A 288,358-nucleotide genomic window follows, 5' to 3' on the forward strand; every position below is an offset into this window, starting at 1 on the left:
ACCGACCTTCACTCAGCCCATAAACCTCCATTCCTTTCCTGTCCATATACCTATCCAATTTTACTTTAAATGACAATATCGAACCTGCCTCTACCACTTCTACTGGAAGCTCGTTCCACACAGCTACCACTCTCTGAGTAAAGAAATTCTCCCTCATGCTACCCCTAAACTTTTGCTCCTTAACTCTCAACTCACGTCCTCTTGTTTGAATCTCCCCTACTCTTAATGGAAAAAGCCTATCCACTTCAACTCTATCTATCCCCCTCATAATTTTAAATACCTCTATCAAGTCCCCCCTCAACCTTCTACACTCCAAAGAATAAAGACCTAACTTGTTCAACTTTTCTCTGTAACTTTGGTGCTGAAACCCAGGTAACATTCTAGTAAATCTTGTTTGTACTCTCTCTATTTTTTTGACATCTTTCCTATAATTTGGTGACCAGAACTGTACACAATACTCCAAATCTGGCCTTACCTATGCCTTGTACAATTTTAACATTACATCCCAACTCCTATACTCAATGCTCTGATTTATAAAGGCCAGCAAACCAAAATCTTCCTTCACCACCCTATCCACATGAGATTCCACCTTCAGGGAACTATGCACCATTACTCCTAGATCACTCTGTTCTACTGCATTCTTCAATGCCCTACCATTTACCATGTATGTCCTATTTGGATCATTAATGTGTATGACAAACAACATTGGACCCAGTACAGATCCCTGAGGCACAACACTAGTCACCCGTCTCCAACCTGACAAACAGTTATCCACCACTACTCTCTGGCATCTCCCATCCAGCCACTCTTGAATCCATTTTACTACTTCAATATTAATACCTAAAGATTGAACCTTCCTAGCTAACCTTTTCCATGCGGAACCTTGTCAAAGGCCTTACTGAAGTCCATATAGACAATGTCCACTACTTTACCCTCGTCAAAAAATTCAATAAGATTTGTCAAACATGATCTACCATGCACAAATCCATACTGACTGTTCCTAATCAGACCCTGTCTATCCAGATAATTATATATACAACCTTTAAGAATACTTTCCATTAATTTACCCACCACTGATGTCAAACTGACAGGCCTATAATTGCTAGGTTTACTCTTAGAACCCTTTTTAAACAATGGAACCACATGAGCAATATGCCAATCCTCCGGCACCATCCCCGTTTCTAATGACATTTGAAATATTTCTGTCAGAGCCCCTGCTATTTCTACATTAACTTCCCTCAAGGTCCTAGGGAATATCCTGTCAGGATCCAGAGATTTATCCACTTTTATATTCCTTAAAAGCGCCAGTACTTTCTCCTCTTTAATCATTATAGTTTCCATAACATCCCTACTTGTTTCCCTTACCTTACACAATTCAAAACCCTTCTCCTTAGTGAATACCAAAGAAAAGAAATTGTTCAAAATCTCCCCCATCTCTTTCGGCTCCACACATAGCTGTCCACTCTGATTCTCTAAGGGACCAATTTTATCCCTCACTATCCTTTTGCTATTAATATAACTGTAGAAACCCTTTGGATTCATTTTCACCTTACTTGCCAAAGCAACCTCGTATCTTCTTTTAGCTTTTCTAATTTCTTTCTTAAGATCCTTTTTACATTCTTTATATTCCTTGAGCACCTCATTTACTCCATGCTGCCTATATTTATTGTAGATCTCTCTCTTTTTCTGAACCAAGTTTCCAATATCCCTTGAAAACCATGGCTCTCTCAAACTTTTAATCTTTCCTTTCAACCTAACAGGAACATAAAGATTCTGTACCCTCAAAATTTCACCTTAAATGACCTCCATTTCTCTATTACATCCTTCCCATAAAACAAACTGTCCAATCCACTCCTTCTAAATCCTTTTGCATCTCCTCAAAGTTAGCCTTTCTCCAATCAAAAATTTCAACCCTGTGTCCAGTCCTATCCTTCTCCATGATTATATTGAAACTAATGGTATTGTGATCATTGGACCCGAAGTGCTCCCCCAACACATACCTCTATCACCTGACCTATCTCATTCCCTAACAGGAGATCCAACATTGCCCCTTCTCTAGTTGGTACCTCTATATATTGCTGCAAAAATCTATCCTGTACATATTTTACAAAATCCAAACCATCCAGTCCTTTTACAGTATGGGCTTCCCAGTCTATGTGTGGGAAATTAAAATCTCCCACAATCACAACCCCGTGCTTACTACAAATATCTACTATCTCCTTACAAATTTGGAGAAGGAAGTCGGAGGAGCAGAACGGGAGTGCAGCGGGAGCCATTTTGATTTCCTTTCTTCTCATCAGAGTTAAGAGAATCAGGACTGCGCAGGCGTGTGACGTCGGGCAGTGAAGTGGGGAATGTTTAAAAAGACACAGCCATATACAACGGGCAGCGTCATTTGCGGGCAGAGGAGTGAGCCGGGAACAGAGTGTAGGCTTAAGGGCTTTGGCTCAACAGGCTTTGGTGGAAGCGGGTGAGGCAAGGTAGGTTTAGGTTTCAGTTTTTCAGTTATTTGAGGAAAGGGGAAGTATGAGTGTGAAAGCAGCTTGTTGTTCTCGGTGTCGGATGTGGGAGGTCCTGGAGTCTCCTAGCCTCCCTGACGTCCATATCTGCACCAGGAGTGCCGAGCTGCAGCTCCTAAGGGACTGTGTTAGGGAACTGGAGCTGCAGTTCAATGACCTTCGTCTGGTCAGGGAGAGTGAGGAGGTGATAGAGAGGAGTTACAGGCAGGTGGCCACATCGGGACCACGTGAGGCAGACAGGTGGGTCACGGTTAGAAGGGGGAAGTGGAAGAGCCAGGTACTAGAGAGTACCCCAGTGGCTGTACCCCTTGACAATCAGTACTTCTGTTTGAGTACTGTTGGGGGGGGGGGACAGCCTACCTGGGGGAAGCAACAGTGGCCGTGCCTCTGGCACAGAGTCTGGCCCTGTAGCTCAGAAGGGTAGGGAAAGAAAGAGGAAGGCAGTAGTAATAGGGGACTCGATAGTTAGGGGGTCAGATAGACGATACTGTGGATGCAATCAGGTGACCCGGATGGTAGTTTGCCTCCCTGGTGCCAGGGTCTGGGATGTTTCTGATCGCGTCCATGATATCCTGAAGTGGGAGGGTGAGGAGGTCATGGTACATATAGGTACCAATGACATCGGTAGGAAAAGGGAAGAGGTCCTGAAAGGAGAATACAGAGAGTTGGGAAGGCAGTTGAGAAGAAGGACCACAAAGGTAGTAATCTCAGGATTACTGCCTGTACCACGCGACAGTGAGAGTAGGAATGGAATGAAGTGGAGGATAAATGTGTGGCTGAGAGATTGGAGCAAGGGGCAGGGATTCAAGTTTCCGGATCATTGGGATCATTCTGGGACCTCTTTTGGGGCAGGCGTGACCTGTACAAAAAGGACGGGTTGCACTTGAATCCTAGGGGTCCAATATCCTGGCGGGAAGGTTTAATAGAGCTGTTAGGGAGGGTTTAAACTAATTTGGCAGGGGGATGGGAACTGGAATGATGGAGCAGAGGAGAGGGAAAACAGAAATAGGTCTAAAATAGTGAGCGGTAAAGATGTCAGGAAGGACAGGCAGGTGATGGAGCAAATTTGCAGCCACTGGGATGAGTTGCAGTGCAATCAATGCAAAAAGTACCAAATACTGGACTTGAGGTGTTATACTTAAATGCACGCAGCATAAGGAATAAGGTGGATGATCTTGTTGTACAGTTACAGATTGGCAGGTATGATATTGTGGCCATCACTGAGATGTGGCTAAAGGTTGTATGTCTCTGAGAGCTGAACGTCCAAGGATACATGGTATATCGGAAGGATAGGCAGGTAGGTAGAGGGGGTGGCATGGCTTTAATGGCAAGAAATGATATTAAATTATTAGAAAGAGTTGACATAGGATCAGAAGGTACAGAATCATTATGGGTTGAGCTATGAAATCGCAGGGGTAAAAGGACCCTGATGGCAGTTATCGACAGGCCTCCAAACAGCTGCAGTGATGTGGACTACAAATTACAACAGGAAATAGAAAAGGCTTGCCAGAAGGGCAGTGTTATGATAATTGTGGGGGATTTTAACATGCTAGTGGATTGGGAAAATTAGGTCAGCACTGGATCTCAAGGGAGAGAATTTGTAGAATGTCTAAGGGATGGCTTTTTAGAACAGCTTGTTGTTGAGCCCACTAGGGGATCGGCTGTACTGGATTGGGTATTGAGTAATGAATCAGAGGTGATCAGAGAGATGGAAGTGAAGGAACCCTTAGGAGGCAGTGATCACAACATGATTGAATTCACTGTGAAATTTGAGAAAGAGATGTCGAAATCCGATGTGGCGGTATTTCAGTGGAGTAAAGGAAATTACAGTGGCATGAGAGAGGAACTGGCCAAAGTTGACTGGAAAGGGACACTAGTGGGAAGGATGGCAGAGCAGCAGTGGCTGGAGTTTATGCGAGAAGTGAGGAAGGTGCAAGACAGATATATTCCAAAGAAGAAGAAATTTTCAAATGGAAAAAGGATGCAACCGTGGCTGACAAAAGAAGTCAAAGCCAAAGTAAAAGCAAAGCAGAGGGCATACAAGGAAGCAAAAATTAGTGGGAAGACAGAGGATTGGGAAGTTTTTAAAAAGCTTACAAAAGGAAACTAAGAAGGTCATTAAGTGGGATAAAATGAACTATGAAAGGAAGCCAGCAAATAATATCAAAGAGGATACTAAAAGCTTTTTCAAGTATATGAAGAGTAAAAGACAGGTGAGAGTAGATATAGGACCGATAGAAAATGATGCCGGAGAAATTGTAATGGGAGATAAGGAGATGGCAGAGGAACTGAATGAGTATTTTGCATCAGTCTTCACTGAGGAAGACATCAGCAATATACCGGACATTCAAGGGTGTTAGGGAAGAGAAATATGTGCAGTCACAATTACGACAGAGAAAGTACTCAGGAAGCTGAATAGTCTAAGGGTAGATAAATCTCCCGGACCAGATGGAATGCACCCTCGTATTCTGAAGGAAGTAGCAGTGGAGATTGTGGAGGCATTAGCAATGATCTTTCAAAAGTCGATAGATTCTGGCCTGGTTCCAGAGGACTGGAAGATTGCAAATGTCACTCTGCTATTTAAGAAGGGGGCAAGGAAACAAAAAGGAAATTATAGACCTCTTAGCTTGACATCGGTGGTTGGGAAGTTGTTGGAGTCGATTGTCAGGGATGAGGTTACGGAGTACCTGGAGGCATATGACAAGATAGGCAGAACTCAGCATGGTTTCCTTAAAGAAAAATCCTGCCTGACAAACCTAGTGCAATTTTTTGAGGAAATTACAAGTAGGCTAGACAAGGGAGATGCAGTGGATGTTGTGTATTTGGATTTTCAGAAGGCCTTTGACAAGGTGCCACACATGAGGCTGCTAAACAAGATAAGAGCCTATGGAATTACGGGAAAGTTACGTGGATAGAGCATTGGCTGATTGGCAGGAAACAGATTGGGAATAAAGGGATCGAATTCTGGTTGGCTGCCGGTTACCAGTGGTGTTCCACAGAGGTCCGTGTTGGGGCCGCTTCTTGTTACGTTGTATATCAACAATTTGGATTATGGAATAGATGGCTTTGTGGCTAAGTTTGCTGATGATACAAAGATACCTGTAGGGGCCGGTAGTACTGAGGAAACAGAGTCTGCAGAGAGATTTGGATAGATTGGGGGAATGGGCAAAGAAGTGGCAAATGAATTACAATGTCGGAAAGTGTACGGTCATGCACTTTGGTAGAAGAAATAAACGGGCAGACTATTATTTAAATGGGGAGAGAATTCAAAGTTCTGAGATGCAGCGGGAGTTGGGAGTCCTCATGCAGGATACCTTTAAGGTTAACCTCCAGGTTGAGTCGGTGGTGAAGAAGGTGAATGCAATGTTGGCATTCAGTTCTAGAGGAATAGAGTATAGGAGCAGGGATGTGATGTTGAGTCTCTATAAGGCACTGGTAAGACCTCACTTGGAATACTGTGTGCAGTTTTGGGCTCCTTATTTAAGAAAGGATATGCTGACATTGGAGAGGGTTCAGAGAAGATTCACTAGAATGATTCCGGGAATGAGAGGGTTAACATATGAGGAACGTTTGACCGCTCTTGGACTGTACTCCTTGGAGTTTAGAAGAATGATGGGGGACTTCATAGAAACATTTCGAATGTTGAAAGGCATGGACAGAGTGGATGTGGCAAAGTTGTGTCTAGTATAAGAGGACATGACTTGAGGATTGCAGAGTGCCCATTCAGAACAGAGATGCAAAAAAAGTTTTTTAGCCAGACGGTGGTGAATCTATGGAATTTGTTGCCACGGGCGCCAGTGGAGGCCAATTCATTGGGTGTATTTAAGGCAGAGATTTATAGGTATTTGAGTAGTCAGGGCATCAAAGGTTATGGTGAGAAGGCAGGGGAATGGGACTAAAGGGGAGGTTGGATCAGCTCATGATGAAATGGTGCAGCAGACTCGATGGGCTGAATAGCCAACTTCTGCTCCTTTGTCTTATGGTCTTATGGTTTTAAATTTGCTCCTTTAATTCTCGCTCCCCATTAGGTGGTCTATAATACACCCTTATAAGTGTTACTACATTTTTCCCATTCCTCAATTCCACCCAATAGCCTCCCTAGACGAGCCCTCTAATCTATCCTGCCAGTGCACCACTGTAATATTTTCTCTGACAAGCAACGCAACACCTCCCCCTCTTGTCCCTCCGATTCTATCACACCTGAAGCAACAAAATCCAGGAATATTTAGTTGCCAATCACACCCCTCCTGCAACCATGTTTCACTAATAGCTACAACATCATATTTCCAGGTATCAATCCATGCTCTAAGCTCATCCACCTTTCTTACAATGCTCCTAGCATTTAAAAAAATGCATTTAAGAAACTCTCCACTTCTTCCTCTCTGTTTATCTCTAACGGTGCAAACAACTTTACTGTCTTCTTTTCCTTCCTTCTCCCATACATCTGTTCCTACACTCTGGTTCCTCTCCCTCCCCCCTCCCCCATATCTAGTTTAAATCCACTGGAGCCTTTCTAGCAAACCTACCTGCAAGAATATTTATCCCGCTCCAGTTCAGATATAAACCGTCCCTCCGGAACAGGTCCCACCTTCCCTGGAAATCTGCCCAATTATCTATAAATCTGAAGCCCTCCCTCATGCACCATATCTTCAGCCACGTGTTGATCTGCACTATCTTACTTTTTCTAAACCCACCTGCACGTGGCACTGGTAGCAATCCTGAGATTGCTATCCTGGAGGTCTTGTCCTTTAACAGCGCCTAACACCCTAAGCTCACCTTTCAGGACCTCCTCACTCTTCCTACCCACATCATTGGTCCCCACATGGACCACGACATCCGGCTGCCCACCCTCCCTCTTGAGAATACTGAGAACTCGATCCGAAATATCGCGGACCCTGGCACCAGGGAGGCAAAAGACCATCCGGGATACTCAATCTCTTCCACAGAACCTCCTATCTGTCCCCCTAACTATTGAATCCCCTATCAATACTGCTCTCCTCTTTTCTCTCCATCCCTTATGAGCTGAGGGTCCAGTCTCGGTGCCAGAGACGCAACCACTGCAACTTGTCCCTGGTAGGTCGTCCCCACCAACAGTATCCAACATGGTATACTTACTATTGATGGGAACGACCACAGGGGTGCTCTGCTCTTCCTGTCTATTCCCCTTCCCTCTCCTGACAGTCTCCCAGCTACCTGTCTCCTGACTCTTAATGGTGACTATCTCCCTGAAACTCCAGTCTATTTCTGCCTCTGCCTCCCGAATGATTGGAAGTTCATCCAGCTCCAGTTCCCTAACACAGTTTGTCAGGAGCTGCAGCTGGATGCACCTTTTACAGGTGTAGTCATCAGGGACAATTGTGCTCACCCTGACTTCCCACATACTGCAAACGGAGCACCCGACTGCCCTAACTGCTGCCTCCATTACCTGCTCCTAAGGTAGTTAAATTAATTAAAGGAGCTTACCCGGCCTTATCTCGCCTAGAGTGAAGCTCATCCTTAGCCTCTGCTCGCTTTTTAAATTCTCCCACTGATCTCAGAGGCCGACTTTCACGCGCTTGCTCAGTCACGACCCCTACAAACCCTGCCTCTGCCTGTTCTCGCTGAAGCCTGTTGAGCCAAAGCCATCCCAATCTGCCTCAGTCCACTCCGACAATGGACGCTGTATATGGCAGTCTTTTTTCTAAATATTTGGCGCGCTATGTCACATGCCTGCGCAGTCTAGCCTCTTTTCCCCGATCAGTTATAAAAAAGGCTTCTCTCCGAGATGCCTTTACTTCTTCGCCTCTTGCTTCAACAGGGAAAAAGACCCTATTCCTGAAGGATTAGTGCAACCACACTCCAGTGTGTCGCTACAGATAGAGGGAATCTATGCTAAAGCCATACTTGACACCAGGTCGCAGGTCACATTACTGTACCATTCATTTTACAATCAGTATCTGAAGCATTTACCCTTGACACCATTCAGTGCACTGGAGATTTGGGGTATCAATGCTGGTGATTATCCATATGACAATTATTTGTCAGTGAAATTGGAGTTCTCGGAGGCCGATGTGGGAGTGTCTGAGGTTCTTGATACATTGGTGCTGATTTGTCTGAACCCTGTTGAGATGGGCGAAATTTCAATTCCAGTGGGGACCAACACCCCTGGGGGCCTGCAAGGAGAAAGCGCGTGAGAGCTTTTTGGGGACATTGTCTGTCCACCCGGTGTTTCGAGCTACTTTTGAGGAAGTGCGCGGCTACACTGAGCCGGGGTACCAAGTTTAAACGAGGGACTGTGTGGTGCACCCACTTGAAGCCAATGGTGGTACAGCCTGGGGAAATAGCAAGAGTGATGGGGACCCCCAGATTTCCTGCAGTGCCTGAGGATGAAGCCCTCTTATTGGACACTCTGGAAGACCACAAGGGGAAGTTGGGATTTCCTGCTGGGGTGCTGGTGAGGCCCGAATTGCAGAAGCCCTCAGTTGTACAGGCAAGCAGGATGGCAGTGATTGTCAGGAACACTACGAAGAGGGTGGACACCTTCAAGCGGGGGGATGCCCCTAGTGTATTTGTTCCTGGTGACAGTAATGTCCAGTGTCCCTGTGAAACAAGCTGGGGAGAAACTATTCAAAAAGGGAGGGGGGGAGTTGATTGCAGAGTCATTCAACTTCAGGGGAATGATGGTAAGGGGGTAGGGCTTCAAATTCTTAGATCACTGGGACTTATTTTGGTGGAGGTATGACTTATACAGAAATGATGGGTTACACCTGAACTCAAAGGGTACTGATATCCTGGTGGGATTGCTTAATATAGCTGTTAGGGAGGGTTTAAACTAAGTTGGCAAGGGGAAGGAAACCAGGGTGTTAGGGTCGAGGAAGAGGAAAATAGTAATAAGTCAAAGATACTGTACAGCAAAGATGGCAAGAAGGACAGGCAGGTGAATAGACAGGGTAATCTGCTGTGTGATAGAAATATAGCAAAATCGGTAACAGAATGTAACAGAAAATCTGAATGTACTGTACTTAAATGCATGCAGCATTAGAAATAAAGTGGATGACCTTGATGTACAGCTACAGGTTAAAGGATATGACATAGTGGCCATCACTGAGTCATGGTTAAATGATGGATGTGATTGGGAGCTGAATGTTCAAGGATACACTGTGTATAGGAAAGATAGGAAGGTAGGTAAAGGGGGTGGCGTGGCCCTGATGGTAAGCAATAATATCAAATCACTAGAAAGAAGGGACATAGGATCAGAAGAAGTAGAAACCCTATGGGTCAAGTTAAGAAATGGCAAGGGTAAAAAGACACTAATTGCAGTTATATACAGGTCTCCAAACAGCAGCTGGGATGTGGACTACAAGTTACAGCTGGAAATAGAAAAAGCGTGTCAGAAGGAAAATGTCAAGATAATTATGGGAGATTTTAATATTGAAGTGGATTGGGAAAGTCAGGAAGATACTGGATCTCAGGAGAGGGAGTTTGTAGAATGTCTATGGGATTGCTTTCTGGAGCAGCTTGTCCATAAGCCCACCAGGGGATCAGCTGTTTTGGATTGGGTGCTGTGTAATGAGCCTGAGGTGATTCGGGAGCTAGAGGTAATGGAACCCCTTGGAAGCAGTGATCATAATATGATTGAATTCAGTTTCAAATTTGAAAAGGAGAAGCTGGTATCAGGTGTATCGATATTTCAGTGGAACAAAGGAAATTACAGTGGTATGAGAAAGGAACTGGCCCAAGTTGATTGGAAAAATAAGCTAAATGGAGGGACAGTAGAGCAGAATTGGATGAAATTCCTACAAGAAATAAGGAGAGTGCAGGAAAAATATATTCCAAGAAAAAAGAAAATCATAAGAGGAAAAATGACACAAATGTGGCTAACAAGAGAAGTTAAGGCTAAAATAAAAGCAAAAGAGGCAGCATACAAGGAAGCAAAAATTAGTGGGAAAACTGAGGACTGCACAAATTTTAAAAATTTACAGAAGAAAACTAAGAAAGTCATTAGGAAAGAAAAGATGAATTATGAAAGGAAATTGGCAATTAACATAAAAAAAGACACTAAGAGTTTTTAAAAATATATGAAGAGTAAAGATTGACACGGGTAGATATAGGACCTATTGAAAAGGATGCTGGAGAAATTATAATGGGTAACAAAGAGATGGCAGAGGAACTAAATGAGTATTTTGTATCAGTCTTCACAGTGGAAGACATTAGCAACATACCTGATAGCCAGAGGTCTCAGGGAATAGAATTAGGTACAGTCAAGATTACTAGAGAGAAAGTGTTTGAGAAGCTAAATGGACTAAGGATAGATAAGTCTCCCGGACCGGATGAAGTGCATCCATGGGTTCTGAAGGAGGTGGCTTTGGAGATTGTGGAGGCATTGGAAATAATCTTTCAGGAATCAGTAGACTCTGGCATGGTTCCGGAGGACTGGAAGGTCACAAATGTTGTTCCATTTTTTAAGAAAGGAGGGAGGCAGCAAAAAGAAAATTACAGACCTATTAGTCTGACATCGGTAGTTGGAAAGTTATTGGAGTCGATCCTCAAGGATGAGGTTATGAAATACCTCGAGGTGCATGACAAATTAGGCCCAAGCCAGCGTGATTTCATGAAGGGAAGATCCTGTCTCACCAACCTATTGGAATCTTTTGAGGTAATCTCAAATAGGATTGACAAGGGAGAGGCTGTGGATGTTGTGTATTTGGATTTCCAAAAGGCCTTTGATAAGGTGCCGCATAAGAGGCTGCTTAATAAGATGAGGGCCCATGGAATTACAAGAAGGATATCTGAATGGGTGGAGCATTGGCTGATAGGCAGAAAGCAAAGAGTGGGAATATAGGGATCCTATTCTGGTTGGTTTCTGCTTACTAGTGGTGTTCCGCAGGGGTCGGTGTTGGGGCTTCTTCTTTTTACACTGTATATTGATGATTTTGATTATGGATTAAATGGTTTTGTAGCTAAGTTTGCGGATGACACCAAGATAGGTGGAGGAGCAGGAAGTGTTGAGGAAACGGAAAGGTTGCAGAGAGACTTGGTCTGTTTAGGAGAGTGGGCAAAGAAATGGCAGATGAAATACAATGTTGAGAAATGTACGGTTGTACATTTTGAAAGAAGAAACAATCGGGCAGATTATTACTTAGATGAGGAGAAAATTCAAAAATCAGAAGTGCAAAGGGACTTGGGGGTCCTAGTGTAGGATACCCTAAAGGTTAACTACCAAGTTGGATCGGCAGTAATGAAAGCGAATGCTATGTTGGCATTCATTTCAAGAGGAATAGTGTATAAGAGTAAGGAGGTGTTGATGAAGCTCTATGGGGCACTGGTGAGACCCCATTTGGAATACTGTGTGCAGTTTTGGGCCCACTATCTTAGAAAGGATGTGCTGATGTTGGAGAGAGTTCAGAGAAGATTTTGTAGGATGATTCCTGGAATGCAGGGGCTAACATATGAGGAGCATTTGTCGGCTCTTGGACTGTATTCATTAGAGTATAGAAGAATGAGAGGGGATCTCATAGAAACATTTCGAATGTTGAAAGAGTTGGACAGAGTAGATGTGTAAAGGCTGTTTCCCTTGGTGGGTGAGTCCAGGACAAGAGGTCACAGTCTTAGAATTAGAGGGTACCCATTTAAAACAGAGATGAAGAGAAATTTTTTTTAGCCAGAGGGTCATGGATTTATGGTATTCGTTGCCACATACAGCTGTGGAGGCACAATCATTGAAGGTGTTTAAGGAGGAGATTGATAGGTATCTAATTAGCCAGGGTATTAAGGGATATGGGAAAAAGCCAGAAATTGGAACAAGATGGGAGAATAGTTTAGCTCATGGTGGAGTGACAGAGCAGACTGGATGGGCTGAATGGCCTACTTCTGCTCCTTTGTCTTGTGATCTTGTGATCTTGTGTGACTCCCCAGTGCCACTGGGTTGGAAAAGGAGACTGGTAGAGAAGATGTTGAAGCTGGAAGGTGTCTTTTCCATTGACGAGTTTGATGTGGGTTGTTCCAAGAGCACTCGTCACACTATCCGGGTGACCGAGGACACCCCTTTTGGAGAGAGGTCACGGTGACTGGGCCCTGCAGATGTTGAGGGTGTTCAGCAGCATTTGTGTAGGTTGAAGGAAGCTGGGATCATCACCAAGTCCCAAAGCCCCCATGTTTCCCCATTAGTAGTGGCCAGGAAGAATAATGGGAAGGTACGGATGTGCGTGGACTATAGGACTCTGACCAGTATATGGTCCTGAGGGTCAAAGACGTGCTGGCCCGTCTGAGTGGAGCGAAGTGGTTTAGAGTGCTGGATTTGAGGAGTGGATATTACCAGATCCCCATGAGTGAGGTTGACTCATATATGTCCCCTGGGATTCTTCCAGTTTGAAAGGATACCCTGGGGCATATTGGGAGCCCCTGCCAACTTCCAGCGGGTCATGGAGAAGACGGTGGGGGAGATGAACTTGCTTGAGGTGTTTGTGTATCTGGATGACCTCACAGTATTTGGATCCACCTTGGAAGCACATGAATCGAGGCTACTGAAGGTGCTCGGCTGCCTGAAAGCTGAAGAGTTAAAACTTTCCCTGGACAACTGCCAGTTCTGCAAAACATCTGTTAGCTATGTCAGACATATAATCTCACAGGATGGAGTAGCTACAGACCCGGCTAAGACAGAAGCGGTGACCACTTGGTCGAGGACCCAGACTGTGAGCACTCTGCGCTCGTTCCTTGGGTTCTGTGGTTATTATCAGAGATTTGTGAAGGGCTACGCCAAAGTGAGTCAGCCCTGGAATCAGCTTCTGTGTGGTTACCCTCCCTTGGGGTAGAAAGGGAAAGGAAAAAAGGACGGGAGGGGGGTGAATATCTAAACCCGTTGGAGCCCTTTGGACAGAGGTGGGATGTAAAATGTAAGGAGGCTTTTCAGTTGCTGAAAGAGTTGCTGACGTAGGCGCCGGTGCTGGCTTTTGCGGACCCCCGATTGCCATATGTACCACATACCAATGCCAGCCAATAGGGGTTACGGGGCACCCTGTATCAGGATCAGGACGCCGGGTTGAGGCCTGTGGCATTTATCAGCTGGAGTTTGTTGCCCTACGAGAGAAACTACCCCACGCACAAGTTGGAATTTCTGGCATTGAAATGGGCGGTGGTGGATAAGCTGAGTGACTGCCTCTATGGGGCCAAGTTTGAGGTGACAACGGACAACAACCCACTCACATATATCCTGACCTTGGCGAAACTAGTTGCCACAGGCCATCGTTGGTTGATGGCATTGTTTGCCTATGATTTCAGCCTGAAGTACTGGCTGGGGAGGGGAACATTGATGCGGATGCTTTGTCCTGACGGTGCATGAGGGACTGGACAGGGACGAAGAGTGGGAGAGTGTTCCTGCCCCTGAGGTGAAAGCCATGTGTCAGTTTGCCATCACCGTGAAGGCCAAGGAAAAGGAGAGGCCGGATAGAGCAGTGGATCAATTGGGTGCATCTGATGACACCATTCCCCAAGTTTACTGTAACCTGACTGCTCTGAAGACCAATCAGCTCCATAATTGAGTTCACAAGATCACAAGACAAAGGAGCAGAAGTAGGCCATTCAGCCCATCGGGTCTGCTCCGCCACTCCACCATGAGCTAAACTATTTTCCCATCTCGTTCCAATTTCCGGCTTTTTCCCCATATCCCTTGATACCCTGACTAATTAGATACCTATCAATCTCCTCCTTAAGCACCATCTATGATCGGGCCTCCACAGCTGTATGTGGCAACGAATTTCATAAATCTATGACCCTCTGGCTAAAAAAATTTCTCCTCATCTCTGTTCTAAATGGGTACCCCCTAATTCTAAGAATGTAACCTCTTGTCCTGGATTCACCCAGCACGGGAAACAGCCTTTACACATCTACTCTGTCCAACCCTTTCAACATTCGAAAAGTTTCTATGAGATCCCCTCTCATTCTTCTATACTCTAATGAATACAGTCCAAGAGCCGACAAACATTCCTCATATGTTAGCCCCTGCATTCCAGGAATCATCCTCGTAAATCTTCTCTGAACTCTCTCCAACATCAGTACATCCCTTCTAAGATAGTGGGCCCAAAACTGCACACAGTATTCCAAATGGGGTCTCACCAGTGCCCCATAGAGCCTCATCAACACCTCCTTACTCTTATACACTATTCCTCTTGAAATGAATGCCAACATAGCATTCGCTTTCCTTACTGCCGATCCAACCTGGTGGTTAACCTTTAGGCTATCCTGTATGAGGACCCCGAAGACCCTTTGCACTTCTGATTTTTGAATTTTCTCCTCATCTAAATAATAATCTGCCCAATTATTTCTTCTTCCAAAATGTACAACCGTACATTTCTCAACATTGTATTTCATCTGCCATTTCTTTGCCCACTCTCCTAAACAGACCAAGTCTCTCTGCAGCCTTTCCGTTTCCTCAACACTTCCTGCTCCTCCACTATCTTGGTGTCATCCGCAAACTTAGCCACAAAACCATTTAATCCATAACCTAAATCATCGATATACAGTGTAAAAAGAAGAGGCCCCAACTCCAACCCCTGCGGAACACCACTAGTAACTGGTAACCAACCAGAATAGGATACCTTTATTCCCATCCTTTGCTTTCTGCTTATCAGCCAATGCTCTACGCATTCCAATATCTTTCCTGTAATTCCATGGGCCCTCATCTTATTAAGCAGCCTCTTATGCGGCACTTTATCAAAGGCCTTTTGAAAATCCAAATACACAACATCCACAGCCTCCCCCTTGTCAATCTTATTTGAGATTACCTTAAAAAATTCCAATAGGTTGGTGATGCAGGATCTTCCCTTCATGAAACCATGCTGGCTTGGGCCTGTCTTGTCATGCACCTCGAGGTATTTCATAACCTCGTCCTTGAGGATCGACTCCAATAACTTTCCAACTACCAATGTCAGACTAATAGGTCTGTAATTTTCTTTTTGATGCCTCCCTCCTTTCTTAAATAGTGGAACTACATTTGCGATCTTCCAGTCCTCTGGAACCATGCCAGATCCTATTGATTCCTGGAAGATCATTTCCAATGCCTCCACAATCTCTAAAGCCACCTCCTTCAGAACCTGTGGATGCACTTCATCCAGTCCGGGAGACTTATCTATCCTTAGTTCATTTAGCGTCCCAAGCACTCTCTCTCTAGTAATCTTGACTGTACCTAATTCTATTCCCTGAGACCTCTAGCTATCAGGTATGTTGCTAATGTCTTCCACTGTGAAGACTGATGCAAAATACTCATTTAGTTCCTCTGCCATCTCTTTGTTACCCATTATAATTTCTCCAGCATCGTTTTCAATAGGTCCTATATCTACCCATGTCACTCTTTTACTCTTCATATATTTAAAAAAAACTTTTAGTATCCTTTTTTATGTTAATTGTCAACTTCCTTTTATAATTCATCTTTTCTTTCCTAATGAGTTTCTTAGTTTCCTTCTATAAGTTTTTAAAAGTCATCCAGTCCTCAGTTTTCTCACTAATTTTTGCTTCTTTGTATGCCCTCTCTTTTGCTTTTATTGTAGCCTTAACCTCTCTCGTTAGCCACATTTGTGCCATTTTTCCATTCATGATTTTTTTTTTCTTGGAATATATTTTCCCTGCACTCTCCTTGTTTCTTGTAGGAATTTCATCCAATTCTGCTCTACCATCCCTCCATCTAGCTTTTTCCAATCAACTTGAGCCAGTTCCTTTCTCATACCACTGTAATTTCCTTTGTTCCACTGAAATATCGATACACCTGATACCAGCTTCTCTTTTTCAAATTTGAAACTGAACTCAATCATATTATGATCACTGCTTCCAAGGGATTTAATTACTTTTAGCTCCCTAATCGCTTCAGGTTCATTACACAGCACCCAATCCAAAATAACCGATCCCCTGGTGGGCTTATGGACAAGCTGCTCCAGAAAGCAATCCCGTAGGCATTCTACAAACTCCCTCCCCTGAGATCCAGTACCTTCCTGACTTTCCCAATCCACTTTCATATTAAAATCCCCCTTAATTATCTTGACATTTTCCTTCTGACACACTTTTTCTATTTCCAGCTGTAACTTGTAGTCCACATCCCAGCTGCTGTTTGGAGGCCTGTATATAACTTGAGATCCAGTACCTTCCTGACTTTCCCAATCCACTTTCATATTAAAATCCCCCATAATTATCTTGACATTTTCCTTCTGACATGCTTTTTCTATTTCCAGCTGTAACTTGTAGTCCACATCCCGGCTGCTGTTTGGAGGCCTGTATATAACTGCTATTAGTGTCTTTTTACCCTTGCCATTTCTTAACTCGACCCATAGGGATTCTACTTCTTCTGATCCTATGTCCCTTCTTTCTAGTGATTTGATATCATTGCTTACCATCAGGGCCACGCCACCCACTTTACCTACCTTCCTATCTTTCCTATACACAGTGTATCCTTGACATTCAGCTCCCAATCACATCCATCATTTAACCATGACTCAGTGATGGCCACTATATCATATCTTTTAACCTGTAGCTGTACAACAAGGTCACCCACTTTATTTCTAATGCTGCGTGCATTTAAGTACAGTACATTCAGATTTTCTGTTACATTCTGTTATGGATTTTGCTATATTTCTATCGCACAGCAGATTACCCTGTCTATTCACCTGCCTGTCCTTCTTGCCATCTTTGCTGTACAGTATCTTTGACTTATTACTATATTCCTCTTCCTCGACCCTAACACCCTGGTTTCCTTCCCCTTGCCAACTTAGTTTAAACCCTCCCTAACAGCTATATTAGGCAGTCCCGCCAGGATATTAGTACCCTTTGAGTTCAGGTGTAACCCATCGTTTTTCTATAAGTCATACCTCCACCAAAATAGATCCCAATGATCCAAGAATTTGAAGCCCTGCCTCCTGCAACAGTTACTTAGCCACACATTCATCTGCTTAATTCTGCTATTCTTGTCTTCATTAGTGCGTGGCTCAGGCAGTAATCCTGAGATTATTACTCTGGAGGTCTGGCTTTTCAATTTTCTTCCTAGCTCCCAGTAATCTTCCTTCAGGACCTCCTCTCTTTTTCTGTCTATGTCATTGGTACCAACATGTGCCAAGACTTCTGGTAGCTCGCTCTCTCTCTCCTCAGTATACTCTGGACCTGATCTGAGACATCCCATACACTGGCACCAGGGAGGCAACACACCATCCGTGTATCCTTGTCCGGCTCGCAGAATCTCTTGTCTGTTCCCCTCACTATGTAATCCCCTATAACTACTGCATTTCTCCTTGCACTCTTGATCACGGCACTGGATAGAGTGCTGTTACATACCCCGTGGGTATCTTGTGACTGTCTTATGACCATGATGTAATTGAGTATCTGGTGAGCATGATGTAATGGTCTTGTGATGGTGGGGTGATGTAATTTCCCACCAGTGTGAGGTCACATGATGTAATTTTCCTGCCAGTGGGAGATCATGTGATGCCTGTTCCAACAGGTATAAAACAGGAAAGCCTTGCTTTGACTCAGGTTAGTTTGTTGTTTAATTTGTCAGTTACTCCATTATGCTATGTATTCGTCTCATGACGCAGTTTTGTTTTCAAGTGGAGTTTTACTTTCAGTCTTAAGTCTCAAAGGTTATTGCCAGCAGTTTCGCCAAACACTGCCAGTTGTGGCTTGGCTTCTACCTTTGCAATTCAGTTGGAGAATGAAGAATTATCGAAGTTCAGAAACCCAAAGGATCGAGTAAAGTTGGTGTCAGCAGCGGTAATACAGGAACGACCTTAATGGATCTTCAGTCAAAGAAGTAGTAACCTGCATCCAAGATAGCCCCTGCATTTGTGAAAGCAGAAAGGGTTGGGCGCAGTGTATTCGACAAGGAAAAGGTCAGTTCCTTTAAGCCGTTTTTATTTCCTGCATCATAAATCCTTCAGGCAAGGCATATTTCAGCTGGAATCAGCAGTAACGTCATGTCGTTGAGGAATTTGTTACTTCAGGAAAGTCTCTCCTAATTGTATAAATCATTTGGACTTTCGCATTTATCGCTTTAAGAACTGTGTTTTCATTTATCACTTTAAGAACTGTTTGAGTTGCCGTATAGCACTTAATTTCTGGTTATGTTAGTCGTTTGTTTACTTTTCTTCTTTTTGAGCAGAGTTTAATAAATGTGTAATTTGTTTATAAAAATACCTGTCTCAATTCTATATTCATTGTTGCTGTATCGTAACAATTGGGGGCTGTCTCGATCTGAGTCCATTTTTGTGCTTAAATGCTTGTTTAATTATCAGTCTGTTTTGGAAAAGGGAAATACCCGATACTTTTGTTTGATTGGTTTGTGGCTGGTATTCAGTAACAATGAATATTGACAACTTTCGGGCATTGCCAGATGCGGAGTTATTAGCGAAGGTGAAAAAGAGTGATGTATCTGAGATTGCTAGCAGTTTGGAACTTAAAGGTATTTTGAAGGCTACAACAAAGCCTGTAATTTGGGGAAAAATCACATAACACTATGTAGAGTCGGGTGATTTTGATGAAGCAGTTTTAGATATGTTTCCAATAAGTAATCTAGAGATGCAGTTACAAAGCAAACAAATGAAGTTAGAATAATGTAAAGCAGACTTGGAACAATGTTGGTTAGAATATGAAAATAAAAAGAGAGAATTTGAAGCTAAAGAAGCTGAGAGAAAGAGGGAGTTTGAGCAAGTGATGGTGAAATTAAGGTCTGAAAATCAGTCCTCTGGTTCTAGGAAACAGTTTGTTGCTTAGTTGAGAAGTTATATTAGCTCCTCCATTTAATGAAACAGAAGTGGATAAATATTTTCAACATTTTGAAACTGTTGCTCAGATTTCAGAGTGGCCAAAAGAGAAATGGTCAGTGTTGTTGCAGAGTGTAATTAAAGGCAAAGCACAACAAGTTTATGCAGCTTTAACTGCTGAGCAAACACTTGATTATGACATTGTGAAGCAGCAGATATTGATAGCGTATGAACTCTTATCCAGAAGCTTATATAGAAAGATTCAGAAATTTGAAGAAATCCATGGAAAAAACTTACGTGGAATTTGGCCTACGATAAAGCTGTGTGTTTTGAGAGATGGGTTTCCTCTAAAAATGTGAATGAGGAGTATAATAAATTGAAAGAGTTGATTTTAATGGAGGAATTTCAAAGGAGCATCCCTGTTGAAGTAAGGACATACTTAAATGAGAGGGACACTGCTGTATTGCAGGAGTCTGCTAAACTATCTGATGAGTATGCTTTAATCCACAAGAATAAATTTCTTCAGGGTAGAACTTTTAAAAGGAAAAATAGCACAGAGAGTCAAGGTAAACCAGAAATTAAATCAGAAGTTAATGAGAAAGGTAAGGATGAAGGAAAGACAGTTTGGTCCCATTTGTAATTTTTTGTAAGAAACCTGGTCACGTAATAGCTAACTGTTTCTGATTGAAGAAGAAGGAGAAGGAAGCAGTCCCAGTTGCTTGTGTGCAACATACTGAAACACTTGTAAATCCATAGGGTTTGATGAATACAAATGAAGCTTTGTCAGAGTCTGACCAAGTTAAGAGGGGATATGATCATTTTATAACTGAAGGATTTGTATTCTTGAAAGAGGGATCCACTCTGGTGCCAATAAAAATCCTTAGGGATACTGGAGCTTCTCAATCACTGATGTTAGTGTGTTAAAGTGTAGTGATGAGTCTGACACTGGTGAGGTAAACTATATACGAGGTGTTGGAAGTACGCTTATGCCTGTACATTTGCATAGAGTAAATTTAAGGTCAGGGTTAGTTACAGGACTTGTTAAAGTAAGACTACAACCTAGCTTACCCATGAATGGGTATGCTCGAGCTATGGCTAAAAAGCTTGATGTGCAGGATGAGGTTGTTACCTGTGACTGTTAAACTCAGGATTCGAATTTTGAGCATGTGTCAGAAACTTTCTTACCTTCATTGTTTGATCAAGATTCTTGGAGTAAGTCTGACCCTGAAGATTTGTCTCTGTCTAGGAAGGAGATGATAGCAGAGCAGAGTAGAGACCCTGAGATTATCAAATTAAAGGAACAAGCTCTTCCGGATAGTGAAATTGGGAAGCTGCCAGTAGGATATTATTTTGAGAAAGGAGTATTAATGAGGAAGTGGAGATCGCCTACAATTCCTGCAAGTGATGAAGGGAAGGTTGTTTACCAGGTAGTAATTCCTAAAGTTTATCGAAATAAGAATTTAACATTAGCTCATAGTGTGCCCTTGGGTGGACATCAAGGGGTGAAGAAAACTGTGAACAAGGTTTTTGAACATTTTTACTGGCCTGGTTTGAGAAAAGATGTGGCAACATTTTGCAGAACGTATCATACTTGCCAAATTGTGGGTAAACCTAATCAAGTTACTCCAGTGGCCCCACTGCAACCTATTCCCGCATTCAGTGAACCATTTTCCAAAATTATTGTAGATTGAGTAGGCCCATTACCAAAAACAAAAACTGGCCATCAATACTTGCTGACCATCAATGCACTACGTCAATGTTTCCAGAGGCAGTACAACTTAGGAATATAATGACTAAAACTGTAATAAAGGCTCTTATAAAATTCTTTACTTATTTTATACAATCTGATCAAGGTAGTAATTTTATGTCTGGATTGTTTTAACAGATAGTTTATAAACTGGGAGCTAAGCAGATTACCTCGTCTGCATACCATCCAGAATCACAAGGAGCCTTGGAGAGGTTTCTGCGGCAACAGGCAGGATTTAAGGATGGTGTGTTGCCTCTCTGGTGCCAGGATCCAGGACATCATGGACCGATTGCAAGGCATCCGCAAGGGTGAAGATGAACAGCCGGAAGTGGTAGTGCATGTCCGCACAAATGAAGTCGGGAAGAAGAGGAAAAAAATTCTGCAGCGTGACTTCAGAGAACTCGGAAGAAGGCTGAAAAGCGGTACCTCCAGGTTGGTTATCTTCGGTTTGCTTCCAGTTCCTCGTGCTGATGAGGGCAGGAACAGGGAGATATGGAATCTCAATATCTCTAATGTTCTATAGATTCAGGATCAGTTCCTGAGGATTGGAGGGTAGCTAATATTATCCCACTTTTTAAGAAAGGAGGGAGAGAGAAAACAGGGAATTATAGACCAGTTAGCCTGACATCAGTGGTGGGGAAGATCCTGGAGTCAATTATAAAAGATGAAATTGCAGCACATTTGGATAGCAGTAACAGGATCGGACCGAGTCAGCATGGATTTATGAAAAGGAAAAAATGCCTGACTAATCTTCTGGAATTTTTTGAGGATGTAACTATGAAAATGGACAAGGGAGAGCCAGTGGATGTAGTGTACCTGGACTTGCAGAAAGCCTTTGATAAGATCCCACATAGGAAATTAGTGGGCAAAATTAGAGCACATGGTATTGGGGGTAGGGTAGAAACATGGATAGAAAATTGGTTGTCAGACAGGAAACAAAGAGTAGGGATTAACGGGTCCTTTTCAGAATGGCAGGCAGTGACTAGTGAGGTACCGCAAGGCTTGGTGCTGGGACCGCAGCTATTTACAATATACTTTAATGATTTAGATGAAGGGATTAAAAGTAACATTACCAAATTTGCAAATAACACAAAGTTGGGTGGCAGTGTGAAATATGAGGATGATGTTAGGAGAATGAAGGGTGACTTGGACAAGTTGGGTGAGTGGGCAGATGTATGGCAGATGCAGTTTAATGTGGATAAATGTGAGGTTATCCACTTTGGTAGCAAGAACAGGAAGGCAGATTACTATCTGAATGGTGTCAAGTTAGGAAAAGGGGAAGTACAACAAGATCTAGGTGTTCTTGTACATCAGTCACTGAAAGTAAGCATGCAGGTACAGCAGGCAGTGAAGAAAGCTCAAGGCATGTTGGCCTTCATAACAAGGGGAATTGAGTATCGAAGCAAAGAGGTCCTTCTGCAGTTGTACAGGGCCATGGTGAAACCACACCTGGAGTACTGTGTTCAATTTTGGTCTCCAAATTTGAGGAAGGACATTCTTGCTATTCCGAGAGTGCAGCATAGGTTCACGTGATTAATTTCCGGGATGGCGGGACCGTCATATGTTGAAAGATTGGAGCAACTGGACTTGTATACACTGGAATTTAGAAGGATGAGGGGGGATCTGGTTGAAGCATGTAAGATTATTAAGAGATTGGACATGCTAGAGGCAGGACACATGTTCCTGATGTTGGGTGAGTCCAGAACCAGAAGCCACAGTTTAAGAATAAGGGGTAAGGCATTTAGAACAGAGTTCAGGAAAAACTTTTTCACCCAGAGAGTTGTGGATCTATGGAATGCTGTGCCTCAGAAGGCAGTGGAGGCCAATTCTCTGGATACTTTCAAGAAAGAATTAGATAGAGCTCTTAAAGGTAGTGGAGTCAAGGGATATGGGGAGAAAGCAGGAACGCGGTACTGATTGTGGATGATCAGCCGTGATCACATTGAATGGCGGTGCGGCTCAAAGGGCTGAATGGCCTACTCCTGCACCTATTGTCTATTGTTTCATTCTACCCTCAAGACTATGATTAGGATGTATTGTGTAGCAAATGAAAATGATTGGGATGAGGGCATAGTATTACTTCTATTTGCAGTATGGGAGTCAGTACAGGATTCATTAGGTTTTAGTCCATTTGAACTTGTATTTGGGCATAGAGTTAGAGGACCTTTGGCCTTATTAAAAGAACAATGGATTAATAAAGAGGTACATTCTAATTTCCTGGATTTTGTTTTAAAATTTAAGGATTATTTACATAAAGATTGTAGCTTGGCCAGAGAAAATTTAAAATTGGCTCAGGGGAAAATGAAAACCAGGTATGACAAAGAAGCTCAGATGAGGTCATTTAAGCCTGGAGATAAGGTGTTGGTTCTTTTCCCAGTGCAAGCGAATCCCTTACAAGCTAAGTTTCATGGCCCTTATGCAATTATGTCTAAAGTTAATGGTGTGGATTATGTGATAAAAACTCCAGATTGAAGAAGGGCAGCACAACTTTGCCATATAAATATGATAAAACCATTTTATGAGAAACAGTCTGCTACTATGACTGTTGTGGTCAATAATATTGAGTCTGATCTCACTAGGAACATAATGGATGATTCATCTAAAACTCATTCTAAACCCAACATTGTTTCTGCCAGATTACCAAACTCAACAATTCTGGAAAATATTGATGATAAATTAGCTCATTTACAGCCAGAGCAGAAGCGGCAGATGAAGCAATTAATTTTTAAATATAGGGATTTATTTCCAGACGTTCCTACAACCACAATAGCTTCACATGATGTAGATGTTGGAGATGCCAAACCCATAAAACAACATCCATATAGGATGAACATGGAAAAGTGTGAACTTTCTGAGAAAGAAATTAGGTATATGTTAGAGAATAATATTATTAGACCTTCTAATTCAAATTGGAGTTCATCTTGTGTCATGGTGCCTAAGTCAGATGGTAGTATTCGGTTTTGTACTGACTACAGGATGGTGAATGCTGTAACAAAAACAGATGTGTATCCAATCCTTTGAGTGGATGATTGTGTAGATAAAGTTAGCAAAGTAAAGTTCCTTAAAAGGGTATTGGTGTGTTCTATTGATGGATAGAGGTAGAGAGATTTCTGCATTTGTAACCCCATCTGGGTTATATGAATATAATGTTCTTCCATTTGGGATGAAGAATGTCCCAGGTACTTTCCAGTGGATGATTAATTCTGTGATTCATGGGTTAAAAGATACAGATGCCTATATTGACAAATTAATTACAGGGAATGATACTTGGGAAGCACATATTGCTGTGGTGGAGAAACTATTTGAAAAGCTTTGAAAAGCTGACTTAACTATTAACTTAGCTAAGAGTGAATTTGGTCATGCCACTGTGACTTACCTTGGTTATGGTGTGGATCAAGTTAAGTTAGCTCCTGATCAGGCAAAATTTCAGGCAATTTTAGAGGTTTCCACTCCAACTGGGAAAAAAAACTCTCAGAAGATTCTTGGGAATGGTGGGATATTACTGAAAATTCTGTAAAAAAATTTTGCTAATATTGCCCTTTCATTAACTAACTTCTTGAAGAAGAATAAAAAGTTTGTGTGGACAGTGCTTTGTCAGGAGGCATTTGATAAATTGAAAACTATGATATGTCATCAACCTATGCTCAGGGCACCTGACTTTGAACAACCTTTTTCATTAGCTGTAGATGCTAGTGATGAGGCTGCAGGAGCAGTATTACTGCAAAGGAATGAAGGTGACGAGGTTAATCATCCAGTAGCTTACTTTTCTAAGAAATTTAATGAGCATCAGAGGAACTATTCGACTATAGAAAAGGAATTATTATCTCTTGTTTTGGCTTTACAATATTTTGATGTGTATGTTGGTACAATTCAAAAGCCACTCATAATTTACCTCGATCATAAACCATTAGTCTTTCTGAGTAAGATGAAAGACAAAAATAGAAGGTTACTAAATTGGAGTCTGATATTACAGGAGTACAATATTTTGATAACTCATATTAAAGGCAAAGGTAATGTGATTGCTGACTGTCTGTCTAGATGTTGAATGTACAATGTAATTTTTTTATCGAGTATTATTTTAACATTTGTAACACTCCTACTGTATACTAATTTGTAAGGTGCTGTGTGATAATTGTATGTATATTTTGTATGTTGTAAATTTTATACATTTGTATTTTTTTTTGTACATAGTTAATTGTTAAAATTTTGCTCATGACAGACCAAATTTCTTTTAGGAGGGAGGTGTTACATACCCCATGGGTATCTTGTGACTGTCACATGACCATGATGTAATTGAGTCTGGTGAGCATGATGTAATGGTCTTGTGATGGTGGGGTGATGTAATTTCCTGCCTGTGTGAGGTCACATGATGTAATTTTCCTGCCAGTGGGAGATCATGTGATGCCTGTTCCAACAGGTATAAAACGGGAAAGCCTTGCTGTGACACAGGTAAGTTCATTGTTTAATTTGTCAGTTACTCCATTATGCTGCGTATTCGTCTCATGATGCAGTTTTGTTTTAAAGTGGAGTTTTACTATCTGTCTTGAGTCTCAAAGGTTATTGCCGGCAGTTTCGCCAAACACTGCCATTTTGGTTTGGTTTCTACCTTTGCAATTCAGTTGGAGAGTGAAGATTAACTGAAGTGCAGAAACCCGAAGGATCGAGTGAAGTTGGTGTCGTCAGTGGTAATACAGGATCAACGGTATTGGATCATCATTCAAAGACGTAGTAACCTGCATCCAAGATAGCCCCTGCATTTGTGAAAGCAGAAAGGGTTGGGTGCAGTGTTATTCGACAAGGAAAAGGTCAGTTCCTTTAAGCCGTTTTTATTTTCTTTGTCATAAATCCTTCGGGCAAGGCATATTTCGGCTGGGATCAACAGTAACGTCATGTCGTCGAGGAATTCGTTACTTCAGGAAGTCTCTCCTAATAAATCATTTGGACTTTTGCATTTAGCACTTTAAGAACTGCTCTAGTTGCCATATAGCAGTTAATTTCCGGTTATGTTAGTTGTTTGTTTACTTTTCAATTTTTTTGAGCAAAGTTTAATAAATGTTTAATTTGTTTATAAAAACCCTGTCTCAATTCTATATTCATTGTTGCCGCATCGTAACAGTGCCAGAGTCCCGTTCACTGTGGTCTTCCTCTGTCAGGTCAACCTCTCCAACAGTATCTAGAACGATATATTGATTTCTGAGGGGGACTGTCACAGATGTGCTGTCCATTATCTCTCTATAGGTATTATCAAACACCTCCTCACTTTCCCTAATTAGATGAAGGTCATCAAGTTGCAGCTCCAGATCCCGAACACTGTCCTTAAGGAGGCTGGGAGTCTCCCAGGGTCCCCACATCTGGCACTCCAAGCACAACACTAATCTTAGATGCATACCTCTAATGCTACTGTTATTACTAAATAAATAAACTAATAAATAAATAATAAAGTTACTTACTCCTTTACAATAAGACTCAACGGTCGCAGGAAGCCTCTACCTGTTGAGCCAAAGTCCTATCACTCTGCACCCTCTCACTCCGCTGCCTGCTGGATATGGCGGTGTTCTTTTTAAGCCTTCCGCGCTCTGAGGTCACGTGCCTGCACAGTCCTGCCTCTTTTATCCCAAGTAGTTAAAAAAAAATCTGAATTTTCTCCCGAAAAATGGCAACTTACTTTGCTGCCTGCTTGCTGTGAACTGAAGCTCTGGGGAAGTGGCAGCTACTCAGCGAGATGATCTGGGCATTGGCACTATTTCGTCTGCAATTGAAAAGGGAGAAATGGCTCAGGCGGAGAGAGGAAACATGCTTCGGTGCCTCCATTAATGAAAGAATAGCCTCTGTTGGAGTTGAAGAACCAGATTTTATACAGGGTCACGTCACCCCCGGACTGACCCCAACGTTGCCAGCTGGTCTGCCTGAGAAGTATCGACGGGTTGCATTGAAGTCACTTCATGATGATACTGGACATTTGGGGGTGGACAAGACCTATGGATTGCTCAGAGACCGGTTTTACTGGCCCCGAATGAAGTCGGGGATCAAAGAATGCTGCAAGTTGTGCATTTGCTGCATACAGCGGAAGACACTGCCTACGCGGGCAGCTCCTTTGTCCCAATTACAGAGTACAGGGCCCCTTGACCTGGTGTGTATAGATTTCCTCTCCATAGAACCCGATGCCAGCAACATGGCAAATGTCCTAGTCATCATGGACCACTACACCAGATACGCTCAGGCTTTTCCTACCAAGGACCAGAGGGTGACTAAGGTGACAAAAGTGTTATGGGAGAAGTATTTAGTTTATTATGGCCTTCCCTGGCAGATACATAGTGATCAGGGACAGGATTTTGAAAGCAGACTCATCCATGAGTTACTGGGCATGCTTGGAGTTGAGCAATCGAGGACTGCACCCTATCACCCACAGGGCAATCCCCAGCCTGAGAGGTTTAATTGGACCTTGCTAGACATGCTCAGGACCCTGGAGATCAGCAAGAAGAGCAGGCAGAGTCAACATATTGGACACCTGGTTCACAGTTACAACTGTACCCGAAATGGAGCTACTGAGTACTCGCCATGTTATCTGATGTTTGGACGTGAGGCGAGGTTGCCCATTAACATCTGTTTCGGGACTGACGAGGGTGACTTACCACCAGAGCCTTATGTGAAGTATGTGTCTGATTTGAGGAGAGAGCTGAAAAGGGCTTATGAATTAGCTGGGGTTGCGGCCGCCAGCAGAATCGAGGAAATAAGAAGAGGTACAGATCAGAAAGTGAGGTTCTCCCAACTTCTGCCGGGAGACCAAGTCCACATAAGGAACTTGGGTTTACCTGGAAAGCACGTTGGCTGACTGCTGGGTGGCCACAGCCGAGGTAGTGGAGAGTCAAAAGCCAAACTTACCAGCTTTCCGGGTGAAACCAGAGGAGGGGAATGGGCCTGTCAAGATCCTCCATCAGAGCCACCTGTTGCCCCGGGACAAGCGGTGCAGTTAGACCCAGAGCCTGACTTGGAGCCTACACCTAGTAAGAGGACTCTTCGGAAATGTGGGTCTACAGGACCCACAGTGGGAGAGGCTGGGCTGGGCCCCACCCATGAGAGGGATACTGATGCAGAGGATGATGATCTGGATGTGTGGTACATGCTGCCTTTTGCTAACTCCCCATTGATGGAGGAAGAGATGCCTAGCCCTACTCCCACTGATTCAGGTGAGGTGTAGGGGGCTATCTGTGGGCAGCCTGGGTTACAGCAGGATCCTGAAAGAGAGGAAGCAGGGCCTGGACACGGGACAGAGGACTCCAAGTTGCAGGGGAACATGAGTGATAGATCGGGAAAGGACTCGCCAAGTGGGCCCAAAGTATCCCCAGTAGCGTCTGAGCCTGAAGAGTTAGCTGAGAGGGTACAGAGTTCTCAGAGGATTAGCAGACCACCAGATAGGTTGGCCTCTGTAGCGCCTGGGGAACAGGGAGTGATCTCTGTTGTTTTGGGGAGATATGACTGTGCTGCCTTTATGGCAGTTATTTAGTTTATAATATTTTCGCTTAGTAATTCGTTTGTTAGCATTTTTTAGTTAAAGTTAGGATTGTTTAAGTAAAATTCGTTGTCTGTAATATATCGCGGCGAGGACGTCACATCCGGTTTTGCCGCGTCTTGTGGGAAAATACCGATTTGGGATAAATGCAAGGGTGGGGGCCTGACATGTGCCAGTTCAGCGCAAGCAGAGTTTTCTGTCTACGCATCAGAAACACAGTGAAAGCAACGCTGTAAGTCATGAGATAATCGATATGTTGAATTAAAATGTTAACGCTGATTCTGTTAAAAGTAACGGCGGTCGATAAGGTTTATGTTTTCATTAGTTAAAGAGTCGGGATAGTTGTGTTGAAGTGTATTTAAAGCAGTCGATGGAGTAGGTAGATTCTGACTGTATGCTGCACTTTAATGTAATGTAGTTATTGTAGTTTTACCTTTGCAAGTATTCACGATGTAAATGTGATACCTAAAAGGAAACAAATATTGTACCAATCTTGTATTGTTTTATCAACAGTTTTCACCATACGTTAATGTGAAGAGTGAACAGTAAATGGTTAATCTTACTGTGACCTTGTTTTCATTGACTACGGTTTACCTCGATGTTTAATTCGGGTTCCGTCACACCCGAGCGAGAACGTTAAAGTGAAAAAGCGGCGTTATCAGGTGTTTCAAGTGCAGCAATGACAACTCGGTCCAGCATCAAGTCATTGCCACCCAGCGACAGGGGCAGTAGGGCATCATCAAGTAAGGCCGCCCAAGCAAGAGCTAAAGCAGAAGCCGTCAAGGTGCGGCTATGCCAAACGAGAAGTAGAAATAAAAATGGAAGCGGCGGCCAGAGAAGCCGAAAACCAGTTGGAAAGAGCAAGGATATCGGCAGAGTTAGAACTGCTGACGCTAGAACGAGAAGAAGAAGCTGCCAGGGTGGAAGCAGGTTACATAGAAGAGGCTGAAGGTATGCATGATCCGGTTGATGGAAAATCTACTTCAGAAAAGATCAGATTGGAACGCACAAGCAACTATGTCCAATCTCAAATAGAATGGAAGGCTTGTTCTTCCTCTCCATACTTATTTGATAACGTCCCATTTCATGAGGAGTCTCAGAGAGGCCCAATTGCATCACATCCATCCGAGGAAGACAATTTACCCTCGCAACTCCGCAATGAATCCAGGAATGAAAGGGCTCATGGCAAGTACTTCTCGACACCTAACTTACCAGATTTAGGGAGAAGAGATGCAAGGGTCGAATTCAGGACAGCAAATTCCACAACAAATGTACGCCCTCAGTCATATACGCGCTAACATATTTCCCCAGCCCGCATGCCACTTGCAGTTGAAGCCACGGTACAGTATTTAGCATGACGGGATCTCGTCACTTCGGGACTATACCAGTTTGACGATAAACCTGAAAATTATCGTAAATGGTACTCCACATTCACCAACGCTATCGACGGAGTCCAGCTCAGAGCAACCCAAGAGTTGGATCTTATAGCGAAATGGCTGGGAAAAGACTCATGCGAACAGGTGAGACACATACACTCAGTGTACATCAACGACCCCGGGCTAGCCTTAGGCAAAGCATGGGAGAGACTTCAGGAGGGCTATGGGGCCCCCAAAATTATCGAAGCGGCACTATATCAACGTCTGGAAAATTTTCCTAAGGTGTCAGCCAAGGACCACACTAAGTTAAGAGAACTCAGAGATTTACTCATGGAGATTCAAGGCGCCAAAGAAGATGGCTACTCAGCTGGTCTAGTATACCTAGACACTCCAACCGGGATTAGACAAATCGTGGACAAACTTCCATTTGGGCTGCAGGACAGGTGGTTGTCTGTTGCCTCAAAGTACAAGGAAAAATACAGCGGCTGATTTCCTCCCTTTAAGTATTTCACCAGGTTTGTGTGCAAGGAGGCGAAGAAGCGAAATGACCCTAGCCTCATAGGTCCAGGAAGCAGTACAATTTACACCAAGCCAGATAGATCCTCTTCGAATACTTTCAACATCAATAAACCCATCTCAGTGCTTAAGACTGAAGCCTTTACAACTAACAACGACCCTAGCAAGAATTGTCCATTGCATAACAAACCCCACCCCCTCAAAAGATGCAGAACGTTTAGGGAAAAACCCCTTGAAGAGAGGATGGCCCTTCTCAAGGAGAAAAGAATATGTTTTAAATGCTGTTCCTCAACCTCTCACTTTGCTAGAGAGTGTACTATCGCCGTGAAGTGCCCGGAATGTAATAGCACTAATCACGATGGGGCCATGCATCCCGGCCCGTTACCGCGAACCGACAACGCTCCTTCATCCCCACAACAGGACGGCGGGGAGAGAGAAGCTCACTCCAGGACAACTGTTGTCAGCTCGAGCTGTACAGAAGTTTGTGGTCAAGCTCAGTCAAGCCGTTCTTGTTCAAAGATCTGTCTCACTATGGTGTACCCAAAGGGAGCCAAAGACAAGGCCATCAAAGCCTACGTAATTCTGGATGATCAGAGCAATCGCTCGCTAGTCAGTCCAGAGTTCTTTAACTTGTTCAACATTGAGAGTGAGCAGTTCCCATACTACCTTAGAACTTGCTCAGGCAACATGGAAACTTACGGAAGGAAGGCTGAAGGCTTCCAGATCGAGTCCCTGGATGGTAAAGTCCTCATCTGTCTCCCTCCACTCTTAGAGTGCGATGAAATTTTGAATAACCGCACTGAGATCCCGACGCCAAGTGCGGTGCTACACCAGCCACATCTCCACCACATCGCCAAACACATCCCAGAACTGGATCCAAGAGCAGAAATACTCCTGCTATTAGGAAGAGATGTTCTCCAGGTGCACAAGGTCAGGCAGCAGGTCAATGGACCACACGATGCCCCTTTTGTGCAACGCCTGGATCTGGGCTGGGTGGTGATAGGAGAGGTGTGTCTCGGCAACGTACACAAACCAACAGTTAACACACTCAAGACCAATGTGCTAGAGGGTGGCTGCCATTCAATTTTTCAACCCTGCACAAGCTTCATGTGTATCAAGGAAGCACGACAAGGCTTTAACAACTGTAGTAAAGTAACCAACAAAATGCTGGGTCAGTCAGTCTTCGCGCAAACTGAGCACAATAATAAACTTGCTCCGTCAACTCAAGACATCATTTTCTTAGAAATAATGGACACCGAGGTCTTCAGAGAAGAAGCAAATAATTGGGTCGCCCCACTACCTTTCAGAGAACAACGCCAGTGCTTGCCAAACAACAAAGAGCAGGCAGTCAAGCGGTTCACGTCCTTGCAAAAAACCCTGAAAAGGAAACCTGAGATGCAACAACAATACGTAGCATTTATGGAGAAGATCTTCGCTAATGGACATGCTGAGGTAGCACCGCCACTGAGGGAAGGCGGGGAGTGCTGGTACCTCCCAACATTTGGGGTTTACCACCCACAAAAGCCCAATCAGATCAGAGTGGTCTTTGACTCTAGTGCTCAGTGCGCTGGCGTCTCTCTTAATGACGTGCTCCTTACAGGCCCCGACCAAAACAATACCCTTCTCGGGGTCCTGCTGCGCTTCCGGAAGGAGAAAGTCGCAATCTTAGCGGACATCCAGCAGATGTTCCATTGTTTCTTAGTAAAGGAGGACTATCGCGATTTCCTCCGTTTCTTATGGTACAAGGACAATGACATTAACAAGGAAGTCATCGAGTACCGGATGAAAGTCCACGTTTTCGGCAATAGTCCATCACCTGCCGTGGCCATCTATGGGCTGCGAAGAGCCATCAGTTGTAGAAAGGCACTTCTATGTCGACGACGGCTTGATATCACTACAGAAAGAAGACGAAGCAATCGATCTGCTCCGACGTACACAAGCCTCACTTGCTGAGTCAAACCTCCGCTTACATAAGTTCGCATCAAACTGTCAGGCAGTAATGGAGGCCTTTCCACACGATGACTGTGCTCCGGCAATCAAAGACCTAGATCTAGATGGAGAAACCATACCCACACAAAGGAGCTTGGGTCTCCTCTGGGAGATTATGACTGACTCATTCACATTCTCCGTGCCGACCGTGGTCAAGCCATTTACCCGCCGTGGAGTTCTCTCCACTGTCAACAGTGTTTTCGATCCCTTGGGTCTACTGGCGCCAGTTACAATCCAAGGAAGAGTCCTTCTCAGAGAACTTACCTCTGAGCTCTCTGACTGGGATACTCCCCTACCAGAAGACAAGCTAAGTAAATGGGAGGCTCGGAGAGATTCACTTCAAGACATAAAACAGCTAAAATTCGTTGTCTGTAATATATCGCGGCGAGGACGTCACATCCGGTTTTGCCGCGTCTTGTGGGAAAATACCGATTTGGGATAAATGCAAGGGTGGGGGCCTGACATGTGCCAGTTCAGCGCAAGCAGAGTTTTCTGTCTACGCATCAGAAACACAGTGAAAGCAACGCTGTAAGTCATGAGATAATCGATATGTTGAATTAAAATGTTAACGCTGATTCTGTTAAAAGTAACGGCGGTCGATAAGGTTTATGTTTTCATTAGTTAAAGAGTCGGGATAGTTGTGTTGAAGTGTATTTAAAGCAGTCGATGGAGTAGGTAGATTCTGACTGTATGCTGCACTTTAATGTAATGTAGTTATTGTAGTTTTACCTTTGCAAGTATTCACGATGTAAATGTGATACCTAAAAGGAAACAAATATTGTACCAATCTTGTATTGTTTTATCAACAGTTTTCACCATACGTTAATGTGAAGAGTGAACAGTAAATGGTTAATCTTACTGCGACCTTGTTTTCATTGACTACGGTTTACCTCGACGTTTAATTCGGGTTCCGTCACACCCGAGCGAGAACGTTAAAATGACACTGCCTTTTGCACCTGGATTGGGCTTTGTGTTTGGCAGAGGAAGGGTTGGTGAATTATCTCAACATCATGGGGACATGACTAAATTTGGTGGGGGGAGAGTGTAACACGCTGTAAGATTTCACTGCTAAGGTTAATGTAATGGCTTCTATGTAATGTTCTGCTGTTAAGGTAATGGTTTCTCTGTTTGGGTTATGACTTTGTGGCTAACCAATAAGAGATTGTTGCTGTGTCTTGTGATTCTGGAAGCAGTTGTTTTTGCGGGTTTTTGCCAGAGGGAGAGGGAGAGATGAAGAGAGAAGACACGAATGGAGAAATTTGGTAGACCGCCGGATGGAGTGGACTCGGAGCGGGGGTCCAAAGGTCGGCGACGCTCGGAGGAGATCGATGGTGGAAGAAGAACTACTGAAGTGCGTGAGCTCCAACTTTGTGTGCACATGACTGTTTAATATGATCGGTGCCCTTTTTCTTTTATATTTTGTTTCTCTACTAACCATATAGTCAAAGTAAGAGTTATAAAGCTTAATTGTTTAATCACATACTGTGTACTATTTGTTATTTTGGGGTACCGATTTGTAACAGGGGACACATCGCGCAGCAACCGCCACGCAAGATTTCTTAAGTTTGGCCGTGCCGGGAGTTATCACCCCCTGCTTTAAGCCGTTAGGCAAAGCAAGTGTTACACATAGAAACATAGAAAACCTGCAGCACAATACAGGCCCTTCAGCCCACAAAGTTGTGCCGAACATTTCCCTACCTTAGAAATTACTAGGCTTACCTATAGCCCTCTAATTTTCTAAGCTCCACGTACCTATCTAAAAACATCTTAAAAGACCCTATCATATCTGCCTCCACCACCATTGCCGGCAGCCCATTCCACACACTCACCACTCTCTGCATAAAAAACTTACCCCTGACATCTCCTCTGTATCTACTCCCCAGCACCTTAAACCTGTGTCCTCTTATGGCAACCATTTCAGCCCTGGGAAAAAGCATCTGACTACCTATACAATCAATGCCTCTCATCATCTTATACACCTCTATCAGGTCACCTCTTATCCTCCATCGCTCCAAGGAGAAAAGGCCGAGTTCACTCAACCTATTCTCATAAGACATGCTCCCCAATCCAGGAACCATCCTTGTAAATCTCCTCGACACACTTTCTTTTTACAATAATTTTATTCAGAAGAAAAATAAACAAGATTTACAGAGTGCAACACATAGATACATCTCAACATAACTTGTGTACATTCATATATTGTAATAAAATTGAACAAAATGTTATAGCATAACACATAAAGGTATACCACTCTGTAATCAAAAATTTAAAGGTAGATCATACATCATAAAATAAATTTTTATATAAAAAAAGTCAACCCCCTACCAACTACCAAAGAAAAAAGCTGATGGATGATAATGGATAATTAGAAAAAAAACATTCGCTTAAGAAGAGAAGATAAAAATGTACCTAAAAGATTGTGCACTGTTAAACTTTATAAATTGGAAAAGTAATTTAGGAAAGGTCCCCAGATATCATAAAAAGATTGTTTTGAATTTAAGACTGAGCAGCGGATCTTTTCTAAATTTAAATAAGATGATATCACGTAGCCATTGAAGATGTGTCGGAGGGGTAGACTCCTTCCATTTAAGCAAGATTGCTTCTCTTGCTGAAAGAGAAGTAGAAACTAAAACCTGCAGGTTAGGAGTATTTAAAGTTATATCTTCATTTGCAATAATACCAAACAAGGCAGTAAGGGGATTTGGGGTCAAATTGGACCCTAAAAAGTTGTGAGAAGGTATGGAATACTTCCCACCAAAAGTATTCCATACCTTCTCACAACTTTTTAGGGTCCAATTTGACACACTTTCTATGACTTCCACATCCTTCCTGTAGTGAGGCGATCAAAACTAAGCACAGCACTCCAAGTGGGGTCTGACCAGTGTCCTATATTTCTGCAACATTACCTCTTGGCTCCTAAATTCAATTCCAGAATTGATGAAGGCCAATACACCATACACCTTCTTAACCACAGAGTCAACCTGCGCAGCTGCTTTGAGTGTCCTATGGACTCAGACCCCAAGATCCCTCTGATCTTCCACACTGCCAAGAGTCTTACTATATTCTGCCATCATATTTGACCTTCCAAAATGAACCACCACATTTATCTGGCTTGAACTCCATCTGCCACTTCTCAGCCCAGTTTTGAATCCTATCAATGTCCGCTACAACCTCTGACAGCGCTCCACACTGTCCACAACACCTCCAACCTTTGTGTCATCAGCAAATTTACTAATCCATCCCTCCACTTCCTCATCCAGGTCATTTATAAAACTCACAAAGAGTAAGGGTCCCAGAACAGATCCCTGAGGCACTCCACTGGTGACCGACCTCCAGGCAGCATATCACCCATCTACAATTACTCTTCACATTTTGTGAGCAAGCCAGTTCAGGATCCACAAAGCAATGTCTCCTTGGATCCCATGCCTCCTTAGTTTCTAAATAAGCCTTGCATGATGTACTTTATGTACCTTATCAAATGCCTTGCTGAAAGCCATATACACTGCATCTACTACTCTTCCTTCATCAATATCTTTACTCACATCCTCAAAAAATTCAATCAAGCCCATGCTGACTATTACCATTCATATTATATATACCTCTTGAAACGTTCATAAATCCTGCCTCTTAGGATCTTCTCCATCAACTTACCAATCACTGAGGTAAGGCTCACTAGTCTATAATTTCCTGGTCTATATCTACTCCCTTTCTTAGACAATAGACAATAGACAATAGGTGCAGAAGTAGACCATTCGGCCCTTCAAGCCTGCACCACCATTATGAGATCATGGCTGATCATCTACTATCAATACCCGGTTCCTGCCTTGTCCACATATCCCTTGATTCCCCTATTCATAAGATACCTATCTAGCTCCTTCTTGATAGCATCCAGAGAATTGGCCTCCACTGCCTTCTGAGGCAGTGCATTCCACACCCCCACAACTCTCTGGGAGAAGAAGTTTTTCCTTAACTCTGTTCTAAATGACCTACCCCTTATTCTTAAACCATGCCCTCTGGTACTGGACTCTCCCAGCATCTGGAACATATTTCCTGCCTCTATCTTGTCCAATCCCTTAATAATCTTATATGTTGCAATCAGATCCCCTCTCAATCTCCTTAATTCCAGCGTGTACAAGCCCAGTCTCTCTAACCTCTCTACGTAAGACAGTCCGGACATCCCAGGAATTAACCTTGTGAATCTACACTGCACTTCCTCTACAGCCAGGATGTCCTTCCGTAACCCTGGAAACCAAAACTGTATACAATACTCCAGGTGTGGTCTCACCAGGGCTCTGTACAAATGCAAAAGGATTTCCTTGCTCTTGTACCCAATTCCCTTTGTAATAAAGGCCAGCATTCCATTAGCCTTCTTCACTGCCTGCTGCACTTGCTCATTCACTTTCAGTGACTGATGAACAAGGACTCTTAGATCTCTTTGTATTTCTCCCTTACCTAACTCTACACCATTCAGATAATAATCTGCCTTCCTGTTCTTACTCCCGAAGTGGATAACCTCACACATATTCATATTAAACGTCATCTGCCAGGTATCTGCACACTCACCCAGCATATCCAAGTCACCCTAAATTCTCCTAACATCCTCATCGCATGTCACACTGCCACCCAGCTTAGTATCATCAGCAAACTTGCTGATGTTATTCTCTATGCCTTCATCTAAGTCGTTGATGTAAATCGTAAACAGCTGTGGTCCCAATACCGAGCCCTGTGGCACCCCACTAGTCACCACCTGCCATTCCAAGAAACACCCATTCACCGCTACCCTTTGCTTTCTATCTGCCAACCAGTTTTCTATCCATGTCAATATCTTTTCCCCAATGCCATGAGCTCTGATTTTACCCACTAATCTCCTACGTGGGACCTTATCAAATGCCTTCTGAAAATCGAGGTACACTACATCCACTGGATCCCCCTTATCTAACTTCCTGGTTACATCCTCGAAAAACTCCAATAGATTAGTCAAGCATGATTTGCCCTTGGTAAATCCATGCTGGCTCGGCCCAATCCTATCACTGCTATCTAGATATGGCACTATTTCATCTTTAATAATGGAATCTAGCATCTTCCCCACTACTGATGTTAGGCTGATAGGATGATAGTTCTCTGTTTTCTCCCTCCCTCCTTTCTTAAAAAGTGGGATTACATTAGCCATTCTCCAATCCTCAGGAACTGATCCTGAATCTAAGGAACATTGGAAAATGATTACTAATGCATCCACAATTTCCAGAGCCACCTCCTTTAGTACCCTAGGGTGCAGACCATCTGGACCTGGGGATTTGTTAGCCTTCAGTCCCATCAGTCCACTCATCACCGTTTCCTTCCTAATGTCAATCTGTTTAATTTCCTCTGTTACCCTATGTCCTTGGCCCATCCATACATCTGGGAGATTGCTTGTGTCTTCCCTAGTGAAGACAGATCTAAAGTACTTATTAAATTCTTCTGCCATTTCTCTATTTCCCATAACAATTTCACCCAATTCATTCTTCAAGGGCCCAACATTGTTCTTAACTATCTTCTTTCTCGTCATATAACTAAAAAAGCTTTTGCTATCCTCCTTTATATTCCTGGCTAGCTTGCGTTCGTACCTAATTTTTTCTCCCCTTATTGCCTTTTTAGTTAAGTTCTGTTGTTCCTTAAAAATTTCCCAATCATCTGTCTTCCCACTCACCTTAGCTCTGTCATACTTCTTTTTTTTTAATGCTATGCAATCTCTGTCTTCCTTTGTCAACCACTGTGGTCCCTTTCCCCCCCTTTGAATCCTTCCTTCTCCGGGGGATGAACTGATTTTGCACCTTGTGCATTATTCCCAAGAATACCTGCCATTGCTGTTCCACTGTCTTTTCTGCTAAGATATCCGTCCATTTAACTTTGGCTAGCTCCTCCCTCATGGCTCCATAGTCTCCTTTGTTCAACTGCAACACTGACACCTCCGATCTGCCCTTATCCTTCTCAAATTGCAGATAAAAACTTATATTATGGTCACTACCTCCAAATGGCTCCTTTACTTCAAGATTGCTTATCAAATCCTGTTCATTACACAATACTAAATCCAGAATAGCCCTGTCCCTGGTCGGCTCTCGTACAAGCTGTTCCAAGAATGCATCCCGTAGGCACTCTACAAACTCCCTATCCTGGGGTCCAGCACCAACCTGATTCTCCCAGTTCACCTGCATGTTGAAATCCCCCATAACTGATGCGACATTACCTTTGCCACATGCCAATGTTAACTCCCTATTCAACTTGCACCCAATATCCATGCTACTGTTTGGGATCTGTAGACAACACCCATTAGGGTCTTTTTGCCCTTACTATTCCTCACTTCTATCCACACAGACTCTACTTCTCCTGATCCTATGTCCCCCTTTGCAAAGGACTGAATCTCATTCCTCACCAACAGGGCCACCCCACCCCCTCTGCCCACATTTCTGTCCCTACGATAGCACGTATACCCTTGTACATTCATTTCCCAGGTCTGATCTCCCTGCAGCCATGTCTCCGTTATCCCAAAAACATCATAGTTACCCATTCGCACCTGAGCTTCAAGCTCATCCACCTTATTTCTGACACTTCATGCATTCAGATATAGAATTTTTAGCCCATTTCTCCTCTCTCTGTTTAAATCGCTGCCTATTGTGCTTAATCCAGCTCCCCGAACTCCCATTGGGCTATACACCCCTTGAATTTTGTTGTCCTTCCTAAATTTACTTATTCTTTCTACACATTTAACTCCATGTTCCATCAGACCATCCCTCTGTACATGTGTCCTCCTTATCATTTGCTCCGCCTCACCTTTCTCTACTACACACTTAATATTCCGGAACCGTGTAGTTCCCACCTGTCCTTTATTCTTCATCTCGCTATCCTCTCTCACATTCTGGATCCCTTCCCCCTGCAAATTTAGTTTAAACCCCCCCGAGCAGCACTAACAAACTTTCCTGCAAGAATGTTAGTACCGCTCCAGTTCAGGTGTAAACCGTCCCGTCGGAACAGATCCCACCTTCCCTGGAACAAAGCCCAATTATCTAAAAACCTGAAGTCCTCCCTCCTGCACCATCCTCTCAGCCACGTATTAATCTGTATAATCCTTCTGTTCCTTGCCTCACTCGCACGTGGCACAGGTAGCAATCCTGAGATTGTTACCCTGGAGGTCCTGCCCTTCAGCTTCGCACCTCACTCCCTGAACTCCCTACGCAGGACCCCCTCACTCATCCTACCCACGTCATTGGTCCCTACATGGACCACAACATCTGGGTTCTTTCCCTCCCTCTCGAGAATAACCTGCACCCGATCTGAGATGTCTCGGACCCCAGCACCAGGGAGGCAACATACCATCCGAGACTCCCGATCTTCCCCACAAAATCTCCTATCTGCCCCCCTGACTATAGAATCCCCTATCACTATCGCTCTCTTCTCTTCCCTCCTCCCCTTCCTAGTTGAGGTTGGAAGGTTGTTCCTGGTAGGTCATCCCCACCAACAGTATCCAAAACGGTATACTTATTGTTGATGGGAACGGCCACAGGTGTGCTCTGCTCTCTCTGTCTGCTCCCCCTGCCTCTCTTGACTGTCACCCATTTGCCTACCTCCTGTCTTTTCGGTGTGACTGCCTCCCGATAACTCTTATCTATCTCTGCCTCTGCCTCCCGAATGATCCGTAGTTCATCCAGCTCCTGCTCCAATTCCCTAACTCGGTCTGATAGGAGCTGCAGCTGGATGCACCTATTGCAGGTGTGGTCATCAGGAACAACTGTGTTGACCCTGACCTCCCACCTACTGCATACGGAGCACACCACTGCTCTAACTGTCTCCCCCATTACCTGATCCCAGATTAGTCAGAATAAATGAAAAAAGTACCTACCGACCTTACCTTTTTTACTTCAGCAAGCACATACTCAGGCTCACTGATTTCCTCTCACTGAAGTCCCCTTGCGCCGAAGCCTGCTGAGCCAAAGCCCAGCACTCTTTTTAAACTTCGCGCTCGCCGCTGACATCATCCGCCCCTGTGCAGTTTTACCTTCCTCCTCAGGTACTGTCCAGGTAGGTCTGATGGTCTCGGCCTACCTACAACGGCTGATCCTCCAATCCTCCGATCTCCAGTCGTCTGTCAACCTCGAGCACTCCTTGTTCCCGCTCTGCTGCCCGCTCCTAAAAGTGGGCCTCTTTTTAAACTCCGCACTCGCCGCTGACATCACCCGCGCCTGTGCAGTTTTACCTTCCTCCTCAGGTACTGTCCAGGTAGGTCTTGAATAAAGGAACAACATTCACAACCCTCCAATCCTCCGGAACCTCTCAAATCCCTATTGATGATGCAAAGATCATCCCCAGAGGCTCAGCAATCTCCTCCCACAGTAGCCTGGGGCACATCTGATCCAGGCCCGGCGACTTATCCAACTTGATGCTGTCCAAAAGCTCCAGCAGATCCTCTTTCTTAATATCTACACGCTTAAGCTTTTCAATCTGTTGCAAGTCATCACTATTATCACCAAGAGCCTTTTCCATAGTGAATACTGAAGTAAAGTAATCATTAAGTACCTCTGCTATTTCCTTCGGTTCCATACACACTTTCCCACTGTCACATTTGATAGATCCTATTCTTTCATGTCTTATCCTCCTGCTCTTCAGATACTTGTAGAATTCCTTGAGGTTTTCCTTAATCCTGTGTGCCAAGGCCTTCTCATGGCCCCTTCTGGCTCTCCAAATTTCCTTCTTAAGCTCCGTCCTATTAGCCTTATAATCTTCTAGATCTCTAACATTACCTAGCTCTCTGAATCTTTTGTAAGCTTTTCTTTTCTTCTTGACTAGATTTATTACAGTGGCTGTACACCACAGTTCCTGTACCCTACCATAACTTCCCTGTCTCATCTCATTCCCTATCTCTTTTCTGAGATACGGGGCCTAAAACTGTTAGCAATAATAAGTGCAGCCTGACTCATGTCTTATAAAGGCTCAGCATTATTTCCTTGTTTTTATATTCTATTCCTCTTGAAATAAATGCCAACATTGCATTTGCCTTCTTTACCACAATCTCAATCTGTAAATTAAGCTTCTGGGAGTCTTGCACAAGGACTCCCAAGTCCCTTGGCACCTCTGATATTTGGACCTTCTCCCCATTTTGATAATAGTCTGCACTATTGTTCCTTTTACCAAAATGCATTATCATATATTTCCTAACACTGTACTCCATCTGTCACTTTTTTGCCCACCCTTCCAATTTGCCTAAGTCCTCAGGTTTGCTTCCTCAGCACTACCTACCCCTCCACCTATCTTCGTATCATCCGCAAACTCTGCCAGAAAGCCATCAATTCCATTATCTAAATCATTGACAAACAACGTGGCCCAGGTGACTTCTCCACCCGAAGACCTTTGAGTTTGTATAACACTTTTTCACAGTGCATTGAGGTAGATCAAGGTCAAACAATAACTGAGTGCAGAACACACACTTGCTTGGATTTCCAGCATCTGCAGATTTTCTCTCGTTTGTAAATGAATGCTGAATAAAGTTTAACAGCTATAGAGAATGTGCATTGTAGATAAATAAAGTGCAAGATTGTAACGAGGTAGATTTAATTCCAGTCTACCCATACAGCATACTAGACTTGAGCAGTTACAGAGTCACAGTGATATCTGGGCCCAGAACAACAGAGAGTCATTTCCACAGGTACAAGTTCTGAAACGTTGATGTTTTGTGAACACAGCAAGGTCACAACAGTCGCAGAGAGATCCTAAATAAATATTACTCGTCAGTATAGATCTTTATAAAGCTAATATAGTTCCTTTAATGGACTCCATGAAACAACTATTTTCTAGATGGAATCCACTTACTCTCTCTTTAATAGGTCATATCCATGCTGTAAAAATGATGATTTTACCTAGATTTTTATATATTTTCCAAAATATACCTATTTTTTAACTAAAAAAAATGTTTGATCAAACTGACTCTCTTATTTCATCTTTTATTTGGATCAATAAGAGACCAAGAATTAATAAGTATCATTTACTAAAATCTAAAAAAGATGGTGGACTTGCATTTCTGAATTTAAGACTATTATTGGGCTGTTAATATCAGACAATTATGTTTTTGGTTATATTGGCTCGACAAGAGCCAAAAACCAGTTTGGGTTGATTCGGAATTAAAAGTTGTTAAACAATTTCGTTTAACCTCAATATTAAGAGCTCCATTACCTTTACAGCTCTCTAAAATTCAAAATTTAAATCTTTACCCTGTTATTAAACAGTCTTTACGGATTTGGTTTCAGTTTTGCAATTTTTAAAATTTTAAACAACTTAAATTGTCCAGTTCTATATATCGAAAGTTTTTATTTAAACCTTCAATAACCAATCTCATTTTTTTCCTATGGAGACATAAAAGGATCCATTCTTTTACAGATTTATTTTGTGATGGCTGATTGATGACTTTTGAAGAGTTAATTAACAAATATTCTCTTGCTCATACACACTTTCTGCAATATCTTCAGGTTAGACATTTTTTACAACAATATTTATCTAAGTTTCCATATTTGCAAGAATCTGATTTGTTGGATACCATTTTGAAATTGAATCCTTTAGTGAGAGGTTCCATCAGTAGAATTTATAATTTATTTTTGTTACATAAAGAGAACCTCTCACTGAAGATTAAACAAGATTGGGAGAGAGAACTTAATATGACCTGTGTTAATGAAGATCAGTTGCGAGTTTTGAAAAAGGTAAATTCTTCTTCTATATGTGCCAATCACTGTTTAATTCAGTTTAAAATAGTTCACCATTATTATTTAACAAAGGAGAGATGATCTAAAATATTTCCTAGTATAGATAACCTCTGCGATAGGTGTAAAACTGAAGTAGCTACTTTGTCACGTATGTTCTAGTCATGTTCTTCATTAAAATAATTCTGGGAATCTTTATTTTCAACAATTTCTAAAGCTCTGAAAATATTTAATTCACAACCTAATAGATTGACTGTTCTATTTGGAATAGTTCCGCATCATATTCAGGGTATTTCATCTTCAGATCAACATGTAATTGCATTTGTTATATTATCGGCATGAAGGGCTATTTTATTAAAATGGAAAGATACTTCTGTCCCTACATTAATTGAATGGTTTTCTCAAGTGATGTTATGTCTCAGTTTGGAAAAAATTAGAAGTAGAACTTTTGATCCTCGATTCAATTTGGAGAAAAGATGGGACTCTTTTGCCAAAATATTATCATTTCATTTGAATTATTTTATATGGTTTCCTTCCAATCTTATTCTAAATAAACATGAATTGGCAGTTGATGATTCTTTTTCTTTATATATATGTAGATGATGGTAAGATGTATTGCTCCGGGGGTTGATTCCTAATGGGTTTTTTCCCCTTTTTTTGTAGTTAGTGTTTTTTTTTCTTAGTTAGTTGGGGTTCTTTTTTTTTCCTTCTTTTCTTTATATATAATTTTTTTCATTTTCATATATTAATCAGGTTTTTTTCTCTTCAGCTTTATTAATTGTATACATATTAATTTGTTGAAGTATTGTATTACTTTATAGCTGCAGAAGATAATGTACCAATAAAAAGATTCTAAAAATGAAAATGATATAGACTAGGGAGGATGCAGACAGTGGAAAGTTATTGAAAGGGTACTCTGATATTCTGGAGTATGTCTGTATTTCCACAGGTACATGTTCTGAAACATTGATCTTTTTGAACTTAGCAAGGTCACAGCAGCCAGTTGTATCTCCAGCCATGAATCATGAGATAATGTGAATGTAAAATCTCCCCCCGGTCCCGATGATGAGGACGTTGCTCACTCCCTGCCTCCGGCCTCTGTCGCATATACTGAATCTCAGACGCATCTCCTTTAAATTCCACCCCCACCCCCACCCCACCTGAATGCACGTCCTCTAGGATTGGACTGTTGTATTTTGACTCACATTTAGCTCGACAGTTCCACGGCTTTCTGATCACAAAGTGGACTTCACTGGTGAACCCTATTCCCAGTTAAACTCATCATATGGTAGAACATACCAGACGATGACTGCCCAATAACTGTTGTCTTTATTGATCAGGATTTGTTCAAGGAGTAATTACACAGTTCAAACATTAACTATTTAGTTACACATCTCTTTAGTTTACTTCACAACTTCCAAAACCCCCCGCCCCTGTTCAGGTGTTCCCCACCCCAGATGAACCTGGCCAGGGTTCACCGTGAGTCCTTCTCCGAGTCCCTGACTCAGGGTCTTCTTCACTGCTTGATCTCCGGAGTCAGTGCTGTCGGTGATCTTGTCCGGCACCTTTTTGTACGTTTCTTCCCAAAGCTCTCAGACATTCAGATTTATTTACCAGATCTACACTCAGCATCTTTGTCAGAGACTTTTCCTCAGAGTGAAATGGCTAATACGAGGGGCATAACTTTAAAGTGTTGGGAGGAAAATACAGGAGAGATGTCAGAGGTAAGTTATTTTTACACAGAAAGTGGTGGGTGTGTGGAACACACTCCTGGGGTGGTGGTAGAGGCAGATACATTGGGGGCATTTAATAGACTCTTAGGCAGGCACATGGGTGATAGAACAGTGGAGGGCTACATGGGAGGGAGGAGTTAGATTGATCTTGGAGTTGTTTAAAGTGTTGGCACAATCTCATGGGGAAGAGGCCAGTACTGTGATATACTCTTCCTTGTTCCAATCTTGGAGTCCCAGTTTGTTGGGATGTTCCAGGATTTCCCAGGATCTGGAATGGGTCCAGCTGATTGGAAAACTACAAATGTAACGATCCAAAAACGACAGAGGTAGAAAGCAGGAAACTCAGTGTCTTGATGTCTGTTGCTGGGAAAATGCTGAACACATACTGAAGGAACTATGACAAAATATTTAGAAAATCTCACACGGTCAAACAGAGTCAGTGACAATGAAAGAACTGCAGAGGCTGGCAATCTGGAAATGCTCAGCAGGTCAGGCAGCATCTGAGGGAGGAGAAACAGTGTGTGAGCAGAGTGCTTTATTCAATGTGCTGAAGGGAATGAGCTGCCTGCTGAAGTTGCTCAGTGATGTCTGCTGGGAACACACGGGTCTGCAGGGACTGGAATCTGGGATGAAGAACGAGCTTCTGAAACTCAGTGGGTCAGGTCACCAGACCACAGACTCTCTGAACTCCTCCAGAGTGGAGGGAGAGGGAAAACAGTGAGCTACCAAACTGTTAGCCTGTCACTGGCATTCGGAGAAATGGTGGAATCTATAACGAAGGATGTCATATCAAGGTCATTGGAAAATATTATGAGTGAGTCCAGTCAGACTGCATTAATGAAATGGAAGTCACATTTGACTGGTCTTTTGGAGGTCTTTGGGGAAGTATCAAGTGAAGTTGTTCAGCGGGAACCAGTAGATGTGATTTATTTGGATTTTCAGAAGGTTATTGAGAAGGTCTCTCACTGGAGGTTGATGAACAATTTCAGAGCACATGCAGTTGGGGAGAGAAGACGAGAGCACTTGGAACTGGGGGAGATTTCCAGCATGGACTGAACATTGGTTAATATAGAGAAAGGAAATGGTAGGAAGGAATGGGTCCTTCTCACATGACTGGTTTATGATCCGTGGGGTGTCTCAGACAGGGATCAGTGCTTGGACCCCAGTTATTCACAGTCAATCATTTGCCTGAGGAGACCAAAAGTAACATTTCCAAGTTTACTGAAATGGGAAAGTGAGTAGAGATGAGGGGCAAAGAGGCTGCAAGGGGATAAAGACAATAAGTGAGAGGGCAACAGCAGGGCAGATGTAGAAAATGGGGAGAGAAACAGAAACACTGACCATTATTTAAATGATGAGGGACTGGGGAATGTTGTATTCACAGGGACCTGGGTGACCTTGTACACCGGTCACTGGCAGCCAACATGCACAGAAAGCAGGCAGGTAAGATGGAAACGTTGGCCTTTAATGCAAGGGGATTTGAGGAATGATGACTCACTGTGACTATAGAGAGTCTCGGTGTGACTGCACCCAGGGTACCGGGGAAAGGGTGAGTGTCCTTGTCTGTTAAAGATGTACCCGGCACAGGGGGAGAGCTCAAAGCTTCACCTGACCGGTTCCTGGGATGGTGGCTCTGACATATGAGGAGAGACTGAGTCGGCTGGCCACTGACTCCTGACAGTTTGGAAGAATGAGGCAGGACCTGGTGATGTAAAATCCTGAGAGGCTTCACAGGGTATAGACAAGGAAGATGGTCTCTGTGACAGAGGGGTCCAGAGTGAGAGGGCAGAATGAGAGGGAGGGCATCTGGAACTGATGTGAGGAGAGACATCTTCACTCAGGATGATGAATCATTGGGGTTCTCAACCCTGGAGCTGCAGAGAGAGGCTCCGGGACTGGTTGGGCTCAACACAAGATCAACAGATTTCTGGGAATGAGAGGGATCAGGGATATCGGGATAAGGGTGGGAAATAGTGTTGATGTTGAACAAAGGGACATGGAAATAGAGAGCCATCATTGAAAGTGGCATCACAGGTACATCGGGTCATAAAGAGAGTGTTTGGTGCATTGTCCTTCATTAACCAAGGCACTAAGTACAGGAGTTTGGATTTGGAAGTTGTACAACACTTTGGAGAGGCCTAATCTGGAGTATTATATGCTTTTCTGGCCATTTACCTACAGGAAAGTTATTAATAAACTTGAAAGAGAGCAGAGACAATTTACAAAGATATTGCCAGGACTTGAGAACCTGAGTTATGGGGAAAGGGTGAATAGGTGAGGACTTTATTGACCATGAGGGCAGAACCATGAACATTTCTTCTGCTCTGCTAATTCTTTTGATGATTGTGATTGGATTTGAATTTGAACACACTGTGATTTACTCTGCCCAATCCTGAGGCAGACAGTTTCCCTTTGTCTGTCTCTCACTGAGTAATGCCATTTAAAGAGACATTACCAAGACTGAATGTTTGTATTATACGTCTTGTTCATTTCTTCCCTCACCACATCCCAGTCAATGTTCCAACTTTCATCGATCTCTGCAGGCTTTGCTCCGTATTCATCAGCAAACTGCTGATTGAAAGTGTAGAAAACCTTCTTCCAATAGGATGCTGCCTGTGCAGAAATGTCCCGTTGGATAATCCAGGAATTGTAATAATCATTGACTTCTTGATAATGCTTGTAGGGGTGGAATTCCCCATTTGTGTCTTTATTTCGGAATTTTCCATCACTTGCGACTAAAGCTGTGCAGATATCCATTACAAGACGTTCACTGGCTATCCATCGATATCTGTTGAGTCCTTCAGGTCTGTGCTGTTTACAGGAGTGTTGTGAGTGTACCGGGGTCTCTGAATCACAGAAAACCCCACAGAAAGGACATTTCTTTGTACAATTGAATAGCCCTTTGAACAACTCCTCCCTGGGTTTAATAGAAAATTCTTCAATCCTTGCTTCCACATCCCAGCCTTTTACCTCACGGAGGAGATCCTGCTCCACCTCTTCAACACATGCCAGAATTGCCTCTGCCCATTTCTTGCCATCACTGCCACTCTGAAACAGAATGAGTTTCATCTCATCTTTGGGCATTGAGATTCTTGTGTTTAACTTTTCAACAAACGTGTTTAGGAAGCTCTGAGCATTTCCAGCAAAGTTCTGCGTTACTGCATCCTGAACAATGTCCTTAGCTTGTCCAGTGATCTCTGTGATGATTTTTTTAGCCAGATGGGTAAATGTGCTCTCTCCCTCGCATTCTGTCTTGCAGTGTTTAATAACTTGCTGATGGAGCCAGTCTTTGGCAAAATTCTCAAAGTCTCTGATGTACTGGAGATATTTATCAAATTGATGTGTTTGTTTCAGGTGGACCAGGAGGGCCACAGTGAAGTTGTTGCGGAGACTGTACTTTCGCTCAGGGTCATGGTTTTTCATATCATCCACAATTTTCACACTGAGGCTCTTGAGGGTGGCATCTCGGACAGCTGGCAAGAAACATGTTTTTACAAATCGTTCTGCTTGTCTCTGGTTCTCATCCTGCTCTGTGTAAATATCCATAAAGAGATCAAAGTATTGATCTTTCATGTTTTCCAGTCTTCTCCGTGGGTCGTGTTTGTGGATAAACCTTCCGTGCATCTCCTGGAATCTTGGTACAGCATAACCACACAGGTGAAGTTTAAACTCTGCCTTGAAACCCTCAGTCATTGAAAAGTATTGATGTGAAATATTGTCAACTTTTCCCTCTATCATGTTGAAAAGTTCATTGCAATATTCGCTGTCATAATCCATGTCCTTTTTTGTGATGTCAGTGATCCAATGTCTGCATTCATCCTCGATGAGCTTTGTAATCTTTGCTGCTTCATCGAGATCTGATTTCAATATGGATGGAATGAATCTACTTGTACCCCATTTCCAATATGGCATGTTGATATGTTTCTTTTGAAACTGAAAGTACTGGGTCCCCAATTCAGAGAGATGTTTACTTTTTAACCTTTCATTAATCACTCTCCCTTGAGTTTTTGTTTCCTCTCTGAGACAATTTTCAATCTCCTGTTCAATGTTTTTTTCGCTGCAGGGGTGATACTCCAGCTGAGAGAGTGTATTTTTCCACATTTTTTCAAATTCTTTTTGAACTTTCTGTTGATCCAACACCTGATTTGTTGCTTTACACTTCCATAAAAGCCCCTTGACTTGTTCTCCAATCTTCTTGTGAACGTTATTACAAATATCATCCACTTCCTGCAGTCCCTTCTGTCTATTCACGGCATCTCTACATCTCTGTATTGAATTGTGCAGAAGTTGGCTGCATAAACTGGAGATGCTGAGCTTAAATTCCTCTCTGTATTTCTCCATCAGATATATGTTATCAGCCCCACTTTCATACAGAGCTTGTAGTTTATCCAGAGTGTCACCCTCCCTTTTGGTCATCTCTGTCCTCATCTCCCCCTCCAGATTACGGAGCAATTCAATGAGATTTTCTTTGGCATTGCTGATTCTGTTTTCAGCCTCACTTCCACAGCAGTGAGTGAATTTGCGGAGTTCCCACTCCCAGTCCTTGTACTTCAAGGAGAGGTGGTTGTAAGCCTCTGCGACCAGACTGTTCTGGAAGCTGAAAATGAAATTTTCGTGTTTCACCTGCTCCCAAAGCCCAGCCATCCATTTGATAAAGTCCGGGATAGCGAAAGCTCCTTGGCTTTTACTCTGTTGGATTAGACACTGAATTAGGTTCTTCTTCAGTTGGGAGACGTGTTCACTGTAACCGATGTTGACTGCAGCCATTGGGGGTGTACCATGCCACAGACCAGGGATGTACCAGTTGTCCTTGTCAGCATCATAGTCCATCACATCACGGAACGTTACTCGGTCTACCTTCTCCAGCTTTGCTGCAGCCTCTGTCATCTTATCCAGCTGTTCCAGGAGTTTCTGACGGCCTCTCAGATTCTGATCGTGCGCACTCACATCGCCGACATTTTGGTGCACAAATACACACTTTGGCCCTTTCCCTGTCTCCCTCATGCGGATTAAGGAATGAACAACAATCTGTAAAATATCTTTCATCTCTGACAGATTTTCCATCCCGATGTTTACCAACGTTAAGTTGCTTAATCCAACCACGAACGTTGCTAGCTCATTGTCGTGCTCATAGCTGTCTGTCAGTGTTCCGAGTTCTGGGGCTCTCAGCCCCTCTGTGTCAATGACCAGGATGAACTCACAGCCCAGCTCCTCGGCCAGGCTCCCTGTGACTTTGATCAACTGCATGTAGGCCCCTCGAGTACATCGACCGCTGCTCACAGCAAACCGCAAACAGAACATTGTGTTGAGGAGTGTGGATTTGCCCGTGCTCTGAACTCCAATCACCGTCAGCACAAACACTCGGCAAGCTCTTCCCACTTTGTTGGCAACTTCTGTGAGTACGGCAGTGATCCATGGAATGGGAACGTTAGAAACATCTCCATCGATGAGCTCCAGTGGGAACCCTTCCAGCAACAGATCAGCAGCAACACCCGGAAACTGCGACACCTTTGGGTGGATCTGTGTCCTTCGGGTGTCATTGTGTCGTGTCACTGAAAGTTCATAAACCTGGCCAAATTCCCTCATGAAATGCTCGAGTCCCAGGGAACTATCAGACATCTCCTGATCCAACTCCTTCAGTTCATTCACCTTCTGCTTTGAGTCTTTGCACAGTTCTTTATAAATTCTACGCAATCTTGCCATAATTTCCCGTGATTTACTGTCCAGTTCCAGCTTCAGCCACTGTAGGGAAATGGCTCTGTCAACCCCAACATGACTGGTGAGGTGTTCAATGAACAGCCGCATCTCTTCCGACAGACTTTGTCTGAGCTGAGCTTCCCGGATTCTGTTCTTTTGCTGCTCCAGTTCGTGTTTATACACTTCTGTGGTTTTGTTCCCACGGTGCATCATCCGAGACATTTCTTTTTCAACTTTAGACAACCCTTGCCAGGGCTCTCCATGAAAGGGCAACACTCTCCTTTTATACCCAGTAATGTCTCCTAAGTCAAGACAGCCCAGTTTAGAGATCAATTCCATGGCTCGTTGTATTTCATGTTGACATTCATCAACTTCAATACCACTTTCCATTGCAATGTCAGCCATTTTCTCCAGGCTCAGCAAGGTCTGGTCCCTGTCCCTCTTTAGAATTACTTGCTTGATCTGAGAACGGAGCTTTTCCACAAGTTTTGCCTCATTTACATTTGCCCGAACAATCCATTGTGGATCCTCTTTCTTTCGATCTTTGAAAATTTTCACCACCTGCTTACGGGTTATGTGTTGCTGATTGATGTGGGTGTTGACTATGAGAAAGAGTTTTGCTGTTGACTGTGTGAGAGAGGTGAGGAATTCTCGTTCCTTCTCACCGATAACATCAATGAAAATAAAGAGAGCAGCAGATACTTTTGCCAAAAACTGAGCATTTCCCTGGAAAGTTTCAGCATCTCCTCGGAGGTTAATGAATGCTGCAGCCTCTGGGAAAATATCCGTGTTACTCTTCCCAGAAGGGAGATACCAGCTGATCTCAGCCATTCCATCGGATATCCTGCGGGGCACATTCCCACATTCCATCTCGGAGTGCAGGAAGATGTTCTGCTGCATCTGTGCCTGACTCAGGGTGAGATTGAGGATTCGGGATTTGGACACAGTGCACCTTCCCAGTCTGAGGAAGGACACCGTTGGCACGGCTGCTGTCACGATGGGCACCTCCACAATGGGGCTGCTGTCTGTAGGAGAATGTGGGCACCATGTTTTAACAATGGGCCTCATGGCCCATAGGAGAAGTGTGGCACCAGGCCCTTCTGTGGGTCCCCTCTCCTTGTCCATGGGGTGACTGTGTGTGTCTGGCATCAGAATGGGTAATGCAAACTGGCACAGGGACATCTTCAGCATCAGTTCCTGCTGGAGAAAGTGGTCAGAACAGAGGAAAATGGCAGTAATGATATCCAGAGGATTTAGCACAGGAACACTTGGCTCATTCTCTTCCAGGGTATCATTTTGTTCTTCATAAACATCATCATCACCATCCGAGGACAGATCAGGTGGCCATTCAAGATTCCTTGCCAGCAAATTAGCTGCGAGGATCCTTTGGAGAAATCGCCAAGGAAGATCTTCTGCTCGTGTTGGTTTGCTGTACTGCAGTTTATCCTGGGATACCTCCCGCATGGTCTTAAAGGACAGTTTGTGAGGATAATGATCCTGCAATCCCAGATCCTTTATGAGTTGTGGTATTCTGAGATTCTCAGACCTGTTATTTCCATCTGGTAAATCTCTTTCCCTTCCCTTTGAGATATTGTGTTCGTTACGATGAAATGTATCCTCTGGCTCCACCTGGTCTCCAAGGTCAGCTTTTCTCTTTTCTTTTGAGGTCAGGTCGTTTACTTCTTGTATTCGAGGATGATGTTTATCAACTCTTTGTCTTTTCACATCCACAGAATCTTCATCCTCATCCTCATGATTGTCACTTTCTGAGGACTGAGCACATGGCTTTCCAGGATTCATCACTAGTGGATTGGCTGATGGGATCTCTTGGAGAAGGGGACAAGGGAGCGTTTCTGTTTGAGCTGTTCTGCTGTCCTCCAGTGTATCCCAGGAAACATCCTGTGTGGATGTTGGTGATGATTTGTGGGTACAATGATCCTCTGGACCCAAATCCTTCACTGCTTGTGGGTTGCTAAAATTATCACATTGGTTCTTTCCAACTGGTAAAACACTTTCCATTCCCTTTAAGTTTTTGTAGAGATTGGGATTAGTTAGATCGTCTGCTACCCTTTGGTGTGCGGGGTCAGGATTTCTCTGTACTTTAGAGGCATGTTCCTTGGCTCGTTGTATTTCATGTTGACATTCATCGACCTCAATCCCACTTTCCATTGCAATGTCAGCCATTTGCTCCAGGCTCAGCAAGGGCTGGTCCCTGTCCCTCTTTAGAATTACTTGTTTGATCTGAGAACGGAGCTTTTCGGCAAGTTTGTTTGCATTTAAATTTGTCCGAACAATGCATTGTTGAGGTTGTAACTTTAGATCTTTGAACGGTTTCTTCACCTGCTCAGGGGTTATGTGTTGCTGATTGATCTGGGTGTTGACTATGAGAAAGAGTATTGCTGGTGATTGTGTGAGAGAGGTGAGGAATTCTCGTTCCTTCTCACCGATAACATCAATGAAAATAAAGAGAGCAGCAGATACTTTTGCCAGAAACCGAGCATTTCCCTGGAAAGTTTCAGCATCGCCTCGGAGGTTAATGAATGCTGCGGCCTCTGGGAAAATATCCGTGTTACTCTTCCCAGAAGGGAGATACCAGCTGATCTCAGCCATTCCATTGGATATCCTGCGGGGCACATTCCCACATTCCATCTCGGAGTGCAGGAAGATGTTCTGCTGCAGCTGTGCCTGACTCAGGGTGAGATTGAGGATTCGGGATTTGGACACTGTGCACCTTCCCAGTCTGAGGAAGGACACCGTTGGCATGGCTGCTGTCACGATGGGCACCTCCACTACGGGGCTGCTGTCTGTAGGAGAATGTGGGCACCATGTTTTAACAATGGGCCTCATGGCCCATAGGAGAAGGGTGGCACCAGGCCCTTCTGTGGGTCCCCTCACCTTGTCCATGGGGTGACTGTGTGTGTCTGGCATCAGAAAGGGTAATGCAAACTGGCACAGAGACATCTTCAGCATCAGTTCCTGCTGGAGACAGTGGTCATCACAGAGGAAAATGGCAGCAATGAAATCCAGAGGATTTATCCCAGAAAGCCTCGACCCTCTCTCTTCCAGGATATCATTTAGTTCTTCATCATCATCCTCACCCTCTGAGGACAGATCAGGTGGCCAGTCGGGATTCCTTGCCTGTGAATTGGGTGTGAGGGTCCTTTGGGGAAATTGCCAAGGATGATCTTCTGATCGTGTTGGTTTGCTGTCCTCTAGCTTATCCTGGGACACCTCCTGCACAATCTGACTAGACAGTTTGTGGTGATAGTCATCCTGTAATTGCAAATTTTTTATGAGTTCTGTTGTTCTGAGATTCTCAGACCTGTTATTTCCATCTGATAAATCTCTTTCCCTTCCCTTTGAGATATTGTGTTCATTATGATGGAATGTATCCTCTGGCTCCGCCTGGTCTCCAGGGTCAGTTTTTCTCTTTTCTTTTGAGGTCAGGTCCTTTACTTCTTGTATTCGAGGATGATGTTTATCAACTCTTTGTCTTTTCACATCCACAGAATCTTCATCCCCGTCCTCATCATTGTCACTTTCTGAGGACTGAGCACATGGCTGTCCAGGATTCATCACCATTGGATTGGCTGATGGGATCTTTTGGAGAAGGGGACAAGGGAGCATTTCTGTTTGAGCTGTTCTGCTGTCCTCCAGTGTATCCCAGGAAACATCCTGTGTGGATGTTGGTGACGATTTGTGGGTACAATGATCCTCTGAACCCAAATCCTTCACTGCTTGTGTGTTGCTAAAATTATCACATTGGTTCTTTCCAACTAGTAAAACACTTTCCATTCCCTTTAAGTTTTTGTAGAGATTGTGATTAGTTAGATCCTCTGATACCCTTTGGTGTCCGGGGTCAGGATTTCTCTGTACTTTAGAGGCACGTTTCTTGGCTCGTTGTATTTCATGTTGACATTCATCGACCTCAATCCCACTTTCCATTGCAATGTCAGCCATTTGCTCCAGGCTCAGCAAGGGCTGGTCCCTGTCCCTCTTTAGAATTACTTGTTTGATCTGAGAACGGAGCTTTTCGGCAAGTTTGTTTGCATTTAAATTTGTCCGAACAATGCATTGTTGAGGTTGTAACTTTAGATCTTTGAACAGTTTCTTCACCTGCTCAGGGGTTATGTGTTGCTGAGTGATGTGGGTGTTGACTATGAGAAAGAGTTTTGCTGTTGACTGTGTGAGAGAGGTGAGGAATTCTCGTTCCTTCTCACCGATAACATCAATGAAAATAAAGAGAGCAGCAGATACTTTTGCCAGAAACCAAGCGATTCCCTGGAAAGTTTCAGCATCGCCTCGGAGGTTAATGAATGCAGCGGCCTCTGGGAAAATATCCGTGTTACTCTTCCCAGAAGGGAGATACCAGCTGATCTCAGCCATTCCATCAGATATCCTGCGGGGCACATTCCCACATTCCATCTCGGAGTGCAGGAAGATGTTCTGCTGCAGCTGTGCCTGACTCAGGGTGAGATTGAGGATTCGGGATTTGGACACTGTGCACCTTCCCAGTCTGAGGAAGGACACCGTTGGCATGGCTGCTGTCACGATGGGCACCTCCACTACGGGGCTGCTGTCTGTAGGAGAATGTGGGCACCATGTTTTAACAATGGGCCTCATGGCCCATAGGAGAAGGGTGGCACCAGGCCCTTCTGTGGGTCCCCTCACCTTGTCCATGGGGTGACTGTGTGTGTCTGGCATCAGAAAGGGTAATGCAAACTGGCACAGAGACATCTTCAGCATCAGTTCCTGCTGGAGACAGTAGTCATCACAGAGGAAAATGGCAGCAATGAAATCCAGAGGATTTATCCCAGAAAGCCTCGACCCTCTCTCTTCCAGGATATCATTTAGTTCTTCATCATCATCCTCACCCTCTGAGGACAGATCAGGTGGCCAGTCGGGATTCCTTGCCCGTGAATTGGGTGTGAGGGTCCTTTGGGGAAATTGCCAACTATGATCTTCTGGTCGTGTTGATTTGCTGTCCTCTAGCTTATCCTGGGACACCTCCTGCATAACCTGAATAGACAGTTTGTGGGGATAATCATCCTGTAATTGCAAATTTTTTATGAGTTCTGTTGTTCTGAGATTCTCAGACCTGTTATTTCCATCTGATAAAGCTCTTCCCCTTCCCTTTGAGATATTGTGTTCATTATGATGGAATGTATACTCTGGCTCCGCCTGGTCTCCAGGGTCAGTTTTTCTCTTTTCTTTTGAGGTCAGGTCCTTTACTTCTTGTATTCGAGGATGATGTTTATCAACTCTTTGTCTTTTCACATCCACAGAATCTTCATCCCCGTCCTCACCATTGTCACTTTCTGAGGACTGAGCACATTGCTGTCCAGGATTCATCACCATTGGATTGGCTGATGGGATCTCTTGGAGAAGGGGACAAGGGAGTGTTCCTGTTTGAGCTGTTCTGCTGTCCTCCAGTGTATCCCAGGAAACATCCTGTGTGGATGTTGGTGACGATTTGTGGGTACAATGATCTTCTGAACCCAAATCCTTCACTGCTTGTGGGTTGCTAACATTATCACATTGGTTCTTCCCAACTAGTAAAACACTTTCCATTCCCTTTAAGTTTTTGTAGAGATTGGGATTAGTTAGATCCTCTGATACCCTTTGGTGTCCGGGGTCAGGATTTCTCTGTACGTTAGAGGCACGTTCCTTGGCTCGTTGTATTTCATGTTGACATTCATCGACCTCAATCCCACTTTCCATTGCAATGTCAGCCATTTGCTCCAGGCTCAGCAAGGGCTGGTCCCTGTCCCTCTTTAGAATTACTTGTTTGATCTGAGAACGGAGCTTTTCGGCAAGTTTGTTTGCATTTAAATTTGTCCGAACAATGCATTGTTGAGGTTGTAACTTTAGATCTTTGAACAGTTTCTTCACCTGCTCAGGGGTTATATGTTGCTGATTGATGTGGGTGTTGACTATGAGAAAGAGTTTTGCTGTTGACTGTGTGAGAGAGGTGAGGAATTCTCGTTCCTTCTCACCGATAACATCAATGAAAATAAAGAGAGCAGCAGATACTTTTGCCAGAAACCGAGCGATTCCCTGGAAAGTTTCAGCATCACCTCGGAGGTTAATGAATGCAGCGGCCTCTGGGAAAATATCCGTGTTACTCTTCCCAGAAGGGAGATACCAGCTGATCTCAGCCATTCCATCAGATATCCTGCGGGGCACATTCCCACTTTCCATCTCAGAGTGCAGGAAGATGTTCTGCTGCAGCTGTGCCTGACTCAGGGTGAGATTGAGGATTCGGGATTTGGACACTGTGCACCTTCCCAGTCTGAGGAAGGACACCGTTGGCATGGCTGCTGTCACGATGGGCACCTCCACAATGGGGCTGCTGTCTGTAGGAGAATGTGGGCACCATGTTTTAACAATGGGCCTCATGGCCCATAGGAGAAGTGTGGCACCAGGCCCTTCTGTGGGTCCCCTCTCCTTGTCCATGGGGTGACTGTGTGTGTCTGGCATCAGAAAGGGTAACGCAAACTGGCACAGAGACATCTTCAGCATCAGCTCCTGCTGGAGAGAGTGGTCATCACAGAGGAAAATGGCAGCAATGAAATCCAGAGGATTTATCCCAGAAAGCCTCGACCCTCTCTCTTCCAGGATATCATTTAGTTCTTCATCATCATCCTCACCCTCTGAGGACAGATCAGGTGGCCAGTCGGGATTCCTTGCCCGTGAATTGGGTGTGAGGGTCCTTTGGGGAAATTGCCAAAGATGATCTTCTGGTCGTGTTGGTTTGCTGTCCTCTAGCTTATCCTGGGACACCTCCTGCACAATCTGAATAGACAGTTTGTGGGGATAATCATCCTGTAATTGCAAATTTTTTATGAGTTCTGTTGTTCTGAGATTCTCAGACCTGTTATTTCCATCTGATAAAGCTCTTCCCCTTCCCTTTGAGATATTGTGTTCATTATGATGGAATGTATACTCTGGCTCCGCCTGGTCTCCAGGGTCAGTTTTTCTCTTTTCTTTTGAGGTCAGGTCCTTTACTTCTTGTATTCGAGGATGATGTTTATCAACTCTTTGTCTTTTCACATCCACAGAATCTTCATCCCCGTCCTCACCATTGTCACTTTCTGAGGACTGAGCACATTGCTGTCCAGGATTCATCACCATTGGATTGGCTGATGGGATCTCTTGGAGAAGGGGACAAGGGAGTGTTCCTGTTTGAGCTGTTCTGCTGTCCTCCAGTGTATCCCAGGAAACATCCTGTGTGGATGTTGGTGACGATTTGTGGGTACAATGATCCTCTGAACCCAAGTCCTGCACTACTTTTGGGATGCTAAAATTATCACATTGGTTCTTTCCAACTGGTAAAACACTTTCCATTCCCTTTAAGTTGTTGTAGAGATTGGGATTAGTTTGATCCTCTGATACCCTTTGGTGTCCAGGGTCAGGATTTCTCTGTACTTTAGAGGCACGTTCCTTGGCTCGTTGTATTTCATGTTGACATTCATCGACCTCAATCCCACTTTCCATTGCAATGTCAGCCATTTGCTCCAGGCTCAGCAAGGGCTGGTCCCTGTCCCTCTTTAGAATTACTTGTTTGATCTGAAAACGGAGCTTTTCAGCAAGTTTGTCTGTATTTACATTTGCCCGAAGAAGATATTGTTGACGTTTTATCTTTAGATCTTTGAACAGTTTCTTCACCTGCTCAGGGGTTATGTGTTGCTGATTGATGTGGGTGTTGACTATGAGAAAGAGTTTTGCTGTTGACTGTGTGAGAGAGGTAAGGAATTCTCGTTCCTTCTCACCGATAACATCAATGAAAATAAAGAGAGCAGCAGATACTTTTGCCAGAAACCGAGCGATTCCCTGGAAAGTTTCAGCATCGCCTCGGAGGTTAATGAATGCAGCGGCCTCTGGGAAAATATCCGTGTTACTCTTCCCAGAAGGGAGATACCAGCTGATCTCAGCCATTCCATCGGATATCCTGCGGGGCACATTCCCACATTCCATCTCAGAGTGCAGGAAGATGTTCTGCTGCAGCTGTGCCTGACTCAGGGTGAGATTGAGGATTCGGGATTTGGACACTGTGCACCTTCCCAGTCTGAGGAAGGACACCGTTGTCATGGCTGCTGTCACTATGGGCACCTCCACAATGGGGCTGCTGTCTGTAGGAGAATGTGGGCACCATGTTTTAACAATGGGCCTCATGGCCCATAGGAGAAGTGTGGCACCAGGCCCTTCTGTGGTTCCCCTCTCCTTGTCCATGGGGTGACTGTGTGTGTCTGGCATCAGAAAGGGTAATGCAATCTGGCACAGAAACATCTTCAGCATCAGTTCCTGCTGGAGAAAGTGGTCAGAACAGAGGAAAATGGCAGCAATGATATCCAGAGGATTTATCCCACCATCCCCTGGTGTTGTAACTTCAAGGAAATCATTAAATTCATTATCGTCATCGTCCTTCCCGTCTGAATACTGAGCAGGTGGCCATTCACTATCCCCTGTCAGTGAATTTCCTGAGAGAATACTGAGGACAAATCTCCAAGGAAGATTTTCTGGTTGGGTTAATTTGTTGTTGTCTAGTTGATCCCGGAATACCTTCCGCACGGACATCAGTGACAGTTTGTGTGGATAATGATTCTGTAGCCCCAAATTCTTTACAATTTGTGGGGTGCTAAGTTTATCAGATTCATAATTTCCAGCTGGTGAAACTCTCGCCATTTGCTCTCAGAGTCTGAATGTACTCCTGTGTTCTGTGTTCCTCTTTCTTAAAGGGGCCTTGTTTTCCCCTGAATTTCTCAGATACACTGGTGTTTTGAAGTGGTGGGATTTTTCACCCAACCTGTGTTCTATTTCCTGGATCTGTTATATTTCCCGGATTCCTGTCCGTGATATTTCTCTGTGCCTGAACTCCCTCTTGAGCCCCCAAGTTCCTGTCCTCGTATGACTGGGCTGGTTGTTTCTGTGTCTCTGGCTGGTGAGCCTCTGTTAGGCCTTTTTGCCCTGGCAGTGTGTTTACTGTGTACAGTCAGCAGGAGGTCACCATGGGAACCTGCAAATTGGTGACTACGATTGTACCTAATCTAGTTGAGAGCACACCAGGGGAATTGTGTAGAAACCCAATTCCTTTACCTCTTGAATGATGCACTTCTTTTGGAGAGAGTGTAACAGAGTTCGTGCGAATGGTGTCCTGGATAAGGTCAGAGAATCCTTGAAATAATCTGCAGCTCGGGCAGCATCTGTGAATAAATAAAAGTCGGAATGTCAATAGAGCCTGTCCGTGCACAGAGAACAGTGACAGAGCTAGAGGTGATGTCACGATTCACAAAGTGACACCACAATTCAGCAGCCAATTGGTGAGTTGCAAAGATGGATTGTCAGCAAGTCAGGCAGCATCTATGGAGGGGAATAAACAACTAACATTTTGTGCTGAGAACCTGATGAATTCCTGGTAACTTGAATCTATCAGGAAGTGTGATAAATTTTCCTGTGAAATCAGCCTCAACTATCACCCCATGAAGTGTGCTGTCATTCTCTGTGGAAAAAAATCCTATCACTGACATCTCCCCTAAACCTTCTTCACTCACCTTAAATGGATGTCTGCTGGTATCGACCATTGCTGCCATGGAAAGGAAGTTCTGGCTGCCAGTCTTACTATACTCTTATCCTCTTTCACTCTGAAGAGAGAAGCCCTGGCTCACTCAAATTTTCCACATTTATGGTGTCTAACTATGGCAGCATATTCTTCTGCACCCTCTCTAAACTTCCATATCCTTTTTATAATGAGGTGAACAGAACTGAACACAAAGTTCCAAGTGTGGTCTAAAGTGTTTTATAGAGCTACAATAATACCTCGCTGCTCTTGAAAGGAAGGGGCCTCCCTTCCTCCACCATCAACGTTGGACTCAACTGCATCTCGTCCATTTCATGCACGTCTGCTCACTCCACCTTGCCACTACCCTACCAGTGATAGGGTTCCCCTCATTCTCACCCCACTAGCCTCCATGTCCAGCACATAATTCTCAGTAATTTCTGCCATCTCCATGATACCACCAGCAAGCGCACCTTTCCCTCCACCTCACTTTCTGCTTTCTACAGAGATCTCTCCCTATGAGACTCCCTTGTCCACTCGTCTCTCCCCATTGATCTCCCTCCTGGCACTTACCCTTGCAAGTGGAACAAGTGCCACACCTGACCCTACACCTCCTCCCTCACTACCATTCAGGGACCCAAACTGTCCTACCAGGTGAGTCAATACTTCACCTGTGAGTCTGTTGAGATCATTTAATGTGTCTGGTGCACCTGGTGTGGTCTCCTGTATATCGGTGAGTCCTGACATAGATTGGGAGACCGCATCGCCGATGACATACACTCCAGAAAAGGCGGGATCTCCCAGTGGCCACCCATTTTAATTCAACTTCCCATCCCAATATGCCTATCCATGGCCTCCTCCACTGCCGTAATGTCAGGTTGAAAGGACACCTTATATTCTGTCTGGGTAGCCTCAAACCTGATGGCATGAACATCAATTTAGAAACATAGAAACATAGAAAACCAACAGCACAATACAGGCCCTTCGGCCCACAAAGTTATGCCAAACATGTCCCTACCTTAGAAATTTCTAGGCTTACCTATAGCCCTCTATTTTTCTAAGCTCCATGTACCTATCCAAAAGTCTCTTAAAACACCCTATCATATCCACCTCCACCACTGTCGCAGGCAGCCCATTCCACGCACTCACCACTCTCTGAGTAAAAAACTTATCCCTGACATCTCCTCTGTACCTACTTCCAGCACCTTAAACCTGTGTCCTCTTGTGGCAACCATTCCAGCCCTGGGAAAAAGCCTCTGAATATCCACACGATCAATGCCTCTCATCATGTTATACACCTCTATCAGGTCACCCCTCCTCCTCCGTCACTCCAAGGAGAAAAGGCCGAGTTCACTCAACCTATTCTCATAAGGCATGCTCCCCAGTCCAGGCAACATCTTTGTAAATCTCCTCTGCACCCTTTTTATGGCTTCCACATCCTTCTGGTAGTGAGGCGAACAGAACTGAGCACAGTACTCCAAGTGGGGTCTGACCAGGGTTCTATATAGCTGCAACATTATCTCTCAGCTCCTAAATTCAATTCCACGATTGAAGGCCAATACACCGTACGCCTTCTTAACCACAGAGTCAACCTGCGCAGATGCTTTGAGCGTCCTATGGACTCAGACCCCATGATCGTTCTGATCCTCCACACTGCCAAATGTCTTACCATTAGTGCTATATTCTGCCATCAAATTTGACCTGCCAAAATGAACCACTTCACACTTATCTGGGTTGAACTCCATCTGCCACTTCTCAGCCTAGTTTTGCATCCTATCAATGTCCCTGTGTAACCTCTGACAGCACTTTACACTATCCACAACCCTTGTGTCATCGGCAAACTAACTAACCCATCCCTCCACTTCCTCATCCAGGTCATTTATATAAATCTTGTAGAGTAGAGGTCCCAGAACAGATCCCTGAGGCACACCACTGGTCACCGACCTCCAAGCAGAATATGATCCATCTACAACCACTCTTTGCCTTCTGTGAGCAAGCCACTTCTGGATCCACAAAGCAATGTCCCCTTGGATCCCATGCCTCCTTACTTTCTCAATAAGCCTTGCATGGTGTACCTTATCAAATACCTTGCTGAAATCCATATACACTACATCTACGGCTCTATGTTCATCAATATGTTCAGTCACATCCTCAAAAAATTCAATCAGCATCGTAAGGCACGACCTGCCCTTGACAAAGCCATACAGACTATTCCTAATCAAATTATACTTCTCCAAATGTTCATAAATCCTGCCTCTCAAGATCTTCTCCATCAACTTACCAACCACTGAGGTATGACTCACTGGTCTATAATTTCCTGGGCTATCTCTACTCCCTTTCTTGAATAAAGGAACAAATTCTGCAACCCTCCAATCCTCTGGAACCTCTCCTGTCCCTATTGATGATGCAAAGTTCATCACCAGAGGCTCAGCAATCTCCTCCCTCACGTTCCACAGTAGCCTGGGGTACATCTCATCCGGTCCCAGTGACTTATCCAACTTGATGCTTTCCAAAAGCTCCAGCGCATCCTCTTTCTTAATATCTCCATGCTCAAGCTTTTCAGTCTGCTACAAGTCATCCCTACAATCACCAAGATCCTTTTCCATAGTGAATACTGAAGTAAGCATTCATTAAGAACCTTTGCTATTTCCTTCGCTTCCATACACACTTTCCCACTGTCACACTTGATAGCTCCTATTCTTTCATGTCTTATCCTCTTGCTCTTCACATACTTGTAGAATGCCTTGGGGTTTTCCTTAATCCTGCCCGCCAAGGCCTTCTCATGGCCCCTTCTGGCTCTCCTAATTTCCTTTCTAAGCTCCTTCCTGTTAGCCTTATAATCTTCTAGATCCCTAACATTACTTAGCTCTCTGAACATTTGGTAAGTTTTTCTTTTCTTCTTGGTGAGATTTATTAAAGCCTTTGTACACCACAGTTCCTGTACCCTACTGTAACTTCCCTGTCTCATTGGAACGTACCTATGCAGAACTCCACAAAAATATCCCCTGAACATTTACTACATTTCTTCCATACTTTTCCCAGAGAACATCTGTTTCCAATTTAAGCTTCCAATTTCCTGCCTGATAGCCTCATAATTCCCCTTACTCCAATTAAATGCTTTCTAACTTGTCTGTTCCTATCTCTCTCCAATGCTATTGTAAAGGCGATAGAATTATGATCACTATCTCCAAAACTGTCATGGTCCCTTCTGGCAATCCCCCACCTTGCTATTTACCTCAGGGATTGGGCCTCAATCTCCTTGTTTAGATTCCAATTATTCCCAGGTTCCACTAACCACAAACACCTGCTTTCCAACAGAAAATGGAGGATAAAGACCCTGTGATCACAACAAGGAGCTGCCAGTTCATTGGTTGACTTCGATGTGAGTAACCTTGTTTCATGGTTCCTAGTATTGCCTGTTCTAAGTCTAGCATCGCTCCTGGATACTGATTCCACTCGCACCACGTCAATAACGCCTCCCGACTCTGCCTCCATGCCCATGTTCTTCATTTGGGTTCGTCCATCGCCACGCTCGTGTAACAGAACAAACTGATCATTATGAACCCAGTGGACACGGATCCCATACAATAGGACCTCAACATTCAGGGCTACCTACTAGTCGTCCATGACCATCTACTTAGGGAGGTCACAAAAAACTTTGGAGACTGTCCATGAATGTACAGAAGGTCAGTGAGCAGGTGGATCGAGTTTCTGCTTCCCTTTCTCCGTCCCCTCCAAGAATCCCGACTATCCAAATCGCACCACTCGGAATGGCGTCAGCTCTGGGATCAGCAACACAGTCCCCTCGAGAGCCATACGTACTCGAGCCCAAACCCCACGGTGCCGGCCTTCCTCTTTGCAATGCTCTCTGGTCTTTGAGCCACAGCCACATACCTACACTTCAGATAAATCCAAGATTGCGTACATCATGGGGCTGTTACGAGGAGATGCCTTGGCTTGGGCTACCGCAATATGGGATAACTGACCAGAGGTTTGTTCCTCCTTCCCCTCCTTTGTTGCTGAACTGAGGAAGGTCTTTGAACAGCCCATTTACGGTAAGGACACCACTAAATGCTTGCTGACTCTTTGTCAGGGTTTGCGAAGCGTAGCAAGGTATCCCATCGAGTCCCGAACCTTAGCCACAGACTCAGGGTGGAATGACAAGGCCCTACAGGAGGTGTTTCGACAGGGCCTCTCAGACAAGATAAAGGATGAACTGGCAGCGAGGGACGACATGGACTGTCTGGACTGTCTGATTTCACTAGCCACTAGATTAGATAATCGACTTCAAGAGCAGCTGAGAAAAAGAACCAGTCGCCCAGTTCCTCAGGGAAGCCCCCGGTCCACTTTATCAATCCCAGCCAGCCTCCCTCCCCCAACCGCTCTCAGTGTAGCTCCTGCCCTCAGCGGCCAAAAGGGAGTGCTCACCAGTGAAAAAGGGTGTCCTGGTGAGCCGGACGACACTCCCTTCAGCCCCCCAGACTCGGATGCAGATCCTGGCTACCGCAAATTACCAATGACAGTCTCTGTCCCTATCTGCTTTGGCGAATTCCGGTGCCAAAGGCAATCTGAAGACATAGCCTCCCAGGTTGGAATACCTCGCGAGCCACTAACTACCCCACTGGAGGCCCGGGTCCCGGATGGAAAACTGCTGGCTCAGGTGACCCACTATAGGCCGCCCCGACCTTCATCCTATCCGGCAACCATTGGGAGGAGGTACAATTCAGTCTCATTCATTCATCTCAAGCCCCGGTAGTTCCAGGGTACCCATGGCTGACCCAACACAATCCCCACATCCACTGGTCTACCGGGAGGATAGCCAAATGGAGCCAGTCTTGCCACACCAACTGTCTGCGGTCAACCCCATTTCCCAGGGAAGCTACCGTGACTCTGCCTGTCCTGGAACCACTCGAGTTGTCCTGAGTCCCCACCGAGTACCATGACCTGGGACCGGTATTCAGTAAACAACGGGCTCTTTCCCCACCTCCGCACCACCCATACGATTGTGCCATCGACCTTCTCCCCAGGGCCTCTCTACCCATCAGTCGCCTTTTTACCCTATCCCGACCGGAGAGAGTGGCTATGGAGAAGTACATCAGCGAGTCCCTCACGGCGGGCATTATCAGACCTTCATCTTCCCCGGTAGGCGCCGGGTTCATCTTTGTAGAAAAGAAGGATGGGTCGCTTCATCCCTGTATTAATTACAGAGGCCTGAACAGTATAACAGTTAAGAATAAGTACCCTCTAGCCCTCATTAGTTCAGATTTTGAACCACTGCATGGAGCCACCATCTTCTCAAAGCTGGACCTTCGTAATGCCTACCTTCTAGTCAGGGTGAGGGAGGGGGACGAGTTGAAGATGGCCTTTAAAACACCTCTGGGCCACTTCAAATATTTGGTCATGCCATTTGGCCCCACCAATGCTCCCTCCGTTTTTCAAGCCCCCATTAATGACGTACTGAGGGACCTTATTAATCGGTTCGTATTCGTTTACCCCGATGATATCCTGATATTTTCCAGCACCTCCCAAAAACACGTTCACCATGTCCATCAAGTCCTCCAGAGACTGTGGGAAAACCAATTATTTGTGAAGGCAGAGAAATGTGAGTTCCACGTTCCTTCGGTCAGCTTCCTGGGTTATATCATTGAGAGCGGGCAGATGAGAGCAGATCCCGAGAAGATCTGGGCAGTGGAAAAATGGCCTAGGCCCACGACCTGCAAACAACTTCAATGATTCCTGGGGTTTGCAAACTTCTACTGCCAATTGATCAGAGAGTGTAATTATCAATTTACAGTGGCGTGGCGGCCCCCCTTACCCGGCTTACCTCGCTTACTACCCCCTTCTGTTGGGGCTCTGAAGCTGACACGGCATTCACCGACCTGAAGAGGCGGTTCACCACCGTCCCCATACTGGTCCATCCGGACCCAGCCTGTCAATTCATTGTCAAGGTGGATGCCTCTGACTCCAGAGTAGGAGCAGTCCTGTCCCAGCGATCAAGTTCAGACGAAAAGCTTCACCCCTGCGCCTTCTATTCTCGCCGACTGACCCCGCCGAGCGGAATTACGACGTGGGGAATCGGGAACTCCTGGCGGTCAAACTAGCATTGGAAGAATGGAGGCAGTGGCTGGAGGGGGCAGAACAAGCATTTGTGGTATGGACTGATCATAAACATGTGGGGTATATTCAGACTGTCAAACTTTTGAGCTCCCGCCAGGCCCGTTGGGCATTATTTTTTGGACAGTTCAAGTTTTCCCTCACATACCGTCCAGGGTCCAAGAACAGGAAGCCGGACGCGCTCTCCCACTAATACGACTCCAAGGAGGACACTTCCAGCCCAGGGACTGTCCTCCCACCATCCCGCGTGGTTGCCACCCTCACTTGGGAGATCGAGTCCAAAGTAAAAGAAGCCCAATGGGATGACCCTGACACCAGCAATGGACCTGGCAATCACCTACTTGTGCCCGTTTCCGTCAGGTTTCAGGTTCTCCAAAGGGGGCACACGTCTCGGTTCGCTTGCCACCCCGGGAGTGATCGGACACTAGCGCTCCTGAAAAAGCACTTTTGGTGGCCGTCCATGGAGGCAGGTACCCATTCCTATGCCTTGGCATGTTCCATCTGTGCCTGGGCCTCTCATCGGCCACCTGCAGGTTTACTTCATCCTCTACCTGTCCCTGGTCGTCCCCGGTCACACATTGTCCTAGACTTCGTCACCGGTCTACCCACTTCACATGGGAAAACCACTGTACTCACCGTGGTAGACCAGTTCTCTAAGGCACTTCGTAGCCCTCCCTAAACTCCCTTCCTCTGAAGAAACCACAGATCTTCTTGTCCACCACGTCTTCCGCCTCCACGGAATCCCCGCTGACATCGTCTCCAATCGAGGTCCCCAGTTCACCTCGCAGGTATGGAAGGCCTTCTGTCAAGCCTTAGGTGCATCGGTCAGCCTGTCATCCGACTTCCACCCGTGGAGGAACAGGCAGACGGAATGGGTCAACCAAGACCTGGAGGTGAGACTATGTTGTGTAACGGCAAACAACCCGTCGACCTGGAACGACCACCTCCCGTGGGTTGAGTAGGCCCACAACTCTCTGGTGAGCTCTATAATTGGAAGGTCTCCATTTGAGTGTTCCCTGGGGTACCAACCCCCACCGTTCCCCGCGCAAGAAGAGGAGATTGCAGTACCGTTGGTTCAGGACTATATCGATCGGTGCCTTAAGGTTTGGGAGGAGACTCGCACAGCCCTACTCAGATCAACAAAACGCAATAAGAAGATGGCCGACCTACAGTGGACTCCGGTGCCTGAGTACCAACCGGGGCAGATGGTGTGGCTTTCATCCAAGGACATCCCACTCAAGAACTCCCTCGCTTCCTGGTACCACTCAAGGTCGAAAGTGTTATCAATCCTGCAGCGGTCCGCCTAAAACTGCCAAGACCTATGTGTATCCACTCGACTTTTCATGTTTCCCAGTTAAAGCCAGTTTCCATCAACCCCTTGTGTCCCCCGGCTGAGACTCCCCCACCTGCCCGTATCATCGACAACCATCTGGCATACACCATCCGAAGACTACTGGATGTGCGCCGTAGGGGCAAAGGTTTCCAATACCTGGTAGATTGGGAAGGGTACGGTCCAAAAGAACGTTCCTGGGTCCCCCGCTCCTTCATCCTAGACCCTTCACTCATCCAGGACTTAAATTGGGACCATCCAGACAGGCCTGGATGATCGCCTGGAGGCTCCCATTGAGGGAGGGGTATTGTCATGGTCCCTTCTGGCAATCCCCCCCACCTTGCTATTTACCTCAGGAATTGGGCCTCAATCCCCTCATTTAGTTTCCAATCATTCCCAGGTTCCACTAACTACATACACCTGCTTTCCATCAGAAAATGCAGGATAAAAACCCTGTGATCACAACAAGGAGCTGCCAATTCGTTGGTCGAGTCCAGTGTCAGTAACCTTGTTTCGTGGTTCTTAGGACTGCCACTTCTAGGTCTAGCATCGCTCCTGGATACCAATTCCATGCTTGCTACACAATAACGCCTCCCGAATCTGCCTCCGTGCCCGTGTTCTGCACTTGGGTTCATCTACCGCCACGCTCATGTAACACAAATGCTCTCCCACTGAGAGATCTGACACCTGACCATGTTAATTTCCCAATACCAAATCAAGTACAGTCTCTCCTCTTGTAGGATTATCTACATATTGTGTCAAGAAGCCTTCCTGAACACACCTAGCAAACTCCACCCCATCTAAACTCCTTGGTCTGGGGAAATGCCAATCGATATTTGGGAATTTAAAATCTCCCATCATGACAACTCTGTTATTATTACATCTTTCCAGATTTCTCAAACTTCTGGTAATACACCCCCCCCCCTTCACCTTTTCCCTCTCTCAGCTTTGTTCCTTACCTGTCCAACACCTCCCTCTGTTGCTCCTCCCACTTTTCTTTCTTCCATGGCCTTCTGTCCTCTTCTATCAGATTCTCCTTTCTCCAGCCCTGTACTTCTTTCACCTATCAACTTTCCAGCTCTTTACTTCACCCCTTCCCCACCTCCAGGTTTCACCTATCAGCTTGTGTTTCTCCCTCCCCTCCCCACACCTTTTAACTCTGAGTGTTCATCTTTTTTTCTGCAGACCTGCTGAAGGCTCTTGGCCTGAAATGTTAAATACTAATTTCCATGGATGCTTCCTCCAGCATTTTGTGTGTGTTGCTCGGATTTCCAACATCTGCAGATTTTCTCTTGTTTGTCACTGTTCTTGAACTCAGTTCCTGGACTTCTGAAGCCCAATACATCATACCGCCTCTTAAAAACCCTATCAGCCTGCACAGCACCTTGGAGTGATCTGTGGACATGGACCCCAAAGTCCCCCTGTTCCTCCACACTGCTAAGAAACCTGCCAATAGCCCTGTATTCTGCCTTCAAATTTGACCTTCTAAAGAGAATCACTTTGTGCTTATTGGGTGTGTGAATTCTGTCACTTTTCCACTCATTCTGTGTCCTGTCAATGTCCCAATGAACTAATAACAAACTTCTATCCTATCCCCAAATCCATGGACCTTTGTGTTACTTGCAAACATATGAATCCACCTCTCCATTTTCACATCTAAATCATTTATAAAAAGCACAAAGTCCAGAGGTCCAGAGAACAGATTTTTGTGGATGAGCTCTAATCATCAATTTCCAGACAGATCCCCCTGGATCAGCTCTACTCATCAATCTCCAGGCAGAGTGCTCTCATCTACTACCATCTCTGCCTTCTGTGGGTGAGACAATTCCAAATCTATGCTGCCAAGTGTCAGTCGATCCCATGTTCCCTGACTTTCTGAGTGAGCCAACTGATATAGAGATGCTCTGCATTGGCCGTTGTACTTTCATCAATATATTTATTCCATCAGTGAAAGCAGAGTATTGATTAAGGACCACTCCTGCCTCCTCTGTCTCCAGGCACACAATCTTCCATATTCCTAAGTGATCTGACACTCACTCTTGTCATCCTACCATTCCTCATGCACATTATAATGCCTCAATCCTACTCACCAAGGCCTTCTCATGTCTCCTTCCAGCTCTAATAAATGCTTCCTATGCACCTTCCTGACTACCTTATAATTGTGATGAGCCTTAGAACAACGAACATGGAACAATACAGCACAGGAACAGGCCGTTCGGCCCATAATGTTGTGTCAAACCAACTAAACTAGTCATCAAATGACCAACTAAACTAATCCCTTCTGTCTACATAATGTCTGCCCTGCCTGATCTTTGCTTCCTAAAGCTTAATTGTGCTTCCTTCATTTTCTTCACTAAATGTACCACATCTCTTGACAATCATGGTTCCTTTACCCTGCCATCATTCTCCTGCCTCAATGGAACCCAATGCAAGTGCTTCCCAAACAGTCTCTACATTTCTATTGCTCAATTCCCTGAGAACATCTCTTCCCACTAATGCACCCATGTTTCATCTTCCTCATACCCTCATAAGTAGCCCTCCCCCCAACTTAAATACTCTCCTGTACCATTGGCTCCTATCCTTGTTCATGACTATGCTAAAGGTCAGGAAGTTGTGGTCAGAGTCTACAAAGTTCTTGCCTGCTAATAGGTCTGTCATCTGACCAGGTTCATTCCCTAGTACAAGATCCAGTATGAAAGGTTTCATGAATGGTCTTGGCCTGAAACGTTGACTGTTTTTTCCTTTAATTATTTTGTATGTGGCCTCACCTCTAGTTGGTCTGTCTATGTATTGGGTCAACAATCCTTCCAAGACACATCTAACAAAATTCTGAACCTCTGCCATGAGGAGATGCCAGTTATAGAGTCATAGAGCATTACAGCACAGAAAGAGGCCCTTTGGCCCATTTAATCATGATGGCCTGGCCTTCTACCTAGTTCCATCTAGCCACACTAAAGCATAGCCCTTCATAGCCCTCCCCATCCATGTACTTCTTCACGGGCAACTCCTTCCACACTCGCACTATCCTCTGAGTGGAGAAGTTTTCCCCAGATTCCCATTAAACGTATTGAAGGGTCTTATTTGAGCTAGAGGACTGTAATTAGTGGAGTTCCACAGGGATCTGTGCTGGGACCTCAGCAGTTTGTAATGTACTTAAATGAATGACCTCGGTGAAAATGTAGATTAGTAGGTGCAGATGATTCCAAGATTGGTAGCGTTGTGGATAGTGTAGAAGATTAGCAAAGAATACAGCATGATATAGATCAGTTGCAGAAATGGGCTGAGAAATGGCAGATGCAGTTTAAACCAGATAAATGTGAGGCAAATGCAAAGAGACAGTACACTGTTGAGGGCAAGGTCCTTCACACTGTTGCTGAGCAGAGAGATCTTCAGATCCAAGTTTGGATCTCCTTGAAAGTAGCTACACAGGTTCATAAAGTGGTTAAGTAGGCTTATGGAATGAGTTGCTTTTATTAGTTGAGACAGAGTTCAAAAGTCCGGAGGTTTTATTGCAACTTTATAAACACTGATTAGGCCACCTCTGGAATATTTCAGACAGCTCTGGTCAGCCCACTATAGGAAGCAGGTTGAGGCTTTGGGGAGGGTGCAGAAGAGATTCACTTGGAAGTTGCATCATGAGAGGCTGGGTAAACTTGGAATGCTTTTTCTGGAGCATTGGAGGCTGTGGGGAGATCTGATAGAGGTTTACAAGAATATGAAAGGCGTAGCTAGAGTGGACAGAGAGTATCGGATTCTTGGGGTTGAACTGTCTAATTCCAGAGGGCATGCATTGAAGGTTGGAGGGGGGATAGCATTCAAGGTAATGGGAGAGGTAAGTTTTTTACTCAGAGTCATGGATACCTGGAATGCGCTATCTGGTGCGATGGTAGAGGCAAATACATTAGAGTATTTTAAGATACATTTAGCTAGGTACATAGATGTAAGTAAGATGGAGGGATATGCACATGGTGTAGGTAGGAGGGATTAGTATTTAGGAGTTTTTGATTTGCTTTGGCTGGTTCAGCACATCATTGTGGGCTGAATGGCCTCTTCTATATTCTATGTTCTATAATTTTCCACTCTAATACCTCATAATTTTGTATACCTTGATAATATCTCTGCTCATTCTCGTACAATCCAGGAATAAAGTCCTAAACTATTCAATCTTTCTTTCTTTTCAAATCTTTTTATTATCAATCCAAAATTAACAAGAGTACATCAAAGTAAACATCACTTACAATGCCTCAAAGAGAAGGAAAAAAATACATTCATATTAAAGGATTGAAAACTTTTTTCTGAACAAAAAAAAAGCCCTACTAAAGAAAAAGAAAGTGAGAGGAAAAAAAACATTGGGTGGTCAACCCTGGAGCCATGCATTATACAAAAAGCTTCTAAAAAAAAAGATAAACATCAAACCGCCAGCAAAAAAATACAAAAGTGTACAATTAGATCGTGAAGGAAATCTCTCAATTAACTCAAATGATAATAGCAAGCAAATGAAATCTTTTCTTGAAATCAAACATAGGTTCAAAGATTCGACTTCTAATTTTCTCCAAACTAAGACATAACATCACTTGAGAGAAACACTGTGACAAAGTGGGAGCTGACACATCCTTCCACTTCAATGGAATGGCCCTCCTAGCTATCAATGTAACAAATGCAATAACATGTTGGTCAGACAAAGAGATAGAGTGGATATTTTGAGGAATTATTCCAAAAAGCACAGTTAATTTGTTAGTTTGTAAATTAATTTTTAGTGGTTTAGAAATTGTAGAAAAAACTGACTTCCAGAACTGTCCCAGTATAGAACAAGACCAAAATATATGTGTCAATGCTGCTGCCTCAGTTTTATATCTATCACAATAACTATCAACAGTAGGAAATATTTTAGACAATCTGTCCTTCATCAGATAGTAATGGTGTACAATTTTAAATTGAATCAGTGAATGACTAGCACAGGTCGAAGAATAGTTAACCAAATTCAAATTCCGCGTCCAGTCCTCCGCCACAAAAATTAAATTAAGTTCCTTTCCCAATCTTGTTTAATCTTAAATAATGGTCGCTTATCCCATTGTAATAGTAGATTATAAATTCTTCCAATAGAGCCCTTCATCAAAGGGTTCATACTCGTAATAATATCTAACAGGTCGGCATCTGATATGTAAGGAAAATTACGTAAATATTTTTGTAACAAAGATCTAATTTGAAGGTATTGTAAAAAGTGTAAGGATGAAAGAGAATATTTATCAACTAATTGTTCAAAAGACATCAGTCTATCTTCTTTAAATAAATCCAAAAAAGAATTAATGCCTTTATTCTTCCAAGGTAAAAAATTTGGATCACTCAATGAAGGCTTAATAAAGTAATTTTGATATAATAAACTAAAAAGTTTAAATTTTTTAAGGTTAAAAAAATTATGAAACTGGAGCCAAATTTGTAAAGAATGTTTAATCATAGGATATAAATTTAAATTAGTAACTTTAGCTAATTGTACAGGTAAGGCAGCTCCCAATAACAAGGTTAAGTAAAACTGTTTCACAGCTTTCAGCTCCAAGTCTACCCAAATTGGCCGATCATTCTTATCAACCCAATGTAACCAAAGGGATATACATCTCACATTAACAGCCCAGTAATACATTCTTAAATTAGGCAAAGCAAAACCTCCATCCTTTTTTAATTTTTGTATGTGATATTTAATAATTCTTGGTGTTTTATTATTCCAAATAAAAGATGAAGTAATAGAATCAATCCGATCAAAAAACTTCTTAGTCAAAAAAAAGGATATTCTGAAATAAATATAACATTTTTGGTAAAATCATCATTTTGACTGCATGTATGCAACCAGCGAGTGAAAATGTAAGTGGATTCCAGCTACTAAATAAATACTTCATAGAACCTACCAAGGGAACAAAATTAGTTTTATAAAGATCTTTATATTTTTAGTCATTGTAACACCTAAATATCTAAAGGAATCCATCACTCTGAAACAAATATTGTCATATATAGAAACAGACTCATTTAAAGGGAACAGTTCACTTTTGTGAAAATTTAATTTGTATCCAGAAAAATCTCCAAATTCATTAAATAATTTTAGCAAGGCAGGGATAGATTCCTCAGGATGAGAAATATAAACCAGTAAGTCATCAGCGTACAGAGAAATCTTATGAATGGTCTCATTCACAAGAATCCCATGAATATCTTTAGCTTCACAGAGAGAGATAGCAAGGAGTTCTAATACTAAGTTAAGTAACAAAGGGCTCCATGGAGAACCTTGTCTTGTCCCCCATGAGACCTGAAAAAAAAAGGGGATCTACAGTTATTGGTAATAACAGTAGCTATAGGAGTTTTATATATCATTCTAATCCATTATTAAAATTAACACCAAAACCAAATTTCTTTAAAACACTAAATAAATATTTCCAATCAACCCAAGCAAATGCTTTTTCAGCATCCAAAGAAACAACACATTGTGGAGTATTAAAAGAAGACAAGTATATAATGTTAAATAATCTCTGAACATTTGAGAAAGAATAATGGCCATTTATAAAGCCTGGTTGATCTTTGAAAATAATTTTATCCATAATATTTTCCAACCAATTGGCCATTATCTATTCAACCTTTTCCCATAACTTGGATCCTCAAGTCCTGGCAACATCCTGTAGATTTTCTCTGTACTCTTTCAAGCTTATTGATATCTTTCCTGTAGGTCAGTGACTGGAAATGCAACAATTCTCCATATTAGACCACACCTTCATCTTATAGAACTTCAAACATATCATCCAAACATGTACTCAATGTACTCAGTTATGAGGCCAATGAGCCAAAAGCTCTCTTTACCACCCTACCTGCCTGCGACGCTACTTTCAAGGAATTAATTTTGTATACCTTGAGAAGGGATGCACTCAGACTGATGGTTTGAGATGTGTCTATTTTAATGCAAGGAGTATTATAAACAAAGTGGATGACCTTTGATCAGTACTGGAGCTATGATGTTGTGGCCAATACAGAGACTTGGATGGCTCAGGGGCAGGAATGGCTACTTAGAGTGCCAGGATTTAGATGTTTCAGAAAGGACAGGGAAGGAGGCAAAAGAGGTGAGGGTGTGGCACTGCTAATTAGAGATAGTGTCACGGCTGCAGAAAAGGAGGAAGTGATGGAGTGATTGTCTACTGAGTCTCTGTGAGTGGTAGTTAGGAATAGGAAGTGGTCAATAACTCTACTGAGTGTTTTTTATAGACCACCCTATAGTAACTGGGACATTGAGGAGCAGATAGGGAGACAGATTCTGGAAAGCTGCAATAATAATGGGGTTGTCATGGTGGGAGATTTTAATTTCCCAAATATTGATTAGCATCTCCCTAGAGTTTAGATGGGGTGGAGTTTGTGAGGTGTGTTCAGGAGGGTTTCCTGACACAAGCCTATAAGAGGAAAGGCTATACTTGATCTGGTATTGGGAAGTGAACCTGGTCAGGTGTCAGATCTCTCAGTTGGAGAGCATTTTGGAGATAGTGATCACAATTCCATCTCCTTTACCATAGCATTGGAGAGGGATAGGAACAGACAAGTTAGGGAAACGTTTAATAGAAGGAAGGGGAAATATGAAGCTATCAGGAAGGAACTTGCAAGTATAAAATGGGAACAGATTTTCTCAAGGAAATGTACAGCAGAGATGTGGCAAATGCTCAGGGGATATTTACGTGGAGTTCTGCATAGGTATGTTCCAATGAGACAGGGAAAGGATGGGAGGGTACGGGAACCATGGTGTAAAAAGGCTGTTGAAAAAAATAGTCAAGAAGAAAAGAAAAGCTTATGAAAGGTTCAAAAAACTAGATAATGACAGAGATCTAGAAAAAATTAAGGCTAGCAGGAAGGAGTTTAAGAATGAAATTAGGAGAGCCAGAAGGGCAGAAGGGGCCTTGGTGAGCAGGATTAAGGAAAACCCAAGGCATTCTACAAGTATTTGAAGAGCAAGAGGATATGATGTGAGAGGATAGGACCAATCAAGTGTGACAGTGGAGAAGTATGTATGGAACCAGAGGAGATAGCAGAGGTACTTAATGAATACTTTGCTTCAGTATTCACTACGGAAAAGGATTATAAGGATGACTTACAGAGTACTGAAAACCCTGAGCATATTGACATTAAGAAAAAGGATGTGCTGAAGCCTTTGGAAAGCATCAAGTTGGATAAGTCACCAAGATATATCCCAGGCTACTGGTGGAGGCGAGGGAGGAGATTGCTGAGCCTCTGGCAATGATCTTTGCATCATCAATGGGGACAGGAGAGGTTCTGGAGGATTGGAGGGTTGCAGATGTTGTTCCTTTATACAAGAAAGGGAGTAAAGATAGCCCAGGAAATTAAAGACCAGTGAATCTTACATCAGTGGTTGGTAAGCTAATGGAAAAGATCCTGAGAGGCAGGATTTATGAACATTTGGAGGGCATAATATGTTTAGGAATAGTCAGCATGGCTTTATCAAAGGCAGGTCGTGCTTTAAGATCCTGATTGAATTTTTTGAGGAGGTGACTAAACACATTGATGAAGGAAGAGCAGTAGATGTAGTGTATATGGATTTCAGCAAGGCATTTGATTAGGTACCCCATGCAAGGCTTATTGAGAAAGTAAGGAGGCATGGGATCCAAGGGGACATTGCTTTGTGGATCCAGAACTGGCTTGCCCACAGAAGGCAAAGAGTGGTTGTAGACAGGTCATATTCTGCATGGAGGTCGGTGACCAGTGGTGTGCCTCAGAGATCTGTTTTGGGGCCCCTACTCTTCGTGATTTTTATAAATAACCTGGATGAGGAAGTGGAGGGATGGGTTAGTACATTTGCTGATGATACAAAGGTCGAGAGTGTTGTGGATAGTGTGGAGGGCTTTCAAAGTTTACAGCGAGACATCGATAGGATGCAAAACTGGACTGAGAAGTGGCAGATTGAGTTCAACCCAAATAAGTGTGAAGTGGTTCATTTTGGTAAGTTAAATATGATAGCAGAATATAGTATTAATGGTAAGACTTCTGGCAGTGTGGAGGATCAGAGGGATCTTGGGATCCAAGTCAATAGGACAATCAAAGCTGCTGCGCAGGTTTACTGCGTGGAAGAGAAGGTGCATTGGCCTTCATCAATCATGGAATTGAGTTCAAGAGCCAAGAGGTAAAGTTACAGTTATATATGACCCTGGTCAGACCCCACTTGGAGTACTGTGCCTCAGCTCTGGTCACCTCACTACAGGAAGGATGTGGAAACTATAGAAAGCGTGCAGAAGAGATTTAAAAGGATGTTGCCTGGATTGGGGAGCATGCCTTATGAGAACAGGTTGAGTGAACTCAGGCTTTTTTCCTTGGAGCAACAGAGGATGAAAGGTGACCTGATAGAGATGTATAAGATGATGAAAGGCATTGGTTGTGTGGATAGTCAGAGGCTTTTTCCCAGGGCTGACATGGCTAGCATGAGAGGGCACAGTTTTAAGGTGCTTAGAAGTAGGTACAGAGGAGATGTCAGGGGTAAGTATTTTATTCAGAGAGTGGTGAGTGCATGGAATGGGCTGCTGGCGATAGTGGTGGAGGTGGATACAACTGGGTGTTTTAAAAGACTCCTGGATAGGTACGTGGAGCTTAGAAAAATAGAGGGCTATGGGTAACCCGAGGTAATTTCTAAAGTAAGAACATGTCTGGCACAGCATTGTGGGCTGAAGGGCCTGTAGGTTTTTATGTTACTATGTTCTGTCTCTGCTTATTTTTGTACAATCCAGGAACAGAATCCTAAACTATTCAACCTTTTCCCATAATTCAGATCCTCAAGTCCCAGCAACATCCTGTAGATTTTCTCTGTAATCTTTCAAGCTTATTGGTATCTTTCATGCAGGTCGGTGACTGGAAATGCAACAATACTCCATATTAGACCACACCTTCATCTTATAGAACTTCAAACATATCATCCAGACATACTCAATGTACTCATTTATTAGGCCAATGAGCCAGAAACGCTCTTTACCACCCAATCTACCTCTGATGCCACTTTCAAGGAATAATAAATCTCTATTCCCACATTTCTCTGTTCTATCACAAACCCCAGATCCCTACCATTCACTGTGTCAGTCCTACCCTGGTTTGTCCTCCGAAAGTACAACATCTTACAACTGTATGCATTACACATGGTAGGCTTATTCAGAAAGTCAGAAGGCATGGGATCCAGGGAAGTTTGGCCTGGTGGATTCAGAATTGGCTTGCCTGCAGAAGGCAGAGGGTCGTGGTGGAGGGAGTACATTCAGATTGGAGGGTTGTGACTAGTGGTGTCCCACAAGGATCGGTTCTGGGACCCCTACTTTTTGTGATTTTTTATTAACGACCTGGATGTGGGGTAGGAGGGTGGGTTGGCAAGTTTGCAGACAACACAAAGGTTGGTGGTGTTGTAGATAGTGTAGAGGATTGTTGAAGATTGCAGAGAGACATTTTACAGGATGCTGAAATGGGCTGAGAAGTGGCAGATGGAATTCAACCCAGAGAAGTGTGAGGTGGTACACTTTGGAAGGACAAACTCCAAGGCAGAGTACAAAGTAAATGGCAGGATACTTGGTAGTGTGGAGGAGTAGAGGGATCTGGGGGTACATGTCCACAGATCCTTGAAAGTTGCCTCACAGGTAGATAGGGTAGTTAAGAAATCTTATGGAGTGTTAGCTTTCATAAGTTGAGGGATAGAGTTTAAGAGCTGCGATGTAATGATGCAGCTCTATAAAGCTCTACTTAGACCACACTTGGAGTACTGTGTCCAGTTCTGATCGCCTCACTATAGGAAGGATGTGGAAGCATTGGAAAGGGTACAGAGGAGATTTACCAGGATGCTGCCTGGTTTAGAGAATATGCATTATGATCAGAGATTAAGGGAGCTAGGGCTTTATTCTTTGGAGAGAAAGAGGATGAGAGGAGTCATGATAGATGTATACAAGATATTAAGAGGAATAGATAGAGTGGACAGCCAGCGCCTCTTCCCCAGGGCACCACTGCTCAGTACAAGAAGACATGGCTTTAAGGTAAGGGGTGGGAAGTTCAAGGGGGATATTAGAGGAAGGTTTTTCACTCAGAGAGTGGTTGGTGCGTGGAATGCACTGCCTGAGTCAGTGGTGGAGGCAGATACACTAGTGAAATTTAAGAGACAGGTATATGGAGGAATTTAAGATGCGGGTTTATATGGAAAGCGGGGTTTATATGGGAAGCAGGGTTTAAGGGTCGACACATCATTGTGGGCCAAAGGGCCTGTACTGTGCTGTAGTATTCTATGTTCTATGTTAAATCCCATTCACCATTTTTTCATATGTTTCACCCATTTTCCAGCTGATACAGATCATCCTCCGAGCTTTGATAGCTTCCCTCACTGTAAACTATACCCCTAATCTTGGTGTCATCTGCAAATTTGCTGATTCAGCTTACCACATTCTCTTCTAAATCATTAATTTAAATGAAGAAGAACAATGGGCCAGCATTGATTCCTGCAACACATCACTGAGGATGATGCAAAAACAATCGGGCTGTTTTCATGGGGAAATTCAAGTTCCCAAATATAAATTGGAGCTTCTCCATGCAAGAAGTTATGATGGGGCAGAAGTTGTTAAACGGGATTTCCTAATTCAGATACACATCCAAGCACACCATCTTCTGGGGTTTAGATGCTCTGACTCTCTGGAATATGGATAGTTGACACAGCCCCTTTAAAAACTCAGGCCCATCTGCTCATTGGCTCATGTTTTGAGCCAGGATTTTAATGTTTAAAGAGCACCTGAACTGAGGGTTAGTGTTCAATCATCAGATCTACTTTGGATTCTCATCTAGCGAACTGTTTAGAACTCTGTTCTCATTTCAGTCTCATATCGTGTCTCAGCTCTATTCTTGGATTCCCCAGCAGTTGGGCCCTACCATTCTCGCCAAGGTTTCTCATCACAGTACGATTGAGCCTCACATGGACCCAGTGGGGTATCAGAGCCTCTTGTCAGCTGTGGCCAACCACAGGAAGGTAATTTCAAGGCAGAGCTTGGAGATACATGACCTCCATGTTGCAATGCAGGAAGCAGAGTTGCTCGGGTGAGGCTGTTGGTCACACTGAGGAGTCAGTCCATCGTCCGGCCCCGGAGAGATTTGGCAGTGATCGGGATTCTTGCTGTGGCTACGTCACTCAGTGTTCATTGGTGTTCGAACTCCAGCCATCCCGGTTCCCTACAGAGCACAGAAAGGTGGCCTTCATAATCTTTCTCCTGACTGGAAGAGCCCTGGCCTGGGCCACCATACATTGGGAGTGGAGGCTGGAGATTTGCTCTGATTTGGAAGCATTCATCAATGCCATCCTGCTGTAGCTAACGGAGCCTTGGACCATCTGATGAAGGTGTGTCAAGCTAGTCCATCACCAGATGATTACACACTTGAATCTCGGACTTTGGTTGAGGAGTGTGGCTAGAACAGGGAGGCCTTGGCCACTCACTCTGCCACGGTTCCTGAGGAAAATTAAATGATGTCCTTTGTCTTGGGAGATTTGGTAGAGGAATTAGAGGCTCTGATCGACCAGACCATCTGCCTCAATAATTGTCTGGTGGAGCGGGGGTGGGGCTATCTCAAGAGGTCAAAGTGGTTAGCCCAAGCCTGGCCTCATCTCATTACAGTTCACTTCCCGACCGTGAACACTGACCAGCCTGTCTCCTGCACAGGATTGTGTGGAGCCAAGGCAAATCAGCTGCACATGACTCTCCACTGATGTGAGGTGCCAGCGTAGGAGTCGAGGTTGCTGCTACTACTGCGGGAAGGCAGGTCTCCTGTGGGCCGAATGTCCAAATCTATAGCTGTCGGGAGAACTGCTAAGACCGTCCGATGTTCGGAGGACTGTGACAGTAGCAGCCATTACTCCCAAATCTGCAGATTCTGGTGTCGTGCTGAAGGTGGGGATCTCCTGGGAAAATAACCGGCAAGAGGTGAACGTCTTTTGGAGTCTGGGGCAGCTGTTAATTTCCTGGAATATTAGACAGTGTGTCAGCTCAACATGCCTCTGCAGGAGCTGAGCCAGCATATGACCACAACTGCCCTGATGGTCGTCCTCTAGGGATACTGCAGCAGACATTGGTTTTGCAAAAGATTACAGAGAAACATGCAGAGGACAATTTTTTCTGCATCAACAATTTTCCTCACATACTCCAGATTCTCAGGCACACTTGGCTGACCAAGAATAAACCTGTGAACTGGGAGGAAGGGGGAACCATCGCATGGTCAAGTCTTGGCAAAAAGGAATGTTTTTGGTTTGGTGTTCCGACCCCCAGACTCTCCCAAGAACAGTGACCAACAAGGAGGCAGACTTTTGCACATGTTAATCTGAAGCCTTCGGGACGCCTAGTCCTGGCTCCAAGGGCAGGCAAAATGGCTCCAGTCAACAGGACCATGTGAGTCCCAATGCTGTCTAGTCAGAGGTGCGCTGGAACTGGAGAGAAAGAGTCTCTAGTTCAGGAGCAAGCCAAGAAACTCACCAAGCAAGGGCCCAAGAACTCTGGAGCCTGAGCACCCAAGCCTAACGAAGTCAGTTATCAGGTCCCATCCAAGGGAAGGGCTCCTAAAGGTAGACGTATGGAGCCTCGTCCCAAGAGCACAAAGACTATTCATAGCACCTCATGGCCATTGTCTGAGGATACGGATAAAGATTTGGATTGTAAATTGGTCCATCCTCTAGAGCTGGATAAGGACTCCAATTGGAATCTGTTTTGACAGAAGACTCTAATGGACCGATGGAAGATGTTCACCTGACCGCACCAGCCTATGGGGTTTAGATACCATAACTCTCTGGAATATGGACAGATAGTAACAGATACTGATCTAAATGTATTGTACTTAAATGCACGCAGCATTAGAAATAAAGCGGATGACCTTGTTGTACAGCTATAGGTTAAAAGATATGTCATTGTGGCCATCACCAAGTCTCATTAGCCACATTTGTGCCATTTTTCCATTCATGATTTTCTTTTTTCTTGGAATGTATTTTTCCTGCACTTTCCTTATTTCTTGTAGGAATTTCATCCAATTCTGCTCTACCGTCCCTCCATCTAGCTTACTTTTCCAATCAACTTGGGCCAGTTCCTCTCTCATACCATTGTAATTTCCTTTGTTCCACTGAAATATCGATACATGATGGATACACACTAAATGATGGATATGATTGGGAGCTGAATATCCAAGGATACATAGTGTATAGGAAAGATAGGAAGGTTGGTAAAGGGGGTGGCATGGCCCTGATAGTAAGCAATGATATCAAATCACTAGAAAGAAGGGACATAGGATCAGAAGAGGTAGAATCCTTATGGGTCAAATTAAGAAATGGCAAGGGTAAAAAAGACACTAATAGCAGATGTCAGAAGGAAAATGACAAGATAATTACGGGAGGTTTTAATATGAAAGTGGATTGGGAAAGTCAGGAACGTACTGGATCTCAGGAGAGGGAGTTTTTGGAATGCCTGTGGGATGGCTTTCTGGAGCAGCTTGTCCATAAGCCCACCAGGGGATCGGTTGTTTTGGATTGGGTGCTGTGTAATGAACCTGAGGCGATTAGGGAGCTAAAAGTAATTAAATCCCTTGGAAGCAGTGATCATAATATGATTGAGTTCAGTTTCAAATTTGAAAAGGAGAAGCTGGTATCAGGTGTATCGATATTTCACTGGAACAAAGGAAATTACAGTGGTATGAGAGAGGAAATGGCCCAAGTTGATTGGAAAAGTAAGCTGGATGGAGGGACAGTAGAGCAGAATTGGATGAACTTCCTACAAGAAATAAGGAAAGTGCAGGAAAAATACATTCCAAGAAAAAAGAAAATCATGAATGGAGAAATGGCACAAATGTGGCTAACGAGAGAGGCTAAGGCTAAAATAAAAGCAAAAGACGGCGTACAAGGAAGCAAAAATTAAAGGGGAAAACTTAAGACTGGACGATTTTTAAAAACTTACAGAAGGAAACTAAGAAAGACATTAGGAAAGAAAAGATGAATTATAAAAGGAAGTTGGCAATTAACATAAAAAGGATACTAAGAGTTTTTTAAAATATATGAAGAGTAAAAGAGTGATACAGGTAGATATAGGACCTATTGAAAAGGATGCTGGAGAAATTATAATGGGTAACAAAGAGATGGCAGAGGAACTAAATGAGTATTTTGCATCAGTCTTCACAGTGGAAGACATTAGCAACATACCTGATAGCCAGAGGTCTCAGGGAATAGAATTAGGTACAGTCAAGATTACTAGAGAGAAAGTGCTTGGGAAGCTAAATGGACTAAGGATAGATAAGTCTCCCGGACCAGATGAGGTGCACCCACAGGCTCTGAAGGAGGTGGCATTGGAGATTATGGAGGCATTGGAAATGATCTTCCAGGAATCAATAGACTCTGGCATGGTTCCAGAGGACTGGAAGGTCGCAAATGTAGTTCCGCTGTTTAAGAAAGGAGGGAGGCATCAAAAAGAAAATTACAGACCTATTAGTCTGACATCGGTAGTTGGAAAGTTATTGGAGTCGATCTTCAAGGACAAGGTTATGAAATACCCTGAGGTGCATGACAAGCTAGGCCCAAGCCAGCATGGTTTCATGAAGGGAAGATCCTGCCTCACCAACCTATTCAAATTTTTTGAGGTAATCTCAAATAACATTGACAAGGAAGAGGCCTCAGAATAGATGGATGTCCATTTAGAACAGAGGTGAGGAATTTCTTTAGCCAGAGGGTTGTGAATCAGTGTAATTCTTTGTCATGAATGAAGATGGACGCCAAGTGACTGAGTATATTTAAAGCAGAGGCTGATAGGTTCTTGCTTAATCAGGGAGTCAAAGGTTACAGAGAGAAGACAGGAGAATGGGGGAAGAGAGATAATAAATCAGCCATGATGGAATGTTTGAGCATACTCATTGGGTCATATGGCCTAATTCTTCTCCTGTGTCTTAAGGGTTTTAGTCAAATCCACATATGGCATATGGAGGGTGCTTAAAGACCAGTTGCACAGAATACAGGACAGGTAGATTTTTGTTGGAAGGAGGGAAACTCTGAGAAGGTGCCCGGAAATTATAGGCTGGTGAGCCTGACAAAGTTATTGGAAAGTATTCTATAGGGCTGGATATTTCAGTATTTGGATAGACAGGGACTGATTAGAGATTGTGAACATGACTTTGTGCATGGTAGGTTATATCCAACCAATCTTACAGAGCTTTTCATGGAGGTTACCAGGAAAGTTGATAAGAGCAAGGCAGTGGATGTTGTCTTCATGGACTTTAGCATAGTTTTTGACAAGGTCCCACATGGGAGGCTGGTCAAGAACATTCAGTCGCTTGGAGTTCAAGATGAGGTAGTAAATAGGATTAGACATTGGCTTCACGGGAGAAGTTAGAGAGTGGTAGTAGATGGTTGCATCTCTGACTGGAGACCTGTGACTAGTGGTGTGCCACAGGGATAAGTGAAGGCTCCATTCCTGTTTGTCATCTATATCAACCATCCAGGTAATCACATGGTAAAATAGATTAACAAATTTGCGAATGACACAAAGATTGGAGGTCCAATGGACAGCAAGGAAGATTATTAGAGCTTGCAACAGTATCTGGACCAGCCAGAGAAATGGCAGATGGAACTTAATAAAGACAAGTGTGAAGTGTTGCACTTTGAGTGGACAGACCAGAGTCAGAACAGGAGGATAGATTCAATAAATGTAAGTAAATGGATGACATAGGATAGAGGGCTTCAGACTGCTGGAATATGGGAGCTCGATATTCTGGATGGTTTGCACCCATTTCAGAATGGAGCCAATATCCATATAGGAAAGTTTGTTCATGCTGTTGGAGAGGGTCTGTGGCTCTGAGCACACTATCTCACCAATCACACTCTGTCAGAAATAACATAGAAACATGAAAACATAGAAAACCTACAGCAAAATACAGGCCCTTCGGCCCACAAAGTTGTGTCAAACATGTCCCTACCTTAGAAATTACTAGGCTTATCCATAGCCCTTTATTTTTCTAAGCTCCACGTAACTATACAAAAGTCTCTTAAAATATGCTATTGCATCCAACTCCACCACTGTTGCCGGCAGCCCATTCTACACACTCACCACTCTCTGCATAAAAAACTTACCCCAGACATCTCCTCTGTACCTACTCCCCAGCACCTTAAACTTGTATCCTCTTGTGGCAACCATTTCAGCTCTGGGAAAAAGCCTCTGACTATCCACACGATCAAGGCCTCTCATCATCTTATACACCTCTATCAGGTCACCTCTCATCTTCCATCGCTCCAAGGAGAAAAGGCCAAGTTCACTCAATCTATTCTCATAAGGCATGCTCCCCAATCCAGGCAACATCCTTGTAAATCTTCTCTGCACCTTTTCTATGGTTTCCACATACTCCCAGTAGTGACGTGACCAGAACTGAGCACAGTACTCCAAGTGGGGTCTGACCAGGGTCCTGTATACTGTAGCTACAAAATTACCTCTCAGCTCCTCAATTCAATTCCATGATTGATGAAGGCCAATACACTGTACACCTTATTAACCACAGAGTCAACCTCTGCAGCTGCTTTGAGCGTCCTATGGACTTGGACTCCAAGATCCCTCTGATCCTCCACACTGCCAAGAGTCTTACCATTAATGCTATATTCTGCCATCATATTTGACCTACCAAAATGAACCACTTCACACTTATCTTGGTTGAACTCCATCTGCCACTTCTCAGCCCAGCTTTGCATCTTATCAATGTCCTGCTGTAACCTCTGACAGCGTTCCACACTATCCACAACACCCCCAACCTTTGTGTCATAACATGTTGAAGGTGGGTAAATTGAATTCCAGAGACAACAGTGAATCAGTCTAAACCAAACTGTAAAACAGCAAAAGGCAGAGTGAGTGATGAACCAGTGACCCGGCCAGTGACTGACTGATTCAGACTCTCAGTGTAATCTCTGCTGATACTGCCGCCTGTTTATAGAGAGATTCAGAGCTTTTACTTCCATTTCAACCCAGACTATATCAATTGCTTTTCAGAGAAATCATGTGACTATTTCTATGGCGATAAGCAGAACTTTCACCCAACATATTTGTGTTGAACGGCAACTACCTATTCGTACAGATCCCAATTAACAGCAACTCACCTCTGGACATCTCTGTCACACCTCTCCCCATTCCCCACCCACCCACCCCCTCTCTCCATTCCCCACTCACCCACCCCTTCTCCCCATTTCCCACCCATACACCTCTGTCTCCCCACTGACTTCCTACTTCCCACACATTCAGCTCTCTCTCCCTAATCTTCCTCACCAAACTCCCTCTCCCCACTCCCACCCAATCAACATTCACGCCATTCCCCACCCATCCACAATCCTCCCTGTTTCCCATCCATCCATCTCTCTCTTCACTCCTTACCCACCTACCACTCTGTACCCACCCCCCAAACATCCACTCGTGCTCCCCGCTCACTAGCCCGAACGTCTCTCCCCATTTGTCACTCACCGAACTCTCTCTCCCCACTCCTCATCCACACACATCCCTATCCCCTCTCCCCACTCACCAACCTCTACCCCTTCACCCCACCCACCCTCTCTGCCTATCCACACGCACCCACTTCTCTGTCCCCACCAAAATCTCTCTCCACCTCCACTCAACTCTCTCTTCCCACCCCACACACATCCTCCTCTCTGTCACCTCTCCCCACCCACCAACCACTCTCCCCACTCCCCTACACACCCACTCTCAGTTCTCCTCACCCACCTCTCTTCTCAGTCCCCACCCACCCACCTCTCTTTCTCCACTCCCTACCCACCCCTCTCTCCTCACTCTGCACTTATTTTGCTTCCCACATCCACTCGGTAGACATTTCTCACCCCAACCCCTCTCTACCCCCCTAACTCACCCATCCCTCTTGACCAGCCTCTGCCCCACTCCCATTACACACCACACCCCTGTCCTCTCTGACCATCTCTTTCTTCCTCACTCCTTATCTCCGTCTCCCCACGTCTGTTCCCTGATTGAATCCTCTCCATCTCCAGCACTGACTCAGAGTCACTGACTTGAATCACTATCTTTGTTTCTCTCTCTGCAGATGCTGCCCGACCTGGTGAGTCTGAGCAGCCGTTTCCAATTTTACCTCAGATTCCCGGTGTCTGCAGTTTCCTTTGAATGCTGCTGTTAGCCGAAGGTTCGTGGTGTGGGACACACAGGTTGTCAACGGAGAAATAAAGTCAGCTTTCTTCAGTCTGGAGAAATAATATCTGGAAGGAGGGTGAACCGAATTCCAGAGACAACAGTGAATCATCTAAACCAACCTGTAAAACAACAAAAGGCAGAGTGAGTGATGAACCAGTCAGTGACCCGGCCAGTGACTGACTGATTCAGACTCTCAGTGTAACTTCTGCTGATACCAAACCCTGGTTTTATAGAGATTCAGAGTTTTCACTTTCATCTCAACCCAGACCATATCAACTGGTTTTCAGAGAAATCATGTGACTGTTTCTATGGAGATAAACAGACTTTTGGCCCAAACATATTTGTGTTGAATGGCAACTACCTGTACATGCTGATCCCAATTAACAGCAACCCTCCTCTAAACATCTCTGACTCTCGTCTCGTCACCCATCCACCATTCTCCCCAACCCTGTACCAACTCTGCTGATCCCAAAAAACAGCCTAATTCATATAGACATATCTTACTACTAACCCCCCACCCACCAACCCCTCACACCCCACTCCTCAACCACCCACCTACCTTCCTCTCTCCCCACTCCCCATCCACCCACTTCTCCCTCCCATTCTCCACCCCTCTCTCTCCCTACTGTGCACCCACCTCTAACCCCACCCTGCACCCACTCAGCTCTCTCCCCCATTCATCCAACTCTCTCTCGCCACCCACCCACCTCTCTCTCCCCATTCCCCACCAAACCCCCTTTCTCCCCACTCCCCATCCACCCACCTCTCTCTCCCCACTCCTCACCCAACCACCTCCCTCCCGGCACCCTATGCACCAACTTCTCTGCCCACTTCCCACCACCCCATCTCCTTCTCCCCACTCCCACCCAACTAACACTCTCTTCATTCCCCACCCACCCACCTCCCTCCCTGCTCCCCATCCATCCATCCATCTCTCTTCTCACTCTCTACCCACCTACCACTCTGTACCCACTCCCAAAACATCCACTCATCCTCCCCGCTCACCAGCCCCAGCGTCTCTCCCCATTCCCCACTCACCGAACTCTCTCTCCCCACTCCGCATCCACCCACATCCCTATCCCCTCTCATCACCCACCAACCTCTAACCCTTCACCCCACCCACCCTCTCTGCCTATCCACACGTACCCACCTCTCTGTCCCCACCCCCACCCAATTCTCTCTTCCCACCCCACATACATCCTCCTCTCTGTCCCCACTCCCCAACCACCAACCACTCTCCCCACTCCCCTACACACCCGCTCTCGGTTCTCCTCACCCACCTCTCTTCTCAGTCCCCACCCACCCACCTCTCTTTCTCCACTCCCTACCCACACCTCTCTCCTCACCCTGCACTAACTCTGCTTCCCACATCCACTCAGTGGACATTTCTCACCTCACCCCCTCTCTACCCCCCTAACTCACCCATCCCTCTCGACCAGCCTCTGCCCCACTCCCATTACACACCACACCCCTGCCCTCTCTGACCATCTCTTTCTTCCTCACTCCTTATCTCCGTCTCCCCACGTCTGTTCCCTGATTGAATCCTCTCCATCTCCAGCACTGACTCAGAGTCACTGACTTGAATCACTATCTTTGTTTCTCTCTCTGCAGATGTTGCCTGACCTGGTGAGTCTGAGCAGCTGTTTCCAATTTTACCTCAGATTCCCAGTGTCTGCATCAACATGTACAAAAGCTGGATGAACTCAGCAGGTCGGGCAACATCTGTTGAAAGGAGCAGTCAACGTTTCTGGTGCATCCAGTGCTCCCAGTGCGGCCTCCTCTACATCAGCGAGACCAGACACAGATTGGGGGACCGCTTCGTCGAGCAGCTCCGCTCTCTCCGCCACAACAGACAGGATCTCTCAGTAGCCACCCACTTCAACTCTCTTTCACATTCCCATTCAGATATGTCCATACATGGCCTCCTCTACTGCCATGATGAGGCCAAACTCAGGTTGGAGGAGCAACACCTCATATACCGTTTGGGTAGTCTCCAGCCCCTTGGTATGAACATCAAATTCTCCAACTTCCGGTAATTCCCTCCCTCTCCCTTCCACCATCCCACTTTCACTCTGCCTCCTCTTCTAGCTACCTATCACCTCTCTCATGATTCTGCCTTCTTCCACTACCCATAGTGCTTTCCCCTTACATTCCTTCTTCACCTCTCCTGCCTATCCCCTCCCTGCTTCCCTCCCCCACCTCTTGATCTTTCCTCTGATTGGTTTTCCACCCTCCCCTCACGTTCTTTATGGGGCCTCTGCCCCCTCCTTCTTCAGTCCTGACAAAGAGTCTCGGCCCGAAACGTTGACTGCTTCATTCAATGGATGCTGCCCGACCTGCTGAGTTCATCCAGCTTTTGTACATGTTGATTTGACCACAGCATCTGCAGTGTACTTTGTGCTTACCCAGTGTCTGCAGTTTCCTGTCGATGTTGCCGTTAGCCGAAGGTTCGTGGTGTGGGACACACAGGTTGTCACCGGAGAAACGAAGTCAGCTTTCTTCAATCTGGAGAAATAATGTTTGTTAGGAGTGTGAACTGAATTCCAGAGACAACAGTGAATCAGTCTCAACCAAACTGTAAAACAGCAAAAGACAGAGTGAGTGATGAACCAGTGACCCGGCCAGTGTCTGACTGATTCAGAATCAGAATCAGAATCAGAATCAGACTTTAATCGCCAAGTACCTATGCACATACAAGGAATTTACTTCAGGCAGATGTTATCTCTCTGCTTATAACAATAATAATGATAAATATAAATGAAAATATAGATTATACATACAGGTAGTGCAATCCAAGTAATAGTTAGCCGACAGTTAACCAGCAGTTAACTGTTCAGCAAAGTGACCGCAGTAGGGAAAAAACTTCTCCAGTGCCTATTAGTCTTAGTCTGGAGGGATCTGAAGCGCCTACCAGACGGAAGCAGATCAAACAGTCCGTGCGCAGGATGGGAGGAGTCCTTTATGATGTTCCCCGCCCTCTTCTTCAACCTGGAAGAGTACAGGTCCACAATAGAGGGCAGGGAGGCTCCAATGATGCGCTCGGCAGTCCTCACTGTGCGCTGTAGTCTGGTTCTATCCTGCTTGGTGGCGGCTCCAAACCACACAATGATGGAGGTGCACAGGACAGACTCAATGACTGCAGTGTAGAACTGCAGCAGCAATTCCTGAGGCAGACCGTATTTCCTCAAGAGCCACAGGAAATACATCCGCTGCTGGGCCTTCTCAGTGTAACCTCTGCTGATACTGCCACCTGTTTATACAGAGATTTAGAGCTTTCACTTTCATTTCAACCCAGACCACTTCTTTTCAGAGAAATCATGTGACTGTTTGAATGAAATAAACAGAACTTCAGATCAACATATTCATGCTGACCAGTAACTACCTATCCATACTTATCCCAATTAACAGCAACCCTCCTCTGTGCACCTCTGACTCACCTCTCCCCACACACCCACCTCTCTCCCCCATCCTGTATCAACTCTGCTGATCCCAATTAACACCCCAAATCCTATAGACATTTCTTACTCCTAATCCTCCACCAACCCTCTCTCCCCATTCCCCACCCTCACACCTCTCTCTCCTCGTTCCCCACCAATCACCCTCTCTCCCCACTCCCCACCCACTGACCTCTCTCTCCCCATTCTCCACCTACACACCTCTGTCTCCCCACTCACCACTCTCTCCCTACTACCCACACATTCAACTCTCTCTTACCACTCTACCCCACCAAACTTCTCTTCCCACTCCCCACCCACCCACCTCCCTCCCCGTACCCCACATACCCTCTTCTCTGCCCACTCCCCACCACCCTATCTTCTTCTCCCCACTTCCACCCACCCACCTCCCTCCCTGCTCCCCATTCATCCACCTCTCTCTTCACTCCCTACCACCTACCTCTCTCTACCCACTCCCAAAATATCCATTCATGCTCCCTGCTCACCAGCCCCAATGTCTCTCCCCACTCTGCATCCACTCACTTCCCTATCCCCTCTCCCCTCCCACCGAGCTCTATCCTTTCACCCCACCCACCAACCTCTCTCCCCATCCACACCCACTCATCTCTCTCTCCCTACTCCCCTATGACACATCTCTCTCCCATTCCCCACACACCCATCACTCTCTCCCAATTCCCAGGCACCCAGGCACCTCTCTCTCCCCACACCTCACCTAGCCACTTCTCTCTGCCCACATCAGACTCTCAGTGTGACCTCTGCTGATACTGCTGTTACTGTACCCTGTTTACATAGAACATAGAAAACCTACAGCACAATACAGGCCCTTCGGCCCACAATGTTGTGCCGAACATATATTTACTTTAGAAATTACCTAGGGTTACCCATAGCCCTCTATTTTTCTAAGCTCCATGTACCTATCCAGGAGTCTCTTAAAGGCCCCTATTGTATCTGCCTCCACCACCGCCGCTGGCAGCCCATTCCATGCACTCACCACTCTCAGTGTAAAAAACTTACCTCTGAGATCTCCTCTGTACCTACTTCAAAGCACCTTAAAACTGTGTCCTCTCATGTTAGCCATTTCAGCCCTGGAAAAAAGCCTCTGACTATCCACATGATCAATGCCTCTCATCATCTTATACACCTCTATCAGGTCACCTCTCATCCTCTGTCGCTCCAAAGAGAGAAGGCCTAGGGTCCTATACAGCTGTAACAATACATCTCGGAACCTAAGCCCAATCCCATGATTGATGAAGGCCAAAGCACCGTATGCCCTCTTAACCACAGAGTCAACCTGCACAGCAGCTCTGAGTGTCCTATGGACTCAAACCTGAAGATCCCTCTGATCCTCCACACTGCTAAGAGTTTTACCATTAGTACTATATTCTGCCATCCTATTTGATGTTCCAAAATGAACCACTTCACACTTATCTGGGTTGAACTCCATCTGCCACTTCTCAGCCCAGTTTTGCATCCTATTGATGTCCTGCTGTAACCTCTGACAGCCCTCCACACTATCCACAACACCTCCAACCTTAGTGTCATCAGCAAACTTACTAACCTATCCCTCCACTGCCTCATCCAGGTCATTTATAAAAATCACGAAGAGTAGTGGTGCCAGAACAAATCCCTGAGGCACACCACTGGTCACCAACCTCCATGCAGAATATGATCCATCTACAACCACTCTTTTCCTTCTGTGGGCAAGACAGTTCTGGATCCACAAAGCAATGTCCCCTTGGATCCCACGTCTCCTTACTTTCTCAATAAGCCTTGCTGAAATCCACATACACAACATCTACTGCTCTACCTTCATCAATGTGTTTAGTCACATCCTCAAAAAATTTAATCAGATTCGTAAGACATGACCTGTCTTTGACAAAGCTATGCTGACTATCCCTAATCATATTATGCCTCTCCAAATGTTCATAAATCCCACCTCTCAGGGCTTTTTCCATCAACTTACCAACCACTGAAGTAATACTCACTGGTCTATAATTTCCTGGGCTATCTCTACTCCCTTTCTTGAATAAAGGAACAACATCCGCAACCTTCCAATCCTCAAGAACCTCTCCCATCCCTATTGATGATGCAAAGATCATCGCCAGAGGCTCACCAATCCCTTCGCTTGCCTCCCACTGTATCATGGGGTAAAGCTCGTCTGGTCCCATGACTTGATGCTTTCCAAAAGCTCCACCACATCCTCTTCCTTAATATCGACATGCTCAAGCTTTTCAGTACACTACAAGTCATCCTTAGAATCGCCAAGATCCTTTTCCGTAGTGAATAGTGAAGCAAAGTATTCAGTATGTATCTCTGCTATCTCCTCTGGTTCCATTACACACTTTTCCACTGTCACACTTGATTGGCCCTGTTCTCTTACGTCTTATCCCCTTGCTCTTCACATACTTGTAGAATGCCCTGGAGATTTTCTTAATCCTGTCTGCCAATGCCTTCTCATGACCCCTTCTGGCTCTCCTAATTTCATTCTTAAACTCCTTCTTGCTAGCCTTGTAATCTTCTAGATCTCTATCATTACCTAGTTTTTGAACCTTTCGTAAGCTTTTCTTTTCTTCTTGACTAGATTTACAACAGCCTTTGTACACTACGGTTCCTGTACCCTACCATCCTCTCCCTGTCTCATTGGAATGTACCTATGCAGAACTCTACACAAATATCCCCTGAACATTTGCCACGCTTCTTCTGTACATTTCCCTGAGAACATATTTTCCCAATTTATGTTTTCTAATTCCTGCCTGATAGCTTTATATTTCCCCTTACTCCAATTAAACATTATCTTAACTTGTCTGTTCCTATCCCTTTCCAATGCTATGGTAGAGGAAATAGAATTGTGATCACTATCTCCAAAATGCTGAGAGACCTGACACCTGACCAGGTTCATTTCCCAATACCAGATCAAGTACAGGCTCTCATCTTGTAGGCTTACCTACATATTGTATCAGGAAACCTTCCTGAACACACCTAACAAACTCCACCCCATCTAAACCCCTTGCTCTCGGGAGATGCCAATGAATATTTGGGAAATTAAAATCTCCCACCACGACAACCCTATTATCATTGCACCTTTCCAGAATCTGTCTCCCTATCTGCTCCTCGATGTCCCTGTTACTATTGGGTTGTCTACAAAAGTGAAATCAAGTCAATTCAAGTTTATTGTAATTTTGACCATAAGCTGCTTGTTCAGTACACAGTAAAAACAAAATAATGTTCCTCCAGGACCCTGGTGCTACAATGAAACAACACAAAACTACACTAGACTATGTGAGACAGCACAAGGCTACACTAGACCACGTAAAACAACATAAAAACTGCACTAGACTACAGACCTTCACAGGAGGACATAAAGTGCACAAGGTGCAGGGCAGTACATTTATTATATAAACAAGACAATAGGCACAGTAGAGGATAAATTACAATATAATAATAAATAATGTAGATGTCAGTCTAGACTCTGAGTATTGAGGAGTCTGATGGCTTGGGGGAAGTGTTATGCCATCGGCCCCCTCCTTTGTGAGAATCGCAAGAACCCTAGTCAAGGGGGGGTCAGCTGACCCAAAAGAGGAAGAGACGTGCTGAATAGACACAGGAAAATGGGAGAGAGAGAGAGAGACCACGTTCTCCCAAGAAGCAGAATAAAGGTGACATTGACTATTGTCTCATGGAGACCACGTGAAAAGCCCTCGGGCAAAGTGGGCTGGTTGAGAGAGAGATCGCATTACCTGCAACCTGATTGACACCTGCGATCCCGTGAAGAAGTATAAAGGAGGATCTGAGGGGGGTAAACCCTCAGACGCACCAGAGACGCACTCAGGAGACACCAAGGAAGCACGATATCGATTCCCGTGGGAGCGGGAAGGCATTTTGAAGGAAGCCACGTGCGTTAGATTCCGAATTTTGAATCTGTGGCTAGAACCAACGGAAGACTGCTTTTAACTAACAACGGGGAAGTCTGCTCCCCTGATTCCAAGGATTTGCTCTGCCAAGACGACGGGCAAGTGTTTATCTTTTCTAAATCAACTCTCTCTCTCTACAACGTGAAAACCCCAGCGGTTCCCAAAAGGGAAAAGCCTGCAAACTTCTGAGTGACTCTTTATATTTCAATTGGACTCAGTATTACCCCTAGACAACTGTAGAGCTTATTTCTGATTGATTATGGTTACACCGGTGTTTTAGATTGAGTTTTGACGATGTATATGATCTGAATGTTTTGTATTAACCATACGTTTGTGCCCTTTTTGAATAAAACGTTTGAAAATAGTAGCATCCGACTCAGCTGATCCATCTATCTTTGCTGGTAAGTTACCTGGTTACGGGGTTACGTAACAGAAGAAACTGTTGCACAGTCTGGTCATGAGAGCCCAAATGCTTCGGTACCTTTTGCCAGATGGCAGGAGGGAGAAGAGTTTGTATGAGGGATGTGTGGGGTCCTTCACAATACTGTTAGCTTTGCAGGTGCAGTGTGTAGTGTAAATATCTGTAATAGTGGGAAGAGAGACCCTGATGATCTACTCAGCTGACCTCACTATCCACTGCAGGGTCTTGTGATCCGAGATGGTGCAATTTTCAAATCAGGCAGTGATGCAGCTGCTCAGGATGCTCTCAGTACAACCTCAGTAGAATGTGGTGAGGATGGGGGTGGGAAATGGACTTTCTTCAGCCTTCACAGAAAGTAGAGACACTGCTGGGCTTTCTTTGCTATGGAGCTGGTGTTGAGGGACCAGGTGAGATTCTCCGCCGGGTGAACATCAAGAAATTTGGTGCTGTTAACGATCTCTACCAAGGAGCCGTCGATGTTCAGCAGAGAGTGGTCATTCCGTGCCCTCCTGAAGTCAACAACCATCTCTTTTGTTTTGTTCACATTCAGAGACAGGTTGTTGACTCTGCACCAGTCTGTTAACCGCATCACCTCCTCTCTGTATGCTGTCTCGTCGTTATTGCTGATGAGACCCACCACGGTCGTGTCATCGGCGAACTTGATGATGTGATTTCGAGCTGTGTATTGCTGCACAGTCGTGGGTCAGCAGAGCGAACGGCAGTGGACTGAGCACACAGCCCTGAGGGGCCCCCGTGCTCAGTGTGATGGTGTAGGAGATGCTGCTACTGACTGACTGAGGTCTTCCAATCAGGAAGTAAGGGTTCCAGTTGCAGAGGGAGGTGTTCAGGCCCAGCAGTTTCAGCTTTCCAATTTCTGAGGAATGATTGTGTTGAATGCTGAACTGAAGTCTATGAACAGCATTGGAACGTATGTGTCTTTTTTGTCCAGGTGGGTGAAGGCCAGGTGGAGGGTGGTGGCGATGGCGTCGTCTGTTGAGCAGTTGGGACAATACGTGAACTGCAGGCGGTCCAGTGAGGTGAGTAGCAGCGTCTTTATGTGCCTCATGATGAGCCTCCCTAAACATTTCATGATGATGGATGTGAGAACAACAGGACAGTAGTCATTGAGGCAGGACAGTGAAGACTTCTTCGGCACGGGGACGATGGTGGTGGCCTTGAAGCACGTTGGAACGACTGCGCTGCTCAGGGAGATGTTGAAGATGTCAGTGAGAACATCTGCCAACTGGTCTGCACATCCTCTGAGCACTCTGCCAGCTGCCTTCTGTGGGTTGACCCTGCATAGGGTTTTCCTCACATCAGCCACAGTAAGACACAGCACCTGGTCATTGGGAGGAGGAGAGGTCTTTCTCGCCACCATGGCATTTTCTGCCTCGAAACGAGCGTAGAAATTGTTCAGTACATCTGGGAGGGAGGCATCAGCAGCACAGGCAGGTGATGTTGCCTTGTAGTTGGTGATGTCCTGAACGCTCTTCCACATGTGTCATGTGTCACCGCTGTCCTGGAAGTGGCTGTGGATTCGCTGGGTGTGTGCACGCTTTGCCCCTCTGATGGCTCGGGACAGCTTGGCCCTCTCTGTTGTTAGGGCTGCCTTGTCACCTGCCCTGAAGACGGAGTCACGGGCAGTCATCCATGGCTTCTGGTTAAAGCGTGTAGTGATGGTCTTGGATGCAGTGACATCATCGATGCACTTGCTGATGTAGCTAGTCACTGATTCCCAGTAGACATGTTGACCCCTTCCTGTTCCTAACTTCCACCCACAGCAACTCAGTAGACAATCCCTCCATGACTTCCTCCTTTTCTGCAGCTGTGACACCATCTCTGATCAGCAGTGCCATGCCCCCACCTGTTTTGCCTCCCTCCCTGTCCTTTCTGTGTTACGTTCCCCAGTAACCGGGTAATTTTCCAGCAAAGATAGATGGATCCACCGAAGCCTGATGCTACTATTTTCAAACGTTTTTATTTATAAAGGGGCACAAACGTATGGTTAATACAAAACATTCAGATCATATACGTCGTCACAACTCAATCTAAAGCACAGGTATAGTAATAATCAATCAGAAATAAGCTCTACAGTTGTCTAGGGGTAATGTAGATATATATTGTTTACTGGATATTTAAAAGTCTTTTTGCGGTCACTGCAGTTCCACCCGCTGCCGTTGTCGTGGTGTCGTGCTGGTGCACTTTTGTTAGAAAGAGAGAGAGAGAATGAAACATTTACCCGACAGGTTTTCCAACCTGTAGGAGGTAGTCGGAAGTCTCGTTGGGGAATGGACTCTCATCTGTGGCTTCCCCTGTAGCTAGGCCGTTCTTCCGTGGTGAGGTCGCCAATCCCAGGCAAGGGAAGGACGCACACGAACCCCACCACCGGCTGTCGCTCTCTAAACGCAGTCGCAGGAATTCTCGCGTATCTTCTGGTGCGTCTGGCGCCCCGCCTCGGCAGCCCTCCTTTTATCTGGACTGGCAGGGTTGTAGATGTCCATCAGGGTAGGGGGGCGAGGCAATCCTTCCCCCATCACCCATCTCACATTGCCCTGAGATTTTGCACGTAGGCCAATTCCTTATCCCACAAAGGTGTCTCCCAAGACAATGGCTATGTCCGAGGCTTTTGTCTTGTTGAGCGACCAGCCCACTTTGCCCGAGGGCTTTACACGTGGTTTTCATGAGACAATAGTCAAAGAGTCGCTTTCTTCTGCTTCCCGGGGGAACGTGGTCTTCAGCACGTCTCCCTCTCTCTCTTGGGTCATTTGACCCCCCCTTGACTAGGGCTCTTGCGAATCTCACAAAGGAGGGGGCTGGGGTCATAACACCTCCCGTCTTAAAAGTTTTTTACCAGCGGTTAAAAACAAGTTGGTACAGAGTCTTATAGGATTTTTTTTTCTAACACAATACACAAGCTCCTCTCTTCACAAGGTACTACCATTATACATTCAAGTCAGTATCTAAACAGGTAACAATTACAGTGTCCCTTTCTTTAATATCTTAACATCGCGTACCGTACTAAAGTCTGGTAGCATCAAACTTCAGCTCAATAACCACCTATTTATTTATTTTCTTCAGCAACAAAACTAAGGAGGTGTGATCTTAGCTTAGGTGCATCTACAAAAGTTTATACAAATACTAATCGTTTCGGTCATGTTATTTCACCAGCAGGTCTCCAAAGGGGTTGTCTTTATTAGTCACAGGCTTTGGCGCAAACCCGTACAACCGGCGTTGCTGTTTAAAAATGGCATTTTCTATTAACCATCACCTCTTTTCCGGAGAGTCTCCCCGTGGGGAACTTGAGTAATTTGGTGAGGTACTCTCCCGCCTTTTCTTTTCACGAGGGTTTTTCTCTTAACTCCGTGTCCCCAACCTAGTCCATCATGGGAATTTCCACCCAATTCTTTAATGCTACACAGGTAGTTAACCCTTTTGTCAAGACCATACAGGCTGATGTGTTTCAGTTCGAACCTTTTTCTCCGGCCGCATTTAAATTTTGGCTTCCTCACAGCGCTTTCTTGAATAACAATAGCGTGTGAGGCCCCTTTACATTCCAAATCAACCTGTAATCGAGGTGCAGGCATCAATCTAGACTTTAACTTTTTTTCATTCGATTTGGGAACTACAGATTTACTATTCTCCTCCACAACAACAGTTATCTCCCCATTCGTAAACTCCACATTAACTCTGAACACCCCCTTCAGCACAACCATCTGGGAACTCACACTTCCCAAGGTTAACCCTTTTTTTTCCGAACCAAGTCTATCTGCTCCAAAAGGACGACCGTCTCGTCCAGCTGAGTCAAATACCTCAGATTTTTTCTGAGCTCCGTGACTAGGTTCAGGACCACGTGCATCCCCATCTTGGACACACTCAAACGGGGCATTGGCCTCTTCCAGGCTTTCAATACCCGTACCCTTTTCAAATTCTAAATTCCCCTGATCCTCCCAGTTACTCTCTGGGCAACTCCCTTCCGGAGTAAACTCAACCCCGCGGGCTGAAACAACCCCATGGGCTGAAACAACCCCATCTGCCAACCCAGCAGACTTCTTCAAGGTAATGGCATCCTTTTCATCTAGGACTACCCTCATTTCATTATCGGGAACACCTTTAGAATTTTCAACTTCTTCAAACAGTCCTGCCAAACCAGACAGATCATCCATGTCCAACCCTGGACCTTTTAACAGCTTTATCTGTTTCTCATCTTTATTTCCTACCTCTAGGACCTTTTTCTTCGCTAAGGGAAGAGCTACCTTCTCTCCCTTACCCCCTTTTATGTTACTATTCCTCGTTTTACCCCCCTCGAAACCCTCGTGGCACAGGGTCAGTAAAGACGTCTGGGCCAAATCAAAACTGGCCAATTTTAAACTGCTCCCGTTCTCAGCTGCCGCTCTCGACAGGCTGCGAGTGTCCGCGCATGCGGGATAGCTCGGGGACTCTATGGGTGGGGCCTCAACACGCACCGGTCGGCGGGCCATAGTCATGGCCGACCAAACTTTTCCTCCTGCTAAATCGTTCCCAAAGAGGACATCCACGTCAGTTCTCGGGAATTCTGATGGCACCCCCCATTTCAACTGATCCATACACCAGCTCACAATCCAAAATGACCCTACGCAAAGACACCCTTTCTGTCCCTTTTCCTGTTCCTCTCAGGGCTACCTCGCCCGTCGGAGGTCCGAATTGTAATACGTTACGGCTAATTAATGATAGCTCCGCCCCCGTGTCTCTCCAAATCCGTACGGGAATTGGCGGGTCCCCCTTCCTCACAGACACGGTTCCGTGTGACATATAAATCTCCGACCCCTCGCGCTCTCTGCTCCCCTGGGACCCTCTTGCCGATTTCCTGATTACCACTGCACACCCAATAGGGATCGCTGCTTTCCCTCTCTCTGGCTCCTTTCTCGGAGCAAAGCATTTAGATGCAATATGTCCCACCTTTCCACAATTAAAACAGGTCAAGCCAGGACCTCTCCTGCCGTCTTGCCTCTCCTCCTCAATTTTACCACTAGCTCCCAGCGGGATCTCCGCCTCAGCCGGCGGACTTTCTCTACCGTTCCCACGGTCTCTCTGGTAACTTTTTGGCAAGGAAAACTTTGTCTTGTGGGTTAGGGCATATTCATCTGCGAACCTAGCAATTTCTGAGATGGACTGATTCGTCCTCTTATTCAAATACATCCGGATCTCTTCCGGAACACAACCTTTAAATTCCTCAATCAAAAATAACTCCCTGATACGCCCATAATTCTCGGCCACCTTTTCCGCGGTGCACCAACGGTCCAAGAGCACACCCTTCCCATGGGCTAGCTCGGTATACGTTTGATTCCACCCTTTCCTTAAATTTTGGAACCTTTGTCTATACGCCTCAGGTACTAACTCGTAACCTCGGAGAATGGCCTCCTTTACTTGATCATAATTCCCTTCCCCTTCTGGGGGCAACGCGGCATATGCCCGCTGTGCTTTCCCTCGTGACACACTTTGTAACAACGCCACTCACTGCTCTCTGGGCCACTTCTGATTCACTGCCACCTTTTCAAAAAGCAAGAAATAACTATCAACATCCGTCTCCTCGAACGGGGGGACCAACCTCAACGCCCGACTAACATCAAACCCCTCCTCTCTCTCTTCCCCTTGAGCTCTTCACTCTTACTTTCGCCTGTCCAGCTCCAATTCATGGCTCCTTTGTTTCTCTTTCTCTTTCTCTTCTGCTTCTAGCTGCTTTAGCTGGAGCTCATGACCCCGTTTCATCTCTAATTCCTTTAGTTTGAACACCTGCTCCCTTTCCTTTTCCTTTGCAGCTCTTTCCTCAGCCTTTTCAGCTGCTTCTAGCTGCTTTACTTTAAGATCATGGTCCAACCTTACTTTCTCCAACTCTACCTGATCTGTCCCACTCGCTAATCTCTTTTCGGGGATATTTTCCAAATCCTCAGCTGCAAACACCTCTTTTTCAATGTAATACTGATTTATGACCCCTCGCACTTCCTGCTTTTTCATTGATGACCTCACCTCTGCGAGGCCTAACCCCTTTGCCAGATTTACCAAGTCTGATTTGGTAGCCGTCCCTAGCGCCTCTACAGTCGGATTTCTCATAAATTCACCCACATCCATCTTTGCTGGTTTCCTGTCTGGCTACCTGCGTAACCAGATTTAAGTTTGGACTTACAGCCCGATTCACTGACCCTCCCCTTTGGTTTCAAATCCCGGACGAGCCCCCACTTGTTACGTTCCCCAGTAACCGGGTAATTTTCCAGCAAAGATAGATGGATCCACCGAAGCCTGATGCTACTATTTTCAAACGTTTTTATTTATAAAGGGGCACAAACGTATGGTTAATACAAAACATTCAGATCATATACGTCGTCACAACTCAATCTAAAGCACAGGTATAGTAATAATCAATCAGAAATAAGCTCTACAGTTGTCTAGGGGTAATGTAGATATATATTGTTTACTGGATATTTAAAAGTCTTTTTGCGGTCACTGCAGTTCCACCCGCTGCCGTTGTCATGGTGTCGCACTCTAAGTAGCCATTCCTGCCCCTGAGTCATCCAAGTCTCTGTAAGGCCACAACATCATAGCTCCAAATACTGATCCATGCTTTAAGCTTATCAGCTTTGTTCATGTAACGCTTACGTGACCAGCTGGTGTATGTCTAGGGGAAAATTCGTCCACCCGCCAAACTGCGCCTCCCGTATATGTGGATGCTGTGAAATACACGCACACACAATATCAAGCGCACACCAGGTACGTTTACAGAATGCACATTATAAATCTTACTGGAACTAAGTGATTAATAATGATACAATATATATGAAGGGAAAGAAAATAAAGAAAAGGCACCAAAACTTATCAGAGTTCAGTCAATTAGTGCACATCATTAGAGCTCAATTAACAAAGTCTTCAGGCCACCATTCGATCTTCTCCGACCTCCACAACCCACACACCTGGGACCACCCTCGGTGATCGACCAGCAGTGCTGCACCCGTCCGCCTTCCTCTGCAGTCTTCTCCCCAACTCCCAAAAGTTCACGCAATCACAGCTCACAGACCCACAAGAGAAAATAACATCTAACCCAATTGGTTAACAAATGAATACAAACCCACGTTATTAGTAACTATAACCCAAACAAGCTTCGAGAAGCTTCGAGACTGCTCTGCAAGAAAAGCACTCTCTCACCAGTTAACATAACAAAGAAGCATTTTTATTTTAACAAACAAAGAAGCCATTTTGATTAACATACGCAGTACACTCTCCCCCCTACAACAAAAGTCATGCTCTCATGACATTAACAGACATGACATTGATATGACATTGCTCCTTGCAAAACACAAAACCCAACCCAGGTGCAGAAAGCAGTGACATATCTGCCCAGGATGGTAGGGATCACACTCTGTTCTCCCAGCACTGAATATGCCAATCGCTCCCGGGGGGTGCCTATTTCTCTGAGACCTCCGTACCTCCTCTGCTGACCCTTCCAGCTCAGACACCACTGGGGACACCCCGGGTCTACCTGTGGGACCCTCACCCTCTCCCTCACTGGGATCCCTCTTCACCTGAGAACCCTCTGTCTCGTGTTTGGGTTCCACCCTCTCTCCTCCGATGCCGGCTGCATCTCAGTCTGTCCCTCAACACCCTCCCTCCTCTCACCTAACTCTAGGGGAAGGGCCAGGAGCCTCTTCTTCCAGTACTGGGGAAGTAGCGAACGGAAACAGATGCCACACATCTGAATCGTCGTCTTCCAAATCAGTATTCCTTTCCGGGGTGAGGACCAGTCCCGTCTCTTCCACAGCAGGCTCTTCTCTTGCCCCACAGAGTCCTCATACTAGACGTAACCTCCCACTCGGACTCTTGATCCACCTGCACTGCTTGACCCAGGGGCAGCAGGCGGTTCCGATGGAGTACCTGGACAGCCCCCTTTCCATCCTCGGGTCTCACCCGGTAAACAGGTAGACTCGGCATCTGGCCCTCTACCACATAGGGGGTGGCCGCCCATCGATCTGCCAACTTGTGTTTACCAGGTAGTCCTAAATTCCGTACAAGGACCCGGTCTCCTGGCAATAGTTGGATAAACTTCACTTTCTGATCATACCTCCTCTTATTCCTCTGATTCTGCGTGGTGGCCGCTGCCTCGGCCAACTCGTACGCCCTTTTCAACTCTCTCCTCATATCGGACACATACTTCAGATATGGCTTTGCACGTAATTCACCCGCCTCAGTCCCAAAACACAAGTCAATGGGCAACCTCATTTCCCGCCTGAACATCAGATAATAAGGCAAGTACCCTGTAGTGTCCTTGCGAGTACAATTCTAACAGTGAACCAATTCCCCAATGTGTCGACTCCACTTACTTTTCTGGCCAATCTCCGGCATCCTGAGCATATCCAACAGTGTCCGGTTAAACCTCTCGGGCTGAGGATCACCCTGTGGGTGATAGGGGGTGGTCCTGGATTTCTCAACCCCAAGCAGAGTCAGTAATTCATGGATAAGCCGGCTCTCAATGTCTCGCCCCTGATCACTATGGATCCACCTGGGGAGGCCATGATGCACCATCAATAACTCACTCTGAGACGTAAAGGCGAGATATCGGCTTTTATTGACTGGAAGAAGGAACAAGCAGTGGTTGACCACCATACTACATCCTGGAGACTGAGAGGCCGGGCTCAGGCCTCAGTCGCCTTTATACAGGGGTCTGTGGGAGGAGCCACAGGAGCAGTCAGCAGGGGGTGTGTCCAGACAGGTATATGTAGTTCACCACAGGCCATAATGAACAAAGTACTTCTCCCATAACACCTTCGCCACTCTAGTCACTTTCTGATCCTTTGTGGGAAACGCCTGAGCATATCGAGTGAATTGATCCGTGATGACTAAGACATTCGCAGTGTTGCTGGTGTCTGGCTCAATCGACAGGAAATCCATACACACCAGGTCCATGGGTCCCACACTCTGCAAGTGCGACAGCGGAGCCCCCAACACTGGCAGGGTCTTCCTCCGGATGCAACAACTGCATTTCCTACAGTATTCTTCAACCTCCCCCCTCATCCGGGGCCAGTAGAACCGGTCCTTGAGTAATCCATAGGTCTTTTCCACCCCCAAGTGCCCGGAATCATCATGCAGGGCCTGGAGTACAGTCTTCCGATACTCCTCACGCATGACCAGCTGCCAACGCTGGGGTTGGTCCGGAGGCGCCGTGACCTGGTACAAGACTTGGTTCTTCAACTTTAACCGAGGCCACTCCTTCAATAACAGAGGCACGGAAGGTGTTTCGCCTTCTCTGCCCACGCCATATTCCCCTTCTCCACCGCTCTCCACACAGTGCCAAGGCCTGAGTCATTTCGCTGAGCAGCTGCCACTTCCCCCGGACTTAGTTCAGGCAACTGTTTAGTCTGCAGTGCGGTCAGGTCACAGTAAACTTGGGGCAGGGCATCATCAAAAGCCCCCAAGGGATCCACTGCTCGCTCCGGCCTCCCCCTTCCCTCGGCCTTCACGGTGATAGCAAACTGACCCATGGTTTTCACTCCAGGGGCAGGAATGCTCTCCACTTCTCGTCCGTCTCCTGTCCCCCCGGCTCCCGACGTGACAAAGCATCCGCATCGACATTCTTGCTTCCTGGCCGGTACTTCAGGCTGAAATATACCGACAAAGCTGCCAACCACCGATGTCCTGTGGTATCCAGCTTAGCCGAAGTCAGGACATAAGTGAGAGGATTGTTATCCGTTCTCACCTCAAACTTGGCTCCATACAGGTAATCGCTCAACTTGTCCACCACCACCTACTTCAGCGCCAGGAACTCCAACTTGTGAGTGGGATAGTTTCTCTCAGATGGCGACAAGCTTCAGCTGACAAATGCCACCGGTCTCAATGCTTTGCCCTGTTCCTGGTACAGGACAGTCCCTAGACCCTCTCGGCTGGCATCAGTGCACGTACGGCTTCCAGGGATTGGCAAAGACCAACACCGGGGCCTGGGTCAGCGCCCTTTTCAGAGATTGGAACGCCTCCTCACATTTATCATCCCATCTCCATCCAAAAGGCTCTGCCAGGTTCCAGTATCCTCCTGCATCTTGTCCTTGGTCCCCCTTCCTTTTCTTCCCCACAAGTGGATAGCCACACAATAGCTGAGTCAACGGGTGACACATTGTAGTGTATCCTTTCACGAATCCCTGGTAATACCCACAGAACCCCAAAAACGAGCGTAGGGCACTCACCTTCTGGGGTCTCGGCTAGGTGGTCTCGGCGTCTATTTTAGTCGGATCAGTAGCCACTCCCTCTCTTGAAATTATGTGGCCAACATAGCCGACCGACAACTTACAGAACTGGCATTTATCCAAGGAAAGTTTTAACCCTTCCTCCTTAAGCCGGCTTAACACCTTCAGCAGCCGCTCCTCATGTTCCTCCAAAGTAGATCCAAACACTATCGTCCAGATACACCAGCACCTCCAAAAGATTCATATCCCCCACAGTCCTCTCCATGAGCCTCTGGAAGGTGGCTGGGGCCCCCGATATGCCTTGGGGCATTCATTCAAACTGAAAGAACCCCAGAGGGCAGATAAAGGCCGTCTTCTCTTTATCGCCTTAACTCATCGGGATCTGGTAATACCCACTCCTCAAGTCCAGCACACTGAACCACTTCACTCCACTTAGGCAGGCCAACGCGTCTTCGACCCTTGGGACGGTATACTGGTCAGGGACAGTGCGCTAGTTCAAGGTCCTATAGCCCACACACATGCGCACCCTCCTGTTCTTCTTCCGGGCCACCACTATTGGGGACGCATAGGGGCTTCAGGACTCAGCGATGATTCCAGCTTCCTTCAACTTGCACAAGTGCTGCCGTACATCTTCCACATCTGCAGGGACCAGTTGCCGGGACCTCTCTCTGAACGGGGTGTCCTCCGTCACTCGGATGAAATAGCGAGTGCTCTTGGAGCAGCCCACATCAAACTCGCCACGAGAAAAGACATCTTCCAACTTCAACATCTTCTCCACCAGCCTGCATCAACTTAGGCCTCACCTGCATACACCACACCATCCCTTGTTTACACTCCAGGTCCAGCCCTTGGGGTCACCCCCTTCTTTGAACAACACCTGAAACACAGGGTGTAACGAGAGGGTCTCCAGAAAGTTCTCCCCCGCCTTCTCCTTACAGGCTCCCAGGAGCCGTCGCACAACGGGGGAGTTAGTCCCCACCAGGAGGGCAGCACCACCGGTTTCCACCGGGTCCGGACAAACCAACACCAACATCTCAATAGCTTCAGACACTCCCACATCGCCCTCCGAGAACTACAATCTCACTGACGGGTACCCATTATACAGGTAATCACCCTCACTCACACCCCAAGTCGAATGGGGTTACTGGCAAGTGCTTTAGATATTTGTTGTAGAACGACCGGTACAATAAAGTAACCTGTGATCCTGTGTCGAGAATGGCTTTTGCGTAAACTCCCTCTATCCGTAGGCACACACTGGAACGGGATCCCACCAGCCCATCTGGAATAAAGGCTTGGGCTTTAGGGTGGTCCCCATTTGATTTCTGGGAACATGTTCCTCCAGAGACTCCAGTCTGTTCCCTCACTGAGTCACTCCTAAGTTTCCCGACATCTCTGCCTTTTTAGTCACCTGGGGGCTTGCCCTCCGCGGGACGCCTTGTCTTTCACAATCCCACTGAAAGTTGTCCCTCTTCCCCACAGCTGCAGCACACCCTTGGCCGCTCACATTCCTGCTGGAAATGCCCCTCTTTCCCACAGTTAAAGCACATGCTACCCACCACCCCTCCTCTCCCAGGACGCCCGCCATTCCCAGCCCACTGCGTAGGTCGTCCCCCGGAGGGGGTACTCTCCCTGTCCATCCCCTCAAACGGGGGGTCCCTACTCCCTTAGGTTTCTTGGTCCTCCACCCAGCCACCACTTCCTGTACTGCGGATAATCGCTCCCGGTGGCCCGAGCCCCTTTGTTGGCCCAACGCGCTCTCTTCCTCCCGCACCTCTCTCATCAGCTGCCCGAATGATGGAGGGGGGCTCTTTTTATAAGACTGCTGGAAACTCCATGCTACCTTGTCCTCCTCCAGGGAACCAATAAATATCTGACTCATCCTCACTCTCACCACGTCGTGAGCCTTCACTGCCCCCCGGCACCGCAATCCCGTAAGCATTCTCTGCAGCCGAAATATGTATTCTGAGAGCTTTTCCCCTCTCTCTTGCTCTATGTGTTGAAAATGTTAACCCAAACGATCCCTCCAAAACTTCTAAATACTCCTCCAATGAAGCCAAGGGTTGTTCAACTTTCAACTCCCAAACTATTTTGGCCACTGAGCCCCTCAAACTTATCACCAATAGCTGTCTATTCTCCTCATCCGAGCCTGGCCACTCCTCTAACAACAGGGACGTGTGTTCGATCCAGGTCTCATAGCCAACCTCCCTGTCCAGAGTAGACGTGGCTCCTGAGAAAACCCCAGCTTCAGCCATGGCCTTTCGGCCACTCCTACCAGGGAGTTAAGGGCAGCTGCCAGCTCGGAGGCCTCCACTCTATCTGGGGGGCGGGGCCTGGCCAAGCCTTCCAACTCCAACCCCCCCCCCCCCCCTTACTGGTTACTGGCACCTCCCCTGGGGTCAACTCTAGCTCCTCCTCCAGTGTCTCCTCACCTTTGTCCTCTGGGAGGGTGTGGAGGCCCCACAGTCCCGCCTCCCCCTGGACACTGACCATCACTGGCAGTTCCAATGTCCTGACGTCAGCACTCGTGCGAACCAACACCCAGCTTCCCTCCATCACTTTACCACACCTATGCGCCACCAGTTCTATCAGCCCCATACCTTTGACCAAACTCAACCGCCGCACTAACACACCATTCGAAATGCGAAAATTCACCCCGCTTAACACACGCATATTTCTACTTTTATTGATTCCAATATTCCTTTTAATCAGGAGGATATTATAGCCCATACCAGTGGTAGATTTTTGATTGGTAAAGGAATAATTTATAATAGGAAAATGGTTCTGGTTAATATTTATGAACCAAATGTTGATGATCCCTCATTTTAAAAGCTGTCTTTGCTCTATTACCTGATTTAAATGAATATATGTTATTAATGGGTGGTGATTTTAATACTTGTCTAAATCCTTTAATGGATAAGTTGTCATCCAAACATTAACTCCCTAATCATTCTGCTTCACTTATTAATTCCTTTTTAATTGATTATGGCTTAATTGAAATTTGGAGGCATATGCACCCTAGTGATAGAGGATATTCTTTTTTTCTCATATGTTCATAATAAATATTTGGGAATCGACTATTTTATAGTCGACCCTCGACTTCTATTTAATGTTCAGAAATGTGAGTATGATGCAATTGTTATTTCTCATCATGCCCCTTTAAACCTAATATTTGAACTGAAAGATGTTGCTTCTACCAGACCATTTTGGCATTTTCCAGAACATTTGTTACAAAGTTCAATATTTGTTGAGTTTATTGAAACTCAGATAAAAGAGTTTTTTTTCTCTTTAATAATACAGGAAACGTCTCAAAGTTAGTAATCTGGGATATATTAAAAGCCTATTTACGTGGTCAGATTATTTCATATATAGCTAAACTGAAGAAACAAACAAGAATGGAGTTAGATAAAATCTCTAAACAAAGTAAAGAATTAGATAACATCAATGCAACCACTCCAAATGTTGTTTTGTTTAAAAGAAGTGTAGAATTACAATCACAATATAATTTATTATTAACTTATCCTACTGAAGATTACTTTCTTAAATTGAAAAGTCAGTTTTATAATTTGGGGGATAAAAATGATAAGCTCTTAGCTTCCCAATTAAAACCAGCTAGAGCTAAAAGACAAATTTCAATGATGCGTAAAAATAATGGAGATATAGCAAGTAACCATGAAGACATCAATAATATTTTTCAAGATTTCTATTCTGATTTTTATAGATCTCAATTTCCTGCAGATTCCTCCAAAATGAAGGCTTTTTTACATAAGATTAAATTTCCTCAAATTTTTGTTGAAGATCAACAGATGCTTGATGCTCCAATTACTGAGCATGAAATTCAGAAAGCTATTCCATTAATGCAATTAGGTAAAGCTCCTGGACTTGATGGTTATTCAGTAGGATTTTACAAAAAATTTGAAAGATTACTTTCTCAGTATCTTTTGGAAATATTTCATGAATCCTTTGAGAAGGGTAGTTTACCTTCTTTTTATGAAGCTTCTATTTCCTTAATCGTTAAGAAAGATATAGATCCTACTGAATGTTCATCATATAGACCTATTTTGCTATTAAATGTGGATACAAAAATTCTCTCTAAGATAATGGCTAACTGCTTGGAAAATATTTTAACTAAAATCATCTCTATGGATCAAACGGGCTTTATTAAAGGCCGTTACACTTTCTCCAATGTTCAGAGATTGATGAACATTATATATTCATCACTATCTAAGCAACCCCAATGTGTTATCTCTCTTGACGCAGAAAAGGCATTTGATAGAGTTGAGTGGCTATATTTGTTTAAATTATTAGAAAAAATTGGTTTTGATAATAATTTCAATAGGTTGATTCAAATGATTTATAGAATCATAGAACACTACAGCACAGTACAGGCTCTTCAGCCCTCCATGTTGTGCTGACCCATATAATCCTTAAAAAAAACTAAACCCGCACTACCCCATAACCCTCCATTTTTCTTTCATCCATGTGCCTGTCCAAGAGGCACTTAAATACCCCTAATGTTTTAGCCTCCACCACCATCCCTGGTGAGTCATTCCAGGCGCTCACAACTCTCTGTGTAAAAAACTTACCCCTGATGTCTCCCCTAAACTCCCCTCCCTTAATTTTGTACATATGCCCTCTGGTGTTTGCTATTGGTACCTTGGGAAACAGGTACTGACTATCCACCCTATCTATGCCTCTCATCATCTTGTAGACCTCTATCAAGTTCCCTCTCATTCTTCTATGCTCCAAAGAGTAAAGTCCCAGCTCTGCTAAACTTGCTTCATATGACTTGTTCTCCAAACCAAGCAACATCCTCTGAATCTCCTCTGCACTCTCTCCATAGCTTCCATGTCCTTCCTATAATGAGGTGACCAGAATTGAACACAATACTCTAAGTGCAGTCTCACCAGAGATTTGTAGAGTTGCAACATGACTTCTCTACTCTTGAACTCAATCTCCTGTTAATGAAGCCTAGCATCCCATAGGCCTTCTTAACTACCCTATCAACCTGTGCAGCGACCTTGAGGGATGTATGGATTTGAACCCCAAGGTCCCTTTGTTCATCCACACCCTTAAGTACCTGATCATTTATCCTGTACTCAGTCTTCTGGTTTGTCCTTCCAAAATGCATCACCTCACATTTGTCCGGATTGAACTCCATCTGCCATTTTTCTGCCTAACTCTGCAGCCTGTCTATATCCTCATGTAACCTTCGACCACCTATAGCTCCATCCACAACTCCTCCAATCTTGGTGTCATCAGCAAACTTACTCACCCATCCTTCCATCTCTACATGCAGGTCATTTATAAAAATCACAAATAGCAGGGGTCCCAGGACAGATCCCTGCAACACTCTGCTAGTCACTAACCTCCAGGTAGAATACTTTCCTTCCACAACTACCCTCTGCTTTCTTTCTTTAAGCCAATTTTTTATCCAAACAGCCACTGATCTCATGCCTCATGACTTTCTGGATGAGTCTCTCATGAGGGATCTTGTCAAATGCTTTGCTAAAGTCCATGTAGACCACATCCGCTGCCCTACCCTCATCAATTTCTTTTGTTACGTCTTGAAAAATCTCAATCAGGCACGTGAGGCACAATCTTCCCTTCACAAAGCCATTTTGACTATCCATGAGTAGACTGTACTTCTCCAAATGCTCGTAGGTCTTATCCTTAAGAAACCTTTCCAGTAGTTTGCATACCACCGAAGTAAGACTCACCGGTCTATAGTTCCCAGGATTCTCCCAATTACCTTTTTTAAACTAGGGAACTACATTTGCCATTCTCCAGTACTCCGGCACTTCCCCTGCAGCCAAAGAGGATTCAAAGACCATAGCTAATGCTCCTGTGATCTCTTCTTTCAATTCCCACAACAATCTGGGGTGTATCATATCCGGCCCTGGGGATTTATTAATCTTAATGTTTTTAAGAAGATCCAGCACTTCTTCTTCCTTAATCTTCACATTGTCCAGCACACAGACCCGCTCCACTTCGACCTCATCCTGATCAAGATCCTTTTCACTTGTGAATACTGAAGTAAAGCATTCATTTTGGACCTCCCCAACCTCCTCCACCTCCAGGCACATGTTGCCCTCTTTATCCTTTAGCGGTCCCACCTTCTTTCTCGTCATCCTCCTATTCTTCACATACGCGTAGAACGCCTTGGGGTTCTCCTTAATCCTACATGTCAAGGCCTTCTCATGTCCCCTTTGAGCTCTCCTAATTCCTATCTTTAGCTCCTTCCTGGCTCCCCTATATTTCTCATAAGCCCCTCCTACTTCCTGCTTCTTATATCTAACATATGCTTCCTTTTTCCTCTTGACGAGTTGCCTCACATGTTTCGTCAGCCACGGTTCCCTTTTCCTGCCATTTTTTCCTTGCCTCAGTGGGACAAACCTATCCTGAACCCAGCTGAAGTGGTCCCTAAACTTCTCCCACATTACTTCTGTGCTTTCCCCTTTGAACATCTGTTTCCAATTTACTCTCACTAGTTCCTGCCTCATCCCTTCAAAGTTAGCCCTTCCCCAGTTAAGCACTTTACCATTTCATCTGATTTTATCCCTTTCCATAGCTATGCTGAAGCTAAGGGAGTTGTGGTCACTCTCACCAAAATGCTCCCCCGCCAAGAGGTCTGTCACCTGACCAGGTTCATTACCCAGGACTAGATCCAGTATAGCCTCTCCTCTCATTAGCCGGTCCATATACTGTGTCAGGAATCCTTCTTGAACACACCTGACAAATTCAGCCCCATCTATCCCCTTTGCACTCAGGAGGTGCCAGTCAATATGAGGGAAGTTGAAATCACCCATAACTGCACCATTCTAAAATCTGCCTGCTTATATGCTCCTTTGTGTCCCAAGGGATATTTGGGGGCCTATAGACCACTCCCAGCGCAGTGATTGATCCCTTCCTATTTCTGACTTCCACCCAGACTGACTCTGTGGACATTCCTTCCACAGCGTCCTCCCTTGCTATAGCCATGATACTATCCCTGACCAGCAATGCCACTCCCCACCTTTTCTACCTCCCATCCTATTCCTTTTAAAACACCTGAACCCCAGGACCTGCATCATCCAATCCTGCCCTTCCTCCAACCAAGTTTCAGTAACGGCCACAACATTGTAGTTCCACGTACTAATCCATGCTCTAAGTTCATCCTCCTTGTTCCTAATACTCCTAGCATTGAAATAGACACATTTCAACCCCTTTAACTGGCTACAATTATGTTCTGTCCCCTGCCTGTCCTTCCTCATCAACTCAGAACTCTTAGCATCATGCCCTTGTCCTTCTACCTTAATCCCTGCACTCACATTCCGATTCCCACCCCCCTGCCAAACTAGTTTAAACCCTCCCCAACAGCTCTATCAAACCTGCCTGCCAGGATATTGGTCCCCCTGGGATTCAAGTGCAACCCATCCTTCTTGTACACGTCACACTTGCCCCAAAAGAGATCCCAATGATCCAGAAATCTGAATCCCTGCCCCCTGCTCCAATCCTTCAGCTATGCATTTATCCTCCAAACCACGCATTTATTATAAGGATCCTATTGCCAAGGTTATTACTAATAACTTCAGGTCCTCTTTTTTTCCACTTTCACATGGTACTAGACATTAAGCCCTTTATTATTTAATCTCGTATTGGAGCCTTTGGCCATAACACTCCATGAAGCTAAAAATATTCATGGTATTTCTATGAATGGAACCATACATAAGATTTCTTTTTATGCAGATGATCTTTTGGTTTTTATTTCAAATCCTCAGGAATCAATTCCTAATCTTTTGGAAACACTAAAAGATTTTGGTAAATTTTCAGGATATAAACTTAACTTGAATAAAAGTGAATTGTTTCCATTAAATGCCCCTGTTTTTATATATAATGATATTCCATTTAGAATTGTTAATTCTTTTAAATATTTAGGTATTATATTACTAAAAAATACAAAGATCTTTATAAAGCTAATATAGTTCCTTTAATGGACTCCATGAAACAACTATTTTCTAGATGGAATCCACTTACTCTCTCTTTAATAGGTCGCATCCATGCTGTGAAAATGATGATTTTACCTAGATTTTTATATATTTTCCAAAACATACCTATCTTTTTAACCCAAAAAATTTTTGATCAAACTGACTCTCTTATTTTGTCCTTTATTTGGAACAATAAATGACCAAGAATTAATAAGTATCATTTACAAAAATCTAAAAAAGATGGTGGACTTGCACTTCCTAATTTAAGACTGTATTATTGGGCTGCTAATTTCAGACAATTATGTTTTTGGCTATATTGGCTCGACAAGAGCCAAAAACCAGTTTGGGTTGATTTGGAATTAAAAGCTGTTAAACAATTTCATTTAACCTCAATATTAGGAGCTCCATTACCTTTACAGCTCTCTAAAATTCCAAATTTAAATCTTTACCCTGTTATTAAACAGTCCTTATGGATTTGGTTTCAGTTTCATGATTTTTTAAAATTTTAAACAACTTAAATTGTCTAGTTCTTTATATCAAAACTTTTTATTTAAACTTTCAATAACCGATCCCATTTTTCTTCTATGGAGAAATAAAGGAGATTTATTTCTTTTACAGATTTATTTTGTGATGGCTGATTGATGACTTTTGAAGAGTTAATTAACAAATATTCTCTCACTCAGACACACTTTCTGCAATATCTTCAAGTTAGACATTTTTTTTTACAATATTTAACTAAGTTTCCATATTTGCAAGAATCTGATTTGTTGAGTACCATTTTGAATTTGAATCCTTTAGTGAGAGGTTCCATTGGTAGAATTTATAATTTATTTTTACTACAAAAAGAGAACCTCTCATTAAAGTTTAAACAAGATTGGAAAAGAGAACTTAATATGACCTTTGTTAATGAAGATTGGTTGCGAGTTTTGAAAAAGGTAAATTCTTCTATATGTGCCAATCACCGTTTAATTCAATTTAAAATTGTTCACCGTTATTACTTAACAAAGGAGAGACTATCCAAAATATTTCCTAGTATAGACAATTACTGCGATAGGTGTAAAACTGAAGTAGCTACTTTGTCACATATGTTCTGGTCATGTTCTTCATTAAAATCTTTTTGGAAATCTTTATTTTCTACAGTTTCTAAAGCTCTGAAAATTAATTTACAACCTAATAGACTGACTGTTCTATTTGGGATAGTTCCACATCATATTCAGGGTATTTCATCTTCAGGTCAACATGTAATTGCATTTGTTACATTATTGGCAAGAAAGGCTATTTTATTAAAATGGAAAGATAACTCTGTCCCTAAGTTAACTGAATGGTTTTCTCAAGTAATGTTATGTCTCAGTTTGGAAAAAATTAGTAGAACTTTTGATCCCCGATTCGATTTTGAGAGAAGATGGGGTTCTTTTGCCAAATATTATCATTTAATTTGAATTATTTTATATGGTTTCCTTCCAATCTTATTCTATATAAACATGAATTGGCGGTTGATGATTTAAAAAAAAATAAAATGTATATATATATATACATGATGGTAAAACGTATTGCTCCCGGGGTTGATTCCTAATGGGTTTTCCCCCTTTTTTGTTGTCAGTGTTTTTTTTCCAGTTAGTTGGGGTTCTTCTTTTTCCTTCTTTTCCTTATGTATAATTTTATTTTCATTTTCATATATTACGTTCAGCTTTTTTCTCTTCAGCTTTATTAATTGTATATATATCAATTTGTTGAAGTTTTGTGTCATTTTATAGCTGTAGAAGATTATGTACCAATAAAAAGATTCTAAAAAATGAAAAACAAAGAAGCATTTTTACTTTAACAAACAAAGAAGCCATTTTGATTAACATACGCAGTACATTCATGATACACCTTGTATTAAAATAGACAGATCTCAAACCGTCGTTCTGAGCACATCCCTTCTCGATCACCTGCCTATCCTCCCTCTCACACTGTCTCTAAGCTTTCTCCATTTATGAGCCAACCGCCCCTTCCTCCGCCTCTTCAGTTTGATTCAGACGCTTCATAGAAATTCAGAGCTTTCACTTTCAAACTTTCCTTTTCACATGACTGTTTGTCCAGAGTCAAAAAGACATTCGGCCTACATATTCATGCTGACCAGTAACTACCTGTCCGTACTGATCCCAATTAACAGCCCATATCCTATAGACATCTCTCACTCTTAACCCTCCACCCACACACCTCTCTCTCCCCACTCAACTCTCTTCCACTCCCCACCTACCCATCTGTCTCTCAGCTCCCCACCTACCCACCGATATCTCTCCAATCCCCACCAACCTCTTCCCAAACTACCCACCAAACATTGTCTAACCCACTCCCCACCCACACTCTTCATTCTCTTCACTCATTCACCCACTCCCTCTCCCCATACCGCACCCACCTCTCTTTCTCCACTCACTCACCCATCCCTCTCTCCCCATTACCCAACCTCCCACCCCTCTTTCTGCACTCCCCCCACCAAACTCTCTCCACATTTCTCACCAACCTCTCTTTTACCATTTTCCAACCATCCATTCATCCCTCCCCACTCATCATGCACCAACCGCTCTCTCCCCACTTCCCATTCACCCAGCTTTCTCCCCAATCCCCATACGCCCACATCCCGCTCCCCTCTTCCCACCCACCAACCTATCTCCCCACTCCCCACACACCCACATCTCTCCGCATTCTCTTCCCAACCACCCAAATCTCTGTCAACTCACCCCTTCCTCCCCACTCCCCTCCCACCCTCCTCTCTCTCTCCACTCCCCACCTTCCTCTCTCCCCATTCCCCACCCACCCTCCTCTCTGTCCCCGCTCCTCACCACCCACCTCTCTCTCCCCACCCCCACACACGTCTCTTCACACTCCCCATCCACCCATCCTCTCTCACAAATCTCTATCAACCCACCCCTCTCTCCCCACTCCCCACCCATCCTCTTCTCTCTACTCACTCCCCACCTCTCTCTCCCCATCCCCATCCACCACTCTCCCCACACCTGACCTCTCCCCACATACCCAACTCTCTCTCCCCACTCTCCACTCACCCACATCCCCTTCGCACTCCCCATCGACTTGCTCTTTCTCTCCACTCCCCACTTACCTCTTTCTCCCCACTCTCCCACCCACATCTCTCTCCACACACCCCACCCATCTCTTTCTACCTACCCCTCACTCCCCAACCACCCATATCTCTTCTCAGTCCCCACCCTCCCACTCTCTCCCAAATCCCCCTCCCCAATTCCCACCAAATCTCTTCCCTAACTCCACCCACCTCTCTCCCCACACCCCATCCAACCTCCTCTCTCTCCCCACTCCCCAACCACCTCTCTCCCTCCTCACTGCCCAATTATCCACCTCTCTCCCCACTCCCCACAAACTTTTCTCTTGCAACACCCCACCCAGCCACCCCTCTTTCCCCACTCCACACCCACCCACCTCTCTCTGCTCTCTCCCATCCCACACACCTCTCTCTCCCCTCTCCCCACAATCTACACACCTCTCCCTCCCCACTCCCAACCCACACACTGCTCTCTCCCCAATCCCCACCCACCTCTCTTTCCTAACTCCACCCTCTCACACTCTCTCCCAATGCCCCACTGACACAGCTCCCTCTCTCAACACCCCCCCCCCCCCCACCTCTTTCTTACTCACTCTTTATCCCGTCTCCCCAAGTCTGTTCCCTGGCTCAGTCCTCTCGATCTCCAGCACTGACTGAGAGTCACTGACTTGAATCACTATCTTTGTTTCTCTCACTGCAGATGCTGCCTGACCTGGTGAGTCTTTCCAATGTTTTTCCAATTTTCCCTCAAATTCCCAGTATCTGCAGTTTCCTTTCGATGCTGCTGTTAGCCGAATGTTTGTGGTGTGGGACACACACAATGTACCCGTAATGGGTTCAGCCATATCTACGGCTTTTTGTGGGCCTTTCCATTCAAAGGCTTTGGTATTTCCCTACAAACCAGTCAATATACTCTCCACCACAAATCAATGGAAGTGTGTCAAAGTTTTATATGACAGGCTAAAACTTCACAAACATGTTTGGCACAACTTTGTGGGCCAAAGGGCCTGTATTGTGCTGTAGGTTTTCCACTCCCCACTCCCCATGTAATTTCTATGTAACTTCTAACAGAGTACTGAGAGGGAGCACGAGAAGAGACCTTTTCAATCAGGTCCACTCTCAAGATTAACAAGGCAGAACTTCATGGCAGTTTCTCAGGGTTGGACTGTAACTAATCACCGAGCGGGATTCATTAGAAAGGGTGAATAAAAATAATTCAAGCACAAGTGGAGCGGCCGTTGTTGTGATTGGGACAGTGTTTAGAGTGGCTTTGGTTCATCAGGCTTGGGTGGGGTAATCATCTGTTAAGTTGGAAGAGGCCATGTTAAGCATCATGGCCTCCTCCACTGTTGCGTTGAGGGCACACTTAGGTTGGAGGAATAACACCTTGTATTCTGCTTGGGTCGCCTCCAACCTGATAGTATGAACATTGATTTCTCAAACTTCTGGTAATGACCCCCAACCCCACCCTTCACTATATCTTATCCCCTTTTCCCTCTCTCACCTTATCTCCTTGCTTGCCTATCACCTCCCTCTGGTGCTCCTCCCTGCTTTTCTTTCTTCCATGGCCTTCTTTCTCTTTCACCCATCAATTTCCCAGCTCTAAAACTTCATCCCTCCCCCTCCATGTGACCTATCACCCGGTGGTTCTCACTCTCCTCCCCCCACCTTTCAAATCTACTCCTCAGCTTTTTTACTCCAGTCCTGCCGAAGGCTTCTTACCTCTTCTCATCTGCCTAACACCTCCCCCTCATCCTTCCCTTTTTCCTATGGTCCACTCTCCTCTCCTATCAGATTCCTTCCTCTCCAACCCATTACCTTTCCCGCCCGTCTAGTTTCAATTTCTAGCTATCCTCCTTCCTCTCCACCCACCTTTTTTATTCTGGTGTCTTCCCCTTTCCTTTTCAGTCCTGAAGAAGGTTCCTGGCCCGAAACGTTGAATGTTTACTCTTTTCCATAGATGCTGCCTGGCCTGCTGAGTTCCTCTAGCATTTTGCTTGTGTTGCATCTGTTAAGTTTCTCCTTTTCTTCTTAATTGCTCATTCCTCATCTGTTAGGGCACAGTAGTACAGAAAGAATGGTTCCAGGGACAGTGTTTTGTTCTGTTTGTGAGATATGGGAGACCTCCATTCTCCCAGATAACCACACCTGCACCAGGTGCACTGAGCTGCAGCTCCTCAGAAAATATGTTGAGGAACTGGAACTGCAGTTCGATGACCTTCAGCTCTTACAGGAGAAAGAGGAGGTGATAGGCAGGAGCTACAGGGAGGCAGTGACCCCTGAGTTGCCGGAAGCAGGTATCTGAGTGACTGTCAGGAGAGGAGGGAAAAAAGACATTGTATCGAATGGAGAGGCAGTTAGGCAGAGGGGGTGGCTTGGCTCAGTTGTAAAAAAAATAATTCACATCATTAGAAAGAGGTGACATTGGGTCAGAAAGTGTTGAATCGCTGTGGGTAGAGCTAAGGAACTGCAAGGGTAAAAAGACTCTGAGAGGAGTTTTATGCAGACCATCAAACAGTAGTAAAAATATGGTTTGCAAATTACAATGTGAAGTACAAAACGCATGCCAAAATGCAATGTTATGATTGTCTTTAGGGATTTCAATATGCAGGTAGATTGGGAAAATCAGATTGATGCAGGATCCCAAGAGGGAGAATTTCTAGAGTACGTATGAGATGGCTTTTAGCCAGCTCACAGTTGAGTCCATTAGGAGGTAAGCTATTCTGGATTGGTGTTGTACAATGAACCAGAATTGATTAGAAAGCTTAAGGTAATGGAACCCTCAGGAGCCGGTGATCACAATATGACAGAATTCACCTTGCAATTCGAGAAGGAGAAGAGAATGGCAGATGTATCAGTATTACTGTGAAGTAAAGGGAATTACAGAGGCATGAGAGAGGATCTGGCCAAAATTGATTGGAAAAGAACACTGGCAGGTTTGACGGCAAAGCAGCTGTTGTTAGAATTTTTGGGAGCAATTTGGAAGGTTCAGGATTCCTTCCCAAATTGGAAGAAGTATTCTAAAGGCAGGATGACATAACCATGACTTACAAGTTACATCCAAGCCAAAAATCAGTGGGAAGTAAGAGGATTGGGAAACTTTTAAAAGCCAACTTAAAATAGTCACAAAAAAGGAAAAGATGGAATATCAAGGTAAGCTAGTCAATAATATTAAAGAGGATACCAGAAGTTTCTTTAGATACATAAAGTGTAACAGAGAGGTAAGAGTAGATATGAGATTGCTGGAAAATGATGCTGGAAAGGGAGGGAGACAAGAAAATGATGAATGAACTGAAGAAGTATTTTGCATCAGTCTTCACCGTGGAAGACACTAGCAGTATGCTGGAAGTTCGAGTGTGTCAGGGGGCAGAAGTGTGTGATGTTGCCATTATTAGGGTGAAGATTCCTGGGAAATGGAAAAGTCTAAAGGTAGATAAGTCATCTGGACCAGATGGCATACACCCCAGGGTTCTGAAAGAGGTAACTGAAGAGATTGTGGAGGAATTGGTAGTGATCTTTCAAGAATCAATTGATTCTGGCATGCTTCCAGATGAATGGAAAATTGCAAATATCATTCCATTCTTCAAGAAGGAAGCAAGTCAGAAAAAGGAAATTATAGGCCAGTTAGTCTGACCTCAGTAATTGCGAAGACATTGCATTCATTTTTTTTAAGGATGTGGTTTTGAGGTACATGAAGGGACGTGATAACATATACAATAGTCCGCATGGTTTCCTCAAGGGAAAGTCTTGCCTGACAAATCTGTTGGAATTCTTTGCCTCACATGGCTGTGGAGGTCAAGTAATTGAGTATATTACAAGCAGAGAATGATAGGTTCTTGATTAGTCAGGGTATGAACGTTTACAGGAAGAAAGCAAGAGAATAGGGTTGACAGGGTTAATAAATCAGCCATGATAGAATGGTTGATAAGTCTCAATGGGCTGAATGGCCTAATTGAGTTGGTCTGTCTGAAGGTCTTGTGGTGTTAAGACACACCAGTCCTTACTGAGGGATCAGCATCGGAAAGGGTGAGCAGTCTCCAGTTCCTGGTTGTCAACGTCTCAGAGGATTTATCCTTGACCTAACATATTGATGCAATTATGAGGAAAGTACCTTAGTGACTATATTTCATCAGGAGTTTGAGGAGACTTGTTTTGTCTCCAAAGACACTAGCAAATTTCCACAGATGTACCCTGGAGAACAATCCGACTGGGTTTATCCCTATGGAGAGGCCAATGACCAGATTTGGAAAAAGCTGCAAAACATTGTATACTCACCAGTTCCAACATGGGGACCAGCCTCCCTCCATCAAGAACATCTTCAAAAGGTGATGGTTCAGGAAGGAAGCATCCACCATTAAGGGCTCTCACCATCTTGAACAAGTCCTCTTCTCATTACTACCATCAGGCAGGAAGTACAGGAGCCTGAAGACTACACTCAATGTTTTAGGAGCAGCTTCTTTCCCCCTGCTGTCAGATTTCTGAATGGTCCATGAATCAGAATCAGAATTAGAATCAGATTGATTATCAATGTCATGTGTCGTGAAATTTGTTAACTTACAGTAGCAGCAGCAGCTCAATGTAATACATTATATAGAAAAAGAAGGAAAAAAATAATAATAAATGAGTAAATTAATTACAGTAATTGTATATTGACTAGATTAAAAATCATCCTAAAACAGAAATAATACAAACATGAAAAACTTAAAGCACAATAAAGGCCCTTCATCCCACAAAGCTGTGCCCCTCCATACCAGACAGTGATGCAGCCTGTCAGAATGCTCTCCACGGTACATCTATGGAAGTTTTTGAGTGTTTTTGTTGACATGCCAAATCTCTTCAAACTCCTAATGAAGTATTGTCGCTGTCTTACCTTCTTTATAGCTGCATCAATATGCTGGGACCAGATTAGATCCTCAGAGATCTTGACACCCAGGAACTTGAAACTGCTCACTCTCTCCACTTCAGGTCTCTCTATGAGGATTGGTACGTGTTTCTTTGTCTTAACCTTCCTGAAGCCACAATCAGCTCTTTTCTGATGTTGAGTGCAAGGTTCTTGCTGCAACACCACTACACTAGTTGGCAAATCTCACTCTTGAATGCCCTTTTGTCTCCATCTGAGATTCTACCAACAATGGTTGTATTATCAGCAAATTTATAGATGGTATTTGAGTTATGCCTTGCCACACAGTCATGGGTATAGAGAGAGTAGAGCAGTGGGCTAAGAACACACCCCAGTAAGGAGGGGGGCATGGAGGGATGAGGATGTCCTTGTTAACTTGCTCCTGGGGCTGATGAAAACAGCCATCCGAGAGTCTTGGAAATAGGTGGTGGGAGGATCTGCCTGGGCAGACTGCCTGGCAATGTTTAGGGTGCATGTTCGTGCTCAAGTAAATATTGAAAAGGAACACGCACAGTCCACGGCGACCTTAGAGGTGATAACCGTGGGGTGTAAATGCCATCATTTATAGAGATGGGAACATTTTGATTTAATGTGTATTGTCTATTTGTAGTGAAGTAATTGTGTTAGTCACTGTTTTGTATATATTGTATAGCACCGATATTTGCAATAAAAGAATTTCGTAAAAAAAAGAGGTGCACCAGTGTTGATCGTCAGTGAGGAGGAGATGTTATCACCAATCTACACAGACTGTGGTCTCCCAGTTAGGAAGTAAAGGATCCAATTGCAGAGGGAGGTACAGAGGCCCAGGTTCTGTAACTTCTCAATCAGGATTGTGGGAATGATGGTGTTAAATGTTTTGCTCTTGTCAATGAACAGCATCCTGACATAGGTGTTTGTGTTGTCCAGGTGGTCAAAGGCTGTGTGAAGAGCCATTGAGATTGCATCTGCCATTGACCTATTGTGGCGATAGGCAAAATGCAGTGAATCCAGGTCCTTGCTGAGGCAGGAGTTCAGTCTAGTCATGACCAACCTCTCAAAGCATTTAATCACTGTAGATGTGAGTGCTACCGGGCAATAGTCATTAAGGCAGATCACATTATTCTTCTTAGCCACTGGTATAATTGTTGCCTTTTTGAAGCAAGTGAGAACTTCCACTTGTAGCAGTGAAAGGTTGAGAATGTCCTTGAATACTCTGGTCAGTTGGTTGGCACAGGTTTCCAGAGCCTTACCAGGTACACCATTGGGACATTCCACCTTGTGAGGGCTCACCCACTTTAAAGACAGCCTAACATCAGCCTCTGAGACAGAGATCGCAGGGTCATCAGGTGCAGCAGGGATCTTCTCCCTTTCAAAGCGTGCATAGAAGGTGTTGAGTTCATCTGGTAGTGAAACATCACTGTCATGCATGCTATTGGGTTTCGTTCTGAGGAAGTAATGTCTTGCAAACCCTGCCAGAGTTGTCATACCTCCAATGTTGCCTCCAACCTCGTTTGAAATTCTCTTTGCCCTTGAAGCAGCCCTCCGCAAATCATTCCTGGTTTTCTGGTACAGGCCTGGGTCACCAGACTTGAATGCCACAGATCTAGCCTTTAGCAGACAACGTACCTCTTGGTTCATCCATGGCTTTTAGTTTGGAAATGTACAGTAAGTCTTTGTAGGCACACACTCATCCACACAGGTTTTAATGAAGTCAATAACAACTGCAGCATACTCATCCAGGTTCAAAGATGAATCCTTGAATACAATCCACTCCACTGATTCAAAGCAGTCCTGTAGGCACTCCTGTGCTTCCCTTGTCCACACCTTCTTGGTCCTCACTACTGGTGCTGCAGTCTTCAGTCTCTGCCTATACTCAGGGAGTGGAAGTACAGCCAGGTGATCAGACTTCCCAAAGTGAGGGCGTGGAATTGCACGGTAGGCATTCTTGATGGTGGTGTAACAATGGTCCAACGTGTTGCTTCTTCTGGCATTGCAGATGATCTGTTGATGGTAATTGTTTAGTGATTTTTTTCAGACTGGCCTGGTTAAAATTCCCCAAAGTGATGGTGAAGGCGTTAGGGTGTGCTGTTTCATGCATGTTGATCCCATTACTCAGATCATCTAAAGCCTGACTGACATTGGCCTGAGGCAGAATGTAAACTGCTACCAAAATGACCCCAGAAATCTCCCGTGGTAAGTAAAATGGACGGCACTTTACTGCTGGATATTCCAGGTCTTGTGAATAGAATTGGGATATATTTGTGATATATTTGTGCACCAAGAAGAGTTGATCATAGGCATACTCCTCCACCTTTGTTTCTGAGAGAATCTATAGATCTATCCCGATGGGGTATAGTATACCCATGTATCTGAATTGCTGCATCCGGTACAGAAGGGGTTAACCAGGATTCCATGAAACAAAGGACACATGCGGTCCTAATGTCCCTCTGATTCAACACTCTGGCTCTGAGATCATCGATCTTCTTCACCAGAGACTGCACATTTGCCAGCAAGTATAGGGAGTTTAAAACCCCGTTTCCTTAAACACACTTGTATCCCTGACTTGCAGCTACATTTCCTGCGTGGAATCCAAGGAGTCTGTCCGCAGTCGGCATTGTTTCCGTCAGTATTAAGCAGTGATAGTTCATTTAAACACATCAAGACATCTTTGTTGACTGTAATGAACTTGGAAGCAGTTGTGCTTTTTAGTTGTATAAGGCTGAAATGAGAATATTTAATCATATCTATTGAGAGTTCTGCTGTCACACGAGTCACCTCCTGTAGTGAGGTAACCAGAAGTGAACACAGTACTCCAAGTTGGGTCTGACCAAGGTCTTGTATAGTTGTTACCTCACGGCTCTTGAACTCAATCCCACGATTGACACACTATGCACCTTCTTAACAACACTGTCAACCTGCACTGCAGCTTTGAGTGTTCAATGGACACAATCCCCAAGATCTCTCTGATCCTCCACATTGCCAAGAGTCTTACCTTTAACACTATATTCTGTCTTCAAATTTGTCTTACCAAAATGAACCCCATCTCCTCCGTATCTGCTCTCAGGATGAGGCTTTCATTCTAGAAATAGGTCTACAAACCCATTTGTCCAGGTAGCCCCATTGTTTCAGCTTGTTCCTGCCCCACTGAACTAATACCAGCATACCTCGACTCTGTTTTATCCCCCCAAGTTCACTTCCTTCCTACCTACATCCGTGACACCTCACACTCTCTTGATCTTTGCAAGGATTTCAAGTTCCCTCACCCCCATCATCTTACTTTTACTATGGATGTCCAGTCCCCATAGACCTCGATCCCCCACTAGGAAGGGCTCAAAGCTCTGGGTTTTTTTTCTGGACACCAGATCTAATGAGTTCCCCTCCACCACCACTTTCCTCTTCCTAGTGGGATTCCTCACTCTAAATAAATTCTTCACCCACTTCCTTCAAATAAAAGGGGTAGCCATGGACACTCACATGAGTTGAACTCCATCTGCCACCTCAGCCCAGTTCTACATCCTATCAATGTCCCACTGTAAACTCTGACAACCCTCCAGACTATCCATAACACCCTCAACCTTTGTATCATCAGAAAACATACTAACCAACCCTTCTACTTCTTCATCCAGCATTTTTTGAAAATCCTAAAAAAGAATAGGTCCATGTGGAAGAAAATACCCAGAGCTGACACTGTATTGAGCGAGGAAGGGTTAATGATCTTCAAGTGTAAAATCAAAGTCTACTGTGACTCTGTGCTGTTGACAAAGTGCCTTTCAGTCAGGCTGATTAAAATAACTATGTTTGTACTTCTTTGTTCTAAGAATTATCACACTTCTCATATACTCTTCTAGCCTGTTTGATATACTCTTTTGAGAAATTAACACTGAAGTAAATGTGTAACTGCTCAAGGACATATCCTGCAACTTTGCTACTCAGCAGAACTGCCATTGAAGTTCCTCCTTCTGATTTATGTATTTTTCTCTCATATGCTTGGGATATAAATAAGAGTGTGACCCATTGTCAGGCAGAGTCTCAGAACTCTGCTTTTAGGGGGATGAGCTCTCCATGATATCACACTACAATAAAGGTGTTCTGAAGTGATCTCCCTCCATGTCTGAGTGTTAGTTTGTTTTCCGCAACAACAAATGGCGACGAGGATGGGATCCTCATAAAACACTCCACTCCCTTTCAAGTTAGGAAGGACTGATGAGGCGGACGACTTAGCAGAATCCCAAAAAGAACCTGAGCAGAAAAAGGGGACTTTCCAAGTTAGGAAAGGCACCGGCATCCTAGCTGAAAGGGGGACACCTTAGTTTTTCGGGCGCCCTAGCTAAAAGAGGGGTGGGGGCCTAGTTCGGTCCCTTCCTACCTACATCCATGACAACTCATATGCTCCTGATCTATGCAAGGATTTGAGTTCCCTAGGGACTTGGAGTACTGTGCGCAGTTCTGGTCACCTCACTACAGGAAGGATATGGATACCATAGAGAGAGTGCAGAGGAGATTTATAAGGATGTTGCCTGGATTGGAGAGTGTGCCTTATCAGAATAGGTTAAGTGAACTTGGCTTTTTCTCCTTGGAGTGACGGAGGATGAGAGGTCACCTGATAGAGGTGTATAAAATGATGAGAGGCATTGATCTTGTGGATAGACAGTGGCTTTTTCCCAGGGCTGAAATGGCTAACACAAGGGGTATAGCTTTAAAGTTCTTGGAATTAGGTACAAGGGGGTTGTCAAAGGTAAGGTTTTCACACAGAGAGTGGTGATTGTGTGGAATGCACTGCCAGTGATGGCAGTAGGGATGGATATAATAAGGTATTTTAAGATATTCTTGGATAGTACATGGAGCTTAGAAAAATAAGAGGGCAGAACTTTAGAATAATTCTAGACAGTTTCTAGAGTAGGTTACATGATCGGCAGAACATTGTGGGACGAAGGGCCTGTAATGTGCTATAGATTTCTATGTTCTATGTTCTATCACCACCTAGCTTCTGGTATCATTCCCACCCTCTCCTTCCCACACCACCTCCCTCCCTGCTTTGAGAGGTTGGTCGAGGATTACATCTGCAGCATGCTCCCACCCAAACTGGACCACCTACGATTCACCTACCGACACAACAGATTGACAGTTGATGCAATAGCCACTGCTCTGCAAACTGTTCTTACACATCCGGAGAAGAAGGATGCTTATATGAGAATGCTGTTCAGCATTCAACACCATAATTCCATCCAGCCTTGACAGGAAGCTCAGAGACCTCAGCCATGACCCTGCCTTGTGCATCTGGATCCTGGACTTCCTGTCAGATCACCGGCAGGTGGTAAGAGTGGGCTCCCTCACCTCCACCCCTCTGACATTCAACACAAGAGCCTCTCAGGGTTGTGTACTAAGTCTTCTCCTTTACTCTCTGTATACCCATGACTGTGTCACCACCCACAGCTCCATTCTGCTAATTAAATTTACTGATGATACTATATTAATTGGCCTAATCGCAAACAATAATGAGGTGGCCTACAGGGAAGATGTCATCTCTCTGACACAGTTGTGTCAAGAAAACAACCTCTCCCTCAGTATCGGAAAAACAAAGGAGCTGGTTGTGCACTACAGGAGGAATGGAGACAGGCTAACCCCTATTGACAACAAGTGATCTAGGGTTGAGAGGGTAAACAGCTTCAAGTTCCTCGACATCCACATCACTGAGGACCTCACGTGGTCTGTGCAAACCAGCTGTGTGATGAAAAAGGCACAACAGCACCTCTTTCACCTCAGACGTTGAAAGAAGTTTGGTATGGGCCCTAAAATCCTAAGAACTTTCTATGGGGGCACAATTGAGAACATCCTGACTGGCTGTATCACTGCCTTGTATGGGAACAGTACCTCCCTTAATCACAGGATTATGCAGAGAGTGGTGTGGAGAGTCCAGTGCATCTGCAGATATGAACTTCCCACTATTCAGGACATTTACAAATACAAGTGTGAAAAAAGGGACCAAAGGATCATTGGGGACCCAAGTCACTCCAACCCAAACTGTTACAGCTGCTACCATCTGGGAAATGGTACCACAGTATAAAAGCCAGAACCAACAGGCTCCTGGACAGCTTCTTCCACCAGGCCATCAGACTGATGAACTCACACTGATTTGAGTGTACTCTATGTTACATTGACTGTTCTATTTATGATAAATTATTATGAATTATATGATTGCACATTGCACAGTTAGACAGAGATGTAATGTAAAGATTTTACTCCTCATGTATGTAAAGGATGTAAGAAATAAAGTTAATTCAATTCAGTTCAATTCTACCTATCACCACCTTGCTTCTGGCACTGACACACCATCAATAACTCTCAGAGACAGGAAGTGAACGATAGGCTTTTATTAGCAGCAAAAAGGGAGCACGACATCTCGGAGACTGAGGGAGGAGCAGTGCCCCAATCACCTTTATACAGGGGTCTGTGGGAGGAGCCACAGGAGCAGTCAGCAGAGGGGCACGTCAAGACAGGTATACATAGTTTACCACAGGCACTATTCCCACTCTCTCCTTCCCACATCTGCCTATCACCTCCCTTTCACATTGATCCACCCATCAGCTTCCAGTCCTTACCCTACCCCTGCCCTCCAACTTTTATATTTGATATCTCCCCTCTATCGTTCAGTCTAGATGAAGGATTTGACTTAAATCTTTGAGTCCATTTCCCTCCCTAGATGCTGTCCAAACTGCTGCGCTCCCTGGGAAGTGAAGGAAGAGATTTCTGTGTCTTTGGCAATGATGTTTGCTTCCTCACTGGACACAGGAGAAGTACCAGATGACTGGACAGTGGAAAATGTCAGTCCTTTGTTCAAGAAAGGGAGTAGGGCTAACCATGGGAGTTATAGACCAGTGTTGGCAAATTATTTGAGAGGATTCTTAGAGATAGTATTTATGACTATTTCGAGAAATATAGTCTGATTAACTACAGTCAGGATGGCTTTGTAAGGGGCAGATCATGCCTCACAAGCCTGATTGAAGTCTTTAAGGATGTGACAAAACACATTGATGAAGACAAAGCAAGTAGATATGGTATAAATGGATTTTAGTCAGGCATTTAACAAGGTTTCCCATGTTAGGCTCATTCAGAATGTCTGGAGGCATGGGATCCAGGGAAACTGGGCTGTGTGGATACAAGACTGGCTTGTCCAAAGAAGTTAGAGGGTGGTTGTAGATGGAGGGTATTCTGCCTGGAGGTTGGTGACTGGCGGTGTTCCACAGGGATCTGTTCTGGGACCTTCGCTTTTTGTGATGGTTAGAAATGACTTGGAAGAGGGAATGGAAGGGTAAATTAGTAGGTTTGCAGATCACACGAAGGTTGATGGGGTTGTGGACAGTGTAGAGTGTTGCTGTTCTGTAGGTTGCAATGGGACATCTCCTCCTCACTGACAATCAACACTAGAGCAATTCAAGGGTATGTGCTTAGCCCACTGTTCTACTCTCTATATACACATGACTGTGTGGCTAGGCATAGCTCAAATCCATCTATAAATTTGCTGATGATACACCATGGGTAGCAGAATCTCAGATGGTCATGAGAAGGCGTGCAGGAGTGAGATAGGCCAACTAGTGGAGTGGTATTGCAGCAACAACCTGGCACTCAACATCAGTAAGACAAAAGAGCTGATTGCGGACTTCAGGAAGGGTAAGACAAAGGAACACATACCAATCCTCATAGAGAGATCAGAAGTAGAGAGAGTGAGTAGTTTCAAGTTCCTGGGTATCAAGATCTCTGAGGATCTAACCTGGTCCCAACGTATTAATGCAGTTATAAAGAAGGAAAGATAGTGACTATACTTCATTAAAAGTTTGAAGAGATTTGGTATGTCAACAAATACACTCAAAAACTTCTATAGATGTACCATGGAGAGCATTCTGACTGGCTGCATCACTGTCTGGTATGGACGGGCCACTGCACAGGACCGGAAGAAGCTACAGAGGGTTCTAAATTTAGTCAGCTCCATCTTGGGTGTTAGCTTACAAAGCACCTAGGAGATCTTCAAGGAGCAGTGTCTCAGAAAGGCAGCGTCCATTATTAAGGACCTTCAACACGCAGTGCATGCCATTTCTCATTCGTACCATCAGGTAAGAGGTACAGAAGCCTGAAGGCACACATTCAGTGATTCAGGAACAGCTTCTTCCCCTCTGCCATCCGATTCCTAAATGGACATTGAACCTTTAGACACTACACCACTTTTTAAATATTTATGATTTCTGTTTTTGCACGATTTTTAATCTATTCAAAACACATTTACTGTAATTGATTTACTTATTTATTTATTATTATCATTTTATTTTGTTTTTTCTCTATATTGTGAATTGTACTGAACTGCTGCTGCTAAGTTAACAAATTCCATGACACATGCTAGTGATAATAAACCTGATTCTGATTTTGGATGCCACAGGCCATCGTTGTCTGCCTATGATTTCAGCCTGAAGAACCTGCCGGGAAGCAGGAACATTGATGTTGATGCTTGGTCCTGACATGCTCCTGGAAGGCTGGACAGGGACGGAGAGTGGGAGAGCATTCCTGCCCCAGAGATGAAAGCCATGTGCCAGTTTTCCATCACGGTGAAGGCAGAGGGAAGGCAAGGGCAGGATCGAGTGGTTAATCAATTGGGAGCTTCCGATGACACCATTCCATAAGTTTACTGTAACCTGACTGCTCTGAAGACAAACCATTTGCTGGAATTGAGTCCTGGGGAAGTGGCCTCTGCTCAGCAAGATGACCCGGGCTATACCATTTGGTCAATGGTTGAAAATGGCCCAAGTGGAGATGAAATATGCTGAAGTGCCTCCATCATTGAGGGAATGGCCTAGATTGGAGTTGAGGACCAGATCCTATCATGGGTCAGGTTGCCGCTGGACTGGCCTCGGCATTCCCAACTGGCTCTGCCTGAGAAGTATTGGAGGATGGCGTTAAAATCACTTCATGATGATTCTGGACATTTGGGGTTGGAAAAGACCTATGGATTGCTCAGAGACCAGTTTTACTGGCCCTGAATGAAGTCAGAGGTTGAAGAATACTGCAAGTCTTGCATTCGATGCATACAGCAGAAGATGCTGCCTACGCGGGCAGCTCCCTTGTTCCACTTGCAGAGTGCGGGGCCCCTGGACCTGGAGGGTATGGATTTCCTGACAATAGAACCCAATGACAGCAACACGGTAAATGTCTTAGTCATCACGAATTACTACACAAGATATGCACAGGCTTTCCCTGTCAAGTATCAGAGGGTGCCCACGGTGGCAAATGCGTAATGGGAGAAGTATTTCATTTATTATGGCCTTCCCAGGCAGATACATAGTGATCAGGAAGGGATTTTGGGAATAGGCTCATACATGAGTTACTGAGCATGCTTGGAATCAAGAAATCGAGGACAATGCCTTATCACCAGCAGGATGATTCCCCAGCCCAAGATGTTTCATCGGACCTTGCTAGACATGCTTGGAACCTTGGAAATCAGCAAGAAGAACAAGTGGAGTTGACATATTAGAACTGCACACGAAATGAAGCTACTGTGTACTCGCCATATTATCTGATGTTTTGGGCACGAGATGAGGTTGTCCATTGACCTTAGTTTTGGTACTGGCGAGGAAGACCTGCTACCGAAGACTCATCTGGAGTATGTTTCTGATGAGAAGGGAGCTGAAAAAGGCTTATGAATTAGCTGAGGTCACAGCTGCCAAGCAGAACCAAGGAAACAAGAGGAGGTATGATCAAAAGGTTAGGTTTCTCCCAACTCATGCTGGGAAACTGAGTCTTCTTAAGGAATTTGGGGCTACCTGGGAAGCATAAGTTGGCTGACTGCCAGGCAGCTACGCTCTATGTGGTGGAGAGTCAGATGCCAAATTTTCTGGGTGAAACCAGAGGATGGGGATGAGCCAGTTAAGATTCTCCATCAGAACTACCTTCTGCCTCTGGGACAAGAGGTGCGGGTTGACCCAGAGCCTGAACTGGAGCCGACACCTAGTAAGAGGACTCTGCGGTGATGCAGAGAGACTGAAGAACAAACAGCAGGAGTGATTAGGCCGACCCTGGCCCCTGCTCCTTAATGGGACATGGATTCAGAGGATGAGGAAATGGGGGTGTGGTATATACTGTCTTTTGCTAACTTCCCACTGATTGAGGAAGAGATTCCCAACTCTTCTCATGCTGAGTCAGGTGAAATCGGGGGGGACTGTCTGTGGACAGACTGGGGTTCAGTGGTACCATGAAAAGGATGAAGCGGGGCTCAACCAAGTGGTAGAGGGGTCCGAGTTGCAGAAGGGTACGAGTGATGGACTGGGGGAGGCCTCGCCATGAAGACCAGAAGTATCCCAAGGAGTATCTGAACCTGAAAAAGTAGATATCCAGGTAAGGAGGTCTCAAAGAATCAGGAGACCCCCAGATAGGCTGGCCTATGCAGCACTGGGCAAACAGTGTGGCACCTATCACCTTGGGGAGCTACGTCACTGCCAGTTACACCTGGGGTGGACTTTGTGCTTTGTATGAAGGGGTGACAAATTATCTCAATATCATGGCGACATGGCTAATTTTGGTGAGGGAAGAGTGTAACTCTCTGGCAAAGGCTTCACTGCTAATGTCATGGTCTTTCTGTAGAAGCAATGTTTGGGTTATGATTAGAGATAACGGGTGCTTTGGAATGTGAGCCGTCCGATGAAGGGTGTGTGTTTTCGTGCTGTGTGCCTGACACCGGTGTGAGCTGGGTCTTTTGCTTGGCGGGGGTGAAGGGAGAAAATGCCGGAAAGAATAGGTCATAGGACTCGACTTGGAGTGGGGCCGTGATTCGATGAAGCCCGGGGAGATCGAAGGAGGGTCAGTGAAGGGGAAACCATGAGCTCCAACTTGTGCACATTAGACTGTTTCATTAAAATGGGCCCTGCCTTCGACATTCCACAAATTCTTTCTCTTGAGGTCCAGTACTGGCCTCGTTTTCCTAATCCACTTTCATGTTAAAATCCTCAACAATTCTCATGACATTGCCCTTCTGACACGCCTTTTCTGCTGTAATTTGTAATCCACATCTTGGCTGCTGTTTGGAGGCCTGTATACAACTGCCATTAGGGTCCTTTTACCCTTGTTATTTCTTAACTTAACCCATGGAGACTCTACACTTTCCGATCCTATGTCATCCCTTTCTAATGATTTAATATTATTTTGTATACACAGGGCTATACCACCCCCTCTGCCAAGTAACCCATCTCTCTGATACACCGTATATCCTTGGACATTCAGCTCCCAATGGCAGCCTTCCTTTAACCAAGTTTCAGAGATGGCCACCACGTCATACTTGCAAATCTGTAGCTGAATTTCAAGATCATCCATTTTATTCCTTATGCTGCTTGCATTCAAATATAACACCTTCAGTCCAGTATTTGTTGCTTTCTGTTTTAACTGCACCACAAATCTCTTGCCCTGTAACTCATCCCAATGGCTATGATTAAGCCTCATCTCCTGCTTATCCTTTCTATAATCTCTGCTGCACTCTATCTTTGATTTATTTCTGTTTTCCCCTTCCTCAACCCTATACTCTGGTTCCCATCCCCCTGCCAAGTTAGTTTAAACCTTCTCTAACAGCTCTATTAAACCTGCCTGCTGGAACATTGGACCCCTTTGGGTTCAGGTGTAACCCATCCTTTTTGTACAGGTTGTACCTCCCCCAGAAGATGCCCCAATGATCCAGGAACCCAAAACTCTGCCCCCAACACCAGTCTCTCAGCCACACATTAATAGTCCTGATCATGTTATTCTTGTGCTCGTTTGCACGTGGCACAGGCAGCAATCCAGAGATTACTACCCTGGAGATCCTGCTTTTCAGCTTCTGACTCAACTCCCTGAATTCTCTCCTCAGGACCTCCTCCCTTTTTCTACCTATGTCATTGGTACCAACGTGTACCAAGACTTCTGGCTGTTCACCCTCTCCCTTCAGAATACACTGCACTCGATCCAACACATCCCGTACTCTGGCACCTGAAAGGCAACACACCATCTGGGTATCTCTATCAGGCTTTGAGAGTTGCAGTGTCAGGTTTTGATTCAAGAGGCTTTGATGAGAAAAGGCTGAGGCCAAAGAAACAGGTTAGAAGATTTGTTCTTGATTGCCTATTGTACCGTACAGGCAGGAGGGCAGATACAGCAGTGGGATGCTCCTCCTGTAGGATGTGGGAATTCATGGAACCTGATGGTCTCCCTGATGATGACACCTGTGGGAAGTGCAGCCAACTCCAGCTCCTGAAAGACTGCATTAAGGAGCTGGAGCTCGATGAATTTAGGACCATCCGGGAGGCAGAGCAATTCATAAATACAACTTTTGAGCAGATGGTTACACCCAGAGTTCAGAATTTGGGGAGTAGATGGGTGAACACTGAGAGAGGTAAAGGGAGAAGGAAGTCAGTGCAGGGTCCACCTGTGGCCATTCCCCTTAGCAACGGGTATACCCTTTGGATACTGCTGGGGGGAGTAACCTGTCTGGGCAGGGCAGAAGCAGCCAGACCATTAGCACCATGGTCAGATCTGAACCTCAGAAGGGTAGGGTGAAGCCAGGCGGAGCACTAGTAATAGGAGACTCGATAGTTGGGGGACAGACAGGAGATTCTGCTGCAACAAAAGAAACGCCAGGATAGTGTGTTGCTTCCCAGGTGCTAGGGTCCAGGATGCCTCTGAGCAGTGGCAGAATATTCTTGAAGGGGAGGGTGAGCAGCCGGAGGTCATGGTACATGTCGGTACCAATGACAAAGGCAGGAGAGGGGTCGAGGTCCTGTACAATAAGTTTAGGGAGTTAGGAAGGAGGCTGAAGAGCAGGACCTCCAAGGTGGTAATCTCCAGATTACTCCCAGTGCCATGAGCTAGGGAAGGTCAGAACAGGAAGATAGTGCAGATGAATAAATGGCTGAGCAGATGGTTCAGGGGGCAGTGTTTCAAGTTCTTGGATCATTGGAACATTTTCTGGGGAAGGAGTGACCTGCACAATGGATGGGTTGCACTTGAAGGGGACCAAAATCCTGGGTGGAAGGTTTGCTAATGCTGTTGGGGAGGGTTTGATCTAGATTTGCAGGAGGGTAGGAACCAAAGTGAAGAGGCAGAGGATAGGGAGGTTGGAGCACAAGTCTACTTGTGCTTCAAGCTCCCTATCCCCAGAAGAGAGACAGCTTGTAGGGAATTCTTCAGGAAAGATAGGCAGATGATAGAGCAAAGAAGCACTCAGCAAGATGGTTTGAGATGTGTCCATTTTAATGAAAGCAGTATCATGAGCAAGGCGGATGAACTCAGAGCGTGGATCAATACATGGAATTATGATGCTGTGGCCATTAGAGAGATTGGATGATTCAGGGGCAGGAATGGCTGCTGAGTGTGCTGGAGTTAGATGTTTCAAAAATAACATATGATAGATACCCACATGGTCTATTGCCTCCCAGGTGCCACAGTATGGGATGTCTCAGATCGGGTGCAGTGTATTCTGAAGGGAAAGGATGACCAGGCAGAAGTCTTGGTACACCTTGGTACGAATGACATAGGTAGAAAAAGGGAGGAGGTCTTGAAGAGATAATTCAGGGAGTTAGGCAGGAAGCTTAAAAACAGGAACTCTAGGGTAATAATCTCAGGATTGCGGCCTGTGCCGCGTGCTAATGAGTGTAAGAACAACATGTTCAGGCATATTAATGTGTAGCTGAGAGACTGGTGTAGGGGGCAGGATTTTGGGTTCCTGGATCATTGGGGCCCCTTCTGGGGGAGGTACGACCTATAACCATATAACAATCACAGCACGGAAACAGGCCATCTTGGCCCTCCTAGTCCGTGCTGAACTCTTAATCTCACCTAGTCCAACCTACCCGCACTCATCCCATAACCCTCCACTCCTTTCCTGCCCATATACCTATCCAGTTTTACCTTAAATGACACAACTGAACTGGCCTCTACTACTTCTACAGGAAGCTCATTCCACACAGCTATCACTCTCTGAGTAAAGAAATACCCCCTCGTGTTTCCCTTAAATTTTTGCCCCCTAACTCTCAAATCATGTCCTCTCATTTGAATCTCCCCTACTCTCAATGGAAACAGCCTATTCACGTCAACTCTATCTATCCCTCTCAAAATTTTAAATACCTCGATCAAATCCCCCCTCAACCTTCTACGCTCCAATGAATAGAGACCTAACTTGTTCAACCTTTCTCTGTAACTTAAGTGCTGAAACCCAGGTAACATCCTAGTAAATCGTCTCTGCACTCTCTCTAATTTATTGATATCTTTCCTATAATTCGGTGACCAGAACTGTACACAATATTCCAAATTTGGCCTTACCAATGCCTTGTACAATTTTAACATTACATCCTAACTTCTGTACTCAATGCTCTGATTTATAAAGGCCAGCGTTCCAAAAGCCTTCTTCGCCACCCTATCTACATGAGACTCCACCTTCAGGGAACTATGCACTGTTATTCCTAGATCTCTCTGTTCCACTGTATTCCTCAATGCCCTACCATTTACCCTGTATGTTCTATTTGGATTATTCCTGCCAAAATGTAGAACCTCACACTTTTCAGCATTAAACTCCATCTGCCAACGTTCAGCCCATTCTTCCAACCGGCATAAATCTCCCTGGAAGCTTTGAAAACCCACCTCATTATCCACAACACCTCCTATCTTAGTATCATCTGCATACTTACTAATCCAATGTACCACCCCATCATCCAGATCATTAATGTATATGACAAACAACACTGGACCCAGTACAGATCCCTGAGGCACACCACTAGTCACCGGCCTCCAACCTGACAAACAGTTATCCACCACTACTCTCTGGCATCTCCCATCCAGCCACTGTTGAATCCATTTTACTACTTCAATATTAATACCTAACGATTGAACCTTCCTAACTAACCTTCCGTGCGGAACCTTGTCAAAGGCCTTACTGAAGTCCATATAAACAACATCCACAGCTTTACCTTCGTCAACTTTCCTAGTAATCTTTTCAAAAAATTCAATAAGATTTGTCAAACATGACCTTCCACGCACAAATCCATGTTGACTGTTCCTAAGCAGAACCTGACTATCCAGATAATTATATATAGAATCTCTAAGAATACTTTCCATTAATTTACCCACTGCTGATGTCAAACTTACAGGCTGATAATTGTTAGGTTTACTCTTAGAACCCTTTTTAAACAATGGAACCACATGAGCAATATGCCAATCCTCCTGCACCATCCCTGTTTCTAATGACATTTGAAATATTTCTGTCAGAGCCCCTGCTATTTCTACACTAACTTCCCTCAAGTGTCATGGTCCAGATCAGGTCCCCTTTAAATTTATCTAGGTTGTGTTATGATCTGGACCGTTGACTCCTTGTTCCCCTTTAATTCCCTGTTTCCCATGTCCCTCGAGCTTGGTGATTAAGGTAATCTACTCTCGACCGAACCGGCAGTTTATAAGCCCCCGGCTTCAGCTGTTCGGGGCGAGAGTGTTATGGAGCATTAGCGAAGTCAGCATAGCTACCTCGAGCCAAAGTCATCTAGCTGGAGCCAACTAAGTTTCTTGTTGGAGCAAGCCAAGACTCCTGCCGGAAGTACCAGCAATTCGCCTTCTCTTGCCTGAGTGGGTCTGGGCAAGGTTAACCCGCCAGGGGTGAGTTACGTGCTCCCACAGCTTGGAACAAACTTGGGTCCAGTGATAGTACAGTCCGTTGTCTTGTCGTTTCGTATACAGTTCGGCAGGCAGGCCGTTTGCCGCTACTCGAATGGACTGTCGCTGTGTGGTCTCCATATCCATGTCCTGTCTAAAGAGGGGTCCCGGCCCTGTACCCTAGAAGGGTCCTGACCCTGTGTTAAAGAGTCCCGGCTCCATGCCTGGTTTCGTAAGGCGGAGTCCTGGCTCAGTGTTTCATGTCCTGTGTTTGAGTAACAAGTCCTGGCCCTGGTGTTCCAAGTACAAAATACCAAGTGCTGGCAGTGGTGATCCAAGTTCCTAGTGTCCAAACCCTGGCTGCGGCATTCTCCCCAAGTCTCTGAGTCCAAGTCTGTGTCCCTCCAAGTTTCTGAGTCCAAGGTCTGTGTTCTGAGTCCTGGCTCTGATGCCCGATCTCCAAATCCAGGTCCCCCAGACCCTGAGTCCCAGCTTGGTCTCAGGCCTGAGCCCCCGTTTATTACGCCTATTCCCATTTCCTCTTTGCCTTCCTTGATTTCCCTGTTCTATCCTTGCATCACGGTTCGCCTTGTAAAGAGTAATAAATTCTATTTTATTGAACCTTAGAAAAACGTTTTTGTGTCCTGCTTTTGGGTACTCCTCGAGCACCCTTGCCCCCCACCTTGTAACATCAAGGTCCTAGGGAATATCCTGTCAGGATCTGGAGACTTATCCACTTTTATATTCTTTAAAAGCACCACTACTTCCTCTTCTTTAATCATCATAGTTTCCATAACTGCCCTACTTGTTTCCCTTACCTTACACAATTCAATATCCTTCTCTTTAGTGAATACCGAAGAAAATAAATTGTTCAAAATTTTCCACATCTCTTTCAGCTCCACACATAGCTGTCCACTCTGATTCTCTAAGGAACCAATTTTATCCCTCACTATCCTTTTGCTATTAATATAACTGTAGAAACCCTTCGGATTTATTTCCACCTTACTTGCCAAAGCAACCTCGTATCTTCTTTTAGCTTTTCTAATTTATTTCTTAAGATTCTTTTTACATTCTTTATATTCCTTGAGCACCTCATTTACTCCATGCTGCCTATATTTATTGTAGATCTCTCTCTTTTTCTGAACCAAGTTTCCAATATCCCTTGGAAACCATGGCTTTCTCTAACTTTTAACCTTTCCTTTCAACCTAACAGGAACATAAAGATTCTGTACCCTCAAATTTTCACCTTTAAATGACCTCCATTTCTCTATTACATCCTTCTCATAAAACAAATTGTCCCAATTCACTCCTAAATCCTTTCAGAAATACTCCAACCAAAAATTTCAACTGTGGGTTCAGACCTATCCTTCTCCATAATTATATTGAAAATGATGGCATTGTGATCACTGGACCCGAAGTGCTCCACAACACATACCTCCGTCACCTGACTTATCTCATTCCCTAACAAGAGATCCAACACTGCCCCTTCTCTAGTTGGTACCTCTATGTATTGCTGCAAAAAACTATCCTGCACACATTTTACAAACTCCAAACCATCCAGTCCTTTTACAGTATGGGCTTCCCAGTCTATGTGTGGAAAATTAAAATCTCCCACAATCCCAACCCTGTGCTTACTACAAGTATCTGCTATCTCTTTACAAATTTGCTCCTCCAATTCTCGCTCCCCATTAGGTGGTCTATAATACACCCCTGTAAGTGTCACTGCACCTTTCCCATTCCTCAATTCCATCCAAATAGCCTCCCTAGACGAGCCCTCTAATCTATCCTGCCAAAGCACCGCTGTATTATTTTCTCTGATAAGCAATGCAACACCTCCCCCTCTTGCCCCTCCGATTCAATCGCACCTGAAGCAACGAAATCCAGGAATATTTAGTTACCAATCACACCCCTCCTGCAATCATGTTTCACTAATAGCTACAACATCATATTTCCATGTATCAATCCATGCTCTAAGCTCATCCACCTTTCTTACAATATCTTAGCATTAAATTAAATACATTTAAGAAATTCTCCACCTTTTATTCTCTGTTTATCCCTAATGGTGCAAACAACTTTACTATCTTCTTTTTCTTCCTTATCCCCTACATCTTTGGTCTGAGCACTCCCCTTCTCTATCACCTGCCTATCCTCCCTCACACACTTCTACAAGCTTTCTCTTCTAGTATGAAGTCTCCCCAGTAGCCTTAGCAAATCTCCCCGCCAGGATATTGGTCCCCCTAGGATTCAAGTGCAACCCATCCTTTTTGTACAGGTCACACCTGCCCCAAAAGCGGTCCCAATGATCCAGAAATTTGAATCCCTGCCCCTTGCTCCATTCCCTCAGCCACGCATTTATCCTTCACCTCATTCCATTCCTACTCTCACTGTCGCGTGGCACAGGCAGTAATCCGGCGATTACTACCTTTGCGGTCCTTCTTCTCAACTGCCTTCCTAACTCCCTATATTCTCTTTTCAGGACCTCTTCCCTTTTCCTACCTATGTGTACCACAACCTTTGGCTCTTCACCCTTCCACTTCAGGATATTATGGACGTGATCAGAAACATCCCGGACCCTGGCACCAAGGAGGCAAACTACCATCCTGGTCTCCAGACTGCGTCCACAGAATCACCTATCTGACTCCCTAACCATTGAGTCCCCTATTACTACTGCCTTCCTCTTCCTTTCCCTACTCTTCTGAGCCGCAGGGCCGGATTCTGTGCCAGAGGCATGGCCACTGTCGCTTCCCCCAGGTAGGCTCTCCCCCCGTCAACAGTACTCAAACAGGAGTACTTATTGTCAAGGGGTACAGCCACTGGGGTACTCTCTAGTACCTGACTCTTCCCCTTTCCTCTCCTAACGGTGACCCACCTGTCAGGCTCCCGTGGCCCTGGTGTGACCACCTGCCCGTAACTCCTCTCTATCACCTCCTCACTCTCCCTGACCAGACGAAGGTCATCGAGCTGCAGCTCCAGTTCCCTAACACGGTCCCTTAGGAGCTGCAGCTCGGTGCACCTGGTGCAGATATGGACGTCCAGGAGGCTAGGAGACTCCAGGACCTCCCACATCCGACACCGAGAACAACAAGCTGCCCTCGCACTCATAATTCCCCCTTTCCTCAAATAACAGGAAAAACTGAAAACTAAACCTACCTTGCTTTGCCCATTTCTGCCTAAGTCCGTTGAGCCAAAACCCTCAAGCCTTCACTCTGCTCCCAGCTCACTCCGCTGCCTGCTGTATAAGGCTGCGTTTCTTTTAAATCTTCCACGCTTCTCAGACTTCCTTCTCCAAGTTAAACCTGAATCAGGATTTCTGTCCTTTTAAATCTTCCGCGCTTCACTACCCGATGTCACATGCCTGTGCAGTCCTGCTTCTCTTAACCTCAATGAGAAGAAAAAATCAAAATGGCTCCCACAGCATCCCCTTCTGATTCTCAGACTTCCTTCTCCAAATTATAGTATTAATGGTAAGACTCTTGGCAGTGTGGAGGATCGGAGGGATCTTGGGCATCGAGTCCATAGGACATTCAAGGCTGCTACAAGAAACGCCAGGATAGTGTGTTGCCTCCCGGGGTGCTAGGGTCCAGGATGTCTCTGAGCAGTTGCAGAATATTCTTGAAAGGGAAGGTGAGCAGCCGGAGGTTGTGGTACATGTTGGTACCAATAACATAGGCAGGAGAGGGGTAGAGATCCCGTGCAGTAAGTTTGGGGAGTTGGGAAGGAGTCTAGAGAGCAGGATCTCCAAGATGGTCATCTCCGGATTACTTCCGGTGCCCTGAGCTGGTGAAGGTCGGAACAGGAAGATTGAGGTGCTGAATGAGTGGCTGAGGAGATTGTGCAGGGGGCAGGGTTTCAAGTTCTTAGATTATTGGAACCTTTTCTGGGGAAGAGGTGACCTGTAGAAGTGGAATGAGTTGCATCTGAACTGGCGGGGAACCGATTTCCTGCAAGGAAAGTTTATTAATGCTATTGGGGATGGTTTAAGCAAGACTTGCAGGGGTGTGGGAATGGAAGTGAAGAGGCAGAGGATAGGGCAGTTAGCACACAAGTAGAGAGAGCTTGCAGGGAGTTGGTAAGATGTATAAGCAGATGATAGAGCAAGGGTGCACTCAGACAGGTGGTTGACAAGTGTTGATTTTAATACAAGGAGCATCATAAACAAGGCGGATGAACTTAGCGCATGGATCAATATGTGGAACAATGATGCTGTGGCTATTATGGAGACTTGGATGACTCAGGGGCAGGAATGGCTGCTGCGTGTGCCAGGCTTTAGATGTTTCAAAAAGGACAGGCTGAGAGGGAAAATTGGAGGTGTGGCATTGCTAATCAGGGGTAGTATCACGGCTGCAGAAAAGGAGGTCATGGAGGAATTGTCTACTTATTCATTGTGGGTGGAAGTCTAAAACAGAAAGGGGGCAATAAATGCTGGGTGTTTTTTATAGACCTCCCAATAGTAACAGAGACATCGAGGAGCAAATACCCCAGGCTACTGTGGGAAATGAGGGGGGAGATTGCTGAGCTCTTGCGATGATCTTTCCATCATCAAAGGGACGGGAGAAGTACCAGAGGATTGGAAGGGTGCAAACGCTGTTCCCTTGTTCAAGAAAAGGAGTAGAGATAACCCAGGAAATAATAGACCAATGACTCTGACTTCAGTGGTGGGCAAGTTGTTGGAGAAGATCCTGAGAGGCAGGATTTATGTGCATTTGGAAAGACATAATCTGATTAGGGACAGTTAGCATGGCTTTGTCAAGGGCAGGTCATGCCTTAGGAGCCTGATTAGATTCTTTGAGGAAGTAACAAAACACATTGATGAAGGTAGAGCAGTGGATATAGTGAATATGGATTTCAGTAAGGCATTTGATAACGTTCCCCATGCTAGGCTCAATCAGAAAGTATCGAGTCATGGGATCAAAGGAGATCTTGCTTTGTGGATCCAGAATTGGCTTGACCACAGAAGACAAAGGGTGGTTGTAGATGGTCTGTAATCTGCATGGGGGTCAGTGACCAGTGGTGTTCCATACTGATTTGTTCTGTGATCCCTCCCCTTTGCAATTTTAATAAATAACCTGGATGAGGAAGTGGAAGGGTGGGTTAGTAAGTTTGCCGATGACACAAAAGTTACAGGGTGTTGTGGATAGTCTGAAGGGTTGTCAGAGGTTACAGTGTGACGTCGATAGGATGCAGAACTGGGCTGAGAAGTGGCTACTGGAGTTCAACCCAGATAGGTGTGACGAGGTTGGAGGTGACATCCGATGTACGACAACTCTGGTAGGGTTTGCAAGAGATTACTCCCAATAGTATGAATGGCTGCAATGCTTCACTACCAAATGAACTCAATGCCTTCTATGCACGCTTTGATAGGGAGAGCACAACTACAGCTGTGAAGATCCCTGCTGCATCTGGTGACCCTGTGATCTCTGTCTCAGAGGCTGAAGTTAGACTGTCCTCAAAGAGGATGAACCCTCACAAGGTGAAAGGTCCTGATGGAGTACCTTATAAGGCTCTGAAAACATCTGCCAACCAACTGGCGTGGGTGTTCAAAGACTTTTTCAACCTCTCACTGATACGGGTGTAAGTCCCCACTTGCTTCAAGAGGCCAACAATTATACCGGTGCCTAAGAATAACGTGGGCTGCTTTAATAACTATTGTCCAGTGCCATCACATCGACTGTGATGAGGAGTCAGGTCTCTCAGTGGGAGTGTATTTTGGAGATAGTGATCTCAATTCCATCTCCTTTACCATAGCATTGGAGAGGGATAAGAACAGACAAGTTAGGAAAGCGTTTAATTGGAGTAAGGGGAAATATGAAGCTATCAGGAAGGAACTTGGAAGTATAAATTGGGAACAGATGTTCTCAGGGAAAAGTACGGAAGAAATGTGGCTAATGTTCAGGGGATATTTGCATGGCGTTCTGCACAGTTATGTTCCAATGAGACAGGGAAAGGATGGGAACCATGGTGTAAAAAGTCTGTTGAAAATCTAGTCATGAAGAAAAGAAAAGCTTATGAAAGGTTCAAAAAACTAGGTAATGACAGGGATCTAGAAAAATTCAAGGCTAGCAGGAAGGAGCTTAAGAGTGAAATTAGGAAGCCAGAAGGGGCCATGAGAGGCCCTGGTGGACAAGATTAAGAAAAATCCCAAAGAATTCTACAAAGTATGTGAAGAGCAAGAGGATAAGACGTGAGAGAATAGGACCAATCAAGTGTGACAGTGGAGAAGTGTGTATGGAACTGGAGGAGATAGCAAAGGTACTTAATGAATACTGTGCTTCAGTATTCACTACGGAAAAGTACCTTGGTGATTGTACGGATGACTTACAGAGGGCTGAAAATCTTTAGAATACAGACAGTAAGAAGGAGGATGCGCTGGAGTTTTTGGAAAGCATCAAGTTGGATAAGTTGCTGGGACCAGATGAGATGTTCCCTAGACTACTGTGGGAGGCGAGGGAGGAGATTGCCGAGCCTCTGGATGTTTTTTGCATCATCAATAGGGACAGGAGAGGTTCTGGAGGACTGGAAGGTTGCCGATCTTGTTCCCTTCTTCACTAAAGGGAGTAGAGAGAGCCCTGGAAATTATAGACGAATGAGTCTTACGTCAGTGATGGAGAAGATCCTGTGAGGCAAGATTTATGAACATTTGGGGGGTATGATATGATTAGGAATAATCAGCATGGCTTTGTCAAAGGCAGTTCATGCCTGATTGAATTTTTTGAGGATGTGACTAAACACATTTATAAACGTAGAGCAGTAGATGTAAGGCATTTCAGCAAGGCATTTGATAGGATACCCCATGCATAGCATATTGAGAAAATAAGGAGGCATGGGATCCAAGAGGACATTGCTTTGTGGATCCAGAACTGGCTTGCCCACAGAAGGCAAAGAGTGGTTGTAGACGGGTCATATTCAGCATTGAGGTCGGTGGCCAGTGGTGTGCCTCAGGGATCTGTTCTGGGAACCATGCTCTTCGTGATTTTCATAAATGACCTGGATGAGGAAGTGGAGGGATGGGTTAGTAAATTCGCTGATGACACAAAGGTTGAGGGTGTTGTGGATAGTGTGGAGGGCTGTCAAAGGTTATAGTGGGACATCAATGGGTTGCAAAACTGGGTTGGGAAGTAGCAGAATGAATTCAGCCCAGATGTGTGAGATGGTTCATTTTGGTAGGTCAAATATGATGGCAGAATATAGTATTAATGGTAAGACTCTTAGCAGTGTGAAGGATCAGAGGTATCTTGGGGTCCCAGTCCATAGGACACTCAAAGTAGCTGCGCAGGTTTACTGTGTAGATAAGAAGGCATACGGTGCATTAGCCTCATCAATCGTGGGATTGAGTTTGAGCTGAGATGTAATGTTGCAGCTATATAGGACTCTGGTCAGACCCCACATGGAGTAATGTGCTCAGTTCTGGTCACCTTACTACAAGAAGGGTGTGGAAACTATAGAAAGGGTGCAGAGGAGATTTACAGGGATATTGCTTGGAATGGGGAGCATGCCTTATGAGAATAGGTTGAGTGAACTCGGCCTTTTTTCCTTGGAGCAACTGAGGATGAAATGTGACCTGACAGAGGTGTATAAGATGATGAGAGGCATTGATCGTGTGGATAGTCAGAGGCTTTTTCCCCAGGGCTGAAATGGCTAACACAAGAGGGCACAGTTTTAAGCTGCTTGGAAGTAGGTACAGAGGAGATGTTAGGGGTAAGTTTTTTTTACGCAGAGAGTGGTGAGTGCATGGAATGGGCTGCCGGCAACGGTGGTGGAGGCGGATACAATAGGGTCTTTTAAGGGACTCCTGGATAGGTACATGGAGCTTAGCCCATTATCCAGCTGATCCAAATCATCCTCTGAGCTTTGATAGCTTCCCTCACTGTAAACTATACCCCCAGTCTTGGAGTTATCTGCAAATTTGCTGATTCAGCTTACCACATTTTCCTCTAAATCATTAATTTAAGTAGAAAAGACCAATGGGCCAGCACTGATTCCTGAAGCACATCACTGGGAATGATATAAAAACAATTGGGCTGTTTTCATGGGGAAATTCAATTTCCCAAATATAAATTGGAGCTTCTTCATGCAAGAGGTGCAGATAGGGCAGAATTTGTTAAACGGGATTTCGTAATTCAGATACACAACCGAGCACACCAGCTTCTGGGGTTCAGATGCTCTGGCTGTCCGGAATATGGATAGTTGGCACAGCCCCTTTAAAAACTCAGGCTTGTCTGCTCATTGGCCCATGTTTTCAGCCAGGATTTTAATGTTTAAAGAGCATCTGAACTGAGGTTTGGTGCTCAATCATCAGATCTACTTTGGATTCTCATCTAGCGAACTGTTTAGAACTCTGTTCTCATCTCAGTCTCATATCGTGTCTCAGTTCTAGTTTCAGATACTCCAGCAGCTGGGTCAAAGGTTTCTCATTACAGTACAATTGAACCTCACATGGAGCTAATGAGGTATCAGAGCCTCGTGTCAGCTGTGGCCAACCACAGGAAGGTAATTTCAAGGCAGAGCCTGGAGATACATGAACTCCATGTTGCAATGCAGGAAGCAGAGATGCTCGGGTGAGGCTGTTGGTCACACTGAGGAGTCAGTCCATCGTTCAGCCCCGGAGATATTTGGAGGTGATCTGGATTCCTGCTGTGGCTACCTCACTCAGTGTTCATTGGTTTTCAAACTTCATCCATCCCGGTTCCCTACAGAGCACAGAAAGGTGGCCTTCATAATCTTTCTCCTGACTGGAAGAGCCCTGGCCTGGGCCACCATACATTGGGAGTGGAGGCTGGAGATTTGCTCTGATTTGGAAGCATTCATCAACACCATGAAGAGGGTGTTCCATCATCCTGCTGGAGCTAACAGAGCCTCGGACCATCTGATGAAGGTGTTTCAAGCTAGTCCATCACCAGATGATTACAAGATTGAATCTCGGACTTTGGTTGAGGAGTGTGGCTGGAACAGAGAGGCTTTGGCCACTCACTCTGCCATGGACTCTGAGGAGAATTAAATGATGTCCTTTGTCTTGGGAGATTTGGTAGAGGACTTAGAGGCTCTGATCAACCAGGCCATCTGCCTCAATAATTGTCTGGTGGAGTGAGGGTGGGGCTATCTCAAGAGGCCAAGTGGCTCGCCCAAGCCCGGCCTCATCTCATCACAGTTCACTTCCAGACCGTGGACACTGACCAGCCTGTCTCCTGCACAGGATTGTGTGGAGCCAAGGCAAATGAGCTGCACATGACTCTCCACTGATGTGAGGTGCCAGCATAGGAGTCGAGGTTGCTGCTACTACTGCAGGAAGGCAGGTCTCCTGTGGGCCGAATGTCCAAATCTATAGCTGTCGGGAGAACTGCTAAGACCATCCGATGTTCGGAGGACTGTGACAGTAGCAGCCATTACTCCCAAATCTGCAGATTCTGGTGTCGTGCTGAAGGTGGGGATCTCCTGGGAAAATAACCGGCAAGAGGTGAACATCTTTTGGAGTCTGGGGCAGCTGTTAATTTCCTGGAATATTAGACAGCCCATCAGCTCAACATGCCTCTGCAGGAGCTGAGCCAGCACTTGACCACAACTGCCCTGATGGTCGTCCTCTAGGGATACTGCAGCAGACATTGGTTTTGCAGAAGAGTACAGAGAAACATGCAGAGGACATTTGTTTCTGCATCAATGATTTTCCTCACATACTCCAGATTCTCAGGCACACTTGGCTGACCAAGAATAAATTTTCTGTGAACTGGGAGGAAGGGGGAATCATCGCTGGTCAAGTCTTGGCAAAATGGAATGTTTTTGGTTTGGTGTTCCGACCCCCAGACTCTCCCAAGAACAGTGACCAACAAGGAGGCGGACTTTTGCACGTGGTAATCTGAAGCCTTTGGGACACCTAGTCCTGGCTCCAAGGGCAGACATGTTGGCTCCAGTCAACGAGACCGTGTGAGTCCCAGCGTTGTCTAGTCAGAGGTGCACTGGAACTGGAGAGAAAGAGTCTCTAGTTCAGGAGCAAGCCAAGAAGCTCGCCAAGCAAGTGCCCAAAGAACTCTGGAGCCCGAGCAGCCAAGCCTAACGGAGTCGGTCGCCATATCCCATCCAAGGGAAGGGCTCCTAAAGGAAGACGTATGGAGCCTGGTCCCAAGAGCACAAAGACTATTCATAGCACCTCATGGCCATCATCTGAGGATACGGATGAAAACTTGGACTTTGATTTGCCCATCCTCTAGAGTCGGATAAGGACTCCAATTGGAATAGAAAACTCTATAGAAGACTCGATGGAATAGGTTCAACTGATGGCACCAGCCTATGGTATTTAGATGCCATAACTCTCCAGAATATGGACAGCTGGTAGGGCCTCATTAAAGATTCAGGCCACCCTGCTAATTGTTGGTGGTGATTTGGCACCAGGATTTTAATATTTACGGAGTACCTGAACTGAAGTTCGGTGTTTGATCGACAGCTCAACTTTGAATTCTCGTCTAGCATCTAGTTTACAAGCCCGTCCTCGTTTCAGTCTTGTATCATGTCTAGTTACAAGCCCGTCCTCATTTCAGTCTCATATCACGTCTAGTTTACAAGCCCATCCTCATTTCAGTCTCGTATCATGTCTCAGTTCTAGTCTCAGATACTCCAATTCTTGGTCCTAACCATCCTCACCTCGGTCTCTCATCACAAATAGTCCAACGTGAGGAGGAACTGTACTGAACCTGGTGTTGGTGACTGAGCCTGTCCAGGTGACTGACCTTTCAGTGGATGAGCAGTTGAGGAACAGTGACCACAACTCTTTACATTTTAAGACAGCTGTATGTTGGACTTTGCCATAGAGCATTAAATTGGAGCAGGTCAAATTACAAGAGCATTAGGCAGGATCTCTGGAGAATTTACTCGGAACAGCTGAATAAAGGTGTAGACTGTTTCCTAAATGGGGAGAAAATGCAAAATAATCAGAGGAATGAAGGGACTTGGGAGTCCTTGTGCAGGATTCCCTAAAGGTAAACTTGTAGGTTGAGTCAGTAGCAAGGAAGACAAATGCAATGTTACCATTCAGTTTGAGAGGACTAGAATATAAGATCAAGGATGTAATGCTGAGGAGTTATAAGGCATTGCTCAGACCACACTTGGAGTATCATGAGCAGTTGTGGGTCTGTTATCTACGAAAGGATGTGTTGGCATTGGAGAGAGTCCAGAGGAGGTTCATGAAAATACTTCCGGGAATGAAAGGGTTAACGTCCGAGGAATGTTTGATGTCTGGCCCTGTTCTCACTGGAGTTTAGAAGAATGAGGTGAGGATCGCATTGAAACATATTGAATATTGAAAGGCCTGAATAGCGTGGATGTGGAGAGGATATTTACTGTAGTGGGGGAATCTAGGACCAGAGGGCACTGCATCAGAATAGATGGATGTCCATTTAGAACAGAGGTGAGGAATTTCTTAAGTCAGAGGGTTGTGAATCAGTTCAATTCATTGCCATGAATGAAGATGGATGCCAAGTGACTGAGTATATTTAAAGTAGAGGCTGATAGGTTCCTGATTAATCAGGGAGTCAAAGGTTACATGGAGAAGATAGGAGAATGGGGGAGAGGGATAATAAATCAGCCATGATGGAATGTTCGAGCATACTCATTGGGTTGTATGGCCTAATTCTTCTCCTGTGTCTTAAGGGTTTTGGTCAAATCCACATCTGGCATATGGAGGGTGTTTAAAGACCAATTGCACAGAATACAGGACAGGTCGTTTGCTCTTGGAAGGAAGGAAACTCTGAGAAAGTGCCCGGAAATTATAGACTGGTGAGCCTGACATCAGTAATGAGGAAGTTATTGGAAAGTTTTCTACAGGACGGGATATTTCAGTATTTTAGAGCAGATAGTAAGGTGGAGGAGGATAAAAGTCATGAGAGGACTGCATGTATAGACAGAAATCAAAGGTTTGTATGTGATAGAAATGTTCTCAGGTGCAACTATTTCAATGCAATGAGTATTGTAGGTAAGGCGGATGAGATTAGGGCATGGATTGGCATGTGGGGTTACGACGTTATTGCTATTAGACGTTTGCAGGAAGGGCAGGACTGGCAGATTAATGTTCTGGGGTTCCATTGTTCTAGACATGATAGAGGGGGAGGAGTGGCATTACTAGTCAGGGAAAATATCAGAGCTGTGCGTAGACAGGGCAGCCCGGAGGGTTCGTCTACAGAGGCCATATGGTTGGAGCTGAGGAACGGGAATGGTGTGACCACTCTAATAGGGCTGTATTATAGACCACCCAATAGTCAGAGAGAACTGGAGGAGTAAATATGCAGAGAAATAGCAGACCGATGTAAGAAACAGAAAGTTGTAATAGTGAGGGATTTTAACTCTCCACATATTGACTGGGACTCCCACACTGTGAAAGGGCTGGATGGCTTGGAGTCTGTCAAATGTGTTCAGGAAAGTTTTCTAAATCAATATATAGAAGTACCAGCAAGAGAGGATGCAATACTTGATTTCCTGTTAGGGAACCAGACAAGTCAGGTGACAGAAGTATGTGTAGCCAAACATTTGAGTCCAGTGACTATAATAAACATAGAAACATAGAAAACCTACAGTACAATAGAAACCCTTAGGCCTACAAAGTTGTGCCAAACATGTCCCTACCTTAGAAATTACTAGGTTTACCCATAGCCCTCTATTTTTCTAAGCTCCATATACCTATCCAAAAGTCTCCTAAAAGACCCTACCATATCTGCCTCCACCACCATTGCTGGCAGCCCATTCCACACACTCACTACTCTCTGAGTAGAAAACTTGTCCCTGACATCTCCTCTGTACCTACACCCCAGCACCTTAAACCCATGACTTCTTGCGGTGACCATTTCAGCCCTGGGAAAAAGCCTCTGACTATCCACACGATCAATGCCTCTCATTATTTTATACACCTCTATCAGGTCACCTCTCGTCCTCCGTTGCTCCAAGGAGAAAAGGTTCATTCAACCTGTTTTCATAAGGCATTCTCCCTAGTCCAGGCCACATCCTTGTAAATCTCCTCTGTAGTTCCACATCCTTCCTGTAGTGAAGCAACCAGAACTGAGCACAGTACTCCAAGTGGGGTGTGACCAGGGTACTATATAGGTGCAACATTACCTCTCGGCTCCTAAATTCAATTCCATGATTGATGAAGGCCAATACATCATACGCCTTCTTAACCACTGAATCAACTTGCGCAGCTGCTTTGAGTGTCCTAAGGACTCAGACCCCAAGATCCCTCTGATCCTCCACACTGACAAGAGTCTTACCATTAATACTATATTCTGTCAACATATCTGACCTACCAAAATGAACCACTTCACACTTGTGTCATCAGCAAACTTACTAATCCAACCCTCAACTTCCTCAGCCAGATGATCTACAAAAATCACAAAGAGTAAGGGTCCCAGAACAAATCCCCGAGGCACTCCTCTGGTTACCGACCTCCATGCAGAATATGACCCATCTACAACCACTCTTTGCCTTCTGTGGGCAAGCCAATTCTGGACCCACAAAGCAATGTCCCCTTGGATCCCATGCTTCCTTACTTTCTCAATAAGCCTTGCATGGGGTACCTTATCAAGTGCCTTATGAAATCCATATACACTACATCTCTGCTCTTCCTTCATCAATATGTTTAGTCACATCCTCAAAAAATCCAATCAGGCTCGTAAGGCACTACCTGCCCTTGACAAAGCCATGCTGACTTTTCCTAATCACATTATACCTCTCCAAATGTTCATAAATCCTGCCTCTCAGGATCTTCTCCATCAACTTACCAACCACTGACGTAAGACTCGCTGGTCTATAATTTCCTGGGCTATCTCTACTACCTTTCTTGAATAAAGGAACAACATTTGCAATACTCCAATCCACCGGAACCTCTCCTGTCCCAATTGATGATGCAAAGATCATCACCAGCAGCTCAGCAATCTCCTCCCTCACCTCCCATAGTGGCCTGGGGTACATCTCATCTCGTCCTGGTGATTTATCCAAATTAATGCTTTCCAAAAGCTCCAGCATGTCCTCTTTCTTAATATCTACATGCTCAAGCTTTTCAATCTGCTGCAAGTCATCAATATTATCACCAAGATCTCTTTCTATTGTGAATACTGAAGTAAAGTATTCATTAAGTACCTCCGCTATTTCCTCCGGTTCCATACACACTTCTCCACTGTCACACTTAATAAATCCTATTCTTACACGTCTTCTCCTCTTGCTCTTCACATGCTTGTAGAATGCCTTGGGGTTTTCCTTAATCCTGCCCGCCAAGGCCTTCTCATTGCCCCTTCTGGCTCTCCTAATTTCCTTCTTAAGCTCCTTCCTGTTAGCCTTACAATCTTCTAGATCTGTAAAATTACCTAGTTCTCTGAACCTTTTGTAAGCTTTTCTTTTCTTCTTGACTAGATTTATTACAGCCTTTGTACACCACGGTTCCTGTATCCTACCATAACTTCCCTGTCTCATTGGAACGTACCTATGCAGAACTCCACACAAATATTCCCTGAACATTTGCAACATTTCGTCTGTACTTTTCCCTGAGAACATCTGTTTCCAATTTAAGCTTCCAATTTCCTGCCTGTTAGCCTCATAATTCCCCTTACTCTAGTTAAACACTTTTCTAACTTGTCTGTTCCTATCTCTCTCCAATGCTATTGTAAAGGAGATAGAATTATGATCACTATCTCCAAAATGATCTCCCACTGACAGATCTGACTCCTGACCAGGTTCATTTCCCAATAATGTCATTAGTTTCAAGTTAATTATGGATAAAGGTAGGTCTGGTCCTTGAGGTAATGTTCTAAATTAGAAAAACATAAAAATAAGGGCCAATTTTGTGGAAATGAGAAAGGATCTAGGAGGAGTGGATTGGGATAAGTTGCCTTCTGGCAACAATGTTTTCAGTAAGTGGAAGGCCTTCAAAGGTGAAATTTTGAGAGTGCAGAGTTTGTATGTTCCTGCCAGGATTAAAGGCAAAGTTAATAGGCATAGGGAACCTTGGTTTTCAAGGGATATTGGCAATCTGGTTAAGAAAAAGAGAGAGGTGTATAGCAGGTATAGGCAACAAGGAACAAATGAGGTACTTGAAGAGTTTCAAAAATGTAAGAAAATACTAAAGAAGGAAATCAGGAAGGCAAAAAGAAGACACGAGGTTGCTTTGGCAGATAATGTGAAGGTAAACCCGAAGGGTTTCTGCAAGTGTATTAAGAGTAAAAGGATAGTAAGGGATAATATTGGTACCCAAGAAGATCAGAGCGGTCGTCTATGTGTGGAGCCTCACAAGATGGGGGAGATCTTAAACAGTTTTCTTGCATCAGTATTTACTCAGGAAACCGGCATAGTGTATATGGAAGGAGGTGAAACAAACAAGTAGTGTCATGGAACATATAGAGATTAAAGAGGAGGATGTACTTGTTGCCTTACAGTGAATAAAGGTAGATAAATCCCCCAGGCCTGACATGATATTTCCTCGGACCTTGAGAGACGAGTATAGAAATTGCAGGGGTTCTGGCAGAAATACAATCACACATTGTCAGAAATATAACCAGAAGGAGGGTGAACTGAATTCCAGAGACAACAGTGAATCAGTCTAAACTAAACTGTAAAACAACAAAAGGCAGAGTGAGTGATGAACCAGCTGTTTCTGTCAGTGACACGGCCAGTGACTGACTGATTCAGACTCTCAGTGTGATCTCTGTTACTGTACCCTGGTTTACTGAGAGTTCCAGTGCTTTCACTTTCAAACCCATCCACCCACATGTCTCTTCCTCTCCCCACCTACCCAACTCTCTGTCCCCACTCTCCACCCACCCATCTCCCTCCCAACTCCCCAGCCACTTCCTTCTGTCCCTACTCCCCACCCACCTCTCTCTCCCCACTCCCTACACCCCACCCACTTCTCTCCCCACTCCCACTCATCCATCTCTCTCCCCACTCCCCACCCATGCTCCTCTCTCTTCCGCCACTCCTCACCGAAGCCCAATACTCACCAAAGCCAGATCAGTGACCCTATCAACAGCATTTTGACCTCAATATCCCTCCCAATATGACCACTCTGTTAGAAGTTCTTTAATACTTCATTCCCATCATTTCTGTGTGGATTACCTGCCTCATTGCTGTCTCTCGAACTTACCCCTATCCTTCTTTCTTTCTCACTTCCTCCATCCAGAGTTGTGTCTGTGACTCCAATCACAGCATCTCACCAATCACACTCTGTCAGAAATATCTGGAGGGAGAGTGAACTGAATCCCAGAGACAGCAGTGAATCAGTCTAAACCAAACTGTAAAACAACAAAAGGCAGAGTGAGTGATGAACCAGCTGTTTCTGTCAGTGACATGGCCAGTGACTGACTGATTCAGACTCTCAGTGTGATCTCTGTTACTGCACCCTGGTTACTGAGATTCATGCTTTCACTTTCAACCCCACCCAGAACATATTCTTCTCTGTTCAAATTAATCGTTTGACTTAGTCGAGTCAAACAGCCCTTCTGACCAACATGCAGTTTCTGTGCTGACCAGAAAGTAAACATCCATACTGATCCCATTTACTAAATCCCTCACACCGACTTTAACCAGCTCTCTCCTCTTCTTCATTTACTCCACTATGTATCCCTCACAATCCCACCCCTTCTACCATCTGTATTTCACACAATTGTCTCCAGTTATTTTCAATTATTTCAAGAGGAATAGAATATTAAAGTAAGGAGATAATGCTGAGCCAGGCCGCACCTGGAGTATTGTCAACAGTTTTGGGCCCCATATCTCAGAAAGGATGTGTTGTCTTTTCTAGAACTAGAAGGCACAACCTCAAAATTGAGGTACAACCTTTTAGAATGAAGATAAAGAGGAATTTTTATAGCCAGAGAGTAGCGAATCTGTGGAATCCTCTGCCACTGACTGCGGTGAAGGCCAAGTCTGTGGGGAAATTAAAGCAGAAATTGATCATTTCCTGATCGACCAGGGTATCAAAGGATATGACCATAAGACCATAAGACAAAGGAGCAGAAGTCGGCCATTCGGCCCATTGAGTCTGCTCTGCCATTTTATCATGAGCTGATCCATTCTCCCATTTAGTCCTACTCCCCCACCTTCACACCAAAACCTTTTATGCCCTGGCTACTCAGATACCTATCAATCTCTGCCTTAAATACACCCAATGACTTGACTTCCACTGCTGCCCGATGCAACGAATTCCACAGATTCACCACCCTCTGGCTAAAAAAAATTTCTTCGCATCTCTGTTCTGAACAGTCGCCCTTCAATCCTTAATTCATGCCTTCTCGTACTAGATTTCCCGACCATGGGAAACAACTTTGCCACATCCACTCTGTCCGTGCCTTTCAACATTCGAAATGTTTTTATGAGGACACTCCTCATTCTTCTAAACTCCAAGGAGTACAGTCTAAGAGCAGTGAAATGTTCCTCTTATGTTAACCCTCTCATTCCCGGAATCATTCTAGTGAATCTTCTCTGAACCCCCTCCAACATCAGCACATCCTTTCTTAAATAAGGAGCCAATATAGTGAGAAGGCAGGTGTAAGGGATTGAAGGGATTCAGGATCAGCCATGATGGAACAGCAGAGAAGACTTGATGGGCTGAATGGCTTAATTATGCTCCTATGTCTTATGATCTAATGTACCGTGTGAGAGGAGTCTGACCCCAGGACACTCCTGCACTACCAGACTGCCCACCTCTCCTGGTGAGCTGTTACTCTAGCCTGGTTTTACTGGGAGAGTCAATGTTTTTAGCTTCAAAGCCACCCAGAGAAGAAGCTTTGCTTCTCAAAGAAATCATGAGACTGTTTGTACGCAGTCAGAGCCTGTCCATCAGACCACCATATTCGAGCTGACCATCGAGTCTGTCCACACCGACCCCATTAACCAATTCCCTCCCAGTGCCAGTCCTGCCACCTCTCCCCACATACTCTCTACCCAGCTCTCTGCCAGACTCTACTGTACCATCTCATGGTCTAACCATCTTTATCGATAACTCCCAATGCTCCTCATTGCCTTGCAGAGGTGCTCCCTGGTCTGCTGAGCTCCTCCAGTCTTTTGTGTGACCCGGCCAGTGACTGTCTTCTTCAGACAGTCAGTGTGACCCATGACTGTACTCTGGTTTGCTGGGAAATTCAGTGTCTTCAACTTCAACCCAAACCAGACCACATTCTTTGCTGTATCTCAATTAAAAAGGGGATGGGCAGCCACTGCAGGCTGTTCCCCTCAATAATATGGACACAGCTTTGGATCCTGTTGAGGGATGTGGGCAATGACATAACGGGGGAAAGTCACAGTTGTCAGGTCTCTGCCACTGAGTCTGTCTCTTTGGTTCTGAAGAGAAGTGGGGAGAAGAGGAGATCAGTAGTGAAAGGGATTCATTGGTTAGGGGAAGATATAGTTTGGGGGTGCTTATCGGTTCTGTGGAGTTCTGTGAAATTCCTAGATGATACGTTGCCTCTTAGGTGTCGGGCCAGGGACATCTCGGATGCAGTGCACGGCATTCTTGAGGGAGAGGGGAGTAGCCAGAAGTCATGGTCCATGTAGCAACCAATGATATAGGCAGGAAGGGTGATGAGACCCTGCAAAGATAGTTCAGGAAGATAAAGGACAGGATCTCCAGGGTTGTGATCTCAGGATTGCTACCCTTGCTATTTGCTAGTGACGTCAGAACTGAGAAGATTACACAGTTTAACATGAGGCTAAGGAGTTAGTACAGGAGGGAGTGAGTCAAAATTTCCTGATCTTTGGACTCTTTTCCAAGGAAGCTGTGTTTGCACCTGAACTGGAGGGGGACAATTATCCCAGTGAGAGGGGCATTATCCCAGTGAGAGGGGTTTCTTGTGCTGCTCTGGAAAGGGGGGGGGGTTAAACTAGAGTTGCAGGGGTTAGGAACCAGAGTGCCAGGGCAGATTGTGGAGTGGTTGTGAGCTAAGATGATATCAAGCCTACATATAAAGATAGGAACCAAAATGTTGAGCAGGGTGGGAATAATCTTCTGAGTTAGGAGTATTGTAGGAAAAGCTTAGCGCATGGATCAGCATGTGGAATTATGACATCACAGCCGTCAGTGAAACCTGGTTACAGGAGGGGTTGGACAGGCACCTCAATATTCTGGGATTCTGTTGTTTTAGACGTGATAGAGAGATATCAGTGTAAAAGAGAGATGAGAGTGGATATCGGACCACTGGAAAACAATGATGGAGAGGTAGTAATTGGGACAAGGAAATGGCAGACGAACTGAATGAGTATTTTGCATCAGACTTCACTGTGAAAGACATTTGCAGTATGATGGAAGTTTGAGAGTGTTAGGGAGTGTAAAGTTACCATTACTAGGGTGAAGGTTTTTGAGAAACTGGAAGGTCTGACGTTTTAAAAAAAAAATCACCTGGACCAGATGGTCTACATCCCATTCTGAAAGAGGTGGCTGAAGAGATTGGGGACACATTAAGTATGTTTCAAGAACCACTAGATTATGGATGGGTTCCGGAAGACAGGAAAAATATAAATGTCATTCCACTCTTCAAGAAGGGAGAGAGGCAGTAGAAAGGAAATTATAGACCAGTTAGTTTGAGTTCAGTGGTTGGGAAGATGTTGGAGTTGATTATTAAGGATGAGGTCTCAGTGTACTTGGAGGCACATGATTAAATAGGCTGCAGTTTCCTCAAGGGAAAACCTGACATGCTGCCGGTGTGGCCTCCTGTAGGCCAGTGAGGCCCAACGTAGATTGGGAGACAGCTTCACTAAGCACCCATGTTCTGTCCACCAGAAAAGGCGGGAACTCCCAGTGGCCACCCATCTTAATTTATCTTCCCATTCCCATTCTAATATGTCTATCTTGTAGCCTCCTCCACTGTCATGATGAGGCCACACTTAGCTTGCAGGAACAACACCTTATATTCTTTTGAGTAGCCTCCAACCTGATGGCATTAACATTGATTTCTCAAGCCAGGTATGCGATTGAAACCTATAGACTAGTGGTGTTCCATGGGGGTCTGTTTTGGGACAGATCTTCTTGGATTATATGTCAATGACGGATGACAGAAGTGATGACTTTGTGGTAATGTTTGCAGATGATATGAAGATAGCTGGAGGATCAGGTAGTTTTGAAGAAGTAGAGAGGCTACAGAAGGACTTAGAAAGATTAGGGGAATGGTCAAAGACATGGCAGGTGGAATACAGTGTCAGGAAGTTTTTGGTCCTGTGCTTTGGTAGAAAAAATAAACGTGTACACTATTTTCTAAATGGAGAGAAAATTCAGGAATCTGCAGTGCAAAGGCATCTGGGAGTCCTTGTGCAGGATTCCCTAAAGGTTAATTTGCAGGTTGAGTCTGTGGTGAGGAAGGCAAATGTGATATTAGCTTTCATCGTAAAAGGACAAGAATATAAAAGCGAGGAAGTAATGTTGAGACTTTATAAAGCACTGGTGAGGCCTCACGGAGTATTGTGAACAGTTTTGGGCCTCTTATCTTAGAAAGGATGTTCTGAAACTGGAGAGGGTTCAAAGGAGATTCATGAAAATGATTCCAGGATTGAATGGCCTCTCATATGAAGAGCATTTAATGACTCTGGGTCCGTATACACCAGAATTCAGAAGAATGAAGGGTGATTTCATTGAAACCTATCGAATGGTGAAAGGCCTTGACAGAATGAACATGAAAAGGATGTTTCCTCTGGGAAGAGTGCCCAAGACTAGAGGGTACAAGCCTTAGAACAGAATGGCGTCATTTTAGAACAGAAATAAGGAAGAACTTCTTTAGCCGGAGATTGGTGAATCAATGGAATTCTTTGCCACAGACAGCTGTGGAGACCAAGTCTTTATGTATATTTAAGGCAGAGGTTGATAGATACTTGATTATTCAGGGCATGAAGGGATATAGGGAAAAGGCATGAGATTGGGCCTGAGAGGAAAATTGTATCAGCCATGATGAAATGGTGGAGCAGACTCAATTGGCAAATGGCCTAATTTTGCTCCTATATTTTCTGGTCCTATGGTCTTATGGACTCTCTGTGTCTCCATGTAGAATATGTGGGTTTTTCCGGGTCCTCCCATTTCCCCCCACAGTCCAAAGGTGGACCAGGTAGGTTAGTTAGTCATTGTATATTGTCCTGTGATTAGGTTAGGGGTAAATCAAGGGGTTGCCAGGAATTGCTAAGGCATGCAGCTGGAAGGGCCCCTTCTGTGCTGTATATCTTACTGAATAAATAAAATAAACCAGAACCTATTAACCTCCAGCCAAAATGCAGGGAAATAGGACTGTCTCAGATGGGAATCTTGTTCGGGATGGACAAGTTGGTCTGGAAACTCTATAACAATATGATGCTGTGCCAATTTGGGGAATTAAGAAAGCAGCAGAGGTGAGTGAGGAGGACCTGGGGGAGAGCAGTGGGACAGACCATTGCATATTCAGAGTCCACCTACCTTGTTGAGACCATTGGAAGAGCTGGAGGTGATGTCACCATTCAGGAAGTGATGTGTGTCAGTGGAAACAGCTGATTGGTGAACAGCAAGGGTGGGTTGTTCACTGAAATAAAGATAAAGGCAGGGATGTTACATTGTAACAGGCATTGTTTATCGATGAGAATCTTGCCGGTGGATTCACTCTCCATTACGTTCAGTGCCACACACTCTAGTGTGTACAACAGGAGGATAGGTCAAATGAACACAGCTGAGTGATGGTACGGGAGAAAGGGGTTTATATTTCTGCATCACTGAGAATGTTTCCGAGCAATGTGGGGCCTTTACATGCTGGATGGTTTGTGTCCAATCCAGGATGGAGTCCATATCCCTACAGGGAGTTTGCTGGTGCTGTTAGGGTGGGTTTAAGCTTATCTGACAGGATGGAGAAACACAGAGACTATGACCAGGAGGGGAGACGATATTGTTAAATATAAAAAGAAACAGGGTCACCAGGGGGCAGATCAGAGCTGGTTTAATAATGGTCAGGGGCAGACTGCAGGGCTAAAATGCATCTGAGTAAATGCAAGGAGACTGACTGGTCAGGCATTGGTCAGCATTGGGAACACGGTATTGTTGCAGTCACAGAGATGGGACAAGAGCAGGACTTTGCTGGGGTACAGACACTTCAGGTGTGATGGGGAGGTACGAATAAGTAGAATATTGATGAATGAGACCATCACTGCAGAAAGCAGGGAGGTTGTCCCAAAGGTTCTTCCAGTAAGGCAAAGGTTCCACATTAGAACAGGGCGATCACTTTGGTTGGAGTATATTACAGAGTACACAACAGTCAGCGGCAGATAGAGGAGTCGATATGAAGACAGATCAGAGATGAAAGAGTACTAGAGTTCAGGAACTTGGAGACCTCAGCCTCAGTGTGAAAGGTCTGCAGCAGAATGAACTGATAAACTGTGTCCAGGAGATCCTTTGAGTCTGTCTGAAGATGGTTCTATAAGAGATGCAGAACATTTGAGCTGCTCTTGGGGAAATAGCCCTCAGCATGGGGATGCCGTGTCCATGGGGGAGTATTATAGGGTCAGAGTCCATAACGATCACAGGAACAGTCTGCTGGGTTTAAAATGAGAAGGGAAAGGTGGATAGGAGGGAGAAGATGACTGATCCTAAGCCAGTAGAAGCTTCCTCCTGTATCTGTGATTCCAATCACACTGTCTCACCGATCACACTCTATCTGAAATAATATCTGGAAGGAGGGTGAACTGAATTCCAGAAACAACAGTGAATCAGTCTAAACTAAACTGTAAAACAACAAAAGGCAGAGTGAGTGATGAACCAGCTGGTTCTGTCAGTGACCTAGCCAGTGACTGACTGATTCAGACTCTCAGTGTGATCTCTGTTACTGTACCCTGGTTTACAGAGAGATTCCATGCCTTCACTTTCAAACCCACCCAGACCACATCCTTCGCTTTTCAGAGAAATCTGTTACTGTATCGAGTCATACAGCCCTTCTGTCACAGTCTGGTCCGCGAAATCCACATTCTGGTTCACAGTCCGGTCCATCGATCCTTGTTTCGGGTTTTCCTGTTTTCTCCCTTGTTCTGTTGGTTGCCTTAATTGTGGGCTGGCACATAAGTACCTCTCAAACCAAGAATTCCCTGCTGGACTGTCCCCGTCCCCTTCCCCTTCCCCTGGTTCTGTGTCCTGCCCAAGCCAAGGCTCTTTGTTTCCAGCCTCCTAAGATCTATTCAAGGCTTCGTGTTCTCGTCCTGTCCTGTAGCCACGTCTTGTCCTAGCCTAGACCCGGGTCTTGGTTCCGAGTCAAGACCCAGGTTCCTAGTTCCAACCAAGACCTAGGTTCCAGGTCCTTGTCCAGGCTCTGTTCTGGAGTTCCGTGTTCCATGTTCAAGTCTGAGCTTCGTGTCCTCATCCAGTTCTGGTGTCTTTTCCAGTCCATGAGGCTCACCCAGCCCAGGAGTACCTCACCCAGCCAGGTGCTGGAGATTCCTCTACCTGTGCTGGAAATTCCTCGTCCTGTCCAAGGCAAGTCCTAGAACCTCGTCTTGTCTAAGCCTAGTCCAAGAACGTCGTCGTGTCTAAGTCATGGCTCTGTGTTCTGGTCCTGTCCATGTGCCTCGTTATGTGCAAGAGTTCCACGTCCAGTCCTGTAGCCACGTCTCGTCCTCACCTAGATCCGGGGTCCGAGCCTGAGTCAAGACCCAGATTCCGGGTCCCTGTAAAGTCTCTGGCTCGGAATCCTAGCCCAGGTACCTGTTGTAATGTGAGTATTATTAAAGGTAAATTAATACTAATCGGGAAGCTGTTGGTAACAAGATTCGGGTTTCCAGGGTTGGCGGGATCTTTACTTCCGCTCTTTTTACTCCCAGTATGCATTATATATAGTTCCTCCACCCATGCCGCACGAGGTACCTGGAAACCTCTGTATTGTAAATATCATTTGCCGTCCCGGAGAAAGGTGTTCTTTTGACCATCAAATTGTCAAGAGGTCTTTTGTAAAGTCGAAGTTACCACATGTTTTTGGCGATGAGGTGAGCTGGTTTTGTGGATGGGTCAGCCCATTTCGAACAGGAGCTGTGAGTGGACGAGGAGCCTCGTGTTCAGATGGCTACGTTCGGGACTATCAGTGAGTTCGCGGAGTGAACTGAGGACTGGCTGGAGTATGAGGAAAGGTTGGGACACTTTTTCTGTGCTAATAGAATTACTCAGGAGGCTAAGAAGCGCTCTATTCTCCTGAGTGTGTGTGGGGCAAAGACTCGCAAGCTGATACAGAACTTAGCCACACCATGGAAACCGGGAGAATTTCCGTACGATGAACTGGTCAAGCTCATGGGGAACCACCACAATCCGAGGCCTTCAGTGATAGTCCAACAGTTCAAGTTTCACAGCCATGTCAGGAAGCCAGGTCAGTCTGTGGCTAACTTTGTGGCTGAACTTCTTTTCAAGAAAGCCTTAGAGATTGCTCAAGGCATGGAGATGGCTGCTAATAATGCCAAGGATGTCCAGAAAGGATATGGGGGGTCACAGTCGGCGGCAGTGCTCCAAGTCAGGAGGGAGACTGGTAAACAGGAAAAGTGGGTGAATTGTTTTCAGTGTGGAGGAACGCAGTATGCAAACGTTTGCAAATTCAAAGATACTGTCTGCCATGCTTGTAGCAAAAAGGGACATTTAGCTAAAATGTGCAGGAGTTTAAAGGGTAAGGTTAAGCCTGGGCAGGGGAAAGCTCAACAAGCTCAGGCAGCCACACACCACCTAGAAGAAGCAGACGGAGAGGCAGTGTGTGCCTACAACATGTTTGGGGTGGAAACGGATGAGGAACCACCTGAACCATATTATGCCACAGTCACTGTCAGGGGAAAGGGCATTAAGTTCGAGATTGATCCAGGGGCTACAGCATCGGGCATCAGTGAGGAGACCTACAGGAGGACATGGGGGTCCAAACTGCCTCCCATCAGACTGTCTAAGCTCAAACTCAGGACCTATACGGGGCTGCCCATACCTCATTTAAGGGTGTTATATGTGGATATTTCAGCCGGGGGTCAGAAGACTGAAGCCAGGCTGGTGATAGCTAAGGTCAGTGGGCCCAGTCTTTTGGGCCACGATTGACTTCACAAAATCCGGCTCAACTGGCATGGAATTAGTATGCACACACGACGGAGGACATTCTGCAGCGGTATAGTGACGTTTTCAGGGACGAGCTGAGCACACTGAAGGGCGTGACTGTGAAACTCTATGTTGACTCTGAGGCCACACCACATTTTTTTAAGCCCGGGTCGGTGCCCTATGCCATGAAAGGCAAAGTCAAGGAGGAGCTGGAACATTTACAAGGGCTGGGCATCATTGAGCCTGTCCAGTTTTCAAGGTGGGCGGCTCCTATTGTTCCGGTTTTGAAGGCAGATAAAACAGTATGGATATGTGGGAACTACAAGTTTACGGTGAATCAGGTCTCTAAGCTGGAGGAGTACCCATTGCCACGGGTGGATGACCTGTTTGCGACCCTGTCAGGGGGTAAGCTGTTCACAAAGCTGGACATGAGCCACGCCTACCAACAGCTGCTGTTCGACGAGGATTCAAAGGAGTACGTCACCATCAATACGCACAAGGGATTATTCAAATACAATGGCCTGGTGTTTGGAGTGGCGTCTAGCCCCGCCATTTTCCAAAGGACAATGGACTCTTTGCTACAGGGGATTCCGCACGTAGCAGTGTATCTTGATGATATTTTGATCACGGGAGCCACGGAGGGGGAGCATCTGGCTAACTTAGAACAGGTGCTGAAGAGACTCTCAGATGCTGGGCTGCGGCTGAAACGTGGAAAATGTGTGTTCCTGGCTCCGAGTGTGACCTACCTGGGACGCAAGATTACAGCTGAGGAGCTTTGCCCAGTGGAGGACAAAGTGAAAGCTATTAAGGAGGCCCCAAGGCCCAAGAGCATCACTGAACTCAGATCATTTTTGGGCATGGTGAATTATTATGGCAAGTTTCTTCCGGACCTCTCAAAGGTTTTGGCCCCACTGTATAAGCTGCTTCACAATGACACTAAGTGGCGGTGGGGTGAACAGCAGGAGGAAGCTTTCAAGGAAGTGAAAGAACTCCTCCACTCAGCGAAGCTGCTCGTTCACTATGACCCAGACAAGGAGATCACCCTTACATGCAACGCTTCACCCTATGGAGTCGGGGCAGTTCTCTCACACGTAATGGAGGACCGTTCAGAGAAGCCTATTGGTTTTGCTTCACGTACCCTGACGGCTGCTGAGAAGAGATATTCACAGCTAGACAAAGAAGGTCTGGCCATTGTTTTTGCTATCAAACGTTTTCATCAGTACCCCTATGACGTGCATTCACAATTTATACGGACCGTAAACCACTGATGAGCCTTTTGAGTGAGACCAGATGCATCCCACCGCTAGCCTCAGCCGGGATACAGCATTGGGCTCTCACATTGTCAGCTTACCAGTATACTATAGTGTACAGTAGTGGTCACCAACATTTTTAAGCCCAAGATCCCCAACCACGGCCTTAGTAAAAGGCGAGATCGACTCCAAATCGATTAGTTACACGGGCAGTGGTAGAGGAGATTGTGGCAGAGTTGAGAACTGAGATGTCCCGATTGTTATCAGCGGGTGTGGCCCTCCCCCCCCCCCATATGATGGAGCTGATAGGGAGGCGGATCCTCTAAAATAGTGGTCACCAACCTTTTTAAGCCCAAGGGCCCCTACCTCAGCCTCAGCAAAAGGCAAGATCGACCCCAGATCAATTAGTTACACGCATGCGCACCGGAGCAGAAAAGACCGGAAGTAAAACCCTGCAACGGGGAAGTAGAAATAATGTATAAACACCAGGGGTACCCCCCCTTTTTTGCACTGCGGACCCGTTTAATATCGACAATATTCTTGCGGACCGGCTGATGGGGGGGGGGGGGGGGCGGGGAGCAGTGTTAAACACGACGGGAATACAGCGATACTCGAAGCAGGTTCCTTATGTCCAGTCTATTCCGCAATTTAGTTTTCACGGCTCTCCTGCTGTCCTGCGCTGCTCACATTTTTTCCGCTGAAAAAACTCAGCGGGTTCGTCTTTAAGTGCAGGGTGCTTGGACTCAGGGTACCGAAGCAGTTTTGAGGGCTTCATTACCTCATTAGGCAGCCTCCCGGCCTGAAATCCAGCCTCTGCCCGCCCGCCACCAGACACCTTGGCCAGGTGCGGCTGGTCGTGGGTGGGTGAGAGGACAAGGTCAGGGCCGGAGGTTCCCGTACTGGGGCCACGGCAGTCGTAGTCCGAAGAGAGCGACCGACCGAGTGAGGAGAGCGACAGGGTGCGCACCCGCCTCCCCCCTTGCAGGATCTATCGGCTGACAAAAGTTTGTTTCAGCAGATCACAGAGAGGTAGCTGCTCTGCTACTTAAGAAACCTTGAGCCTGAGTTAGGTATCTGCAAATATTTTAGCAGCGGGTTCCCCACGAACATTCGTTGTGCTAAACAGGTTCAGAGGCGGTGCCCATCTGTCAGCGCTCCAGGCCAGTAGCAACAGCATTTCCCGCCGGGTGTCACTGCGTTTCGGTGACTGATGACCTCATGTGGGTTCAAGTTCAACAGTGGGCGTGACAGGGAATGAGGAAAGGTGCAGCTGACTCATATCATTTCCTCGCGGCCCGGTGGTTGGGGACCAATGAATTACACTGTGTCGTGCGTGGCGGGGGAGTTACACACAGGCGCACTGGCCAGAAAGAATGGAACTAAATCCCCGCAACCCGGAAACAATCTCTCAACAGTATTTGTGTACTTATTTATCTTTTTTTTTTTCGGGATCTACTGGGAAAGTCTCAAAGATCAACCAGTTGATTGCGATTGACAGGTTGGCGACCACTAGTGTACAGAGCGGGTGGGGATAATGCAAACGCCGATGTGCTGAGTCGACTACCTTTACCTGAGTCACCTGTTACTACATATGTGCCTCCAGAGACTGTGTTTTCATTGGAGAGGCTGTCAGAGACACCTGTAAAGGTGACCCAGATCAAGCAATGGACAGAGAGGGACCCGTCCTGTCTCAAGTCAAGATTTTCCTTTTACAAGGTTGGCCCAGAGTCGTGGAAGGAGAGGAACTGAGGCCTTAAGCCAAACGCAAGACCGAACTGAGTCTGCAGGATGGCTGCATTTTCTGGGGGGTGAGGGTCATCATGCCTCCCCCTGGCCATTCACAGATTGTGGAGGAAATTCATGAGACTCACCCAGGGGTGTCTCGAATGAAAAGCCTTGCAAGATCCTACGTCTGGTGGCCAAGAATGGATCAGGATCTGGAGAACAAGGTAAAATCATGCACGCAATGTCAGACCAATCAGAACATGCCACCACCAGCTCCTTTGCACCCATGGGAGTGGCCAGTCTACCCCTGGTCTAGGCTACATTTGAACTTTGCTGGCCCCTTTATGGGACAGATGTTTCTTGTAATGGTAGATGCGCATTCCAAATGGATCGAAGCTCACATCATGAGCAACATCACAGCCCCCTCAACCATAGACAAACTCAGCAAGTGTTTGCAGTCCACGGGTTGCCTGACACTCTGGTCACTGATAATGGCCCGACGTTCACCAGTGAGCTGTTCAGTGAGTTCATGCGGCAGAATGACATTCGTCACATTTGGACGGCTCCTTTCCACCCAGCCGCAAATGGTTTGGCTGAGCAGGTTGTTCAGACGATGAAGGAAAGCCTGAAGTAGATGACAGGGGATTCTCTTAGTACCCGGCTTTCACGTTTCCTGTTTAAATACCGCCTCTCCACAGACTATGACTGCACGCACTCCAGCAGAGATGCTGATGGGGCATAGGCCTAAGTCAAGATTGGACCTGCTGCGCCCAGACATGAAGGCAAAAGTGGAGAGAAAGTAGGAAAAGCAGAAGGAGGGACATGATCAACATGCGTGAGAGAGACAGTTAAAACCAGATAACAAGGTCTATGTGAGAAACAATCAGCAATGGCTACCTGGGGTTATTCTTAAGCAGAGTGGTCCAATCTCCTATGTTGTTAAGCTGACTGGGCATGGTTTCTGCAGACATCAGGACCATGTGCACCTGCGTCATGATTCCAGCTCAGAGGTAGACAGTTCCCTGGAGTTTCCAATGGTGAGACAGACTACTGGGGAAGCATGTCCACCAGTGACTTTGCTAGAAGGAGAGACACTGGCAGAGGGGGCTGATTCCCCTGAAGAGGAGGGACATTCTCACGCGGACACACAGACCCCTCTCATGTCCCCAACACCAGATCAACGCAAAACATCCTCACCAGCGGTGCCTGCTGGGTCACCGGGGGTAGTGCATAGATCGCAGCACCCTCACAAACCTCCTGACAGACTGAATCTTTGATTGGATAGTTTCTTTTGTTGTTAGATTGAATGTTGAACTTGCCACTTTTTTTTAACTGTTTTTGTATTGGTAACCTGTTGCTAATGATACCACTGTTTTTATTTCCCAGTTCTTCTATATTTGGGGAATGTTGGATTTTAAAGGGGGAGAAGTGTTGTAATGTGAGTATTATTAAAAGTAAGTTAATACTAATCGGGAAGCTGTTGGTAACAAGAGTCAGGTTTCCAGGATTGACGGGGTTTTTACTTCTGTTCTTTTTTACTCCCGGTATGCATTGTATATAGTTCCTCCACCCATGCCACACGAGGTACCTGGAAACCTCTGTATTGTAAATATCATTTGCCGTCCCGGATAAAGCTGTTCTTTTGGCCATCAAATTGATGAGTGGTCTTTTGTAAAGTAGAAGTTACCATAATTCCTAGTTCCTTGTCCTGGTCATGACCTTGTTGACCACGGGAATGGTACCGGAGGATTGGAGGGAGGCAAATGTTGTCCCCTTGTTCAAAAAAGGTACTAGGGATAGTCCGGGTAATTATAGACCAGTGTGCCTTACGTCTGTGATGGGAAAGCTGTTGGAAAAGATTCTTAGAGATAGGATCTATGGACATTTAGAGAATCATGGTTTGATCAGGGACAGTCAGCATGGCTTTGTGAAGGGCAGAGCATGTCTAACAAGCCTGATAGAGTTCTTTGAGGAGGTGACTAGGCATATAGATGAGGGTAGTGTAGTGGATGTGATCTGTATGGATTTTAGTAAGGCATTTGACAAGGTACCACATGGTAGGCTTATTAAGAAAATCAGAAGGCATGGGAACCAGGGAAGTTTGGCCTGGTGGATTCAGAATTGGCTTGTCTGCAGAAAGCAGAGGGTCATGGTGGAGGGAGTACATTCAGATTGGAGGGTAGTGACTAGTGGTGTCCCACAAGGATCTGTTCTGGGACCTCTACTTTTCGTGATTTTTATTAACAATCTGGATGTGGGGGTAAAAGGGTGGGTTGGCAAGTTTGCAGACAGCACAAAGGTTACTGTTGTTGTAGATAGTGTGGAGGATTGTCAAAGATTGCAGAGAGACATTGATAGGATGCAGAAGTTGGCTGAGAAGTGGCAGATGGAGTTCAACCCAGAGAAGTGTGAGGTGGTACACTTTGGAAGGACAAACTCCAAGGCAGAGTACAAAGTAAATGGCAGGATACTTGGTAGTGTGGAGGATCAGAGGGATCTGGAGGTACATGCCCACAGATCTCTGAAAGTTGCCTCACAGGTAGATAGGGTAGTTAAGAAAGCTTATGGGGTGTTAGCTTTCATAAGTCGAGGGATAGAGTTTAAGAGTCGCGATGTAATGATGCAGCTCTACAAAACTCTGGTTAGGCCACACTTGGAGTACTGTGTCCAGTTCTGGTCACCTCAATATAGGAAGGATGTGGAAGCATTGGAAAGGGTACAGAGGAAATTTACCAGGACGCTGCCTGGTTTAGAGAGTATGGATTATGATCAGAGATTAAGGGAGCTAGGGCTTTACTCTTTGGAGAGAAGGAGGATGAGAGGAGACATGATAGAGGTGTACAAGATATTAAGAGGAATAGACAGAGTGGACAGCCAGCGCCTCTTCCCCAGGGCACCACTGCTCAGTACAAGAGGACTTGGCTTTAAGGTAAGGGGAGGGAAGTTCAAGGGGGATATTAGAGGAAGGTTTTTTACTCAGAGAGTGATTGGTGCATGGAATGCACTGCCTGAGTCAGTGGTGGAGGCAGATACACTAGTGAAGTTTAAGAGACTACTAGACAGGTATATGGAGGAATTTAAGGTGAAGGTTATATGGGAGGCAGAGTTTGAGGGTTAGCACAACATTGTGGGCCAAATGGCCTTTAATGTGCTGTACTATTCTATGTTTCATGTTCCCACTTTCCTAGTCTTAGTCCTAGCCCTGGCCCTGAAACCTCGTCTCATTCAGGGCCTGTGTGTCAATGCCCAGAGTCGTTTCCCCCCAACTTCCCTTGCTTTCTGGATAATCTTAGTCCTGTTCCCAGTACTTCAGTGTCTGTGTCTTGTATTCGGGTTCGCTCCCAGCGCCCCCCAATGACACCTTCAGCCCATCAGAACCATGCTGATCCATGGATCTGACTCTCTAACTCTAACTCTCTCCCATTCCCACTCTACCACCTCTCTCCTCATCCTCGTTTCCAATGTTACCCACCCCTCACTGGTCAACGACACTAGCATCTGTATTTCACACAACTGTCTCCAGTTACACCTCCCACACTTAAAGTAATCAATACAATGTACCAGTGTGAGAGGGGACGGACCTCAGGACATTCCTGCTCTAACAAACCCCCTGCCCCTCCTGGTGATCACACACCCAACTCTCTCTCCTGTACCCTGGCTTACACACTAGACTGCTGCTACCTCTCTCATCTGAGTGACAATTCCACCATTAACCCACCCCCACCAATGGTTACATTGTACCCGTGTTAGAGGATTTGACCCCAGGACTCTCATATGCTGTCTGACTGCTCTTCTTAGTCACCAATCTCCATTCATTTTCTTTCTTACATATTCCATCCCTCTCACCCCCCTCACCCCTCCCCCTCCCCACCTCTCTCTCTCTACCCCTCTCCCTTTCCATCCGTTTCTTTCCCTCCCTCCCACTCCTTCCCCTCCCAACCCCTCCCCTCCCTCTCCTTTTCCCCTTCCCCTCCCTCTCCCACCCTCACTCCCTTCACTTTCCCTCTCCCTCATTCTCCTTTCCTCCGCCTCTCCCTCCCTCCCTCTTTCTCTCTAGAAGTGTCTATGACTCTGATAAACATGCTGTCAGAAATAATGTGGAGAATGTGGTCACACTGAATTCCAGAGATAGATTCAATCAGTTTAACTTGAACTGTAAACAAACTTTGCTTTTCAAAGAAATCACGTGAATGTATCAAGTCAAACTCCCCCTCAGCCCATCATATTCTTGCTGATCAGTAAGTACCTGTCTGTACTGATCTCATTTACCGACACCCTCCCACTACCTCCCTCCCTCCCCTCACACCCCCAGCCCCTCCCTCCTGCATTTCACACACTTGTCTCCCTCAACCCTTCATCTCCAAATGATCGTCACCCCCACCCTCCTTAAAGTAACCAATACATTGTACCTGTCTGAGAGGGGACTGACCTGGTGACCACTTATCTCCCCTCTCTCTCTTCCTGCACTACAACCACCTCACTAAACACCTCCCACATTTCTCCATCCTGGATATCCCACAGTGAATCCAACCACAGTCCCACCTGCTCTATGTGGTCGGACAGGAGCAGCAACCAGACACACTTCCTGCAGGTGTGGTCACTGTGACATTGGAAATGTCCCTGATCTCCTACACCCTGCAGGACGAGAGTCCCACTGCCCTGACTTTCAGAATCTTTATCCCCACGTCCCTTCTACCAAGAGACAACTCATCTGGTCACAGCTCAGCCTCCCCCTGAAGCCCAATACTCACCTAAGCCAGATCAGTGACCCCATCAACAGCATTTTGTCCTCAATATCCCTCCCAATATGACCAACCCCACTCCATTAACACTTCTCTTATACCTCGTTCCCATCGTTCCCGTGTGGATTACCTGCCTCACTGCTGGTTCTTGATCTTACCTCTCTGTCTCTCTCTCCTGACCAGAGCAGTGTTCGAGCCTCCCAACACACCATCTCACCGATCAGACGTTGTCAGAAATAATATCTGGAAGGAGGGTGAACTGAATTCCAGAGACAACAGTGAATCGTCTAAACCAAACTGTAAAACAGCAAAAGGCAGAGTGAATGATGAACCAGTCAGTGACCCGGCCAGTGACTGACTGATTCAGACTCTCAGGTGATCTCTGCTGATACCGTACCCTGGTTTTATAGAGATTCAGAGCTTTCACTTTCATCTCAACCCAGACCATATCAATTGCTTTTCGGAGAAATCATGTGACTGTATCCAGTCAAACAGCCCTTCAGCCCATCATATCTGTGCTGATCCATTGTGATCCCAGTCCAACTCTAAACACCTCTCTCCTCATCCTCGATTCCATTGCTACCCACTCCTCACCATCTCTACCATCTGTATTTCACTTAATTGTTTCCGGTTACATCTCACCTCTCCCCACACCCAAAGTAACCAATAAAATGTACCTGTATGAGAGGGGACTGACCCCAGGACCCTCATGTGATGTCTGACTGCTCTCCTTAGTAACCAAATTCCATTTTTCTTTCTTTTTCCCCCACTCTCCCTCCCTCCCTCTCTCTCCATCACTCTGCCTCTCTGACCCTCTCTGTCTCTCTCCCTCCTTCCCTTTCTCTCTCTCCACCTCTCCCTTTCCCTCCCTCCTTCCCCTCCATCCCACTCCCTCTCCTTCTCCCCTCCCTCTCTCCCTCCAGAGGTGTCTGTGGCTCTGATCAACGTGCTGTCAGAATTAATGTGGAGAATGTGGACACACTGAATTTCCTCCCTCTCCTTCTCTTTCTCTCCCTTCCTTTCCCTCCCTCCCTCCCTCGCCCTCTCCCTCCCTTTCCCTCACTCTACCACCCTCCCTCCCCCTCTCTCTCTAGAAGTGTCTGTGACTCTGATAAACATGCTGTCAGAAATAATGTGGAGAATGTGGTCACACTGAATTCCAGAGATAGATTCAATCAGTTTAACTTGAACTGTAAACAAACTTTGTTTTTCAAAGAAATCACGTGAATGTATCAAGTCAAACCCCCTCAGCCCATCATATTCTTGCTGATCAGTAAGTACCTGTCTGTACTGATCTCATTTACTGACACCCTCCCACTACCTCCCTCCCTCCCCTCACACCCCCAGCCCCTACCATCGGAATTTCACACACTTGTCTCCCTCAACCCTTCATCTCCAGGTGACCATCACCACCCCCACCCCTAAAGACAGGAGGTAGGCAAATGGGTGACAGTCAAGAGAGGCAGGGGGAGCAGACAGAGAGAGAAGAGCACCCCTGTGGCCGTTCCCATCAAAAATAAGTATACCGTTTTGGATACTGTTGGTGGGGATGACCTACCAGGAACAAGCTGCAGTGGTCCTGTCTCTGGCACTGAGGTTGGACCCGCGACTAGGAAGGGGAAGAGGGAAGAGAAGAGAGCGGTAGTGATAGGAGATTTTCTATAGTCAGGGGGGCGGATAGGAGATTTTTTGGGGAAGATCGGGAGTCTCGGATGGTATGTTGCTTCCCTGGTGCCGGGGTCCAAGACATCTCAGATCGGGTGCAGGTTATTCTCAAGAGGGAGGGCAAGAATCCAGATGTTGTGGTCCATGTAGGGACCAATGACGTGGGTAGGATGAGTGAGGGGGTCCTGCGTAGGGAGTTCAGGGAGTTAGGTGCGAAGCTGAAGAGCAGGACCTCCAGGGTAACAATCTCAGGATTGCTACCTGTGCCACGTGCGAGTGAGGCAAGGAACAGGAGGATTATAAAGATTAATACGTGGCTGAGAGGATGGTGCAGGAGGGAGGACTTCAGGTTTGTAGATAATTGGGCCTTGTTCCAGGGAAGGTGGGATCTGTTCCGAAGGGACGGTTTATACCTGAACTGGAGCGGTACTAACATTCTTGCAGAATGTGAGAGAGGATAGCGAGAGGATGAATAAAGGACAGGTGGGGACTACACGGTTCCGGAATATTAAGTGTGTAGTAGAGGAAGGTGGGGCGGAACAAGTGATAAGGAGGACTTGTGTACAGAGGGATGGTCTGACAGAACATGGAGTTAAATGTGTTGCAAGAATAAGTAAATGTAGGAAGGACAACAAAATTCTAGGGGCGTATAGCCCGATGGGAGTTCGGGGAGCTGGGTTAAGCACAATAGGCAGCGATTCAAACAGAGAGAGGAGAAATGGGTTAAAAATTCTATATCTGAATGCACGAAGTGTCAGGAATAAGGCGGATGAGCTTGAAGCCCAGGTGCGAATGGGTAACTATGATGTTGTTGGGATAACGGAGACATGGCTGCAGGGAGATCAGACCTGGGAAATGAATGTACAAGGGTATACGTGCTATCGTAGGGACAGAAATGTGGGCAGAGGGGGTGGGGTGGCCCTGTTGGTGAGGATTGAGATTCAGTCCTTTGCAAGGGGGGACATAGGGTCAGGAGAAGTAGAGTCTGTGTGGATAGAACTGAGGAACAGTAAGGGCAAAAGGACCCTAATCGGTGTTGTCTACAGGCCACCAAACAGTAGCATGGATATTGGGTGCAAGTTGAAGAGGGAGTTAACATTGGCATGTGGCAAAGGTAATGTCGCAGTAGTTATGGGGGATTTCAACATGCAGGTGAACTGGGAGAATCAGGTTGGTGCTGGACCACAGGATAGGGAGTTTGTAGAGTGCCTAGGGGATGCATTCTTGGAACAGCTTGTACAAGAGCCGACCAGGGACAAGACTATTCTGGATTTAGTGTTATGTAATGAACAGGATTTGATAAGCAATCTCGCAGTAAAGGAGCCATTAGGAGGTAGTGATCATAATATGATAAGCTTTTATCTGCAATTTGAGAAGGATAAGGGCAGCTCAGAGGTGTCAGTGTTGCAGATGAACAGGGGAAACTATGGAGCCACGAGGGAGGAGCAGGCCAAAGTTGACTGGACGGATAGCCTAGCAGAAAAGACAGTGGAACAGCAATGGCAGGTATTCTTGGGAATACTGCACAAGGTGCAAAATCAGTTCATCCCCCAGAGAAGGAAGGATTCAAAGGGGGGAAAGGGGCCTCAGTGGTTGACAAAGGAAGTCAGAGACAGCATAGCATTAAGAAAAAGGAAATATGACAGAGCTAAGGTGAGTGGGAGGACAGATGATTGGGAAGTTTTTAAGGAACAACAGAACTTAACTAAAAAGACAATACGGGGAGAAAAAATGAGGTACGAACGCAAGCTAGCCAGGAATATAAAGGAAGATAGCAAAAGCTTTTTTAGGTATGTGAAGAGAAAGAAGATAGTTAAGAACAATGTTGGACCCTTGAAGAATGAATTGGGTGAAATTGTTATGGGAAACAGAGAAATGGCAGAAGAATTTAATGAGTACTTTAGATCTGTTTTCACTAAGGAAGACACAAGCAATCTCCCAGATGTATGGATGGGCCAAGGACATAGGGTAACAGAGGAAATGAAACAGATTGACATTCGGAAGGAAACGGTGATGAGAAGATTGATGGGACTGAAGGCTGACAAATCCCCAGGTCCAGATGGTCTGCACCCTAGGGTACTATAGGAGGTGGCTCTGGAAATTGTGGATGCATTGGTAATCATTTTCCAATGTTCCTTAGATTCAGGATCAGTTCCTGAGGATTGGAGAATGGCTAATGTTATCCCACTTTTTAAGAAAGGAGGGAGGGAGAAAACAGAGAACTATCGACCTGTCAGCCTGACATCGGTAGTGGGGAAGATGCTAGAGTCCATTATTAAGGATGAAATAGTGGCATATCTAGATAGCAGTGATAGGATTGGGTCAAGCCAGCATGGATTTACCAAGGGTAAATTATGCTTGACTAATCTGTTGGAGTTTTTTGAGGATGTAACCAGGAAGTTAGACGGGGGAGATCCAGTGGATGTAGTGTATCTCGATTTTCAGAAGGCATTTGATAAAGTCCCACTTAGAAGATTGGTGGGTAAAATCAAAGCTCAGGGCATCGGGGGGAAGGCATTGGCATGGATAGAAAACTGGTTGGCAGATAGAAAGCAAAGGGTAGCGGTGAATGGCTGTTTCTCGGAATGGCAGGTGGTGACTAGTGGGGTGCCACAGGGCTCGGTATTGGGACCACAGCTGTTTACCATTTACGTTAACGATTTGGATGAAGGCATAGAAAATAACATCAGCAAATTTGCTGATGATACTAAGCTGGGTGGCAGTGTGACGTGATGAGGATGTTAGGAGAATTCAGGGTGACTTGGATAGGCTGGGTGAGTGGGCAGATACTTGGCAGATGGCGTTTAATGTGAATACGTGTGAAGTTATCCACTTTGGGAGTAAGAACAGGAAGGCAGATTATTATCTGAACGGTATAGAGTTGGGTAAGGTAGTAATACAAAGAGATCTCGGAGTCCTTGTTCATCAGTCACTGAAGGTGAATGAGCAAGTGCAGCAGGCAGTGAAGAAGGCTAATGGAATGTTGGCCTTTATTACAAAGGGAATTGAGTACAAGAGCAAGGAAATCCTCTTGCATTTGTACAGAGCCCTGGTGAGACCACACCTGGAGTATTGTGTACAGTTTTGGTCTCCAGGGTTAAGGAAGGACATCCTGGCTGTAGAGGAAGTGCAGCGTAGATTCACGAGGTTAATTCCTGGGATGTCTGGACTGTCTTACGCAGAGAGGTTAGAGAGACTGGGCTTGTACACGCTGGAATTAAGGAGATTGAGAGGGGATCTGACTGAAACATATAAGATTATTAAGGGATTGGACAAGATAGAGGCAGGAAATATGTTCCAGATGCTGGGAGAGTCCAGTACCAGAGGGCATGGTTTGAGAATAAGGGGTAGGTCATTTAGGACAGAGTTAAGGAAGAACTTCTTCTCCCAGAGAGTTGTGGGGGTCTGGAATGCACTGCCTCGGAAGGTAGTGGAGGCCAATTCTCTGGATGCTTTCAAGAAGGAGCTAGATAGGTATCTTATGGATAGGGGAATCAAGGGATAAGGGGACAAGGCAGGAACCGGGTATTGATAAGGAATTGATCAGCCATGATCTCAAAATGGCGGTGCAGGCTCGAAGGGCCGAATGGTCTACTTCTGCACCTATTATCTATTGTCTATAAAGTAACCAATACAATGTACCCATGCGACAGGGGACTGACCCCAGGGCACTCCTACACTACCAGACTGCACACTTCTCCTGTTTTTTTATTTCTCTCCCCCCCCCACACCCCCCTCCCCCCACCGTCTCTCTCGACTGTGTGTGGAATCTGCTTGTCTCTGAATCAGGGCAATTTGGATAAGCGACATGGCAGATTGTAACATCAAAACAGCGAGCTGTCGGTCTTCCCTCTCCTGTGGCAGGAGTGATATCTCTCTCTCCCTCACTAATGCGAGGGGGAGGGCCGAGGCTTTTTCTGCTGCCTGTGCATGGGAGAAGGGACAGGAGGTGCTTTGGGGTTCGAACATTTTCTTTCATCCATGATTTGTTTTCTTCTGTTTTGTGGAGTCTGTGAAGAGTAAGGATTTCAGGTTATACATTGTATACATTCTCTGATATTTACTTGAACCACTGAAGGAGTGTGTGGGGTATTTCTGTGCTCTGTCAGTGGGATGGGGTCCGGGTTAGGATTAGGGGTTAGGGTCAGGATCAGGGCTGGCTCAAGGTCAGGTGTAGGGGCTAAGGATAGGATTAGGGGTTAGGGTCAGGATCAGGGCTGGCTCAAGGTCAGGTGTAGGGGCTAAGGATAGGATTAGGGGTTAGGGTCAGGATCAGGGCTGGCTCAAGGTCAGGGATAGGGGCTAAGGATAGGATTAAGGAATGCATGACAAAATCCCCTGCATGGAATTTGCTGCTGTCTGTAGGTGAGACTTCCAGAGGGCGATATACAGTCAGCACATGGAGTGAGTCTGGTATCTCATATGTGCCAGACTGGGTAACGTTGTCAGATTTCTGCTGTTAAAGTCTGTTAGTCAACCACCTGCTTTTTACAATCCAATAACTTCATTGTCATCATTCATGAGGTCAACTCTATTTTTGTTATATTCGATCCTAATGGTGCTGAGTTAAGAGAATTGGAGTGAACATCACCGATACCCGGTCCTGGTCCAAACACACAAATGCCATGGTCAATAAAGCTTACCAACGACTCAACCCCATCAATCCCCCTTTCCCCCATCAGACAGAAGATACAAAAACCTGAAAGCACACACCACCTGGCTGAAAGACCGCATCTATCCTTCTGTTATAAAACTGTTGAACAGATCTCTAGTACCATAAGATGGATTCATGGCCTCACAATCTGTGTGACTATGACTTTGCACCTTATTGTCTACCTGTACTGCACTTCCTCTGTAGCTGTTGCATTCTGTTATTGCTTTGCCTTATTTACCCGCAGCCTCGGGTTCCTCCCTGTAATCCATGTCCACCACCTACAACCGGACAGGTGACAGAAGTGTGTGTAAAGGAACACTGTGGTTCCAGTGATCATAACACCATTAGATTCAACTTGATCATTGATAAAGATAGATCTGGTCCTCAGGTTGAGGTCCTAACCTGGAAAAAGGCCAAATTTGAAGAATTGAGAAAGGATCTAAAAAGTGTGGATTGGGATAGGTTGTTCTCTGGCTTGGATGTGATTGGTAAGTGGGAGGCCTTCAAAGGAGAAATTTTGAGAGTGCAGAGTTTGTATGTTCGTGTCAGGATTAAAGGAAAAGTGAATAAGAATAAGGAACCTTGGTTCTCCAGGGATATTGGAACTCTGATAAAGAAGAAGTGAGCGATGTATGACATGTACAGGAAACACAGAGCAAATAAGGTGCTTGAGGAGTATAACAAGTGCAAAAAAAACTTGAGAAAGAAATCAGGAGAGCTAAAAGAAGACATGAGGTTGCTTTGGCAGTCAAGGTGAAGGATAATCCAAAGAGCTTCTACAGGTATATTAAGAGCAAAAGGATAATAAGGGACAAAACTGGTCCTCTTGAAGATCAGAGTGGTCGGCTATGTATGGAACCAAAAGAAAAGGGGGAGATCTTAAATGGCTAGGCAGCATCTATAGGGAGAAGCGATGTCGACGTTTTGGGCCGAGACCCTTCGTCAGGACTAACCGAAAGGAAAGATAGTAAGTGATTTGAAAGTAGAGGGGGGAGGGAGAAATGCGAAATGATAGTAGACCGGAGGGGGTGGGATGAAGCTAAGAGCTGGAAAGGTGATTGGCGAAAGTGATACAGAGCTGGAGAAGGGAAAGGATCATGGGACGGGAGGCCTCAGGAGAAAGAAAGGAGGGGGGGGTGGAGCAGCAGAGGGAGATGGAGAACAGACAAACAACTAAATATGTCAGGGATGGGGTAAGAAGGGGAGGAGGGGCATTAATGGAAGTTAGAGAAGTCAATGTTCATGCCATCAGGTTGGAGGCTACCCAGCCGGTATATAAGGTGTTGTTCCTCCAACCTGTGTTTGGATTCATTTTGACAATAGAGGAGGCCATGGATAGACATATCAGAATGGGAATGGGACGTGGAATTAAAATGTGTGGCCACTGGGAGATCCTGCTTTCTCTGGCGGACCGAGCGTAGGTGTTCAGCAAAATGGTCTCCCAGTCTCCATCGGGTCTCACCAATATATAAAAGGCCACACCGGGAGCACCGGACGCAGTATACCACACCAGCTGACTCACAGGTGAAGTGTCGCCTCACCTGGAAGGACTGTCTGGGGCCCTGAATGGTGGTGAGGGAGGAAGTGTAAGGGCAGGTGTAGCACTTGTTCCGTTTACAAGGATAAGTGCCAGGAGGGAGATCGGTGGGAAGGGATGGGGGGGACGAGTGGACAAGGGAGTCGCGTAGGGAGCGATCCCTGTGAAAAGCAGTAAGGGGGGGGAGGGAAAAATGTGTTTGGTAGTGGGATCCCGTTGGAGGTGGCGGAAGTTACGGAGAATTATACATTGGACCTGGAGGCTGGTGGGGTGGTAGGTAAGGACAAGGGGAACCCTATCCCGAGTGGGGTGGCGGGTGGATGGAGTGAGGGCAGATGTGCGGAAAATGGGAGAGATGCGTTTGAGAGCAGAGTTGATGGTGGACGAAGGGAAGCCCCTTTGCTTAAAAAAGGAAGACATTGCCTTCGTCTTGGAATGAAAAGCCTCACCCTGAGAGCAGATGTGGCGGAGATGGAGGAATTGTGAGAAGAGGATGGCATTTTTGCAAGAGACAGGGTAGGAAGAGGAATAGTCCAGGTAGCTGTGAGAGTCTGTAGGCTTATAGGAGATATCAGTAGATAGGCCGTCTCCAGAGATGGAGACAGAAAGATCAAGAAGGGGGAGGGAGGTGTCGGAAATGGACCAGGTAAATTTGAGGGCAGGGTGAAAGTTGGAGGCAAAGTTAATGAAGTCAACGAGCTCAGCATGCGTGCAGGAGGCAGTGCCAATGCAGTCGTCGATGTAGCGAAGGAAAAGAGGGGGATGGATACCGGTATAGTCTTGGAACATGGACTGTTCCACAAAGCCAACAAAAAGGCAGGCATAACTGGGACCCATACGGGTGCCCATGGCTACACCCTTGGTTTGGAGGAAGTGGGAGGAGCCAAAGGAGAAATTATTGAGAGTAAGAACTAATTCCGCTGGACGGAGGAGAGTGGTGGTAGAGGGGATTTGGTTAGGTCTGGAATCCAAAAAAAACCGTGCTGAGCTCGTTGACTTTATTAACTTTGCCTCCAACTTTCACCCTGCCCTCAAATTTACCTGGTCCATTTCCGACACCTCCCTCCCCTTTCTTGATCTTTCTCTCTCCATCTCTGGAGATGGCCTATCTACTGATACCTACTATAAACCTACAGACTCTCACAGCTACCTGGTCTATTCCTCTTCCCACCCTGTCTCTTGCAAAAAGGCTATCCCCTTCTCACAATTCCTCCGTCTCCGCTGCATCTGCTCTCAGGATGAGGCTTTTCATTCCAGGACGAAGGAAATGTCTTCCTTTTTTTAAACAAAGGGGCTTCCCTTCATCCACCATCAACTCTGCTCTCAAACACATCTCTCCCATTTCCCGCACATCTGCCCTCACCCGATCCAATCGCCACCCCACTCGGGATAGGGTTCCCCTTGTCCTTACCTACCACCCCACCAGCCTCCAGGTCCAACATATAATTTTCCGTAACTTCCGCCACCTCCAACGGGATCCCACTACCAAACACATTTTTCCCTCCCCCCCTTCTGCTTTTCGCAGGGATCGCTCCCTACGCGACTCCCTTGTCCACTCGTCCCCCCCCCCCCCATCCCTTCCCACCGATCTCCCTCCTGGCACTTATCCTTGTAAACGGAACATGTGCTACACCTGCCCTTACACTTCCTCCCTCACCACCATTCAGGGCCCCAGACAGTCCTTCCAGGTGAGGCGACACTTCACCTGTGAGTCGGCTGGTGTGGTATACTGTGTTCGGTGCTCCCGGTGTGGCCTTTTATATATTGGTGAGACCCGACGCAGACTGGGAGACCGTTTTGCTGAACACCTACGCTCGGTCCGCCAGAAAAAGCAGGATCTCCCAGTGGCCACACATTTTAATTCCATGTCCCATTCCCATTCTGATATGTCTATCCATGGCCTCCTCTATTGTCAAAATGAATCCAAACTCAGGTTGGAGGAACAACACCTTATATACCGGCTGGGTAGCCTCCAACCTGATGGCATGAACATTGACTTCTCTAACTTCCGTTAATGCCCCTCCTCCCCTTCTTACCCCATCCCTGACATATTTAGTTGTTTGCCTGTTCTCCATCTCCCTCTGGTGCTTCCCCCACCCCCTACTTTCTCCTGAGGCCTCCTGTCCCATGATCCTTTCCCTTCTCCAGCTCTGTATCTCTTTCGCCAATCACCTTTCCAGCTCTTAGCTTCATCCCACCCTCTCCGGTCTTCTCCTATCATTTCACATTTCCCCCTCCCCCCACTACTTTCAAATCTCTTACTATCTTTCCTTTCGGTTAGTCCTGACGAAGGGTCTCGGCCCGAAATGTTGACATCGCTTCTCCCTATAGATGCTGCCTAGCCTTCTGTGTTCTACCAGCATTTTGTATGTGTTGTTGTTTGAATTTCCAGCATCTGCAGATTTCCTCGTGTTAGATCTTAAATGGGTTTTTTGCATCTGTATTTACTAAGGAAACTGGCACAGAGTCAATGGAAATAAGGCAAAACAAGTAGTGAGGTCATGGAACCTATACAGATTGAAGAGCAGGTGCTTGCTATCTTGAGGCAAACCAGAGTAGATAAATCCCCAGGTCTTGACAGGGTATTCCCTCGAACCTTTGAAGGAGACTAGTGTTGAAATTGCAGGGGCCCTGGCAGATATATTTAAAATGTCAGTATCTACGGGTGAGGTGCTGGAGGATTGGAGGATAGCTCATGTTGTTACTTTGTTTAAAAAGGCTCTAAAAATAATTCAGGAAATTATAGGCAAGTAAGTTTGACATCAGTAGTATGTAAATTATTGGAATGAGAGATAGGATCTACAAGTATTTGGATAAACAGGGACTTATTAGGGAGAGTCAACATGGCTTTGTGTGTGGTCGATCATGTTTAATAAATCTATTAGAGTTTTTCGAGGAAGTTACCAGGAAAGTGGATGAAGGGAAGGCAGTGGATGTTGTCTACATGGATTTCAGTAAGGCCTTTGACAAGGTCCCACATGGGCGGTCAGTTAGGAAGATTCAGTTGCTAGGAATACATGATGAGGTAGAAAATTGGATTAGACATTGGCTCAATGGAAGAAACCAGAGATTGGTAGTGGAGGATTGCTTCTCTGAGTGGAGGCCTGTGACTAGTGGTGTGCCACAGGGATCAGTGCTGGGTCCATTGTTATTTGTCATCTCTATCAATGATCTGGATAACAATGTGGTAAATTGGATCAGCAAGTTTGCTGATGATACAAAGATTGGAGGTGTACTGGACCGTGAGGAAGATTTTCAAAACTTGCAGAGGGATTTGGACCAGCTGGGAAAATGGGCTAATAAATGGCAGATGGAGTTTAATACAGCCAAATATGAGGTATTGCACTTTTGAAGGATAAACCAAGGTAGAACCTACAAGGTGAATGGTAGGACACTAAGAAGTGCAGTAGAACAGAGGGATCTGGGAATACAGATACAAAATTCCCTAAAAGTGGCGTCACAGGTTGACAGGGTCGTAAAGAGAGCTTTTGGTATATTGGCCTTTATAAAACAAACTATTGAGTATAAGAGTTGGAATGTTATGATAAGGTTGTACAAGGCATTGGTGAGGCCTAATTTGGAGTTTTGTGTGCAGTTTTGGTCACCAAATTACAGGAAGCATATTAATGAGGTTGAAAGAGTGCAGAGAACATTTACAAGGATGTTGTCGGGACTTGAGAAACTGAGTTACAGAGAAAGGTTGAATAGGTTAGGACTTTATTCCCTGGAGCGTAGATGAATGAGGGGAGATTTGATCAGAGGTGTATAAAATTATGATGGGTATAGATAGAGTGAATGTAAGCAGGCTTTTTCCACTGAGGCTAAGGGAGAAAAAGACCAGATGACATGGGTTAAGGGTGAAGGGGGAAAAGTTTAAAGGGAACATTGGGTGGGGGGGCTTCTTCATGCAGAGAGTGGTGGGAGCGTGGAATGAGCTGCCAGATGAAGTAATAAATTCAGGCTCACTTTTAACATGTAAGAAAAACTTGGACAGGTACATGGATGAGAGGTGTATGGAGGAATGTGGTTCAGGTGTAGGTCAGTGGGACTAGACAGGAAAATAGTTCGACACAGCCAAGAAGGGCCAAAAGACCTGTTTCTGTGCTGTAATGTACTATGGTTCTAAACAATCTTCAATATTAGTTTTATGTATGCACTGTACCGGTGCCACAAAACAACAAATTTCACGTCATGTCTGTCGGTGATGATAATTCTAATTCGGATTCCCATTGGTTCTGATCAGAAGATACTGTCCTAAACTTCTGATGTTTCCATGTTTGTGTTTCTGCGTCAATTTCCAGCATCTGTGTTTTTTATTTGCTTTTAATTTCTGGGAAACTGTCTGCAGAGTATTCCTGGAAGTAACTGTCTGTGACTGGATCTGTTTCCCATCTCATGGTCCATGTGGAAACTGAACTCTCCCACTGGAACCACTGCTCCTGTTCCACAATTCCCTCATCTCTTTGCTAAAGACACTGCTCTCCCACCACAAGTATGCATCATCTCCAGTGACAACTACCAGCATCTTCTTCAGGTAAGGTATGGTATGACTCTAAGCCCTGAAGTATTCCCCTTTGATAACCTTGAACTTCGGTTTTACCAGGCTCCATCTTGCCAGAAAAGTTAATGCTGCCTTTGTGTGAAGGTCAGTCACTCTCACCTCCTTGCAGGAATTCAGCTCTTTGGTCCATTTTGAATCCATCACAGGAGGTCCTGGCAGAACTGCAACTGCCCATCAGAGTGTAGACCACTGGGAGTAACTGCTGCTTGACTGCAGTTGACCAACAGCTTCCATTAGAGTTGATAACTCTGTGTCTGGTGCAATGAAATGAACTGGTTGAAGATGCCTTCTGTGATGGTATGGATCTCAGGAGGGAGCAGAATTATCATCTGTTCTAAAGTTCTGGGTGAACTTTAGCTGTTCCTTTAGCACTGATCCCCACCATTGGGGGAGAGGCGAGGGGGCAGAAGGGACTGAGTAGATGGGTCATACAGCATGGAATAAGGTCTTTCATCCATATTTACCAAGTTGCCTACATGAGCAAGCCTAGAATATGTACACAACGCTGGAAGAACTCAACAGGTCAGGCAGCATCTGTGAGAAAAGAGTAGCCAACATTTTGGGCCGAGACCCTTCATCAGGGACAAAACGTTAGTTACTCTTTTCCCATGGATGCTGCCTGACCTGCTGAGTTCTTCCAGCGTTGTGTATTTATTCTTTGATCCACAGCATCTGAAGTTGTATTTTTGTGTTTTGGTGAGCAAGCCTAACTTGCCTGTGTTTGGCCCATATCACTGGAAAGCTTTTGTACCCTTGTACCTGTCTAAGTGTCCTTTAAACATTGCAATTGATTGTACCTACCTCCATAACTTCCTCTGACATCTTTTCCCATATACCCAGCTCCCTCTCTGTGAAAATCCTATCCTTTAGGTCCCCTTAAAATCTTTCCTCAGTTACTTTAAATGTGTGTTCTAGTTTAGATTCACCTACCCTTTGGAAAAGACTGTGGCTTTATCAATGCCCTTCGTGATTTTATGTACCACTATAAGATCACCCTGCAGTCTCCGACACTCCAGGGGAAAAAGCTCCAGCCTGTCCAGTCTATAGTGAGGTCAGCTGAGAAGATCATCGGGGTCTCTCTTCCTGCCATTACAGACATTTACACCACACGCTGCATCCGCAAAGCAAACAGCATTATGAAGGACCCCACACACCCCCCATACCAACTCTTCTCCCTCTTGTCATCTGGGAGAAGTTACCAAAGCATTCGGGCTCTCACGACCAGACTACGTAACAATTTCTTCCCCCAAGCTATCAGACTCTTCAATACCCAGAACCTGGACTGACACCAACTTACTGCCCTCTACTATGCCTATTGTCTTGTTTATTATTTATTGTAATGCCTGCACTGTTTTGTGCACTTTATGTGTCCTGGGTAGGTCTGTAGTCTAGTGTAGTTGTTTTGGTGTTGTTTTTACATAGTTCAGTGTAGTTTTTGTACTGTTTCATGTAGCACCATGGTCCTGAAAAATGTTGTCTTGTTTTTACTGTGTACTGTGCCAGCAGTTATGGTGGAAATGACAATAAAAACTGACTTGACTTGATTTGAAATTGCCAAGGCTATTGTTATGATTCAGCAACAATGAATATAGAATTGAGACAGGTTTTTTTATAACAAATAAAGCATTTATTAAACACTGCTCAAAAAACCCCAAAAGTAAACAAACGACTAACTTAACTGGAAGTTGGCTGCTATACAGCAGCTCGAACAGTCCTTAAACGAGAAATGCAAACACAGTTCTTTAAAGTAGTAGATGCAAAAGTCCAAATGATTTACACAGTTAGCAGAAAGTTTCCTTGAAATAATAAATTCTCTTACATGATGTTACTGCTGATCCCAGCCAAAGGATTTACGATAAAGGAAATAAAACGGCTTAAAGGCACTGACCTTTTCTTGGTGAAACCCTGCATCCAGCTCTTTCTGCTCTTTTAACAATGCAGGAGCTATCTTGGATTGCAGGTTACTAATTCCTTCCGAATGAAGATCAAATAAGGTCAAACCTGTTTTACTGCCAACAACACCAACTTTTCTCGATTCTTTGGGTTTTCCGAACTTTAATAATTATTCACTCTCCAACTGGACTTTAACTTGCAGCGGTTTTCAGAACTGCCGGAACAACGATTCTTACAGCAGAAACTAAACTGTGTCATAAAATCAAATACGCAGCAGAACGGAGTCACTGACGACGTAAACCACGAACTGACCTGCATCACAGGGAGGGGTTCTCCTTTTATACCCTGTTGAAAAAAACCATCATATGGCCTCTCACTGGCAGGAAAATTACATCACTCCACCATCACAAGACCATTACATCATGCCCAGCAGAGCCTCAATTACACCATGGTCATGTGACAGTCACAAGATATCCATGGGGTATGTAACACTCTATGTTCATTACACTCAGGGAAGGCTCCGGGTCCAGATGGATTATTTGGAGAATTTTATAAGGCTTTTTCTTCATTAATTATACCACAGTTACACTTAGTCTTTTTGGATTCTTTCAAATTGGGTAGCTTGCCTCAATCTTTCTATGAAGCCTCTATTTTGCTTATACTAGAGAAGAACAAGGACCCAACTGAATCCTCTTCATATAGGCCAACTCAATTACTCAATGTTGATACTAAAATCCTTTCTAAACTTCTGGCTTGTTGGATTGAAAATATTCTACCTGCTATTATTTCTGATGATCAGACTGGATTTATTAAAAACCGACATTCCCATTTTAATGTATTCTGTGTATTAAATGTTATTTACTCTCCCTCCCAGAAGATATCAGAATGTGTGAAATCCTTAGATGCTGAAAAGGCCTTCAATCAGGTTGAATGGAAATATTTATTTAATACCTCAGAAAAAATTAATTTTAGCCCAGATTTTATTCAATGGATTAAATTCCTTTATCTATCTCCTTCTGCTTGGGTTGTTACTAATTTTCAAAATTCCAAACCATTTAAACTTCATCGCAGAACTAGACAAGGTTGTCTATTGAGCCCTTTGCTCTTTGATCTAGCTTTAGAACCTCTTGCCATTGCTTTTTGAGAATCTAATGATATTTGTGGTATTTTAAGGAGTGGTATTACTCACAAAATTTCACTTTACGCTGATGATATATTACTGTTTGTCTCTAATGTTGAGACCTCGTTACCTTGCATACTTTCTTTACTCTTCTGTTTTAGTCAGCTTTCAGGAGATAAATTAAACCTACATAAGAGTGAATTATTTCCTTTAAATAATTTGGTATCAATTAATACTAATCTCCCTTTTAAAGTTGTAAGGAATCAATTTACTTATTTGGGTGTAACAGTCACTAAGAATTACAAACACCTATTTAAAGAAAACTTTCTTACTTTATTGAATCATGTAAAAAGGATATCATTAAATTGGTCACCTCTTTCAATTTCATTGAAATAATTTTGTTATGTCGCTGAAATAACGACACGGAGTCGATAAACTGCAGCCAAAGAATAAATTTATTTCAAACTCACAGTCTTGCTTTAAAGCCTGTCTCCCCCACCCGATACCTCGAGAGGCACGTACTGAAACCCCTTGAGGCTATCTTCCTTTGCCTGCACTCTGGCTAATTGTCAGCCGGTTCGAGTGTGCTAGTAATTGGGTCGCCACAGTATCATTAAATTGGTCATCTCTTTCAATTTCGTTGATTAGACAAATTAATTCTATTAAAATGAATATTCTACCTAAATTTATATATCTTTTTCAGGCTTTACCTGTTTTTATTCCTAAATCCTAATTTGACTCTCTTGATTCTATTTTATCCTTTTATATACGGAAAAATAAACATCCTCATTTAAATAAAGTTCATCTTCAAAAATCTAAAAGTTCTGGAGGTTTTATTACTGGGCAGTTAATATACAATATCTTACGTTTTGGCTATATTATATTAATCATGTAGACTGTCCGGTATGGGTTTGTTTAGAAGCTAACTCTGTTAATAAACTTTCTATTATTTCTCTTCTTGGATCCTCACTTCCTTTATCTGTAAGTAAACTGATAATTTAATAGTTAAACATACTCTGAGGATCTGGATACAATTTGGAAAACACTTCGGTTTATTGAGATTTTCCCTTTCAAGTACCATTTATTTTACCTTTTTATAAACCTTCCATGACTGATTTAGTTTTTAAAGATTGGGACAGGTTGGGTATTAAATGTTTTTGGGGTCTGTTTGTTGGAGGAAACCTTTTTTCGTTTGAGCAATTGTCAGCTAAATATATGTAGCCCCTTGGTAAGCCTCAGGCTCGCTCAGCTCACTTTCGTTTGGGTAATCAGTTTGTGTAGATGCTGTGTGATGTACCCACCATGCCAAATAACAGACAGTACACCATATGCGATTAAATGATTACACTTTATAGATCTTACTGGAACTATGTACTTAATGGAGATACAATATAAAAGGAAAAAGTAAAAGGCACCAAACTTATCAAAGTTCAACCTCTTCGTGCACAACAGTTGGAGCTCAATTAACAGAATCTTCTTTCCACCCTTTGATCTCCTCCGACCTCCTTGACCCACCGCCTGGGATCAACCACGGTGGTCGACCAGACGCTCCACACGAGTCTGTCCTTATCTCCTCTCCTCGCCAAAGACCCTGGGCCTCGGACTTCCGCTCGGGGTCCGTTTCATCGCCCAGCTTACAGCATCACATCTCCTCTCTCTGTCCCCATCGCACCTTCTCCCCAAACCCGTGAAACAATAGCTTACAGACTCACAAGAATGAATAACACATATCCCAATTGGTTAGCAAATGAATGCAATTCTCTCTATTGGTAATTATAACCCAAAAAAGCAGCGAGAGAGAAGCACTTTCTCAGCAGTTACCATATCAAAGAAGCATTTTTATTTTTAACTTAACAAAGAAGCCATTTTATTGGCCTTAGCAGTAACATAAAAGAAGAAACCACTTACATATAGCTTACCCAAAAATCACTTTTTTAGATACTTTCAAATCAGAGATATTTAAGATCTCAATTATATACATTTCCTATAAGCTGAGATAAGAACTTACTAGACATAATTTTTAGTTTGACACCTTTTCATAATGGTTCAATATCTAATATTTATGATATGTTACTGGAGATGAGGAATGTTCCCTCAGCCAAAATTAAGAATCTCTGGGAACAAGATTTACAGACATCAATATCTGAGGAAACTTGGAATGAAATTTTTAAACTGGTTAATACTTCATCGCTATGTGCTCATCATTCCCTCATACAATTTCAGATGGTACATAGAGCTCATATGACTAAGGATAAGCTATCTCGCTTTTATTTGGATATATCTCCCTACTGTGACAGCTGTAATAATGGAGGAGTTTCATTAATTCATATGTTTTGGACTTGTTCAAATCTTGAAAAATATTGGAAGGAAGTTTTTCAAACTTTTTCCTTACTTTTTAAAGTCAATTTTAAGCCTAACCCTGACAGCCCTATTCGGTATGGTTGCAGGACACGATATTAAGCTGAAGGCATATTTTGACCTTTAGCTCTCTTATAGCTAGGAAGGCGCTTTTGTTTAAATGGAAAGCTGTTTTTCTTCCTATTCATGCTCAATGATTATGCAACGTTATGTCATGTTTAGATTTAGAGAAGATTCGTTGTTCAATTTCTGAATCTCGTCAAGACTTTCAAACATTCTGGGGACCTTTTCTGAATTATTTTCAAAACCTTCAATACATTGTTTAAACTCAGATGTTAGCTATTATTAATTTTTGTTATATGAGAAAGTATTTTACCTTCTTTTCTCCTTAATCAACAGCTTCGGTTTTGGTAGGGGTTAGATTCTTCTTTTTCGTAATAAATTAGTATATTTCAATATAATTATTGATTAACTTATATAAATACAGGGTAATGAGATTGTTATTATGAACACATATAATGTAATTGGTAGTTTTTTTATCTTTTATGACCTTTTATATACTTCCATATACACTTTCTTGTACTCTGTATTCATCTATGTAGAAACTAATGAAAGTATTGGAAAAAAGGAAAAAAGGTTAGGACTTTATTCCTTGGAATGTGGAAGACTGAGAGAATATTCGATAGAGGAATACAAAATTATGAAGGGTACAGATAGGGTAAATGCAAGCAGGCTTTTTCCACTGAAGATTGGGTGGGGCTACCCTAGAGGTCATGGGTTAAGGGTGAAAAGAGAACTTGAGGGGCACAAGAGTATGGAACAAGCTGCCAGTGCAAGTGGTATGTGTGAGCTCGATTTAAACATTTAAGAGAAGTTTTGATCGGTACGTGGATGGTAGGGGTATGGAGGGCTATGGCCCCAGTGCAGGTCAATGGGAATAGGCGGTTTAAATGGTTCAGCATGGACTGGATGGGCCAAAGGGCCTGTTTCTGTGCTGTACTTTTCTATGACTCGATGACTCTAAGATAAGGAGATTGGTGGTGTTGACAGCGTAGAAGACTGACAAAGAATACAATGGGATTATCAATCAGGTGCAGATATGAGTCAAGAAATGGCAGGTGGAGTTTAACTCGGCCAGGTCTGAAGCTGCACCCTGGCAGATCAAATGTAAAGAGACAGTACACTGCTAAAGGCAAGTGTTGATGGGCAGAGAGATCTTGGGATCCAAGTTCATAGCTTCCTGAAAGTGACTACACGGGTTGACACAGTGGTTAAGAAGGCTAACAGTATGCTTGAGTTTAGTTATCAAGGCATTGATTCAAAAGTCAGGAAGTTATGTCGCAGCTTTATAAAAATCTAGTTGGGCCACATCTGGAGAATTGCACACAGTTCCCCATTCCTGAAAGAATGTGGGGGCCTTGGAGAAAGTGGAGGGTGCAGAAGTCTACCAAGATGTTGCCTCGTTCAGAGGGTATATGCTAATGAGGGATTGGCTGAAATTGGGTTGTTTTCTCTGGAACAGCAGAGGCTGATGGGACATCTGACAAAGGTCTATAAGATTATGAGATGGCATGCATTTAAGGTGAGAGTGGGTAATTGCAAAGGAGATGTGAGGGGCAAGTTTTTCAATGAAAGAGTGGTGGGTGTCTGGAATACGCTGCCCAGGGTGGTGTTAGAGGCAGATACAAAAGGGACTTTTAACAGACGTTTAGACAGGCACGCAGATGTGTGGAAAATGGAAGGATATGGACATTGTGTAGGCAGAAGAGATTAGATTCATTAGCCATTAGATTACTCACTTAATTGGTTTGACACAACATGCTGGATCAAGATGCCTGTTCCTGTGCTGTACTGTTTGATTTTCCATGTTCTGCAGACGATACTTCTACTGTCGTCCCACCAGATGTAACCTGACATCTCAGTTCCTGTACTCAGTGATCCAACTGATGAAAACAAGCATGCAACCACATTCTTCATCACCCTGACTCCCTGCTTGCCATGTATATATTTGCACCCTCAGGTCTCTCTGTTCTATAAGCCTCTCCAGGGCACAGTGCAATTCCTGTCCTGAATGTTTTATAAATGACCTGGATGAGGAAGGGGAGGGATGGGTTAGTAAATTTGCTGATGACACAAATGTTGGAGGTGTTATGGATAGTGTGGAGGGCTGTCAGGGGTTACAGCGGGACATTGATAGGATGCAAAACTGGGCTGAGAAGTGGCAGATGGAGTTCAACCCAGATAAGTGTGAAGTGGTTCATTTTGGTAGGTCAACTATGATGGCAGAATATAGTATTAATGGCAAGACTCTTGGCAGTGTAGAGGATCAAAGGGATCTTGGGGTTCGAGTCCATAGAAAGCTCAAAACTGCTACGCAGGTTGACTCTGTGGTTAGGAAGGCATACGGTGCATTGGCCTTCATCAATCGTGGGATTGAGTTTAAGAGCCAAGAGGTAATGTTGCAGCTATAAAGGACCCTGGTCAGACCCCACTTGGAGTACTGTGCTCAGTTCTGGTCGCCTCACTACAGGAAGGATGTGGAAACCATAGAAAGGGTGCAGAGGAGATTTACAAGGATGTTGCCTATATTGGGGAGCATGCCTCATGAGAATAGGTTGAGTAAACTTGGCCTTTTCTCCTTGGAGTGACAGAGGATGAGAGGTGACCTGATAGAGGTGTACAAGATAATGACAGGCATTGATTGTGTGGATAATCAGAGGCTTTTTTCCCAGGACTGAAATGGTTAGCACAAGAGGGCATAGTTTTAAGGTGCTTGTAAGTAGGTACAGAGGAGATATCAGGGGTAAGCTTTTTCTGCAGAGAGAGTGGTGAGTGAGTGGAATGGGCTGTGGCAGCGGTGGTGGTGGAGGCAGAAACAATAGGGTCTTTTAAGAGACTCCTGGATGGCTACAAGGAGCTCAGAAAAATAGAGGGCTATGGGTAAAGCCTAGATAGTTCTAATGTAAGGAAAAGTTCGGCACAGCATTGTGGACCAAAGGACTTGTGTTGTGCTGTAGGTTTTCTATGTTTCTTATCACTTCAGAGGATCTATCCTGGGCCCAGCATGTAAACACTATTAGAAAAAAAACACAGCAGTGCCTCTTCTTTTTCTTTCTTTTCAAATCTTTTTATTATTATTATCCAAAATAATGAGTACATCGAAGTAGGTAACCCTTACAATGTCTCAAGGGGGAAAAAAAGCAATGTATTAAAGATTGAAAAATGTGGTGACACAAAAAAAGAAAAAAAAACCCTACTAAAGCAAAGTGAGAAAAAACAACCCATCAGGTGTTCAACCCCAGAGGCATGCGTCATACAAAAATCTTCTAAAGATAAGCATCAAACCACCAGCAAGAAAAAAAACGTACAAAAATGTATCAAAATTCATGGAGGAAATCTATCAATTAACTCAAATGGTAGCAACGAACAAATGAACCCCATTATTTCTCAAAATCAAACATAGGTTCAACAGTTCGACTTCTAATTTTCTCCATTACTATGCATTACTATGATATTCTGGTGCTGCTGCAACTTATTTTCTGCTACTTATCTATTTAATACTGTATTTTTAAATTACTGTCTTGTTTTTATCTACCGCTTTATTTAATTGCCTGAGAGGAAAGTAGACAGAGTTTTGTTGTACCTTTCTACAATGACAATAAAGATCATTCAATTCATTTCATTTCAATTCAATTCAATACAAAGACATAACATCACTTGAGAGAACCATTGTGACAGAGTGGGAGCCGACATATCCTTCCACTTCAACAGAATGGCCCTCCTAGCTATCAATGTAACAAACGCAATAACATGTTGGTCAGACAAAGAAATACCATGGATATTTTGAAGAATTATTCCAAAAAGCACAGTTAATTTGTTAGGTTGAAAATTAATTTAAGTGCTTTAGACATTGTAGAAAAAACTGACTTCCAGAACTGTTCCAGTATAGAACAAGACCAAAACATGTGTGTCAGTGTAGCTATCTCAGTTTTACATCTATCACAAGAACTATCAACAATTAGGAAAGATTTTAGACAATGTCTCCTTCATCAGATAGTAACAATGTGCAATTTTAAATTGAATCAGTGAATGACTAGCACAAATTGAAGAAGCAACTTCAGAATCCGTGTCCAGTCCTCCGTCATAAAAGTCGAGTTAAGTTCCTTTTCCCAATCTTGTTTAATCTTAAATAAAGGATGCTTATTCCATTGTAATAGTAAATTATAAATTCTTCCAATGGAACCCTTCATCAAAGGGTTCATATTCATAATAGTATCTAACAGGTCGGCATCCAATATGTAAGGAACATTACTTAAATATTTTTGTAAGAAATGTCTAACTTGAAGGTATTATAAAAGGTGTGAGTATTATAAAAGGTGTGAAATTAGAAAAGCTAAAAGAAGTTGTGGATAATGAGGTGGGTTTTCAAAGCTTGCAGGGAGATTTATGCCGGTTAGAAGAATGGGCTGAACGTTGGCAGATGGAGTTTAATGCTGAGAAGTGTGAGGTTCTACATTTTGGCAGGAATAATCCAAATAGAACATACAGGGTAAATGGTAGGGCATTGAGGAATGCAGTGGAACAGAGAGATCTAGGAATAACAGTGCATAGTTCCCTGAAGGTGGAGTCTCATGTAGATAGGGTGGTGAAGAAGGCTTTTGGAACGCTGGCCTTTATAAATCAGAGCATTGAGTACAGAAGTTGGGATGTAATGTTAAAATTGTACAAGGCATTGGTAAGGCCAAATTTGGAATATTATGTACAGTTCTGGTCACCGAATTATAGGAAAGATATCAATAGAGAGAGTGCAGAGACGATTTACTAGGATGTTACCTGGGTTTCAGCACTTAAGTTACAGAGAAAGGTTGAACAAGTTAGGTCTCTATTCATTGGAGCGTAGAAGGTTGAGGGGGGATTTGATCGAGGTATTTAAAATGTTGAGAGGGATAGATAGAGTTGAAGTGAATAGGCTGTTTCCATTGAGAGTAGGGGAGATTCAAACGAGAGGACATGATTTGAGAGTTAGGGGGCAAAAGTTTAAGGGAAACACGAGGGGGTATTTCTTTACTCAGAGAGTGATAGCTGTGTGGAATGAGCTTCCTGTAGAAGTAGTAGAGGCCAGTTCAGTTGTGTCATTTAAGGTAAAATTGGATAGGTATATGGACAGGAAAGGAGTGGAGGGTTATGGGCTGAGTGCGGGTAGGTGGGACTAAGTGAGATTAAGAGTTCAGCATGGACTAGGAGGGCCGGAATGGCCTGTTTCTGTGCTGTGATTGTTATATGGTTATATGGTTATATAAGATATGAGGTTGCTTTGGCAAGTAAGGTAAAAATAAATCCAAACGGTTTCTACAGTTATAATAATAGCAAAAGGATAGTGAGGGATAAAATTGGTCCCTTGGAGAATCAGAGTGGACAGCTATGTGTGGAGCCGAAAGAGATGGGGGAGATTGTGAACAATTTCGTTTCTTCGGTATTCACTAAGGAGAAGGATATTGAATTGTGTAAGGTAAGGGAAACAAGTAGGGTAATTATGGAAAGTATGATGATTAAAGAAGAGCAAGTTCTGGCACTTTTAAGGAATATAAAAGTGAATAAGTCTACGGATGCTGACAGGATATTCCCTAGGACCTTGAGGGAAGTTAGTGGAGAAATAGCAGGGGCTCTGATAGAACTATTTCAAATGTCATTAGAAACGGGGATGGTGCCGGAGGATTGGAGTATTGCTCATGTGGTTCCATTTTTAAAAAAAGGTTCTAAGAGTAAAGCTAGCAATTATCGGCCTGTAAGTTTGATGTCAGTGGTGGGTAAATTAATGAAAAGTATTCTTAGAGATGGTATATATAATTATCTGAATAGACAGGGTCTGATTAGGGACAATCAACATGGATTTGTGCATGGAAGGTCATGTTTGACAAATCTTATTGAATTTTTTGAAGAGGTTATTAGGAAAGTTGACAAGGGTAAAGTGGTGGATGTTGACTATATGGACTTCAGTAAGGCCTTTGACAAGGTTCCACACGGAAGGCTAGTTAGGAAGATTCAGTCGTTAGATATTAATATTAAAGTAGTAAAATGGATTCAACAGTGGCTGGATGGGAGATGCCAGAGAGTAGTGGTGCATAACTGTTTGTCAGGTTGGAGGCCGGTGCCTAGTAGTAAGACTCAGGGATCTGTACTGGGTCCAATGTTGTTTGTCATATACATTAATGATCTGGATGATAGGGTGGTAAATTGGATTAGTAAGTATGCAGATGATACTAAGATAGGTGGTGTTGTGGATAATGAAGTAGGTTTTCAAAGCTTTCAGAGAGATTTAGGCCATTTAGAAGAGTGGGCTGAAAGATGGCAGATGGAGTTTAATGCTGATAAGTGTAAGGTGCGACATTTTGGTAGGACTAATCAAAGCAGGACATACATGGTAAATGGTAGGGCATTGAGGAATGCAGTAGAACAGAGTGATCTAGGAATAATGGTGCATAGTTACCTGAAGACGGAATCTCGTGTGGATAGGGTGGTAAAGTAAGCTTTTGGCATACTGGCCTTTATAAATCAGAGCATTGAGTATAGGAGTTGGAATGTAATGCTAAATTGTACAAGGCATTGGTGAGGCTAAGTATATATATAAAGAAAATAGCCACATTAGTAGGAAATACTGCCAGTTAGTTAATTAAGAAAGAAACAAAAAAAAAATCAAACCAGATATTAGGTTAAGGGATAAGTCCTTTTATCTTCTTTTCTCAGTCGAATGTCCGAATAACCATTTAAACAGTCAAACTTGAACGATAAAACTTCTTTCCAAAAAAAAATGATATGCAATAATGAACAAGTCCCCTAGTCTTCTTTTAATCGTCTCTCAATGAAATGACCAAGTCGCCTTCGTAAATCTTCTTTCCGAAATGCTAATATAACCAAGTGATCATCCAGACAGTTCAATCGGCAGCTGCAGTAGGTATAGATTGAATGAACACCAGTGCAACTTTAGGATCAAAAAATGTAAGAGGAGGAGAATCAGGAGGAAAAACTTTAATTCTTGTTGGGTGACGCAAGGAAAGAAACAGTTTCTTATCATTTGCCTGTTTCATTACCAGAGCAAATGTTGACACTGTATGGCATTTCAAATTCACTGTAACAAACCCTCTGTGTGGGGTTCACGGTCATTGTGATAGACCCTCTGTCTGGAGTTCATGGTCATTCTGACAGACCAACTGTGTGGAGTTCACGGTCACTGTGACAGACCCTTCGTGTAGAGTTCACGGTAACTGAGACAAACACCCTGTGTATAGTTCTTGGTCACTGTGACAAATCCTCTGTGTGGACTTCACGGTGACTGTGACAGACCCTCGATGTGAAGTACACTGTCACTGTGACAGACCCTTTGTGTGGTGTTCATGGTCACTGTTGACCGACATTCTGTGTGGAGTTCACAATCACTCTGACAGACCCTCTTGTAGGGTTCACAGTTACTGTGAAAGATCCTCTGTGTGGAGTTCACGTTCACTGTAACAGAAACTCTGTGTGGAGTTCACGGTACTTTGACAATCCCTCTGTGTGGAGTTCACGGTCACTGTGACAGACCCTCTGTGTGGAGTTCACAGTAACTTTGACAATCCCTCTGTGTGGAGTTCATGGTCACTGTGACAGACCCTCTGTGTGGAGTTCACGGTCTCTGTGACAGACCCTCTGTGTGGAGTTCACGGTCACTGTGACAGACCCTCTGTGTGGAGTTCACGGTCTCTGTGACAGACCCTCTGTGTGGAGTTCACGATAACTTTGACAATCCCTCTGTGTGGAGTTCACGGTCACTGTGACAGACCCTCTGTGTGGAGTTCACGGTCTCTGTGACAGACTCTCTTGTGGAGTTCACGGTTACAGTGAGAGATCCACCGTGTTGTTTTCACGGTCTCTGTGACAGTCCCTCTGTGTGCATTTCACTGTCACTGTGACGGTTTATATATACTGTTATGTGTGAAGCCAAGCAGAGCTGCAGAACAGATGTTGCTAAATAAGAGAGAGATAAAAGAGAGCAAAGTGCTAATGAGAAAGAGATCACGAGAGAGAGAGAGAGAGAGAGAGAGAGAGAGAGAGAGAGAGAGAGAGAGAGAGAGAGAGAGAGAGAGAGAGAGAGAGAGAGAGAGAGAGAGAGAGAGAGAGAGAGAGAGAGAGAGAGAGAGAAAAGGGAGAGCCATTCAAAATGCTAATGAGAGTGAGAGACACACGTCCGGCATCTGCAGTGATACTACCGCGGACATTTCGCTTTGAACATGAACTGCTCGTTAGCACTCCTGCTGAGACAACAGGAAGTGATGGAGTTTGATGGACAGGTGATACCCCGCGGGGGGGGGGGGGGTAAAATAGTGGGTTTGCTAAGACACAGGCAGACATGCCACGAGACCCTGAAGAGAGCGTTGTGCCCCCACAAGTTGGTGGGAGTTTGGAGGACCGATTCGCGGGAATTGGCCAGAGGCTCATAGGGTGTAAAGGTACGACTGGTGGGGACCTGTTGTGTGTCCACCCTTGGCTGGGTGACAGGTTCACCACGGAAGAACGGTCGCACCTGGAACAGAGGGGTCACAGTCGGTGACCACAATGGGACGAGAAGACCACAGAAGGTTTGCCTGAAATTTCAGCTGTATCACTCACTCTCTCTCTCCAACGGTACCACAACAACTATCTCGAACTACACTAAGCTGAACTGAACTCTGCTTCACTGGAAGACTGATCATTTACCCCTAGACTTCGATAGAGCTTGGATGATTCCTATTTCCATATTTCTGTGTATATGTGTATATTATCATTGCTAACTTGTTACATTTATATCCTTGCATTTAGTGTACTGTATTACTTAATTTGCTAATAAACCTTATTAGTTTCTAGTAATTACAGACTCCAACGAGTGTTCCATTTCTGCTGGTTTGACAACCCAGTTACAGGGTACGTAACAATACGATATAATTTGACCATGTAAATAAGCTTTCAATGTATCCCAAATTAATAACTTGGAGATGTTTCCTATATTATTAAAGAGAAAAAACTCGTTTATCTGAGTTTCAATAAACTCAACAAATTCTGCACTTTGTAATAAATGTTCTGGAAAATGCCAAAATGGTCTGGTAGAAACAACATCTTTCAATTCAAATATTAAGTTTAAAGGAGCATGATCAGAAATAGCAATCGCATCATACTCACATTTCTGAACATTACATAAAAGTCGAGGTTCGACTATAAAATAGTCAACTCTCGAATATTTATGAACATGTGAGAAGAAGGAATATTCTCTATCACTAGAGTGCATATGCTTCCAGACATCAATTAAACCATAATCAATTAAAAAGGAATTAATAAGCGATGCAGAACGGTTAGGAAGTTGATGTTTGGATGACGACTTATCCATTAAAGGATTTAAGCAAGTATTAAAATCACCACCCGGTAATAACATATATTCATTTAAATCAGATAATAGAGCAAAAACAGCTTTAAAAATGAGGGATCATCAACATTTGGTCCATAAATATTAAGCAAAACCATTTTCTTATTACAAATAATTCCTTTAACGATTAAAAATCTACCATTAATATCATCTATAATATCCCCCTGTCAAAAAGGAATATTAGAATCGATAAAAATGGAGACACCTCTAGTTTTACTCTGGGAATTTTATTTTGAGAACGTACGTGCACCTGCGCACTACTCATGTCCATCACTTAACAGAAATGACATGTAACATGTAAGGCTTATTGAAAAAAAAATTTCAAATGCATTTTTTACATAACACAACGAAGAAACTTATTTTTAATTTCAGTGGGAACAGTGTTGTTGGTCTCCCTTTTTAGCCAGCGCATCAAAGTCTGGATTTAGTTTTGTTGTGGCGATTCTCAGGATGGATCTGAGGTGTTGGTCAGTTAACTTGGATCTGTGGCTGGCTTTGTTGATGTTCATGATGCTGAACGCCTGTTCACACAAATAGGTCGAGCCGAACAACGCCAGCATCTTCTGTGCCGTCCTCCGGAGGTTTGGAAACACCTCTTTACCAAGTGAAGCATAAAAGTCATTCAGTTTAAGAGAGTTGAACTTCTCTTTTAAGATGGGGTCAGACTGAAGGTCGATCAGTTCCAGCTGTAGCTCCTCTGGTGCTGTTTCAGGATCTTGTGACAGGGGACAGGCCACCAACTGAAGTGACTTCTCAATTTTTTCAAAATCAGAAAAGCGACGGCAGAATTCTCTGTGCAGCGCATCCAGTGACTCGCTGTATTTTTTCACATTTGCGCCGGCCTCTTCCAGCGTGGCTAGTGTGGGAAAATGAGTGAATAACTTATTCAAAATTTGCCTGGAGAAAAAAGCCAGCTTGGATTTAAAGGCTTTCACGTATGTGTACATGTCATGCACAAACTGATCCTTCCCCTGTAGCTTCACGTTCAGTTCATTCATGTGTGAAAATATATCCACAGCAAACGCAAAGTCACAAAGTCAGCTCTTGTTGCTCAGCTCAGGAAATACGCCGGCCTTCCCCAGTAACTCCAAAAATGCACCGATCTCCTCTTTGAGCTCCCATACTCGTTGAAACACTTTGCCCAAACTTAACCAGCGGACACGGGAGTGATAAAGTAGGTCCTGGTGATCCGCATCAGTTTCCTCCAGGAACGTGATGAACTGACGGTGCTGAAGTCTCCTTGCACGTATAAAGTTGACAAGTTTTATGACAGGATTCACAACATGATTCAGCTGTAATACCGATTTACATAGAGATTCCTGGTGGATGATGCAGTGAAGGAAAATAACATACTGGTCAGGATTTTCATCTTTCACTTTATTCTGTATTCTCCTCAGCAGGCCGACATTTTTCCCTGTCAAATTAGGACATCCATCTGCGGTGACGTTGATAAGTTTACTCCAAGGGAGCTTCATATTTTCGATGACAGCAGACACCCGGTCATACAAGTCCTCTCCCCGTGTTTTTCCTTTCAGAGACTCCATTGTCAAAAACTCCTCCGTTATTTCAAAAGTATTGTTAATTCCTCGGATAAAAATGAGACGCTGAGCAGCGTCTTTTACATCGTTGCTTTCATCCAGTGCTAACGAATATAACGTGAACGACTCTGCCTTTTTATTTAAGTCGCTGGTTATATCTTCATCTATCAGTTCCACACGGCGAGTCACTGTCCTGCATGATAAACTGATTTTTTCAAATTTGTCTTTGCTCTCTGGACACAATACACCTGCTGTCTCCACCATACATTCTTTTAAAAACTCGCCTTCAGACAGAGGCTTGCTGGCCTTTGCTAATTTGAATGACAGCATAAAACTCGCCTTGGTACTTGACTCATGAATGGCAGTTTGACGGTGAAAAAAATTTTGTTGAGCCTGTAAATTAGCTGCCAACCTCTGAGCATTAGCTTCCCGTTCTTTCGTTGACTGGTTGCTAGCATAGTTGGCATGTTTTGTGGCAAAGTGATGGCTGATATTATATTCTTTAAAAACCGCCACAGTCTCTTGGCATATCAGGCATACAGCAGTTTCGGTGTTCGGTAAAAAGATATTTAGTTGTCCACTCCTTATTAAACACCCGACATTCTCTATCCACTTTTCTTAGCTCCACTCATCTTTACAGAAGGGGTGAGAGGTCAAAGAGTAAAGCGCAAATGTGGAATAATACGCTGCACCTCAACAAAGGTCAATGTATATAGAGTGCGTCATCTATTGGGAAAACGCCAGAATTGCGGGGAAAAAACGTTAACAAGGTTTATTAATATAATTTCATCAAGTCCTGCGGGCCGGATTAAAAAGCATATGGCCCCCCCGGGCCGTAGTTTGCCCATGCCTGGCCTAGCTGAATAAAAAAATAATTAAAAAGTAATCTCTATCTCCCTCTACCGAATATAAATCTTATTTCAGTCAACCTTTATCTCAGTATCATTAACTTTGAAGGATAGTGTTTTTCTTGTGAAAGCAAATAACCTTCAATTTGAAAGTAACCTTCATAATATTAGATAAGGGAAGAAAAACACATCCAAAACAATTCTTGAAATATTTTCACAAAAGAAAAACAATCACCATCTTTAAATTGTCGAATCCGTCTTTAAAACACAAGGAAATCCAAATAATTACTTTTAAAAAATCTTCAACAAAGCATACGGAATTAAAAAAAAACAATTGATTCATTTAAATACTGCAAAAAAAGTTCTAGATGGTTCAAACTTAACTACAGCCTATCAACAGTTCTCGCACTATATCTTCTAAGGTTGAAACCCTCCAAACCAGTCTTTTTCAAAAATAAAAATAGATTTTAAAATAAAGACTTTCTGTGACCATCAAATCTTCCAATTTCTTCACTTTACACCACGAGACCATCAAAGTATTATAAATCATACAATCTTCAAACTTCAGATTCGCCATCGGACTCGTCAGACAAAGAGTTAATAAAATGCAATGCTTCAGCTGGATCATGGAAAATACGAATTCCAGAATTTTTAATAATGATCCTTAATTTCGCTGGATACTGTAGTAATGGAAAAAGCTTCTCTTGAAAAGCTAGTTTCCTGGAAGGACCAAAAGTTGTTTCACAATTTCACGTGGAAAATCATCAAACGGATTTCTGAGCCTTGAAATGAAAATATTCTTTGTTTTCTTGCAAGCTTAATAATGCGTTCTTTATCTCTAAAACGGAGAAAACGCACCACAATATGCCTATTTGTACCTTCATCCAAGGATTTTAAAACACCGGTTCTGTGAGCCGATTCGATCTCCGGGAGTTCGCGAACAAACCTCCGGAAATAAAGACTGAAACATTTTAGCAAAATAGTCCAGCGTGTCAGCAGATTCTGATCTTTCTTTTAATCCAACAATTCGAATATTATTCCGACGTGATCGAGCTTCCAAATCTACGATTCTTTTTTGAGCCTTTTCCAAACGAGAAGAGAGATCAACCGCATTTCGATTGACTTCTCTAAGATCGACGTTCAAAGAGTCAATTTTTTTCTTCAAATTTCCCTTTTAGTTGAGTTATTTCAGTGCAGATACTGCTGATTCGAGATTCTAATCTCTTGACCCAAGGGGGTTCTTCCGCGTACTCGTCGGTCTTCTTAGATCTTCCATTAGACGGGTCCAGATTTCGTCTGGTGGTCCTCGATGTAGCCATAACTATTGCTGTACAAAAATAAAGTTGAAATTTCAAAGTTTAAATCAGAAAAGGGAGAGATTAAAGGCGGACAGTAAACAACAGAATCTTACATGTCCGAAAGCTGGAGGCGGAGTCACAGAAATACTCCAGCCGGTCCTCGGTTCCCTCCACAAAGTCACTGATAGTCCCGAACGTAGCCATCCGAATGTGAGGCTCCTCGTCCGCTCACAGCTCCTGTTCGAGCCGACTCGTCCACAAAACCAGCTCACCTCGTTGCCAAAAATATGTGGTAACTTCTACTTTAAAAAAGGACCACTCGACAATTTTATGGCCAAAAGAACATCTCTATCTGGGACGGCAAATGATATTTACAATACAGAGGTTTTCAGGTACCTCGTGTGGCATGGGTGGTGGAACTACCGTATATACAATGCATACTAGGAGTAACACCCCACTGACCCCGGAACCATCCTCTTATTACCAACAGCTTCCCGATTAGTATTAACTTACTTTTAATAATACTCATATTACAACAAGGAACAAATGAGGTGCTTGTGGAGAACAGGAAATGTCAGAGAACACTTAAGAAGTAAGTAGGGAGGGCTAAACAAAGGCATGAGGTTGCCCTAGGAGACAAGGTGAAGGAGAATCTTATGGCATCCTACAGATATTTTAAGAGTAAAATGATTGCAAGGGACGAAATTGATTCTCCAGAAGGTCAGAATTGTAGTCTATGCTTGGAGCTAAAAGAGATGGTGGAGATCATAAATGTATTTTTGCATCTGTATTTACTCAGGGGTCAGGCACAGAGTCTATGCAAGTGAGGCAAAGCAGCAGAGAGGTCATGGACCCTATACAGATTAGGAGGTGGTGTTTGCTGTCTTCAGGCAAATTAGGGTGAATAAATCCTCAGGGAATTACAAGGTGTTCCCTCAGACCCTGTTAGAGGCAAGTGAAGAAATTGCAAGCGCCCTAGCAGAGATAATTAGAATTTAAATCATCCTTAGCAAGAGGTGAGCTACCTGAGGTTTGGAGGATAACTAATGTTACTTCACTGTTTAAGAAAGGCTCTAAAACTAAACCAGGAGAATATAGGCCGGTGAAACTGATATCAGCAGTGGGGAAATTATTGGAAGATACTCTAAGGGATATGGGAGTATTTTGATAGACATGGACCAATTATGGATAGTCAACATGGCTTTGTATGTGGTAGGTTATGTCTAGCCATCCTTATAGAGTTTTTCGAGGAAGTTACCAAGAAAGTTGATGAAGGGCAAAGTGGATGTTGCCCACATGGACTTTAACAAGGCATTTGACAAGATTCCACATGGGAGCTTGGTCAAGAAGATACAGCAGCTTGGCATTCAAGCTGAGGTAGTAAATTAGATTAGACAACACACACAAAATGCTGGTGGAACACAGCAGGCCAGGCAGCGTCTATAGGAAGAAGGACTGTCGATGTTTCGGGCCGAGACCCTTCATCAGGACTAACTGAAAGGAGAGATACTAAGAGATTTGAAAGTAGTGGGGGGAGGGAGAAATGCAAAATGATAAGAGAAGACCGGAGGGGGTGGGATGAAGCTAAGAGTTGGAAAGGTGATTGGCGAAAGTGACACAGAGCTGAAGAAGGGAAAGGATCATGGGACGGGAGGCCTCAGGAGAAAGAAAGGTGGGGGGAGCACCAGAGGGAGATGGAGAACAGGCAGGGTGATGGGCAGAATGAGAGAAGAAAAAAAACAAACAACTAACTATGTCAGGGTTGGGGTAAAAAGGGGAGGAGGGGCATTAATGGAAGTTAGAGAAGTCAATGTTCATGCCATCAGGTTGGAGACTACCCAGCCGGTATATAAGATGTTGTTCCTCCAACCTGAGTGTGGTTTCATCTTGACAGTAGAGGAGGCCATGGATAGACATATCAGAATGGGAATGGGACGTGGAATTAAAATATGTGGCCACTGGGAGATCCTGCTTTCTCTGACAGACAGAGCATAGGTGTTCAGCGAAACAGTCTCCCAGTCTGCGTCGGGTCTCACCAATATATAAAAGGCCACACCAGGAGCACCGGACGCAGTATACCACACCAGCTGACTCACAGGTAAGTGTCGCCTCACCTGGAAGGACTGTCTGGGGCCCTGAATGGTGGTGAGGGAGGAAGTGTAAGGGCAGGTGTAACACTTGTTCCGCTTACAAGGATAAGTGCCAGGAGGGAGATCAGTGGGAAGGGATGGGGGGGAACGAGTGGACAAGGGAGTCGCGTAGGGAGTGATCCCTGCGGAAAGCAGAAAGAGGGGGGTAGGGAAAGATGTGCTTTGTAGTGGGGTCCCATTGGAGGTGGCAGAAGTTACAGAGAATTATACGTTGGACCTGGAGGCTGGTGGGGTGGTAGGGAAGGACAAGGGGAACCCTATCCCGAGTGGGGTGGCGGGTGGATGGGGTGAGGGCAGATGTGCGGGAAAAGGGAGAGATGCGTTTGAGAGCAGAGTTGATGGTGGAAGAAGGGAAGCCCATTTGTTTAATGAAGGAAGACATCTCCTTCGTCCTGGAATGAAAAGCCTCATCCTGAGAGCAGATGCGGCAGAGACGGAGGAATTGTGAGAAGGGGATAGCATTTTTGCAAGAGACAGGGTGGGAAGAGGAATAGTTCAGGTAGCTGTGAGAGTCTGTAGGCTTATAGTAGATATCAGTAGATAAGCCATCTCCAGAGATGGAGACAGAAAGATCGAGAAAGGGGAGGGAGGTGTCAGAAATGGACCAGGTAAATTTGAGGGCAGGGTGAAAGTTGGAGGCAAAGTTAATAAAGTCAACGAGCTCAACATGCGTGCAGGAGGCAGCGCCAATGCAGTCGTCGATGTAGCGAAGGAAAAGAGGGGGACGGAAACCCGTATAGGCTTGGAACATGGACTGTTCCACAAAGCCAACAAAAAGGCAGGCATAACTGGGACCCATGCGGGTGCCCATGGCTACACCCTTGGTTTGGAGGAAGTGGGAGGAGCCAAAGGAGAAATTATTGAGAGTAAGCACTAATTCTGCTATTTCACTAGGTTTGTGTGCAAGGAGGCAAAGAAGCGAAACGACCCTAGCTTCATGAGTCAAGGTAGCAGTACAATTCACACCAAGCCAGTTAAATCCACTTCGAATAATTTTAACATCAATAAACCTGTCTCGGTGTGTAAAACTGAAGTCTCTACAACTAACAATGACCCTAGCAAGAATTGTCCATTGCACAACAAACCCCACCCCCTCAAAAAATGCAGAACGTTTATAAAAAAAACCTTTGACGAGAGAATGGCCCTCCTCATGTTGAAAAAAATATGTTTTAAATGCTGTCCCTCTACCTCTCACCTCGCTAGAGAGTGCACGATCCCCGTGAAGTGCTCGAAATGTAATAGCTCTAATCACGATGGGGCCATGCATCCTGGCCCGTTACCGCAAACCGACAAAGCTCCTTCACCCTCACAAGAGGGCGGCGGGGAGGGAGAGGCTCACTCCAAGACAACTGTTGTCAGCTCGAGCTGCACAGAAGTTTGCGGTCAAGGTCAGTCAAGCCGTTCTTGTTCAAAGATCTGCCTCACTAAGGTGTACCCTAAGGGAGCCAAAGACAAGGCCATCAAAGCCTATGTAATTCTGGATGACCAGAGCAATCGCTCACTAGTCAGACCAGAATTATTCGACTTGTTCAACGTAGTTCCCATACTACCTTAGAACTTGCTCAGGCAGCATAGAAACATATGGGAGGAAGCAGAAGGCTTCCAGCTCGAGTCACTGGATGGTAAAGTTGTCATCTGTCTCCCTCCGCTCTTGGAGTGCAATGAAATTTTGAATAACCGCACCGAGATCCCAACGCCAAGCGCAGTGCCACACCAGCTGCATCTCCACCACATTGCCAAGCACATCCCAGAACTGGATCCAAAAGCAGAAATACTCCTGCTACTTGGAAGAGACATTCTTAGGGTGCACAAAGTCATGCAGCAGATCAATGGACCACACGACTCCCCCTTTGCCCAATGCCTGGATCTGGGCTGGGTGGTGATAGGAGAGGTGTGCCTTGTCAATGTACACAAACCAACAGTTAACACACTCAAGACCAATGTGCTAGAGAGTGGCCGCCATTCAATTTTTCAACCCTGCACAAGCTTCATGTGTATCAAGGAAGCACGACAAGGCTTCAACAACTGTAGTAAAGTAACCGACAAGACACTGGGACAGTCAGTCTTCTCTCAAACTGAGCACGATAATAAACTTGCTCCATCAGCACAAGACGCCATCTTTTTAAAAATAATGGACACCAAGGTCTTCAAAGACAAAGCTCCGATGAACACAAGCCCCACTCACTGAGTCAAACCTCTGCTTGCACAAGTTTGCATCAAACTTTCAGGCAGTCATGGAGGCCTTTTTTATCATGGAGACTGTGCTCCGGCAATCAAGGACCTAGATCTAGACGAAGAAACCATACCCACACAAAGGAGTTTGGGCCTCCTTTGGGAGATTACAACTGACACATTCACGTTCTCCGTGCCGGCCGTGATCAAGCCATTCACCCGCTGTGGAGTTCTCTCCACTGTCAACAGTGTTTTCGATCCCTTGGGTCTACTGGCGCCAGTTACGATCCAGGGAAGAGCCCTTCTCAGGGAACTTACCTCTGAGCTCTCCGACTGAGATACTCCCCTACCAGAAAACAAGCTAAGCAGATGGGAGGCTTGGAGAAATTCACTTCAAGATCTAAAACAGCTTCATATCCGACGTAGGTACACTGCGACCTCACTCACCGAGGCAGTGCACAGAGAATTGTGCATGTTTTCGGATGCATCAACCAAGGCCATCGGTGCTGTGGCTTACTTGAAAGTAGTTGGGAAGGATGGTCAAGTTGAAGTAGGATTTGCAGCTGGTAAGGCGAAGCTCACTCCTCAGTCCGAGCCAACAATTCCAAGGCTTGAACTGTGCGCAGCTGTCCTGGCTGTGGAAATGGCAGATCTTATCCAGGATGAGCTAGACCTGGAGCTGGATTACACCAAGTTCTACACAGATAGCAAAGTAGTGCTTGGTTATATTTATAATGAATCAAAACATTTCTACACGTACGTTCATAATAGAGTTCAACGTATCCGCCTGTCATCAAAGCCTGAACGATGGCATTATGTACATACCGAGGATAACCCTGCAGACCATGCATCGAGATCCTTACCTGCATCCCGTCTGGCGCAGACATCCTGGTTCACCGGACCCCCCTTCCTGTACCAGCCACCAATGGAAAAAAACTCAAATGAGCGAGACATTTGAGCTGATCGAATCCGAAAGAGACCCAGAAATTCGGCCGCAAATACAAACAAGAGTCACCTACCTAGAAGAATCAATACGTACCACCGAACGCTTTCAGCGGTTCTCCGCTTTGAATTCCTTAGTGAGAGGACTTGCGTTCCTCATTCACATGGCCAGATCACACAAACACTCATCCTGAAATAGTAAATGCAAGGGATGGCACAAATGTAACTTACCTCGCACTGTGGACGAATTGGCCCAGGCAAAGGACGTCATCTTTAAAGCAACTCAAAAAGCAGCCTTTGCAAGGGAGTTTTCGGCCCTCCAAGCTAATAAATCAATACCAAAGAACAGCCCTTTGAGGAAACTCAACCCGATCCTGAAGAACGATCTCATTTGCATTGGAGGCCGGTTAATACACTCTCACCTTTCAGCTGCAGAAAAGAACCCAGTAATCCTGCCCAAAGACAGCCACGAGTCCTTACAGCTCACTCGCCATTATCATGAACAGGTAAGGCATCAGGGCCGTCACCTGACGGAAGGAGCAATCAGGGCAGCAGGACTGTGGATCTTGGGAGGTAAAACACTGATCAATTCAGTACTTCACAAATGTGTAACCTGCAGGAAACTGCGAGGGAAGCTGAAAGTTCAACGTATGGCGGACCTCCCACCAGAACACCTCAATGCCTGTCCTCCTTTTACATATGTGGGGCTCGATGTATTTAGTCCCTGGACTATCATCACTAGATGTACCAGAGGAGGACAAGCAGAGAGCAAATAGTGGGCCATCATGTTCAGCTGCATGAGTTCGAGAGCGGTGCACATTGAGGTCATCGAATCTTTGGATACATCCAGCTGCATTAATGCTCTCAGGCGTTTCTTTGCACTAAGAGGCCCTGCAAAACATTTAAGGTCTGATTGTAGCACGAATTTTGTTGGAGCCTCCAAGGAACTCCGGATGGACAAAACGGTGCAAAGGTACCCCAGTCAGCAGGGATGCAACTGGGAATTCAACACACCACACGCCTCTCACATGGGAGGCTCATGGGAGCGGATGATTGGTATCACCAGAAGGATCCTGGATTCAATGTTTTTGCAGCAATACACCCGACTGACCCACAAAGTACTGTGCACACTAATGGCAGAGGTCACAGTCATTATAAATGTGCGACCACTCCTGCCTGTGTCTTCTGACCCGGAAGCCCCTTCATACTCTCGCCATCAATGCTCCTTACGCAGAAGGCAGGAGTTCCCCCTCCACCTGGGGACTTCTCAGATAAGGACTTGTACACAAAGCAATGGAGACAGGTTTAGGCTCTCACAAATCAGTTCTGGTCCCGTTGGAGACATGAATATTGATCCCTGGTAGGGATGGACATGTCAGGAAGGTTGAGTTGAAAACTTCTGACCAAGGTGATGTGAAAACTTACCAAAGGCCAGTTGCAGAAGTCATTCTACTTCTACCTGAGGACTGATTTAGAGACTAAAGTTTTGTATCAGGTTCATAGTGACCTTACAAAGGTCAGGCGGGGAGTGTGTTGCCTTAAGACATTTGTTTAGCTTTATTACATTTCTGCTTTACTAATTCCTTTGTAATTATTTTCTAGTTAAAGTTAAGGTTGTTAGAAGTAAATTCGTTGTCTGTGATGTAACGCGGCATGCAATGACGTCACACCTGGTTTCGCTGCGTCTTGAGGGTAAATACTGGTTTGGAGAAATGGGAAGGAGGGGGCTTGTGTGTGCAGGATAAGCACGAGAAAAATTTTCATTCTACGCACTAAGAAACGTCATAGAAGCAACGCCATAAGTTCCTAAGATAATCGATATGTTGAAGTAAAAATGTTAACGCTGATTCTGTTAAAAGTAATGACGGTTGATAAAGTTTATTTTCTTGTGCTATTGAAAGCATTACTGGATAGTTTGTGTGAAGTGTATTTAAAGCTAGTTGATGGCTTAGGTAGATTCTGACTGTATGTTGTACTTTAATGTAATATAGTTTGTTGTAGTTTTACTTTTGCAAGTATTTATGATGTAATTGTGATGCCAAGAAAGAAACAAATACTGTATATATATTTTGTATTGTTTTATCAACAGTTTTCACCGTACGTTAATGTGGAAGAGTGAACAGTAAACGATTAATCTTACTGCGATCGTGCCCTCATTGACTACGGTTTACCTCGGTGTTTAGTTCAGAGTTCCTACACCTGTACGAGAACACTACACTAAGAGTTTTATGATATGTACATAAAAGACAAGTGATAGCATCACTTCTGATTGAGTTTTGCATCAGATGCTGACTCTTATGTACAATTGTATATGAATCAGACTGCAGGGATTAAGTGGAATAATTGAAAACTTGAACTGGACAACATTACATTTCAAATCCTCTCCGAAGTTCCCTTGTGATTTCAACTTAGTGACACACTGTGGAAAAGTTCAGACTCACTGGAGGACACTAGTGTTAATCCTTTGCCCTTCTCCAACAGGAAGCCAGCATGAGTGGGCATGAAGGAAACTGCTGAGGTGCTCCTCTGCATTTTCTGATTCATCTTACTGTGGGTGAGGTATCTCATGACAGTCAATAGTCTGAAAAAATGAGCCACTCTAGATCTTTATTTAGTGAGTTGCAAATTGGGAACTCTGCAGGTCTGCCAATATTTGGCTCATTCTTACTTCTCATCAGTAGGTTGTGAGCTGAAGACCCACTGGCAGGCATGAGGTCATGAACGTGCAAATTCTTATTTCTTTATACATGTTTCAAAGACTTTGATCTCTGGAATGGTTACTACAGGTCTACATTCTATATGAAACAATCAGCCCTCTCTGGAACAATTTTAATTTTAAAATTAACTTATTACATAAAAAATTATGAAAAATGATCTTTGCACAATTTCTCCAAAGTGCTGAGTTAAGGATGACATGTGTTTCAGAGATTTTGAATGTTTGCCCTTTTAAGATAAAATAATTAGATCCAATTTTATGGGTCATTATATTTCAAAGCATGCCCGAGCATTCTAACAGGATTATAATTAAACGATGATTACAGTGGTCATATTGTAGAAAAAGGTATTAATCAGCTAATAATTGGGGCATGAATAAAGAATAGTCCACTATTAAGGGAGAATTTAATCTTCATGTGGATCAAGTTAGAAAGCTCTGAGAATTAATTCATAGAACCCATTGGGAATTGTTTCTTTTGCCCAGGAAACAGGCTATCTTGGATCTGGTAATGCAGAATGTGGTAAATTTAACAACTGACCTCAGATAAAACATACCTTAGGAAGCGATGACCATATAATTGAATTCTGTATTCAATGTAGGAGCAAGAAATTTGAGGAAGAAGCAGCTGTTTAATTTCAATAAGAGATAACTCAATGGAATGAGAAAAGAGTTGGCTGAATTGGACAGCAGATAGATTAATGGGAAAGACCACTGATAAGCAGCAAGAGGTGTTTCGGGAGACAACTCATGACAATAAAAAACTGATGAGTGATGTGCCTGAGAAATTGTATGTCACAAATTTGATTTGGTTTTCTTCTGTAGGTGGTGATGAGGACAGTAGGGCCACTGTTTTAAATTGCTTCTATTTCAATGCATGGATCTTAGCAGTTAGGTAGAAGAACTAAGGGTGTAGATTGCCTCTCGGGACCAGGATATTGCGGATGAGAGAAGGGTCAGGGCTGGCAGCTCAGTGTTCTAGGATAGCAATATTTCAGATGTGACAGAGGAGCAAGTAAGAATGGGTAAGGTGTTGTCTTTTTGATAAGAGAGGACATAACAGTAATGCTTTACAAGGACATTCTTGAGGGATCATCTAACAAGGCCATTTAAGTAGAATTCAGAAATAAGATGGTGATAGTCACTCTGGTAAGTATTATAGACACGCTGTCGTCAGGAGGAGATTGAGGAGGAGACGTGTCGAGAAATTGCAGAGAATTTTAAGAATAGTAGAGTAAAGGAGATTTTAATGCCAGAACTCGGAGCTCAAAAGGTCAGAACTCAGAAGTCACTAAGTCAGTTTCCCCATGCAATGTTTAGAGGAAACTGGTCAGGAAGGAAAATTACTGGACCTCCTTCTCAGGAACGACGTAAGTCAAGTAATTGAAATGGCAATTACGTTCCACTTTGGGTCCTGTGATTAGAATTCTATTAGATTTAAATAGTTCTGGAAAAAGATAGACCATGTGCACAGGTTAAGGTGTTGAACCAGAGGACATTAGGATCAAGCTGAGTTTGACTGGGTGAAGGAAAAGGAATGTTTGCAAGTGGGAGGATCTTAAAAGGTTCTTATCAGGGGCAGTAATCTTTCTAGTGATACAGAATGCATGAAAATACAGCAACAGTGTTCTAGAAGAAATCCGTTACTATCCTAAAGACAAGGTTAATGATGCAAAGCTTCCTTATACACATCTGTGCTTAGAAAATGGAGAGCAATTGTACTAAGACCAAGGAGATGGTGGTGGACTTTAGGAGATCTAGGCCTCATATGGAGCCAGTGATCATTAATGGAGAATGTAGGTTAAGACCTACAAGTATCTGGGAGTACAGTTAGACGAGAAGCTAGACTGGACTGCCAACACAGATGCCTTGTGCAGGAAGGCACAGAGTCGACTGTACTTCCTTAGAAGGTTGGCGTCATTCAATGTCTGTAGTGAGATGCTGAAGATGTTCTATAGGTCAGTTGTGGAGAGCGCCCTCTTCTTTGTGGTGGCGTGTTGGGGAGGAAGCATTAAGAAGAGGGACGCCTCACGTCTTAATAAGCTGGTAAGGAAGGCGGGCTCTGTCGTGGGCAAAGTACTGGAGAGTTTAACATCGGTAGCTGAGCGAAGGGCGCTGAGTAGGCTACGGTCAATTATGGAAAACTCTGAACATCCTCTACATAGCACCATCCAGAGACAGAGAAGCAGTTTCAGCGACAGGTTACTATCGATGCAATGCTCCTCAGACAGGATGAAGAGGTCAATACTCCCCAATGCCATTAGGCTTTACAATTCAACCGCCAGGACTTAAGAACTTTTTAAAAGCTATTATTAATGCTTTTTGAGATAGTGATTTAGATGCATATCATATTTTTTACTGAGTTAAGTATTGTATGTAATTAGTTTTGATACAACAAGTGTATGGGACATTGGAAAAAAAAAGTTGAATTTCCCCATGAGGATGAATAAAGTATCTATCTATCTATCTATCTAAGTTATTTTGGGCAATCTATGTGGATTCTCATACTGTTACATTCATCAGTGCAAATAGGTGTGAAAATAGTCATTTCACTGAACGTGGTTGCAAAAATGTTTTCTATAAAGGACAAACATTTAGTGTAACATTTAGCATACAGTTTTTCAGAAGCACATTTTTTATAATCCATTCAACACTTTGAATTTACAGAATTAGCTTGAGCCTTGGAAGCAGAGAAAATGTTCCTATTTGTTAAAGTCCACTTGTGCCACCTAGCTGTAGCATAAATGAATTACATGTTAATACAATCAGAATCAGGTTTAGTATATAGAATGTCATGAAATTTGTTGTTTTGCAACAGCAGTGAAGTGCAATGCATAATAAAAGATTATAAATTACAACTTTATTATGTATACATTAAATTAAATAAGTAGTGCAAACAGAGAGCAAAAAAAGTGAAGGAGTGTACATGGAATCATTGTCCATTCAGCAATGTGACGGCAGAAGGGAAGAATCTGTGTCTTCAGATTCCTGTACAACATTCCCTCTATTTTTTTACAGCTGCTCAGATCAACCATTGCTCAGAGCAGGAAATGTTTACACGGGCTGAAAACTGCGTGGCATTTTAATGAAACATTGTATAAAAGAAAATTCCAGCTGTGTGGCAACAAAGGTTATCTGCATGGGTGCATTGTGTGGCCGCACACCCGCACACCTTAAAGGGTCAGTGCTTCTGTCCCTCCTCCTTGCTGGTAGCAATGAGAAGAAGGCACATCCTGAGTAATGAGGGTCCTGAATGATGGATGCTGCCATTTTGAGGCATGTTCTCAATGCTGGGGTGGCTAGTGCCCATGATGGAGCTGACTGTTCTTTGTGCTTTTATCATGTCAATTGGCCTTGGTAGAAGGGGCTAAGTGGAAGAGTGGGTTTTCTGTCTTGGCACCAGTAGTTATGTGCAGTGATGTTTTTCGTCTTAAGGTTATTTCTAAGATCCCAAAGAAGCCAATGTCAGCTTTATGTATGACTTAAATGATTCAATGGTTCCTTTTAATATCCGAGAATGTATACAATATATAACCTGAAATTCTTACTCCTTGCAGACATCCACAAAACAGAAAGAAAGCCCAAAGAAAGAATGACAGAAAAATGCCACCCCTCCCCCTCTCACACACAAGCAACAGCAAAGCATCCACCTCCCCTCTCCACCAAAACCCATTTGTTTCAGCTGGAAGCATCAGCCCCCCCACCACCACCCACCCACTGTGCAAGCAATAGCAAATCCCCAAAGACACCATGAACACAATCCATAAAACTACAGTCCATAACCCAGCACTTGGACATGTCACTATGACGGAGAGAGAGTTATCACCCCTTCCACAGCAAGCGGGAAGACCAACAGATGGCAGTTTCAACGTTACAGTCTGCAGCGTCGCTTATTCGGGCTCACCCGACTCGAGAACCAGCAGACTCTCCCCACCACCACTGCCTCGAGAGAGGAAGAGAGAGATCGCTCGAGTGCAGAGGCCACAGAGACTGGCTCCATCCATCCTTAACAGAGCATTAGTTTGATGAGAGGAGGGAGGGACTGAGTTCATGAGCTGGTGGAAGTGAGTTGGAGCATGCAGATAAAAGTAAGGTCAAACTAAACTCCATGTTCTTGTGGTTGTCATACTCAAGAATGAAGAGTTAAATGTGAACACCTGATCGCTCGTGACCTTGAGCAAAGATCACAAATTACACAAGACCTTTCCTGAGATAAAGGTCAATCTGAGAATGCATCTATTTTACTACCTCGTCATTAGCACACTTTTAAAAAATGTTGCCTCTCTCCTATCAGAAGCAGGAATGTTTGGCTTTGAAGTATTTTACATAATGCAACCCAGAAGCAGATTGTCTTAATGGTATATTTGTTTTATTTTGGTGTATTCATCATTTTTATTAATACTACGGGCCATTGCTGTTGCATGTTACAGCACTGGGCAAAGAGCCCAGAAGATTCAAAGCTACTGTTAATTACCCAAATGAGAGGTTGTCCTTTGAGTAATTTTGTTGATTACTGTTGTGAGAATATATTTTTTTTCTTTTGTTTCAAATCCAGTTTCTGTAAATGTCACAGGGGCATGAGAGCAGTGAGGGGAAACAGCTGCAGGGGAGACTTGATCTGAACTTCATTCATTCTACATCAATATCATTTGACTGTCATTGAGTAGTTCAGGACATCTCCTTATTGAAGAAACAAAATACATAATTCATATAATTATTATCAACAAGGAAAGGTTTTTGGCAAATCGTAAAACAGATGTTAAAATCACAAGAGATTCTGCAGATTCTGGAAATCGAGGATCACACGCACACACACACACAATGCGGGAGGAACTCAGCAGGTCAGGCAGCATCTATGGAGAGGAATAAAGAGTCAACGTCGCTGGCCTAGACCCATTATTAGAACTGGAAAGGAAGTGGGGAAGAAGCCGGAATAAGAATGAGGGGGAGGCGAAGGAGTTCAAGCTGGCAGATGATAGGTGAAACCAGATGAGGGGTAAGGTTAATTGGGTGCGGCAAGGGGGGGGATGAAATATGAAGCTGGGAGCCAACATGAGGAAGAGATAAATGGACGGAGGAGTAGGAATCTGACAGTGATTACGATCTTTTTTTTATTACTCCCAAAGAAATGATAGGCTAACAGCTCTAGTTATAATCATCATGAGGAGCAGAACATGAAAGTTTGAGTCCAACTTTCTCCAACTTTGGTGGAATCTTACAATCTTGACTATGCTAGCAGCAGGTTGAGGATTGGGAGCCTGTTAGAACGTAGCAAAGGAAGAACAAGAAATTTAGGAAGAAATGTAAAATACCTTATGAGAGAAAATTGACAAGAAATATAGAACATAGGTGAGAGGAACTTCAACATATACAGGGTAGATATAAAAGAAAACATCGATTCTGTGCAGGCAGAGATGGGAAAATTTATAATGGGGAATAATGAAGTGACTGATAAATTTAACATTTAACAAAATATTTTTGCCAGACTAGATGGAAGAAGATGCAAAATCTTTGTTAGGAGTTCATGACATACATGGGAGAACAAGAAACTGGAGGAAATTAATATTAATGGAAAAAAAAAGTATGACAGACTTTGGTGAGAATATAAACTGATAAATCTCAAGGATTTACATCCCAGAGTTTGAAACATTTGATGAAGGAGGTTATGAATAAGTCATACTTTTCCAAAATTCCATTAATAATGAATAGGTTCCTTCAGTTTGGTGGGTAGAAATCATAACTCTGCTATTTGACTTGTTAATCCATTGTCAATAGAAAAGAAAAATGAAGAATATTCTACAATGAAGAATATAATAACAGAAGAATGTAAACAAAATAATAAGACTGAGAATACTCAGCACGAAGAGAGGTCAGGTTTGACTAATCTGTTGGAATCCCTTGTGGGTGCCTCTTGAAGACTGAGATAAGGGAGAAACAGTAATGTGGTGTATTTATGAATTCAGAAGGCTTTCAATAAGGATGCTGGTCAACAAGGTTGGAGCACATTGTGTTAAGGGTGCTGTACTAGAATGAATGCCGGCTGGTGGTGTAGTGGTATCAACACTGGAATTCAAGCCAAAAGGTTCCGAGTTCCAATCCAGATGGCTAGCAACTCAGCCTCGTAAAAAAGCAGTCATTTTCTACGGAAGTGGCAAAAATGCCACCCAACGCACCATAGAGACATCAACAACTAGAATGGATTAGCCGGCCAGTGGTGCAGTAACATCCTCACAAGGCTTAGAGGCAAGTGGTCCCAGTTCAAATGCAACCGGCTCCTTGCACGCTTCCCATCTGTGCTGGGCTGAGTGTCAAGCTAGCAATCTGTCCTCTGTAAAAAACAGATAAAATACTCAAGAAAATGCCAGATTAGCCACAAAGTGCAGAAAGGAACAACAACAACTATAATGGATTGCGAATTAGTTAACATACAGAAAGCAAACTGTGGATTATTTGGCAGGCACTAGCCAGCGAGGGCAAAGTAACACAGGGTTCAATGCTTGGGTCTAAGCCTGATAATTTATCTGAAATGATTCAATGTCATGTTTCCTAGTTTCCCATTTAAAAATAAACACTGGGTGGAATAGAAAGTAGAGAAAAAAATATGTGAAGGGGATGTGAACAAGATGAGTGAATGGACAAGACCTAAATTCCTCACCATGTCAGTCATTATGTCAGTCTCAAGATGCAGCCTCTTCTCTCTATTATTGCTCTATGCAATGTTCATGTGTAGTATAGCTACTCGTGGGCACCTAATCGCACAGCGCAATCTTGCCCAAGTGGATCCTCAGACCACAGCATTTACCCATATGAACAATGGCCAAGTGCTATTATTGTGATGCAAGGACCTGTTTATTCAAGCTTGAATTGAGGGGCTTTGTCAGAACACTGTAAAAATGGCTTAAAGATTAAAAAGAGTCCGGCTCTATTTGTCACATGTACATTCGAACGTCGAAACGTACAGAAAAATGCATCCTTGTATCAATGACCGACCCAGCTTGAGGATGTGCTGGAGGCTGTCCACAAGTGTTGACACACTTCCCGCACCATCATAGCATTCCCATGACTCACTGACTGTAACCTGTATGCCTTTGGAATGTGGGGGGAATAGGGAGCACCCGGAGGAAACCCATACAGTCAAGGAGAGAACGTACAAACTCTTTACAGACAGCGGTAGGAACTGAACCCCGACTGCCGGCACTGTAAAACGTTACGCCATCTGCTACACTACTGCCGTTGTACTCTGCATGAAATACCAAATGCCGAAAATGAAGCGCCAATTATTGATGTGGGAGTCAGACAGACAAGCATGGAGATAAGGGACTGGGGATGGTGGATCTTCAGCAGGGGAAATCACCACTGGTCAACAGGCAGAATTCAGTGTCAGACAGTTGAAAACCTCTAGCCATGCACAAAAGACCAGCATATACAAATACGCTTCTTGTACATGTTCTCACACCTTCTACACTAATGGCGCCAATGATTTTTCTCTGCCGTACCTGTCAAATGTTGCATTAACCCCATCTTACTCAAAAGCCTGCAGTGAACTAAACAAGATTACAATGCAGAAGAATCCAATGCTATTGTGTTGTTCGTCTTGCCTTTCCTCATACTCATTGTTGATCATGGTGTTACATTGCTGACCAACTGCTCCCTGGACCAGAAGATACTTTGCTGCAGAGAAGACTGCCAATCTAACTAATCCTATCTGCGTGTACATGGTCTTCATTCCTCCATTCCTGGATTGTTCCTATGCCTGTCTAAATGCCTCTAACATTGCTATTGTACCCGCTTTCACCACCAACCCTAGCCGCACATCCCAGTCACCCACCAATCACTATGTAAAAGAAAAAGCCCTGTGTAACTCTTTTAAATTCCCCCCATCCCCACCATAAAACTATGCCCTGTAGTATTTGATATTCTAACCCTGAGAATGATTTTATCACAAGATTGACCTGAACGGCGCAGGAATACAAGAATAAAGATATTTGCCTGAGTAAATTCGAAGAAGTGAGGATTATCCAAAAGTTGATTGTTGGAGTCCAAGATCAGAGGATAAAGGAGAGCCTCCTGTCCGAAAAGCATGAACAGTCCTGGAGCAAAGCATATTCCACAGCTGACCACCAGGAGGCAGTCAAGAGCAGCTTCATGGTATACCCTTAAATTCAGGGTAGTACACATCACCATACACTACCCTGAGATTTATTTTTGTAGCCATTTACAGCAAAATAAAGTACAATACAATTTACAAAAACGTAATAATGAAAACTGATAAATAACTGATGTGCAAAAGATGACAAATCATGAAAAAAATAAATAAATAAGTAATATTGAGTTGTAAGGTTTTCCAATTACTTGCCTTATCTGCAAACTAGCATTTTGAGAATCATGCACTTTATGTGCTAAGTTTTCTATTCTTCAAGTACTTCTAGATAATATTGCAAAACAAAACAAAATTAGGCTTAATATTTACATTACGCCCAGAACATACTTAACATACCAGAGGTGAGTGAACTAATTTCTGGACACTGGTGAGCATAGAAAGCATGAAATTCCCAGCAACTCAGAAACCCTCTGAGTTAGTCTCCTTTCAAAATTAAATGCTGTTTTGATATGATTTGTACAAGCAGTTGAGCCATGAATGTGCAGAGAAAGCTGCTTCCTTATTATTAGAACTGTGAGTCTTGGTGTTGCTTTTTCAACTTTGTTCCTAATGTATGAGTTGGCACTGGCACTGTCGATCTACGCCCCACATTTGTTTCTATGTCACCATGGAAACAGCTTTAAAACCCAAAACCAATCTTAACTAATTGTCAGTTCTAACTCGGACCCACCATTCTCAAGGTGGCATCTCACAACATCTGACAATGAATACAATAAGCTTTGACAAGCAGTCAGTCAAAGCACTTGATTTGACAGTTGGAATCCTTTGTCTTTTCAACAGTAGAATCCAGCTTAAATTCCAGCTGAAAATGGAACGGATATGCTTCCTCCTTCTGTCCTCTTTAAGAGTCCAATGTGAAGTCACATCTCAGTGTCTAGTCATCATGAACTACAAAAGTGGAATGGAATGCAACTTAATAAAATGTCAGCAACTCAGTCTAATTGTCAGTCGCTTTCAGGACGGCAACAAGAGTAGCTGTTTCCAATTCATACTGCCAGGTCTTTCAGGAATTAATGAGGTTGCATCAGAAGGATAGGTCCTTCAGAGGCTGTAGTTAACATAAACCAGAATGATAACCGTGTTTAATGGTGTTACATTCTCACAGCCAGCTTGAAGGCAGCATGACTTTCTCAGGAAATAATTCCATTAGTCCACAATGTACTGTTCAAGCAAGAAGCAACTGGCAGGAAGAGTAGATGCAAAACTTGACTGATCTCCGCAGATCCTTGAAATCTGAAATAAAACAGAGAACACTGGAAGTACTTAGTTGATCTGGCAGATTCTATGGAGAGGAACTGAGATAATGTTTCAGGATAATGACTTTGCATCAGAACCTTTCAATTATTCAGATGTAAATTCATCAACTTACTCCTTTGTCTCTCCACTAGTTCTGTGCGACCTGCTGATTGTTTCCAGGTTTGTTTTATTTCTAGCATCATTAATATTTTGCTCAAATTTGCCGCACACTAGGGAAGCTTATATAGAATTATTGGTATTCTTCGGGCAACTTAATGCAATTTTAACTTAACGGTCTTCTGTGGAAATGGACACAATGAAATGAAAGTTGTCTCTAGATAATGTTGGTTATACTTTCAATTGAAGTTAACAGATTGTAATAATGGACACAATGTTATACCAGCTTCTCAGTACAGTTTCTGCCTGGGCTATAGATTAAAACCAGCCAGAATTTCAGCTTGCTCAATGGCTGAGTAACCATAGAACCATAGAACATTACAGCACAGAAACAGACCTTTTGGTCCTTCTTGGCTGTGCTGAACCATTTTTCTGCCTAGTCCCACTGACCTGCACCTGGGCCATGTCCCTCCAAACCCCTCTCATCCATATACCTGTCCAAGTTCTTCTTAAATAACTTGAAATTATTTTCCATCGTTCATCACATTGTGTCTTCACATTATTTGTTTTTCTACTGAAAGAAGCAATCATCTTTGTTTTTTTTCCCTCTGTAAGCTCACTGTAAAAAAATCTAGCTTCCTCCCTCAATCTTCTTAAACTCTACAGTATGGTTTTGTTCCACCAGAAATCTTCATAATCATAGAGCTACTATGAAATGTATTTCTTCTCTAATCCGTTACCTCTATCTTTGTCCTTCATTCCCCCTCCCTCACCCACCTGGCTTCAACTTTTACTGCTACCTTCTCCTCACCCAACCTTCTTATTCTGGACTCTTCCTCCTGCCTTTTCAGTCCTGATGAAGGGTCTCAGCCCGAAGCATTGACTGTTTATTCATTTCCAAAGATGCTATCAGACCTGCTGAGTTCCTCAAAGATTCTGAATTTGTTGGTTTGGATTTTCAGCATCTGCAGAATCTCTTGTATTTATAAAATATCCTTGTCACCTTTTTAACTCAAGTTGACATAGCTTGGTGCTTTGAGCTAATTAAAGTTCCCCGCCTTAGCTTTTTTCTTGAGAATCGATGTTGTACACACCTATCATCAGGTCTCTGATGGCAGTTATATACAGGCCTTCAAACAGCAGCCGGGATGTGGACTACAGTACAATGGGAAATAGAAAAGGTGCATCAAAAGGGCAAAGTTATGACGGTCATGAGAGATTTTAACATGCAAGTTGATTGGAAAAAAATAGGTTGGTAATGGGTCCCAAGAAAGTGAATTTGATGAATGTCTAAAAGATGGCTTTTTAGAGCAGTTTATGGTTGAGCCTACTAGTGAATCAGCTATATTGGATTGGGTGTTATGTAATGAACCAGAGGTGATTAAGGAGTTTAAGGTAAAGGAACCATTAGGAGACAGAAAGCACAATATGACTGAGTTCAACTTAAAATTTGATAGGGAGAAAGTAAAGTCTGACCTTGAAGTATTTCATTGGAGTAAAGGAAATTACAGTGGTATGAGAGAGGAGTTGGCCAAGATAAATCGGAAGGAGATGCTGGCAAGGATGACAGCAGAGCAGGAATCACTTGAGTTTCTGGGAAAAATAAGTAAGGTACAGAATATATGTATTAAAAAAGACTCAAATGGCAAAATAGTACAGCCATGGCTGATGAGCAAAGCAAACTTTGAAGGAAGCTAGAGGATTGGGAAGCTTTTAAAAACCTACAGAAAGCAACTAAAAGAATTATTAGAAGGTAAAAGATGAAATATGAAAGAAAGCTGGTAAATAATATCAAGATGGATAGAAAAAGCTTTTTCAAGTATATAAACAAATAAAAGAGAGATTAGAGTGGATATAGGACCACTAGAAATGAGGTTGAAGAAATAATAAGAAGGGTCACAAAGCAGGCAGATGAACTAAATGAGTATTTTGCATCAATCTTCACTGTGAAAGACACAAGCAGTGTGCCCAATGTTGAAGGGTGCAAGGGAGGAGAAGTGGGTGCAGTTACTATTACAAGGGAGAAGGTTTTCAAAAAGCTGAAATACCTAAAGATGCATAAGTCTCTCAGACCAGATGAACTGCATCCTAGGGTTTGAAAAGAGGTAGCGGTAGAGACTGTGAAGGCATTAGTAATGATCTTTCAAGAATCATTGGACTCTGGCATAGTGCCAGCGGACTGGGAAATTGCAAATGTCACTTCATTCGTTAAGAAAGGAGAGAGGGTGCAGAAAGGAAAATATAGACCAGTTAGCCTGACCCTTGGTTGGGAGAACGTTGGAGTCAATTGTTAAGAATGAGGCTATGGGACATTTGGTGACACAGGACAAGGTAAGAATTCCTTAAGGGAAAATCTTGCCTGACAAATCTGGTGGAATTTTTGAGGAGATCTCAAGTAGTATAGATAAAGGGGATGCAGTGGATGTTGTATATCTGGACTTTCAGAAGGTCTTTGACAAAGTGCTACACATGAGGCTGTCTACCAAGTAAAGATCCCATGGTATTACAGGAAAGTTACTAGCATGGTTAGTGCATAGGCTGATCAGTAGGAATATGCAAATGGGAATAGAGGGATCCTTTTCTGGTCGGCTGCCAGTAATAGTGGTTACTCAGTTACTCAGGGGACTGTATTGGGACCGCTTCTTTTTATGCTGTATATCAATGATTTAGATGATGTAATAGATGACTTTGTTGCCAAGTTTGCAGATGATATGAAGATTGGTGGAGGGGCAGGTAGTGCTGAAGAAACAGGTAGGCTGCAGAAGGACAGACAGATTAGGAGAGTGGACAAGTAAGTGGCGAATGAAATACAATTTTGGAAAATGCATGGTCATGTACTTTGGCAGAAGGAATAAATGTGCAGACTAGTTTCTAAATGGGGAGAAAATCCAAAAATATGAGATGCAAAGGGACATAAGAACATAAGAAATAAGAGCAGGAGTAGGCCATCTGACCTGTCGAGCCTACTCCACCATTCAATAAGATCATAGTTGATCTGGCCATGGACTCATCTCCACCTATCTGCCTTTTCCCTATAACCCTTCATTCCCTACTGTGCAAACATCTACCCAACCTTGTCTTAAATATATTTACTAAGGTCGCCTCCACTGCTTCCTCAGGCAGAGGACTTGGGATTCCTTGTGCAGAACACCCTAAAGTTTAACTGTCAGGTAGAGTCTGTGGTGAGGAATGCAAATGCAATGTTAGCATTCATTTCAAGAGGTCTAGAATACAGGAGCAGGGATGTGACACTGAGGCTTTACAGGGCACTTGTGAGGAGGCTTCACCTTGAGTATTGTGAACAATTTTAGGCTCCTTATCAAAAAAGAGATGTGCTGGCATTGGAGAGAGTCCAGAGGAGGTTCACAAGGATGATTCTGAGAATGAAAGGGTTATCATATGAGGAACATTTGATGACTCTGGGCCTGTACTCACTGAAATTTAGAAAGATGAAGGGGGATCTCATTGAAACCTTTTGAGTGTTGAAAGGCCTAGACAGAGTAGATTTGAAAAGGAAGTTTCCTTTGGTGGGGGAAGTCTAAGACAAGAGTTAATAGCCTCAGGATAGGGAGGTGTCCATTTAAAACAGACATGTGGAGAAATTTCTTTAGACAAGAGGGTGGTGAATTTGTGGAATTTGTTGCCACATGTATCTGTGGAGGTCAGGTTGTTGGTGTATTTAAGGCAGAGCCTGATAGATTCTTGTTTGGACATGGCATCGAAGGTTACGGGGAGAAGTCTGGGGAGTGGGGCTGAGGAGAGGGAAATATGATCTGCCATGATTGAATGGCAGAGCAGCCTCGATGGGCCAAATGGCCTGATTCTGCTCCTTTGTCTTATGGTCTATGGTCTTATCACACTTCCATATGAACTGATGGAAGTTGTTTGGGGATGTCAGAGGTAAGTTTTTTTATACAGAGCGTAGTGGGTTTGAGGAATGTCCTACCAGGGATGATAATAGAGGCAGCTACTTGAGGGACATTTAAGAAAATCTTGGATAGGCACACAGATGATAGAAAAATGGAGGGCCACGTTAGAGGGAAGGGTTAAAAGGTTGCCACAACATTATGGGCCGAAGGACCTGTACTGTGCTTTAGTGTTCTGTATTCTGACTGCAGATCAACCTCTTCCAGAACATAACCTCTATTGTGTTCAATTCTGGTCACCTCATTATAGGAAGGATGTGGAAGCTATGGAGAGGGTGCAGAGGAGATATACCAGGATGTTGCCTGGTTTGGAGAACAAGTCATATGAAGCAAGGTTAGCAGAGCTGGGACTTTTTCTCTTTGGAGCATAGAAGAATGAGAGGGGACTTGATAGAGGTCTACAAGATTACGAGAGGCATAGATAGGGTGGATAGTCAGTACCTGTTTCCCAGGGTACCAATAGCAAACACAAGAGGGCATATGTACAAAATTAAGGGAAGGAAGTTTAGGGGAGACATCAGGGGTAAGTTTTTTACACAAAGAGTTTGAGTGCCTGGAATGACTTGCCAGGGATGGTGGTGGAGGCTAACACATTAGGGGTATTTAAGAGCCTCTTGGACAGGCACATGGATGAAAGTAAAATGGAGGGTTATGGGGCAGTGTGGGTTTAGTACTTTTTTTAAGGATTATATGGGTTGGCACAACATGGAGGGCTGAAGGGCTTGTACTGTGCTGTAGTGTTCTATGGTTCTATGGTTCCTGTGACCAAACCAATCTTATGTTTAACATTATCACTAAACACAGAACACTCCATATCTTTATGATTAATGCCCTAAAATTATTCCAAAGTTTCACAGACAATGATATCATTTCATAATGTATCATAAGAAACTAATTTGCTCTGTGAGTTCTCACAAACAGTAATTTAATAATGCCTTTATTTAGTGATTTTGGACAAGCCTTCAGAGATCAGTTCCCTGCTTAATTTTAGGGCAGATTTACCTCTGGATCAAAGGATAAACAGGGTGTAGGTTTAAATTGTCATGAAGCTTCCATACACTTGTACCACGTGAACCTGTCTAAATAACTCAAAAGTACACATAGCTATCTACTTGCTCTTCTATTTGAGCTCTGAGATTTCTTCATACTATTTCCTTCAAAGTCCCCCTTTGAGTATGTATTCCAATTCTTATCCCTAAAGTGTGTGAGCACTCATACTGGGGCCATAGTGGGGTGTGTCAGGAATTGACAGGAGGAGGAGTATAGGAAACTGATACAGGACTTTGTGATATGGTGCAACTCAAACTACCTGCGTCTCAATATCACCAAGACCAAGGAGATGGTGGTGGACTTTAGGAGATCTAGGCCTCATATGGAGCCAGTGATCATTAATGGAGAATGTGTGGAGCAGGTTAAGACCTACAAGTATCTGGGAGTACAGTTAGACGAGAAGCCAGACTGGACTGCCAACACAGATGCCTTGTGCAGGAAGGCACAGAGTCGACTGTACTTCCTTAGAAGGTTGGCGTCATTCAATGTCTGTAGTGAGATGCTGAAGATGTTCTATAGGTCAGTTGTGGAGAGCGTCCTCTTCTTTGTGGTGGCGTGTTGGGGAGGCAGCATTAAGAAGAGGGACGCCTCACGTCTTAATAAGCTGGTAAGGAAGGCGGGCTCTGTCGTGGGCAAAGTACTGGAGAGTATAACATCGGTAGCAGAGCGAAGGGCGCTGAGTAGGCTACGGTCAATTATGGAAAACTCTGAACATCCTCTACATAGCACCATCCAGAGACAGAGAAGCAGTTTCAGCGACAGGTTACTATCGATGCAATGCTCCTCAGACAGGATGAAGAGGTCAATACTCCCCAATGCCATTAGGCTTTACAATTCAACCGCCAGGACTTAAGAACTTTTTAAAAGCTATTATTAATGCTTTTTGAGATAGTGATTTAGATGCATATCATATTTTTTACTGAGTTAAGTATTGTATGTAATTAGTTTTGCTACAACAAGTGTATGGGACATTGGAAAAAAAGTTGAATTTCCCCATGGGGATGAATAAAGTATCTATCTATCTATCTATCTATCTATCTATCTATCTATCTATCTATCTATCTATCATATCCAGAGATAAGAGATTCCTGATGCATGTCAGAATTGGAATTATTCTCCTTATAGCAAATACGGCTGGAAAAAGGCCCTGACTGTTTTATATAGGGCAAGTAGAAAGATGATATTACAAACAGCGAATGCTTCAAAGACAGATTTAAGATGATTAAAGATATAGGGTAATCATAAATTAACAAACAGTAACAGATGAGAGAGAGAGAGAGAGAGAGAGAGAGAGAGGGAGAGAGAGAGAGAGAGAGGGAGGGGGAGAGAGAGAGTGGGGGAGAGAGAGAGGGAGAGAGAGGGGAGAGGGAGAGAGGGAGAACACAATGGAAGCAGCTTTCGACCAGAAAGTAAACTAACCGCCACGTAACATGCAGTGAGGTAACACACACAAATTACTGGAGGAACTCAGCAAGTTATCCAGCATCTGCAGAAAAGAGTAATCAGTCAACGTTTCGGACTGAGACACTTCTCAGGAGCCCTGAAGAAGGGTCTCAGCCCGAAACATTGACTGTTCTCTTTTCCATAGATGCTGCCTGGCCTGCTGAGTTCCTCCAGCATTTTGATAGATAGATAGATAGATAGATACTTTATTCATCCCCATGGGGAAATTCAACTTTTTTCCAATGTCCCATACACTTGTTGTAGCAAAACTAATTACATACAATACTTAACTCAGTAAAAAAAAATATGATATGCATCTAAATCACTATCTCAAAAAGCATTAATAATAGCTTTTAAAAAGTTCTAAGTCCTGGCGGTAGAATTGTAAAGCCTAATGGCATTGGGGAGTATTGACCTCTTCATCCTGTCTGAGGAGCATTGCATCGATAGTAACCTGTGTTGTTTTGGATTTCCTGGTGTTTGTGATTCTACATGCAGAGAGGGTTTATGATCCAGAAACAAAGCAATCAAGGCTTGCAAATTAAAATAGGATAGACATTGCATAGAAAATAAACTTCCGAATTAGGCAAAATGCCAGACTTAGGACTGTAGAAAAATATACAACGTGGAATCAATGGACTGAGGTGCTCCTCGATGAAAGTATAGAATTGTACAGCATAGAAACAGCCCAGCTCTTCCATGCAGACCAGCAGGCATCCTCCATAGTCCCCTTTGCTTAAGTGATTTAAGTGTTCATTTTTAGTTACACTTTTTAATGCTGTGATCAGCTTAGTTTCTGTCATTCTCTCAGGCAGAAAGAGAATGTATTCACCTTTCTCTGAGTGAAGAAGGTCCCCCTCATATCCCTTCTGAATCTCACCACCCTTACCCTAAGCTCGCATTTTCTAGTTTTATCTTGCTCTGGTATTGGAAAGGTCTCCTGCAGTCTACCCCACTGATACCCCTCATAATTGTATGTATCTCAATCATGTCCCCTCTTAACCTCTTCTACTCCAAGGATGAGAGACAACTTCTCCATTCTCTCCTCATTATCAAGCAGTTCCATCCCAGGCAACATCCTGGTAAATCTCCTCTCCAGTACTTTTCACAAAGTTATGCTTTGTAGAGCAGAACTGCATGCAGAATATCAGTTGAGGTCTGACCAAGGTTTTATAAAATTGAAACCTATCCTTTCTATATCTGAATTCTGTGCCCCAACTAATGAGGGCCAGTGAAACTATATGTCTTCTTAACCACATTGCCCACTTACATTGCCACATTCAAAGATCTATGGGCTTTTACTCTGAGTTGCTTCAATTTCTCAATACTCCCTAAGGCTCCACCATCAAGGTACATGTTCTAACCTTATCAGTGCTCTCCTAACATTTGTCAGGATTAAACTTTGTCTGTCATTTTTCAGCATATTTCACCAGCATGATAATACCTTTCTGTTTGTTCCTGTATGTCAACCAATTTTTATACTCAATGGTAACAATATTTGATACCACATGAATAATTATACAAATAACCTTCAAATATCTTATGGGAAATCATGTCTGCTACATTCTATAAACCTATTAATGTCACATCAATTTAGTCCCCTTTTCTGATCTAACTGCTCACTTATTTAACTCCGATCAAAGTTGGAACATGAGTATATTCATACCTGTTGGATTTGATTATTTTTTATAAAGAGGCATAGACATGGTGGATGGTGATTTTTTTTCACTGTTGTGGAGACATCTAAAACTGGAAGATGGTAGTTTAACATAAACACAGGAGTTCTGCAATGCTGGAAATCTTGAACAACACAACAAAATGCTGGGGGAGCTCAGCAAGTCAGGCAGCATCTATGGAGGGGAATAAACAGTCCTAATGAAGGTTCATAGCCCAAAACGTTGACTGTTTATTCCCCTCCATAGATGCTGCCTGACTTGCTGAGTTCCCCCAGCATTTTGTTGTGATGCTCAAGATTTCCAGCATCTGCAAGACTATTTATGTCAATAAGGTATGTCTGTCTGTCTGTAAATGTCTCTGTTTTCCATGTGATAACTAGTCTTCAAGTCTGTGCTGTAAATTCTCCCCAACACCAGAACCCTTGTCTACCAGTCTATTATGTGGTTTATGACAACGTCAACTCTTTCATTCCCGATATTCTCAGGAACCTCTGGACCCTCTCCAATGTTAGCACATCCTTTCTTAGGTGAGGAGCCCAAAACTGCTCACAACACTCCAAGTGCAGTCTGACCAGATGTGGAGTAAGAAGGGATCTTTCACCCAGAGGGCCTTTGCTATCTGGAAGGTCCTGCCGGAGAAGATGACAGATGCAGAGTTTTCCACAGTGAGGAAATGGATGAGCACTTGAATTGCCAAGGCAGAAAAGGCGATAGGCTAAGTGCAGCTGAATTGGTTTAATGACACTTGATGGCCAGCTTGGTTATGTAGGTTTCTGTAAATAAAACGAAGTGAGGCATTTTATGTTTAACGAAACCCGTAATACATTTTATTGAACTCCAAAACCTACACAACAAAAGCGCACTAAGAATCTTTTTCATAATACCATCATCGCATCAGACCAGGCTCTTAAAGTGAAACCCCAAATCAATGTCGGTGGTTGTCAACTATGTACATTTCTCCCAATTATGTGCCCCCACACCTCCTCAGAATTCACCAAAGCCGGCACTGTGAGCCTGTCTGGAGTTCAGACGAACCGCCCGGCTCAGGTCCTGTGTTCCATGGTTGGAGGAACTGCAGGTGCCTCTGGCTAGTTCAGAGGAGTGTTGGCACACTCGCAGTCACGTTGTGATGCCAGGGGCATGGCAGTGGAATTCTCCCAATCCTGGTGGGCCAGTTTAAGGCGATCCACTGAAATACATTCAGACTGCTCTTACCTTTGTTAAAAGTCCTTTCACCCTGTCCCAAAATGTGGAATGGGCCATCATAAGTAGACCGAGAGGGACGTTGGTGTGCGTCATGATGGAGGAAAACAAACAAGGTGGAATGTGGGTCAACAGGTACCGAAAAGTGTTGTATGCCATGATGGGAGGAAGGAAAAGGTGAAAGGGAATTGAATTTGCTGAGGAGGGTGGAGTGCGGTTGAGAGGCCGACCAGGTGGTCGTGCCATCAGGAATGAAATCACCTGGCATTCATAATGGCTGCCCGTATACCAACTCAGTCATGACTGACTGTAGGTCTTCCTTTGCAGTTGCTCTGAGCTGCATCAGAACCAATGGGAGCCGATCATGCCAACACTCATCAACCAGGGAAGCCCTCACAGCAGCCTTTAAGGAGCGGTGAAACTGCTCACAGGGGCCCTTGGGCTGCAGGTGATACACCCTGGTGTGTTGTATCCTAATGCTAGGGTTCTGTGCCATCGCAGCCCAGAGTTCTGAAGTTAACTGGGGACTGCAATTATCGGATGGAGTGCCAATCTGAGCAACCCAGGTGATGATGAACGTCCAAGCCATGTCTGCGGCTGTTGTCGATGCTAGAGGGACGGCCTCTGGCCATCTGGTGGTTTGGTCTACCATGGTAAGGAGGTGTGTGAAGCTGTGGGACGGGGGTAGGAGACCAATATTGACATGGTCATACCATCGCTCGGGGACCTCAAAAGGTGCCTGGACATGACGGCTAATTTTTTCCTGCTGGTGCTCCACACAATCTGCAGTCCAATCATGCTGATCTTTTCCAAGGCCATGCCAAACAAACTTTAGTGCAACCAGTTTCTCTGAGGCCCTCTGGTCTGGGTGCGAAAGACCCTGTATGGAGTCAAAAAGAGTCCTTCTCCAATTTGTCGGCACGATGGGGCAAGGGCAATCGGTTGAGACATTGCACTGGAGAGAAACCGTAGCTTCTCTGAACTTAATGTCAGCCAACTGCAGTCTCGTGACTGGTGTTCAGTAAGCCTGGGCCTCTGGGTCAGTAGCTTGGTCGGCTGCCGTACTGGCATAATCAACCCCGATGTGTACAGCCTCAATTACGGCCATGAGAGACAATCAGCCACGGCATTAATTTTCCCCACACTATGTTGTATATCTGTTGCTAACTCAGATATGTAGGCAAGCCGCCGTGCAGACCAAAGGTCTGACATTTTGGCCATCGTTTATACAGGGGTTTTGTGGTCAACAAAACCCAGAAATGGTGACTACCTAGAAGAAAACAAAAATGGTGGAGAGCCAAGTAGAGACCGAGAAGCTCACGGTCAAACGTGCTGCCCCTCCTTTCAGAGGGATGGAGTAGCCAACTGAAGAAGGTGAGTGGCTGCCTTGTGCCTTTGACCAGCTGTTCGTGCACAGCACATACAACGTAGAGTGAGGTGTTCGTTGTGTGGTTGGGGAGCTGGTGCTCAAGAAGGGTCGCATGAGAATGAGCTCATTTGGCATCATCAAATGCCCTGGTCACGTCCACTGACCAGTCAAATGGGAACATACGTTCAGAAGCTCACGCAATGAAGAAACGATCGAATTTACCTAAAAACTTCTGTTATGTTTTAGTAATGCGGGGGCTGGTGGGAAATGCACTGAAGTGTCTACCTTTGATGGGAGGGTTTTCGTACATTCTGCAGAGATGCAATGGCCAAGAAAGTCAATGGTTGGCAACTCACCCTGGCATTTAGCAGGGTTAGTAATCAAACCATGTTGGCTTAAGTCCTTGAAAAGTCCCTGGAGATGAGATACGTGCTTGGATTTGGATGCACTGGCAACAAGTATGTCATCTGGTAAACAGTAAGAAAATCTAAGTATTTTAATACAGAGTCCATCAGCCATTGGAAAGTCTGTGCTGCATCTTTCAAACCATATGCCATGCACAGAAACTCAATAAAAGGTCAAGCAAGGTTATCACAGCTGTTTTGGGAATGTCCTCCAAGCACACAGGTGCCTGATGGTAACCTCTAACTCCTTCGACTTTGGAAAAAATTAACTCTCTGGCTAAGCGTGCTGGAAAAGACTTGAATGCATGGGACTGGTTAAGGTTCGGGGGTGACAGCCTCATTAAAGTGTCGGCAACCACCATCGCACTTAGGGACCATATAGAGGGTGAAGCCCATACACGTCAAGTGCCATACAATTCCTAGTCTTTCCGTGTCAAAGCTGTGAGGTGCTCGGCACTTCCTAGCGTTTATACCAAAGAGAGCATGGTGAAAGCTCAGACTGGGCATTGTCCACTTTGCAGCTCCAGCCATCCTTATGTTGGGGGTTTTACTGACCAGGCGAGGCAGAGAAAGGAGGAGGAATGATGCACTGCTCCTGACTGACTGTAGACTTCCTGCCGTTTTAGCAAGCTCCCTATAGTTCATTAGGTGCATTAGCGAGGGCTACGCAAACTTGATCAGGCATTTGCTGTATGAAGAGTTCTTTAAAAATAAAACAAGGAAGGTGATTTCCCAGGTGATACAGACTGTGGTCCATTGGCTCTGAAGGTTGCCCATCACTGAGACTGGGTAAAGAGAGCAACTGCCGTGCTCAGACTCCGATAGTCCAAAAGTCAGTAAATAGTGAGCTCTCAGCAATCGGTAATTATTGTGTTCAAGAAGAGCCACCACTCTCGCCCCCGTGGAATTGCTGAGCGATGCTACCACATGGAAATATTTGGTGTTGTCGGTGGAGATTTCTCACAGGGCAAATTGGGCTTCAGCTAGTACGAATCAAGCGACGTCATTTTGCTCCCAAAACTCCGGCAATTTCAAAGCAACTGCATTGGCCGACATGTTAAGTAACTCCAGAACTGGCCTAGAGCATCGGGTATCACCAGTGTAGGTTTCCGCAGATAAAATGAAGTGAGGTGTTTTATGTTTAATGAAATCCAGAACACATTTTATTGAACCCCAAAACCTACGCAACAAAAGCGTGCTAAGATCCTTTCTCGTAATACCATCATCACGTCAGACGAACTTCTTGAAGTGAAACCCCAACTCAATATCAGCGGTTGTGAATTACGTACATTACCACCAATTATGTTACTCTACAGTTACGATGGTCCAGAGGAATTATTTTGGTGTTGCATGAATTTAATTGTTTTTTTAATTTTACATAAAATTATGAATTTAACCATTGCATTCTATAATTATCCAGGTACATGGAAAGAATGGATCTATCCCAGAACAATCCTTCATTCTAATTTCCAGAAGTGGGAAAATACGTGGTACTTTTTCTCACCTGTTACTTTATATTACTTAATATAGAGAAACATGCATTATTTAGCATTCCAATGTCAAGCCATACGAGGCAGCTTACAGCTTCAAATAGAAAACATAAAGAACTGAAAGTCCACACAGGCTCTGCAATCTTTTGGCTTTGACAGATTCCGTGTTTAAAACTCATCCCAAATTGTTATTCAGGAAAAGCTCAGAAGCAGGCTGTAAGGATAGATCCAATCACCGACCAGAGGCTGATGGTCACTGCTGATCGCATTCTTACTGGTAGAAAGATGCCTAACTTTGAGCACAGAACAATAGCAAAGGAATGGGGCCTTTAACCCACAATGTTTGTGCTGACTATGATGCCAATTTAAGTTAATCCCCTCCAAATCTTTAATCAGATCCAATCCATGACCCCTGGAAAGGTACAAGGCTCACGCCAGGCCATACCCATAACCGCAGCAGGTCTCCAAGGTGAACAGCCTCTGGCATGTTGGAACAATGCAGGTAAGATACCCTGTCAAGCAACACACAAATCTGATAGGGTCCTGATGCACTGTGAAACCCCATGTTCAAGAACAAATTCAAGTTTTGAGTGTAAATTTAATTGTCATTCAACCATACGTGAATATCCATGAATGCAGCCAAACAAAACAGTATTCCTGCCAACAGTCACACATGGCACAAAGCACAGATAGCACATATAAGACTGCAGTAAACATACAATCACACAAAAAATATAATATCTCCCTAGTCCCTGAGTGTCTTTTCCTGTACATTGATGGTGCCTTGATGTTATCAGCAAGAACAAGCCCATAGCAGTTCATAGATGAATGTAACCTAAATTGTCTTTTCACCGAGTGAAAACTGGAGAACAGCACCGATGGGAAGTCAGTCCCCAATTAGCACAGACTCCAAAGTGCCCACTTCATCTCTGCTCTCTCCCTCACTGCCTTCAACATCTCTCTCCTGGGCAGCTACATCAGGCAGCACTGCAGCTTGAGGACCTGGTCTGTGTTACAACCAAGGCCACACACTCCCCCATCACCAGTCTTCCCAATGAACCAGCAATCAGGATCTGCAGTATTCTACACGTGTCTAATAGTGTCTTGTAATCGCAAGAAAATGTCCAAGGCCGTCACTCTGTTCATTAGACTATTCACCGCCTTCACGCACCAACTCTAATTCCATTCTGTAGGAGGCTGCTACATGGCCTGCACCAAGTCCAGCTCCATCGATGCACAGCATGATTTCATGCTGATCTGTTAACTGTGGGAGGCAATAGGGTTCTTGGATTCTTGGATCGATCATACTGATGTGGTTCTGGAGCCATCTACAGACTGAAACCTGCAAGAACAGTTGGTCTCCAATGTTGAAGGATGTCTATGAGTAGGTTTAGTTCATCCTTATTTATAATAACTTTCCTTTAATTTCAAAATCATTGAGTGACGTGAATTTAAGCTCCCAGCCAGTATAGTGGAATTTGAACTTATGGCACCAGATCAATTATCATGTTCTTTCTGCTAAAGCTCTGAAAACTTGTGCCAACCAACTAGCAGGAATATTCAAGGACATGTTCAACCTCTCACTGCTACAGTTGGAAGTTACCACCTGCTTCAAAAGGGCAACACTTATACCTGTGCCCAAGAGAGTAGTGTAAGCTGTCTTAACGACTATCATGCCATAAGACCATAAGATATAGGAGCAGAAGTAGGCCGTTCGAGTCTGCTCCACCACTCAATCATGGGCTGATCCAATTCTTCCAGACATCCCCACTCCCCTGCTTTCACCCCATACCTTTGATTCCCTGGCTAATCAAGCCCTGGCTATCTCTGCCTTAAATACACCCAAGGACTTAGCCTCCACAGTCACTCATGGCAACAAATTCCACAGATTTACCACCCTCTGACTAAAGTAATTTCTCCACATCTAAAAGGACGTTATTCAATCCATATCTAATCTGTTTCTATGAGATCACCCCTCATTCTCCTGAACTCCAGGGAATACAGTCCAAGAGTTGCCAGACGTTCCTGATACGGTAACCCTTTCATTCCTGGATTCATTCTCATGAATCTTCTTTGAACCCTCTCCAATGTCAGCATATCCTTTCTAAAGTAAGGAGCCTAAAACTGCACACAATACTCCAAGTGTGGTCTCACAAGTGCCTTATAGAGCCTCAACATCACATCTCTGCTCTTATATTCTTTACCTCTAGAAATGAATGCCAACATTGCATTCACCTTCTTTACCATCGACTCAACCTGGAGGTCAATGTTTAGGGTATCTTGCACAAGGACTCCCAAGTCCCTTTTCATCTCTGTATTTTGAATTCTCTCCTCATCTAAATAATAGTCTGCTCGTTTATTTCTTCCCCCAAAGTGCATGACCATACACTTTCCAACTTTGTATTTCATTTGCCACTTCTTTGCCCATTCCCCTAAACTATCTAAGTCTCTCTGCAGGCTCTCTGTTTCCTCAATACTACCCACTCCCTCCCACCCTTCTTAAATAGTGGAGTATTATTTACAATTTTCCAGTCATCCAGTACAATGCCAAAATCTATTGATTCTTGAAAGATGATCGTTAATGTCTCCGCAATCTCTCCAGCTACTTCCTTCAGAACCCAAGAGTGCATTCCATCAGGTCCAGGAGATTTATCCACCTTCAGACCATTAAGCTTCCTGAGCACTTTCTCAGTCATAATTTTCACTGCACAAACTTCACTTCCCTGACACTCTTGAATGTCTGGTATACGTCAGACTTCTTCTACTGCAAAGACTGATGCAAAATATGCATTCAGTTCCTCTGCCATCTCTGCATCTCTCACTACAATATCTCCAGCGTCATTTTGTATTGATCCTGTATCTACCCTCGACTCTATTTTACCCTTTATATACTTAAAAAACTTACAGTATCTTCCTCTCACAATTCATCTTTTTGTTCCTAATGACCTTCTTAGTTTCCTTCTGCAAGTTTTTAATGCTCCCCAATCCTCTATCTTCCCACTAGCTCTGGCTTCCTTGTATGCCCTCTCTTTTGCTTTTACCTTTGCTCTGACATCACTTGTCAGCCATGGTAGTGTCCTTCTTCCCTTTTAAAATTTCTTCTTATTTGGAATATATCTGTCTTGCATTTCCCTCATTTTTCACGGAAACTCCAGCCATTGCTGCTCTGCTGTCCTTCCTGTAAATGTCCCTTTCCAGTCAACTTTGGCCCGTTCCTCTCTCATGCCCTTGTAATTTCCTTTATTCCACTGAAATACCAACACGTTGGATTTTATTTTCTCCTTTTCAAATTTCCGTGTGAACCTGATCATATTGTGATCACTGTTCCTTAAGGGTTCCTTAACCTTACACTCTCTTATCACCTCCGGATCATTGCACAACACACAATCCAGCACAGCCAATCCCCTAGTGGACTCAGCAACAAGTTGTTCTAAAAAGCCATCCCTTCGACATTCTACAAATTCTCTCTCTTGAGGTCCAGTGCTGACCTGGTTTTCCGAATCCACTTTCATGTTAAAATCCCCAACGATTATCATGACATTGCCTTTCTGACACGTCTTTTCTATCTCCTGCTGTAATTTGTAATCCATATCCCAGCTGCTGTTTGGAGGCCTGTATACAACAGCCATGGAGACGCTACACCTTCCAATCCAATGTTATCACTTTCCAATGATTTAATATTGTTTCTTATACACAGAGCCATACTACCACCTCGGCCTACTAACCTATCTTTCCAATATACCATATATTATTGGACGTTCAGCTCCCAATGGCAGCAATCCTTCAGCCAAGTTTCAGAGATGGCCACAAAGTCATATTTACCAATCTGTAGCTGAATTTCAAGATTGTCCATTTTATTCCTTATGCTCTGTGCATTCAAATACATTTCTAGTCCAATATTTGTTGTTTCTGTTTTAACTGCACCACACCTCTAATGCTCTGTAACTCATGCCACTGACAGTGATTAAACCTCATCTCCTGCCTGTTCTTTCTGTAATTTCTGTTGCACTCTATCTTTAATTTATTTCTGTTTTCCCCTTCCTGAGCCCTATCACTCCGGTTCCCATGAGAGGGGAACATGCCAGAAGCACTCATAGCTACATTGAAGAAACACTATGAGATGTTGGTCACTGCTAAAAACAACTCTTGCCTCAGCAAGGACCTGGACTCACTGAAATTCGTCTATCACCACAATAGGTCTACGGCAGATGCAATTTGAATGACTCTTCACATGGCCTTAGATCACCTGGATAATATGAACACCTATGTCAGGATGCAGTTCGTTGACTATAGCTCAGTGTTTAACACCATCATTCCCACAGAACTGATCCATAAACTACAGAGCTGGGGCCTCTGTACCTTCCCTCTGCAATTGAGTCCTTGACTTCCTTACCAGAAGACCACAATCTGTCTGGATTGGTAATAATATTTCCTCCTAGCAGATGATCAACTCTGGTGCACTTCGGGGATATGTGCTTAGCCCACTGCTCTACTCTCTCTATACCCATGACTGTGTGGGTAGGTATAACTCAAATGTCATCTATAAATTTGCTAAATTTACCATTGTTGGTAGAATCTCAGATGGAGACGAGAAAGTGTACAGGAGCAAGATATACCAGCTAGATGGGTGATATCGCAGCAACAACCTTGCATTTAATGTCAGTAAGACGAAAGAGCTGATTGTGGACTTCAGAAAAGGGAGGACAAGGAAAAATGAACCAATCCTCATAGAGGGAGCAAAAGTGGGCAGAGTGAGCAATTTCAAGTTTCTGGGTGTCAAGATCTCTGGTCCCAATCAAGAAGACAAGACAGCAGTTATATTTATTAGGAGTTTGAAGAAATTTGGTTTGTCACCTAAAACACTCAGAAACTTCTACAGATGTACCTTGGAGAGCATTCTGATAGGCTGCAGCACTGTCTGGTATGTGGGTGGGTAGCCACTGTACAGGATTGAAAGAAGCTACAGAAAGTTATATGATTAGTCAGCTCTAACATTGGAACTAGCTTCCATAGTAGCCAAGACAAATTCAAGGAGTGGTGCATCATTAAGGACCCCCATCAACCAGGACATGCTCTCTTGTCATTTTTACCATCAAGTAGGAGGTACAGAAGCCTGAAGGCACACACTCAGTGATTCAGGAACAGCTTCTTCCCCTCTGTCTTATAATTTCTAAATGGACATTGAACGGAGGAGCGATACCTCATTTTTTAATTATTGCTGTTTTTGCACTATCTTTAACTATTTAATATACTGTACATATATATACCTACTGCAAATCATTTACTTATTTTTTCATATTATCATGTATTGCATTGTACTGCTGCCGGTAAGGTAACAAATTTCACAATATATTTCAGTGATATTAAGCCTGTTTCTGATTCTGATCCTTTCCTTTCCATTCCCATCGTGTTAACGTAGTGGTTAGCACAACGCTTTACAGTACAGGTGACCTGGGTTCAATTCCCACCACTGCCTGTAAGGAGTTTGTACGTTATCCCCGTGACCGAGTGGGCTTCGTCCAGGTGCTCCAGTTTCCTCTGACAGTCCAAAGATGTAGCAGTTCGTAGTTTAATTGCTCATTGTATATTATCCAGCGATTAGGCTAGGATTTAATTGGGGATCGCTGGACAGCGTGGCTCAAAGGGATGGAAGGACATTTTCTGCACTCCATCTCAATAAATCAGACAGAAGATGCAAGACCCTAAAAGCATGTACCACCAACCCAAGGACCGCTTCCATCCCATTTTTATAAGACAATTGAATGGTCCCCTAATGTAAAAAAATGACTCTTGACCTCAGAATCAGATTAATGATAATTGACATACTGTATGTTGTGAAATTTATTGTTATTATCTTGAACTTTTCATCCATGTGCACTGTAGCTTTCTATAACTGTGACACTCTATTCTGCAATCTGTTATTGTTTCCCCTGGTACAAACTCAATATGTGATGTAATGAAATGATCTGTATGGATGACATGCACAACAAAGTTTTCCACTCTATCTTGGTACATGTGACAACAATTTACTATTTTACCTTCCGGAATACTCATCCAGCATCAATCGACTATGTTAACTTTCCCATTCTTTAGTGTAGGTGATGAGGAGTCTGGGGTGGAGGAGGAGATGGGCTGATAAATAAGTCAGACAATATTTGGACATGGTCACAGTCACCAAGTCCCAGGTATTATTTACTCTTGGGAAAGGGGAATCCGTGGCAAGACCAGCACTTATTGTGCATGCCAAGCATGGCAACATGGAGAGCTGTAAAGGATCAACACTTTGGAGAGTAGAGTCATTTATAATCCACACCAAATAAGGATCATACACAAAGTGTTGGAAGAGCTCAGCAGGCCAGGCGGCATCTATGAAAAAGAGCAAATGATCAACTTTTCAGGCTGAGACCCTTCATCAGGACTGGAAAGAAAGGGAGGAAATCAGAATGAGAAGGTGGGGGGGGGGAAGGAGTGAAAGGAGAACAAGGTTGTAGGTAGCAGGTGAAAAGCGGGGGACTGTGAAGTAAAGAGCTGTGAAACTGATAGGTGGAAGAGATAAAGGACTGAAGAAGGGGGAATCAGATATGAGAGGACAGGCATCCATGGAAGTCAAGTCAAGTTTATTTACACTGTACAGCACATTTAAAAACAACTCGCGTTGACCAAGGTGTTGTACAGATCAGAGGAGACAGCTAAAATCACAAATACAAGAAACACAGACGAAACCAACAAGGCAAACAGCTTTCAGGCACAAAACAAACAACACAACGGCCTAGGCACAAGCCAAAAATCAGCCACATCAGGAGGATTCAAACACTAGTGAATAAAGGTAAGTTTTGAGCCTGGATTTAAAAGAGTCGATGGTGGGGACAGATCTGGCAGGGAGGGGAATGCTGTTCCACAGTCTAGAGGCTACAACAGCAAAGGCGCGGTCACCCCTGATCGCGGGACATCCAGGAGCCCCAAGTCAGCTGACCTGAGGGACCAGGAAGTAGAATAAGGGGTTAGAAGGTCTGTGATATAAGGGGGGGCAGCCCATTTAGGGCTTCATAAACAAACAGGGGAATCTTAAAATCAATTCTGAACTGTACTGGCAGCCAGTGGAGGGAGACCAGGACAGGAGTAATATGGTCCCTCTTCCGGGCACCTGTCAGGAGCCTGGCTGCGGCATTCTGGATCAGTTGCAGGCGGGACAGGGATAACTGACTAATCCCAGTACACAGGGAATTGGAATAGTCCAAGCGGGAGGATATAAAGGCATGGATGACTTTCCCGAGATCTTTGAAAGAGAGAAACTGCTTGATTTTGGTAATAGTACGAAGCTGGAAATAAAAACTGGCTTTTACTACTGCATTAACTTATTCGTCAAACTTAAAGGTGGAATCAAATATCGCACCAAGGGATTTAACATGGGGTTTGACAAGGGTGGACAGGTTACCAAGACTGTTGGTAATCACTTTGATGGGGTCAGGGGGGCCAAAAAGAACAACTTCAGACTTGCCTTCATTTAGCTGCAGGAAGTTCTGTGCCATCCAACACTTTATGTCCTCAAGGCAGTTCATGAGACTGACTAGATTTGACTGGCCGTTTGGTCTCAGGGGGAGATAAAGCTGTGTATCGTCAGCATAACAGTGGAAATAAATGTATTTTTGAAAGATTTAGCAAGGGGAAGCATATATATATATATATATATATATATAGAGAGAGAGAGAGAGAGAGAGAGAGAGAGAGAGAGAGAAAAGAATGGGACCTAGGATGGAACCTTGTGAGACCCTGCAGGAGAGACTAGCTGGGGGAGAAGAAAATGTGCCTATGTTGACCGAGAAGCTTCTACCTTTGAGGTAGGATATAAACCAGTCCAAGGCAGTGCCATCGACACCAACCCTGTACTGGAGACGGTCTATTAAAACGGCGTGATCCACAGTATCAAACGCTGCGCTGAGGTCAAGAAGAATTAGACTGGCAGAGTCACCTGAGTCGGTAGAGAGGAGCAGGTCACTCTACACTTTCAGCAGGGCTGTGCTATGATAAGCCTTAAAACCTGACTGAAATCTTTCCAAGATACTGTTTTGGTGCAAGTAGGGCAGCAATTGACTGAGAATAACCTTTTTGAGAACCTTTGACAGGAATGTAAGTTTAGAAATAGGTCTGTAGTTACTAGGTAAGGTTGGGTCTAAGTTGGGTTTTTTCAGGAGAGGCTAGATCACGGCATGCTTGAAGCAGGTTGGAACAGCTGTTAATAATAGAGAGGACGCTGGGACCGGCTATGTCTAAGACATCCTTCAAGAGGGCAGTGGGAATAATATCAAGGGAGCAGGTTGCAGGTTTCATAGTGGACACAAACTTTGTAAGGAAGGGAAGCGTGATGGGTTGGAAGCAGGCCAGTTTAGTGAGACACAGCTAGGTCACAGGTGGGGGGTGGGAAATATTCATTCTAATGTCCTCAACTCTGCTGATGAAGAATTTTTAAAATTCTTCGCACTTAGCAGGGAACACATCTAAGCTGATACTAGGGGCGGGACAAATGACAGAATTTATGGTGCTGAATAAGACCTTGGGATTAGGAGAGCTGTTAGAAATTAGGTCAGAAAAGAATTTTGCTCTCGCAGCTTTAACTGCTCCCTAATATTTGTGAAGGTTGTTTCTCAAAACTTCTAAAGAAATTTGTAGCTTATCACACTTCCACTTTGGTTCGGATATTCTGCACTCCCTACTCAGGGCTCTGGTGGTGTCATTAAGCCAAGGCAAACCTTTAGGCTCAGGCATTTTCAATTTAAGGGGAGCAACAGTATTCAGATTAGAAGAGCAGGTGGTATTAAATAAGGAAGACAGTTTCTCAGTGCTGAGATGGGGAGGAGAAGCCTCAGCAGTACAAGTGTTGGGAGCAGCTATGAGAGTCTCAGAGAACTTATTGGCAGTTTAAGAATTAATATAGCTAGAATAGCGTACAAGAAGATGAGATTTAATAGAGGAAAAAGGCAGAGATACATCGAACATAACAGTGCTCTGATCGGACAGACAAGCATCAATTATTATCACATTGAGAGGGGAGGGGGAGAATCACCTATGTCAGGTCTCATTGATCTACAAGAGGCCACACCGAGAGGCTGTTGGGGTCTTCCAGGTGAGGCGACACTTCACCTGCGAGTCTTTTGGGGTCATCTTCTGGTGGGGCCTCCTGTATATAGGTGAGACCCGATGTGGATTGGGAGACCACTTCATCGAGCATCTATGCTCCGTCCATCAGATAAGGCGGGATCCCCCAGTGGCCACCTTTGTCAATTATAAAACCTGTTTCCATTCCAATACATCAGTCCTCTACTGCCACACCGAGGTTGGGAGGAGCAGCACCTTATATTCTGCCTGGGTAGCCTCCAACCTGATGGCATGAACATCGATTTCTCGAACATCTGGTAATTGCCCTCCCCACCTTCTTCTTTACCATTTCCCTCATCTTCTTATCTGCCTATCACCTCCCTCCGGTTCTCCTCCCCCTTCTCTTTCTTCCATGGCCATCTGTCCTCTCAAATCATGTTTCCCCTTCTCCAGCCCTGAATCTCTTTTGCCAGTCAACTTCCCAGCTTCTTACTTCACCCCCCTTCCCCTCGCCCCGTTTCACCTATCACCTACCACACTGTACTTCTTCCAGTCCTCCCGCACCTTCTCACTCTGACTTCTCCTCTTTCCTTCCAGTCCTGCTGAAAGGGCTTGCTCGAAACGTCGACTGTTTGCACTTTTCCGTGGATGCTGCCTGGCCTACTGCGATTCTTCAGTATTTTGTGTGTATTGTTCTGGAATTCCAGCATCTGTATATTTTCTCTTGCAGCAGTTAGTGCTGCTGATTCACAGCTCCAGGGGCGCCCAGGTCCAACCCAGATATCAGCTGATGTCCCTGTAAGATTTGCTCATTCTTCTGTGATCAGGAGGGTTTCTTTCAGGTACTCGAGTGTCCTCCAACATTCCAAAGGCATGCTGGCAGGTAACCAGATAGATTAACCCCACCCCACTCCCCGGTATACATTAAAACTAGAAGACATAGATTTAAGGTGAGAGATTTATAATGGACCAGAGGAGAAGTTTGTTGATATAGTGAGTGGGTGGGCATATGGAACAAGCTGCCAGAGGAAACAGTAAAGGCAGGTACAATTAGAATGTTTAAAATACATTTAGATTAGTAGGTGGACAGAAAATGTGTAGAGGGTTAATGGCCACATGCAGGAAAATGGGAGTAGTTCGAATGGATAAGCTGATTGGCATGGATGATATAGGCTGATCAGTCCGTTTCCATGTTATATAACTCTCTGACTCTATAAAGGCAAAAAGAAACTAAGAGGAGTTCTACAAGGTGCACCCAATCTCACCAGCTTCCAGAGTTTAGAAACTCTCTGGAGTATGGTTAGCTGGTGGTTTCTGGATCCTCAGGCTAATTGGCAATCACGTTTCGGTGCCAAGAATTCGGTATTTACAGAGCACCTGAATGGAGCCTCAGTGCTCAAATGGAAACTCTACATGGATTATTGTATAACGTCTTGTTAAGTATCTTATTTCTATCTAGTATCGTGTCTCGATTCCAGCCTTGGATACTCCAGCTCCTGGATCCTAACCATCCCCATCAAGGTCTCTCTCATCATGGTACGCTTGAGCCAGCATGGATAAAGTGGGGTATCAGAGTTTCCCAGCTGCTGTGGTCAACCACAGCAAGAGGATCTCCTGATGGAAGCTGCAGATACACGACCTTCAGGCCACAGTGTACCAGCTATTGCAAGTGGGTCGCCAGAGTTACTTGGGTGGGGCTGTCGGTCACTCTGTGGAGTTAGTAAACCTCCTGACCCTGGAAAGATTCGACGGAGACCCGGGTTCTGGCCGCAGCTTCCTCACACATTGCTCATTGGTGTTCAAACTCCAGCTGTCCCGGTTCCTTTCAGAGCACGGCAAAGTGGTCTTCATGATTCTGTCACCTTGGGAGAGCCAGCAGAGGACTTAGAGCTCTCCATTGACCAGTCCATCTGCATTGACAATCATCTGGCAGAGCACAAGAGGGATTGCATCATGAGGCTGACGAGGGCTAGCCTGAACCCAGCCTCAACCCCCCACGTTCCACCGCCTGATCTCAAACCACGACCAGCCCGCCTCCTGCTCGGGTCTCATTTGAACCTACACAGATCTGTTACATGAGGCTCGCCGCTATTAAGAGGACCCAAAGATGCTGCTATTACTGTGGGGATGATGATCACCTCGGGCCAAATGTCCAAAGCTGCAGCCGCCAGGGGAACTGCTAATATCACCCAGTGTCAGGAGGACTGTGATGGTAGCACCCACGACTCCCAAACCCCACAGACTCGGGTGTCACACTGAAGGTGGCGATCTCCTGGGGTAAAAGCAGAAGGCAGGTGAAGGCTTTCATGGACTCTGGGGCATCTGGTAATTTCCTAGACTTTGGGACCACGAAGGTTGAGCCAGTCTATTCCTGCAACTGACTTGGATGTCCGTCTGCTAGGTTCCAGGCAGAATCAGCAATAGGCATTGGTCTTACAGATGAGGACTGAGGATCATATGGAGGAGATTAGTTTCTACATCACTGATTCCCCACTTATACCCCTGATTCTTGGGTACCCTTAGCTGTCCCAGCATTACACATCCATGAACTGGAATCATTGCTTGGTCCAGTTATTGTAAGAGGGTATGTTTACAGCATGGTGTTCCGACACCCAGACTCCCACTAGACCAATGGCCAGCGAGGGGACAGACTTAAGTACAAGGTAACCTGAAGCTCAAGTGGTCCAGCCATCTGGTCCGATTAAAGGGAAGACTTCTAAACATCAATCCTTGGATCCTGTTCCTGGGGGCACATGGACCATCTGTGATACCTCGTTGCCATTGCCTGAGGATATGACGGAGTCTAGTGAATCTAGAGAGGAGACTCAGAGGCCAGTCAAACCACCCCTGCCACTCTAGATGGAGGGTTCGGGAGAACTTGTAACACTGGTCAAAGTTCCTTCTGTATACAAGGACTTGGAAGAGGTCTTCAGCAAGGCAAAGGCTTCAACTCTTCCACCACACTGATCCTACAACTGGGTTGTAGATCTTCTGCCTGGTATTTAACCAGTGAGTGGTCAATTATACACACTCTCAGGCACAATGAGAAGTGCAATGGAAGAGCATACAGTACAGATAAAGAATATTCCCACTCCTCACCCTTACAAGTTTTCATGTCTTATTGTTTTACAACATTGAATCACAATGGATTTAATTTGGCTTTTTTTGACACTGATCAACAGAAAAAACTTTCGTGTCAAAGTGCAAATAAATTTCTACAAATTAGTCTAAATTTATTAAACACAAAATAATTGATTGCTTAATTACTCAAGTCAGTATTTAGTAGATTCACTACAGGAATAGGCAGCAATTACAGCCTTGAGTCTGTGTGGATAGGTCTCTATCAGTTTTGCACATCTGGACACTGCAATTTTCCTTCATCCTTCCTTACAAAACTGCCCAAGCTCTTCCAGATTGCTTGGGGATCACGAGTGAACAGCCCTTTTCAAGTCCAGCCACAGATTCTCAATTGGATTGAGGCCTGGAAGATTCTGACTTGGCCACTCTAGGACATTAACTTTATTTTTCAGCCATCCCTGTGTAGCTTTGGCTTAATGCTTGAGGTCATTGCTGGAAAACAAATCTTCTCCTAAGTTGCAGTTCTCTTGCCGTCTACATTAGGTTTTCCTCCAGAATTTTCCTGTATTTTGCTGCATTTTTTTACCCTCTACCTTCACAAACCTTCCAGGGCCTGCTGCAGTGAAGCATCCCCACAGCATGATGCAGCCATCACCATGCTTCACAGAAAAAATTGTATGTTTTTGACAATGTGTGGTGTTTGCCTACGCCAAATATAGTATTTAGTCCGATGACCAAGAAGCTCAAATTTTGTTTCAAAAGACTATTGAATCTTCTTCCAGCTGACTTCAGAGTCTCCTACATACCTCTGGCAAACTTTAGCCAAGATTTCATGTGACTTTTTCTCAACAGTGGCTTTCTCTTTGCCACTCTGCCATGAAGCTGCGACTGGTGAAGCACCCGGGCAACAGTTGTATGCACAGTCTCTCCCATCTCAGCCACTGAAGCTTGTAACTCCTCCAGAGTTATCTTAGGTCTTTTGGTGACCTCGCTCACGAGTCCCCTTCATGTACGGTCACTCAGTTTTTGAGGATGGTCTGCTCCAGGCAGATTTACTCTCAGCCCGAAACATCAACAGTGCTTCTCCCTATAGATACTGCCAGGCCTGCTGCACTCCACCAGCATTTTGTGTGTGTTGCTTTCATCTGGACCATTTTCTTTCTATTTCTTGATGATTGACTTAACTGTACTCCAAGATATATTCAGTGACTTGGAAATTTTCTTGTATCTATCTCCTGACATGCTTTACAATGACCTTTTTGCAAAGTTGTTTGGAGTGTTCTTTTATCTTCATGGTGTAGTTTTTGTCAGGATACTGACTCACCAGCAGTTGGACCTTCCAGATACAGGTGTATTTTTACTACAGTCAATTGAAACACCATGAATACACACAGGTGATCTGCATTTAACTAATGAAGTGACTTCTAAAACCAACTGGCTGCACCAGTGATGATTCGGTGTGTCATGTTAAAGAGGGTGAGTACTTATGCAATCAATTATTTTGTTTTATATTTGTAATTAATTTAGATCACTTTGTAGAGATCTGCTTTCACTTTGATATGACAGAATCTTTTTCCATTAATCAGTGTCAAAAAATGCCAAATTAAATCCACTGTGATTCAATGTTGTAAAACAATAAAAAATGAAGATTTCCAAGGAGGGGGTGTATACTTTTTATAGGCTCTGTATAAAGGAGGCTCTTGCTATGGGATCCATTTGCTCATCACCCTCTCCCCCCTCACTAGCCAGCACAGGCTTTTCCTTTATACTAAAGATGGGAGCCTGTGACTATATACTGTATTGATTACAGAGGATTAAACCACATAACAGTCAAGAATCATTACCCCCTTCCACTCATGAATACTGTCTTTGCAATTCTCCAAGGGGCAAGAGTGTTCACTAAACTAGACCCGCAGAACGCTTTACAATCTGGTCAAGATAAAGAAAGGCAATGAATGCTGCCTTCCATTCAATACACTGATGAGGTACTGTAAGTAGCTGGTTCAGCCCTTTGGCCTTGCAAATACTCCAGCAGTTTCTCAGGCTTTAATAAACTATGTGCTCTGGGGCACTCTCCATAAAGGCTGATTTATACTTGTGCATACGGGCTACTCTTCTTGGACACAAAGCCGGGACCCTTCCTTGGACACAGAGCTGGGACCCTTCCTTGGACACAGGACACAGAGCTGGGACCCTTCCTTGGACACAGGATACAGAGCCGTGACCCTTCCTTGGACACAGGACACAGAGCCGTGACCCTTCCTTGGACACAGGACACAGAGCTGGGACCTTTCCTTGGACACAGGACACAGAGCCGGGACCCTTCCTTGGACACAGGACACAGAGCACAGGACACGAAGAGGCAGTTCCCCACTCAGGGTAAACAGCCGGAGGAGAGGACACGGGGAGACAAAACCACACAACGATAGACAGTTCTTTATCTTGACACAAAATGGCTCCAAGTAGCGGCAAGCTCTCAACGTGGCCCAGGATCTACAGATAGCAGCTCTTGTCTCACTCCGGCAGGTTAACTTGACGAACCTGCTTAGCGGGGTAGCTTAGCGGCTCGCTCAGGCGAGGTAAGTTAATGGGCTGGCTCTGGTGAGGAGAGGTGACTTACTGGCACTCACTTTGGGGAGAAGACTTGACTTGCTCCGGCGATGTGACTTGGCTCACTCCGGCAAGGTGACTTGCCCGCAATTGCTTTGGCGATGTCAGGTGACGTCCGGTGATGACCTAGCGCCGAGTAGCTGTAAGCTACTAAATACTGCCCATTCAGCTGAGAATTAAGTGCCTTTAATTAAAGAGCCTGAGAAACACAGGGAAACAAGGAATAAACAAAAACAAGGAGTCCCAATCCTGACACAAACAAAGGAAATTTAAAGGAACCAGGGAATCACCGATCAGGACCGTGACAAGTTCAGCGAATGAAATCTACCTTCCATATGCATTGTACTCCTGCATTCTGGTAATGGAAATTCATCTTTAAGGAAATCATAAATCACCGCCAAAAACTTGAGATATGGAATAAAAATCCTCTCTTTCAGAATTTATGGGAGAAGAAAAAAATAAAATAAACTCAGAGTGCAAAAAAAAAACAATTTTTGTCATGGGTTTGCATTACAGAAAATTACAATATGGATGGGTTTTCTAGGGCTTTTCCCTTTGGAATGAAGATGAATGACAGGTGGCTTGATAGAGGTGTACACAATGATGAGAGGTATAGATAGAATTGTCAGCCAGAGACTTTCTCTGTAGACTGAAGTTCCTAATATGAAGGGGCATGATTTTCAGGTAATTGGAGGAAAGTACAGAGGGAAGTTTATTACTCAGAGAGTGGTGGCTGCCAGGAATGTATTGTCGAGGGTGGTGGAAAAGACAGACACATCAGAGGCATTTAAGAGACTCATACATGGGCACATGGATGATAGAAAAACGGAGGGCTATGCGAGAGGGAAGAATCAGATTGATCTTGAAAGTCAGCACAATATTGTGGGCCGAATGGCCTGTACTGTGCTGTAATGTTCTATGTCCTATGTTCTATAATGTAGGGGTGCACCAAAAGCACATATTTGGTTGGCACAATAGATTTCTTACTTTAAGGACAATTCAAGATAACAAATTCTGGTGCTGACAGCAGTATTTGCATCCTGTCAACAAATGAAAACTAACGAACCCTGATTGCTGATATTTTACCGCAGTCAGCAACACCAGCTGTGAGATCTCTGCTGACCAATACATCCATACCAGTGTAAATATTTGAGTACTCAGCACTGTTTTTTAAAAATTCTTTCACAAGATATGAGAAATACTCGCAAGCCCTCTATGTTTTATTTATCCCAAGCAGAATGATGTATAAAGCCATTTTGAAAGGCAAAGTGAACTGCATATCTTGGATGAGGACAAAAAATGCAATTCCCTTATGAGAATTAGAGAGTCAGATGAAACAATCAAAGAGTTTTTAACTAGTTATTTATTCCATATTTTTTTAAAAACTAATTGAATTTGGCTTCAGGAGCTTTGTGGCATATATTTGAATTCCTAGTACCAGACTGATATACTTAATAACAGGAAGGCTTTACAATGGGTAGTCAAAACTGCCCAATGCAACACTGGCACCAGCCTACCCACCATCAAGGGCATGTATACAGAATGGTGCTGGATAAGGTCAGTAATCTCAAGAAGGATCCCACCCATCTTGCTCATGGACTATTTGTCCCGTTCCCATCAGGGAGAAGGCTGTGTAGTAACCATGCCAGGACCAGCAGACTAAAGAACAGTTATTTTCCCCAAGAAATTCCCCAAGAAGCACCCACCACTACTACTTTATCATTTCCTGTCAGAGTCACCTTATTTACAGAGATTCCTATACTTAGCCCCACTTTATATACAGTACATACAATCAACCTATGTATATAAGCTACCTTACGTAGCCCTGGGAGAAGGCCATTACTGCTGGCGTTATGACCAGGTGCTGAAGGCAGTGGCTGAAAATATCTCCTCAGCCATTAACGACAGGAAGCACCTTCACCAACCCAGAAAACCCATAGTTTTGTTAAGGCCAAAAACCAGTCACACCCTCAGCCCAGATCACCAGCAGGTTTGCTTGCCACTGCGTCTGACTGGCAACTGAAAGTCGATCTTGGCAAGCAATTAAAGTTCCCCTGACTTCATCGCATCGCCATCACAGAGACCTGACATGGTCATTCTGTCAGAAACCTCAAAGCTGGTGGTCATGGTAGAACTGACAGTGCCTTGAGAAGATTGGATTGAGGAGGCTTGTGAGCATATGAAGTCAAATACCAGGAATTGCCAGAGTGGTAAAGAGCACATTGTGCACCTCCAGAGGTGGGGTGTAGAGGTTTTGCTAGCTGCTCACTCTGCAGAACCTATTCTCTCCTTGGCATTACATGGGCTGAAGAAAGGTTCAAAGGTTCATTTTATTATCAAAGTATGTATGCAGGATACAGCTCTGAGATTTGTCTTCTCCAGATCACTATATACTACAGAAATCCATATAAGCAGTTGAAAGGCATCAACCCTCCACACAAGAAGAAAAAAGAAAACAAAATCTGACAAACCACAAACACCCGCAACCCCTCCCTCGCCCAAAAACTAGTAGATCACCCAAACCCCCAGCCCACCAATCCACAAGAAGACAAAATGGGCAAGAACACTAAAAAAACATAGAATTGAAAAAGACCAATATGAAGTACAGTTAGTCGGTACTACTGTCCAATCCATGAATCTCAGAAGAGAAAAGCCATCTGGACCATCACAGAAGCTGCTGAGCGAGACTCCAGATGCCTATGGATCAAAAGGTGTGACCCGTGGACCATTGCTGCTGGGACAGAAGCCAGGGCCTGATCAGCCCTAACTGGGTCACCTGGGCAACGATATCTGATGTTGAAACACCTGATGACCCCTGATTACATCACTGATGATGTGTCCCTGCACATCCCAGGATGTACCTCAACATCTTGTTTATTGTCTTCTTTACCTTATTGCGTTTTTTTTTGTGCTGCATTGGGCGAGGGTGACAATTATTTTGTTCTACTCTACATGTGGCCTGGAAATGACATTAAACAATCTTGAACCTTGGAATACCAATCCAGTAATATAACCATTTTACAACTGTACATCAAACAGGACTATTCAAATCATTTATTTTAAATTCAACTACAAAATGTAATGTCCCTGCCCTTTGCCTCATGACTGGGTCAATTACTTGTCCTGACTTTCATGAGCTTTCATTTCAGCTAATGCTTTTTAGAATGCACATCAGCCAATTAAACTTTCTCAAGCTTGAAATGCCAGCTCATTGAAAGTAGAAATCCTTGGGCGCTTAGTAATTCCACAGGAACTGTGTGCTTACAACTTTATGAAGCAGTTAATAAATTTCCCAGTGACTAGCTATTCATTAAATTTGAAAGAATTAGAATATCTAGGCTAAATCTGGTCATACCATCCAAGGCCATTTTATTAGGTACAGTATACTTGTTAATACAAATATCTAGTCAGGCAATCGTATGACAGGAACTCAATGGATAAAAACATACAGACATGGTCAGGAGGTTAACTTCTTGTTCTGATGAAATATCAGAATGGGGAAGATATGTGATCTAAGTGACTTTGACTGTGGAATGAGTGTTGGTGCCAGACAGGGTGGTTTGTGTATCTCAGAAACTGCTGATCTCCTGGGATTTTCATGCTCAACAGCCTCTAGATTTTACAGAGAAAGGCATAAGAAAAATAAAACAGCCAGCAGTCCTGTGGGCAAAAATGTCTTGTTAATAGTAGAATGATTAGACTGGTTCACATTGACAGGAAGGCAACAGTAAATCAAATAACCACACATTACAACAGTGGTGAACAGAAGAGCATCTCTGAATGCACGACACGTCTAACCTTGAAGTGGATGCGCCTCAGCAGCAGAAGACCACAGACATACACTCAGTGGCCACTTTATAGGGACAGGAGCCATTGAATATAAAATGGCCACTGAATGTGGAAGAAAGTTACCCCAAAGGGTTGAAAACAAGAAGTACTGGTTAGGAGGATGATTTTAACATGAGGTAAAGCACTATGTCCTGTGATGCATTATCCTACCTGTGTTCCCCCTAAAGGACTCAACAGGAACCTTTTTTTTCTATGTTTTAGCTCTTTTCAAATGGGTGGCTGCACCCTCTGTCCATCAGGAACCATTATTACCCCACAACTATCAGGCTCCTGGATCAGAGTGGATAACTTCACTCACCTCAACACTGAACTGGACTCACTTTCAAGGACTCCACAACTCATGTTCCAGGTATTATGTATTTATTTATTATTTGTTTATTTATTATCAGCACAATTAGCCCTCCTTTTCATATCTGTTGTTTGCCAATCTTTGTTATGTATATCTATTATATTTCTTTATTTTACTGTAAATGCCTGTAAATAAACAAATCTCATGGTTGTATATGGTGGCATATACGTACTTCGATAATAAATTTACTTTGAACTTGAACTTTGTCTATAGATTCACCCCAGCCCCCTCTAACTACTCCATAATTCTGTCTCCTTTCCCATGAGAAAGGTAGATCAGAAACATGCTCATGATGACTTGTTATCTCCAGCAGTTTTCAGTCACTGGCCAGAAGCTAAGCAAATACCAAATCAACTCTCCCAGCTTCCTGCCAAATCAGCAGCAAAGGTACAGCAGTGTAACAGCTGTAGGGTCATCACTTCCAGCCATTAATGCAGTGCCCTTCTCTCCTGTGAAAGCCCTCGCTTTTATTCATCACTGTTTTACGGTTTTAACCTAACGGGTGAAGAAAGCATGGCATAATTTTTCATTATTGGTAATTGGTAATTGATTTATTATTGTCACGTGTAGCAAGAAAAAAGTGAAGAGTTTCTGTTTGGAGTGCCATTCGGACAGATCATTCCAAATGGATGGCACAGTAGTATAGTGGTTCACGCGACACTTTACGGTGCCAGCTGTAAAATCGTTCAGGGTTCGATTCCCACCATGGAGTCCTCCCCTTGGCCACGTGAGTTTCCCTCTGGTGTTCATCTCACCTTCCAAAGACAGACGGTTAGGGTTAGGGTGAGTGAGTTGTGGACATGCACTGTTGGTGCCAGAAGCATGATGACACTTGCAGAATCATTACTGATTCGATGTGATGCATGTAACAAATAAAGATAATCACTTTAATCCTTAAAACATAAATATATTGAGGCAGAGCAATAAGTATGAAAATTCAGAATTCATAATATATTGTTACAGGGAAAGTGTAGTGCGAGCAGATAATTAAAATGCATGGGCCATGTTAAGGTTATAAGACTCTTGAATGGACCACTTATACAGCAGAGTTTGTCTTTATAGTATAAGGGATCCGCTCAAGAGTTTTATAACTTTGTGATAGAAGCAGTCTTTGAAGCTTTTGGATTCTATGTCTGATGGTCCCATGTTATGATACATGACCTACATCTGGAGAGTGGATAACTATGAAGTATGAAGTAATTGTGCATATATTGTTCACTCTGTGTCAACTTCTGCCCAGAAGCTCTGCTCTAAACTTGCAGTAAGCAGACAAGCTTTCCTTGTCTACAAATGTAGTGGTTTAGTGGTATAGTACTGAGGTAAAGTCTGAAAACCCTGCATTTGATTCTCAGCCACCTTGAAACACACAGAGCAGCTGGGAAGGAAGTCATCTTCAGTCCACAGAACTGCCTTAGAAGAGGAAAAATTGAACAAGTGAGTCAGCATGAGAGAGCAGCATTTCTAGTAGCCTGTCACCTCCTTTAACATATCTTGTAAGGACATGAAATTTCTTGCATTCTTGCTGTACTGATTGAGAATTTTGCTTTGTGGATGAGAGAGTTCCTGCCACCTCTACCTGTTTCTTCTTAGTCTGGTGCTGATGAATCTGAAACACTCCATTGCCATCGTTGGCAAAGAAATCCACAGATACACCACCCTCTGGCTAACAAAATTCCTCCTCATCTGTTCTAAAGGGACATCCTTCTATTCTGAGGCCATGCCCTCTGGCCCTGGACTCTCCCACTACTGGAAGTACCCTCTCTACATCCATTCCATCTACACCATTCAATACTCAATAGATTTCAATGAGTTAAAAGCATAAGAAACAAGAGCAGGAATAAACCAATCAGTGGCTCAAGCCTTTTCTGCCATTCAATAAGATTATTATAATATCAATTGCACCTCATCACCTCTTTGCAGCTTTGCAGTCCAATAAGAACATATTCAATGACTCTTAGAAACACAGCGCAGTAACAGACCCTTCCAGACCAGTACCACCCAATTAAACCCATGTGACTAACTAACCAACTAACCCGTGTGTCTTTGCAATATGAGAGGAAACTAGAGCACGTGGATGAAACCCACGAGAACATGGAAGCTCATTACTGACAGCAGCAGGAATTAAACCCAAGTTGCTGATGCTGTAATAGTGTTACACTAACTGCTGTGGTACTGCAGCACTCAGCCCTCTGGAATGGAAAACTGTAATTCACTAGCTCTTAAGAAAGTAAATTTCTCCTCATCTCCACCTTAAGTGGGTAAGCCATTATTTCAAACCTAAGCCTCCTATTTCTAGTTACTTTCACTATTAGAAGCAACCTCTCTGTATTCAAACTACCCCCCTCATAATCTTACATATTTTCATAAGGTTATCTTCTTCTGAACTCAAATGAGCAAAAGCGTAACCCGTTCAATGTCGAACCCTTCATAATTAGTTGTAGACTCCATCCCTAAGGGAAAATAATATGCAGATGGTCAGATCCTCTCTACTCACAGCCTTTTCCCTCCCTGTCAATCTACTTCAGAAACTTAAATGATTCTATCAAATCATTTCCAATTCTTCTAAACTCCAATGAGAATAGAGCCATTTCCTAAGCACTTGTAAATTGAGTTGTTTGCTGTAGAGAAGATTGTTTGCAGCAAGTCATATCCCTTGCCTCTTCTCCAACTCACTGGCAGGTGCAATATTGTCAGTAAACAATCTGTTATATTTACTTCCAATCCTAAACAGGGAAGCAGTGAAGCCTCCAGCAATCTTCAAACTGCCTCAAGATATAGATGCCTTCAGTCAACCTCAGATGTAAGTGATTACACCTGAAACCATCAAGTGCCATTGATTTTTTGCTATCATCATACAGGCTGAGACTCAGATTTTAAGCAAGCTAAACTATATGGATTCATACTACTGACCTATTTTTAGCAAAAACTGAAAAAGGTTGTCACTAGAAACATGAAATCTTAGAAATATGGTTTCCAGCAGATAGAGGCACTCATTGTGTGGCCACAGTTTTGCTATCTTGGACATGAACAGTTGCACCTTGATTATCATCACTGCCCTGATATTTCACCTTACAGGGTAAAGAGGCATGAAGAAAAGCTATCATAAATCTTGGCATTAGGAAGAATGGTCTTTATAATTCTTTATTCTTTATAATTGTTGAATGTGTCTTTGCATTTTGCATGTCGCATTATAGTAATTCCAAACACATACAAATGTATAAGGCAAATAAAGTTGATCCCTAAATAATTTTCTATAGTCGACATCAAGCTAACAAATAAGCTAAAGTTACTTCTTTTCATTGATTTTAAAACATGTGTCCTACATTAAATTAGTGCCAAGTACATTACCAGACATATTTAGCACTTTTGATATTCCTTAATGGTAATGGTAACTGTAAAATGCGTCTACTCAACGGTTTCTTAATTTTTAACAAAAGTGGGCATGACTCACTCAAGGTTCGAGTAAAGTGCATGAGCTCCAACAATGTCCCCTCACTGATAGCTTATAAAACTTCCTACGCAAATTGCTGAAGTCTGAAAGCAATCCAGTCACATACATAATCTTTAAATGAGTCATAGCCTTAAACCTTTAATTATTGCTCAGAAGAAGAATTTCATTTATTACACCACTTACATTTATTCAAAAAAAAAAGATTTTACATATTCAGCCTGGCTAAGAACAAAAGGAGGTGCTTTGCAAATATTTGCAGGTAGGAATAAATGAGGTGCTTATGGAGTATAAGAAATGCAAGAGAACACTTAAAGAAATCAGGAGGGCTAAAAGAAGGTCATGAGGTTTCCTTAGCAGACAAGGTGAAGGAGAATCCTAAGGGATTCTACAGATATATTAAGAGCAAAAGGATTGCAAGGGACAAAATTGCTCCTCTGGAAGATAAGAATGGTAATCCATGTGTGGAGCCAAAAGAGATACAGGAGTTCTTAAATGCATTTTTTGCATCTGTATTTACTCAGGAGGAGGACATAGGGTCCATAGAAGTGAAGCAAAACAGCATCAACTTCATGGACTCTGTAGAGGTTACAGAAGAGGAGGTGTTTGCTGTCTTGAGGCAAATTAGGGTGGATAAATCCTCAGGGCCTGACATGGTGTTCCCTTGGAATTTGTGGGAGGCAAGTGCAGATATTGCTAGGGCCCTTGCAGAGTTAGTTAAGTCATTCTTAGCGACAGGTGAGTTGCTGAAGGATTGAAGGATAGCCAATGTTGTCCTGCTATTTAAGAAAGGATCTAAAAATAAACCAGCAATGTTTAGGCCGGTGAACCTGACATCATTTGTGTGAACCATATTGGAAAGTATTCTAAGGACTGGATATATGAATATTTAGATAAACATAGACAGATTAAAGATACTCAGCATGGCTTTTTGCCTGGTAGGTCATGTCTAACCGATCTTATAGAGTTTTTCAAGGAAGTTACCAGGAAAGTTGATGAAGGCAAGGCAATGGCTATTGTTTACATGGACCTTAGCAAGGTATTTGACAAGTTCCCACATGGGATTGGTCAAGAAAATTCAGTTGCTCAGTATGCAAGATAAGGTCTTAAACATTGGATTAGACATTAGCTTCATGGGGGAAGCTAGAGATAATGTGGTTAACTGGATCAGCAAATTTGCAAAAGACACCAAGACTGGGAATGCAGTGGACAGCAAGGAAGACCATCATGGCTTGCAGCAGGATATGGACCAAATAGAAACATGGGCTGAAAAATGGCAGGTGGAATTTAATGCAGACATGTGTAAAGTGTTGCACTTTGATAGGACCAGCCAGGGTAGGTCTTACACCGTGAATAGTAGGGTACTGAAGAGTGTGGTAGAACAAAGGGATCTGGTAGAACAAAGGATTACAGGTCCATTGTTCATTGAAAGTGGTGTCACAAGTTGATAGGGTCATAAAGAAAGCTTTTGACTCTCTGACGGTGGTGTCTGAAAAGAGAATGCTGTCCAAGTTGCATGCCTGCCTGTGGCCATCAAACTTTACAACTCCTCCCTCAGAGTGTCAGACACCCTGAGCCAATAGGCTGGTCCTGGACTTATTTCCACTTGGCATAATTTACTTATTATTATTTAATTATTTATGGTTTTATATTGCTATATTTCTACACTATTCTTGGTTGGTGCGACTATAACGAAACCCAATTTCCCTCAGGATCAATAAAGTATATCTGTCTGTCTGTCTGTGTGTCTGTTTTGGCACATTGGCCTTCATAAATCAAAGCACTGAGCATAGGAGATGGGATGTTAATTTGAGGTTTCATATGACATTGGTGAGACCTGAGTATTTTTGGGTGTATCAGAGACGGGCAGGAGTCAGAGTACAGCGGACTGGTGGACCAGTTTGTGGAGCAGTGTGGGAGGAATCGCCTGCTCCTGGACGTGGCTAAAGCCAGGGAGATGGTGATTGGTTTTAGGAGGAAAAGTGCTGTGATGAGTCCTGTATGCATTCTGGGAGAAGTTGTTGTGGTGGTGGAGGAGTACAAATACTTGGGTGTTCACTTCGACAACAAACTTGACTGGAAAATCAACACCAAGGCTGTTCACAAGACGGGGATGAGCAGACTCTATTTTCTAAAGAAGCTGAGACCCTTCAATGTGTGCAGCAGGACGCTGGAGATCTTTTACCAGTCTGTTGTAGCAAGTATAGTCTTCTTTGCGGCTTTATGTTGGGGGAGCAGCATTGGTGCTGGTGATGCAAAAAGACTAAATAAATCATCAGAAAGGCTGGATCCGTCCTTGGATTTTTGAGTTAGTGGTGGGGAGGAGGTCATGAAACAAACTGTTATCCATGATGGACAATCTGACACATCCTCTCCATGACCTACTGAATAAGCAACAGAGCACCTTTTCAAACAGACTCATTCAGCTCCACTGTCACAAGGATGGTTACAGAAAATCTTTCCTACCAAATGCAATAAGCATATACAACAGTTCATCTCTGTGGATAGAACACACATCATAGTACAATAGTCTCTGCCTTATTATTTCGTACATTATTATTGCACATTGGTACACTACTTCTGTGTATACAATTATTCGGTATTTATTATTAGTTAAGCACACTGCTAAGTGTGTTTTTAAATGTTGCTGCTGTAACAAAAGAATTTCCACTTGGGATCAATAAAGTATTATTATTATTTTTATTATTGATCAGCATTCCATGACTTGCTTCTTCAGTGCCTCCTTTACTCCTCAAACCTGCTTCACAGATTCCCCCTGTGAAGCTGAATAGGGAAGCAATAGGTGTTATTTTTGGAACTCCAAAACACTAAACTAATTCAAAGGAAAACAAGAGAGTCAGCAGATAAGTTGTGTACTCCATTTTTTACTTTAAGCAAGGTGCGTACACAGCACGTGGTAGCATCACGACATATGCAGTTCCCATATTTTTACATATAACCATAATGAAGTACATAAGCAACAAAGAATGCTTAATCATATTTACAAGATGACTCAAATACTGTATTACTGAAATATAAATAGACAACAGCAAGGAGAGGTGAATGGGAGTTTCATTCATTGTTCTTCAGAAGTTGCTCAAACTGATATTGACTATTTATCCATGTGTGACAAGGATTAAAGTCTCTTTCATCTACTTGTGGCCATGTATGGTGCCCTGACATCTGTGTTGACCAGGCTGCCAATCAAAACCAATCCCCTTTGTTTGTGCATGGTCCATATCCCTCCATTCCCTGCCCATTCATGTGCCTGCCTAAATGCTTCTGAAACGTTGCTATCGTATTTGTGTCCACCACTTCTCCTGGCAGCACGTTCCTGACACCTACAACCCTCTCTGTAAAATTGTTGGCTCATAATTCACTTTTACATCCCCCTCCCCCTTTCACCTAAAGCAAGGTCCCCTTTTCTACACTAGGCAATAAACTCTGACTGTCTAATGTAACTAAACTCCCCATAATTTTATATACATCTAACAGATCACCCCCCTCAGCCAATGGAAGATTTTCCAATATGTCCTTGCAGTTAATACTCTATCCAGGAACCTTTTTCCTCTTGTCCCTACCTACCACCCTATCAGCCTTCGCATCCAACACATTATCCTCCACAACTTCCACCATCTTCAAAGGGATCCTACCACGAAACATACAAGCCCCCCCCCACCCCCCGCTTTCTGCAGGGATCGCTCCCTCCACAATTACCCTTGTCTATTCATCCCTCCTCACTAATCTCCCTTGAGACACTTATCCCTGCAAGCAGCCTGAGTACTACACCTGTCTATACACCTCCTCCGTCACCTCCATTCAGGGCCATACACAGTCCTTCCGAGTGAAGCAACATTTCTCTCGTGAATCCAGTGATCCAGTGATCACTTTTGTGTCCAGTGATCCTGATGTGGCCTCCACTACACTGGTGAGACCTGCTATAAATTGGGGTGTCAGGACGCTGGAGCAGGGATCCAATCACAGACCCAGTACCGTGCACACGGTGATATTAATTGAGTAACAAATCCCGAGTTGCAAACAAAGTCAGTGTCAATGTTCAGGCAGAGATCAAAACATCCAAAGGAATCCAAAAACCAGAATCAGGAAACAGGCAAAGTCAATACTCAGATGGACAGAGTACAGCTACAAATGCTGGAAAGTCTCAGGAAAACTCACTGGCACAGTCTGTCAACAAACAGCTGTAAATACAGGACTGAAATACACTGAGCAATAAACAGACAGGCAGATGATAGGTGGAGCACAATGAGACAGAAGTGGCAGCAAACGGGTAATAATGAGAAACAGGTGAGGGTGGAGTACTCAGTAATACAGGGGCCAAAGTAGAGCAGGGGTGGGGACAGGAGCACATGGGGGCATGAAAACAAACAAGAGCACATGGCAATACAAAACCACAGACTGACGGCTAGGGGGGAAACACACAAAAAGACAAAGTTCAACTGGAGGTATTGACATGGGGACCACTTCGTTGAGCACCTCCACACCATCCATCACAAATGTGACTTCCCGGTAGCAAAACATTTTAATTCCAATTTCCATTTTGACATGCTGATTCATGGCCTCCTCCTCTGCCACGATGAGGCCACTCTCAGGGTAGAGGAGCAACACCTTATATTCCAACGTGATGGCATGAATATCGACTTCTCTTTCTGATAAACAAATTTCCCCCTCCCTCCCTCTATTTCCCACTCTGACCTTTCACTTCACACTGAGCTATTACTTCCCCTAAGGTTCCCTCCTCCTTATTTTCCTCGTACGGTCCACTCTCCTCTCCTATCAGATTCCTTCCTCTCCAACCCTTGACTTTTCCCACCCTTCTGTCTTCATCTATCACCTTCCAGCTAGCTTCTTTCCCCTCTCCCCACCTTTAAATTCTGGCATCTTCCCCCTTCCCTCTCAATCCTGAAGAAGAATCTCTGCCTGAAACATCGACTATTTATTCATTTACATGGATGCTGCCTGTATTGGTGAATTCCTCCAGAATGTTGTGTGTGATAGCTTGTTTCTCTGTTTGCAATTCATTTTGTTAGCTCACTTACAAATTAATGACTGGGTTTCAAAGGGACTAGTAAATGAGAACCATTGCTATCTGCTCAGAGACACCATTAGCAGCTTTTGTTGGCACTGTCGTGTTATGTGGTTTTGTTGGCTAAAATAGGCAGAGGATTTAGAATAGAAATAACCAATTTTACTAGTTAAATTCTTAATTAATTTGCTTATCTCAGGTCTCCCTCTCTCTCTCTTGTTAGCTGCTCCCAGAGGAAGTTGCATCAGTCTTGGGTCTTGGGGAATGTTTGCTTGGCGCAGTTTGTGGATTTGACATGTTTTTAGAGAACTCTGGAGTTCATGTTATATCTGTTTTGGTTTCTGTTTTCCTCACTGGGAGACTATAGTCTGCATGGATTTGAAATAACATCTCCTCTTCACTAACAATCAACACTGGCAATGTGTGCTTAACCCAATTCTCTACTCTCTCTTCACTCATGACTAGTTGCTAGGTCCAGCTCAAATTCTCTGTTGACACAACTATTGTTGGCAGAATTTCAGATGGTGACAAGTAGGTGTACATGAGGGACATAGATCAACTGGTTGAGTGGTGTCATGACAACAACCTTGCACTCAACATCATCAAGACCAAGGAATTGATTGTGGACTTAAGGAAAGGGAAGTCAAGGGAACACACACCAGTTCTCATCCAGCGATCATCACTGAAAAGGGTGAGCTGTTTAAATTTCCTGAGTGTGAACATCTCTGAAGATCTATCCTGGGCCCAACATATTGATACAACTATAAAGAAGTCACTTCAATGACTATATTTCATTAGGAGTCTGAGAAGACTGGTATGTCACCAAAGACACTCACAAATTTCTGCAGGTGTACCACAGAGAGCATTCTAACTGGCTGCGTCACTGCCTGCCATGGAGGAGCCATTGCACAGGTTTTAAAGAACTGCAGGAAGTTGTAAACTTACTCAGCTCCTTCATGGACACTAGCCTCCCCAGCATCAAGGACATCTTCAAGAGGCGATGCCTCAAAAAGGTGGCATCCATCATTAAGGACCCCATCACCCAGGACACGCCACTTTCTCATTGCTACCCTCAAAGAGTTACTGGAGCCTGAAGGCATGCATTCAATGTTTCAGGAACAGCTTCTTCCTTTCCACCATCAGATTTCCAAATGGACAGTAAACCCATGAATATTACCGCACTATTTTACCTCTCTTTTTGCACTACATATTTAATTTTTTAATATATACTTATTATTGTAATTTATAGTGTTTTTTTTACATTATAATGTATTGCAATGTAATGCTACCACAAAACTACAAATTTCTCAGCATATGTCAGTGCCTCAGTAGCGTAGCAGTTAGCGTGACACTTACAGCTTGGGGCGTCTGAGTTTGGAGTTCAGTTCTAATGTCAACTGTAAGGAGTCTGTACCATGGGTTTCCTCCAGGTGCCCGGGTTTCCTCCCACTGTCCAAAGACGTTAAGAATAATAAGTTAATTGGTCATTGTAAAAAGACGCTGCCAGGACTTGAGGGCCTGAGTTACAGGGAGAGGTTGTGCTGGCAAGGACTTTATTGAGAGATGAAGGGTATAGACGTGGTGAACATACATAGTCTTTTTCACATGAAGGGGAACTAAAAACTGGAGAGCATGCATAGCTTTAAGGTGAGAGATGAAAAGTTTTAAAAAGGGACATGACAGACACTTCTTCACATAATGGGTGGTGCATATAGAGAACGAGCTGTCAGAGGAAGTGTTTGAGGCAGGGAACATAATAGCATTTAATAGACATTTGGATAAGTTGTTGGATAGGAAGGGCTTACGGAGATATGAGTGATAAGCAAAATATGCTGCAGGAACTCAGCAAGTCTGGCAGTGTCTATGCGGGGGATTAATTAGTTAACTTCTTGGGCTGAGACCCTCCATCAGGACCAAAACATTGACTGCTTATTTCCCAATATAGAAGCTGCTTGATTTGCTGAGTTCTTCCAGTATTTTATATCTGTTGCTTAAATTTTCCAGCATCTGCAGAATCTCCTGTGATGAGAGGAATAGGAGAGTAGCTTGCTGGGCACCATGGTCACTTTCAGCTAAAAGCTCAATTTCTATGCTGTGTTAGTCTTTGACTCTAATACTTTTTTTTGCCAATTGGGGAATTATTTGTAATAGCAACTTCAGACACCCAAAAGCGTTTGATATATCGAGAGGCCTCATGTCAATGTTCCTGGAGCAGCCGATGCTGGTTACACATGACTGAAACAGGATTAGCCTCATCTGATTTATTTGACACAGTGAAATGCATTGTTTGCATCAACCACTAATGCAGTCCAAGGGTTGCGCTGGGTGAATTCCACAAGTATCGCCACGCTTCTGGGACCAGGATAGCATGTCCACCACTCACTACCCTAACCATACATTTTGGAATGTAGGAGAAAACTGGAGCACACACATGTAATCAAAGTTCAGAGTCAATTTATTATCAAAGTACATATTATATAACTCATCATGTACAACCACGAGATTCGTTTTCTTACAGGCATACTCAGTAAATCCAATAGACATAACAGAATCAATGAAAAAGCACACCAACAGGGTGGACAACCAAGGTGCAAAAGACAACAAGCTATGCAATTACAAAAGAAATAAATAATAATAACAATAATAATCAATAAGCAATACATTTTGAGAACATAAGATGAAGAGTTCTTGAAAGTGAGTCCATAAATTGTAGGAACAGTTCAGTGATGGAGCAAATGAAGATGAGTGAAGTTATCCCCTTTTGTTCAAGAGCCTAATGGTTGAGGGGTAGCAACTATTCCTGAACCTGGTGGTGTGAGTCCTCAGGTCCCTGTACCTTTTTCCTGATGACAGCAATGAGAAGAGTGGATGGTGGGGGTCCCTGATGATGGATGCTGCTTTCTTGCAACAACAATTTGTGTAGATGTGCTCAGTGGTGGTGAGGGTTTTACATGTGATGGACTAGGCCATTGGATTTTCCGTCCCAGATCATTGCTGTTTCCATACTAGGCTGTGATGCAGCCAGTCAATATAATCTCCACACATCTACAAAAGTTTGTCAAGATTTTAGATGTCACGCCAAATCTTCATAAACTCCTAGGGCGTAGAGGCAGAGACATGCTTTCTTCATAATTGCACCCACATGCCAAGCTCAGGTCACATCCTCTGAAATGATAACACCAAGGACTTTAAAGTTGCTGACCCTCTCCACCTCTGACCCTTGATGAAACCTCTGGTTTCCTCCTGCTGATCCACACGATCATGGGAAGAATGTACAAACTCTTTACAGATGTTACCATGCCGCCCGCTGAGTACGGTGCCACAAAGAATTTTTTTTGTACCGAAAAGGCACACTGTATATTCCTGCAAGATTCAAACTGGTCACTATCTGTTGTGCTTGTCCAACTACATATCAATTAAATAAAAGCACATGTGCAAGAGGTGGATTTAACTAATGTATTCACATTGTATAGGGAGAGAGCGAGAGAGTGAGTGAGGAGAGTGAGCAGATCAATATGAATGTGAAGACAAGCGATCAATGCACATAGGTAAGTTATCAGTCCACACGTAGTGCTAAAGGGAGTCATTGCTCTAAATGAAATAGATTCATACATTATACTTCCTCCCCTTTAGATTAATGTTACATAAAACTGTATATGTACAAAATATTCAATTTCCCTTTTTTGAACCGCACTCAAATAATCATGATTTCACAATAACAGTCCATAACTAACTTCGCTACACTAAAGATTCTGTCTTTTGGGTGGCACTCTATTTCTTTCAGGACAGCACCTCTAGACCTCTGGAGTGGCATCAGGTTTGGCAGATGTCTTATCAAAGACAATGTTCTCATAGTGCCAGTCAGTTGATCTGTGTGTAGTTGTGTTCTGCGCTCATCAGTGATCTTGAAGCAATCACATTTGAATGTAACAGTCTGCTTATTAAAGTTGTCAGTATACATACTACTTCTGCTTGACTGCCAGTGACTAGTGGTGTTCCACAGGAGTTGGTGGTGGGACCACTTCTTTTTATGCAAATGAAATATAATGTTGGAAAATGCATGGTCATGCACTTTGGTAGTAGAAATAAATGTGCAGACTATTTTCTAAATGGGGAGAAAATCCAGGAATCGGAGGTGCAGAGGGACTTGGGAGTCCTTGTGCAGAACACCCTGAAGGTTAACTTGCAGGTCGAGTCGGTGGTGAGGAAGGCAAATGCCATGTTAGCGTTCATTTCAAGAAGTCTAGAATACAAGAACAAGGATGTGATGCTGAGGCTTCTTAAGGCACTTGTGAGGCCTCACCTTGAGTATTGTGAACAGTTTTGGGCTCTTCATCTTAGAAAAGATGTGCTCGCATTTGAGAGTTTTCCAGGAACGAAAGGGTTATCATATGAGGAATGTTTGATGGCTCTGGGCCTATACTTGCTGGAATTCAGAAGGATGAGAGGGATCTCATTTCAAATGTTGAAAGGCCTAGACAGAGTAGATGAGGAAAGGATGTTTCCCATGGTGGGAAAGTTTAGGACAAGAGGGCATAACCTCAGGATAGAGGGGTGTCCTTTCAAAACAGAGAAGCGGAAAAATTTCTTTAGCCAAAGGGTGGTGAAATTGTGGAATTTGTTGCTACTTGCAGCTATGGTGGCCAGGTCATTGGGTTATTTAAGGCAGAGATTGATAGGTTCTTGATTGGACATTGTATCAGTTATGGGCTGAAAGCCAGGAACTGGGGTTGAAGAGGAGATAGAAAAAAAGGATCAGCCATGATTGAATAGCAGAGCAGACTCGGTGGGCTAGATGACCTAATTCTGCTCCTATGTCTTATGGTCTTAAAACCTGCAGTTTAGGTTTAATGTTTCATATAAAGGATGAGTCTTTCAATGATTCATCATTTCCTTGTGATCTCACTCCGTTGTAAAACTATTCCTCTTGCTTCACAAAGTAAGATCTGTGTGCATCATTTGCATTCCTCAACACAAAACAGCACTGAAGATCTCCCAATCAATTTTTTAAACAATATCTTAGTGTCTCATAATGTGATTTCCTACCCGGGCAATTGTGAAATTTGTGTAGTCTTACCATGTCAAGCATATCATTGCCCTCCAATACCTTTCTCACATTGTGGGGAATTGGGGCCCTTTTTTCACTGAGGCTCACACTTATCCACCTTTTTAAAGTTCAAAGTAAATTTATTATTAAAGGACTGATATGTCACCATATACTACCCTGAGGTTCATTTTCTTGTGGGCATTCACAGTAAGTGGAAACATAATCAAATTGATGAAAAACTGCACACAAGACAAACAATCAAGGTACAAAAGTCAACAAACTGCGCAAATACAAAAATAAATTATATTAAATAAATAAGCAAAAAATTTCGAGAAATTGAGATAAAGGTTCCTTGAAAATAAATCCATTGGTTGTGGGAACAATTAGGGTGAGAGAACTTGAGTGAAGTTATTCCCTCTGGTTCAAACACCTGATGGGTGAGGGGTAGTAACTGTTCCTGAACCTGATGATGTGGATCCTGAGGCTCCTGTGCCTACATCTCATGGCAGGAGTGAGAAAAGGGCGTGAAGGCGTGGCCTGGATGCTGGGGAACCTTGATGATGGATGCTTCTTTCCTACAACAGCACTCCTTGTGGATGTGCTCAAGTAGCGGGCAGAAGCATATTTTACCAATGGCTTACCTTGTCATTCTCGTCCAGATATATTCTTGTCTACTGTAGGTGGTTGAGTGGGAGAGATGTGGAGGACTATGTTCCAGGTGCAGATCAATGGACCAACCAGTGTCCTAGGACCAACCATCTTCAGCTACTTCATCAATGACCTTCCTTCCTTTATAAGGTCAGAAATGGGGATGTTCGCAGATGACTGCAGAATGTTCTGCACCATTCATGATTCATCAGATAGTGAAGCAGTTCATTTCCAATTGCAGCAGGACCTGGACAATATCCAGGCTTGGGCTGACAAGTGGCGGGTAACCTTTGAGCCACACAAGTGCCAGGCAATGAGCATTGCCAACAGGAGAGGCTCTAACATTCCCTTGACATTCAGTGGCATCACCATCACTGAATCCCCTACTATCAACATCCTGGGGGAAACCATTGACAGGAAACTGAACTGGTTTAGCTATATAAACACCATGGTTACTAAATCAGGTCAAAAGCTAGGATCCCTGTGACGTGTAACTCAGCTCCTGATTCCCCAAAACCTGTCCACCATCTACAAGGCTCAGGTCAAGAGTGTAATGGAATACTTGCCACTCACCTAGATGAGTGCAGCTCCATCACACTCAAGAAGCTTGACACCACCCAGTACAAGGCAGACCACTTGATTGGTATCCCTTCCACAAGCATCCAATCCCTCTACCATCCAGAAGGACGAGAACAGCAGATACCTGGGAACACACCACTTGGAAACCCTGCTCCAAATCACTCACCATCATGACTTGGAAACAGATCAACGTTCTTTCATTGTCACAGGGTCAAAATCATGGAATTCCCCCCTAACAACACTACCTACACCTCAGGGATTGCAGCGGTTTAAGAAGGCAGTTTATCACCACCTTCTCAAGGGCAACTAGGGATGGGCAATAAATGCTGGCTTGGCTGGCAATGCCCACATTCCATAAATGAATATATTTTTTTAAACTGGGACTGTGCAGAATAACAATTCAACATGGACTAGATGGGTCAAAAGGCCTGTTTCTGTGCTGTAGTGTTTTATATCTCTGTAGCTTTGAATACTCACCTCCTGCTCTTCAAGATCTCACTCAAGCTTCATACTGCAGAGAGATAAAGAAACAAATCACCTTATTCAATATCCTATCTTGAAAGGATAACTATACCCATAAAAGCAATAAAATACCAAAATAAATATCCTGGTTTCTATCACCAATCAAAGAACCTATTCTCCTTCTATCTAACCAAGTAAGTCCCTGTGAACAAAGCCTCTCTAAAGTTCTAACCCATAGTCTCACAGTTGCTGTAGATACTTGGCTTCATCTTGAAGCCATCTGATATTTCATGGCTTTGTCAATTCTAAGCTAACTCCTTCACTGTTCTCCTGGCTGGTACCCAGTGCTTCAATTCCCTCAAATTTCAGTGCATTTATTATTTTGTTTCTGGTATCACCCAGCACGGTCAAGTAAAGTTATGATTAAAACATGTATATGTCATCATATACTGCCTTGAGATTAATTTTCTTGCAGGGAAATAAATACAACTGAATTTATGAAAAATTACACTTGATTAAATACTGACAAATTTACAAAAGAAGACAAATTGGGCAAATATATATAAGGAGAAATTTAAATAAATAAATAATACTGAGGCTATGAATTGTGGAGTCATTGAAAGTGAGTCTGTAGGTTGTGGAGTCAGTTCTGCATTGAGGTTATCCACGTTCGTTCAGGAGCCTGATGTTATAATAACTGTTCCTGGACCAGCTTTTGTACCTCTTGCCCAATGGTACTAGCGAAAGGAGTGCATGGCTGGATGGTGAAAGTCCTTAATATTGGAGCAACACACACAAAATGCTGGAGGAACTCAGCTGGCCAGGCAGAATCTATGGAAAGGAGTACAATCAACGTTTCAAACCGAAACCCTTCGGCAGGATGACTTAATGATGCCGTTTTCTCATGACAGTGCTCCTGGTGAATGCGGTCAAAGGTGAGTAAGGCTTTGCCTAGGTTGTCTGAGCTCTATCCATTAATTTCTGTTGGCTTTTCTGTTCTTGGCCATTGGGACTTCCATACTTTGCAGTGATGCAACCGGTCAGGATACTGTTCCCTGTCATGTAAAGAGAAATTGAGTCAGTCAGCCTATCCCATCATGAGTTTAAGACAGAGTACAGAAGAGACTTGATCACCCAATGGAGGCATATTTATTGAGTATTGTCAAGTCACACACTGTCATATTCTTATTATTAAGGAAACATAGTGATGAATAAATTGTTCTCGGGCTTCCAGCCAGGTACAGATTTCAATTATAATCAACATTTTGATGATAAACTCTTCCATTTTCATCAGGGATAATGCCTGGGCTTGTCTAGTCGGGTGGCATTTATAACCCCATTGTCCATCCCTCCTGATTGGTTAGTACGCATCCAGTCAGGTTTCCGTTCTCCCACCTTGTTTACAATTGAATTCCAGTTCTTACATAAACTCGACTTTGCTAAAATTCCTTTCCTCCAGTTTTATTTCAATGGCTTCTTCACCAGATGGCCCCAAAACCCATTGGCATGGCACAGTAGGTCTGAGCCGTTGAAGTCAAGTCAAGACAAATTTTGAAAGCATGTTTTATATGCAAACAGGACTTCAGCATGCAATCCTCTGCATCAGTCATTTGAGCTGAAGAGTTTCCAAAAAAAATAGCTTACTTAAGAATTAAATAATTTTTAAATCTCTGGAGTTGTAACACAGTAGTTTCATCCCTCCAAATGCTTGAAGAATAGTTATTAAAGAGTAACACACACTAGAGGAAGTCAGTAGGTCGAAACTTTATAAAGCACTGCTGAGGCCTCATTTGGAGTATTGTGAGCAGGTTTAGGCCCCTTATCTTAGAAAGGATGAGCCGAAATGAAGAGGGTTCAAAGGAGGTTCACAAAAATGATTCCGAGATCAAATGACTTGTCGTATGAAGAGAGTCTGATGGCTCTGGATCTGTATTCACTAGAATTTGGAAGAATAACAAGTGACCTCATTGAACTCCTTTGAATGGTGAAAAGACAGCATAGAGTGGATGTGAAGAGGACGAATCCTGTGGTGGGAGATTCTAAGACCAGCAGACACAACGTTAGAATACAGGGGCATCCTTTTAGAATGGAGATAAGCAGGAATTTCTTCAGCCAGAGGATGGTGAATCTGTGGAATTCTTTGCCACAGGCAGCTGTGGAGGCCAAGTCTTAATGTATATTTAAGGCAGAGGAAATTTTTGATTGGTCAGGGCATGAAGGGATACAAGAAGAAGCCAGAAGATTGGAGCTAAGAGGAAAATTGGATCAGCCATGATGAAATGGCAGAGCAGACTTGATGGGCCAAATTCTGCTCCTGTATCTTATGGTCTTCTAGTCAGGCACCAACAATGCAGGGAAATAAATAGTTGACATTTCTGACAGAGATCCTTCATCACGACAGGAGAAAAAGGGGACAGAAGCCAGAGTTAAAGCTGTGGGGAAAGGGAGGAGCACAAGCTGTCAGGCAATAGGTAGGTTCAAATGCTGAGGAAGAGAGGTGGGTGGGGGGGGGGGAGGGATGAAAGGATTGATGTGGGATGCTGGGAGGTGGAAGGCAAGGGGCTGGAGAAGATGGATTCCAATAGGAGAGGGCAGTAGACCATGGAATAGCGGGAAGGAGATGGGGAATCAGAAGGATGTGATGAGTAGGTTGTGAAGGTGGTGAAGGGAAGAGAAGGGCTAAGGGGACCACAGAAATGAGGGAAAACAAACTGTTGGGGTGGGCATGGAATAAAGAAAGCAGAGAGGAAAGGTTACCAGAAGTTAACAATGTCATTGTTGATAGTATCAGGTTGGAGTCTACCGTGATAGAATATGAGGTGTTGCTCAAGATTTCCAGCATCAGCAGAATCTCTTGTGCCCAAAGAATAAATTAATCTTCATCTTCAAGCTACCCTTTTATCTTAAGCACTTCACAATTGATTGTGTTATTATAGAAGGTTCTATTTTCCTTGTAAATTCTCCAGAAATTTACCAGAAGACATTGGTGAGGCCTAATTTGGAGTATTGTGCACAGTTCCGCCACCTTCCTACAGGAAAGATATCAATGAAATTGAAAAGGTGCAGAGAAAATTTACAAAGATATTTCCAGGAATTGAGGACCTAAGTTATAGGAAATGGCTAAATAAATTAATACTTTATTCCCTGGAGTATTTGAAAATGAGGGGAGGTTTGACAGAAATACACAAAATGAAAAGAGGTACAGTATAGATAGGGTAAATGCAAGCAGGCACTTTCCACTAAAGATGGGTGAGACTAGAACTAGAGGTCATGGGTTAAGGGTGAAAGGGTAATTGTTTAAGGGGAACATGAGAGGGAACTTCTTCACTTAGAGAGTGGTGAGAATGTGGAATGAGCTGCCAACAGAATTCATGGATTTGGGTTAGATTTCAACATTTAGGAGTAAATTGAATAGGTAGATGGATGGGAGGGGTACGGAGGGCAATGGTCCGGGTGCAGATCGATGGGACTAAGCAGATTCATAGTTCAGCATGGACTAGATGGGATGAAGGTCCTGTTTCTGTGTTGCAGTGCTCTGTGACTCTATGGCCAGCACTATAAATTCCAGCAACCGGATTACAGGAATAAATCAGCAAGTCACAATGATGTTGCACCTTGGCAACAGAAATAGTGTTCCTAAACTCAGTTAAATGTCAATGGCTTTCTACTGACTGCATATCAGAAAACAAAAAATATCTTCAATAAGCAAAAGTAAACATAATATACTTCACAGGAGACTAATGGAGTCCAAGCTCCCCCTGCTGTGTAAATAAGTAACTGATTTATTAAGCACTGAATTGCTTGAAGTCAGAACAGTCCATAAAATACACTCAGATTATTTTCAACTCTAATTTAGTTCCAGTTTGATGCCTTTGATTTGTAGATCCATCTATCAGAACTAACAATTCATGGGCAGTTCACTCATTTCTTTATTTGGGTTCCACGTGCACCTGGTACAGTTGACTCCTCAGCAAGCTAAACTGGGCAGCTACTCATATGAGAAGCAATACCTCATACTCTGTCTGGGTAGCTTCCAATCTGACGGCATGAATGAGGCTGTGTATTCAGCCCCCTGCTCTACTCACTTGATACATATGACTGTGAGGCTAAGCACAGCTTCAATGCCATATTTAAGTTTGCTGATGACACCACTGTTGGCCAACTCAAAGGTGGTGATGAATCAGCATATATAAAGACGATGGCAAATCTGGCAGAGTGGTAATATGCCCAGAGAAAACAAGTCTCAGGCTTGTATGTTCTTTGATAGTAAATTTGCTTTGAACTTCAAACTTTGATTTCTCTAACCTCCCTCGTCTGTCTTTTCCATTCCCCATTCTGGCTTCATTCTTACCCCTTCTCTTTTCTTCAGCTGCTCATTGAGTATATGTGTGTGATCTTTAGCTGCTGAAGTTCATTCACTTCAAGGTTTGACATTTTGTGCATTTTGATATGTTTTTCTGTGCACCATTGTTGTATCGTGTGGTTACAAGAGTTATTGTCATCTTCCTGTCAGCTTTAACCAGTCTGCCCATTTCTTTCTGACCTCTCTCATTAATGGGCCAATTTTGCCGATGAAACTACTGCTCAATGGATATGCTTTGTTTTTTTACACCTTTCCCTGTAAAGTCCAGAGAATGTTGTGCATGAAAATCCCAGGAGATCAGCAGTTTTAGAGATATTCAACCCACCCCATCTGGCACCAATAATCAAAGTCACTTAGATCACATTTCTTCTTCTTTCTGATATTTGGTCTGAACTATAAATGAACCTGTAGATCATGTCAACATATTTTATTGCCGTAAGAGTTGTTGCCACATGATTGACAGATTAGATGTTTGTACAACAAGCAGGTAAATTGAGGTATCTAATAGAGTGGCCACTGTGTGCATATTACACTTTAATAATTATTCACAAAATTAGAGGAAGGTCCGCTATACTGTATACCTGACATTGCAAAAGGCCAAGATAAACTCATTCTCTCAGAGGACCAATGCACATTCAGGTATTCTACTTCATTCCACTTTGACACCCTCTTATTTAACCTTGTTCAGTTTGTTTTGGCTTATCTATGTGGAACCAAGACTTGCTGTTAAACTGTTAAACTACGAATGTATGGGGTGAAGAAGGAGGAAGAGCACCTTGGTGAAGGGGCTTGCCATGTCCATTTCAGGGCAGCTCACTCATCTTTGGTCCTCACCAGACGCTCAGTTTTCCCCTTTGGCTCCAAGTAGCTCATGCGACAGTGGCCACACTCCAGAATACTACTTTGGCAGGTGGGCTCAACCAGGTGAAAGTAGCTGGCAGCCTCAATGACAGAGGGACAGCCCTGTCTTAGCAAGCAAAATCAGCTCTGGCAGGCTGGGTGAGATCTAATGGCTAGGAGGGTGGTACTACAACATTCCATGGAGAACGAAGGGCAGGACAAGGAACTGAAGATGTCATGTTCACCCACTACAACCAAGGAAAATCAAGTTTGTGACACTTATTCCTGCCACTAGCCCCAGAATTCTGAGGTTGAGAGAGTGGAAATGCCCCAGTCAATAGCTTTTCCACTTTAAAAACATTCCCACACAGGTGTCCTGTCATCCTTGGATATGATGGAGAACCACCATGATAGTGAAAAATGTGGAAAAAGCATCATATAAAGACACCCGATATAGACGAAAACAGGTTTCAAATGCAAATAGATCCCTAATGGTATTTTTCAACTTTTTTTGAAGTTACTAATACTTGTTGAGTGGGTTTCACTGGTGGACGGTGTGGAAGCTTGTGGATCTGAAGCTTTGAACTTTGGATGACAAACACAGGCAACACAGGGAACAAAAAGGAGACAGACACTGGAACAAGCAGGGCATTAAAGCACACTCAGCTGGCATGAACTCACCATACGCTGGAAGTTTAGAAGGTGATCGCTCACAAAAGTGCATCTCCACCAGATGAACTCAATGTATTTTATGCTGATTTTAAGCAGGCAAAGGATGCCTTGTGAGTAGGTTGGCTAGAGTTGTTTGGGTGGGTTTAAACTAATTTGGAAGGGGATGGGAACTGGAGTGATAATGCTGAACCATAGAACCATAGAGCATTACAGCACAGAAACAGGCCTTTTGGCCCTTCTTGGTTGTGCCAAACAATTTTTCTGCCTAGTCCCACTGACCTGCACCTGGGCCATATCCCTCCAAACCCTTCTCATCCATATACCTGTCCAAGTTTTTCTTAAATGTCAAAAGTGAGCCCGCATTCACCACTTCATCTGGCAGCTCATTCCACACTCACCATTCTCTGCATGAAGAAGCCCCCCCCCCCCAATGTTCCCCTTAAACTTTTCCCCCTTCACCTTCAACCCATGACCTCTAGCTTTTTTCTCCCCTGGCCTCAGTGGAAAAAGCCTGCTTGTATTCATTCTATCTATACCCATCATAATTTTATATACCTCTATCAAATCACCCCTCATTCTTTTACGCTCCAGGGAATAAAGTCCTAACCTATTCAACCTTTCTCTGTAACTCAGTTTCTGAAGTCCCAGCAACATCCTTGTAAACTTTCTCTGCACTCTTTCAACCTTATTAATATCCTTCCTGTAATTAGGTGACCAAAACTGCACACAATACTCCAAATTCGGTCTCACCAATGTCTTATACAACCTCACCATTACATTCCAACTCTTATACTCAATACTTTGATTTATAAAGGCCAATGTACCAAAAGCTCTCTTTACAACCCTATCTACTTGTGACACCACTTTTAGGGAATTATGTATCTGTACTCCCAGATCCCTCTGTTCTACTGCACTCCTCAGTGTCCTATCATTTACCTTTTATGTTCTACCTTGGTTTGACCTTCCGAAGTGCAATACCTCACACTTGTCCGCATTAAACTCCACCTGCCATTTTTCAGCCCATTCCTCCAACTGGTCCAAATCCCTCTGCAAGCTTTGAAAACCTTCCTCACTGTCCACGACACCTCCAATCTTTGTATCATCAGCAAATTTACTGATCCAATTTGCCACATTATCATCCAGATCATTGATATAGATGACAAATAACAATGGACCCAGCACTGATCCCTGTGGCACACCACTAGTCACAGGCCTCCACTCAGAGTAGCAATCCTCCACTACCACTCTCTGGTTTCTTCCATTGAGCCAATGTCTAATCCAATTTACTACCTCTCCATGTATACCTAGCCACTGAATCTTCCTAACGAACCTCCCATGCAGGACCTTGTTAAAGGCCTTACTGAAGTCCATGTATGCAGCATCCACTGCCTTCCCTTCATCCACTTTCCTGATAACTTCCTCGAAAAACTCTAATAAATTGGTTAAACATGACCTACCACGCACAAAACCATGCTGACTTTTTCTAATAAGTCCCTGTCTATCCAAATACTTGTAGATCCTATCTCTTAGTATTCCTTCCAATAATTTACCTACTACCGACGTCAAACTTACCGGCCCATAATTTCCCGGCTTACTTTTTGAGCATTTTCTAAACAACAGAACTACATGAGCTATCCTCCAATCCTCTGGCACCTGACTCGTGGATATCGACATTTTAAATATTTCTGCCAGGGCCCCTGCAATTTCAATTCTAGTTTCCTTCAAGGTCCAAGGGAATACCCTGTCAGGTCCTAGGGATTTATCTACTCTGATTTGCCTCAAGACAGCAAGCACCTCCTCCTCTTCAATCTGTATAAGTTCCATGACCTCCCTACTTGTTTGCCTTGTTTCCATAGACTCCATTCCAGTTTCCTTAGTAAATACAGATGCAAAAAACCCATTTAATATCTCTCCCATTTCTTTTGGTTCCATACTTAGCCGACCACTCTGATCTTCAAGGGGACCAATTTTATCCCTTACTATCCTTTTGTTTTTAACATACCTGTAGAAGCTGTTAGGATTATCCTTCACCCTGACTGCCAAAGCAACCTCGTGTCTTCTTTTAGCCCTCCTGATTTCTTTCTTAAGTGTTTTCTTACTCTTTTTATACTCCTCAAGCATCTTATTTCCTCCCTGTTGCCTATACATGTTATACATCTCTCTCTTCTTCTTTATCAGAGTTCCAATATCCCTCGAGAACCAAGGTTCCTTATTCTTATTCATTTTGCCTTTAACCCTGACAGGAACATACAGACTCTGCACTCTCAAAATTTCTCCTTTGAAGGCCTCCCACTTACCAATCACATCCTTGCCAGAGAACAACCTGTCCCAATCCATGCTTTTTAGATCCTTTCTCATTTCTTCAAATTTGGCTTTTTTCCAGCTTAGAACCTCAACCCGAGGACCAGATCTATCTTTATTCATGATCAAGTTGAAACTAATGGTGTTATGACCACTAGAACCAAAGTGTTCCCCTACACACACTTCTGTCACCTGCCCTAACTCATTTCCTAATAGGAGATCTAATATTGCATCCTCCCTAGTTGGTACATCTATATATTGATTTAGAAAACTTTCCTGAACACATTTCACAAACTCTAACCCATCTAGACCTTTAACAGTATGGGAGTCCCAATCAATATGTGCAAAATTAAAATCTCCTACTATCACAACTTTCTGTCTCCTGCAGTTGTCTAGGAGGGTGGTACTACAACAATCCATGGAAAACGAAGGGCAGGACAAAGCACTGAAGATGTCATGTTCACCCACTACAACCAAGGAAAATGAAGATTTGGTAGTTGGTTTACAAACAGAGGCAATACGTAGTGAGACTCCTATCAAGGAGAGGTTAGTTATAGGACAAAATTAGTCAACTGGATGGGTTGCAGTGTAAAAGGCAGACAAAATCAAAAAAGGCAAACACAGCACTGAAAGTATTATATTTGAATGCGTGCTGTATACAGAATCAGGCAGATGATCTTGTAGGACCATTACAAATTGACATGTATGATGTTGAAAGCATCACTGAATTATGGCAGAAAAAAGATTATAGCTAGGAGACTAATGTCCAAGGATACACATTATATTGAAAGGACAGGCATGAAGGCAGAGGGGGGTGGTGTTGCTCTGTTGGTAAAAAAATTAAATCAAATCATTAGAAAGAGGTGACATAGGGTCAGAGGATGTTGAATCGTTGGGGAGAGAGCTAAGAAAATGCAAGGGTAAAAAGTCCCTGATGGGAGTTGTACACAGACCCTCAAACAGTAGGAAGGATATGGTCTACAAATTACAAGGGGCGATAGAAAATGCATGCCAAACGGGCAATATTACAATTGGCATAAGGGATTTCTAAGTGCAGGTAGATTGGGAAAATCAGGTTGGTGCTGGATTCAAAGAAGGAGAAATTCTAGAATTCCTATGAGATGGCTTTTTAGAGCAGCTCATGGGTGAGTCCACTAGGGGTTGAGCTATTCTGGAATGGGTCCGGTACAATGAACCCATTCATTAGAGAGCTGAAGGCAAAAGAACACTTGGAGGAAAGTGATCATAATATGATCAAATTCACCCTGAAATTTGAGAAGGAGAAGCTAAAGTCAGATGTATCAGTATTAAATTGGAGTAAAGGGTATTACAGAGCCTCAAGAGGGAGATGGCCAGAATTGATTGGAAAAGCACATTGGCAGGGACGATGGAAGAGCAACAATGGCTGCAGATTTTCTCGTTTGTGATCGAAACACTTTACTAATCACACTTTTTCTAGCAAACAATCACTGCAGACCTGTAAATTCCCTGACCTGTCATTTTGCAGGTTGAATTGAAGTCTTGAAGATGCAGGACAGTTGCGGCACAGCCTGTACAGGCCGAAACAAAGCAGCCAGGTCCAGGCTGAAAACGGGGTATGAGCCAATGTATGACCATTGCTGGTGAAGACTTGGAGGCAATTTGATGTGGCAGAAACCAGACAAAGCAGAGTCGAAGCCGAGCCCGGACCGGAGAGAGAGGAAAGATCCAAGGTTTGATTGATTTAAGCACCAATCTGAATTGGAAAGGTCAGGTACTGGCCGAATCAAGGTGGTGGGGCTCAGGCCAGAGAGCATATGCAAGTGGCAGGGCCCAGGTCCAAAAGCCAGAAATGACCCAAAGTGTGGACGATTTTAACACCAGGCCAGATTGAAAAAGTCAGGTGTCGGGTCTGGAGACGAAGGGTAGGCCAGTTCAGCTCGCTGCTCCATAAGGTTTACTCGTCCCTGTGCTTATCTGAGGCTGTGGCCTGCAACTAACAGGCTTCTAAACCGGATGCAGTGATGCCTGGCTGGCATGATCTTTTGAATGCTGTTTACTTATTTTTATAGTTTGCATGATTTGCAGTTTTATTTTCTCTGCATATTGGGTGCTCGATGGTCTTCCTTTGTTTTAATGGATTCTATTGGGTTTCTTTGTTTTGTGGCTGCCTGTAAGAAGATAAATCTTAAGGACGTGTAAATTATACATACTTTGATAATAAATGTACTTTGAACTTGGCCTTATGGTGTTAAAGTGTTCTGTCTCAATGACTACCAGCCAGTGTTACTAATGTTGATCATAAAGAAGTTCTTTGAGATTCTGGTAATAGACCACGCCATCACCAGCTTTCCTCACAAACTAGACCCCTTACAGTTTCCAAAAGAATAAAATGCTCTACAGAGGACACCATCTCCCTTCTACTACAATCAGCTCTGGATCACCTCAACAAGAAGACCTAGTGGGATACTATGGATGGGGATCTGTTGAAGACCCTGACCTGGAGTTACACTCAAACTTGGGTTCATTACAGAGGTGGGACCCACTCCTGGGGGCTCACGGGCAGCCACCTTTTGAAATCTCAAGGACACAGCCCAGAAGACAAGCACACCTATGGGGTTCTGAGGTTTTGCAGCCCTGTTGTCGGGCTGATTCTAAGCCAGTGCCACCGACTGAGGCATCACGGGAGAGGACAGAACATCGGGAACAGCAGATCAGCTGTCAGAGGCTGGGTACTCACGAGTTGAGCTCTCCCCTCTCTCTCTCTCATGGGTGGGTGAGAGATTGTTGCTGATTCTTAGGTCACAGAACTCAGGGAAAAAAAGCAGTGTGACAGACTTTTAACATAGAAACATAGAAAATAGGTGCAGGAGTAGGCCATTCGGCACTTCGATCCTGCACCGCCATTCAGTATGATCATGGCTGATCATCCAACTCAGAACCCTGTACCTGCTTTCTCTCCATACCCCCGACCCCTTTAGCCACAAGGGCCATATCTAACTTCCTCTTAACTATAGCCAATGAACTGGCCTCAACTGTTTCCTGTGGCAGAGAATTCCACAGATTCACCACTCTCTGTGTGAAGAAGTTTTTCCTCATCTCGGTCCTAAAAGACTTTCCCTTTATCCTTAAACTGTGACCCCCCTCGTTCTGGACTTCCCCAACATCAGAAACAATCTTCCTGCATCTAGCCTGTCCAATCCCTTTAGAATTTTATACGTTTCAATAAGATCCCCCCTCAATCTTCTAAATTCCAGTGAGTATAAGCCTAGTCGATCCAGTCTTTCTTCATATGAAAGTCCTGCCATCCCAGGAATCAATCTGGTGAACCTTCTCTGTACTCCCTCTATGGCAAGAATGTCTCCACAGATTAGGGGACCAAAATTGTACACAATATTCTAGGTGCGGTCTCACCAAGGCCTTGTACAACTGCATTAGAACCTCCCTGCTCCTGTACTCAAATCCTTTTGCTATGAATGCCAACATACCATTTGCCTTTTTCACCGCCTGCTGTACCTGCATGCCCACCTTCAATGACTGGTGTACAATGACAACCAGGTCTCGTTGCATCTCCCCTTTTCCTAATCGGCCACTGTTCAGATAATAATCTGTTTTCCTATTCTTGCAAGCAAAGTGGATAACCTCACAGTTATCCACATTAAATTGCATCTGCCATGAATTTGCCCATTCACCTAACCTATCCAAGTCACCCTGCATCCTCTTAACATCCTCCTCACAGCTAACACTGCCGCCCAGCTTCGTGTCTTCCGCAAACTTGAAGATGCTGCATTTAATTCCCTCGTTTAAATCATTAATATATATTGTAAACAACTGGGGTCCCAGCACTGAGCCTTGCGGTACCCCACTAGTCACTGCCTGCCATTCTGAAAAGGTCCCGTTTACTCCCACTCTTTGCTTCCTGTCTGCCAACCAATTCTCTATCCACATCAATACCATACCCCCAATACCGTGTGCTTTAAATTTGCATACTAATCTCCTGTGTGGGCCCTTGTCAAAAGCCTTTTCAAAATCTAAATGTACCACATCCACTGGCTCTCCCCTATCCACTCTACTAGTTACATCTTCAAAAAATTCTATAAGATTCGTCAGACATGATTTTCCTTTCACAAATCCATGCTGACTTTGTCCGATGATTTCACCTCTTTCCAAATGTGCTGTTATCACATCTTTGATAACCGACTCTAGCATTTTCCCCACCACCGATGTCAGACTAACCAGTCTATAATTCCCCGGTTTTTCTCTCCCTCCCTTTTTTAAAAAGTGGGGTTACATTAGCCACCCTCCAATCCTCAGGAACTTATCCAGAATCTAAGGAGTTTTGAAAAATTATCACTAATGCATCCATTATTTCTTGGGCTACTTCCTTAAGCACTCTGGGATGCAGACCATCTGGCCCTGGGGATTTATCTGCCTTTAATCCCTTCAATTTACCTAACACCACTTCCCTACTAACATGTATTTCCCTCAGTTCCTCCATCTCACTAGACCCTCGGTCCCTTACTATTTCCGGAAGATTATTTATGTCCTTCTTAGTGAAGACAGAAGCAAAGTAGTTATTCAATTGGTCTGCCATGTTTTTGTTCCCTATGATCAATTCACCTGTTTCTGACTGTAAAGGACCTACATTTGTCTTGACCAATCTTTTTCTTTTCACGTATCTATAAAAGCTTTTACAGTCAGTTTTTTAACATCTTAAATCAGTAAGCTGTTTTGTTATGTCTCCCCTCTCAGTGTGAAAGGGGACACCTCTTCTTCCATATATTAGGAAAAGAGAGAGTCTTTGGCGTGTTGAATTGTCAAGTGAACAATTTGTTTTTGTTGTATACAGATCACAGCTTTGCTATTGCATGCTTGGTGGATGGAGAGTACTAATGCTTTATTGTGGAAGTGGGGAGGAGTCGTTGCTTTACTGCTGCTTGTGCATGGGAGGGGGCTTTGGAGCTCTAACATTTTAATTGTCACTCATTCTTTGGGATACTCTTCTGTTTTCATGAATGTCTGTAAAGAAAAAGAATTTCAGGATGTACATTGTGTACATTTCTCTGATATCAAATGTAATTGTTGAACTATTTATTGACTACAGCTCAGCTCCCAACACCATAACAGCAAATAAGCTCATCTCTAAATTCTGGCACTTCTGCCTTGGATCTGCCATTGTAAATAGCTCCTGCTCTTAACTGCTGCTCCCATAGCTGCATGCCCTGTTCTACCCACTGTGCGGCCAGATACTGCACCAGCTCAATCCTTAAGTTTGCGGATGATATCACTGTTATGTCGACAACAGAAATGGCATGTTGTACATGAAAGAGACTGAAAGGGTTGAAGGGATTAAGTGTTGACCTAAAGATGCTGAGCAGAATCAGAATCAAAATCAGGTTTATTATTGGTGCACACGTCATGAAATCTGTTGCTTTGCTGCTGAAATACAGTCCAACATATTAAAAATAATAATATAGCTTTCAATAAGAAATATAAAATAACTGAATAAGTAGCGAAAACAGCAAACTTGTGGGATAGCGTTCATGGGCTAATGGAAGGTTCAGAAATCTGACGTTGGAGGGGAAGAAACCGTTCAGAGTACACTGAGTGAGCATCTTTAGGGGCTCCTGTACCTCCTCCCTGAGAATGAGAGTGGGAGCTATGAGAAGAGGATATGTCCTTGAAGTAGATGGTGTGGGGGGGGGGGGACATGGGGGATGTGGGTGATGATAAGCCTGTCCTCGTCAGTGGGGCTGCTGTAATGCTGGTTGACAGCTTCAGGTTCTTTGGCATTCAGAGCAAGAACAGCTTGACCTGGTCACACTGATGCAGTGATCAAGATAGTGCATTAACATATTTACTTTCTCAGACATCTGAGAAGATTTAGCATGTCAGCAGACACTCTATAGAAAGTATCCTGACAGGCTACATCTCAGCATGGTGTGGCATCTGCTCCGCTCTGAACTGACGGAGTTTGCAGAGAGCGATAAACACTGCCTAGTCCATCACTAGCTTATCACTTCCTTCCATCCAGCCCACCTTCTTGGTGCATTACTTCAGGAAGGCCTGCTCGAAAGCCAGGACATCCATAGTTAGGAACAGCTTCTTCTCATCTGACAGCAGATTTTTGATCCAATGACCTTTCTCATATCTCCTTTCTTACAGGGCTGCCATATTCTTGGACTCTTAATTGGTTATTCCAGAATTCTCATTTCATAATTTCTTTTTCATTACTTCTGTTTGCACTACAATCTTTTGCACCATTCTGTTGGGTTAGACTTCCCGCTGTATTTACTATCAACTTGATTATTTCCATGTATACTGTTTACTCTCTGAGTTTCTCCAAAGCAAGGGCCTTCATTGCAATATAGTGTTTATGATAATAAACTATTCTGAATCTGGATCACTTTTATTAAAAGAAGATATCAGTTACCAACATTTTCTTTAGGAAGATTATTACAAACATTCCAGTTGAAACTTTGAAACCTGAGACGTGAAGATGCAACCATAAAGCTGTTAGTTACAGTAGGTTGTTGCAAGACTGTGACCCCAGGCATTGAAGGATGATGACACATTTTCAATCGGGACCATGTATGATTTGGCAGTGAGACTGTTCTTACTCAATTTCTGTTCTTGTCATCCCAAATGTTGTGTGACAAGGGCTTTGGAAATCCCTGTTAACAACACTGGAGTGACAGGTGATTAATTCTAATCTGCATATTTCCATTTCCAAGACTTGAATCCATTTACATAAAATGCCAGGTGTCTGGAGAAACAAGGAAAGAGGAATCTCTGCAGATAACGGAAGATAGAAGCAGGAGGCAGCAGCTGGGAAACAACCTTCTAGAGGTTTTTTCCCATATTCTCCTCAGATTTGGTTCACATTGGCTGTTCGTTACTATTTATTTTGTCTATAGCTTTTCATTTGTATTTTCATTTTTATATTTCTTTCCTCTATTTCTATTATAATTGATTTAAAAATACACACACACATCTATAATGAATTTACTTTGAACTTCTGAGCAAACTTTTTTCTGTCACATCTCCTGATCCTGTCCCAATGCACCTCCTGCAGAATGTGGGATGGCAGGGAGATCCTCTACCTCACTGGCATGTTAAGTATATTTCACAAACACGCACAATCACCTTTCGTCTTCCGGTTTCTGATTCAGACGGTGTTGACAATGTGCAGTTTGCGATGATTTGTCTGCAGATTTTATAACTGGCTTATTTAGACTGTCTTTATGGAGGAAATGATTCAGTGCGCCCTTGTTGTTGTCACCAGGTGAAAAGTTCCAAGATATTTGCACACACGAGTCATTACAAATTACATTGCATGTGGCTTGGCCTCCACAGTCGCTTGTGCCAATGAATTCCACAGATTCACTACTTGCGGCTGAAGAAATTCCTCCTCTTCTCCATTCCAAAAGGACACCCCTCTATTCTGAGATTGTGTATTCTGGTTGTAGACTCCCCCACCACAGGAAGCATCCTGCCCACATCCACTCTATCAAAATTCGATAGGTTTCAATTAGGTCACCCTTCATTATTCTGAATTCCAGTGAGTACAGGCTCAGAGCCATTAAATGCTCTTCATATGATAAGCCTTTCAATCCCAGAATCATTTTTCTGAACCTCCTTTGAAGCCTCTCCAATGTCAGCACAATAATTTTTAGAGATGCGGCTCAAAACAGCTCACAACGAGGCCTCACCAGTGCTTCATAAAACCTCAACATTACATCCTTGCTTTTATATTCTAGTCCTCTTGAGATAAATGTTAACATCGCATTTGGCTTCCTCACCACTGACTCAACCTGTAAATGAACCTTTATGGAATCCTTCACAAGGACTCCCAAGTCCCTTTGCACCTGCGTTTTCTGTTTTTTCTCTCCTTTTAGAAAATAGTCAACCCTTTCATTTCTTCTACCAAAGTGCATGACCACACTTCCCAACATTGTATTCCATCTACAATTTCTTTGCCCGTTCTCCTAATCTGTCTAAGTCCTTCTGTAGCCTCTCTACTTCCTCAAAATTACTTGCCCCTCCACCTATTTTCAGAAGTTTGGAGATGTGAGGACTTCAATCTGGTCCACTGGCAGAGGATAAAAGGCAGGAGTGTTTCGTGGCAGCATAATGGAACTTTGACCAGTGGCCCATCAGTATTTGAGATTAATTAGTAAGAGCAAATTAATGGAAGGCAGAGGTAAGTGCAGTGGCCATAATCTGAGTGGACATAGTCAGAGCAGTGATCTTAAGGCTTTAGCTCTTCAAAGTTTCAGCGAAGAGATGCTTCACACAGAGAGAGAAAGAAAGAAAAGTTCAAGGTTTTTTTTTGTTCTCTTTATATCTGCACAGCTGGGGACAGTAGGAATGACAGGCAGGATAGTGAAATGCTCCTCTTGCAGAATGTAAGATGGTAGGGAGACCTCCAGTGTCTCTGATGACTACAACACTGAGAAGTGCATCTAGCTGCAGCTTCTAACAAACTGCGTTACGGAGTTGGAGCTGGAAGTGGATGAACTCCAGATCATTTGGGACGCTGAAGGGGTGATAGATGGGACATATAGAGAGGTAGTTACACCAAACGTGCAGGACACAGGAAACTGGGTGACAGTCAGGAAGGGGAAAAGGGTTAAGGAACCAGTGGAAAGTACTCCAGTGGCTATTCCCCTCAATGATAGATATATCACTTTGAATACTGTCAGTGGGGGGATGACCAAACAAAGAGAAGTCACAGTGATCGTGTCTCTAGCACTGAGCCTGCCTTTGTGGCTCAGAAGCGAATGGGGAAAAGAGTCACGCTGTGGTGACAGGGGATTCATTAGGTAGGGGATCAGAAAGGAGATTCTGTGGGTAAGAGTGAGATTCTCAGATGGTCTTTTGCCTTGTGGGTGCCAGGTTCTGGCACATCTTGGATCAGGTCCTCAGAATTTTTAAGCGGGAGGGTGAACAGCCAAACATCATGGTCCATGTAGGTATCAATGACATAAGGAAGAGTGACGAGGTCATGCAAAGTGCGATCAGGGAGTTAGGTGCTAAGTTTAGGGCAGGACCTCCAGGGATGTGATCTCAGGATTGCTACCTGTGCCACATGCTAGAGAGGACAAAAGTAGGAAGATTATACAGTTGAACACATGGCTAAGGAGATATTGGTAAAACCTCAAAGTTAGGAATCAAAAGGTTCAGAATGGTGAGACTAGTGTCCTGAGCTGTATATATTTCAATGCAATAAGAATTGTTGGATAATAGTGAAGAAAATGAGGTAGCTGGTTTACAAACAGAGGCAATATGTAATGAGGAGACGCTGTTGATAGGGAAAAATTGCAGTCAACAGGATGAGTTGCAACATAAAAGCCGGACAAAATCAAAGAGGGTGAATACATAACAGAAGGTGTTATATCTGAATGCACACAGTATACAGAATAAGATAGATGAACTTGCAGCACAGTTGCAGATTGGCGGGTATGACGTTGTAGGCATCACTGGATCATGGCTGAAAGATTATAGCTGTGAAATTAATGTCCAAAGATAGATATTGTTTCAAAGGGTAGGCAGGAAGGCAGAGGGGGCACTATTGCTTTGTTTGTAAAAATGAAATCAATTCATGAGAAAGAGGTGACATAGGGTCAGAAGGTGTTGAATCATTGTGGATAGAACTAAGGAATTGCAAGGGAAAAAAGACCCTGATGGGAGTTGTATAGAAACCTCCAGACAGTAATGGCCTAAAAATTACAACAGGAGATAGAAATGCATGTCAAAAAGGCAATGTTACAATAGTCATGGGGATTCCAATATGCAGGTAGATTGGTAAAATCAGGTTAGTACTGGATTCCAGGAGGGGTAATTTCTGGAGTGCCTATGAGATGGCTTTTTAGAGCCATGCTTGAGCCTATTAGAGGATCAGCTATTCTGCATTGAGTGTTGTGCAATGAACTGGAATTGATTAAGAGAGTTTAAGATAAAAGAACCCTTAGAGGCAAGTACTCAGATTATGATCAAATTCACCCTGAAATTTGAGAAGCAGGAGATAATATCAAACATATCAGTATTAAATTGGAGTAAAGAGAATTACAGAGGCATGAGAGAGGAGTTGGCCAGAATTGATTGGAAAAGAACACTAGCAGGGATGACAGCAAGCGGCAAAGGCTGGAATTTCTGGTAGCAATTCGGAAGGCACAGGATACACACACACACACACACACACACACACACACACACACACACACACACACACACACACACACACACACACACACACACACACACACATATATATATATATATATATATATATATATATATATATATATCCCAAAGAGGAATAAGTATTCTAAAAGAAAGATGACACAACAGTGGCTAACAAGACAAGTCAAAGCCAACATAAATACAAAAGAGAGAATATATAATAGTGCAAAAATTAGTGGGAAGTCAGAAGATTGGAAGCCTTTAAAAATCAACAAAAGGCAACTAAAGAAGTCATAAAGAAAAAAAAGATGGAATATGAAGTTCAGGTAGCCAATAATATTGAAGAGGACACCAAAAGTTTCTTCAGATACACAAAGTGCAAGGCAAAAGTAGATATTGGACCATTGGAAAATGATGCTGGAGAGGTATTAATGAGGGAACAAGGAAATGGCGGATGAACTGAATATTTTGCATCAGTCTTCACTGTGGAAGACACTAGCAGTATACCTGAAGTTCGAGAGTGTCAGGGGCAGAGGTGTGTGAAGTTGCCATTACTAGGGAGAAGGTGCTGGGAAGCTGAAAATTATGAAGGTAGATAAGTTATCTAGACCAGATGGTCTACATTACAGGGTTCTGAAAGAGATGGCTGAAGATATTGTCTAGGCATTGGTAATGATCTTTCAAGAGTCACTAGATTCTGGAATTGTTCCGGTGGACTGGAAAATTGTGAATGCCACTCCACTCTTCAAGAAGGAAGAACTCTTCAAGTTCACTCAACCTATTCTCTAGGCAACATCCTTGTAAATCTCCTGTGCACTCTCTATAGTATCCACATCCTTCCTGTAGTGGGGTAAACAGAACTGAACACAGTATTTTTTGCATTCTCTATAGTTTCCCTCTTTCTCTCCCTATGGATTTGCAAAACTTTCTGTTTTTATTTCAGATTTTCATTATCTGCACCTTTTTTAAGTTTTCAGAGTGGAATTTTCAGACTGGAGTCCCGTTTGTTGAATAGTTATGGGGTTTGGGCTCCTCTGGAATCTCCCAAAATTCATAGTCTCTGAAAAACTGACATGAAATGCTTAGGTTAAGCCAGAGGCTTTTGTAACCACATTTTTGAGCTCATTTTTTTTAATGGTCCAGCAGTTTATTGTCTCAAACCAAGTAACAGTATTTACTGAAGTTTATTTGCACCTGGAAGGAAATTCATGTGGACTAATTGTGTCATCCTGAAATGTGGAGAAAGGATTTAATCCTTCCTGGCCTCTCAGGAAAGACACATCACCACTTTAGGATTCTTCAGAGAATCTCTTTCTACAATTGGTTTGATGTTTCTCCTTTTCCAAAGTTGGTGTTCATCACAAAGAACACCTGGAACTTTTTCTTAAATCCACAATTGTGTTTTCTATTTTACAGTACCATGATAAGGGTTACCTGTGGCTCCATGGCAAAAGGTCATGGGCTAAGTTAAGTTCAAGTTTATTAGCATGGGCACGCTTACCCAGAGTGTCGGTGCTATGCAAATTTGCTTTTGATAGCAACAGCACATTTCATCTTTAGCAAGAAGGTGGTGAATCTGTGGAGTTCATTCCCTCATATGGCTCAGGAGGCCAGGTCATATTTAAAGCAGAGGTTGACAGTTTCTTGATTTGTAAGGACGTCAAATGTTATGGGTAGAAGACAGGATAATAGGCTTCAGAGGGAAAATAAATCATCCATGATTGAATGGCGGAGCAGTCTCAATGGGCCAAATGGCCTAATTCTGCCCTTACGTCTTTTGGTCACTTATGGTCTTATAGCAAACATGCAAACATAAGGACATAAACTTAATTAATATACCATTGAACTCAACAGTGAAATGTTAATTCTTGAAGGGATATCAAGCCAAAGTGCTAAGATTTCACTACAGAGATTTGAAAGCCAAACTGCAGCTGCGCTATGAATTAAGTACTGAAGAAAAACAATCAAAGGTTTAGTATTTTGGATGAGATACTCTTTCAGTCAGAAATAGAAATCCCATTTCAGAGAAGAGCCGGGGAGAGTCTTGTACCATCTTTGTTACTCGGACAACACCATCATAATGATTTTTCTGCTCATCTGCTTTGGGAAGTTCTTTAACACTTACTGCACAGCAGAAAGTATTATCTGTGAAGACATCTGTATGGGCTAGTTGCTAGGCAATGCAAAACCATTTCTTCCATATACACTCAGTGGCCATTTCGTTAGTTACCTCATGCACTTAATACTTGCGTGTGGTCCTTCAAAGGTTCATTTATTATCAAAGTATGTTTGCAGTATACAACTCTGAGACTCACCTTCTCCAGATAGCCATGAAACAAAGAAAACTATAGTCATTCAAAGATAAACATCAAACCCTGCTCCCCACACAAAAAATGCAATCATGCAAATGGCAAAAACAGCAAACCCCAACCCTACACACAAGAACTAACAAATCACAGCAACAAGAAAGAATAACAACATGATCATCAACCTCTCCCATACAAAAAATTTACACAAACAGCAAGAAGATCATTCCTAAACCCTAACCATCCCCACACATAAAGTTAACAAATCACGCCAAATGGGTAAAAACACTGAACAGAAAAACTATAAAGCTGGAAGAGCCACAGTCCATAGTCCAATCCATAAATCACAGAACTTTGGTAACATCCTCCAACAGCAGCAAGGGAGAGAGAGAGATCACTGGAATGCACAGACGATAGATCATCACACAGAGACCATAGCCAGCAGCATCAAGCTATGGGCCTTCCTATAGTCACCCACACAAGCAGAAAGGTAAACATATTTTGGCATATTATGACAAGAAAATCCCTCTAAGAATGAACTTTTCAATGATTTGTAACTCCAGTTTATGTAATCTTTCTTCTAGGTATTGGTATTGGTTTATTATTGTCACGTGTCTCAACATACAGTGAAAAGCTCGTCTTGCATACAGATCAAATCATTCTGCAGAGTGTTAAGGTAAAACAATAACCTTTGCAACTTTTGAACAACTGTCTGTAAAGTTCAACCTACCCAACACTCATTTCTTCAGATATCTCCAAATTAGGCATTTCATCAACCCTTTAATACTAAACGTTCCTGATGTACCCAATAAAAATGTGGACTTGTTTCTTTGTATGAACCCATTGGGTAAAGGTTTAATATCCACTATTCAAGATATGTTAGCGATTTTGAGGCGAGCCCCCTTTGACAAAATTATAACTGTTTGGGAGCATGATTTAAATTTTCCCCTGTCTGACAAGGTTTAGGATTCAATTCTCAAGTCAGTTAATTCAACTTCTCTATGTGCTCGCCACTGCCTTTTACAGTTCAAGGTTGTACACAGGGCTCATCTGTCTAAAACTAAATTATCGCGGTTCTATCCTGATATTAGTCCCTCAGCGACAAGTGTAAAGGGGCGAGGCTTCCCTTATTCTTATGTACTGGGCTCATCCTAGCTTGGAGAAATTCTGGAGGGATGTCTTTTTAACTTTATCCCATATACTTAATTGCTACTTGGAACCTAACCCTTATTTGCTCTTTTCGGCACCTCCGGAGAAGTTGACATGCATCTGAGTCCGACTAAGCATCGTACATTGTCTTTTGCCTCTCTTTTGGCCAGACGTGCAGTCCTTCTTAGGTGGAGAGATGTTGCCCCACCACTCATGCTCAATGGCTCAGAGACATTATGTCCTGCTTAGAGCTTGAAAAGGTTCATTATTCACTTCTTAATTCAGACATAAAGTTCCAAAAGGTGTGGGGACCTTTTCTTGAATATTTTCATAATTCCTGTTTAGATTAAGGGTTCATCCCTCCTTCTTCCTTTTGCATTTAAGTCCCTTACTTCTAGCTTCTTTTGGTTAAGATTTACATTTATTTTGATGTGTAAACATATTATAGCTCAGGTAGTAGGCAATTTACCATCTTTTTATAGATACAGCTCTGTGGTGATAAAATTTCTAATTAACTTTCCTATATATCGTAAGGTTGGCTTGGAGTTGGGTAGTGGGAGGGCGGGGTGGTAACTAATTTTATACGATTCTACTATGGGTGCTTTTCCTTATCTGTTATGAACTGTGCATTTGATATGTTTGTTTTGCACTGTATAAACTTTTTTTAGTGTTTTTTTGTTGTTGCATTGTAGAAACTTATAAAAAAATTAATAAAAAATACATTAACAATGCAAAATAATTTGTAAAAGTCACCAAAAAAGTCCAATACAGGTAAACAATGAAGGGCAAGGTCATAATGAGGTAGATTGTGAAGCCAAGAGTTCAGCTTATTGCACAAGAGGTCCATTCGAGTATCCGATAACAACTGCACCTGAGCGTGGTGGTGCGTGTTTTCTATCATCTGCCTGATAGAGAGAAGAGAAGGGACAATGTCTGCGGTGGGTGAAGTCTTTGATAATGCTGCCTGCTTTGGTAAGGTAGCAAGAAGTATAGATAGAGGTTTGAAACTTCCAGTCTAGTTCACATCTGTTCTAAAATCCCAGGTGAAATATTTTGTATCATCCTCTCCACTGGTTTCAAATAATTAGGCCAGTTACCGTTGAGGCAAAACAACAGCCTGTTAAGAATTACTAGTGCCCAAAGCCCCTATACTACAAAAAATGCACAAAACAGAGTTGAAAATGAGCTCTGTAAACCCCGGATTCATGCCAGGAGGCCAGTAGAATGCTCTGCTTTGTTAACAGAAGGATTGCTGCCTCAGTTCCAGGTTTATATTATGAACAATGTTATAATGTCACAGTTCAGAGACCCAGAATTTTCACAAAACTGCTTCATTGTTGTAATTTAATTTTGCTTACACAAAAAGAAATTTCAAAAGGTCGTTGGTAAGTACAATGTATTAGTAAGCAAAATTTAAATCCATGAGATTAAAGGTGAGTAACAAAGTGGATTTAGTATTGGCTGTGAAATGAAAAGCAAAGAGAAATAGTAAACTTGTTTTTGAGACTGGAGGGGGGGATTTTATAGCAGCGCGATCCATGGTTCACCAGGAGCACCAGTGCTCTGCTTTGATATACAGTATATCAGTGGTCTGGGTGAGCTGTGTACAAGGTTCATAACTATCACAAAGCTTTGAAACTGAGCAAATAGCCTGACAGGAGCAGTCAAGTTGCAAGCGGCAGCACAGTAGTGTAGCAGCTAGCAGAACGCTATTATATATAACCATATAACAATCACAGCACGGAAACAGGCCATCTCGACCCTCCTAGTCCGTGCCTAACTCTTAATCTCACCTAGTCCCACCTACCCGCAGTCAGCCCATAACCTGTCAGAGCTCCTACTATCTCTACACAAACTTCCCTCAAGGTCCTGGGGAATATCCTGTCAGGACCCAGTATTATGATACCAGTGATCCGGATCCAGTTCCTGCGACTGTCTGTAAGAAGCTTTTACGTTCTCCGCGTGACCGCGTGGCTTTGCTCTGGTTTCCTCCCGCATTCCAAAGACGTAAAGGCCTAGCAGGTTAATTGGTCACATGGGCGTGACTGATCAGCATGGTCTCATTGGGCCAGGTGGATCTCTACCATCCTGTATCTCTAAATAAAGAAATAATAAACAAAATACAAGAGGACAAAGGCACATTAACACCTGGTGAAGTTTATTCCAAAGAAGTCTGATGTGATAGATCTTGGAAGGAAATGATGAGAGGCAAAGTAAGCTAATTTTTTTTCTGTTTGTTAAGTACCTTTGGGTTAAGGGTGATTTTGCCTCCATTTTAACTCTAAGGTTCTGAAGTGGCTAGTGAAATCCAGGTGGGACCCACAGACTCTGACATAGGGAAGTAGTAGATACTTAATGGAGATGTCATGAATTACTTTCTCCATTTACACCAAATTCTGTGTACTCCTGTGGAATAAATTCTAAATTTTCACTGCCATCCCAAATGCCCCAT

The 288,358-nt window shown here is 44.0% G+C and overlaps 1 protein-coding gene and 1 long non-coding RNA gene across 3 annotated transcripts; both read right to left on the bottom strand.

Annotated features, from left to right (window-relative positions):
• Window positions 1-46,607: 46,607 nt before the first annotated feature.
• On the bottom strand, window positions 46,608-57,635 carry LOC140726102 (interferon-induced very large GTPase 1-like). Its single transcript, XM_073042056.1, has 2 exons — window positions 56,211-57,635; window positions 46,608-52,226 (listed from the first exon to the last, which is right to left on the bottom strand). Exons 1-2 carry the CDS (start codon window positions 57,037-57,039, stop codon window positions 47,272-47,274), a joined length of 5,784 nt encoding a protein of 1,927 aa, XP_072898157.1. The 5' UTR covers window positions 57,040-57,635; the 3' UTR covers window positions 46,608-47,271.
• Window positions 57,636-72,950: 15,315 nt separating this feature from the next.
• Window positions 72,951-169,313, bottom strand: LOC140726103 (uncharacterized). 2 transcript variants are annotated; one of them, XR_012098572.1, is made up of 5 exons: window positions 169,109-169,313; window positions 157,622-157,724; window positions 89,107-89,206; window positions 86,643-86,820; window positions 72,951-73,809 (listed from the first exon to the last, which is right to left on the bottom strand). It is a non-coding gene; the product is annotated as an uncharacterized lncRNA (long non-coding RNA). The 2 variants fall into 2 exon arrangements; XR_012098571.1 differs by having other exon boundaries at window positions 72,951-74,231.
• Between the last annotated feature and the right edge of the window lie 119,045 nt (window positions 169,314-288,358).

This window comes from Hemitrygon akajei, chromosome 4 (genome assembly GCF_048418815.1).
Source record: "Hemitrygon akajei chromosome 4, sHemAka1.3, whole genome shotgun sequence".
NCBI lineage: Eukaryota > Metazoa > Chordata > Chondrichthyes > Myliobatiformes > Dasyatidae > Hemitrygon > Hemitrygon akajei.

Bases quoted from the DNA above. Each gene is read 5' to 3' on its own strand.
- LOC140726102 (XM_073042056.1), bottom strand. From the start codon at position 57,039: ATGCTGAAGATGTCTCTGTGCCAGTTTGCGTTACCCTTTCTGATGCCA. The intron at 52,227-56,210 runs GTCAACATGAAA...AAAGACAAAGAG, and splicing joins TGGGATTGAGGTCGATGAAT to TTGATAAACATCATCCTCGA.